Source organism: Chiroxiphia lanceolata, chromosome 14 (genome assembly GCF_009829145.1).
Source record: "Chiroxiphia lanceolata isolate bChiLan1 chromosome 14, bChiLan1.pri, whole genome shotgun sequence".
NCBI lineage: Eukaryota > Metazoa > Chordata > Aves > Passeriformes > Pipridae > Chiroxiphia > Chiroxiphia lanceolata.
The window spans coordinates 478,793-724,564 of record NC_045650.1 but is presented as its reverse complement, the minus strand read 5'-3'; the positions used below and the strand labels follow the sequence as shown (position 1 = coordinate 724,564).

At 45.2% G+C, this 245,772-nt stretch overlaps 4 protein-coding genes and 2 long non-coding RNA genes across 9 annotated transcripts; 2 read left to right on the top strand and 4 right to left on the bottom strand.

Annotated features, from left to right (window-relative positions):
* Window positions 1-2,637: 2,637 nt before the first annotated feature.
* On the bottom strand, window positions 2,638-25,073 carry CHIC1 (cysteine rich hydrophobic domain 1). Of its 2 annotated transcripts, XM_032701637.1 has the most exons (8): window positions 23,985-24,710; window positions 20,561-20,654; window positions 20,178-20,263; window positions 18,432-18,436; window positions 10,292-10,447; window positions 7,565-7,621; window positions 7,266-7,325; window positions 2,638-6,430 (listed from the first exon to the last, which is right to left on the bottom strand). In XM_032701637.1, exons 1-8 carry the CDS (start codon window positions 24,046-24,048, stop codon window positions 6,335-6,337), a joined length of 618 nt encoding a protein of 205 aa, XP_032557528.1. In that variant the 5' UTR covers window positions 24,049-24,710; the 3' UTR covers window positions 2,638-6,334. The 2 variants fall into 2 exon arrangements, with proteins under 2 accessions (XP_032557528.1, XP_032557529.1); XM_032701638.1 differs by lacking the exons at window positions 20,178-20,263; window positions 20,561-20,654; window positions 23,985-24,710 and adding an exon at window positions 24,851-25,073 and having other exon boundaries at window positions 18,432-18,486.
* Window positions 25,074-25,089: 16 nt separating this feature from the next.
* On the top strand, window positions 25,090-34,052 carry LOC116793678. Of its 3 annotated transcripts, none has more exons than XR_004359558.1 (5): window positions 25,090-25,522; window positions 25,850-25,942; window positions 25,975-26,031; window positions 26,588-26,678; window positions 27,204-28,186. It is a non-coding gene; the product is annotated as an uncharacterized LOC116793678 (long non-coding RNA). The 3 variants fall into 3 exon arrangements; XR_004359559.1 differs by lacking the exon at window positions 25,090-25,522 and adding an exon at window positions 32,303-34,052 and having other exon boundaries at window positions 25,545-25,942; window positions 27,204-27,338; XR_004359557.1 differs by lacking the exon at window positions 25,090-25,522 and having other exon boundaries at window positions 25,545-25,942.
* CDX4 (caudal type homeobox 4) lies at window positions 32,494-41,473 on the bottom strand. Its single transcript, XM_032701636.1, is given in 7 exon segments — window positions 32,494-33,339; window positions 33,341-33,389; window positions 33,392-33,466; window positions 33,469-33,493; window positions 35,923-36,068; window positions 40,935-41,050; window positions 41,052-41,473. Coding segments are annotated over 7 exon segments (768 nt in total). The 5' UTR covers window positions 41,360-41,473; the 3' UTR covers window positions 32,494-33,290.
* An 8,120-nt stretch (window positions 41,474-49,593) lies between these two features.
* Window positions 49,594-63,371, bottom strand: LOC116793954 (homeobox protein CDX-4-like). The gene is made up of 3 exons (XM_032702213.1): window positions 62,810-63,371; window positions 52,900-53,045; window positions 49,594-49,848 (listed from the first exon to the last, which is right to left on the bottom strand). The coding sequence occupies exons 1-3, from the start codon at window positions 63,234-63,236 to the stop codon at window positions 49,594-49,596; spliced, it is 828 nt and encodes a 275-aa protein (XP_032558104.1). The 5' UTR covers window positions 63,237-63,371.
* Window positions 52,260-65,216, top strand: LOC116793955. The gene is made up of 5 exons (XR_004359653.1): window positions 52,260-52,337; window positions 56,281-56,747; window positions 58,700-58,811; window positions 59,940-60,146; window positions 62,083-65,216. It is a non-coding gene; the product is annotated as an uncharacterized LOC116793955 (long non-coding RNA).
* A 45,162-nt stretch (window positions 65,217-110,378) lies between these two features.
* LOC116793766 (vascular endothelial growth factor receptor kdr-like) lies at window positions 110,379-243,163 on the bottom strand. Its single transcript, XM_032701846.1, has 30 exons — window positions 242,443-243,163; window positions 207,561-207,657; window positions 203,553-203,764; window positions 191,625-191,752; window positions 187,171-187,330; window positions 185,643-185,779; window positions 184,010-184,169; window positions 183,107-183,224; window positions 181,199-181,374; window positions 169,500-169,647; window positions 167,433-167,535; window positions 158,895-159,003; window positions 150,932-151,225; window positions 148,825-148,971; window positions 146,634-146,759; window positions 146,423-146,529; window positions 145,088-145,223; window positions 143,737-143,841; window positions 141,389-141,505; window positions 137,999-138,087; window positions 136,595-136,760; window positions 135,948-136,045; window positions 134,935-135,057; window positions 134,718-134,829; window positions 129,220-129,319; window positions 128,528-128,633; window positions 126,413-126,537; window positions 126,085-126,163; window positions 123,440-123,534; window positions 110,379-115,619 (listed from the first exon to the last, which is right to left on the bottom strand). The coding sequence occupies exons 1-30, from the start codon at window positions 242,504-242,506 to the stop codon at window positions 115,415-115,417; spliced, it is 3,942 nt and encodes a 1,313-aa protein (XP_032557737.1). The 5' UTR covers window positions 242,507-243,163; the 3' UTR covers window positions 110,379-115,414.
* Between the last annotated feature and the right edge of the window lie 2,609 nt (window positions 243,164-245,772).

Here is a 245,772-nt window from a genome sequence, read left to right as displayed (position 1 = left end):
CTCCCACCGCACGCTCCGAGGGATGAGGCTCCGCACAGTCTCGGCCACGGAAAGAAAGCTCAGCGCGCCGAGCAGAGCCCGAAGAGCCGCTGTGGCTTCTCCCGTGCGGAGCCCCCTGAAGGGCGGGAGGAGTCCAGCAGAATTCCCGAAGAGGCGTTGGGAAGTGATGGGGGCAAACGACGCTGTTGTCAGTGCCACTTCCCAAGCGCCCGGGGCTGTTGTGTCGGTGCAGCGGTGGCAGATTCAGCACTGTCTGGGCGGGGTTGACACTCCCCAGACCTGGCTGTGCAGCTCCGCAGGGAATTCCACATCTCGCACCCCCAGGAGGCAGCGCCTGCTGCTCATTCTGGACCTCTGAGCCATCTTTGCTTCTGCTCTGCAGCAGCTGCACCAGTTGGTCCCACCCTGTCCGAGTATCAGGCCCCCAGCTCCATCCCCCTGGACACGCAGCGAGGGTATTTTCAGCACTGCTCATTATGACAATTCCACAGAATCCTGAAGCAAGGCACCTCTTCCATGCACTGAGCAACGACAAAAATTACCTATTAGGTTACTTCAGGAGTGTGTCTCTTCCCTGTGGTCCCCGTGTGGCTCTGCTCCGTTCCTCCTCCAGATGGGAATGCTGGGATGCTCCCGTAGGAACTGGAAAAGGAATTGGACATCCCCAGGACCCCAGCAGTCCAGGGGAGCTGTCAGATCCCTGTTTATACCCAAGGCTCCAGGTTAACTCCACAGAGGGGTGAAAAGTGCTGCTTGTTCCATAAACCTCAGCAGTGCCCAACACTGTTTCCCATTAACATCGTTTTCCATTTTCAAAACCAGAATTCCTTTTGATTCTTGTTGCTCTATGCAGATACTTCACTGTCAAAAAAGTCCAGGGAGGTCCCTGTAGACACTGCCTGGAGAACCAGTGGTTTTCAATGCCTTACTCAGGCTTGCACGTCACATAATTTACACTAAATACAGATCAGCCATTACCTTTTGATTAGTATTTGCCTTTTAATTTTAAATTCTTCTTAGTCTGAGAGGTACTGTAATTCCTCTTCCCAATTTTATTACAATGCTAGGTATCCCACGTGACTCAAAGTGTTCTTAAAAAGTGGTTTTTTCCTAGTTGGAATCTCAGGTTATATTTGTCTGAACATAGAAATAAAAATCTATTTCCTGCAGAAACTTTAATTTACTGCTCAAAAAAGGCTACTATGGATCATATGGTTTACAAAAAGAATGTGAGATAAAATGTGAATATATTAAAAGGATAATTATCTAAACAGATCTAGCAATTACAGAAAATGCAGAGAATTCAGCAGTTTAGAAAACAAACAGCTGTAAATCAACCAAGTCCAGGTAGGTTGGATCTACCAGATAAACCTCAACGAGGAAATGACGGGTTCAGTGGCATGGAGAAATAACAGAAACATTTAATCAGGACTAAGCAAAAGGGCTTTTAGAAAATGATGAGAAAAATTCAGGCATCAATCTAGGAACTAATGTTTTTAGTAAAACCATTTTTGTTAACTTTGCAGATGAATCAGTTAGTGACAAAGGCTTTTTATAGGAGGAATGGGAGCACCTCCACAAGGACCCTTGTCATGGAACTGCGGAGGAATTCACTAGTATAAAGTGTCAGGTGCTGAGTCTGGACTGGTGGGACTGGTAATGAGAGCGCCTGTTGGGAGCTCCTATAAACTACAAGTGACTGAAGAGAAAAAGTCTCAGATTTATCATGGAATGGCTGTGAACCAGAAATACAATACAGCCATTAAGGGGACAAATGTGATCCTTTCAATTTAATGGATCATATTCTGTTCACAGAAGAGAGGGAACTCTCAACACTGAAATCCCTGGTGCCTCAGCCATGAGCCACTGTCTGGATTATCCCATTGTTTCTGGTCACCTCCATCCAAGGAAAATTAATTCAAACAAATACAGGTAGGATGACCAGGAACAGAGAGGAGACTAACATTTAATTTTCTCTAAGAAATGAAGGGTTAAGTCTCTATAAAGTCAACTGAACTGAGGACAGACACACAGCATTACAAATACACTGGCACAGACATTACAGGAAGCTCTAAAACTGCCTCCCAGGAGAAGTCAGGGCCAAATCCCAAATATTCCTAGAATGGACCTTTGCTGCCAGTCTGGGCAATTACACCTCATAAACCCCATGAGGGAGTGAACTCCCTGACTCAGCCCCACATCCCCTCTTCCGGCCAAACCCACAGTAACATTCCCTGCTTTCTGGAGAGGAATGCTGCAGGAAGAGATTCCTTCAAGAAGTCCTTCCAACAGAAGGCCTGTAAACCCACCAACCAAATCATGGAATTGTTAAGGCTGGAAAAGGCCTTTCAGACCACCCAGTCCAACCAGCACCACCTCCATGGTCACCATTAACCCACGGCCCCAAGTGCCTCATCCACACATTTCCTGAACACTTCCACCTCTGCCCTGGGTGGAAGGTGGAACATCTGGAAAGCCAGCTGTGATGATCATTCTGCAGTTTTCTTCTCTGGAAATCCCCCCTAAGCTTTCCAAGTGTTGTTCTTTAAATAAGCCCTCCCACTTACACTCTGCTACAGGGAGAGACGCAAAACATTCCTATTATTTTTTCCCATAAACACATTGCACTATTTGAGGTTTTCATCTTTAAATTTAATTAAAGAAAAATGTCTCAAAGTGATGAAGCATGTCTGACTTCCAGCTTCTTTCAATGGCACAAGCCAGTGCAGTAAGTTGTAGAAAGCGAGCTCAGTTAGAATTTTCATTTAAAATAAAAAATAGAGAGAAAACTCTCCAGATGTGAGGTCCTGTTAAAAAAGTGGCTGTTCACTTGTAAACAGAATCAAAGTGTTAAGAACACAGTTTCATACAGCTTAAACAAACCACTTTTCTGAAGCAGTACAAGTATGTTACAACACTGTAAGAACACCAAAAGCAGAAAACAAAAGAATGGCAGAAGAATCACAAAACATTATTTACTAAAGTGATAAATAATTTACGTTGAATGTTAATAGCTTGACATTTTATTGCTCCAATGGTAACATGTTGACAAGGAAATGTAGTAAACTCTCATAGTGGGACAATAACAAACATCTATTTATGGGTTTGCATATAGAGTTTGTACCTAAGCAAGGAAAGCAGAGGAACTTTTTTTTGGATTTATCAAAACCACACCAGATTTAGCAAAAATTTTTTGTCTGTTGTTAAAGCCACCCATTTACAACTGAATCCACACTTCCCAGACTTGTCTGTGCATGCCTTGGACACTTTTTATGATCCTCCTGTGGTAAAACACCTTCCCAGGCATAGGCAGGGGATCAGCAGTAAGAGCTCTGATGCTCTGCCAGTGTTCTTTACTCCTCCAATATTCCTTAGATACAAAACTCACTGGATACAAACCCAAATGTTTCCTGGATAAAAACTAGAAAGGAAAGTTAGTGTCAACATGTTTATATGAAAAATTAAACACTGATTTGGTAGACAGTAGCTGCTTTTAAAAGTCTGCTGAAAACTCCCCCTCCTGAGGTACCAGTTCCCTTCTCTCCTCACTCTGCTGTTGGAACCAGCCAAGGCACTTTCTTACCACTTCCACTCACTTTGCTGACATGAATCTCTGTTATGTTGCAACAGATTCTTTCTCCAGCTGACAACATCCTCCCTAAGCAGGTTTACCAATTCATGCTGACGGCTTTATTGTCAAAAATGACATTTTCAGAATTACCTGGAGATGTTTTTATGTTAAAGCAAAGGAGAGCCCAGGCAAAGCAGAACCTGTGTAGAGAGCTCACAGCAGCACTTAGAGCTGCCCTCACCTTTCAATGAGCTTGGATCTTTCAGATGCAAATATAGTAATTGCTGCTGGCTTTGCATTTTAATGCAAATTTATCTACTTATTAAACATGGATCTTAATGGAAATGGCAGTTTTGGCTCTCCTTCTTTACTAGTTGCTTTATGGCCACATAGTTAAATGTCTATTAAAATACAAAAAAGGAGGCCCATTCATGGTTTGGAGACTGCACAATTAATAATTAAGGACAAAGTAAAATGTACAGAATTTACATAGTTAAAATGTAAACTTTAATGTGCTGAAGTGCTCAAGGCCAGGTTGGATGGAGCTCTGAGCAACCTGGAAGGTGTCCCTGCCCATGGCAGGGGGTGGGACTGGAGGAGCTTTAGGGTCCCTTCCAACCCAAACTATTCTGGGATTCCACAGAAATTGCCTGTTCTCAAATGGAAAAGTACAGTTACAGAAAGAAGAAAATAAGAACTTGCTGGGATTTCTTGAGTTTCTCGCACAAAACCCAAAAATCATTAACAAAGTTCTGGCATAACAATAAGAAACTTCCATTGTTCTGTTAATTAAGCCAAGCTCCCTTCATTTTCTCCAGAAACTCAGGGAAATCCAGAGAACTGCCTGTGCTATTTCAGTTTTGGTTTACCCTGTGTTTTTCTGCCATTATTTTCTCTGCTTCCAGTTAACACTCATCCCAAAAAAATAAAAATAAATTGGAGACAACACTTTGCTTGGTTCTGTGATGGAAATGCAAGTTGCAAGGTGTAGCTGACATTAAACTCGAACCACACAAGAGGTTTTTATTCGTGTTACAAATGCAATTACACACTCAGCTGTCACCAATCTACCAGTCAAACGAAGCTGCTGCATGAAGTGTGCAGATCCCAGACTCTGACCCTCCTCAGCTGTGCAGGAGGAACAGCACAAACTTTGCACAAAACTGGCCTTCTGTAAACACTGTGGACAAGAAATCTGACCTACTACACATATTAGAATGCAATGGTCCTACAAATACTGTGTTTTAATACCATACTGCAAACCAAAAGGATGCAAATACATTCAGAGGAAATCCCAAGTCACCCTGAAACTAAAAAGCAACTTGGGATGATGTTGCAGAAAGTCAAGTTGCTGCAAAGAAATGCCTGGACACTGATGATAATATTCATCCCAACTTGCAGATACTCAGTCGTCTGCTGGTTTAAATTATTTGTAGTTAGGAAAGGGAGAAAATTTGCACCAATTTTCATTTGCTTTCTATTATCAAGTGGTCTTGCTTAGGTCAGTCATTACAGGAAGTTCTTCTACAATTACTTCCCTTCCTGAGATCAGGCAAACAGGGAAGTATCCGAAATAATACTGAATTCCACAAGGCATTTGTGGCTTTCCAGGCACTGCCTGACTGCCAAAACATATGCAGGAGCCCTTTCAACTGCTCCACTTCCTCCCTCAGCATGTTTGGAAATGCCACTGATTTAGATAAAATTCATTTCCACTGGAAAGGATGTCATGTCACTTAACTGTTAAAATGCTGAAGTACAATCACACTACAGTAACAAGGTGTTACTTCAGCTTTGATTTTCAGCTCTTCCAAATTTTTCTCCTTAGTAATGAAGATCTCCAATTATGAGACCTTTTTTTCCGCTTACTTTAAAACAAAACTTGACATCCAAATATTCCTAACTCAAAAAGAGACTTTAGGGTATTTTTTGTTAAGAGTAGCTGCCACCTATCCCACAAATGCAGCTTTTTCAGAGGTGGACACATTTCAGCTTCCTATTTCAGGTGCTGCAAACACCACCCGAAATGCTTTTTTAAAATAAAAAGACAGACAGAAATGCTCTGCATTTTTCATCCATTTACTAAACAAAGTGCAACTGAGCCCTACACATCTGAGAGTACGTACAAACTCCTTATGTCTTTCCCATAAAACCACGTGTGGGTGGGTCTGTACAATCCAAGGGACACGAGCAAATGAACTGTGGGACTGTTGGCAAGAGAGTAAGAGCTATAATACATTCTGTAAACCTTGGCATACCACACTTTACATTATGCAAAGAGTCAATATTTACAATTCCAGAGTGGGTAAACTAATGTCTGATGATTTTGCAAGGTGCAGGACAAACCCAGTGCTGTTGATTGCAAGTCCTATGCAAGCAGGTTATACTAAATTATCACTACGAGACAATTACCTGGACATTCCTACTGAGGAGTTCTACTAGGATTGAGACATTTAGGACGGAATAGAGGGTGACACAGCCTTAGGATACACGTTTTGAGGACAGCAAATATTGAGAAATTAATAAGGCAGCATGCTCAGAACAAGCTGAAGCAGCACTGATGTCAGATCCCTAGTGGCAACTCTATCAGTTACTATGTTAAAAATTCAGAGTGCAACATAGAAGCCTCGTTTAACATAAAAAAATGTGCAAATTGTTCTCTTCTTAACAAAAGAAAGTAACAGCGAGGAAGATATTCTACTGAAGAACATTTTAAGTCACAGCAAAGTAGACCATCTTCTTTCCAAAATCATCTACAAGGCACTAAGGGTAGAAAATGACAGGTAACATAAAAGACCAGTGTTGTTCCTCAGTCAGGTCGGAATATGGGATATTTTGTAAGAACTCTATTAATATTACCTGTTGAAGAAGGGGAAAAAGACAAGAACGGAACACAGTAACCAAGAAGTTCAAACCTTCAGCACAATTTCCAGGCAGCATTTGCTAGTTCATAAGACTAAACATATCTGAGATAGTCAGTAAGGAGGGAATGTTCCCCAGGGGAGCAAAGCAGAGATTCCAGTCATTTGGAAATAGAGGGATTCTGGATGCCTGAATTTTTTGGGGGGACTATCTTTTCCCTTAAAGTCTACACAATCTTCACAGCTATGTGTTAAAGTGGAGGGGGGAGTAGCAGGATCACAGAAATAGTTTGAATTCTGCTTTCCTGAAAGGCCTGTCTCGTTTAAAACTTTGTGAAATTTAGAGCTGGCAAAGAAAGACAAAGAAAAAAGGAAAAGATCCATTAAAAAAAAAAACAAACGCACAACAAAACAAAACTACAAAAATGCAATATTTCTGCACAAATTATTTGAATCAAAGTAATTATGAATACCACTAGAAAAGCGGGATGTGCATTAAAGAACTAGGGACTGGTGCTGGGGTGGGAATCACACCAAGGCATGAAGTGCCAGCGAGTCTCCTCCATTCCAAAGTATAGACCAAAACAAGTGTGTCTGCCCTGCAAACACAGAATTGTCATGAAGGACAAACACATCTGTGGTGACAATGCCTGAGTCCCAATATGTGCCCTGGCTGCTGTTGTTAAGAGGGGATTTTCTGGGTGTGTGTCAAACCCAACTCCACGTTTGTCTGAGAGATTTTTTTGCACAGGGTCAGTCTGGCAAGTTAAGGATTTTCTTTATGAAATCACAGTTATAGGGAATAGCAAATTAGGAACAGAAGTAATACTTACATACTCCATCATATTGCTAGTTTCACATTTCCTTTTACTCAGCTTCCAGTGCAAACCAAGCTAAGAAAATAATTAACAAGGGATTAACATACCACATAACACAGCCTTGTTTGGGTGAGTAATGCCACAAGCACTAGCAATACTGAATTATTAACAACTAGAACACTTTAGGATCAGTACAAAGTATTATAAGAACAATATTATTCTAATATTATTATAAGAATTATAAGACGTAAAATTTCTTCATGCCAATATTCTTAAAAATTCTGAAAAAAACCAAGCACTCTGACTTTTCTTACCTTATGATATAGTCTGTTATTTTCCCATTCTAATAACTTCTGAATTGATCTTCTAGTCTAAAAAGTAGAGTCAAAACTGTATTATAAATGGTTCGGTAGCCATTCAGACGAATCTCACTATGACATTTCTGGCTAAGATTAATTTATAAGAAGTTGGTTTTAGATAAGTAGAACCAAGCAAAAGAGAAATTATCAATGGAAGTCCTACCACTTTGACTCCCCACTCCTACTTTTTTCAAAAAAGGAAACACCCATGGGTTTTTTGTTAATTTAGGACTGCAAATCCCCCAGAATTCACACAGATAGGAAGAGACCCTTTAAATTTAGTATTTTTACCTATCACAGGCAAGCCAACAAACCCAAATCTCCCATATTCCCTTGGCCAAATTCTGCACTCACTACAGATGTTCTCCTGACAACACATCATTTCCATATATGCAATTTCTACTGACCCACACATCATTTACACACACGTAATTCCCAGATTTTTTCCTGTAATTGTGATCTGAATCCTGAAAAACTCTCCCCACCACAGAACTCCAGCTCACAACAAACCCTGCTTGTATTTTCAACTCTTGGCTACCAAAGTGGGACCTTCCTGTTCTGCTCTTTCCATAGCTGTGGGAGAGGAGCTGATTTTTGGAGTTTCAGTGATTTTTAAGGTCACAAAAAGACCACTGTGGTGACCCTGCATGGTATGCACAGAAGTCCATCACCATTCCTTTGCTAAAGGTAATAATGGAGGTGAGCTGCAGCACCTCACTGAAAAAACATACAAAGCTATCTGAGGCAAAGACTCCACGGTGGGGAATCCACACAAAGCTACCCTTGGAATTTAGAAGGAGGTGTTGTTTCCAGTGCCAGCTGTCCCAGTCTCACATTGCAGCCCTTGGACCTCAGCTCCCTTTGTTGCTGGGGAATGTTCTTCCCAGCAGTTTGCAGGACTGGCACAGTGCTGATCCCCAGCAGTGTGGTGGGTGTTGCACTGCCCAGAGGGATATGCCATCCATGGAACACCAGGCTCAGCAGGACAACTGGGGGCTGCTCTTTCCCAGCTCGGGGATGGGCCTGTGCAGGGCTGAGGATTGGACTCCATGATCCTTGGGGGTCCCTTCCAGCTCAGCACATTCAGTGGGTCTGTGAGTGATTTGTCTCTTCATCACTTGGGTTTTCTTCCCTGTTTCTCCTTCACTTACTAAACTTTATCTAAAGACCTACATTTTTCTTATTCTTCCTCTTGTGATTCTCTCCCCCATCCTGCTCTGGGGGGCAAGGGTGTGTAAGGGAGGGGCTGAGGGGAGCTCAGGTGCTCTCTGGGTTCAACTCAGAACAAGAAAAATTAAGAACCATCTTGTGATTGTTGGTGCTGAAATACAATGACACCCCCCATGCACCCCCCACAGAAGCCCTGTTGTTTTCCCTGCTTGTGTATATTGTATATATTCTGTAGCCTTGAGAATGACATTAACACTACACACCACATGGGCATTTATTTTGATTTTTCACAAGCACAAGAATGTCAAATATGGCTTTAAAACTGCAAATACTCTGTTTGCCTATCTCAGGTCCATTCCTCTGCAATAATTACATTTATAAAGGCAGTTAAAATGAGCTAAAACAAGTCCTGTGACTTTGTAGTGATACAGCTTCAGCAATGAGCAGTCAACATGTTATGCCTTTAATGCATTTTATTTTATTATTTTAACCAAAACCTCAGTGCCAGTCAATGTAGCTTTTTCTTGAGCAAGCTGGAAAATTTGGCAAAACACTTGTAGTCTGAAAGCAAGGCCCATTCCTTGGTTTGCTTTTGGTTTGTTTTATTAAAGATCAGAAACTCTGAAAAGCCAGAAGGATTACTTTTAAACAGATTTTTACTTAAGAACTTTTCCCATAATTAAATTAAAAGTGTAAGAGGTTTTTTCCCAGTGCACCTAAATAATATTTGCATTTGAGGATAATAAGATTTTATGGCTACAAGTCTCACAAACTACATAACTGCAAAGAATATCATCACAATATTCCCACTTACGTACCTCCTAAACATTTCCTGCTGTGAGAAATCAATCTAAATGTAAACCACAGAGGTAATTAAAATCATATTTACTTGGTATTACTAAAGTGCTTTTCAAAATTATTACTTTGGACCTGATTATAGAAGGGTCAATTCTCTGTTGTGGGGGGAAGTCTTTAAACTTCCCAAATAGAAAACAAATCTGTGCTTGTTCTTACTAGAAACAGCACAGTAAAACAGGCCAGATGAAGCACAGCACTGAAATGTTATGGTATCTGTTGCATACAAAAAATTACTTTTAATTTAAAAAAATATTCGGGGGAGGGGTGTGAAGAGGAGAAGTGATTTTCAGTCCAGTTCTGGCAGTCTTGGAAGGTCAGTGTCCAGTTCGGCACTGATTTAATTCAATTCTTAAACTTTTGGAGATCCTGGAAATTCAAGTTATCATATACTCCATCCTGTTCTGTGAACTGAGGTGGAAGCAGCTATTCCTAAAACTATTAATTCAACTGGTAATTTGGTGTCACTTACTTCATTAACAAACACATTTTTCCTGTTTTCTGAGGAATGGAAAGCAGAATAACCTTCTGAATGCAAGTGAGGCCAAAGAAAGGTCTTGAAATTGGGATGACATAATTAAAAGTTATTTTATACTGTTTTTAGTAATACTAATAATTGCAAAATCAATCGAATAAGAAGGTGAAGCAGGCACTCACTCTTTTGTTAAGACAGACTACAGGCCAGAGGCTGCAGCCCAGGGTGCAGCAGCAGCACAGGCAGCCGCAGAGCAGCCACTTCACGTTGATGGGCAGGTTCTTCCTCAGACAGGCATTCACTCTGCTGATGCTGGTCTTGAACTCCTCGGGGGCCACCTGCAACACAACGGCTGGGTCTCAGGAAACAGGGGTTTGAACCAGTAACTGCCTCTACAGTTTACAGTGGAACTGGAACAGAAGCCCACGACACAACTGGACCCCACCTCCTGAAGCACCGGTCACCAAGGAGCAGGAAGAGTCACTTCCCTGTGCAGGCCTTGCACAAACCTCATTAAAAAGCTAAACATGGCTTAGATAAATAGCCTCATCTGGGTTTATTGCACCATTGATAAATCAGTTGGCCTGATAACACAGTGGCCCCCAAAGAAAATTAGAATTGGGACCCAATACATGCACTGGCTACACTGACCAAACCCAGGGAACAATGATCTGCTTCCCAAGGGAATATGGGGCAGCTTTGTGGGAAAAGGATGTATCACAAAAACAGATAATATTATCCAGATTCATTTCATACCAGTGCAAGTCTACACTGTGCCTGGGTAAGGTGGACCTCTGCCCACAGACAAATTCCTGAAGTGGTCCATACTGACTTGAAGCCACAACTTCCCTTGTGGCTGCTTCCTAAAATAGGGAAGCCTGGAAAGATATATACTGGATTATATTCAAGGCAGAGCACTGCATCTTGTACAGGGTTATGGATAAAGCTTAGCTGTTGAAAAACAACTGCTTTAAAATAAGGCCTGTTCAGCAGACCTTAGTCAAAATAGTATTTTCTATAAATTGCCACTGCAGAGTCACAGTGGAAACTCCCATTTTCTATCAGAAATAAGCTCATTTCTACAATAGCAGCATGTTTCTTACCTATTTACATACCCCAAATCCCTCATCTCTCTACAAGATCTAAATAACTTGTATCTGGCAAGCCAAGTATGGATTTGAGGCACTGTCTCCAAGATGACACCTTTACTGTAACACAGTCCAGGAGGAGAACACACAAAGCAGAATAATCAGTTCCAACTTCAACAGACTTGACCAAGAAGGCACAGCTCAAAAAAATACCAAAAAAAGAAATCAAAAAATCTTCCCTAACTACTTGCAAAGTTGATGAAAAAAAACCCTGGAATGAGTCTGTACACAAATCTGTGCAACTACACAAGCCCCCAGCCCAACTCTGTCCATCTGGGTCTGCAACACCACCAGAAGTGTTAATTTAGTGACAAAGATTCCTTTGACCAGGAGCAAAGCCCTGGGGCAGGAAATGGAGAGGACCTGCTGCTGCCTCCTCCTATTCACCAGAGCTAAATTTGTTAAAGCATTGCCGGAAAGGCAGCAAATAAATCCAGCATCTGTTTCCTGGCCATTGAGGTGGCCAGGCAGCAGAGTCAGGGGGCAGCTGGGCTTGCACACAAGCCAGGCCTAAGTTAGTAACATAAGGACATGATTTAACATTGGGATTATTTTATAAATATGAAGTATTTATTCTGCACTAATACAGGCTGCCTCCCTCCCATATTACATAGACTGGCTTGGTTTATACACACAACTGGAGCAACTAAAAACATTCTTTATCTATTTTACAACACACACCTTAGTTTAGGGGGAAAAAAAAAGAAAATGGCAATAAAAGCCCAGACATCCTTCCTACTTATTTTCAATGAAAAGAAATCCCATTGTAATGTGGAAAATTGGCCTGGACTTGCATGTCTCTGAAACAAGGTTTTACAGCCCCCTTGGCCAATGCCAGCTGTTGCATTTGGGATATCACAAATACCAGACACACATGAGCAAAAACCTTTCATCTTCAATGTAGGAGAATGTTTTGTAGGAAAGAACAACTGGGCTGTTGCTTGCAGTGACCTGTCCAGCTTGCTGCAGGCAGAGGTGCCTCAAAGTAAATGGAGATTCCTACATTAATTAACATTCCCCACTCCTAAGGAAGTTTCCACGTGCCTCATATTTAGGTATCTTTTGGAATTTTACATGTATCATTCTATCTGTTTATTTGAAAGATAAAAAAAAAAGCAGGTCTTTTTCTTGACCCTTTAATACTTTTGCAATGGAACCCCCTGAGAAAAGAGAATGTCTCCTTTTCCATTAGACACAAAGTTTGCTGGACCTTGACAACACCACTCCCCAACCCCAAATCCAGCTGGACAAACCTACCAAAGGCCATGGAATCTGATTTAGTTTAACAAGAATAACCCTTATCATCAGTGATGACATCCAACATGAAAAGAACTCACAGATTCTTAAATTACAGCTGGCAGAAAAGTGTAGGCCCTGACGAGAGAACACAGGGATGGTGAGATTCCCTATTCCTGGGACCATTTCTAGGGAGTCACTGTCCGCAGTTTGATTCTACTTTGTAAGAACAATGTTGAAGTTCTCTCCTTCCTGTAGAACAAATGGCTACACTAGAAACCAACTAAGGAACAGAACATTTCCATTTCAAGAATGTTGGTCTGATGGTTACCTTAATCATGGCTGGGCTTTGCGAACGAAGATTTGGGAAGGCACTATCCACATTTGCTGCAGGCACGCTGGTGGCTTATGAGGCCAATACGTGACAGACATATCCGATTGCAAAAGGCGCAGCAGAAAGACTCCTTAGATGGTGTAATCTGCAAGACACGGTTCTTTCTGCGTTGCCTTTTTTCCTCGAGAGTGATCCTGCGTGTGTTCTCAAAGGAGACAGCTGCGTTATAGATGCTGTGTCTCCAATTGGAGGCCAGAGTAGACCAGTTATGGTGATCAATATGGCCAAGGCTGAGATGTTGTTTCAGGGAGTCCTTGTATCTTCTCTTCGGGGCTCCTCTCATGCGGCAGCCAGTGGCAAGTTCACCATAGAGCAGGATCTTAGGGAGGGGGTGGTTGGTCCTTCATCCTTGAGACGTGCCCTGCCCATCGCAGCTGTGTTCTCATCAACATGGCCTCAATACTAGTGACAGCTGCTTGCTCTAGTACAGATGTATTGGCCACATCATCTGACCAGTGGATGTTCAGGATTGTACGGAGGCAGCGTTGATGGAAGCGTTCCAGGAGTCGCAGGTGGTGGCGGTAGATGACCCATGATTCGGAGCCGTATAGGAGAGTAGACAACACTATGCTTTGTAAACACCGATCTTGGTGCTTTTCTTCAAGTGTTTATTACGCCATACTCTCTTGTGGAGTTTTCCAAAGGCACTATATGCCTTAGCTAACCTGTTGTCTATCTCTCCGTCGATCTTACCATCTGAGGAGATGAGGCTACCAAGGTAATTAAACTGTTGGACTGATTTGAGCTCTGATTGGCCAATGGTGATGTGGGGATGATGGGGGACTTCCTGAGGTGCAGGTTGGTGGAGGACCTCTGTCTTCTTTAAGCTGACTTCCAGCCCAAAGAGCTCAGCAGCATCTGCAAAGCAGGATGTTAAACGCTGCAGGGCTGCTTCTGTGTGGGCAACAAGGGCGGCGTCATCAGCATAAAGCAGCTCCCGGACAAGATGGTTTAAGGTCTTCAGTCGCCTTAGATTGAATAGACTTCCATCAGTACGGTATCGAATGTAGATACCGTCCTGATCATCGAGGTCTGCTGTGGCCCTTTGGAGCATCATGCTAAAGAAGACAGTGAATAGGGTAGGAGCGAGAATGCAGCCTTGTTTCACACCATTCTTAATTAAAAAGGGCTCAGAAAGTGCATTGCCATATCTGACTTGGCCGTGCTGATCCTCATGGAGTGAGATGATCATTTTAAGGAACTTGGGGGGACAACCTAAACGTTCCAAAATCTGCCACAGACCTTTTCTGCTCACAGTATCAAAAGCCTTGGTGAGGTCGACAAAGGTTACATAGAGACCTTTGTTCTGTTCCCTACACTTCTCTTGCAGTTGTCTGAGGACAAATACCAAGTCTGCTCTCCATTGCTGGCAAAATCCTGGCAAGAATACTCTTGAACAGACTAATACCCACTATAGCAGAAGGAATTCTACCTGAAAGTCAGTGTGGTTTCAGAGCCAACAGGAGCACCACAGGCATGGTTACCTTAATACAGTGTTATGAAAGCACAGCTACGACCTGCTAACTCACCAAATACTTTCATTTAAAGAGAAACCTCTTGGCTACAGCAGAAGATGTAATTACTTGAGATGATTTTGCTAACCCAGACTATTGGATTATTTCTCCCTTTAGGAAATGTAATCACAATAAATATTTCTGTCACTTAGTGACACATCTTCATCTGAAACTAAAGGAACTGGTGACGAAGATAAACCTCATATTGTGATAAACAGAAGTAAGAAACAGTTTGTTGCTGTCAGTTTACAGCTCAGTAACAGTTAAGCTTTGTTACACAGTGATAAGGAACAAAATACCTGTAAATAAAAGAACTGTTCTAATTTAACAATAAAATGGTATCCAAATGAAAGTCACCAAAGAATTTTGTTGATTTTCTGGCATAACTTTAAATCTCACCTTTCCTCCAGGTACAGCTGTTGAAAGGTGGCTATGAAATGACTAATGCATTTCAAACAAACAGAGAATTAACAGCACCTCCTGCACAAAGAAAGCTCCCTAAGAAAGGGCAGTTTTGAGTAATTCTGGAATCTCTTGGAGGGTTGTGTCTGGCTCCTGAAAAGACTGAGATAAGCACAAGGCTCCTGGCTGTGCAGTGCACCTTGTGAAGGGACGGTAGTTCCTTTCAGGCCTTCAAGGGAGGGGAAAAAACAAAAAACATAAAAGGAAAGGAGGGGGTGTCATAATACTTTACAACAGGATACAGAGGATCCACAAACACAGGAAGAGAGCAAGGAAAGCCCAGCAGGCCTGATCTTTCTCCTTCAATCATCAGGATCACAAGCCCTATCAATCACAGGCTGCAGGCGATCACAATGCCCAGCCCACCCTTTATGGCTCCCATTGCACAGTCCTCTCTGGGCAGGACCCTTTTGTTTGAGAGCAGAGCAGCAAACTACACTTTCTCCCTTAAGGTTCACTGCCCCCATCATTTTCTGGTCACCTGGAGCAGTGTGTGCTATTGAGCTACATGTAATGAAGAGTATTTTGTTAAAAGCTATTAAGTGCTTGTTTTAAAACAATTAATAATCCTGTAAAACTGCAACACGCAGAATTTAAATGTAACCAGAATTAAATTTAGGCCAATGTCCAATTATGTTATTAATAATAATGTAATTATATAATATTACATTATTACAAGTTAAATACTGCCTTTCTATTAAGTGTAGTTAAATATTTTCTTAAAACATTCCTTTGAAAAGAACACAGGTTGAAAGCCTGGCTCAGGATTTCTGAACAAGCTGAGCTTGTATCTCATCCTGTAAGATGAATAGGAAGTCAATGTGGCTGAATTAGCCAGGCCAAATTTCTGACCTACCTGGGCTCTTCCTTTATTATTTTATTGTCTGGGCTTTCTCCTCCAATGTACACATTCACCTCCCCCAGGAAAGCAAGAACCATCTCAATTAAACCCTGCAGATGTAGTTACAGGCACTGCAGCTCCACGCTGACTTACAACAGCTCTCCAGGCTCCCGAAAAACTGGGAGGGAGGGGAGGTGGGTGAAGAGGGAGAGGTATTTCAGATTTCAAAAAAGAAAATTAGCAGAAGGTTTCCTACCGTCATTATGTGGATGGGCAAACTGAGGGGCAGGAAGCTGAACAAACTACTGACACAACTCAGTGGGGCATAAACTCCAAAATTTTGGGCTTCTGGGACAAAGGTGCAGCTGGATGGTTTTCCCTATTTAGGATTTTTATTGTGTATTGGATGGATTGTCATCCTTGTCATCCTCTGCTTAAAATCTACCTCTGTTACATCTGTATTTATTAAAAAGGAAAGCAATACCATAGAAAAATCCGTCAAACCCATCTAAGGGCTTCATCTCTTACACTCCATTAGCAGAAGGGATATATTATTAATATCAATTCACAGTGGACAGCAAAGCCATTAAACTTAATGTTGCCCAGACATTCTGAATAAACTATGCCATTGCCTTCCAGCAGCTGAGTACTAATGCAAGTTCACAGTAAACACCTTAATCACAATTTGTTAATACAAACAGTCACGCTGCAATTCATAATGTTAGATTTCATAAGAAGGTAAAAACCAACATTTTAAGAACAGAAGAAGATCTTAAAGTGGTGTCTCCGTTGACTACAATGCTGATTATTGTGAATTATTTAGCAGGGTATTGGAAAAAAACCTTCTTACTGGAAAAAAGACCATATTTTCATTTTCATAGAGATTAAAATGATTGACTGTCTCAACCAGAGGAAGCAGCAGATTATTTATTTCTTGCAATTCATGAAAAGTATTAAAACCAGAAGACCCGCAACTGTGGTTTTAATGTCTTCCATGGCACTGTGTGGCAGGCAGGAAGAAAAATGGGTTTACTATCTTGTTTCATTGGTGTTCTCCCCTGACAAAAGGGAATTCATTTCCTTTCAAGGCTCAGAAAGCCCTTCAAATCCCCAAGATAACAGGATATTGAGACTCTCAGCAGAAGCACATCCCCACACACGGCAAATCCCTGTGCACATCACCCTGTGCCACTGGGACATCCACAGAGCAAATGCCGAGCACAACAACTTCCTCTCTCCTCTCTTTGCTAACTTAAGTCCAAGCAGTCAACTGAACTTGAAATTAAGCTTTTGTTCACTCTCTATTTAACAAGAGGAGGACAATCAAGTGGAAAATGTGACAGGCTGATATTAAGAAGTGTAGGCCTGGGGGGTTGGGTTTGGTTTTTAATACACACAAATATTTAAAGAGAAAGAGATGAAATTATAGAATCAAATTAATTTTAACATTTCTTGCTAGGGATTTTCTATGGGCTTATTTATAACAAACTACAACTTGAGTATAAGAACATGAAATTTTTCTTTTCAAAAATTCTGTGGCTTTCCAGTGATCAGAAGGAGCTTCCCAGGAAAGAACAAGCCTTAGACATGCGAGGGGGTGAAACGCAAGCAGTGTGTGGTATCACCAGCCCTCACATGAGACACTGTCCATCAGGAAGACTTTTCCTGTCAGGTTTAGTGAGATTCTGAAACAAGGCCACAATTCCCAGGCTGACTTTTAGCAGCCAAAAACTCCTGCTTTTCAGTGGTGCTGCTGGCACAATGCTGGACAATTCCAACACAAGGATTTTATTCATCATATTCTGGGGGGAAAACGAAGGAGAAAACCCCCAGCCTGATTTGGCAGGAGTAGGAGACACCATCCAGCTGTGTTTCAGTGCACTGCTGGAGTGACTCAACCTCTGCAAGGGGCTGCAGAGGTGGTGTAACTGTTTAGGATGGCATTAGAAAAAGTAGGAAGAGCCAAACTTTTTCCTTACAAATTCTGGAAAAGATATACAAAGGGGATATAAAATGAAATAAGCACTAGAGAGTGAAAGAGCAGGAAGAAAAAAAAAATCCAAGAGAAAAAAGAATTAAAAATTTTAAAGTCTAAAAAATACAACAATGAAAATAATTTAAAACCGTAACTAAGACTTTTGTGAAGATTTAATTAATAGTTACAAATTATTGTTTCTCAAACCTGCATTTAGTTAGGTGACAGGACTCCAGAGAAAGCAGGAGACTTGTCACTATTAATCTTCAGAACTAAACCATCTCTGAAAATGAACTAAAAACCTACTTAACTTGTAGATTTAACACTGCGTTTTGTTCTGTAAAGCTTCAGACCAAACCGATTCTCTTCCAGAGATCTGTCTAAACACACGCTCAGGGCTTGTCAGACCCTCAAAGAGAGGTGTAGTATCTGAACTCAGTAACTGCACACAGGAGGGAGCACAAATTCCAGGTATTTACAAAGCAAGGTGAAGTGAGTCCTGATTTCCTGGCTGTTGCCTGCATGGAAACAGTGGGTTTTTGCTGTGTTTAAAAACGTCAATAATGATGGCAATTCCTGCAAAGCTTTGTTTTCTTGTTTCAAAGTGCACTGGAGGGATTGGTCAGCAACCAGCTGGTTCACACAGGGCAGAGTTAACAACCTTTAGTGGGTTCATGAGCATGTATCTAACACAGAAACCACTGGATGCACTGGATCTTCCATGGAAAAGAACAGTTTAATCTCACACTTACCTTCCCTGTCAGAACAGAAGGAAATTCTGTATCAAACTTGTTGCTCAAGCCAAACCTTGAAAACAAAAGAGACAAACAAAATATATTCCACCTAACTTATTTTGTTTCCCTTAATCAAAAAAACGTAATAAGATTTTTTACTTTAGAAAAAAGAAAACTCTTCATTTCTTTTGCCTTTAGATTTACATTATTTCATGAGCTTTCCATCTCAGTTTATATAAGGTCTCATGTATCCTTTAAAGGTCATTTCTAAGACAGAAATACAGCTTGCTGCCTTATTTAATAACTCCAAGTCCCAAAAAAAGTGCAAAAATTCTGTTACAAGTGGATGGCAGGAAGTTTCAATCTTTGCTATCTTTACAAAAAACCCTCCAGCTGTTAAATTCCAGTTTTACTGTGTTCAATAATTCTTTGACTCATGCAATTGTTTCACATGCAACAGATGAAGCTTGTTATAAGGAACCCGTTCATCATCATCATCTTAGAAATTTATAAGCATCTGGGTTTAAAAAACTGCTTTGGGCTGAGTTAAAATGTCTCATGCAAAACATGTAAGAGCCTCCCAAAGAACAGTTTTACAGCTGTGAACTTCAAGCAAATTAAGTCTCAGGTATGACTGTGGCTGCTCTTCATTGGAGTGTTCTGGGTTTTGAACAAGAGGGTTTCATTATAACCAGAGAAAGCTACAGGGAACTGGGCTTTGCTTGGAAACCTGTTCCCATCAGCTCCAGAACTCCTGAACCTTCACAATTCAGTGATTTAACAGAATCCAGCAGCAGCTGGCCCTCAGTACCTGGATGTTTGAATAAAGCTTCACGTTACATTTGCAAGTTAAATATCTTGGATATCAGGTCCACCATCAGCTCTGCTGAACTATCTCCTGAGTATTTGTCTTGAACAAAAGAAAAAAAAAACCAAAAGAAGAGCACAAATTCATTTGGTATTGCTGTATTTATTGTAGGAACAAACCTGGAAAGTACTTGCTCTGGTTTGGGTTGGAAGGACCTCAAAGCTCAGCTGGTTCCAACCCCCTGCCCTGGGCAGGGACACCTTCCATGAGACATCAGCCTCCACCATTACATCACACACACAGTCCTGGGCACCCTGCAGCAGTCCAGGTACCCAAAACTGACCCTGAAACTTGTTTACAAGGATCAAAACGAGTCAAACCAACCTTAAAGAAGAGAGAGGCACAACAGAAGAACTTGTGCTGGCTTTAGAAATCCAGCAAGCTCATTGAAATGTCTGGCAACACTGGTGAAGGCCAAGCCAGTTCTGCAATGAATAATTTAAGTCAGAGCCTTTACTCTTGTCAAGAGCATCATATTGGAACACTGGTTGTGTAAAACATGAAAAAAAATCCACCAAAACAGTAAAAATAATAAGATTTTAGGCAAGCACAAAGGTTACTAGTATAGCACATTTCCATTCTCAGTGAATGTAATCTGCCAAGTCAGCCTCCACATTTTGTAGTTTTTCTTTTTAAGTTGAAGTCTTCTAAGTTTTGTAATATATATTTAGTTTTAAGGAAGCTTGAAAAGCAATGGAGTAATCCTTTCAGTCTTAAAAACAGCCAGAAAAGACTAACAATAGGAAACACACACACAAGGCTGTTTTGAGGAGCACAGAGTTCTCTGTGCATCAGCAAAGAAACCACCTGAAACGATGGCAAAGGAGTAGCAATCAGACAACATAATAAAAGAACTACCGGAAAGTCCAGGTGATACTCAGAATTATTTATTCTACCCATGTAAGAGACTAATTCCACTAAACCATGCCAAAGGTCCACCTCTCCCAGAACACTGACTCTTACAGGGGCCAGGAGCAGAAGCCTAGGAGACAGCAAAAAAAACCCAAACAATAAAAAAGCAAACATGTACCAGCAGTGCCACAGAATCCACCCCTGACCTTCAACAACTCTTACTTCAAACACTTCCCAAGCCACAGGTAGTGCCTTTCATCTCATCGATCATATATGCTCATTAAAATTCCCACTGCACCCCCAATTTCCATAAAGAACAATATAAATTAGTGCTGATTTAGAATTCTGATTAAGAATGCAAGATCACAATATATTTTATTATGTTCAGTTTGAAGGTTGATGTCATGAAACACGTTTAAACCCAAACCTTTTATCAGTTGCCAAAACATTCCCTTCAGTGTAGCACATCCAAGAAACTTCAGTTACAGAAAGGCACCTCTCACACTGACACCCGCAAATGGCTAAAAGGATATAAAAGTTTTAACTACACTGAAAACAGGACTGTGCCACATTAAAATACTGCATTTAGTCAGCACCACTGATGGCCTCTAGAACGCTTTCACTAAAGTGCCTCTAGGAGTTTCACAGACTCCCCTGTGATTATTTACCACAGTTTAGAAATACGAAACTCCTGTTAGGTAGGGCAGTGGGGTGGTGATTCAAGAACTAAATAAAATAAAGATTTGAAGGAGGATGTTATACAGTTGTACAGCTTTGCAAGCAGCTCTGTAAAAGCACTGAAGTGTTATTGGAATATTAATGTAAAAAAAGTTAAGATTTAAAGTCTTGTTCAAGAGATAATATTAGACTTCCTACAACAGACTAGTGATCTAGCGTGATCAGGCCTACAGAGCCTTCTAAAATTCAGTATATTTAAAAATCATTGTGTAAAATCAATTCCAGTACCTGTTCTTAAAGTCCTTGAAAGCATCAGTTGGTGGTGACTTATTTCTAGGTCAGTTCTCTGACTCCTCAGTGAGAGCTGCCCAAAGCGTAACATTTAGAAATTCAGATCAGTCACCCACATACTTGGGTTGCACTTTCTCACTGCATGACAAGTATCTCTAAAAGCAAGGCACTGTTTCCTACAGGCTGGAACAGAACTAGGATGACCTCACTTTCCAGTTCTGTCCCTCCTTCCCTGATTTCATGTCTGGCATCAGACAAGTCCCATCACCTCATTTTCCCCCATCAGTGAAGTGGGGAGAACACAACTTCTCCAAAGGAGCTGTAATAAGATATATTCCTAAATCCCTCCAATTAAAGACTGAAAGGAACACCCTGAATCACCAGTCACAAACCTCACCTGCAACAGGTACCACAATAGAAACTTCTATTAGTTCACAAAGCAGGACCTCAGGTTTCTGTGCCCAGAAGATTTGAGAAACACTCTCATATCTAGAAGGGACATATTTACAGGTGCTTTGTCTTCTTTTTTTAAATTTTGACTTAAACAGCGCTTCTTTCTCCTTTCTCCCCTCCTGTATTTATAGATAGTAATCAGCCTCACTGGACTGCACAAGCTAAACCCATTCAGTGAAGCTCTCCAGCTCCTTTTTGTTCAGCTCCTTTCCCCACACCTAATCCAGGTTACATTGAACCTCCCTGGAACAGAGGAGCTCAGGTCCCACACACTGCTCTTAGGAGGCATCAGCTCAGCTTTGTCCAGCATAAAGATGATATTCACCAAGAAATGAATAAATAATAAAATAAATATCCAGGTAAAGATGAAATTCATCAAGAGCCCTGAGCTGAAATCCTCTTGAACAACTGGCATTTCTCTTCCTAATTTCGGACATTTCCTGTGAGGCCAGCAGAACTATCCGAGGGTGTCTTTACCCATGGATGATGCTTTGGGAAATGAAGTTTTTGGTAAGTACTGGGAGCCTGAGGTCACTGGCTCTTGAAATATGCAGAAGATGGAGTAATATCAGACAATAGTCAAATGTCATCTCATCACAACTGGTTCTTCCCTCCCTTCCCCAGCTGATGACAACAAGCTTTTCATCAGCACCTGGTCTGTGGGTCCCTGGGGCACTCCCACAGAAAACAGGATGGAACACCGAAAGTTAACTTCCAGCCAAAACTAGGAGGTTTCAGACCTCAGCAGGAATCACAAGCTGTATATTAAGGGCAATAATATGCTTAAAGGCTATTTCATGACCTCATTGCCATCCATCCACATGGACTTAATGATATGGAAAAATCACATAGGATAAATAAAACCTTATAACCGAGTTACAGTTTGTTTACTACTCTGTTTCTGAAAGTTATTGTCTTTGCTTTGCTGAGCAGATGACTCAGTCTTCACTAAAAATGCCTGTGTTGAGATATTTGGATACGCCAAGCAGAGTCCCACTGACCATGCCAGAAACAGCAAACAAGGGGTTTATAACTCATCAAAATGGAATTTCAGAAGCGAAGGCATTTACTAGGACCTGCTAATTCCTCTGTGCTAAAAATCAAAAGCTTTCTGAAAACAATAAATATGGCTGAGAGCTAATTTTTTCAAAGTAAGAATCTTGAACAAGATGAGAATAAATTTTGCCAACCACTTTCACATACATTCTCTCTGTCTTTCTCTCTCTGAGTAAAATAAAACAAATAGACTTTTCATGGTCACTCTTACCAAACAAAGTCAGTGGAAAAAGCAAGATCCTGCTAAATACCCTGGGAAGCTTCTCAATTTATGTTTAGTACTGTTGGATAATGCAGAACAGCTCTGTCAAGGAGAGCAGCTCACTGACAAGGGCAGACGAATAAAAACTCTCATGCAAGAAACTAACAGAGTTTGAATCTCCCAACTTGGGAGTTTTATAAGAGAACTGTACATGAAAAGCTGAAGCAGCAAATGACCCCGGAATTTGAGAATTATCCCTTCCCTATACTCCAAAAGTATCCAAGAAAGCCAGTGTCAGCTTAAGAACAGAAGGCATCTGAAACAATGGGAAACAATGGCTTTATAAAGATAACTGGTTTTCTTTACTAGTGTCTGACTTGTCAGGACAGAAATTTTATCAGCAGTTGTTCCAGAGAGGTTCAGAAAACAAACACAAGTTTTCCTGGCTGACGTATCCCACCTCAGTAACTGGAGCAGGCTGATTTCAAAAGCATCTGTGTGATCAAAACCTGACAGAGTTCCAGCACTGATACATACTAACCACAAACTCTTGGGAAGCAGAACAGTTCCCATTCATAGGGAAGTTCAGATTATGTACTCCAATGTCCAGAGCTTACTTGCATTTTATTGGTAACATCCACTAACTGGTTTTATTAGTTTAAGGGGATTTAAAAATACATCATGAGGTGATAAAAGCTGCCGTCTGTCACACAGGTGGGGATATCTGTTACAGGAGGAAAGCTGAGGAGGGGCGGGAGAAAGGGAAAATGAGTTGAAAGGGATTCAGCTCAGGTGGCTGCAAGGGTAACTCAGGATTTCCATTGACAAGTACTGCTTTCTTCTGATGGAGACACCCCTAGTTTTGGGAGATGCTCCTGTCCATCCCAAGAGGTGCTGGAGCCAAGCAGGAACTTTAAGGAACATCACTGGCACAGAAAAAGCAGTACAGAGGACAAAGCAAACAAGCGTGTAATGTTTTTTCCAGGTAACTCCTAAGATGGGTCCATGGCATTATGGCAACTTTGCTTATGTTCCACCTCTCCTTTAGTGAGGCCACTAGCTATCTGGGGTCAGGGCAGAGGGAAATCCCATCAACAGAGCAAATGCACTGTGATGCAGCAGAGCACCCCCCCGCTGGCACCAGCTCCATGCAAACCTGATTCAAACTTACAGGAGGACACAGTACCACATCCAACACAATTTTCCCTTGAGATGGGAGAGCCTTCCCCACCCATTGCTTTCACTGCAGAGTTAGATCACACTGCACCTATTTACAGAAAGAAACGTGCATTTTGTGCAATCCAAAGGCAGAGCCAAAGCAACACAAGATGGGCCTCTGCAATACAGCACCTTCAGTACTTCCCTCCCTGCCACGAACATCAAAGTAACAACAACAGCTTGTTATGGATGTGCTTGATTCTATTAAATCTTCTGTTTACAGGAGTAAGAACGTTAAAGATTCCTACGAGTAAACATCACATATGAGAAAACACAGCTTGCTCATCTTCTGTTCAATGCTGAAATGAGCAGCAAACATTCTGGCTCATGCCGTGTTCCGTGATAAAAACACTCAATCTGAACCCAACTCAGAACGAAGTTTGGAGCAGATGAAGCCCAGCCCAGCCCCGAGCCTGCTCTGCAGTGCAGTGAGGGGGTTCCGCTGGGGCACAGCGACATGGTCTGAACGGGCTGCCCGTCCTCGCATCGCCTGGACTTTGCTTTTTATCGAACAAATTGCTCGGGTAAAGCGGAGCCCCAGGGAGGGCTGATCCACCTCCGCACCCACAGCCAATTCCCGCTGCTCATTCACGGCCCGGGGCTGCCTGGGGCTACGGGAGCACCGAGTCCCGCGTTTCCACGCGTTAAGAACACAATTCCGCTCACGGAGCGGGTGGCGGGGGCGCAGGGCAGCGCGGCCCTGCGCTGAGGGACGGCCGGGACCGCCAGGGCCGGGCACGGAGCTGCCGCTGCCCTCACGCTCCCGGCGCTCCCGCCCCGCCACGCCGGCCCGCCACGCCGCCAGCGCTCCTTCCTTACACGGTGATGTGCCCGGCGCCTCGCACCGCCACGGGGTCGGGCGCGTCACGGGGCCGCGGCAGCTCCTGGCTGCGCACCACAGGCTCGGGCTCGTCCTGCTCCTCGTCCTCCTCCTCCTCCAGCTCGTAGATCGTGTCGAAGTCCGCCATGTTGGGCAGCAGGACGCTCATCGCCAGCCCCCCGCCCTCCCGCCGCGCCTGCGCACCGCGCGCCGGGGGCGGGGCCGCGTCAGGGACACGGCGGCGGGAGGCGGGAGCGCGGCGCGCAGGCGGGCCGAGGGAGAAGTGGGCGGGGACGACACCGGGGAGTGTCTGAGCGCGGTGTCTGTCAGTGTCCTCGACACAGTCTACTGGGAGGCAGTGACCCCGCGGAGATGGCGGGGGGCTGGCGAGTTGCGCCGGTCTCGGTGACCGGAGGGCGGCTGCCTCCCGCGCCCCTCGGGTGCGCGCGCGCGCCTGTTCCTCCCCTCAGGAGCCCCGGGGGAGGTCACGAGCCGGCGCGAGGCTCTGCCGAGGGAGGTTGTGTTTGCCGGTTACAGGCAAGCCGGAATAACCTCACTGATTTTTGTTTTCAAACATTCCGTCTAAGCCTTCGGCGTACAAGGACCTCGAATATCTGTACTGCCGTCAGGATTTATAACTCCCCCCTCAGTTCCCGCCGCGCTCCCCTCAGGTGCGCGCACGCCCCTTCCCGCCCCTTAGGAGCGCCGGAGCCAGCGGGAGGCGCTGCTGTGGGAGGTCGCGTTTGTCGGTTGTAGTGAAGCTGGACTAACCATGTTGAGTTGTGCTTTCAAAGAATGCGTCTTATCCTTCGGTGTACAAGGAACTCGAATATATACACTACCGTTAGGCTTTATAACTTCCCCCTCCCTCCCCCCCCTTCCCCTCCCTCAGGAGCGCCGGGGGTCACGAGCCGGTGCGAGGCGCTGCTGAGAGAAGTTGTATTTGCTGGTTGTAGTGAAGCCGGAATAACCTTGTGGAATTTTAAACTTCTTTTCAGAAGTTCCCTCTAAGCCTTCAGTGTACAAGGAACCTGAGTATCTATACTATCGTTAGTGTTATAACTTCTCGCACTTCCCGCCGCCCCCCTTAGGTGCGTGCGCCATTTCCCCCGCAGCCCCTCAGGCGCTTTCAGGCGCAAAGAAAAACTAAAGAGGGTCGTTGAAAGCCTCAGTTCCCAAGGTATTATTCTCCAGCTTCACCCAAGCGAGAAGAAGAGGGTTTTGCCAGCCCCGGGTTGCCGGCTGGGCTGAGGGCAGCGCTGACACCTGAGGGGGCTCTGTTGGCTGCTGTGGACACCTCCATGTTCAGCTTGGGCAGAGCTGTTTAAAGGTCTCCTGCAGACCTGTTCTGCCCAAGGAAGGCATGAAAAGCCCCAAGGAATCCTTCCGGGTCCGAAGCATTGCTTGCGGGTGGCACAGAGAGAGGGAAAGGACCAGGTCGTGTCCTCTCGCCCGGCTCCCTCAGACTCAGCACTGATTTCCCATCCGCTGAACAGTGACCTCCCTTCAAGAGGTACCGGGTTCATTTCAGGGCAAATCAGGCTAAGATCAACACCTTCACTGTGTCTGCTCAGAGAGAGGGAGCAGGAGTTGAGGTTGGAGCGAATTCGCAGCCCTTCCGGTTGTGCTGGAGGAGGAACCATGGCTCATTCCCCTTCCCCCTCGGGGGCGCGAGGGGTTGCTGAGGGAAGGCGGGGGGAGGTGCTGATCCTCCTCTTTTTAAACCCCTTTTCCAGATGTATTTCTGTGGCGATTTGAACAAAACCAGCCCTGTAGTGCTTCCGCTTCTTCCCCGTTCATTTTTCCCAACTCGCGACCGAGGGGAAGGTGAGGGAGGGTTTGGAGTTTTCCCGAAGGTTTGAGGTGGCTGCCTGGAGTTTGGTGATGGGTTTGGAAAGAGAGTTACGTGCAGGGTGGTAAAGTGGTGAGAGAGAAGAAAATCCACATAGGAATAGCAAAATTGGTGAAAAAACCTCTCAGAATAGTACAGGGGAATGCCCCGCCCCAGCGCACAGGTGTAAATTATTATTGAGGTAATAAGCACTTAATTACTCTCCTACTGCAAATGGAAAGTAGCCAAAAAAAATTATTGGTGCTTGTAATTGCAGTAGAGGAATGAAAAATGAGGTTCCATAGGGGGGATTTTGGTCTGGTGGGTTTTATTTTATTTTTTAATATTAGTGTAGCTACCATAAAGCATTGGGTCTGGTATGTATCCAAATCAGAATTCCTGACCCACAGCTACTGTAAGGAAGGAGCTCACCTCCTCCTACACTAGAAAAAATGTCTCCATCCCTGTCTGCTGTTTTCAGGAAAATACTTCTCTCATAAATCAACTTTACTGTTTTACAGGTGTTTCTAGACCGCAGCGAAATGATGACTGTGAAAATTTTTGCTGCTTCCCAAAGCAAAATTTTATGAGCTCCAGTTTTATCAGTGTTCCATGCTCTTCCTTCAGCACTTTGTCTATCTTATGTGGAGCTGCAGGTAAATCATACTCTATTGACTTGAGGAAAGAAAAAAGAGACAAGTTGTTATAAAATGAAATTACATGTTCTATGTTCTCCCATTTTTGTCAAAACACTTTTCTCTTGTTTAGTGATGAATACTGTCAATATACTGCAGGAAAAGTAAATCATTGATCAAATATTGAAAATACATCCTGTTTAGAAACCTGTCAAAACAGAGAAAATTATTCTATACCTGAGGATCTGATATTTTTCCGCACATCTTCATCTTTATGTAGATTATTGCCGTTCATAACCCACGGAAATAAAATCCTGAAACCACTGAAATAAAGTTATATATGGGGTTGTTAATAAGGTACTGGCCTTTATTTTACTCTCAGTGAAATTCCAGATGTCTGCTCTAACTGATGTAAAAGCCAAAAAGGTAAATCCCATAACTGAGAACACAGGAAGAAATGATAATTCTGATGCTGTGCATTATAGGCTTGAATATTTAGTTGAGATCATCTTAATTCTTGGCAGCTTTGGTGAAATACCCATGAGAAAGGTAGTTATATTTAAAATATAATCACAGGGTATGTAACCTGATGTCCTTTTGGCCAGTGTTTCCTACGAGAAAGGGCTAAATGCAAGCCTTTGGGTTCAAAGCTATGTGCTTTGTGAGCAGAAAAGCCAGACAGCTCTGGGTCTACTTCATGGAAAAGTTAAAACTCTCGTTCCTGGTTTATTGTGGAAGCATTTTCCATCGCTGTCCTTGCAGAATGCTAAAAAAAAATTATGAAAATTAATTGCTTTCTCTTCTTCACGGTGCTACAACATTTGGTTTTTGCTCAAAGCTTTGTCTGGCTGCTGATTTTTATTAACCTTGGTGGTGTCTTTCCATTTCTTAGACTCTTCTGACCTGGTGAGCAAAGAGTTTTTACAAGTGCTTCTATAGTCAAAGGAATAGTTTGAGTAGAGGGCCACAGGTAGAGTTTTGAACTCTTACCCAGCTAGATGTGAAATGCATCCTCTTAAATAATTAGAGTAAGGTGTTTATAAGATTTGGTATCTTTTTCTGTGTTTAGCTAATTACTGGTGTCAGTAATTCTTATTTATCATCATTATTTCACCAGAACCGTGGCTTTGCAGTGCTCCCATTAATGGAATTGTGAGTACATCAGTGGCAGGGATTTCTTGGCATGGAAAAAAATAGAAAAGATTTCTTGACCACTTGTAGCAGCATCTCTGTAACCACATGAGTTTAGAGACCCCGCCTCATCTGCTAAAGGATGTTTATGTTCATGTGTTTTCATAAAACTAAATGACACTGGCAGTGATTTCGTTGATATGAAGTGTTTGGATTTCAGAATAGGTTCCCTTCAAAATGCCTCTCTGCTGAAATGAAGCTGTTTTGAGGGGAAGGATAACTTGGTGACCTTCTAAATGCTAGAAACCCAGAGATAATGATAAAGACAGCCCTCATATTCAGGAGAGCTTTCTAATGAGGTCCAGCAGTGCTGTTCAACATGACTCTAAATGCTTTGGAATAGCAGGCTGCCACTGAGGTGTCTCACTGACTTTTGGCAAAACTGGGTCTGTACTGCACAGGGCTCAGGAGGGTAGGAGACTTAAACGTCTCAGTGCTGTCTGACTGTGTGCTCATTGCTCTGCATAACCTTTGGATGCCAAAGGGAGAGAGGAAAATCCTGGAACAGCCAACTGCAGGTGGCTGAGGAGCAGTCCACGGCCTGCTTTTGGGAATAAATGAGAGCAGAAGAGGCAACTTGGGAGGGCTTAGGCTGGAATTTCCCATGGTCATGACACCATGCCGCCCTGGAACGATCAGCTTTCACTGGGATAAGCACTGGCTTGGGATGTGGATCAAGCCTGTCAAGAAGATTTTTCTAGAGCCTTTAGGATCCCCCTTGGGTGCTATAAAACCAAGCTCACTTCCCATTCCTACCTATTATGTGTTCAATTTTGTTCAAATAAAAACCTCTTGGAAATTTTAGAAGGACAAAAGAAAGGAGAGAGAAGCAGTGTGTGTACCAGAAAGGGAAATAAACCCCAGGGCCTTGGGCAAGGATTTACCACCTTAGCATTAGATATGACAGCGGTGAGATTCAGGTGTCAGGGAGAGGTGTGGCAAACAGGGAGCCATCCAGCAGCAGGAGCAGGTTTCACTGAAGAGCCTCCATTTTAATGCAACCTGTGTTCTGATTTAATAAACAAGCTCGTGTTCCAGCCATTTCAATGGATGTTGTGCCAGGAGGGCACATGTGATGGATCAAGGCTTGAACTCCGTTAGGTGCTGAACAGGTGGGGCAGCAATTTGCTGAGTTGAAGGGTGAAAAGAGCAAGTGTACAGTTTTGACACAATATGCTATATGACCCCTTTCTCTTGAGTGAAACCACAAAAGGAATCTCTTTAATTGGAAAAGGTACTTTGCTATACCAGCTACATATTTAACATCTTGTGCTTTTTAAGTAATAGATTGAAGTCAAAGTTCAGCTGAAGTTTCAGTGGACTTTTTTTTTATGTGTTTGTGTGTTCTCTCCTGTAGGAATGATGACTGTGGGTAAAAATAGACCATTTTAGAAAAACACCTTTTGTAACCCATACCTGTGTTTGAAGTATGTCTGCTGAGTATTGGGTTTGAGAGGTAAATACTACAGGGAATTTTTTCCAGCCTGATTTATCAAACTTTATGGCTTCACAGGAGGAAATATTTAGAAGTCTCATTTCAGTACTGTTTTAGGATGCTGCTTATTTGATGAAACCATTATGCCATAAAAACTGGGTGATTTGTGGAGAGATGATGGGCTCTGGCAGTGTTTATCCACCCAAATCACTTTCTTTCTTGGAATCAAGTGTTTTTATGTAGAGCATGAAACACAAAAAGAGAGCAGGAAAGAGAGGAGATAAAGCACAGTATTAAATAGAAGCTCTATTGAGAGAAAATAAAGTGAATGCTAATGGGGACCTGAGAGAGAGATTCCAAGTCTTCCAATGTATTTTTTCCTTGTTTGTTCCATATAAACCCTCACCAGTCATTCTTCAGAAGGAAGGATATACAACAAGTGATGTCATATTGGCTGCCAGAATTCCCTCATTTCTCACACTTGTGTGTTTCGACAAAGGAGGAGGTTGTTGGATGAGAGGAATATACTCTTGGAGTCTGGAGAACGTATTTTAAGTCTGGTGGACAAACCATCATGTTTCTTGATCAACTGATACAAACTCTTTTCCCAAGCTGAGTTACATCTCACGGCAAATCCACATCATTTTGTTTAGCAATAGAAATGTGTAGCTCATTAGGCAAATTTGGATACATTCAATTGTTGAAGGAAGGCAAGTCAGGAGTGATGGGAGAGGTTTAATGAAATTGAGTTTGTGACACAAATATTCTGTAGTGTCTAGGAGGTTTTTGTGCAGGGGTGTGCAGCTCTGTGCTGCTTATACTGAAAGTGCCTGATGGAGATCCACTTTCAAAAGTGATCTAAGTTTCAAGAGGTTGTCAGGTTTCTGATCCAGGTTTTGATTGACTTGTATGACTACTACAAGCAGCCAGTTAGCTGTTTAAGTTATGCTCTCTTCTCTGCAAATTGATATTTTAAATATCTTATAATGAGGTCCTTTCCAATTTCTGGTCTAAACTATCTGTCCTTACTGTAACTATGGACAAATCTGTATTTTTCTTTATTTTGTCCCACAGATCAATATTTAGAAGTTAGTTAATAAAGCCAGATCACTCTGGTGCTACACTGAGTATCAGCATGAGCAGTTTGTGGCAAATTGTTCCTTCTTGATTAAGTATTTATAGGCAGTGGGACTGAGAAGGGCGATTGTTGCCAAAGCTTTGGCACCCCTACAGAATTCTCCGAAGAATAAAGATGATTCAGATAAAGGCCAGGAGGGATTTGCTGGCTGCTGGAATCAGACAGTTGTGTGATGCAGAGTTCTCGTTTGATATCAGCTGGTGTTCCAGTGGCTTCCTGCTCTGCAAACTCCAAACACCAACCAAACAGATGAATTTAAACAGTGGGATGGTTTTATATTTACATAAAGGGAAAAACACAGGAAACTCAGAGAGCTTGGGGAAGGTCCCCACTGGGTGAGAAGGGTTGCATTTGATTTATTATCATTTTAATTGCCTAACAGTGCTAAGGGAGAGTCTACAGTCCCTGGAGAAGCCTTCAAAGGGGGAAAGATAAATATTGAAAAATGTTATTTATAGCCTTTAGTGTTTCACCCATGTAAATACAAAAATGAAATACAAGGGCTGATCACATCTTCTGAAGTTTTTCCTTCACATAAGCAATGCTGAAGAGGCAAACACAGCTGCCCAAAAATAATGGCAACGTGAGGCCTTTGGCTGTGTGTTCTCCACCCAACTGCCTCTCCCGGTCCTCGTGTTCCCAGGCTGGTGTTGGCAGAACGTGAGTGTAGGATGGGCTCCCGTCAGGCTCTCCCGTGATCCATAATGGGCATTGAGACGTGCCAGCATGAAGTGCTCAATTGGATTTGATTTGGGAATAATGGCTGCAGTCAGAGACAGAGGAAGGATTTTTTGCTTTCAGGTTCTTGTCATTTCTTCTCACTGAGAAGAAGAATAGCAGAATTTAATCTGCTGGTTCTGAGAACAAGTTTGATATTGATGAAATAACTGATGCCTGACTTTTCATATGCCAGATAGCGCTGATTTCTGTTTGTTTTCTGCTTTTTTCCTTTTTTATTACCTTTGCACCTCTTGGCCTTTTCAGTAATATTAAATTTTTCCAATAGAGCACTTAACTTGTGTGCTATCAAAAAGCTCTCACTGTGAAATTCCAATGAACAGTACTACTGTATGGGGTTTGGGGTTTTTTAGTGCTTTGGTTTTCTTTCTCCTTTTCTCAGACTTCTAGATATCATTGCTGCCTTCTCACCTGCCAACATGGACTGATAATTAAAGCAAACCACACCATGAGCATGTTTATCCTTAATTTGTGCTCTTTCAGGAGTGCCCATGAAGGGAACATTTCTTTGGTGACATTCCTGCACTTTGGGAGTGTTGAGCTGCAGGTAACAACTTCAAAATAACACTGTCAGCTACTTGGGGGTATTTCTTGCCCAAATAAGTGTCATATATAAAGTCAGTGGCTTAAGACTTCTAGTATTTAGCTTAAAATGTTTAGAGACGTTAAGCAAATTCTTTATTTGCTTTTTGGCGATTTGGTGGTCGTAACAGTCCTGTTTCCATTACATTTTTGCTCATATTTTGGAGCAGCAGTATATGCAGTCATTGAAGATTGAAATAATGCTTATCTTCCAAATTATTTGGCATTTCTTAATGTGCATGAGAAATGACTTCATTTCCTACAATGGAACAGATCTTGGCAGGTTTGGTGTATTAGGTATCTGTAACTATTGCATCTTGACTACACTGACATAGGGCCAAAGACGATTGTGTTATTTAATTAAATGCAATATGTTGGTTATAACGACATTATTATTTTTCTTGAGTATTTAAATGTGTTTTGAATGTTTTTGTTTTCAGAAAGTAGCATTCTTTTCAATACATGTAAGTGTAAATATTTATTAACATCTACTGTTTACTCTAATATATAAAGGTAACAACCCAAACACACCCAGCTTCTTATATTTTCTGCAATAATACTCTGTTTTATAATCGTTACCTTAGTTCTCTGGTGGTATATGTGGTCAGACTAGAACTACGTTTACTTGAACCTTTATTGTCTCATTCTTTGTGTCAGTGTCTGAAGCAAATTACCCGCTGTTCAAAGATATTGAGAGATGAATCTTAGCAGCACAAGTTCCCTGAGATTTCTGCAACAATTAAATACTTTGACAACAGTCCAGATCCCGTGCTCAGAAATCAGCTCTCTAGAGGCAGTGAAATGAGAAGGGTCCTTTACCATAAGTGAGTTTTAAAGGTGGGGAAATCCATTCCTGCTATCTCTTTTTTCCTGTTTTTTTTTCCTCCGTTCATTCTGAAACCATGACCTGGTGAATGTCACTAGGCGTAATCCACTGATGCCGTGGGAGGTGGGAACAGGGAGCTGGACAGTTCGGTGGGGCTCAGGACCCCGAGTCGCTCTGGGCTGAGCCCCCGCTGCCGTCAAACTGTGCGATTTTCTTCTTGAGCAGCTTCCTTTCCTTTGCCGCCGGTTCTGGAACCATATCTTCACCTGGGGCATAGAAACGGTATTGGATTAGTGCAAAGGGCTGGGTACCTTTTACAGCAATTAGAACAGTGAAAATGGAGAGAAGGTAAAAACACTAGGAAAAAACTCCCAAAACCTGAAGCAAGGAATGAACAAACACAAAGCCGCAAAACACCCTCCCATGCACAAAATTACCCCCCCTCGCCCTGCTATCAAAAACCCACAAACCTAACCACTGAATCATGCAGTGAAAACTTTTGGCTTTCCTCTGTGTTCATTTTCTGCATTATAACCAATAGAAGATTACTTTCTGTTCTTGGGCCTGGTGTGAAGGGAACATGCTGTTTATATGTGGGAACACAGGGATCAACACACTCCTCGAGACTCAGAGACTCCCCGAGTTCATCATCCCAGCTTTGCCAGTGGCTGTGTCACACTGTAGAAGATGCAATTAGGGAATATTTTGACGATTTCTTTATTATCTGTGTTACAGATAATCAAAGCCAAGTACTGAGGGTTCTTTTTCTTCACTTATGTTGTGAGTGATTTTTGTGTGTGCATATATCTTATGTGTTTTTTAAAGCTTTGATTGCTTTTATTATGTATTATATATTTATAGCTCTATTTATATACCTGTATTTTTCAGATACATACATACAGTCATGTGTATAACTAGATATCAGCATTACCTATTGACCTTCAATTTCCAGACTAATTGTGCAGGTGTGAAGGACTCCTGTCTATTTAAAACCTGCTTTTAGTTTAAGTATTTATATTTTATTTCCTTATGTGAAGTGTGAATGAACAGAAAGTTTGTGTTCATACCTTAACAGTTTTTATTTATAGTGTAGAAGGTGTGTTGAATACAATATGATAAAGTCGTGCCATTGCTTTGTATTCAAAATTAATTATTATTTTCTATTTATTTTTATTACCTTACTGGTAATGGCATTAAGTAGCATTTAACTTTGTCTTGTTGTGAGTCCTGTAGAAATACAGATAAATTAAGTATTTTGTCTCCATTATACTTGAAGGAAATTTGCCAAAGGTTGGTGGCATTAGGAGCAGCAGTGTAAAAGGAACTGCTGATTTTGTGCAGTATCTCTGGTGATTCCAGGCATGTCTGTGTTCTAAGTCAGCAGCTTGCATATATTAAGGTGCAGGTTTTTGAATCTTTCATAACTGCAGTGCTCTGAAAAATTTCCAACACAGCTCTGTCCTACTGTGTGACAACTTTAGTCCATCCATGGTTTCTATTGTCACTGCCTGGGGGCCGCTTGGAGTCTGCAATCTATGCACTCCTTGGGTCTGGGATTGAATGTCACTGCACTAAAATGTGTTCATGAAAATCCAGGGCTTGATCCTAAAATACCCTTGGTTATCTGTGTATCCCCACACTTCCTCCCACTGGTCCCTATCTATCCCATGCTCCTGCATAGACTGAATGCAAAGCCAGAGGAGGCCACTGAAAGAGAATATTTTTAGAGAACTGGATGTGTATATTCAGAAAGAACAAATGCTTGTAAAATACTAAACAGAAAGATCTCTAGTTTGGAATTAGCTGAGGGCAATAATCTGGTTGCTAAATGAGATGCCCTGTTCAATATCACCTTATCCTCCAGCTGTAGTTCTGAAGGGTTGGATCCAACATTAACTTGCAGACTGTGCTTTCCAACACAGGGATTTAGGGAATCTTATCCTGAAATTCCTCTAGACTTTGTGTGAGCACAGCGACAGATCTGGGCACTGCTCAGGGGAGTGTCTCTGTTCAGGACACAGATAAATATGTACTCTATGTGAACAAATGCAGAGCTGCTTTCCAAGGAAGTAATGGATCTAGTATGCCCTTGAACATTCCCTGCCTGGATAGTCTTGGCTACACGTATTTGTATAATAGTATCAAATGTGGCACCAAACTTTGCAGCCTAAAGCAGCCTGTATGTAGGAAGTTTGAACTACTGCTGTAGGTGAAGGACCTGTGAAATGATAGCAAAAGAGATCCTGACTTGAAAGTCCAGGGCTGGAAGAACCCCTTCAATATGCTGAAATTGAGGAAGAATGTGGCCTGTAGGAGCTGTGCCAATACATTTGTGACAAAAAAAAGCTATAAATATCTCATTTGGTTGCTCTTTGAATGCTCAGTTTTGATTTTCCTGGCTTACAGCTCAATACATCCAATGCTTTGGATTTTTTTCCTGGCCATTACTTTGTGTGGTTTCAAGAAGAAATAAAGTTGTGAATGTCAGGACTATTGGGAACATAGCTAAGGTAACATGAAGCTGAACTGTTTAAATTCTATCTGTGGAGGAAGGTAGAAGGTAAGACTAAGTCCTTTGTGTAGTATAGATGAATTCCTAATGCTTCATTACCTCTAACTGGAGGTTTCTGCCAAATGAACAGTTAGTGAGTGTGGGAGGTGTGGTGTGTTCCCTGGGATGGAGGGCTCTGAGTACCTGTCTTTCGGATAGTCCCAGGTTTGCTGCCAGTTCTGACTTTCTCCTGATTGTGATGTATCTGTTGCAGTGAAATTCCTTCTCTAATTCCAGTCTCTGATGGTCTGTGTAAACAACTCGGTACTTTTCTTTTGTTCTTGTTTTACCTGTTTAGGAAAGAAATGTTATTAATATTAAGAAATATTAATTTGATTTTCCATAACAACTTTCAGACATCTCCAGCATTTTACAGACATTAATTATACTACTCACATGGGATTGTTTTCTGTGGCACAGAGAAGGAATATGAGGTGCAGGGTAAAATAAGAGAGCACTGGTTACCATAACTGTCTTTCCCTCTTTATCTCCCTCTCTCTGTAAACATACATTTAAATGTGAAGCTCTTAAGTGATAAACACCCTGAAGCATCTTCAATAATTCATAGCAGTACATCACTGGTGCTGGCTATATTAATCTCAAAGGGGTTTCATTACGGTGCTCACTGAAGGGACTTGTGTGTATTTGAGAGCAGAAATATCCAGGATTTCCAGACTGAAATTCAGTCACAATTTTAGTTGTACTGTGGCCTAATTCTTTACCTGAGTTGTTAAAGGTCACTTCTCCAATACAAAGAAATGTCCTGCTGGAAGTGCTTTTGCTTTCTTGAGTGGCCACAGGACGTGCTTATAAGCTCAATAATAATTTGAATTTACTTTTTCCAACAAGGTCCAGCCTTGCAAGGTGCTGAGTGCCTGCAGAGGTATTCCTGGGGGTACTCTGGGCTGGGCTTCCCTTTGGAGTTGGAGGCAATTTGTAAGATGAGGCAATAATATCCTTGTAAAAGGATTTCAGGATCATCCTCTCTCTAATGTATAAAAGAACTATTCTTAGGTACATTAGATAAATACCATTGAGAGAAGCATTACTGGATGTTTAGAAGATATCTCTCATTTCATATAATTTTTAAACAATTCTTCATGCAATAATAATACAGAGAGATCGGTTTTCAACTTATTTTTTCTCCTTTGCACTTTCAACAGCCAAATAGTTTTCCTTTTTTCTTCTGATCTTCCCAGGTTTTTTTGATGTGAGTTTTCTGGGACAAACTGTAGGACAAAGACTCCTTTAAAGTGATTCCCTAAAATCCATTGAGGTGTTAAGATGAAGCACACGCCACACAAAGGAGCGACAAGGAGATCTTATCAAGCCCCCCTTTCACATTCAGAACCACAAGCCAATTGGTTTGGAATTTACAAGCCCTAAACAAATGTCAGACTCTTTCATCTTAGCAGAGGAAAAAGGCACAGAAATAGATGAAGGAATATTTTTTTTCCTCAGTTCTCTTTAAATTTGGATTGACTTAGGTCAGACTGTTTATTTTTGTCTGAAAGCTAGAGGTAGGCATAGCTGAAATATGCAGAATTAAGGATATGTTCCCAAATCCTAGGCCAATTTGACTTCCAACATACAAGATTTTCCTGCCTAAATTTGCAGGACTAAAACAATCATCAAACCAAGTTTACTTTTTTCAAGGTACAAATTGTTGGCTTTGAAATCTTTGCCCTAAGTGATAGTTCTAATGCTGACAGTAGGACAGATATTCAGGTTCCTTGTAAACCGAAGGCTTAGAGGGAATCTTTGAAAACAGGTTAAAATTCAACAAGGTTATTCCGGCTTCACTATAATCAGCAAATATAACCATGATCTGAGGGGGTGGAGGAAAGGAGTAGTTTTCTCCATTGCCCTTGGTCATAAAATTCACATAGCATTTCTTCTGAAGACAATAAAGCTGGAAGAAGGCCTCTTTATTTGCGTGAAAATCAGCACCCTTTCCGGCAATATAACTCCTGAAGAAAGGAGGGAGAAGGAAGAGACAAGGCTGCATATCAAAGCAAAGTGAAGTGTTAAAAGGGTCTGCTGCCTCAATATGACAGATAGGCCTCAAAACCTCAGACAATGTAGGCCACTGCAAAATAGATGCCACAACCAGTTTACAAAGCAAAATAAATTAGCATTAGAGCAGGGGCCTGGCTTTTTTCCTGCTTTTCTATTTTGCTTTCTGTCTGTGTTTCTGCTGTGATGTAATCTGAATTACTTGGACATCACTGCTTGTTTAAATAAAGACATCAAATGTGTTGGATATAGTAAAAAAAAATCTAAGGCTGAGCACACAACATAGGAAGATAATGTCCTTTGGTTTAGTCCCCCTAAAGTTCCTTCTCTTTCTGAGAACGGCCACTCCCAGATGAAGTTTCATATGGAGCTTTGGAACCTGTTTTCTAGGCCCTTTCAACACCTTCTCAGTAGGTCTCATGCTTTGAAGGCTCACTTGCTCTCAGAAATACATATTTTACATTGTTGATCACATAGGGTTTAGAAATTTGAAGCTCTACTCTTGCACAGCAGAAGTTGATGAGGCATTTTATCATAGATTTTTAGTGAAAACAGGCTCAGACTGTCAGGAATTCTTTAGATGTTCTTTTCCTCACTTTGATAGCCTGACTGGGAGGATACCTTTACCAAGCCCACTTCTGATGTTTGGGTTTTTTTGAATTTCTTACTGCCTCATATATTTGGAGTGTCTGTGTGCTTGAAATAAGAAAGGGATTGGTTCTGAATATACAGTTATGGTCTTTAAGACAAAGGATTTCAAATCCCATTTTATCTGTTGAAAGGACATAGTACTTCTGCCTTTGTTGTTTCATCCTGAAGATTGACATGATCAGATAAATTTTCATTTCGCTTTTCCTGCAGTTGAATTTTTTTTGTATATAAAGCTGAATATGAATATTGAATCAGAATGTAGTGTATTTACTAGAGCCTAAATAGAGAGGAAAAAATTCCCATTAACATCCACTCCCCTCAGATAATTCCCCTTGTCTTTAGGGCAGAATTTCAGGAGGCTCCCTTCTCTAATCAGATGTGTTTTGATCTCTGTTATTCCTTGCTGCTCACACGCATCCATGTGAGTACACACCACTGGTGAACTGAAGGGCAGACACATATTTATACATATAAATACATTTGTAGGGTTCAGGGCTGTAATTCTGGAATTTGAAAGCAATGAACTGTATCAAGCAGCGATAACACTGAAGGAGAGGAGCCAGTAGCTACTTTATAACATGACTGATATTATGGCAATAAGGAAAATCAGAGAGCAAGGGTGTTTCAAAGAGGGGTTATAATTGCATCAAGTCAGTTTTTTCTAGAGAGAACATTTATAAGGTAATTCAGAGCACTTACATGTATAATTTTAGCCTTGTGGTTTGTTTGAATTTCCTTCCATTTATCACCATTTTTTCTGTGTCAATATTAAAATTTCCTTTTTTTTTTTTTTTTTTTTTTTCCAATCACCAATGGAAAGTCAAATCTGTTTGGTACTCTTCTTGTTTTGTACAGTTACCACATTTGTGCTTTACTCTGACAGTCCCGGGGCTGATGCCTGGAGCTCACTTCCGTGAAGTCCTGAGCTGTTTTTAACACTTCAAAGGCAGGGAATGCACAGCCTCGGGACATGCATCTATTGATGGGCCCTGTTTCACCTGTCCCCAACAGTTCATAAAGTATTGCAGCCTGTGTGTGAATTCTGTGTAAGTGCTTTGCAGACTAGAGATGAATTTAGGCCCAAAACTGTGTCTCTGAATCACAAATATATTTTATAAAGTTGAACAAGCATGCGAGAAACCTTTCAGGATCTTCCAAGTCTGTGCAATAAGTGTAAAGCAAAGATTTAGATTTTGAAGTCTGTGTTACCGTTTAAGAATGACAGCACATTTAAAATTCAGTGGCAGCATGACACAAACAGGCCTCCCTCATTGACATGCAGTTGAATTTGGTCTCCACTCAAGTCTTGCATCACTTCTACACCTGGAAATCTCCAGTGATGTTAATGAAGCTGCTGTGATTTACATGAAGGGGGGAAAAGGGACTATAAACCCGCCTGGTTTTGAGGGCCTTGGTAGAGGCTCCAAGTGGAAGGATGGCCTTGTGATATCCCAATGCTCACTGGGCATTTGATATTTAGTAACAGTGGTAAAACAGTGCCAGTCTGCTTTATAATTAAGAAACAATTACCAAGACTAATTTTGCTCCTGAGTAATAACCATTTGAAGGAGGTTTGTCTGAAGCAGCACTGCGATTTCTGTGTCTTCTAAGATTGCTCCAATGTAATTGCTCTGCTTTCTTTGGCTCATTTTCTTTGATGCTCCCTAAACACACTTACTACTTTTAACCTAACAATAGATTTAGCAAGCCTTGCTACACCAGTTTACACCTTGGGAATATACATGGAAGGGTTCATCTGGAGGCAGCTTGTGACAAGAACAGGCACATCAATGAGTGGCACTTGCAGGAAAATGAGTTTTTAATTGTGTAATTGTGGCAAGCTGCAAAGTGCTGGTAGTAATAAAAATAGGTAAAACTGATGTGAAACTAAATGAAGAGGAAGATTAAGTGAGGAGTTATGTGATCTGCAAACAAAATAGTCTATGCTGATCATTTGCCTCTCTAGGAATATTTCTTTCTGGGTAGAAAAAGAAAAGGCACCAAGGCAACCAGCAGAAAGTTGTGTGATTGCTACGGTTTGGATCAGAGCACATAATTTTCTTTCAAATTATTGAATTATTTAAAAAGGTCACCTGATTTATATTGATATTTACCTTGCAGCACAAAGTAATTCGGTAGTACTATTTGCCTGTAGCTGTTAAATGTTGCTGCTTTCATTGCTCCCTAACTCTTTCAAGATTATCATGTTTTTCACACCAAGTGCTTTACAGAATGTTCCAACAGGAGCTGTGGAACCGCATCCATGTCTGGCGCATCCATGTCTGACCACACCAGCCATTCAACTACGGGAACCACAGAAAGCCTTCATGGGGAGAATGCGAAACTAGCACAAATTTAGTCAAAACTGCCTTAAAACAGCAGCAGGTGAAATAAATGCCGTACATGACCCACCAAGCCCTGTGCTTCAAGTAAAGTTAATTATTTGTAAGAGCAGCGAGAGCTGAGGTTGAGGTTGGACCCGCACTTACCAGTGGTGTTGGCTTGCACGGTTTTCCTCATCCACTCGTAGGAGCTGTGCCTGTGGCTGCTGGGGGAGCAGTGCTGGGCACTGCCGGGCTCTGCGGGAGGAGCCCCCCCCGGCCCCGGGCTGCAGGGAGCTGTACTCGGCGGGGCTGTAGGAGCCCGGGGCGGGGGACAGGGCGCTGAGCTGGGCAGTGCCCGCGCCGGAGGGGCCCGGCCCGTACGCGTTCCAGTCCTCCCTCTGCGGGCCATAGTGGGAGCCCCAGGGCCCCGGCGGCTGCCCGTGGGTGTCCAGGGCTGGCACGGGGTGGTATCCCATGTACTCGGGGTAGGGGGGCGCGGACACGAAGCCCTGCCCTGGCAGGGTGTTGGCAGCCCGGGCAGAGCCTGGGTACATGCTGCCGTCCTTGTCCAGGAGCGGGCTCACGTACATGGCTGGCACACACCTGGTCACAACATCCTGCTCTGCCGTGTTGTCTTCTGCTGCTCCAAATATTTGTGTTTGGGTTTCTCTAATAATGCCACTCTTCTTGGAATCTTCTACTTCATCCTCTTTATTATCCACTGTGTTACCAGGTGCTGGTGGTAATGGTTTACCAAGACCTTGCCTGACGTCAGCTCAACTGCTGCCTCTAATTACATTTACATTCAATGAAGGGCTGCCCGACCCCACCTTTCTGCTGGTTCTGGTGCTTTCTCTTTTAGAGAACTTTATCTATCCTATTATCCTTCCCTGATATTCAACAGCCATCCCAGTCCTGCAAGATGATGCACAGTTGCTTGTATTTGTAACTGAAATAGTTAAGTAAATAGACATTTCTCAAAAGAACTATCATAGCAATGTTTAACATTCAAATGATTCTTGTTGGAAACCTTTATTTTATGATCTACTATCAATCAACAAATAAATCTGTTACTCTTTTAATTTGTCAGATACTAAAAAAATCTCATTTTTACTTTTTAAGCAGTACAGTTAATTTGAATAATTGTAAGTCAATAACTTCAAAATGCAGAGCACCTCATAACAGCATGTCTTGAATATAACTGTCTCAAAAGTTTCCTGTCATTGTTGACTTTTGTAAGTGGTTTTCCAGCCTGGGAGACTTTACAGCTCTGACTGTAGGGCACATCTCCTCACTGTCCCCACGCAGAGTGATTTAAAGAGATCCTTCATCTGGTGGCCATTGCAAACTGATAAATTTTGAAAAAGCAGACATAAATCTTCCTAACAAAGATGGTGCCAGAAGTACAAAGAAAATGACTGTAAAGAGTAGTGAAAAAAGTCTTTGATTAGCCCAGTAATGTTGTTGGCTTCTGTTTCAAGGCAAGCTTTGTCTACCTGAAAGGACGGCTGGTTCCTTCCTCGAGCTGCTGCCTGTGGTCTGCTCTCAGTTGTGGCAGCTTGGCCAGGGAAAGCAGCAGGGAGGAGACATCTGGGTTGTTAATCGTGGATCAGAACTGCCTCGATGCCCCTCGGGAAGCCCCTGCACACGGTGCTCCGTGGGGCAGGAAAAAGGATGCCCCATGGTGTTTTACATCTCGTTATTAAGAGCTTGGTTTAACGTGGGAGAACTAAAGCACACCTTAGGACTCCAGACTCACCTCTCTGGGTTGTGGACCTGCAATTTGTGGAGTGAATTGGTTGTATTTTATTTTGGCTGGGGGTTTTTTTGCAATGAGCTATTTGTAAGGGCTATGCTTGCAAAAGAGGTGAAAATTACAATGGTGTTTCCCTTACAAAGGTGTGGGTTTTCATTCAGTATCATTTGTATTTTGACACTATGTATTACACAGCCCTTCTAATTCTCAGCACTAAAGATTCTAAGTGTGCACTTAAGACAGGAAAGATCTACTTTCGGTTGGGGTAGAGGGGGTTTTTGAGGGCAGAATTTTTACGAGAAGTGTAGCAAATATTTTTAATGAATTTGCTATATTTACAAAATCCTGCATTAATCATTGGGATCCTGAGAATCTCTGAGGAAATCAGGGGATAGACCTTCGTAATTAGTGTACTATTATAAAATAACACTAAAAATAAATCGAAAGAGACTCTTGATCCCTTCATCTTGAAAGGAAAGGACTTGTAACACGATTTTGGGGCCCACAGAGCTTTTCGTAGTGATGTGCACTAAAAAGAACAAAGAACTCCACTGAGCATCATCCAAATTGAACAAGATGTGTTTCCTGTACTGGGATTGTCCTTGGACTCTTTGGCTGTTTGTGAGCCTTGTGAGCAGTTAATTCCATGTATGGCTGAATGCGACACAGAGCCTTCAGTCGCAGGCAGATCCACAGAAGGAAGTTTCGTCCCCATCAACTGCATCTGAAATGCATTGGATTTCAAACATGGACATGGTTGCTCAAGGGTTTCAGATCAGACCCAGTGTCTGACTTCTTCTAAGCCCCCCATTTCACATTTCAGTGAGTGACATGGCATTTCATAGACTGCACTACATGTTGGTAACATTTTTATCCTCTTCCTTTATGGGATTCCTCTGCAACGTACCCCTACCATTTCAGTATCACTTAATCCTATTTTTTGTATCTCAGAGCTTTATCCTTTATGCTCTGTTCTTCTTTTATCTTTGTTTATGCTCCTCCTTTCCCTTCTTGTTTTGCCTGTTCCATTATCTGAATTTTCTTCAGATCTATTTCGATTCTTTCCAGAACGTAATTAGATCAAGATACTCGGATGGCAATTTGCTGCCCGATTTGATATCAGCTCACAATAGTAAGCTTTGAATAAAGCATTTTGTTTAAAGAGATTTGCATAGCAGGATAAGATTGCTGGGTAGGACTGCAGATTCTTAACACCAAAGTGAGAATAAGACAACTGAAATGGTAACGTTCAAATGATCTTCTGCACTCTGACTCTTATTCTCCTATTTTGTATGACAGAACACTGTGGGGATATTAAAGGAACATTTGCCAGCAGTTCTGAGGTGGTGGCTGGACCCCCAGAAATGTCACCCTTAGGGAGGTGTATTTGTACCTTTTCTGGGGTGAGTGATAACAGCAGAACGTGGCAAATCTGTGTGGTGCTGCAGCAGCAGTGCTGTGCTCTTTGGCATTCTCCAGCGAGAGGGATTGCCAGAAAAACTGAACTCCAAGCTGTTTTCTTCTCCACCTCCTCAAATACCAGGTATAATTTATCTCCTAAGCCAGTGTCCTGGAGCTGCCTCAGTGGTCGTTGGAGGGAAGTTTTATGTGTGTTAAATCAGATGTACTTGGAGCTCTTTGGGGAAAAGACTTTCTAGTTTTCTAACAAGAGGTTTCTCAATAATAACACACGTGGGGATAACCATATATAGGTTATAGGGGCATATATAGGAGCTATAAAGGGTTTGTTTGGACAGGCAAGGGAGACAGTGCTCTATGGTATATAAGCTGTTCTAGAGAGTAGTTCCAACCTGGGTAATAACAACATAATTCACCAACGTGCAATTAAGTGTTTAATGACAGCCATTATAACTGCAATTTCAGCACTCCTGGGGAGACTAAAACCTGCCTGTACAACAATAACTTACATGAAAGGTGTTTATAACTGTGATAGTCTTTATTAGGAGCCCTTACTCATAAAGTCACTCTTCATTTTATGGAGATAAGAAGAAACTAATCTGTCTGTCTTTGAAGCTTGAAAATTATGTGAAATCTCTCTAATTTCTTAGAATAAAAGAGCAGGTGAGCGTAGTGTGCCCCATTCTGGCTCAGGTGATAGGAACAGATGTTTGTTTTCTTGCCTCCAGATGACCACTCAAATAACACTTCAGGAACACCAGGCCTAAGAATGCTTCTCGCCCATCCCTTGTAACTGCATGCTTGGAATTTTGAGGAATGGTTAGTGAACTCTGTGTTGCTGAGAGTTCAGTGCAGTGTTTTGGATGCGTTATTGACCCTGTTTTCAGGCTGGCTTTGCATGCACTCTCATTCCTCCTAAAATTACTATTCAACTGTGTGAATCTTGAGGAAAGGTCAGTCACTGTGTGGTTTGCTGTCAGCGGAGAGCAGTTCTGTTGGGAAAATATGTGGCAAATGATGAAGGAAGGCAGATGGTTTTAAAATTTAGAACAGTTAAAGAGACTGCTTTTGCTTTTACTGAAGGTTCTACAAACATAAAGCTTCTGAATTTTTTTATTTGCCTTTTTAATTGGGCTGGTTTAATATCCAATACCGTAGTTTAGGTCTCATTTTCAGGGTTTGAAAGGCAAGCATGTGCCAAACCACATCTGGCAGATGTGGCACAGCCCAGAGAGCTGAGTGAGCAAAGCTGAGCTATTTTCACTTGCTGAACTGACCTCCTCTGGGGAAAAGTGAAAAGGGACATATCACTAATTTCAGTTCTACCCTGTGTGTGTCTCTGATCCCTCAAGTGTATTTGTTTTTTCGTAAGATAGAAACAGAAGAAATAAAGATGCCAGATGTCTGTGAAACCTTCCTCAGTGATTTAATTTTAATTTCACACTCTGAAATTTTGGCTTTTAGCAAATCCTCTTGAAAAATGATGGAGAGTGACTGGTTGAAAGCTGAGTGTATTTGCCCTTCTATGTACCTCACTATTGATTTTCTAACTGCTGCTAACAATGACTTATCTTTAATTTCTAAAGTGTTGAAAGGTGTTTTATTAAAAGTAGTGTCAATGCACTTCATGTATGATCTGCATCAGTGTTGCATTTGCCAGGGAGGAATGGGCTGAAGCCAGAGTAGGTTCTGACAGAAATCAGAGTATGTCTTACAGCTCCACAACTGTGGCAGGAGTTCCATGTGAACCCCAGGGGACATCTAGGTGCTCCCTGTGAGCCTCCAGGAGCCCTTTGGGGGGGTTTCTTGCCTGAGGTTCCATAGATGTCGGTGCCTCCCCTGTGCCCTGCCTGCCATACTCTGGTTTATGGCCCTGCCAGACTGGCACTTCTGTCCCACAGATTGAACTCTTCTCACTCCCAGACAAGAGAGATTGTTGGCTATGGAAGGTCTGTCCTGCCTTACAGTGCCTGTGTCTATTGTGGCTTAGGAACCAAGAGCATCCAGGGGTATCCTAATTAACCCTCTCCATTACTGGGATACATCTCAGTTTTTTTTAGAAAATGGAAAAGAATTGTGCTCTTTGAGTATGAAAACAGCTGGCAAACATTAATCATAAACCCCGTGCCTATTCCTTCACGTAGTGAGTTCTGCACAATAATGTGTCCAGGCAGTAACATCCAGTGCCACCTGCAATGGGCCTGCGTGAATCATTGGCAGGGATGTGTCATCCCAGCACACGTGCTGGCTGGAAAGGCTTGGCTGGCAGTAAGACCCTGGAGGGCACCAGCAACCCAGTAAGGGTGCTAAGTGGAGTCTGCTTTTTAATTTCCATGGTAACATCCCGAATTAATGTATTTTGGAATCTGCTTCTCGGGTAGCAGGCGGCACAGCTCTCTCCTCTGTCCCTCAATGACTGCATAACCCCTAAGCAATCACTGAAGGTTTTGGGGTTAGAAATAGCATTTTGAATTGTGTATCCTGCTTCCTTGCATAAAGGTTTTGTAGAAGGTTGCTGTTTACTCTGCTGCTCATGATGTTTTTATACCATACGGATCCCAATTCTCGCTGGGAAATGGGGTGTAAAAGTCAGCAAATTCCTCGGAAAATTGGATATTCCTTGATTGTTCTTTTAATCACAATTAGGATTAAGGGCTTAGATATTCCTGTGATGTAGTCTAAGGTACACTTTTCTTCTTCAAGGCACTTTGCTAACAACCAATCCATCTTCACAACACTCTGCTTTGGTGTCCCTAGTTTTTAGATGTGATACAAGTGTTAAGTTTTATGATACACCCAAAGTATTGTCCTGAGGATTGGTCCCAGTATTCTATGACTTACAGTGCTGCAACCAAAATCATTTCAGTTAATTTGTCTCCAGTTTATATCTCTCTTGTTTTTAATTATGCACAATACAGCATCTAAGCAACAGCACTTGCAAAAGCTTCAGAGAGAAAAATGGCTTTCTTTGGGTTTTGGTGGGCTGCTGTTTAAAGGATTAAAGCACATTGGAAATACTTAATTAGATGGATTGCTGGTAAGTTTTACACCAAAAAATCCAACTATTTAAAACAGCCACTGGCATAACTAGAAGGTTAATAATCTCTAAGGTATTGCCCTGGTTTATAGATACTGCTTTTGGAACAATAAATTGTAACCTTTGAACATGTGCTTCTGCAAATAAAATCCAGCCTTATTTTGTGTACTTAACAACTTCTGATTGGGAACACATAGCAACCTATAGCAAGCATGCTTTCAGCAAACTGGAGCAGAAATGAGGCAGATCTTCAAAGTGCTCACTTATCTTCCTCAATAACTCTTCTACATGTAAACAAGATAAACTAGGTTGTTTTGCCAGATCCCCCTCTCTTTGAATGATGTTCAAATAATTTTAAAGAGAAAGAAGTTGTGTTCAGACATATTTCTTAAAGTTTTTCCTTGAAGTACTCTTTTTATTTTTCCTTTTAGAAATATTATTGTAAAATTAAGCTGTGTCATGGAAATGTGATTAAAATAGGGAGCTCTGCACTTAATTCTGCAGAACTCTGGGGCCAGGCTGCTTTCAGAAGTTCTGCTAGAACTAGGGCCTAAATTATTGTGTATCAGTACAAAAGACCAAGTTCCCTCTGCATTCTTACCTTTTGAAAGTCTAAATCTGGAAATCTCAGTTGTTTTTCTCTAGTCAGCCAGCACAATTCTGGTTAATTGGCCAGTGTGAGGTTGGTTCTCTTGTGGGCCTTTTGCCGTCTGTAAGTTAAATCTGTGTGTGTGTGTGTGTGTGTGAAGCAAAGGTAACACCTCTGGCATTTCCCTCTGCAGACAGAGGCTGTTCTTTGTATTTCCAGTGGATTCCTCTTTTGGGTACATCCGATGGAGACCTCTCTGGGGAGAGCAGTGGTTGGCTTTGGATACAGATGGCAAATGGCTTTTGTTCCCACGTGCTGTTTGCCGTGTTCCTCTTTTCAGACCATGTGGAAACCAGTGGAGTCTTTCTGTTGCTGAACTTTGAATTGCAGTTTCCTGCTCTGCCCTGTTTCCTGTGCAAAGCTCCAGACTGCTCCCACCATTGTGACAGGAATGAGCGGGAATGTACCATGGCCCCATGGCTCCAGCTGAAGTTGAATTCTACTTTTATTTAGCACTGTCCTTATCAGAAAATGATAATAAAATTAAGAACTGGTGAAACTGCCAGCTCCCTGAACCATCTTGGTCTTACCATGCTCCTCTAATTTTTGGAAGCTTTTTACCATCACCCTCCTTTTAAATTTGGTATTCCAAGTCAGTACAGATTAATCATGAAAAACTTCATGTTCACTTGCTAGAGTAGCTGATACCACACTGGAAAATGGTTATGAAAAAAGTAATTTATTTTAATGTTCTTTATATACAAAGTAATTTCACATTACCAACATTTTGATGCTCTAATAGTACTATTTGTTATAATTAAGGAAAAAAGAGAACAAGAATGTAGTGCCTAAATGACTTAATGCTCCTAAATCTTGTTTGCAACAGTGACAGATATTTCAGAGGACACCTTGATGGAAATTAGTGAAGAAAGGCATCCTAAATTTCTAAACTGCTTTTGACAATGAAGGTATAAATTCCCAGATTTTCCTTTTGCAGACAGAAGTTATGCACATGCAATTGGCAGGCATGTTAGGAAGTATCTAGATTATTCTTGAGTACTGATTACCTACCAAATTCTGCTCAATATGGGAAAGATCAGCACTTCAGGAATTAAGACCCTCTTAAAAAATGCTGAGAGCTTACATCTAAGTAAAATATTTTGTTTGTTTTTTCTTCCAATAATTTGGATTCTCAGATTTTTTTAGTGCCACAATAGCTCATAAAACTGGAACAAATTTAAAATTGGTTGAATGCAATTATTGCATCTCTATCCATGGGCTCTGTTGTCTCATGAAATGCAGTCACTTTTTAAAATACCTACACTTTTTTTAAGGATTACTGCCCCCCTTTGCTCTTTCTTTTAGGATCCAAAATGAGTCTGACATGAATTTTCTTTGACCAAAAATGAATTTGGGCCAAGATTCACATTCCAGAACGCTTTCAAACACTACCAGTGAGATGGAAGAGTGTGTGTTTGTACCAGTGTGTGGAGCATTGGAAATCATACCTGTCAAAACCAAAACATTCCAAAAAGCTCATCCCTGACCTTTGCCCTTAACATGGAGTGAGTGCAACCACCAGGATCCAGGCTTTCCATCAAGTGGGTTGAAACACATGAGCCAGGTTTTCATTTGTCGAGATCCACGTGTGAAGTCCATGCAGGGAGCTCAGCACTTGGAGCCTGTGTGGGGCTCAGAGCAGCAGGAATGTTCCCCTCCCGGGGGCCAGGGGCAGTCCCTGGGGCACAGCTGCCCCAGCCCCGGGGGGTTCCTGGGGCAGGTTTGTGCTGTGTCAGTCTGCACTGCACTGCACTATCCCAAGGGGCTGTGTCTGCTCCCAGCTCTCCTGGTGCCTCCCTGGCCGGAGGACTCCTTGCCTTGTGGCACCACATCCTCTTCCAGAGTCTCCTGGCACAGTTGCACCGCCCTTGTGCTGTCCTGCAGACCCGGCTCTCGAGTTACTGTCCTTGAGGCCTGTGTCGTCCCTGCGGCAGTGCTCCGGGTGCTCCTGCTGGCAGGAGCCTCACTGCGAGGCCACGACCTGCTGCAGCCCCCCGGGGTGCTGCAACCCCCCATGGGGGAGCGGGGGGGGCGGGGGGGGCGCTGGGAACAGGGAACTGGGCATCTCGGAGTGAGTCCGTGGGTCAGGGACGGGCATGGGGCTCACAGAGCCAGAGTCACTCTGCAGGGAGCCCAGGCTGCTGCCCTCAAAGTGAGTCATTTTCTTCTTCATTAACTTTCTTTCCTTGGCTCTGCGGTTCTGGAACCAGATTTTCACCTGTAAAGGGGTAGAGGAAAGCTGTTTTCAGTTGCTGATAAAGGCATTTACTCACGGAATCACAGGGAACATCAGTGCCATGAGCACCAGTGAGAAAGGCTCACAGAGCTGTGTGCTTGTTTTTCATATTGGTAATCTTTCCTGGCTGGTAATGAAATATTTAGTAATGGCTTGATAAAAAGTGTTTTTCAGTGTTAGTTTAGAGGTATTTCTTTATGGAATGACCTTTGATTCATTTGATTTTATTTTTTCAAACAAAAATCTAACAGAACAGAATCTTGTGGGTCACAGTGATTGCCAAAAGGATCCAAGAGTATCATTGCATTGAAAACTATATGTCCTAGTCAGGGCAAGTCAAAATCTGTTCCTGGCCTATAAACTGAGGCACAAAACCTTTCCTGTTTGGATGCTGCACAGGAACTGGTGATCTCCAGTGTGTTAGCCAGTGCAAATGCACTTCTGAGCAGAGTTTCACCAGTGCACTACCCTTGGGACTCCATGGTAATTCAAAGTGTTGTATAAGCAGTGCCTTAACAGCTGAATGCCTTTTATTGCATTCACAGATGGAGCCAGAATGTGCTACTGCTTTTCACCACATCCCAGGGACACAGTTATCCTCAGGAAGAAAGGAAGGACCCATTGAAGAGTACATGGATTTTGGTTGGCGTGGAACAAGTGAGGAATGATGAAGTTGATGAGCAAACTAAAAATACATCAGTACTTGCTGAGGTTTGAAAGGGTGAATGTGAATCCCCAGCGTTGGATTTGAAGCAGTAAAAGCAGCTGTTTCTCCTGGAAGTGGCTCTGTATCATGTCTAGTCCGTGTAATAAGCTACCTCATTCAGGTACGTTGTGTTTTCTTGCTGGTGTTTCGATGGCAAAGGAAACACTTTTCAATTTTTCTTTTTCTTTGGGTTTACTATAACTTAAAGAAAAATCAATGATTTGCTGAGAAATACTGATCTGTTTAGATCTTCACTAGAATCTGGAAAGGGAAAGAGAATGATGATCAGAAAGGAGGTAAAACTGTAAGAGGAGATAACATCTGTGGCTGCCAGGTTGTGTTTTAAAACAAAACCACTGGTGAAGTCCACAAAACCTCTTAAGGAGTCTCTATGACAGCCTTGGTGCCTTGAGGCATTATTATGGTTTTACAGTTGAAGAATTCAATTACATGCAAAGCTTGTGTAAATTTGAACTAGGTCTCTTAAGTCCCAGGCTGTCATCTGAGATGTTTGGCAATTCATTTTGTCGTCTTAGTTCTGGAATATCATTTCAGTGCCAAACTGTTCCACCAAACCCATCTCAAGTGCTCTCAGATCTATTGCATTCTCATTGTGCCAAAATAATTCAGTTCTCCCATACATTTGCCAAAATGTATGAAAAGATGGGACAATCTAAAAACTAAACCAGCATTTATGAATTCCCCTCTGGCTTCAATGTTCTTATTTGCCTGTGAATTTAGGGATTTGTTCTGGTTTGTTGTTAAACTAGGGAAGCAGATCTGCAGCAGATCCAGAGAGAATCTTAGTGGACACCAGAGGGTCATACCAAATAAGTACAAGTAAGTTCAGATCTGTAATGTCAGACTAAAAACCAGCATGTCCAGTTGCATCAGTCTGACTTGTTCTTCACCTGCTTCCTTTCAGTATTCTTTTTTTTCCATATATCTCTTCCTCTGAAATCTGATTTTCTCTCTTCTTTCTTGTCCTCATCATCTCCTTTATTTCTGTATCCTTCCTATATTAACAATTTTGCCTTTTTTTTTTCTTAATTGGATATTGCATCTTTCTTTCCTTGTTTAAATGATTGTTCTTTGTCCTTCTGTGTTGAGTTATTCCTTCCAGTGTCCTGGATGGGATTTTGGCATAGGTAGGAAAAAAGCTTTTCCAGAAAATCCTTTCAGGTTTTAAGTGGAGGTTGGGATGGGACGGTGTTCAGTCATGTTCATCCCAGGGGGTTGTTTAATTTGTACTGAAGGGTAGTGGGGAGAATCTATCACATGCTTTTTTTTTAATCTTACCAGAGATGCAGGTTTCATGCATTCAAATTAATTTTGTGACATATTGCTAATGAAGAAGAGCAAATATGGCAAAAACTGTTGCCATATTTGGAAACATTTGAGGAAACACTCCAATACATGAAAAAGAAACATATCACATGGTTTTGTTACACCTCTTCAAATATACCAACAAAAGGGTTTATCAGGAATTACCACTAGGAAGTTTCAAGTAAATGTGATTGGCTGTTTACAGAAGCAAGGCCATAACTCTCAAAGTCAGCATAATGAAGTCAAGTTATTAATGTTTTGACAGCCAGCAAAAAGACACACAGTGTATTTTTTATACCCAGTTGAAATAATTGCAATTTTCAATAATTAAATACTTGCATTCAACAGCAGATTGAGAAATATTTCCTTCTCCGTTTCTGTGAGCTCTTCCAGGATGTGCTGGGTGAGACAGGTTCGAGTTGGATGGACAGTGCTACAGGTGGGTGGATTTTGGACTATCCCTGCTCAGCAGAGCCCATAAAACAATGGTGAGTCACAGGATTGTGCTTTAAGTTATCTTCTGGGAACAGAAGTGGGATTTGGAGGGAATGGTAGGAAATAGGGGCAGGAGAAAGGAGTAGTAAGTATGTAGGAATTATTTAACAAAAGGTAATAGGCAGCTAAAAACACAAACACCTTCAAGTGTCCTGAACATACCTGAGCTCATTATTCCCATTCTCCGCTCAGACTGACCTGGTTATGGAATTCCCACTGGCTTCAGCAGAACCAGGACTTCTGCTCTAGAAATGTCAGCAGAAATTTCTCCCTGTTCCCACTGCCCAGAGGGAAATCCAGGCAGGATTTGTGGTATTCCTTAGCTCCTGTTCCTCAGAGCAGGACTGTGTGTGCAGGTGGTGGTTGCATTTGCTGCAGAGGGAACCAGTCCCCTGTTTGGTTATAGGAGCACTGGCAGTTGTGTGTTCCTCACAGTACTCTCCTCTGCAGCAGAGATAAATTCAAAGGTAATCCTGGGTGGGGGATCCATGGGATCCATACTCTACCTGTCTCTCAGAAAGCCTTAGGTTTGCAGCCAGTTCAGACTTCCTCCTGATTGTGATGTATCTGTTGTAATGAAACTCCTTCTCTAGCTCTAATCTCTGATGATCTGTGTAAACCACTCGGTACTTCTCTCTTGTTCTTGTTTTACCTGTGTTGAAAGAAGAACACATTGTTTCAAGCTAAAATATTTTAATTTAAGTTACACAAAATATCTGTCTTTACATTTGCAAATATTGGTGGGTGTTTTAGGCCTGATTTCTATGCACTTACCCAGCGTGAATCCCTTGACTTGATCTTGATTTTCAACACAAGAGGTTCATACCATCAGATATCAGGTTTCCTCCTTAGTAAATGGATGATAAACTGCTTCTCATGCTCTTTATCACCCCTGTGTTATCATTGGGGAAAGGGAAGGTGTTCTGGCTAAGAAGAAGGAACCAGGAAAGCTGGGTTCTGTTCCCAGCTCTGATCCGAGCTTCCTACCCGGCGGTGAACTGCCCTTGTTTTTCTGTCCTGGAGCCCAAAGGCTGCTACCTGCTGCAGTGACTGGGAAGGACATTTTACTGCACAGAAAGTACTGAGAGCTTCCAAAGTCCCTCACTTGTTGTTGCTAGAAAAATTCCTACAACACTCTGGTTGTTCCTGCAGTTTGGAGGCTGTGTTTTCCCTTAGGGTCTGGCACCGTCTGTCCACAACCTGATAATAGCACGGGGAACAGTAACATAGATCTTTTAGATGACAGTTAATAAAAAATAGAAAAGGAAAGCAATAATCCTTCACAATGGGCAGAGAAGTGCAGCATCTGCTCTTTTGCAGGCAGCACTGCTGCCTCTGCTCAGCTGGGTGCAGCTGAGTGGAGCAGCTGGGGCTCAGCAGTGGCCAGGCCATTAAAAGGCAATGGAAATGACAGCAGGGAACACAGATGCAAGGCCCTGCAAGTTTATGGATTCCGTAGAGGGGAATTTCAGAGGACAGGATGTGTGGCTGCAGTGGAAGAGAACTGAGAATGGGAGAGGCTGCTGGTGCTCCCTTTCTCACCCCCCTTTCCCCTGTGGTTAACGCTCACATCAGGCAGTCCATGGATTGGAGATCAGCACCTGCTCAAAACCAAGGCCTGAGCCCTGGCCTGAGGTCATCCACATATTTGACAGATTGGATCATGTTGTGTTGGGACCAGTGTTACCATCTCTGCTAACCACAGCCTGACCAGTGTTTGGTGCTTGCTTGTCTGTCTCTATATGGGCATTCCTCTACATGGACGGATTTAGGCTGTCCATTGTCTGGGACAGGGAATGCACTTCCACTTTTGCCATGTGTGCCACTGTGGTGCTGTGGGTTGTGAATTGTGTCCCCAGTGGTCACTGTAGTGGGTCCAGGTTCTCTCAGATGATGCACAGAACTGGAGGTGTCCTGTGCCTTCTGCCTGTACCCGCCTGCTGTTTCTGCAGACCTGGGGTGGCTTCACACAGCAACTCCTGTTTGCTTACAGAACTTCTTCTGAAGAGATTATGTGGATACTTAACTCCTCAAAAAGAGATTCCACAAACTCCTATTAATTGCTCTAAGAGAAGTTAATTTTGAATGGAGTGAAATAAATTCTGAGGCACTGAGTTGGTAAAGTGTCAGTTTCTGAGTAGATCCCAAAGGCACATGGCCCAGAGCACCCAGTTTCCCTGGCAGGAGAGAGGAGCTGGAGGGTCATCTACCAGTGGTGCTAAAGGCCTCCTTCTTCCCTAGCCCCTCCTTCCCATCCCACTTGCATTTGAAGTTTAAGTGGCACCCAAAGTTCAGAATTCAGGGTACAAAACTACAGCAGAGTCTTGGAGTGCTTTATCCCCTAATTCCTGATTTGGGTTTAAGTTTTTCCCCATCTGTGGAGGGAGATGTGATGTCTCATCGGTTTTAAGGGCTGAACATGTTTAAAATCAGCATTGCCTTCCACTTGCTGTGCTCTCTGTGTGGACATGGTTGAGAGCCACATCACTTCTGTCTCTTATAGCTTTTGACAGTCAGTACTTTCCTACTTGTAGGGATTTTTGGCTCCCCAGCCTACTGCGTGCATTGGAAGGGTCTTCACGCTCTGCTACTCTTTGTACTGTTTGGAGAGATCCCAGATGCAGAGTTGTTGAGCACAGGAAGCCCTGGGCAGTGCCATGCTGTAAACAAACACTGTTCCACCTCGGTTGGAGATGGTTCTGGTTCCCCTAAGGACAGGGTTTCTCCAGGACTCTCCCCAGGCTTGTAGAACATCCGATTTCAGCTCCCACGTTCCGCCCTGGGAGAGCAGCATTCATTAATAGCGCCTTTACAACACTGTGGGCACTGCCCAACTCTGCTGAGGGCCATCAGCCTCAGTACTCGGAATATTTCAGTAGGGGAAAGAGGGTGTTTGTTCCTAACGCTGGGGGCTCTGCTAAATCCATGCAGCCAAACCACCTGGAGTCAATCTGTTGCCTCCCCTGGGAAGATTCTGTTGGGCTGGGGACAACACATGGGACATTCTCATTTCAGCAGCATTTCTGTCAGTGCAAAGCTGCAGTGAAAGCAGGATTAGCCCAATTCCCTTTACACCGATAATCAACTGAAAAGTGATGTTAATTTTACAACATTAGGGTAAGAATTTTAGAGTCTCTAAGGAGCAGCAGTTACTCAGTTCAGTCCACATAAATCCCAGGACATTTGTTTTTGTTCACTCCAAGTGTAAATTGTTTGTTTAACATATGGTCACCTGTGGTGCTTTAATGCCTCACTTAATATTTTTAAACTTTTGATCTCTCTAGCTGCTGGTTTGGTTCAGAGATTTTTTTTCCCTCTCCAAATGAGAATTTGGGGTCATTCTATGGGACAAAATGTTTAACATGTTTCCTTTGTGTCGTTAACACGGACTACACAAAAGAGCAACAAGGTGATCTTATCTTGATCTCTATTCTCATTCAGAAGCCACAGACAAATATCAAATGTTCTTCTATTGCCAAAACAAGGTGGTAAACGTCAAGATAAACCTTCCTGTTTCTGGTTTTAAGTGCTTAAACCCTTGTTATCTGACTAGAAGGGGGTTGTGAGGTTGTTTTATTTGTTTTTAAACTGGAGAAGAAATTAAATGTACAAGGAAAACAGAACTTTTTCCTGTAAAATCTTTCATTTTTGTATTAGTAGCTCCCAGAGGTTTTTTTTTTTTAGTAGAAATGATAATATCTGGTTTCTTTTTGAAGGAAGTTTGGGAGCTTTGACATCTAATTTCTTTCTTTAAAGTAAGTTAGGAAAATAAAAAGTAGAAAAGCAAAAGGAAGGAAATTCTGAGAAATGCTCTGAGAAAAATGTTCTGATTTGTCACATAAATCTTATCTTTATTAATTTGATTTTTTGTTTGTTTGTTTGTTCAGAGTAATACCCTCTGTGAGAGACAACAGGCAGTGGGAGCTGAGATCTGCCAGGGTCTCCTGAGAAGACACTTTCAGTTCTGGCAGAGCCCTGTTTTAGTCTGTTGGGCCTTTACTCCCACTGAGGGCAGAGAGAGTCTCCCTGATGCCTTTGTTGGATGCTGGTCTGGAATTAGTCTGCACATGGCCTTTCCTTTTGAAGGCAAAGTACACTTTTATTTGCCAAAGTTAATAAACAGCAGCATCAGAACCTATCCCTGAACAGTCTGAGACTTTAACCTCTCCATTCCATCTGTTGGATGGAATGGATCCACTCCGCTGCCTTCTGAGCCAAAGCCTGCAGCCTGAGTTTATTTAGTGATGCCTTTTATTTCAAGAAGTATGAACTGAGTAAAACTTGAGGGAGAACTAATGGATTCACCCCAGAGACAGCAGAAGGATGTTCTTCACTTCTCAGACTTCTTTAAGAGGTAATGGCAGAGTTTAATGATGCAATGATAAAAGTTACTGTATTGATCCCATTCTTTAGTCAGATCCTGCATATTTTACTCACTTTGGTGGGTGAAGCTGCAAACATTTAGATTGGTAGGATCTTAATGAATCTTTTGTTGGTGCCAGGTTAAAATCATAATCAGCAACATGGTGTCAGTTCCATTGGAAACACGTTCTGCCGTGGACAATTATCCTGGGGAATTGCAAGTTGGTTGCAGAGGTTAATAGTGGTTGGGTGGAAGAGAAATGAAACAAAAGAGCTTTGAAGCAACTACCTTTGCAATCTGCTTGCCTTTGTCCTGGGGAAGTGGATTTCCTGGCTTTAATGAGCTGGTTAAGGAGAGTGAGTTTTGTCCAAAACCTCTGACTACTGAGAAATGCCTCTGGACCAGCAAAAAATGGGACATTTCAGACTCAGAAAGCTTTTAGTAAGATACAGTTTAACAATCCTGTTCTATCACACCCACCATGGCAATTTTTGTGACTGGCCAAGTTTTGGGTTGGGGGAAGGGAACAGCTTTCCCATTGGTCATAAAATTCACAGAGCATTTCTTCTGAAGACAATAAAGCTGGGAGAAGGCCTCTTTATTTGCTGTGAAAATCAGCACCCTTTCCGGCAATATAACTCCTGAAGAAAGGAGGGAGAAGGAAGAGACAAGGCTGCATATCAAAGCAAAGTGAAGTGTTAAAAGGGTCTGCTGCCTCAATATGACAGATAGGCCTCAAACCTCAGACAATGTAGGCCAGGAAAGGAAAAAAAACCCCACCATCGGACCTCACAACTAGTTTACAAAGCAAAATAAATTAGCATTAGAACCAGCCTGGCTCCTCTTTCAGAGCCTCCTCTCTAACTTTTCAGAAATATTCTTCATCTACTGAAACCAGCATTGTTCATAAAGTCCAGGAGCTGCCTGAGGATGTCACAGTACAGAATAGTGTGGGATTGCTGTGGGATTACAGCTCAGCTCCAGGGTTTTGTTTCAGGGAAGGAATGTCTGTGCTTGGTGGCTGGAATTACCTTAAATCAGCTGGAAACGGGGAACAGCTTTCTGGCCTGCGGATGGGCTCAGTTCAAACCTGCACCTCTCTGTTAGCTTCAGTGTTAAGAAACTAATGTTAATTTTTGAGCTTATAAAGATACGACTGTCAGAGATCAGGCCCCAGAGATTTGTTTAGACTATCTCTAACTCTTTATGTACCTTTAAAAGTGCAGGAAAGTAAAGGGCAGATTTCCCCAGTGTAATTTCACTGCCTCAGTTGAAGTTGTGAAGCAAAAAAATTTAAAGTAAGTTTTGAAGACAGATATTGTGCTGCACACCATGTTCTTAAAGTTAAATTAATAAACCCCCCAAAACCACATTGCCATTGTATTAGAAATGTTCCATGGACTCGGTCCTGTGTAATGTGAGTATAATATTCCTGCCAGAATCTTGGTGTGCTGAGTAGGTGTCCTGGTCCCAGGCATTACTGCAAAGTTAACTGCAGAAAGAACATGGTGAAATGCTGTTGTTTGATTTTCTGCTGTGTCTTATTCCTTGTTCTTGTCATACATGTTCAGGTTATTCATGCTGAAAAGAACAGAGCAGGATCATAGGATTGGAATTTTTCAACAACTTGGAGTTCCCCTTCTGTTTTTCAATTTTGAACATGTTCTGCTATTCGAAATAAAGCTCATGGCCAATTCTGTCCTTGCCCTTGCTAGTGTGAACTTTTCTAATACTCTTCACCCTACAGAAGTGAGTCCAAAGCAGAGCTGTTTTTATCCCCTTTAAGCAGTGACGGGACAGGCTGCACTGTGTGGATCCTGTTTGCAGATGAACACGACCTCCGGAAAATGGAGGTGCATTTCTGAGGGGCAAATCAGGGGAAATCCACTGCCAGTGACTCTACAGACTAAAAGGCAAGTGAGTAACTGAATTTTCTTTCCAAGTGTTCTGTGTTCTTTAGGCCTTCAGCATTTTCACAGGATCACACAATCTGCTGAGTTGGAAGGGACCCAAAAGGATCATGGAGTTCATTTTGCAGGAACGGCTTCTAAAGAGGTTTGTTCCCTTTCCTTAGATTTGAGGGGATATAACTTCTTCCTTCAGAGACTAAATGCACATTTACAGTGCATTTGGTCCTGATGCTCTCAGCACTCTCAGCAGCAGCAGAAGAATTGCCCTTATGTCTTCAGAGTAAGCTTTTATGAAGAAGAATGATAGGAGGAGAGCTATCATCTACAGGAAGGCTCTGCTCATAATTATTCACCTGCTTCAAAACTTGTCCCCTCCCTGTTTTGTGGTAACATTAGTACAGATCCTAAGATGTACTTTCAGATTCAGAGCAAACTCTCCTTGGCTGGCACTGCCTGGGAGTTCCCTGCTCACACTCGGTGTTTTGGGCACACTTTGACCACAGGTGTGTGTTGTGATCTCACACAGCCAGAAAGCCAACTCTGCTCCGTGGGGAGCCACGACACACCTCCGTAAAAATATTGGAATCAACAGGAGGAGATTTGTGACTTGTTCTGAGATGGTTTTATTCTACCTTCTGCAAAGAATTTGCTGCTGTAATTATGTCACATGTGTGTGTGTGGAATTTGCCACCTCGGATTTGTAGCTGTGCCCTTGTTCTGTTCTCGGTTACAGTTGCTCCTTGGCTTGCTGCCTCTCCAAATAGGGGTTGAGGACAGTGAGCAGGAGCAGCGTAAGGGTTAGAGAAGGGTCTTTTCTATCAGTGTTCTTGGTTTGGAAAATACTCATTAGTCAGTGTTTATTAGTCAGTGTTTCCTTCTTCAGGAGTCCTGAGTACACGTTTGCCTCTCTCCTGTGTCCTGGACACCCTCCAGTGCAGTGATACGACGTTGAACTCTGTGTGCACTGAATTTAGGAGCAAGTCCCAGTCCTTCCAGCTCCAAAGCTGCAGGGACAGGCACTCAGACATCCTTCAGCCAGAGAGAGAATGATGCATGAAGCCTCAGTAGGTCTTCTCTGCAGGAATGCATTTCAGTAACACTAAACAGGGTGATGGTCTCACATTAAATACTGAGATCTTCCAGAGGTTTCATGTAGCAAAGCCTCATAAGCTTCACTTAACACCAGCTGAAGACATAGTATCTTCAATTTACATTAGATGTTATTTTTAAAGTTACTGAGTAAGACTTGAAATCATTTCTCCCTTTGTTGCAGGTTAGCTGTGTAGATACCAGGGTATCAAAGGGCCTGTAGGACATGAGGCATTGGTGGAAATTGGAATGAAGTGTTTTGTTTGTCATCTCTATGGACATGAGGCCACAAAGCACCAGGACAAGAAGCTGACCATGGAATCTCTGGAGCTGGAAATGCCACAGACTCAGTGCCTTGTTTCTGTAGCTGCCACGCGTTACACTGCTCAAAGTAAGTTACCTTTGGAATGAATCTCTCCCGGTCTAAAGGGATAAGATTACAGGAACACTTCTTGCCCACTTCCAAGAATATCTTGCAAAAATCACTTGCCTTAATAGTTATTGTTTCCACAGTTATTCCAGTGCAATAATATTGATAACTAGTGTAATGAATAAATAATAAAATTAACCTGTCTAGATAATTTCTGTTCTGAATCACCTCAGGTAAGTCTGAGCCTGTGTTCTCATCTTTAAGAACAGTGGTTCCTATCTATTGCACAGGGAATAAGGGAAGCCCAATAAATAACAGCAGTGATTCCTTGACTCCTGCCTACACTGGCTCTACTGACAATTCCTGAAGTTTTGCGAAGAGACAGAAGGATAATGCTTCAGTGGACACGTACAGCTTAAGAATGGGGAAAAGCAATGGATTCCATCCAAGAAGACCCAGCAAGCAACACTGGTCCTTGCAGTTGGCTGGTCACACACCTGCGGTCACCTGCAACACCTGCGTGCACAGAACCCAAACTCAGAGTGTGACATTCTCCAGCTGACATTGTTGGAAGGGGAAGTATTTAAAATTACTTAGTTTTTGGAAAACTGAGAACAATGGTGCCCTTGCTTTTAAACAGAGGAAAAGGAGTGAAAGCACAAAAAGGAACCACTTCCAGTAAAAGAGATTTATTGGCACCGAGCCTTCTTGGCCTAGCAGAGAAAAATATATATAAGAGGGAAAGAAACAGCAATTAGAATTCCCAGTCTGGAGTTGTCCCTAAAGCAGGACATAATAGTTATTAAATGAATGGCCAGGCCCCCACCAGCTTCAGAGGGCCTTACATGGCCCATGGGCATTTGGGACGCTGATTCCTCCTGTCATAAAGACACTCGTGTCAGACTGTTCCAGGAGGGAGACACTCCCAGCTCTTCCTGGGAATGCTGTGACCCTTGCAGACTTGAAATTTGAAAAGTTAGAAAGTTCTAAATGTACTACTCAGGCAGGCAGTTGGAAGGGGCTACTGTCTGTAACACATACACATAAAATATCAATCTATCTCACTAAGTCCCCACTATCAAAGGGACACATAGACAGAACAAATCAGGTCTTGCTCTCAAAGGCTGCAGCTGGAATCCACAAGAGCATGGGGCAGGTAGGGAAAGAAGAGATGAGCAGTGGATTATTGAAGCAAAGTTTCTGCTGTCTGTAAATCAGACAGTTAGTGAGCAATTTCATTGCCCTTGGAAGGGCTACCCAAAAGCAGGCTGTACGGTTTTACAAAACAGGTCCTCTTTTGTTTTGTCTTGTATTCAGTGAAGAAAAAATATGATTTAAAATCACTTACTTTTTTTCCCCCCCCAAAAAAATTCTTATTCTCCTGAGGTAACAACCTATTCTGATTGGCCTACTGACTTCTGTGGAATCTCTGTGAACTGAAGTTGTGTTCAGCAGGGGTCGAGGATGGAATCTGTCCATACATATAAATTAGAGGCATTATTGTAATATAGACTATTTTTCTAGACACTTGCATTCGCTTCTCTAATTATGGTTTCAGTATGGCTTTTCCACCAGAGATTGATTCAGTACTTGCTTTGCAGACTATTATTTACAGGCATGTGTGGAGCAGAGCTGGGGCTGAAGGGAGGGCTGAAAGGGAAGGGACCTTCCAGGGATGGAACATTGGAATACTGGGAGCATCTCTGGAGGGGAGGAAACTGAGCATCCTTAATTCTTACTGATCCCAGTGCATGGCAGAGCTGCTCAGCACCTTGGAGGATCAAATACTTTCATAAAACAGACTGTGCCTCTGTGCTTTTCACGCAGTTCCCCTCTTTTTCTATCCTTCTCCCTTTCTTGTTTTCATAATTTTTTCGTATAATACAAGGTACAGGGTTTTTTTTTACAGAGGCTCAATATTTACCTTTTGTTCTCTTGTTCTCCTCCAAATCAACAGGACCTTTCCCTCATGTCCACAGCTATTTTTCCTGGTTAAATACGATGAAGGATGTACTCATTGACTGTTACACATCAGAGACTGATCTGTGGCTGCAATAACTGACTGTGTTCCCATGGATCTTGGTATTCCTCACATTCTGAGAGCTGCTACTCCAAAGTGAAGCCAACTTTTCTTATCATCCCTATTTTTAAAGCACGGGCTCATTGTTGATCTGGCAGATTTCATTCCAGTGCTCTGAGGTTTAGAGAGGCTGTTTCTAATACAAAGCCTTATTGCCACCCCCCTGCTGTACATGTTTCACTTGAACTTTTCATAAGCACTGCAAAACTTGAGGGAAGTAAGCAAAGCGTAGGTGGTGCTGAAGTCCAATACTTCGGTCATGATCCGTTTCTGCAGACAAGCTGCTTCACTCCCGTCTATAGGGGGAATCTATTTCCATCTATAATCTCCTATTGAAAGCAATTATTTGATATCACAAACTTTTTAAACACATCTGAAGTGAGAAGTGAAAGGCTTTTTCATTTCCCGCAGCATTAGAGGTCAAGGAAGAAACGTAAGAATCAGTCAAGTGATTGAGTGATCGACCCAATATTTAGCACGAGGATCCCTCAGAGCAATAAGGACCTTTGTTCATCTGTGTGACTCCCTCTGAAAGGGGAACCTGGCAAACCCCCCAGCAAGCGAGACCTCTCCTCAGCATCACCCCCAGTGCCCTCGTTCGTACCTGTGGAGGTGGCTTGCACGGTTTTCCTCATCCACTCGTAGGAGCTGTGCCTGTGGCTGCTGGGGGAGCAGTGCTGGGCACTGCCGGGCTCTGCGGGAGGAGCCCCCCCGGCCCCGGGCTGCAGGGAGCTGTACTCGGCGGGGCTGTAGGAGCCCGGGGCGGGGGACGGGGCGCTGAGCTGGGCAGTGCCCGCGCCGGAGGGGCCCGGCCCGTACGCGTTCCAGTCCTCCCTCTGCGGGCCATAGTGGGAGCCCCAGGGCCCCGGCGGCTGCCCGTGGGTGTCCAGGGCTGGCACGGGGTGGTATCCCATGTACTCGGGGTAGGGGGGCGCGGACACGAAGCCCTGCCCTGGCAGGGTGCTGCCGGTGCACCGGGCAGAGCCTGGGTACATGCTGCTCTCCTGCTCCAAAAGGTAGCTCACGTACATGGTGCTCAGAACCCGGCTCTGTCCTGCCGGGACATCCTGCTCCTCGCAGGGCTCGTTTGATCTCCCTTCCCCTCCTCTTTCTTTCTCTCTTTTCTAGCCTTGCCTGGCTCTATAAATGACTCACGCTAGCCCTGATGTCCCTTTACTACACATGATTAACAATGGTTTTACCAGGTGCTGGTGGTAACAGTTTACTAAGGCCCTGCCTGATGTCACAGATAACTGCCTGCCCCAAAATTACATTTGCATTCAAATGAAGGGCTGCCCATGCAGGCAACCCCACCTTGCTGCGAGTTCCAGTGCTTCCTTTCTCACAGCTCTCTATGGATTGCCAGCCCCGTCCTATACTTGCAGAAAGGAGTCTGAAATCTCGTGCTCTTCAAGCAGAGCTGTGTCCATAGCTACCCATAACTGTTGAGACAGTAGAGGCAGCATCTCTCTTGAACCGTGCATGCCAGAATCTAACTTCAGGCACCAGCTTATAGTCACTTAAAGCCTGGTTTCTGCCTGTCCAGTAGTAGTTCTGTCAGAGTGTGCTGTATTATTTTTTTAAACTAAACCCAAAGGACCAGTTCAGTCTTTAACTGGAGCTCTTACATCGTTTCTCATATGAACCCCCTTCTTGACTTCAGCTCTTAGTCTGTGTGGGAGAGCACTTAGAAACCGCAGTAATCCTGCTGATTTTAACATTACAAAGGATATACAAGAAGTCTCGTAGTCATTTTGAGCATTTGTTCATACGAATAGTCTTGTTGATGTTAGCGAGCCGATTCATGAGCTGGCTGCTTGCCACGGTGATTGAAGTTCCTCGGTTCTAACTTACAATGGAAACAGAATCTGTTATTGAGAGAATGCAAAATTTGTCACTTTCCCTATGCTCGTGTCTTGTTTGTGATATTGAAATAAGTGGTATCTTCCCCTGAAGGTTTTTCTGTTCTCATTGCTGTGCTTGTTCACAATAAGGAGCACCTTTTCTTTAGAAAGATGGGAGCAAATTAGAGCTTTTTAGCTCAGAAAAGCAGTTTCCAACTTTCAGGAGCAATCTTATGTAAGTAACAAATCCCTACGAGATCATCTGTAACCAGGAGCAAGGAGAGAAAGTGTGGATTTCTTCTTTTTAAGTGAGATAGATACCTCAGCATTGTCTCTTAATGGGACTTCACCCTGTTTTCATTCCTGTTCCTTTAATGATGTGATACTTAATTGCACCTTTATTCATGATCCAACTTGTTAAAGGGATTTTTCCCTTAAACAGGTGCAAAGTATAATGAGTTTTTCTTTGTTCAGAGGTGTATTTTTTCTCTGAGAGTCTTTTGCACATCAATGCCGTTTAAACTTAGAGGTTCTCGGGAAGAGAGAATTACTTTGCACACCTGACAACACCGATGTTTCCTTCAGTGAGAGAAAGGTGTCCTCGGGCTGAATTCACAACATGGGTGGGGGAAAAGGCTTTTCTGACTGAGAATTCCAGAGTTAGGTGCAGAAGCACAGCCACCTTCTCTGAGTATTTAAGATTTTCCTACTGTGCACGTTGCTGAAACGTTTGCATCTGGAGTTTTCGGAGGCCGATGTTTTGCTGGTGTAATTGCTGAAAGGTATTTTAAAAATCATTAGGTGGAGGGAAGTTGGCAGAAATGGTTTCTTCTGCTTGCATATGTGAGCTTTTTGGGTTGCAATTCACACTTCTGTCCCAGCTGGTCACTTGGAATGACCAAGCAGAGTGGCTGGTACAGCCTCCCCAAATCCAGGGAAGTCACTGCTCAGTGCATCATGGATCTGAACTGCACAATTCTCCTGTAGCAGCAAAATAAATCAGTTATTAATTAGGAATGAGCTGGCTCTAGACAAGTGTCTGCAGTTACCAGTGCAGTGTGATTTCAATGTTCGGGTTTTTAGCCAGTGTTTCCCTCCCTGTCCCAATCGCTCAGAGCACTGTGGTTGCTTGGTAGCTCTCAAGTTTAGACTGCATTGAAATAGTTACAAAGAAAGATGCTTTACAGCTTTTTGTTGTAACTTGATTTCATTTCCTTTCCTCTTCTTCAAAACTGTTGGAAATTGTCCTTGTAGGCATTTCAGTGCCTCTCCTGATGCAGGTATACCAATAAATCAGCCAGAGGAAGGGGCAGCCTTTGCTCCTTTTCAGCAGCATTAGCTGTGGCCCTCCAGCTGTTTGGAAAAGGTTCCAATTATGTTCATTCAACAAAACTTTCCCCGCAGGCTTTTTCTACCTGATACACCACAGCACAGGGCTCTGCAGAAGGGCTGGGTCTCCCTGCATCCTTTGGATCGGTGCTCAGGAGTGTTGGATACACCAGGCAGGGATTCATTCTCTACCCATTGTTACCTGAGAAACATCTGGATCAGGTTTTTCATAGTGGTATAACTTGGCTGAAGAAGCTGCTGAAAGTAGTAAAATAGTGATTATTCATATGGATTAGAAAAAATGACATAAAAATCCCTTTTGATATTTTCAGCTGATACAGGTATATAATGACATGGCAGAGACTCTTTTCCTCGATCTGTGCTGCCTAAAGAAAGTACTTTACAGTCTCTGATCGTTAAAGTAACAATACCTTACCCCTCTGGCCACATGCTGTGCCCACTAAGCAGGAAACTGCTTCCTTTGGCTTCCCCAGTACCCTAAGTTGGTCTGATTTCAGCAGGGCTGTATTTCGGGTTTGCTTAGTCCAAGTTTTTCTAATTTATACCATTTAAATCTAACCTATTAGTTAAACCACAGTCATTAGACTGAAGTGTTCTTTACCTACTGGGGCTGTGTGAATAATCACATGCTGACATGTTGCTTTTAAAATGAAACATTTTCAAAATTGCTCAAACACAAAGTGTAAAGGAATTGGGATTTGGGTTGCTTTTCATACTTTCTAGGAGGAATATGTGTTAGTGACAGGTGTCCTGTTGAGAAGATCAGTCGGGTATAAATCTGCCATCCTGCAGTCAAAAAACCCACAAACCCTGAAGTTTCTCCACTCTGTTATTACATCTGTAAAGTGTTTGTACACAGAAATTTAAGTGTACAGTGCTTGGAGCTACTTATTTTGGTGAATAAAGCTGAAAGTCTGTTAGAAGACAGCAATACAGTGCATTTATGTGTGAAAAAGCCCAGTTCCCTTCCCACAGGCCTTCAGGAGGGAGCTTGTGGCACAGCAGGTGCCCAGTGTTTCTCTGGGCATTGGTACTGCAAACAGCAAAGTTCAGAGTTTGGCACTAAATTGTAGATTTCAAAGTGAGAGGAGTTTTGTTTCAGGACTTTAACCCATTTGAAAGAAAACTGCCAGTATATTTGGGGTTCTGAACTCTTCCTTACACCAACTTGGTAAAACTTTTTACTTCTTATATTATTTTGGTAATCCTTAAATCTTCGTTTGCGAAGCCTAGCCATGATTTTGGCAATAATTCTGCACTGACACTTCTGAAATTCATTTTGCTGTTCTGAATAAAGCTCTCTGCAAACATTTTGGTTTAGAGTATTATCATTTGACATGCAGGAATGGCAGCGGCTCAGTGGAGAGAGGTCCCTCCAGAGCAGAGCCTGGAGAAACAAAGCAGGAATCTCTCTTTCCTGAGTATGTTTTCCCTATAACTATATTTTGAGGGATAGCCATCTCAACCTTTCCTACCCTTCTCCTCTTTGCATCCAAATCCATAACCTAGATTATATTAAGCATATATAGCTTTTCATCGTTCTTTTGTAAGTAGCAACATTAAGGCTAGAAAAGCAATTAAGGTAGAATTAATTGCCTTGTAAAATGTTAATCTTCTTTCTTAATGGCATTTCTTACATGATAATAAATCCCAAACAATATCAATATGAAATCAGATTTCTCCAAGTTGATTTGTGAAGAGACCAAGTCCAACTTCTTGTGGATCTAACAAATATAGTGACAATTCTGTGTTCTGGGCTCACGTTGAGAAGTCAAAAGTTGAGTGGAAATGAGAAATTGTCCTGAATTCTCAAGAGAGGAAAGAACTTTATTGTTCTGAGATGAGCCTACAACACCTTCTCCCTGGGGCCTCTCTGAGATGCATTTCTCCAGTTCTAAACTGGAAGTGGTCTCCACCAGAGACACTGGTTGGGAAAACATCTCTGAGGGAGGTTTTCTCAGATCCCCTGGGTCATGTCTGTGTCAGAGACTGGGCAGGAACTCTGCAATGCTCCAGCCCACTTAGAATATTCAGGAAGCTGAACGTGAGCCAGAGTATGCCCAGGTGGCCAAGAAGGCCAATGGATCCTGGCCTGGCTCAGGAAGAGTGTGGCAGCAGGAGCACGGAAGTGATTCTTGCCCTGGACTGGGCACTGGTGAGGCCACCCCTGGAGTGCTGTGTCCAGCTCTGGGCCCTCAGCTCAGGAAGGACATGGAGGGGCTGGAGCAGGTGCAGAGAAGAGCAGCAAGGCTGGGGAAGGGACTGGAGCACAAGTGCTGTGAGGAGAGGCTGAGGGAGCTGGGGGTGTTGAGGCTGGAGAAGAGGAGGCTCAGGGGAGACCTCCTCACTCTCTACAACTCCCTGACAGGAGGTTGTAGCCAGGTGGGGGTCGGGCTCTTCTCCCAGGAAGCAGGACAAGGGGGCCGGGTCTTCAGGTGTGCCAGGGGAGGTTTAGGTTGGATATTGAGAAGAAATTTTTTCCCGAGAGAGTAATCAGCCATTGGAACAGGCTGCCCAGGGAGGGGGTGGAGTCACCGTCCCTGGAGGTGTTGAAGGACAGACTGGATGTGGCACCAGTGCCATGGTGTGGGAACCACGGTGGGGTTGGATCAAGGGTTGGGCTGGATGGTCTCGGAGGTCCTTTCCAACCCAGCTGATTCTGTGATTCTATGATTCTGCCACACGAATGAGTCTGCAGAGCTTCTCTTTGCAGGATGTGCTCAGGTGGTATCCTTGTGTCTCTGTGCTGCTCTGTCCCAGCCTGTCCCCACACGGCTGTGCTGGGTGCAGCCCTTCTGCTGCACGTCCCAATTCTTACCTACAGACTCCCAGAACCGCAGCAGCTCGGTTTCATTTTCCTGAGCCCGAAGGCAGCCCCCACTTTGGGAGGCTGTTCCGCTGCCTCCCTGCAGTGAGGCGATGGGGACAGCTGGTGGTCAGCGCCTGCATGGCAGGGACACCTTCACGTCTTGCCGTGACTGTGACCTTATTCAGATTGCAAAGTTTAAGGACAGTTCTGTTCTATTCCCAACAGGAATTGTGTCTGTCACTGCCCAGTTGCAGGAATTAGCAAAGCTGCTGAAGAGTCCTGGCTTAGAATTTGGGATATATCGTAGGGATTTTTGCTCTGCTATTTGATTAATGGGAACATCTCTCCTCTGAAACCTGAAGTAATGCTATCATAGGATTGGAGAGTATCCTGAGTTGGAAGGACCCACAAGGATCATCCAGTCCAGCTCCTGGCCCTGCACAGGACACCCCAAGGATTACCTCACGTGCCTGTGTATCCACCTCTCACTTCAGCAGTAGTGAGTGAAAAAAGAAAAATTCTGGGCAATGCAGGCTCTGCACCTCAGTTCTGTACCTGCTGTATCAACCTCAGAAAGGACCTCTTGGTTTACAGGTTTCTAGTACGAAAAGCTTTCAAAAAAGCGTGTTAGACAAATTAGAAAAAGGTTTAATTGGAGAACCAGTTAATGAAAGATTACAAAGTCCAGTGGCACAAATATGAACCAAGTGGATCTCCTTTCTGCTACCTTTTACAGCTCAATTTTTTTAAGGTAGAAAAAATTGCTCTCAGAAAAAGTAAGCTTTTTTTTTAATTCTTCTGCCTCCAGGCACTGTAGAACACCTTCATTTCCCGCAGTGTTCCCAGCCTTGTTGTCTCTCTGTAGCACTGTAGGTCTATTCAAGTAAGTCCTACAAGCACTACAGATTTTCACTCCTGTGAAAATACACCAGGTTTTTCAACTGTAACTTTTTACAGGAACTGTCTATTTAACAGGGTGCTCAGATGTCTACAATGTGCTACACTACGTTTGCTGAGCTGTGACCAGAGCTGGAGGGGTGAGCAAGTGGGGCTGGTCTGTGTCACACTGGGACAGTGCCTTTGTGTCACCCACCATGGCATCACAGTGCTGGCATTTCACACCAGGGAAGTGCCTGAGGAGGTGATGACAGTGAAGAACCAAGGGCACGACTGTGTTATTTTAATCTTGTATCCTTTAAGGAGTAGCCGTGCTTCAAATATATTTTGTTGGTCAGTGTACACACTCTTAAAAGGGTGACACCACCTTCCAGCAACATTTGTTATGTATGTTTAGCCTTTAGGATGGCTGAAGGAAGCAGCTGCCTCATAAAGACAGTGAAAATGTTGCTAGTTCTGAACAAAGGATCTCTGTTTTCCTCACTCCTGTTTTCTGTGCTCTGAATTTTTAACACCTTGCAAAGGGCTGGATCTCCTTGGACTGTGTGAGCCATGTCACTGCTGCAGTGGGATTGAGGGTGGTGACATTCTGGAGCCCAAGCTGCTGATTCATTGCCACCCAGAGGAGGAACCCAGAGGGGACTGTTCAATAATCTCCTGGAAGAAGGCCCAAAGAGCTGCCAAGTGTATGTTGTGCCTGCTTGCAGGACCTCACCTGTGCCTTTGGATGCCCCCAGGAACAGGAGGGAACTCTTGACCCAGAGACAAGAAGCCCACTTTGGGCAGTTCAGACCTGCCATGGGCAGACCTGGTGCACCACAGAAGGTTCCAGTCCCTGCCAGAGGCCCCGGGCTGAGGTGAATCCCTTCTTGGAGCTGAGGGCCAGTTGAGTTCAGCAAACTGGAACCGGGCATTGCAGTTTTGGGCTTCAGGGCTGTGTCAGTGTGTTTAACACTTCTCTGCTGCTGGAAACATACCTGTCTGCAGCTCCTGGAAATTTAGAGGAAAACTGTATTAATTTTGAATACGTGGCAAAAATAAATCAGGGCTCCTAAAACCTGTCTGGGGAAATTCTGTTCCTTAGGCCCCAGTTTTGAGAGCTCTTGAACACCTGGACTGGGGGTGCTATTGGGCAGTTGGCTGCTGACCACAGACTGGATGTGGATTATTTGAATCTAATTCTCAACTAACAGCAAGGAGTTTGATCTTTTTATTTTTGGAAACGTGCTTTCCCCCCCTCCTTTAGTATGGAAAATATCCCTGGCTATGACGGAGTGTGTTGGTATGGGTGCCTGAGTGATCGTACATCTGGATAGTCGATCCTGAATCAAAGTCACCGCAGTGGCCTCTCCAAAGTGCCATTTTCCACTAGGTGGCACTTCGGATCCATGGCACAGCCAGAGCCCGCGCGGCTGATGGAGTCCCTGGTACCTGCTGCTCGGATCCGGGCTCGGTAATTGCCCGAGCTGCAAAAGGATCAATGTGCTGCTGCCTGCAGCAGCTTTCACAGCTCCACTTAATACGACATTGATTAAATCCCCACCCCCAACTCGGTGTAAAGGAGCTTTAGCTCAGAAATGATCCCCTCTGCAAATCCCTGCATGCATCTTCCTCCACTGCCCAATTCCTTGCCTTAAAAAAACTGCAAAAACCCCCAACGAACCAAGAAACCCCACAAACCCCCACCCATCAATCAAACAAACAAACCAAAAATCAGAATACCCTCCCCCCCTAACAACCCAACTAATCTTTTCTTTCCTGGAAATGAAATGTAATACTGTTGTTTAAAACAGCAGGATTTCTGGTTTTACTTGAAGTATCCAGGTAGGTGTCTAAGCCAACTCCCCAGGCTCCATTCACGGTGCTGTTCCAGGCTCTGTCAGGGTGGTGCAGGAGTTTGGAGTTGGCACAAATAAAACAGGCCACAAGCAAGGCCATAAGTGACAGTAGAAGTAACAGGCACAGAAATAAATGCTGTGGAGACAAATGGGAGCTGCAAAGGGAAAACTGCATAGGTGGTATTGGGGTTTGTATTTAGAGAGGAGTTGTTCGGGCTTTGCTAATGTTTCATTTCTGATTGTGGAGCAAGTTACAGAAATGGATCTACCCAATGCCCTTTCTATACATGAAACAGGTGACCCCAAAATGACCCAGTACAGAATTTAGTTACACTAAAGCTTTGTTCTCCAGCTCCTGTATAAACAATGTCAGAATTGCCCAGAAGCTACAAGAAAAGGAATTGAAATAAACCCATGAATTCTTTCTGTTTGTTTGGAGATGAGTGAGGTGGGCTCTGTTGTATCTACAACCAAGAGCTGAGGGTGAGCAGGTCCTCAGTGGAGCTGCATGAAGTTCACTGCCCAAAGTGGAGCTACAGGGGCTGGACAGAGGCATTGACAAGGCTTAAAACACAGGTTTAACAGAGTGTATTGACTGAGATGGGCTCAGTGGGCACCACACATCAACTTACTGCCCACAGATACTCACTGCTACAGGTGATGCTTCTTATCCTAAATTCTGGAGTGTGCACCTGTTTACTGAGAGCAGAAATGATGAAGACACTGGACTGAGGAAACCTAGGTTCAATTTTAAGCTCAGATCAAGTCTCGTTTTGCTGTTGGCATCTTATTTAATCTATTTAATTTCTGGCAAAGCATCTTGAACTGTTCAGGGCTACAATGGCACAGTCCTCTTCTTCACCTTGACTTATAAACAAATGAGCTCAAGTCACTGAGAGAACTGGACTGAACTGCATCTCTTCCAACACTGTGTTGAGGACACAAGGACGTGCTCAGCAGCTGAGATGTGTGTTTTTGAGCATTAAGCTTGCTTATGGTCCTCTGAGTGGTTCATAGGGTTCAAAAATTACTCAGTAAACTCCAGAAGAGCCTTTAAGCTATTTATGTTGACTGTGCCCTTTTGAGGGAAGCTACTCTAAGTAGTAGGCTTGCAATTGCCATTGTTAAAAACTCATTATGAACCAGATGAGATTATTAAAAATAAATCAAATAGTTTTGGGTCACTCGTACTGGTTGGCTGGCTGGATTTCTGCAAATGCCAGTATAAACTCCCGAGTTGGAAACACTCGAGTTTGGTGTTAAAAGCAGAACTCTCAATATCACTCTGAAGGAAGCTCTGAAGACTCTTCTGTGGGAGGTTTGTGACTGTACAGCTGTTGCTTGAAGTGCTCGGCATCCAACATTGCAGCAAAAGGGGCTTAAAATTAGAAATGTGTGGGCATTGAACCTGTTTGTTTGGGAAGTGCCTGTACCTGTGAGAGCCCCTTCTCACTGGAGCCTCAGTGTGCTCAACAGCCTGTGGCTGGGAGGCTGTTGTTGCTCAGATCTGTCCCTCAGACCCTGGGGGAGGAACACAAAGCAATCAGGGACAGTGGCAAATGTTTTCCAGAAGGGAAAATGCAGAGATGCTCCTCTGCTTTCCTTCCAAAGGCGCTGAGTGGGAGGGACACTTGTTTGGATACCAGGACAAATGGCATGTGCAATTTACTGCTGCTGCAAGATATTACTGTGAACAAAGGGCTTGGGGGAAATTGGATAGAGATGGGATAATTACATGAGTCAGAGGCAATATAGTGTTTAGAGAATCTCAATCCTCGTGCTTCAAGGTACCAACTGTCAGGAGTAGTTTTCCAGGATTGTGCAGTGTGTGGTTTACTGAAGTTTTCTCTAAAGTAACTGAGTTTAAATTCTGATTATTTGACAGACATTATACCTGAGTAAATGCATCAGTGCATTCGTTTTGCAGAACAGTCCTTGTTTTCACTATTACAGCTGTATAATAGAATTTCATACATTTTACAGTGCCTTATATTCAGGAAGATCAAAGCATTTTTGCAGATATTTTCTATCTTTACGCTTCTAGCAGTCAGATAAATATTTTTCTCAAATCTAATCTGTTACACTGGGACTTGTGTGGCTGCTCAGCTGAGCATGAGATGGTTTGGGGGTAGATGATTATCTGCATAGATACTTCCATGAACTGTTTAGAAATCACTTGGATTAATTGTACGGAGTAAGGACATTTTGAGAACAAAGAGTCATGGCTAACAGTGTTCATTTGAATGAAGAATGAAGTGTTCTTACAGCCATTATTTCTCCTCCTTTATAGTTATTAACTTACCATGAGCATATGGCCCAATGTGCAGGATGGGATAAAGCAGGGAAACCCTGGGATGGAATCAGTGATAATGTCACAACTGGGAGAACTGGGAGGGGGAAAAAGGCATGGCAAAACTCTCCCATTGTATCCCAGTTTCATTTGGCAAATAAACCTTTCGAAGACACACACATAGAATGTACACAAAGACAGTATGAGGCGTCTGGAGAAATAACCAAAGAATTCCTGGTTGATCACTGTTTTTAATTACTCTTTAGACTGCACAAGTGGGGAGTCTCCCAGAGACAGTAAATTAGAAGCAAATCTAAAGCAGTAGAAACCTTCCTTTGGGCCTGTTCAGGCCTTTGAGCGGTTGAGTGCAGAGCTGTGGAGAGGAAGGCAGTGTTCACCCAACTCAGTGGAAATGACCTCACTTCACTCTCTTCTTCTGGTCTCTGGAGCTGTTGACTGACACCTGAGCTTTTGGAAGATGCTGGTTTGTGTATTAACAGCATACAGTAGCTTTGTAGTAGGTCCTTGCTTTCCTGGTGTGTCTGAAGGAATTCCTTCCTGCCTCAAATGGCTTTCTAATGGAGCATCCCAACCCTGAGCAGCCTGTGGGGAGTGAGGCAGAGACACCTCCAGTTCAGAAACCAGGGCTGATGCCAACGTGGCAGGAGGTCACGAGGTGCTGTGGCACCTCCCAGGGCTTGGTTTGCTGGGGCAGACAGTTCTCCATGGCCACTCCAGAGGGAATCTCGCTAACATGAGTGAACAGGACTATTGGACCAGCACCGTTGGTTCCACACAGGCTGTAGGACTGTAAACATTCTGGAAGTGCCTGGCTTAGTTCTCTGCTGGTCCTTTCCCGAGGCTGCCCAAGGGTCTGTGCTGCCTTTGGAGGTAACAAAGCTCACCCACGGAGGTGACAGCTCTGTGCTACAGTTCAGAACGGATGGAGGAGGCTGCTCAAAGACTGCTGCAAGGCCAGGTATTTCTGCCCCCTTTATGGATGGGTCAAGGGGGATATTCATCTCCAAAGTGTTACACACACACTGTGTTGGATCAAAGAGCTTTGGGAGCAGCACTGTAAGTCTAATGTGACATAAGCATCTCCTTCATCTTCCATATGGGCAGTTGGGGTGCTGAGACCTACCTGTAGTCCCACAGGGGTCCTGAGCTGAGCCAGGGATCTCCCCACAGTTCCCACTTGGCTCTGCACACTGACAGTGTGTTCTCCTGATCCTTTGCTTTCTGCAATCCTTTGCATTTCCACAGTTCTCCAGCTTTCCCCTTTTCCCTTGAGTCGTGGCCTAACCAGCTGCTCTTCTCTTCCCAGTTTCTCATCCCCAGCTGTGAGTATCCCCGGGGAGCCTCAGGGTGCAGTCCTCAGAAAACTCCTCTGTTGTAGCTGGAATGGCTGGAGTTGTATCTGACACATCCAACTGTCGCTCCCATCCGTGTAGCAACCCCCTGGATATTCCCAGCTAGTCAGGACTGGGACTAGGGAGCTGTTCAGTGCATGTTTATGGCTTGGATAGCTTGGATAGATTGACACTTGGCATGGGTCCTGCTTAGAAAATTCTTTTTCCCTTAACATTGTAAATAACTGTGGAGTTTTTAATTCTCTTTCTGTCTCAGGGTGCAGGTAATAAAGAATAGAAGTGTTGGTGTTCTTGTGTTCTCATCCTTTGTGAGCCATCTGTGTGTTTTCAGCTACTGTGAGGATTGTGGGAGGGGATTCTGAGCATTGACAAAAAAATGGTTAATTTTTTTTTCTTACCATGGCAATAAGAATATTTTCTAGTCCCACAGAAGCCTTTGCACGAAGGCATTGCTCAGAAGAACATCAGAACAAATGGACAGTGGTTATCTGAGTTTTGTGCTAACATTCTCTTGGACTCAAATGTTTGCCTTTTTTTTTTTTTTTTTTAAATTTGCTAAATTAAAAGAGTTCTTTCATTAACTTCAAGGGTTCTGTCTTACAACCTCAATACCTATGTTCTGATACACTGGACATCCTTAAATTTTTAAGCTGCAATCCTAATATGACTCCAGCAACTTTTAAACCAGACATTAAGGTGCAGCCTTAGCAATTAAAATGCATCGGTTTAATGGAATATAATATTAGAAGCTCAAATTCATAGAATTTCATAATAATAATTGTTTTAATGACAAGAATTCTTATCTTTTGTGTCTGTTTTTGCTGTGTGAACATCCCTTCCAAACTGTCAGGTCATGTCCCCCTTCCTTGCAGTGAACTGAATGGAACTGGGGGCGTGCATGAAAAAATAACCATTTACATAATTCCGATTATTTCTGTACTATTTATTTCTCTACTACTGCTCTAACTGTAACTCCTAAATGCTTTTTCCTGCCATATTTCCTTTTCTTGACTCAAGTTATTTATTTTTTTCTCTTGAGGTAACGGAAGGACCACTTGAGGTCCCGGGCTCAGTATGTTCTTTTTTTTTCTCAAAGCCTTCCAACAGGATTTCCCATTTTCAAAATAAATACAGCATTTTGTTTGTGGAAAACAGGAAGGGCAGACCATGGAATAGATGGCAATAGAGATTGCTGCTGAGATTTCCAAACTTGGAACTCAAATTTTTAGCAGAAGGTGGACAGATCACAAACATGAGTCTTCCCTTTTTGAAGGTTTTTAAGGAAAAGAAATCATGGCAGGAAATGTGAGATGGAATTTGTTCTCAGTCTTTCTTTTACAGAGATGTCTTACCCATAAACAATGCCACTGGAAATAGGGATTGGCTTGTAAACATGAGGAGAATTCACTTGTAAAGTAAAAATAGATATTAACTCTCTGCTTAGTGCCTGAATACAAGCTAAAAAAAGGTTTTATGACACAGCAAGCAGCCAATGCTTCTTATTCCTGTGTTCATGGTGTGGGGGTTCAGGTTTGTTCTTTGGTTTTTCCTTTTTTTTTCCTCCTACTCCAGTCATGGTGCAAAAATTTAATGAGCCATCTGCTGAAACAGTTTTGCTCAATCAATTAGGAGGGAAAAATAGCAGCCTCTTCCTTAGCAGAGCTATTCCTTAAATATGTTCAAAGTGGTATCTTTTTATCAGTGATACCACTTTTCATAATGCAGCAACAATTTAACATTTAAAACAAGGGAAAATCTCAGCCTGGGTTGGGCCTTCTTGGGTTGTGTGGAGTCAGCAGGAGTTTTTCTATCCCAGAAACCTGGATGTGGTGTTATGGGGACAGATTGTCACAGTCTTTTAGGAGATTATAGGAATTCCTTCATTGTCAAATCTTTCTAGTCTCACCGAATCAGAGGGAAGGATCACATTTGCTTTTCCATCACTACAGATACACTGTGCTCACTCCATCCCTGTAGACTGAACTGGAAACAGCCTTCTCTTGCACTGAGCACAAAATGTATCTCATGCAGCTCCTGGATCTCCCAGGATCAGCAGGGTGCACACATTTGGGGATTTCTTGCCTTGCCGTGAGGATGGCCCTCATCAGCAGGAATCGTTTCTCAGGAATTAGGATGAGGATATTGCTGTTTATCAGTGCCTCCATTTGGGTTATCATTTGTAATCAAAAAACTCATCTTGAGAACAAATCTTGCATGTAGAAGTCTTTTAAATGTTTAGTCCAACTGGCATTTTCTCCTGTTTCAATTCAAAATGGTTAATTTTGTAAAATCTGGGCTTAGATACTACAAAAAAAAACTCTCCACAAACCCAAACAAAGAGCATCTAGCCTAGAAGTATCTCCACAAGCCTGACTGTGCTTGTGATTCCCCTTTCCTGTTTGGTTGGGGTTTTGTTATTTTGTTGTTTTCAGATACATACAGTTCTTACAGTAGGTTTTGGTAAAAATGTTTTGCTTGCTGGACAGAGTGCAACACAAGCCCAGCCTGCCGAGACCTGCCTTGCTCCAGGAACTGCTGGGAAGGAAGTAGGAAAGCAGCTTTGATAGGTTTGGGTTGTCCTGAAAAATGAAGAACTGCAGCTTCTATTTGTGGGTCAGTGTGATGAATTCCTGACTGTGTTTCCAATATTACTGGTGCAAGGAAGAGAGAGTTGCACCTTTGTGCTGTCTGTAACTGCTGAGTTAGGAAACATGAGCTGAGGGGGGGAAATTTGGGTTCCCAGTGATATTCCAGATCCAGCAGATGCACTGACTTGCCTCCTGAATAAGCCACAACAACAAGTGCTCCAGCTGGTACCTCAATGCTGCTTCCTCAGCAAAGCATCCCGTTGCTACGAGACAGCAGGGAATCAGGGCTGGTTGCAGGGGCTGGGCTGATCCAAACCCATGGAGAAGGGGGGTTCTTGCCAGGTCACGCAGTCTCACAGGCATTAGGCCAGAGGACACTGCAAGAGCTGTAGGAGTCCTTGAGCCCAAGGCACTCTTTGAATCTCTGCTTAACTCTATATGCTTTGAAGATAATTATAAAACCAGCAATAAGGCCATGATGCCTTTAAATGAGGAAGCTGAGATGAATTGTGGATTTGTTAGTGTCAATAGGACAGAGGATTTCTTCCTGCTCTTCCAGTTCCATCAACTGTAGGTTTAAGCAAACCCTGTTTTGCAGTAGGGTCTTTGGGCTTGTAATAGTGAATTTTAGAACTGTTGCAACTTTGTCTTAGAATAATCAGCATGAGCTGCTTCTGCACTTCCTTGGCCATGACTTTGTATGACAAAATCCCGAATTAATGTTGTGTAAGTGTGAAAGGATGGGTACTGTGCACAAACAGTCCCTGGGTGGGATCCCTGTCAAACCAAGGTGTTTTATAGCTTTGAAACACAACCTGAGTGCACAGCTCAGGACATGGCTCCCCTGTGCTTCTCTGTCTGTAGGCAAATTGGAATTAAAAGACAGAAAAGTCTGCCTGGTCTCTGACAGGGAGAGGGGTTTCAGGAGCTATGGGTGTTGTCGTCTCTGAGAGGTGTCTCAGGAGCTGTGGGTGTTTTCCCCTCTGTGGTACCTCCAGCCCAAACTCACCTGCACCAAGCAACTGCTCAGGAGCAGATGGGGGGAAGAACTATTTCAGGATACTCCTTTCTTATTTCAGCTCTTACCAGTGCTGTCTGGGGGACATGAGAGAGAGAATGAAACCTTTGCAGGAGGCTTTTTGCTTTCTTTTCTACCCCGTCCTTGTTTTTTCTCTCAGGGTTGGTGTAAATATAAGCAAGGGAAAAAAGGCACATTCTTTTGAACTGATCTTCATTTCACAATAATTAGCATCATCTTAAACAAACTCCAATGCCCTTCCATTCTGTCTGATTAGAGGAAGCCAAGAGTAGGATGAAAAGAGAACAGAACTGCTTTCTTTGCACATTTGCTGTGTCATAGAGGAGAGGGGAGTTATTTTTGCTCCCTTCTGGTGATGCTGGGAGGAAACCAACAGGAGCAGAGTGGCTCTTGCAGGTCCCCTCTTGCAACACAGGATATAGAAAATACAGCTTCTAGTTCAGAGCTTGGTAATCCTTAAAAGCTTTGTTAAGATCTCAGAGTCCACACCAAACTACCGCTCAAAATAGCTCTGCTGCACTGGCAAAAAGTCATCTGCTGTTATGTTTGAAGTCATGCTGTGTTTGGGTGGGGTTTTTTTTGCGTTGCTCCCCTGGCAATTAGGAAGTTCAGAAAAGTTTGAAGTGTAAGTGCAAGCTCTGGGTTGTTGTTGCAGCTGCCGGGAGCTGCCGTGGGGAGCAGGCCCTGCTGTGCAGCACCGAGGGAGGGAGGAACATGCCCTCAGGATGGGCAGTGAGAAATGTGAGAAGGACACCTGGGAATGTCCAAGTGAGAACAAGGCTTGTTGTCTTTGAGCCATGACATCTCCCAAGCCAGCAATGACGGCTGGAGCTCAGAGCAGCACGGGATTTAAAGGAGGAGCCAGCAAAGCCCATAAACAGGGTCGAGGGATGGTGTTACCTGCAACAAATACTGGCCAAAGCAAGTTCCTTAGGTCATATTTTCCCATCATGGAAATGGTCATTTACAAAACATAATGAATGTGTCCTGAACTCAGTAGGATTTCAACTTCAGCTGAGCTACTTGCTTTTCTGAGCTGAGTCACCTCCACGTCCACCCCCTCCTTTTCCATGGCCAGCAGGCAGATGGCTGGTGCTGAAATTAGCCCAGTCCCACCTGCTGCAGGCTCTGTGTGTTGTATCCTCACTGCCATCCTCTCCCAGGGGAGGGGAGGGAGGCTCAGGGCTCCTCTCCTCCTGTCTCATCCTACATGGTGTCTCTGGGGAGGGAAGTTCCCTCCCTGGGCTCAGTGGGGACCATTCTTCCTCTACCAAGGGATGCCCTGGAAAACAAGCAGCAGTGTTTTAGGGTCGGGAACCCCAACTCCTCAACACACAGAGGGCTACCTTTAGTCCCACGGTGGAATGTGGCAGAGCAGAATTCCACAGTAGCATCAGTTTAGTGGAAAATAAAATTGCCCCACCCCAGGCTTGGCTGTGGCATCAGACCCCTGTGCAGTGTCACCTCTGTTACCCCAGGTGGAATGACAGTCATGGCAGGTTTTTGGGCCTTATTGTACCCCTTGAGTGGTCTCCCAGTCTTGTCCTTAAGGGTCAAGGGTAGCCAGCAGGATCCTGCTGATCAACACAGGGGCAGCAAGACTTACCTAACCCTGGGAAGTTTATGCTGGACAGCACCATGTCATTGTCATCCTCATCCTATCAGAACCTCCTCTGCTGCGAAATAAGGAAACTTGGAGTTGTCCTCATGGGTAAATGAATGCAGCAGTTTCTCCTGGTAGATTTGGGACTGTTTTGTTCATGTTTACCAACTGTGTCTCCACACACAAGTGAACAGGGTGTATGTTCCTTTTCAGGGGAGAACCTGTGGCTGTGCTGTGATCATTTGACCTGCAGGAGCAAATACATTAATCCAGCCTATTTTTTATGTACTGAGCAGTTGCCACTCTTTACTGCAAGTCAGATTTTCCAGGCTTCACATGTTCCTTATCAATTAGGTTTAATCCCATTTTTCAAGCAGTAGAAATTTAGGCACAGAAAGGCTGATTGCCTCTCTCAGAATTTAGGGCTTACAATCTTGCTCTGAGCCCCCAGGATTTCATCTCACAGCCAGATGGGATCAATGCTAAAGGTAACTGAGGCTTCTTTGAAAGGAAAGTAATGAGATGTTGCTGTTCCTTCCCTCTCTTTTCGACCTAAATGGAGGTGTGTGGCTCAGCTGACAGGGATTGCTATTTCATCAAACTTGGACACCTATCTTTGACAAGCTGCCATCATTATTCCAAAAACATGTTTGAATTTCTAACTGCAGGTTGTTCAGGAATGTTGTACAAACCATGGTGTGACTGGTTCCCCTCTGCTCCCAGCTCCTGGGCTGAGCTCAGGACAAGAAGAGTTAATCTGTTTTTATCATCAGCTGCTGCTCCAAGGACTCGGCAGTCTGGGACATGCAAAAGTTAATCAAACTGGTTGCCACCATGTGAAAGTCTGCAGCAACTGCTGGGGGCTCAGATGTCTTCCTCTGCACTAACGGTGTGCAGAGCTGCTCGGTAACACCCTGTACTGACAGACAGCAGAGACACAGCTTGGATTAGATATTAGAGCTTTTAATATTTTATCCAGTTCTCTGATGCAACTGGAACATTTACACTTGCAATTTGTGGCTTTGGAGTTGCAAATCTGATGGCTCAAACTTGGTGTAGATTGCTGGGAAGTGTCTGTGGAGGTTCTGCTAAACATTTTCCATGGAATTCTGGGGCTACGATGATTTAAGGGATTTCTCAGTTGTACCTTGTTGTGTGTCTCAGCCTTTCCACAGAGGAACTAGCTTTACTCTCAGAGCTTTGACAAATCTGCAGTTGCAGCTCAAACACTTGGCAGTTTCAAGGAGGGGCCCCAGGAATTTAGAGGGGTTTTTAAAGAATTTGGCTGATAAAGGTGGAATTCAAAGCTGGGACAACTTTGGGAATTCCTGACTTCTATGTTTTCTGCTTTTACATGAATTGATCTTTTACTTTTGATGAGTTATCAGAAACATTTCTTTTTCTTTTTCCTTTTGTCTCTCAGAGTGCTGCTCACTGCACAGGCAGATGGCAACTTCCATTGCTTCTGCCAAAGAGCTTACAGGATAGTGCAGCCAAAAAGTGGGAGGGAAAAAAAGGGAGAGAACATAATTTACTGAGTATCACATATCAGGAGAGCAGCAGAGTCAGAACAGAAGCATCACCCAAGAGCTGGATAGGAGGGACATCACTGTCTGAGAGAATGTGCCAGAGCACAGGCCTTCAAAGCTTTCAAATTAAATCCTCTTATATCTCCAAATAAAATCAAAGGAAAAGCAATCATTTGTTTAAGGTTAAGGATATTCAGCCTTTTCAACAGCAATTCCAACCTCTCCAGCCTCCCCCTGGAATCGGACTGTGGAGTTTCTGACCTCTTGTGGCCACTCAGGACACTGTGGGATTTTCTCTTATCTCACTGTAATGGGAAGCCCTGGCCTAGGCTTTATTTACCTCCCTTCAGTATCTAAAGGGAAAGTTACCCCTAAATGGTGACTGAGTGCTGTGAGCTGGTTCATGTGGCTCCTGTTGCCTACCTGTGCTATAAACCCTGGGAATACTGGTGCCATCCTATAAATGCTTATCCCTGACCTTCCTTTGGATTATAAGGTTATGGTTCCACCAGGACAGCTGAAAATACCCCCACTGAGCCCTAGGAATTTGTCTGTGATGAGATGAATGTTCAGGTACACGAGAAATACTAGGTTTTATTCCCTATGGGAGCACAATTGCAGTCACCATCTTTCTGGTAGAATGGATGTGGGCATGAAATACTTTTGGTCTCCAGCAGCACCAGTTCTGGTCTCAGTGCAAACCACAAGATTCCTGGTGTTCTGCACAGCCTGGGATGTTCTTCTTGGGGTCTGAACTTGGTGAAGATGAGTAAGCACTGATCCCAAAGTGCTGAAATCAGGAGGAATCACTGACTGAACACACCTTTAGACTGAGACTTGCCCACATCAGGCTTGGAGTTTGGGTGAAGAGAAATCTCACTCCACAAAGGACTCCACCTGCACTCTGATTTCAGGTACAAAGTAAGTTTACCTAGAGATTTTACAAACACACAACTAAGGCTGAAGGTGTGCCTGAGTGTTTACCAATTTTACTTTTTTGAGAGGATCCATAACAAGGAAACAATGATTAAGCCAAGTCTGCTGCTTATTTTGATGATTATTTTCTATTTCTCCAGAGCTTTCTTCTTGCATACTGAAACACCTTCCCACTTTGCATCTGTTATTCTTAACACCAGTCCTGTTGATATAAAAAAGAATATAAAAATAAACATAAAAGTAAAAAATCCTTCATTTTTTCGGGCTTGAAATTATTCAAAATTCACATTTTAAAATCTTTAACTCAGTGTTTAATTAAATTGATATAAAGTAGTAAATAATCCACAGAAACTCAGTTTTTCATGCAAAATTGTATCTGTCCTGAGTCTTTAGCACAAAAAGAAAAGCTGTGGAGGAGTAGATGCTTCACGTTTGTTCCCTTTTGGCACCATTGCCCACCAAAGCTCTGATGTCATTCCCCAAAATCCTCCTCTCTCCTGGATCTCTGGGGATCTCCCCCAGAGATCCTCCTCTCTCCCCCTCAGCAGAGAGGGCAGCAATGACTAGGGCAGTGGAGCTGTGTGGTGTCTGCAGTTACCCAACACACAGAAACCTGTTCAGCTGAAGGGATGGAGGTAGAGACACGGGGGGGGGAACGAGTCCTGCAGAGGTTTTCCCATTTAGGAAGCTGTTTTCTTGGGAGGCAGCCCCATTCCCTGCCTGGCTGGTGGGTCCTGTTTCCTGAGCAGAACCACCTTGGAGTTCCCCTGCTCTGAGGTGGCACTGAGACACCTCTCTGGAACCCAGGGATGGGGCTCCAGCAGGGCTCCAGCAGGAGTAGCAGAGATAAACCCTGCACCTGGGCTTAAATTAAAACTTGATTAACTTGTTCCCAGGATTGTACCCAGGAGACTGCACTCTGTGAGCCAGTGATGTCCTTCTCAATCCAGTGTCCCCAGATCACAGAGCGTGTGTTACCAGTGATGGCCAAGTCCTTACAGAGGGCACAGAAATGCTTGTACAAATAAACCTGGGGTGGCACAGGGATTACATAATGTCAGTGGCCATGTCAGGGGCTGTAAGGGCCTGTGTCACTCAGGACTCTGCTGCTTCCAAGTCAGATGTCAGAGCAGCAGAACAGCACTGAGAGAAGCTCTGGGAGGGAGGAAACAGGACCTGCCAGGAGTGCTGCGCCTGGAGAACTCGCAGCCTGCACCTTGACACACCCTGACAAAGCCCAGGTTCCCTTCTGGGGGGTTCCCAAGGGAGTTGCCTTTCTTCTCCCTGGGTAGGATTGGAAGTGAGGACCTGACTTCCCACGTTCCCAAGGTGTTCCATGACCAGGCTGGGAAGGTGTTTGGAGAGGAGTGAGTGGGGACATTCTGGCCCTGCTACAGCCACTCCTTGGCAGGGGAGTTGCCCTGATGTGGCAGCAAAGCTGCCCAGGAGGAATCCTGGGGCTGGAGGAGCATGGCAGTGGGTGTGTCACATGGATATCCTCAGACTGCAGGGGCCCCTGATCCTGTATTTCCCATTTTCTCCTGGTTTTCCCCCATCAGGTCAGGATCGAGGCCCTGAAGCAGCATATTTCTCTGCAAAACTATTTTTAGGTATGGATTTTATCCCCAATTTTGCCTTTATTTTTCCCAATTATCCAGGATGTTTCCCTGGGACCCCCTTTTCCCTGCCCCCATTCCCCATCCCATTGCCACATCCCATTCTCCCAGAAGCAGGACTGGATTGAGGCCCTGAAGCAGCACTTGGGGAACACCCATATCCCTCCCTATATCCACGTTTTGGGATCAGGGTGGATTTTATCCCTGATTTTGGGTTTATCCCCTATTCCTGACCTTTTCCCTGGCCCCATTCCCATGGATATTCCCATTTTTCCTGTGTTTTCCCTCCCAGAATCAGGGTGGGATGGAGGCCCTGCAGCATGAACACATAATGAACTTTCATTCCTGGTTTGTTCCCAGCCCTGCAGTGGTGGATGGGGCCACTGCACTGAGGCCACAGGATGCACTCTCTAGTGCATCTGTGGCTTAAAGGAACCATCCTTCCTCCAGGACACGGATGTGTGAGCCACAAAGTGCTCAGCGGTTCCAACATTCTGCTGGATGGACAATCCTGGTCCAGGGGGTGACATTTAGTGGGTTTGATCCCTGCCAAAGGAAATGAAGGTGTTTAGGAAACAAAGGTAAAGTCTCCAACAGTGGTTGGGTCTCCCTGGATCCACACACTCCACAGTAGTACCAGGACTGCCTGGATTGCCTCAGACTTTCAAGGCAATGTGCAAATGCTAAAACTGCTGAAAAACCACTTTCACAGCTCCTCCTCCACTTGACATTCAAACTGAAGCTCAAGCTGAGGAGAAGCAGATCAGAACACCTGTATTTACATCAGGTAACACCCTGCTGGTACCACTCACACATGGCTGAGTGAGAGGAGGCTGAGCAGCAAAACCTCCTTTCAGGACAGGTATGTGAAGGTACCTTCATCAACATTTATTTACGTCATATTCCCAGTGTATCTTGGTGATGGCTCTCTGGGTTATGAACACTGACTGAGTCCTGCGGCAGGAGAAAGACTTTGAAAGGAATTCCAATATCTCTGTGGAAGAAACTTCTCTACTACTTCTTTGATAAAGAAAAAAAACAACCCAGACCAAAACAAAAAATGCAATGCCACAAACCAACCCAAAACCCCCCCAAAAACCAAAACTACGAAACTCACCCACACAAAACCAACTGACTTCTGGGAACATGAAAGCTCAGCAGAGAACATTTTGAGTAAATTTGCTCTATTTTAGCTCAACATTAAGGAACAGGGAGAAAATAAGTTACAGATTTTCGAAATGACATTATTTAGAGTTATTCAACTTCTGGCTTGGTCAGCATGTGCTGGTGGAGGCAGAGAGCACATCAAAACCACAGAGCAGTGACTTTGGACTCTATGTCTGCAGCACAAGGACACCTGAGACAAGCATACAGGGACTGTCACTGACTGGTTTTGGTTTGAACCCCCATCACCAAACAGTACAGGAATAAAATGCAGTGGAGAGAGACTTCTGATATTTTTCCTAGTTTTTTGTTCACTGTTTGCCCTTCCTGAGTGCCTGTCAGCTGACAGCTGTGTTCCCCTTTATCCTGATCATCCATTCCACCTTCCCAGAATAAGTCTGTTCCACTTAATCTTCCTTTCATGCTTTTCTCTGCAGAACTCTTGAGTCACATTCCTTCTGAACACTTCCATGTAGTTTGCCAGCTCTAAGCCATCTTGGCCAACAGGCCTTCATGCCTCTTCATCTGTAGCTGTGCTGCTGCAGGAAGAGCAGCATCCTACACTTGAGATGTGTTCCTCTCAGGGGAAGCTCTTTTCCATATTCCTCATTTCACAGTTTTTCTGGGGCATCCAACAGCCAGAGCTGCTCTTTGTGCACAGCCCCCCACTCCTGCTCAGGGTTTGGCTTTTAGGAACCCAGTGACTGGCAGTGCACAAGTCTCTGCATTTGAATCCTTTGAATAAAGTGAATAAAACACATTATTCTCTTTCTGCTCTTCCAAGTCTTGATGTGAAAAGGGCAGTCTCTAAATCACTTGGGCATCACAGAGCTCAGAACTGTTCACAGCCTGAACCACCCCACATTCTGAGGAGGTCCCACTACAGACAACCACAGCTCTCAAAGTCACAACTGACACCTGAACAACAAGAAAGGTGCTTTATTTCAGCATGTTCAAGACAGTTTTAAAGCAAACATAAAATTCCATCCCTGTTTTTAGCACAAAAGCATCAGCACTGCAAAACTCCTGCCTGGAACACCAGGTACATCTCCATCACAGATGCAGCTGTCCTTCCATCTCTCTTTGTGAGACTTGAATCCATGGCTCGTGGGGTGGATTCAGGGGTGAGGAACAGTCCCCCTGGTGTATCAGTTTGGTGCCTCTCTGTGCAAACCACAGAGAGGTTTGCAGAGCCCAACAGGGCTCAGTGAAGTCAGAGCTTCAAGCGAAACATGGAACCCAAACCATACCTTAGAAGGAAGTTCATTCGGAAGCTGAGTTTGGGAGCATTCCAGAACTGGCTCCGTTTTCCTCGGGGAAGGCTTGGGCACCAGCAGCCAGGGAAGGATGCAGTGGTAGCAACAGCTTGCTTCTCAGAGATTTAACTCTGTGCTTGTGGTGCTTCCAGGGGTAAGGAAATAGGTTCTCCTGATCACTTTGAATAAATGTTTGATGGACAGATAAATAGTTAATGTAAAAGGAATTCAAATGTGTTATCCAGAAACGACTTACTGAGTCTGAAACAGGAAGCAAAAAGGCAACCAAGCCACTCTGTGTTACAAGCCCTGCAGGCAGTGATGTGCCTCCTTGCTCCAGAGATACTGCACGGGGTTGTACTGGCCAGGCACAAACATCCCCATCTTATTTTGTGCCTTGAGCTCCTGTTGGCAAATCAAAGTCAAGTTACCTTTTAAAATTGCACTGTGAACATTGGACTTCTGAGTTATTCTCTCCTATTCACCTTCTTCAGCTCCAGGTAAGTGACACCTCTCAGGAATCTGGCCTCTTCCTCTCCAGGATTCCCAGTACTACACCTGCTTGGGCCAGTAGGAGAGAGGGAACAAACCCAGGATAAACACCCTGAGAACCTGTTGTCTGTGGGCCTTGGGAATTCAACCTGGTGAGTGTATAAGCAGTGACTGTTGCTGTATCCAAGAAGGAACTTCATCTGTTGCCTGGCACTGCATCTTCTAATGGGGATATTCAGTGGGAAAGAAAACCTCTTTTATTCTTATTAAATTTTACTATATATATGACACCATTTATTTAATTTTCAACTCTACAGTAGAGTCAGAAGCCCTTTGCACTTACAAAGAACAGTCCCTACTCTGAAGTGCTGATAAATTAAAGGATATGTGGACAGAAGGGGACATAAAATTAGCAGTACAGCAAAGTGATGCTGGTCGAGTCAATTATTGTAAATATTTTGAGATCATAGGTGGGAATTGATGCCCCAAGTTTAAGTTTTTCTCTATTATATCTCATTCTCACAGTGCCTTTACCCAGCACATAATAACTGCTGGGCACTTGCTGAATCTGAAGTAAAAAGCATCCAGAGAGAACTGGTAAGATGTGAAATCTGCCAGGTCACTTAAAGTGTCCATCTTTTTAACTGGAGAATAATTTAGATCATTAAGGGGAGTAATAGTAAAAAAACCTCCAGATAAAGGAACACATTTATCTCAAACGAGGAAAGCTGCAGAACTGGGTGAATTGTATCATTCACAAAGACCTTGCTGAACTCGGTGCCCGGAAACCTTCTGGAATTACACGAGTAACCTATTTTGATTTCACCAGAGGATGAAGGAGCTGCCTACTCAGCCATCTTTGTCCAGGAATTGTCCTGATTAAGAGGCATCACAAAGGGAGCAGCTGGAACTCCTGCTCAAAACTTATTGCATGCCAGTGGAACTGCTTTTTCAGTGAGGGCATTTGCATTTAAATGAGGAAGTCGGCCAGGCTGAAGTGCAGCAGTGGTGCCAAAGTACAAAGAATTAATCATTGGGAACTGCAAAGCCTGCCCAGTTCTACTGCCACATCTGGAATATTCACCTGGCAGGGATAACCCATCTTGTTACTTGAACTGCAATCCACAGGTCCTCAAAATACAGTTCAATTCCTGCACCACAGACCTCGTCTTTCTACTCCACAAAGCTTTAAGCCACCCTTCTTAATTTTGTTACTTGGTAAGTGACAGGAGGCCTGTTTCAGACAGGAAATCTTCAACATCTCAAAGCTTTCATGAAACTCATTTGTTCAGGGGCACGGAGAGTTTCAGCCCAGGCAATCAGCCTCTGCTTTCACCACAAGGCTTGATGTTGTCCCAGGTATTGTGATGAAAGGAGTGATTTCTTCTTATTTCATCCCTGCTTTGCTGAGAGAAAGTAATTACTGTCATACCAGTCACAAACTTAGGGAAAACACCTTAAGATATTTTATAAGTTTCTCAATACTGAAAAATACAGTGGAGGACGTTATTTTTCATTTTTTGCTGGCCAGTGAATATAATTCCAATTCTCACAGCCAAGCTGCAATTTTTCATGAACTACCAAGGCACCAAAAATCCTTTTGTGACCTGTTTTGTGTGCATCTGTAAATGCATTTCTGCCGTTTACCAGAACAGTAACCAGTGTTTTCCGATTCTATATTGCAAAGTTCACAAAAATTTGTGTTTATTTTAACCCTTAGGAGTGAGATTGTATCAAGTTCTGGGAGGCCACAGCAGGAAGCAGTGACAAACTTGATAGAATTAGAGAATGAACTGCAACATGGTTAAGAAGGCAAAATTTTCCAGGTAAGGAGACTTAAAAAATGCATCATTTGCTGATAGGGGACCAAGTAATTAAACAGTGACCATTTAAACTGTGAACACCAGAGCACTTCCATGTGTGGCATCTGACAGCAGGGTCTGCAGGAGCAGAGTGTTCTGTGGTCAGAGTAAATCACTGGGCTTGGCCACTGCTGTGCCAGAGGGGTGTCACAGCACAGAACCAAAGCTCTGGTGTCACAGTCCTGCCTTTGCACACACCTGAACCCTGGGCTTCTCCTTTGGGGACAGACGATGTGCAGGATAATTGATATTTAGAGGCTAAAGGCTACCCAGGGATTTATTTGACAGCCTGGAGAGCACAATGAACCCAACTGGGGTTTGTTACCTCTGAGAACTTGTCTCCACATCACACTGATACAGAACTTACTCTGAGGTGATCATGGCAGCTTTTCTCTGTAGATTAGGGCTAAACTTGACAAGCCTTCTCTAGTCTGCACTCAGGAAAGCTAAATGGCCACTTCAGGAATATTTCCACCTGCATAGATTAAAGTGTTTTGAGCTCTGAAGGGGGGAGGCAATGGGAATAGGGCTGAGATGGCTCCATCCCTTTCACATGACTCAAAATATGTGCCCTTAGCCCTGAGTCCACGTTCTCCAACAGTTTTAAAGACTCCTTTTCTCATGGCTTGTGGTGCTTCATAGAAATCTTCTATTTGAAGAGCATCAAAGCTGGGATCTGTATCAGAACAAGCAGCTCACTCAAGACTAAACCAGCCCCTGCCCCCTGGATGCTGCAGAGGTTTACAGGACAAGTCTGGGTGGAAATTGCAGTTCTCAGTCCCAAAATAAAGCCTGTGCTCAGGCAGGTGTGTCTGAAGGAACACAGGCTACAGCCCATCGTGGTCAAACCTAACCCAGAGGAAACCGGATAACATCAGCTCTGATGGATCCAGGGGGGGGCTTCATGGAAACGACTCTTCCAGGAAGGGATGGAAAAACCTGATGTTTGCAGAAGTAATTGAACACGTCTTAGACTGAGATTAAAAGCCATTTCTGCAACGTCAGTCAAGAGCCACCCCAGCAGATCACTTTAACACTCGACAGGAGTGGGTGAGCCCACAGCACACATTGTCCTCTCCAGGGGCAGGAACTGCATTTTCCAGCCTCCGAGGCCCAGTACAGCTCAAAATTCCAGATGGTCCATATTTATCTGAGTGAACTCCAGTTTCTCTGCTTTGCTCAAAGTCTATTTTAAGTCAGTCCATCTCTGAGGAAAAGTTTCCTCTGGAGTTTCACAGGGATTAAACACAATGAACTTCCATTTGAACAACTCTACCAGTTGCATGAGTGGATTCCTTAGGATTTTAAAATCTTTTAGCTTATTACAAGGCCCCGAAAGACAATGAGGGAGCAACTGTTCTACAAAGAGAGGCACTGATTATTAGCCATATTCTTCAAGCCATTTGACTGTAATTACGTTTCATTTTGCTGGCTAACATTCCGATAAAGTCAATTTAGAGGCCTCTTTATGTTTTTTTTTCAAAACCTCTAGAACTCAATTAACAGGCTTTGTCAAGGCTTGGACTTCAAAGTTCTGGACAGAGTAGTTTAGAAAATGAAATAAAGAAGCCCATTGTAAAGTCCAGAAGCTGCAGTTCCCACCTGAACATTCCCTCAGCCAGGTTGGCAGGTGCTGGGACAGAGTTTTCATTGCTTTGATTACACTTGTATTAAACTGTTAGTTACAGTTCAGAGTGCACATTTAAATCCCACCCCAGAACATGAAGATAAAATATTACAAATCAGTGTTCTGCAATTCAGAGACAATTTTGAAAATCAACCAAGCCAAACCCATCAAACTTAAGTCTCTTGTGAATTCAGGACCTCAGAAATTATTTATGTGTCTTCTCACTTAAATTTTTGCACGCAGCCCATTCTGGACCTCCCCAGCTCCACCAGCTTTCTCGTCAAGTTATCATTTCTCTGAAGCTGCAGATTTCCTTTCAGCTAATGTTTTAAAATTAACTGGTAAAAATTATTTCCTCAGTTATTAGTTGTTGAGGTACGTCCCAGATCACGGGAACAGGTTTTCATAAAATGTAATTAACTGTTTTGAGTGTTTGGCCTTTTATAATACTTCATGACAAGAAAAAAGCAGTTTCTTAAACATAAAGATCTGAATAAAAAATTTATTTCCTCCAAGCTCAAACCTTTCCTGCCTCTCTCCCCCTCCCCAGGGAAGTCCTGGAGGTTACAAAAGTTGAGGGGTGAGGTTGCCTTTTACAAATCTTTGTTCATGGTGACATAAGCACCTGCAATCTTGCAGAAGGACATTTAGGCATTGACAGAAAGGAATTATTAAAGCTGCTGACCCGGGTGATCCAACATGCTTTGTTACACTCAGAGCATCCATCCACTCCAGGCTCTGGAGCAGAAAGGCAAAGCCAGGCCTGGGATTTGGGTTCTGGGTTACTGGGTTCTGAAGAAAGGGAGCTGGACTTTGTAAATGATTCAGCAAAAAAATGGCAAATAAGGTATTGCTAAACCTATTAATTCATTCTCACTTGTTTTCACAAAAGTTCTAAAAGAAACAGGCACAAAGCTCCTTCAGGAATCCCATCTCCAGGCCCAATTTGCCAGGGCTGTGGGAAAAGCAGCTTCGCAGCCTCTGAGCCAGGAGGAGGAGTTTGTGGGAATGAGGGTTGAGGAATAAAGGACAGGGCTGGAGCTTGGGCTGCTTCATTTCAGGCTAAAATTCTTCATTCTGCCTCTTTTTTTGTTTTTAATTTTACCTTTTCCACTTAGCAATAGGTCTGTACTGTAAGGGCAGGAGGATGGATAACCTGTGGGATTTTCTGTCTTTCTCTGATTTCCCAGCCTTTTTTCTTCGCTCATTTAAAACACTTCTGTCTCTCAGGAAGGGCCACTGTGTGTCAGCTCTTTCTTTGGAACTACCAGACCCCAATCCAGATTCTGGATCACACTGACTACTGAAGGGAGAGAACTGGCACCTTTGGGTCACCTGGGGATCACAGCTCTGCCAGGGTGCTGAAGTACCTCTTGTTTAGAAGCCTCCACGGGGTGGTACAGACACACAAATTAATTTAAACATGCACATCCAGCCCTGGAATTTGGGCAGGAGGACTGTGGTGGGTATGGGACACTCCAGGCTGAGCAGAGCAGGGTGACACTGGGGGCACAGGTGGGGTGACAGGTGGGGGGACATGGGGACATCCAGGGAACCAGAGTGACCCCTTGGTGGGTAAATGGGTGGATGCTGGAGACCAAGGTGAGCTCTGGGTGGGTAAATGGGAGCCCTGGGTGACACTGGGGGCACCAAGGTCCCATGTCCCCACTCAGGGGCCACCTTGGGCCCCCTGATGTCCCCTTTGTCACCCCACCAAATGCCCCCAGTGTCACCCAGGGCTCCCATTTACCCACCTAGAGCTCACCTTGGTGTCTCCAGCACCCAGCCGATTCTCAAAGATCTTTCTGTGCTTTTTATTTTGCTTTTTTTGGCCCAAGCGATGCCCTCATAAACTGTACTTTGCAGAGCTCTGTCTGGCATCTCAAAATAGCCAGATGGGTGCTGTATCTAAAAATCCCTTCTGCTCCTGCTGTGCTCCAGAGCCCTGCCCGGGATGCGGGAGTTCCCTTTCTCGGTTCCACCATTAGATGTCCCTGAGCGCTCAGGGTTCTGCAGCCGCTCCCGCCCCATTCCCGCATCCCGGGGCAGCTTCGGGAGCGTCCCAGAGGTGTCCAGGACAAGGCATTCTCGATTCCTTCCCTGCTGTGCAGCTGGGAAGCAAAAGGGGAGCTCGGGAAAGCAGCAAACCTATCCCAGGTGTTCCCCAAGTGTTATCCTGGGTGAAGAGTGTTTGGTGCTCTGTTTGATAAATGCTGCTTGTTCGATGCTAGCATACATTTCTCTGCTTAATGCCCTAAACATTCCAGGTGCTCAGCGTGGTTCTTTTGAAAATAGCACCCAAGCACCTTGGAGCAGGGCTGGAGTTTGCCTGGATGAAGTTTGCTGCAGGTAAGGATTGCCCTGAGTGCAGGAAACAGAAATTTTGCTCATCAGGGAGAAGAAAAGAAGAGGGTTCTGAGCAGGATTAGACACCATTTTGCAGAGCTCTCTTTGTTCTCTGGAGCTGCAGGTGGTGCAGGGCTGCTCCTCCTGGCTCTGGACACATCCCTGTGCTGTTGGGTTGAGGCCTCTGGTAACTCCTGCTTTGGCAGCTGTTGGATGCCAGGCTGGATGGCGGCACATGCACAGGGCTTTGGGACAAACAGACACTCCCTTTGGACATGGAATTACAGCCACATCTCCCCCTCACTGCGGATGTGGCTTGTCAGAAGCTCTGCCAGGGTCCTGTCAGGTAAATAGTGTTGCTGCAGTGACAGATTTTGGAACAGAGCTGAACACAATCCCTGAACTGCACTCCCTGCCTTCTCACTGCAACAAATCTGCTTTAATTGTTTCTATGACTTTTATATCTGCGTGTTTCTGTAATGATCTATTGCTGACTATATACATTTAAATAATGAGCCATTGGTTCCAGGTCAGCACCTGGCTCAGTAATGACTCCAGGTATTTTCCAGAGGGGGAACAGAGTGAGTGACAATTCTGACAAATTTGTATTCTATGAGCAAACACAGAGAACAAATTCAAACTGAGCTTCTGAAATGGAAGAAAATGGGAGGCAATATCTATTAAAAAGAGTTAATAGAAACACACATTCTGAGTGAATGTTGCCCTTATGGTAATGGTGCTGTTTGCCTTTGTAATCAGGACTATTTTTATATAACTTACCTCACTTTTTTTGCTCTTTGGTTCTTCAAACAGTGTTCTCACTGTTTAAATTTGTATGTATGAGACTGTGTATGTGGCTACATACACTGTAAAGCAGAATAAAAGGTAGAAAGATTTGCTGTGCAGGAGATAAGAGATTTGCATTATTCGTCTGTTAAAGTAAGATGATAAAATAGGGAATGAAGAAGCAAATTCATTTTATTCCATTTGCCTCTGTGCCATTCACCATGGGGAAAATGAAATAGAACACTCCTGTGATTATAAAAAGAGCAGAGAAGTAGGATTACGGTGGTAGAACTTGTGCCACTGTAATTCCAACCTATTCTTTTCCTTTTTCACTGAATATTTCCAGTATACAGTCCAAGCAGGCAATTGTTTATCAGTGAGGTCATCACTGGAATGGCCATCTCATGGAATTGGTTCCTAATGAGATTATTAGGCCTGTGTTTATTTTGTGGGCTCTGAACAGCCCACATAAACTCAGACATTGTTATTTTGCTGTCAGGGTTGTGTCTGCAGCTCCTTTTCTTTCCCAAGACTTTAAATCTAATCTAGCAGAGATCCCAGAAGTAACAAGACCATTTGTGTTGTAGAAATCTCCATTATGCACTGGGTAAAAATGAGCATGCCCAGGTTGCCAGCCAACTGCATGTTTATTCTTCTCAGACAGGTGAAATACAGCACAAAAATCAAGCAGGGAAGTGGGGTTTCTCCTTTTGGATGCATTTTCATATGGCCTGGTTGGAAACTGCTGGTTTTACTTCAAAGGACAAGTTACTTCCCTAGTGAGGTGAAGCCTGCTGTGGATGAAGAGGGTTGTGCAAGAACTGGGCCTTTTAATGACGCTGATAAAGTGAAGCACAGCAGTGTTTGAAGAAACCCTCAATGCCACTATTGCGCAATCTGGATGAGGAAGTGATGAGAGATCCTTTCTCCACATAAAATCATGAGGGGATTTTGCAAAAGCACGGCACAGTTACACAAGGAGCAGCCCTCAGGGTCACTTCTCTTCAGTACATTGGACTGGGCTATGGAATTCCTTTAAATGCAGGTGGTCAGAACAGGATTTAGGCCCAGTCCCAAAGACTGCACACACTCAGGACTCTGGTGTGTGACACTGGGACAGAGGGACTACCACGCTCAGGAGACCTCCGGGGCTCACTCTGGCAGTTCAGAACTGGATACCTCAGGAAAGCACCCAAGGAATCCTTTGAACCACAAAATCATAACTGGCCAGAGAGGTTTTTCTATCACGTCAACAACCAACTCTGTGTGATCCTTGTAGATGTTGAATATTTAGTTATCTTTGATCTTTGGCATTCCTAATACAAGAGTTCTTGATTCCTAAGACACTTTGACCCTTGATGTTGCTGAGAGACACTGAGCTCTGCAAGTTTCTGTAGGAAGCTACTGCCTTTTCTCAGAGCCGAATTTACTTTGTGCTGCAACACTGAATTGTAGAAGAGCAAGTAAATATCAGTCCTGATATTTACTTTTCCATCCCTCCTGCCCTATTCCTGTCCCAAACACCTCCTCAGACTGTGCATGGCTTTACTGAACTGTGCTGGTGCAGAGCCATCCCTCAGAGCTCTCTGGGCCAGCCTGTGCAGTGGATATCTCAGCAGGGTCTCAGCTCATCTCAGCTGCTGGTGCTGGGCCATAGCAGATGTGTGGGATCATCCCAACTCAGGCTGAGCTGTAACCAGGATTGATTTGTTCCATCAAGTATTGATCTGTTCTGCAGAGCAGTTCTTAGTCAGAAGCCTTTGAAGGTCTCACCGCCAGTGCAGGACAAGCAGAGATTTTTACCTACGCAAAAAACTCCCATGATTTTTTTATCTTGTTTTGAGGTGTGAAACGTCTTTGAACTTGACCTTTTTCTCACTAGAGCTGAGTCACTGGGGAATCAAATTAATCTCAAGGAAAAGCCATAAATGATTTTTGTTCCAGTTTTTCCAGGATCTGTTCTGCTTATATAGGTCTTGGGTTTGCAAAGAGCAAAGTTAAAGGAGCTTCTCAGTGTCCAGGGATTGTCAAGGCCTTTATTCCAGATGGGGTCACATCTCTTTCCAGACAGAGGTTAATGGTCGTACTGGTGTAACACCACATCCTCCAGCAAGGCTTATACTGCTGTAAAATAAGCAGCTTGTTCTCAAACACCGCTATTTCTACCACTTTTTGATTGCTTTTGTATCTTTTTGTCTTATTATTTCCTCTAAGAATGAACTTGGGAATAATTATTGCCTTTTAGCATGGAGTTTCCTTGAAGCTTTTTTTATTATTTTTTATTTAAAGATGCATTTGGTTTAATTGTTGTGAGATTAATAGGCAGAAAAGGAGATACTATAAGAGATAATGTGTTCATATTTATAAAAATCTTTAGACAAGCTTCAGCAAGTTCTCTAATTAACCACACGGAGACTATATGGGTGCTGAATAAATTAACATAAAAATAATAACCTGAGTTGATTAGAATGCCTGAAAGCAGGCTATGTATTGCTGGTCTTCCAGAAAGTGTTTACATGGACAAATGGTCAGGAGAACCTAAAACGAGGGTCTGATCCTCTTTCATCCTGTGAGCTCAGTATTTACTTGGGTCATTGACGGACAGTGATGGAGGAGGAAATCAGGTAGAACTGAAGAGGTCCATTGACTCTCTTTAGCTCAGTGAATTTGTTCTATTCAAAGGTATTTTAAGTCAGTTTTAGACACAGATAAACCCCCAGGGAATCACTCTTTAACGAAGGGAATGAGGGGTTTTTGGAGACTGAATTACCACTCTGTGTGTGCTGCCTTTACAGATCAGTCTGTGAAAAGCTCCCCAGTGGGTGCTGTTCATGCCATTCCCTTCCCCAGGGAACGGCTGGAGCTGTGTCAGGGCAGGGTCAGGTTGGATCTCAGGAAAAGGTTCTTCCCCCAGCCTGGTTGGGCACTGACCAGGCTCCCCAGGGCAGTGGGCACAGCCCCAAGGCTGCCAGAGCTCCAGGAGGGTTTGGACAACACTGAGGGACAGGGTGGGATTGTTGCGGTGTCTGTACAGGACCAAGGCTTGGACTGATGATCCTTGTGGGTCCCTGCCAGCTCAGGATATTCTGTGGTTCTGTGGCATAGAAATTTATTGGACATGTGTTGAGCCCTCCTCAACATTCTGTGTACAGACATGACAAAACAGCCCTTCTGAATGGCTTCGTGTCCCCTGGGAAAACACTGAAACCCAAACCCCATCGAGAGGTGTTTGTGGAGCAGTTCCGAAGCAGCAGTTCCTGAGCAGCAGTTCCTGAGCAGCAGTTCCTGAGCAGCAGCAGTACCTGGTATCATGCCACACTGTGGGAGTTACTGCACCAGTGTTCCTGGGAAGCTGCCAAAGTCACACTCAGCTTCTTGGGACACCTGAACAAAATGGCCACAAGAATTGAATATCCAGATCCTACCCTTCTCTGCTGGCCTTTGGCTGTGGGAAACAGCTTTTGCTGGGCAAATCCCTTGGGAGGAAGCCCCAGTTTCTAGGAGAGGCAGGCAATATTGCAAGAGCAGGACTGTGCCTGGATTTGGGTGTCATCCTGCCCTGGCAGTGGGTTTGGAACCAGATATCCTTGAGGGCCCTTCCAAGCCAAACCATACCATGTACTTTGAGAGCAAACCTGAGTTGTAAACCAGAGAAATAGTCCTGATTTGGAACAAAGCCCTAGACATGCCACAGAGCAGATGATATTAAAATGGCTCTGTGGAGTCTGTCACCATGTACATGCGGTTTTCTCCTCCCAGTGCAGCTCCTCCATTTGTCTGCAGGATTTCAGCACAAGGGAGAAAAGAACTGAATCAGAGACACAAAACTGTTTCTTTGCATCATGCCCTGTGTTCTCCTCCTTCCATGATCAAATGGTGGCCCAGTTTAAGGGTTGTTACTGATGTGACTTGAGGCAGCTTCTTAAAAAAATTGTGTCTGTCCCTGTGCTGGAACAGTGCTGGAGTTCCTCCAATGTTCTGTTGGTTTCCAGACCAGTGGGACTGGGACGTGTCTGGATTAGTCCATGCTGAATACTTGCCACTCCACAGAGTGGAGCACTCACTTCTGAGACAGTTATTGTTCAGGACCAGGACACACAGATGAGGGACTTTCAGTTCTCATTTCACAGCGAATAGTCTGAAGTTGCTTTTACATGATAACACAGGATTCAGACCTGTCCAAAAAAAACTCCAGGTCCCAGCTGCTGCTACATTTAGTTCCCAGCATTTTCTAGTACCAGAGGTTTCAGAGAAAGGTGCAAAAGTGTGCAGAGAGGATGAAAATGCAAGAAGCAACTTTGAAGAAGTTTTCTTGTGTATTCTGACTTCAAATCCCAAGGGGCTTCTATTTCTCCTCTAATACTGTATTCTTTGACCCCTTCTAAATGTGATGTTCTAATTATCCACACAAATGTTCAGTCCTCTTCTGGCTCTCATTGAATTCCTGCAGGTCACCAGCTCTGGCTCATATTTCATGAGTCACTGCTGACAGGCACAAATGTTGGTAGTTAGGACAGTCTGACCCTTCTCTTTTAAGCAACCCTTCCTGCTGCAGGTCCCACACAATTTTCATTGCTTGTAATGAGAAATGTATTTCCTCAGGATGAACAGCACCAGAGATGTGTCTGTGCCTCCTCCTGCCCTGCAGTTCTCCTTTCCCCAGAGAGCGTCCTGAAAGCTGTAGGTGCAGCTGGTGCAGAGTCGGGACCTTTCACAGGATCTGGGAAAAGGAGGGATTGGCTTGAAATTACTCTTCAAACACAATCAGCCTGTCCTGGGACACTGTTCTGCTCAGGTGCTTAGTAAAGGTATGACTCTGTGTTAGCATTAATGACCTTATTAGTGATGAGACAGCAAGAAGCTTTGATGTTATCTGTACCACAGGGGGCTGTAGGTCAAGGCTGTGAACCTTGCTGAATGACCAGTTACCCTCTTTCATAATCCAGAGCTTCCACTAGAATAATTTCAAAGCATTTAAAACACTGATTCAGAGATGCTCTTGGTTATTTAGGGACATGGATTGTTTTTAGATACATCTGAAGTCAAAGGACTGTCTGACCTCAGACTGTTTAATTTCATTTGTTTATGGCAACCAATTCCCAAAGGCAAAGCCACTGTTGGGATTATTCTGCTGAGTAAGTGGCAGAGACACGTGAGCAGCTGAGGTACAGAGGTAGCTGGATATATTTTATATATATATATATATATATATATATATAAAATATATTTCAGTGAAATGGATGCACCTGCTGAGCAGCAATGCAGTGTTTCTCACCTGTGATCCTGGGGTAGAAGTGTGTGCAGTGGAGTGACAGTGACTTGGGTATTGCCCTTCAAGAGTAGTTTTCAATTAAGTCTTTGAAAAACAACATGTTTTTCCAGTGCTTTTCAGTTTGAAGCACTCTGCTCTACAAAACTCCTCCTAGAAAACTGGGGCGTTTTCCCTGCTCTGGAATGCAGCCTCTTCCAGAGGATGAATTGCTGCCCGACTGGTTGAGGAGAGCAGGTGAAGAAAATGCTTTAACTAGAAAATCAGGAGGAGGGAAGGCAAAATAATCCCTTATGATTTGATTCTTCAAGGGGCAAAAGGAAGTTCTTGAAGTCACTCAACGCTTTTACCTGCTTATTTGTAGCCCTGGAAGGCCAGAAGGGGCCTTTGGAGCATCTGCCATTCCCTGGCGTCACTGTGCATCCTGGTGAACCCAGGGCTGGGGGATGGATGGTTTGAGGGGGCTTGTTAATCCCCCCACATTGTGATGGGAATGGACTGGAAGTGCGGCCTGGAATTTAGGTGAGCCCTCATTTTACTCTGTGCTTTATGAGCTTATAACCTTAACAAATCTTTGGGAGCCATTTACTGTCAGAAAGATAAAACTACCATTTGTAGACTTAATATTTCAAAGGACTCCCTTTTTGGTCCCCTTTGCTACCTTTTTATAGCTCATAAAGAATGATTTGGGTTTTCCTTCTTTGTTTCTGTTGGAGTTTATGAACCTGCCAGCTAATAAAATTTTAGGGAAATCTAATTCTATTGAAAAGTTCAATTCAATTTTTTTTAATAGGGGTTTTATTTGAACACCCTTGTTTTACCATAGCTGCCAGCAACATGAGCAGTTTTAGGGTTTGCTGGAGACCACATTTCATTGCTCATTCCACAGATGCACTGGATTTTAATAATTTCCAAGGGCAGCAGTTGAGACTGAAATGACAAACTGCTGTTTGCCTGCACAAAAGCCTCTGGGCACCCTCACAAAAGCATGGCCAGCAAAGAAGGACATTGTGCTTTGGAGCCTCTGTACTGTGGAATTGAAGGAAAAGAATGGAATTCCTTTGCATCCATTACATTCGTGCCCAGTGTGATACCAGAGTTCATGAATGAAAGGTAAGTTTCCTTTGCACAAAGACCCTTATGAAAGCCAGGAATCCCCCAGCACTGACTCATCTCAACATTACTGGAACTCTGGGAATCCTGGAAAGGCCAGGATGTTTTGCCTGCTCCATGCCAGCCATCCTTGGGGATTGTTTACGGCCTCTGCCTTCAGAGTGAAGATTGCAGCAGCCCTGAGGGCTGCTGGCTCATGGGCAATCAGAGCTTGGAGCTTTGGCTGCATTGTTGGACAGTGCAAAGGGGGGTTATTTCTGCCTTCCCTTCCCCCTCCTAACTGCAATCTGGAACTCACAGGTGCTTTTTGGCAAAGTTTTTCAGAGAATACTCAGCCAAACAGTCCGAACAAATGTTTTTGTTTGCTATTTCCATGCTGTGGGTAGAATCCTGACCCCCGGCAGAGTCCTGCCATTCCAGCAGATCAGAAACACTGACCAAAATTAACAAAATTACTTAACAAAATACTGCACATTTTCACTCCAGTTCCTCCTATTTCCAAATGCTTACAAGAAATTAATATTTTTAAGATGCTTGGCACTTTTAGAATATATATTGTCCCATCTCTAGACTAACTAGGGGTTTTGTTCAGTCTTTTACCCTTGTACAGTTTTACCTCCAGTTTCTTCTGACAATCCTTCTTGGCTTCCCACAGTCTGACTTGTAGTTCAGTCAATGCTGTGTGACGGCAAAATTTGTATTTTGTATAAAATTTGGGTTTGTTGGAGTTGACTTGCAACAAAATTTGCCTTGTCCTTGGTTGGTGGGCAAACCAGTGCTGATGTGCCCACAGCAGCAGTTCAGAGAGTGCTTCTTTCTTAGACACTCAGAGTAAAGATGTGCAGGTCCTTTCAGGGAAAGGAGATGGAAAAGGTTAATCTTTTTGGATTAGGAATAAAGCACAGTCAAGTGGCGCTGGGTTAAAACGGAGTTCTTTGTATCTCTCACCCTCAATACCTCCAAACCCCAGCTACAGGCTGCCCCCCAGAGCCCTGTGTTTGCTCCTGGGTGGAGCTGGCCAGGCTGGCAGGGCTGCTTTGTGTCCCTGCTCTCTGGGACTGGTTCCTGTCCCTGCTCTCTGGGCCTCTCCCTGGTGCCCCTTGCACTGTTCCTTCCCAGGACATTGGACTTCCCCACACGCACCAACCCCTACCATGTGTTGTCGTGTACAGTCAAGCAGAAATGGAAATTTCTTGTTTCTTTTTCTATCCTGATCACCCTTTTCCACCTCATAAATCACCACAAGTTCCAACCCCCATTTCTGCCTGAGTTTTGGCACCCTGTCGATGTGTTCCCCCTCTGGCCGTGCCACCGAGCCTGCTTTCCTTGGCAGTTGTGCTGATGCAGAGACACCAATCCTGGGGAATTCATGGAGGGAGCCCCAGAGAAGCCTGAGCATCCCCTGGGCTGTGTCCTGGAGGAGGCTGCAAGCATCTTAATGTGCAATCAATGAGATACTGCTTCTCAGCTGTTTCTGTCAATCCTTTCCATCTGGGATCAGGGAATGCAGAGCTGTCAGTGAACCCCAAACCTGTCATTCCTGCCAAGATCCTGTTCCATGCAGTGCCACAGCTGCAGCTGAGGCTGCAGTACCTACTGGGCGGGTTTTGCAAACCTTCAACAGCATTTATACCCCCTAAAAATAAATCTCCCTGCAAGCTTTGGATCAGCTCCTTCTTTGTGGTCTGTGCCACTCTGGAAAGCACATTCCCACGCTGTGCCCAGACAAGCTCCTCAAATGAACCCCCTACACTCTTACAGTGGAGTGCATGTTTCTGAGCCACATTACCTGTGCTGGTACAGCAGGGATACAGTGCAACACTGGCACACTTCCAGCATCCTGTTTGAACTGTGTCAAACCCAGGAACAATTTGTTGGAGGGCAGATTCCTTCTTTGGCTGGAGCATGTTGTAGTTAGAGAATGAATTTTGGCAGTCTGCGTGTGGGTATTTGTGATATTCCATCGTCCCTTTGTCTAAGACAGTGACATTGAGAACAATGCCATTGTGTTTCCTTTTATTCCTGAAGTGTGCAGGGTTTCATGGTTATATAAGCCATTCCACAACCTTTGCCTGAAAGAATGGAAGTACAGGTTAAATGGGATGAATGTCCAATGCCCTTCCTTTATCCAAATAAGTATTACCAGTAAAATGTCTAAAACCACAGTGACATACAGCCCTTTACTACAATTAACAAAGAATAATTGCAGTCAGGATATTATGGTGGTGGTTTAGTGGGATTTTGAAATACTCTTTTACACCGTGGTTTGGCTCTTGGATTCACCTTTGCCATGGCCTTTTTGCAATAAGAAGCGTTTAAAAGTGACCAAAATCAGTTCAAATACTAAAAAACAAGATAATAACAGATCTGAGGAAAATCAGTTTTAAGGGAAGAGCTTCCAGAAAGGCGGCATGGCCTGGATAAATAACATTATATACAGAGCTGAGTGAATTTACCCAAGTCAGAACTGACTTCTTCAGTTCCAACTGTAAATCTGGGCACTAATTGGCAACATCTGTGGCAGAAGCCACAGCACAGAATCCCAGGGTTCTTTAATGCCTGAAAATCCTTCTCTGAGCTCTCCTGTGGGTCTGCCAGGAAGGGAGTTGTGCTGCAGCACTGCCCCTGTCACAGCTCTGCCGGGGGGGGGGTTCTCAGCTGCTCTGGATGAAGTGGTCCCAGCTATTGTGTGGCAGGTTTTTGGGCCTGTCCTGTCAGGAGCAGAGTTCACCTCAAGTGTGTACAAAGGCCCATCCTTCCCTTCAGATGTGCGGTGAAGCGGCTGAGATGAAACCTTACACTTATTCCTAAAAAAAGAAAAGGTCATTTATTCAATTCTCTTTATCGACTGTCAGTCCTAAAAATGTCGAGATTTTTGCATCTTTTCCTCAAAAAATCCAGCCCATTCTCATTTCCCTCCTGCAAGTCTTCTCTAAAGGACTTTTTCTCAGCAGATATCAACTAACACAAACCAAACCTTCCCCTCCACAGGCTCTTTCATCTAAAAAACTACAAAAGTCTCAGCAATTTAATAAATCCATACCCATAACCCGTAAGTTTTCCAGTAAAAAGCTGTGTTTTTTCTCTGTCCTGTGAAGTGCCTCATCTTTACAAGCATTGCCTACCCTGAACTGATCAAACTTGACGTTTTACCAATTTTCATAGCTTTTACCCATTTTCTCAGCTCTGTGAGACACCTGAACCAGAGAGGATCAATTGAAATGATTCTACAAACGTTTTTATCTGTGTGGCAAACCAATATATTGAAATATGAAGAGTCATTATTACATTTGCCATCACTCTGTGTGCAAGTTTTGTTCACCAGGAAATGTAAATACTGAAGCTGCGTTAAAATTTCATCGAGTCTCTTTGCAATCCCTTTCATCCCTCATTAAAATAGAGTCCTAACAAGCATCTTCACAGGCATATGTGACAAAACTACTTCTGGGAAATCTTCTTTCAGCTTCAAACTGGAAATAGTTCATATGATGCCTCATGTCACTTTTGAGGATATAGATTTTAAAATGACAGTACAATATGAAGGAGTTTTTCCTTTGATAGGAGTTTATCTGGAATGTATCGTATGCTAATTTCCTCCTAAGTATGTAATCACTCTGGCCAAAGCATATTTTCCTTCATGGCTTTGCCATCCCATGCCAAAAATTTGAGTTCAGAACTTTTACTTTCTATACATAAGAACTTTCTATACATAAGTCCATTTGCCTTCTTGCAGTATCATTTTCCCAGTTTCATTCTAGTGTGACTTCACAATGACATCTTGATGATGGGGAGAAGAATTAACCAGCTGCAGAAATGCCTGAGCCTTTGCCAATTGACTTGTGTGGCCTGAGAGAGAGCCCTGGAGCAGTGGGGGTGTGATGGGCTCTGCTCAGCCCCTGCTCCTCATCCTGCCCTGGAACAGCAGCACTGCCTGTGTGAGGTCACCTTCTGCTCCTCAGCTCGGGGCTCTCCAGTCTAAGACGGTTTTTGGTGGTTCACTGCTTTTGTGAGAACCCTCAGGCACTTCCACTTCCTTGCACATCAGCAGTGACAGGGTTTGGGAAGCTGGGTTTATGCCTGTTCCAGAGGCCACCTGTGCCATGGACTGTCCTTGGTCTGGGTCTGTCCTCATCTCCTAAACTTTCCTGTGCCTGTTTTTACTTTGGGAAAGAATCTTTTAGCTACCAGTAATAACCCAAAACATGCCTGATCCCTCCAGAGCAACAGCAAAGACCTGTCCCAACCCAAATGAGTAACTGGAAATGGTCTGAAACGTGGGAATATAAACCCCAGCAAATACACTCCCATGAAATGCAGCCTCTGCAGTGTTTCTTCCCAGATTTCAGGCTCCATTGAAGAGTCTTTAAAAACAGAAGGAGGGTCTTGAATCCACCCTGGCATTTCCACTCTCCTTTGCTGGGCATTTTTCACATATTTGGACTCACAGGATGTTTAGTAGCCTCTGGGTGTCTTTAAAGCAAGACAGGTGTGGTCCTTACATTGTCATTGGGTCTGAATTTCCTAAACCCCAAATACATGGTGGGGAACTAGAGCAATGACAAACTAGAAAACTAGCCCATGGTCTAATGGCCTGCCTTGGTTGGGAGATGTTTCTGGATTTCACTCCCAAGGAATCTCCTGTTCTGCAGCAGTCACTGCACTTTGCATGGGAACAGAAAAGGAGGGAATGTTCTGAGGGTCAAATTGTGGGCAATGTCTGAGAGAATCAAGTGGTCTGACTGCACTAATCCAGATATCAGAGCAGCTGCTCTGTGGGTGTCAGGGGGACTTAACTAAATCCTCAATGCAGGCAAAATTTATTGGTGTCACAGGGCCAAGATCCTCCTGCCTTTGCATAGATTTCCAAGCTACCATGAGCACTTACTTTCCCTTTTCAGATCTTTCCCTATTGTATCAGAGTGGAACACAGCAGTATGAGCAGGGTTTGCATACTCTGTTCCACTTCCCTTTACTTATGGACTCAGTCAGTCATTATTTCAGCCTATTAGAAATATTGCTCTTACTTGAAGGGTGTAAAACAGAAAAAAGATGAGAGTTAGTTTTGCTTAAATAAAAAACTCCCTGACACCTCTGTATGAAATGAACTCTTAGGAAAATAGATTATTTTAATTGTACAACTCTTGGGATCATGTGAGGAGGAGGGAATTACTTACTGTGATTTAGGGCACTATTACCTCACATTTTTTGCTGAAAGAGCTGTGGTCTGCTTAAGTCCAGGGAAAATTTCTGCCTGGACTTTGACTAAGCAAAATTTGTTCTTGGGTACATCTGGAGTCTGCTTTTCTGTCTTTATCAACTGGGGATTTTCTTTCTTCCCTTGCCTGGGATGTGTGTCAGCTCTGAGAGACACAGGGAGCTGCAGGGTCAGTGCTGCTCTGGGCTGAGGGCAGTTCCCTCCAGGAGATTGGATGCACAGTAAGAGTTGGGTACTTCACTTACCAAACAGAGAGCAGCAGTTCAGCACGGCCAGCTCCAGCACAACATTTGAAGAACAGCACATATTTCCTTCTCAATTCCCTGCTTTTCCTTCCTGGAAGGAAATGATGGTACAAATGCAAAGAATGAAGGAGGAGACCGCTTTGGTTTTTCTTTGCAATCTGTTGGCACATCCCACGGATTACAATGTCCTGGAGGCATCTGGGATCTCACAAATCCAAAGATTGGCGTCAAGGCCAACTCATCAGCAGGGCCAGAAATCTCACTGAGCAGTGCAGGGCTGCTGAGTCAAGGGGTGTCAGTGCCATGAGCTGATCCATCCTGAGTCATCCTGACAACAGCAGGAATTGCTGCAGCTTGGAGTTCACAACAATCCATCAGACAGCCAAGGACTCACTTGTGACGTTCAGATTTTGATCCAGCTCTTTAGTGCTTGGGGAGATAAAGTTCTGTCTCCACTCCACCCTCCTGTCTTTCCATGGGCTGTAAAGTCCTGTTACTCTTTCATCCTGACGGGTGTCAAGAGGGTGGGTGTTACTTGTTTGGAGAAGGTTTGGGGAAAGGGAGGAAAGTAACTCTGTCGATCCCAGTGTTTCAACAGACAAGATTTTGGAGGCTCACTACCTTGATCCCCCCGTTGGTAATTCTCACCCCCTTCCCCCTGCTCTCCTTGCCTTACCCCTGCTTGTCTTCGTGGCTCTGCTCTGCGCTGAGATGCCTTGTGACATTCTGGCTTGGGGCATAAACAGTGGAAGGCTGGATTTGAAAAATATACATGAATAAAAGGTCAAAACTCTCTGAAGAAATAATAAATTTCTTGGTTGTCTCTTTTGGTGTTGTTGGGGTATTTTTGGTTTGGTTTTTTTTTTTTTGGGGGGGGGGGTTGTTTTTTATTTTTTTTATCGTGTAGTTATGAAAAACAAATTAACCTTTGGGATTTTGAGGAATTCACTGTGGCAATGGTCCAGGTTAAAAATAAACAGCTGCTGCTCCAAGAAGAGTGGCCAGAGATGCTGGGTTTATTCTGCTGGGCCTGAGGATCACTGCGTGTTAGTCCTGGCTTTAAAAAGTCATGCTGATATTGCTCATCCTGGAAGGGCAGAAGGCACAGGCACACACATGGCAGTTGCAGGGCTACTTTTTTTTTTTAGTTCAGTGGCAAAACAAGGACTTCATTATGCTCCTGGACTCTTTGATCCTACTGCTGTCAGGCTTGAGCTTTTCTTTAACAATGCTACAGGGGAAGAAAGGAAGACAAGAGAAAAAAGCTAGAAATTCCAAAGTTTTCACAGTAACAACTATGAACAGAAACAATTGTGGAAAAAGGAGAAACACTCATCATGTGTGACTCAGACAGGGAACAGAGGATTATTGATGGATGCCTGGTGCTCTTTTCCCCCACATGACCTCAGAGAAACAAAATTCCTGCTTCATTTGCAAAGGAGAAGTCTCTTCTGAGGTTTTAAAAAACTTTTTATAATGATTTTAGAAATTTGATTTGATTTTGGAGACTTGCCCTTCCAGAGGATTTTGGTAAGAATGTGACTCGGAGAAATTCAGGGAAATGGGCAGTTCACAATGAATACAGTAGCCATGATTAACTAATGTCTAATGTCACTATTTAGGTGTGATAAATGGATAAACGATGGTAAGAGAGCACACTGAGCACTGTTTGTGATACGGCAAGTGAGGCAGAGTAGCATCAATAAGAAACAAAAGGCAGAAGGGTGTCTATGAAGCCATAAGATAAAATTGCCTGTAAGTTTTCTTAGAAAAGCCAACTTAGGCTTGTTTTTACACCAGAATAATGCCATTTGTTTTGTTTCACTTTTGAATGTGAGGGCAGTGTTGCCACATCTTTTGTTTTGATGCAGACAAAAAATCATTAGCTATTAGCAGACCTTCCATCATTCCCAGAGCTGAGCCGAGGCTCCAGGTGAGTCCCTGACCCCCTCCCCAACTGGGTACTGACATTTGGAAAGGGCAGCCTGGGTGGGGATTTCAATGCACGGGCAAACAGGAGGGTGAAACAACGAGTCAGACTTGGCTGTTGGATATTTCAGGCTGGAAGGGACCTCAAGAGGTCTGCAGCCAAGCCTCCTGCACAGAGCAGGGGCTGAGGCTCTGGGCAGTCTGAGGTCAGTCCCAGCATTGAGGGTTTAGTCATTCCCGAGGGCAGGTTTTGTCCTCGCTGAATTTTATAAGGTTCCTGATGTCCCTTAATATTTGAAAGAGGTTTTTTCCCTTTGTTTGGATGGGTCAGATCCTCCTCAGAGTGAAATCACTGAACTGAGCAAACCACCTGTGTAGCTGCAGTTTGCCCTAGAAAGTATGTGAGAGAAAGACTTAATCCTGTAGTATCCTTATCATGGATTTAGACAAAAGTAGACATCTATTTCTACCCTTTCTAGGACAGGTAAAACCACACTTTGATCACCTGCATTAAAGGAAGACAAACAGCTGTGTTTGCCTACATTGGGTTACTTGCATTACCTTTTTTTCAGAGCATTTTGTAACTTCTCATTTCAACTAAAGCTCCTCACGGGTGCTCCCGGGCCAGGGAGGGACTGACAGCACAACTCCCCCTCTTCATCTCCTCTGTGCTCAACACACACTCTGAAGAAAGATCTCGGCACCTCGAAGGTGAACAGCTTAAACCTCGGAGGGGTATTTCTGCTTTCCTGGGTGTTATCATATGTGAAGAAGTGGATTCAGACCCATGGTCTGGTGTAGGTCACGTCCTCAGACCAAGTGTCAGGAGTGGCAAACACAGAGGAAGAATATGGGAAGTTTTCTAATTTGTTTCATCACATTTGGTATTTGCTATTATGGCAACTTATATTTTGAAATACCCTTCAGTCCTGTTACTTTGGGATCACCAGCCCTGTCTCAAAGGGTCCTTAAGGAAATACGGACCAGGAGTATTCAGAACTCACATTCCTCTGCCCTTGGGGTTGGTGCAGACATGGAGTAAGTACTCCCTGAGTGCAGTGAGGAATGGAGCAGACTGGTCTCGCTTTGTGCATCAGTGCACATGGAGGGAGATAAAGTGAATCCCCACAGCTGTGATTCCCTGTGTTCTGGCTCCTGGGTCCCTGCAGAATTTGGAACAGAGCAGTTTCTCCTCTCCAACTTTCAGTGCCTCAAACCCACTAGGCTGTGACAACAAATGGGCTCACCAGAACTGATAAAATAAGGGCTGGATTTATGGGCCTGGCAGGGCTTCATGTGCTCCCCATGCAGAGCCAGCTCATCCCAGTGCACTCAGAGGGGGATACTCCGTGTGCCACGGCAACCAGCTGGAATTCCAGCCTTGGAACGTGTGCTGAGATCCCTGGAAAGCTGAGCGTAGATTCTGAGCTGAAATTATTATCTGCTGCTCGTGGCCTACTGTGTACAAAGAACTGAAAAGTGCTTTCCACTCTTTCCAAGTATTTGCACTTTATAAATCCTTATAAGTCTGATTATGGGAGGAAGGAACGAGGACCTGACTGGAAATTAGCTGGATTCACCACCACCAAATCTGCTTATCTCACTCCTAAATCTTTCTCTTGCCAGTCCCTATTTTCTCCTGGGATTTTTATCACCCAAATCACCAGGTTTCAATACTTTATACTGAGATTTTCTGATCTTGTCTCTCTACGTGCTGCAGCTGTAAAAGCAAAAACATTTTACACTACATACAGCAAAAGTTACACACCCTGGCCAAGACCTAAGAGCAAACCTCACATTTCTGGATTCCCAGTGATGGACTTTTTCCCCCCAAATTCTTTTCCATGCCATGCCATAGCAGCCTACCTTCCACAAGTGTAACTCGAGCTGTAGGTGATTAATAATTCACATTTTGTGCTAAAAGCAAATCAGAGTTAATTTTGTATATTTTGTTTCCTCTCTTTAATACATTAGTTTGCCCAGAAAGGCAGCTCTGCATTCGGAGCTCGCAGTGACTCATGCCTTACATAAGGAACTAAAACATTTCATGGTTTACAGAGAAGAATGTTCTTGCTCATTATGGGGATGAAAGGAGATTGCTGCATTGCAAATGACATGTATAATTCAGACACTTATTTCTAGGACTATTTGGAACAGGGAATGAAGAGAAACTAAAATGTTTGAAGTGACTTGAGTGCTCCATAGTTTTTAATGTGACTAACAAAATACACAGCCCGGTAACTTTTAGGAATGTTAATGGAAGAATGGCTCTGAAACTCCAACACTTTTTTTCTCTAATAACAGTATTTATTTTAAGCCACAAGTAGAAACTGGTATTTATCAGTCTGGAAAAATCTGCAAAGATCTCATATTCTTTTCTGCTGGTTGTTATCGACTGTGCCACCAAAGTGGGAAGGGGATGGGAAATAGGGTTCCAGAAAGACCAGGTAGCTGGGGAGGGAGTGGCAGCAGGTCTGCTGCTCTTGGATGGAGGAGGGGAGATTTTTTCCCCCTTGGCATTCTAAATATTAAACCTTCACTACAAAAGGAGAGCACGGAATATTCTGTATTCCAGCAGTGCAAAGTTTCTTCAAATGGGAATTTAATAACATCACCATGGCTGTGCACTGGGAAATGTTTATTTAATTGTGTTCTTTTTAAAATATTATGGGTAGAGAAATCCAACATGATTTCTAGAGTTTTGAGTGTGAACAACCCCCAAATGCCCCCATGTTGTGCAGATTATCTGCACAGACTGATGTACTGACATGCCTTGGTGCCTATGGGTCATCTTTAGAATGCAGGATTCTGATTCTATTTTCTCTCTGAACCCCATTTACTTCTTTATTTTAACAGTAACAGGTCAGCAGTGTCTGTGTTTCCTGGACTGTTCCTGGCAGCAGCTGCATTGGTGTTTTTCTCCAGCAAATTCCCATCATTTCCTGAGGTCTCTGAGTCTCCCACACGAGTGCAGTGGGCAGTTCCCTCTGAGCAGTGACAGTGTCCCAAGGTCTGTCCTAACTCTGGAACCCCTGTAGAAATATGTAGGAGATCTATGCCTTGGAAAAACCTTTCAAAACTGTTGCATTATTTATTTTTATTCTGCTTCAAGGACAATGCTCTTCAAACCAAGAGATGACACAAAGGAGCCCTGGGCTGTATAAATATAGAATCCTTTTTATTTTTTTGGTTAATAGATACAGTACAATTTTGACTACATAAGAAAGCGTTGTTTTCAGTGCATACATTCTTCAGACAGACAGGAACATGGCAGACAAACATTCCTTGTGGTTGGAGGATTACATGACACTTGGTTTATTCCTGTAAGTCCCAAGTTACTGGCTTTTCCCAGTTTTCTTTAGCTGCTTTGACAACTCAAGGTCTAAGGAGAAATGAATTGAGTAATAAGGATGTGCCAGCTCTGGTGGCACAGGAGGATTAGGCGGGAGAACAGGGCACTGCTCAGCACATCCCACACTGGTCTTCCTGCAACCACAGCCCTCGTGGCACCACATCATATCCCAGATGACCCAACCCAGCAAGATTTCTGTCCTATATGGAAAGAATAAATGTCAAACAAACTAACCAGTGCTTGGGCCAACCCCTGTACAGAGACTGACTCTGAGGGTCAAAGCCCGAACTCCTCTTGCACTTCCCTCGTGTGAGGTGGTGCTGGTGTCACAACTGCTGGGTTTCGTGATGTGGTGTAAACCCAGGACAGTGGATCCCAGGGTTTGGCCATTACACTTGCAGGGAGGGACAAAAGAATTATTGCTCCTTTCTGAGTTTTCCATTCACTGTATGGTAAGAAAAAAATCCCAGGCTGATCCCTGCATACGACCCTGATCTCAGGTAACTCCTGCATTCAGGAGAACCCAACAGTGCTTTACCCTGTTCTGCAGCTATCTGGGGCTGCTGATCCCTGCAAACAGCTCCTAATGGGAGACAGGGACCACGGCCCCCAGCCCACATCCCAGATCCAACCTGAAAATGAGACAGGACAGCGCTCCAGTGGAGGATCCCTGGGGAGATCAGTCAGACCTTGACTGGCCAGCTCCAGGGTCCCATGGCCGCTGCCATCCCAGCAGGGTGTAAGGAGAGGAGTGCCTGGACACTCTGGGATACCCTTGGCCTTTGCCAGGCAGGGGACCAGGAGCAGGGTTGGTGTTAGTGGGACATCAAGCAGAGCAGTTTAGGCCTAAATGTGTTCACCTTCAGCTTTCAGTGGCTTCATTCAAGACCATTACTCAGACTTTGGGTTTTTATCTGACCTTCCTTGATACCCCGAGCAGATACTGTGGGCCCACATCCTGGTTAGGACCCCCTTCCTATGAGGATGACTTGGAAGAACCTTAAGAAATCTCACTGTTTGAGGAAATGACTCAGAGAACGATCAGATTCACACAGTCACCAACCTTCATTTTGCTCCAGACACCAATATTGAAAAATCAGTAGATAAAAAAAGCTTCTCCCATTCAGGGAAAGGAGGCTTCCAGACAAACTAAGACAAACTAGTTTTCCTTGGCTATATATTGAAAAAAATTCATTGTGAAAAAAGCTTACTCTAGATTATCTAGATCAGCCTCTGCAAGCACAGAACATCTGGGAAAGAGTAGAGTGAAATGATCCTATAGCTGACCTCACTGCAAAGGCAGAGCAAAGCAACCCAGAGGGCCTGGGAGAGCACACCCCAAGGAGCAGATGAAATAGAGAAAGGGGGCAGGAAAGTAGGCTGTTCCAAAACCCCAGCCTGAACAATAACATGCAGCTGAAGGCATTTCTGCTTGGACACCCACGTGGCAGGGGACTGTAGGAGAGAAGACAACACAGTTCTGATGAGCTCTGAGCTCCTTTGCCCTCTTTCTCTGGGATTCCAAGAGCACAAATCCAGCAGTGAGCATCACCAGAGGAAACCAAGGTCCATGTTACTGCAGATACACTGAGCTCTGCCAGCCCAGACAAGGCAGGTAGCAGACAGGAGTGAGTGAGAATCCCTGAGAAGTCCAAAAATACAATAAACATCACATCATTTAAACGACTTGCCCCTTCTGACCCTCTGGCCACTACACCAGCCTTCAGTTAAAACAGAGGCACTGGAAACTCCTCACCTACAACAGGAGTCACATGGTGACACTTCCAGGAATGAGATAAACCTGCCAAATTCCTCCAGATCCCTGTTTCCTAACTGAAACTAAATAATGTGGAGAACAAATGAGAGGCAGAGACACTCCCATCCAAGAGAATTGCTCTGAAATGGCACTGGTGGGGCACTGTAAACTGGAGCCTGGCCTGCAAGCGTTAGTGAAATGTTTAGTAACAATACTTAACTCTGTTATGTCTGGGTATCTCTTTCTCTTTGGACTAAAATGTTACACATTTTACCATATAAATGAATCACTATATTTGTTGCTACTGGGTACACTATATACATCGTTGGAAGAACAGAACAATAATTAAATTAAGGGAGGAGAGAAAACAGACAAACAAAATATTAGTAAATAAAATAGAAGACATGTTCAATAATACTTTTCAGGCAATACTTTTGCTTGTTACATTTACTATAAGGAGGAAAAAAAATCTTCCACTCGAAATAAACTCTGGAAACAGCTGCCCAAGTTCAGCCCCTTCACTGCCAGGGCTCTCAGAGGGGGATGCAGCTGTCAGTCCTGCTCCAGACATGTTTGATCCTGCCACTGCAGAGGAGCCTGCAGATCTGGGGGGTTGGGTTTTAAAAGATCTCTGCTCTGTGTCACACCCTCCAGGTGATGCAGAAGGGCTGATGTGGTTCCTGAGAGCCACAAAGGACCTCCCCACGTTCCACGTGGATCCAAACAAGCTCCTCGCTCCTCTGGGCTCAGCAAGGTCACCAGAAACCCCAACAGTTCCTCCTTCAGAGACTGGGAAGGTGACATAGTCCTCCCAGCAGTTCTTTCCATTCTTCATCACAAATAGGCAGGTTTTGCCCTACATGTGCTTATTTTAAAGTTTGCAAGTGAAGGTTTATAAACATCGTGTTCTTACCCTGCAGTAACAAACACCTCACTGTGATGCCACCAACAGCTCAGCTACACGAACTGGCTGTACCTCCTTTTCCTTTTGTCTCATGAATAAATTATTTCCATAAGAAGTGGTTGATTACTAGATCAGAGCTGTAGATAATTAGTGTTTGATGAGAAACAGATCCAATGAGCTTTCTGGGGGTCATCAGATGAATTCCTTCCCAGTAGTTTCTTCTCTTATACAACTAGCTCTACTTAATACACAGGTGCTAAAATACAAAGCAGTGCAAAATGACCCCAAAGCAAGTAGAGCCCCCCCCATCTGGCAGGTGCACTGTGAGCAGGGGGCTCCTGGGGGACTGCAGGTGATTTCCTTCCTGCACTGACTGCAAGCCAAGGACAAGGAGCAGAGCAGCTCCCCAGAGCCCACCCTTCAGGTGCCTGAGCGTTCACAGTTAACGTGGGTTGGGCTTTGGAGACTTGTTTTCCCCTTTGCTGATACCCGAGGCTTGTTTGTGATTCCTTCAGCATAGCCAATGTAACCACTCACCCAGCAAAGCTCCCTGGCTGCTGCGGGGGTGTTCAGCTGTCTTTGCCAAGGTAACAGAATCGTTTCGCAGGGGTTGGATTTTCCCCCTCTACTTTGACTACTGAAGAAAAAGTCTTTTTTGCTGAAGAAGTCAAATCAAGGAAGAAAAGGGGAGGGTTGTGCAGACCTTGGAGGAAACTGCACAGGGAGCCATTTATAGCCCAGGTTTATAACTCAGGAGGTCACAGCCCTGACTGTCAATGAACATCTTTCTCATCCTTGCTTTTTCTCCTTGCAACCTGGAGACTTTTCCCTTCCTAAATTTTTAAGGTCAGCTCCGATTGTTACAGAGCAGGTGAAATGATAAGGACTAGCTGCTGGGTTTTGAAGGGGCAGTGAGCATGGGCAGGGTGTACAGGGGAGCTGGGCATGCAGGGGGTGTGCAGGGGACCTGCCCACAGGCAGCTTTGGGGCTGGGGGAAACATGCTGTGAATTCCTCCCATGGCACAATTTGTGATCCCTTCAGTCCTGCTGCAACAGGATTACCACGAACCCAGGAAGGGCTCAGATGCAGACGGCACTGAATATCATACCAGTGTTTACCTTGGCAAGGCAGCCAGGGATAAATGTGTGGCACACAGACTTGCAGCTTAGCATGGGCTCATATTCCCAGGATCAAACTGTTGGGCGTTTGCCGCAGAATCCAAAGGAAATGGGTTTTTTTTAGCTTCTTTTTAGTAACCAGCCTGTGTGCAGAAAGGAAACAGAGAAATGCTGCTGCCCTGCTGGTGCCTCAAGGAGTTTGTGTGTGACTCTCGTGCTCTCAGTGAGTGTTTTGTGCACATTCACACAAACGTGCACGTGAGCTGGGAAATTCTGCTTAAGCTTAAGAAGGTTCATATTTAAGGCAGTGATTTGCCTTGCAATCACTACAGATGCATCTCCAGCAAGGCTCCCTATTGCATGTATGCTAAAAAACTGTTGTTTGAGCAAGGAGAAAGCCCAGGGAAGCAAATTTAAGCCCATTGTGTGCCCTGATGGCCCAAAAGACCAGCCTGCCTCCTGGTGCATGAGTACTACCAGCTTTCTCTGGGCCATACTGTTTTCAGGAGTGTATCTTGTGGGCAGCGGAAATTATTAAATTCAAATTGTAACAAAGGTATCTTGGATTTCAAAAATATTTCAGAAATATTTACAGGAGGCGAGATCCCAAGTTAAGAACAGTGCTTCAGTGCTGGCTTTTCTCCAAACCCAAAGCATTGGTGTGTTTGGCTTCTGTTTATAACTGATCCCTTCCATCCTTGGACTAAGCAATTCCTAGGCCAGTAGCTTGAACCCTGTGTTCACAACTACCTTGACATGGCTCTTATGGAGTAAAAGGTGAAGGAAGGAACCTGTGGATCTGCAAACACCAGTGAGCAGCCCCAGCCAGGAAGGAGTGGCAGAGTTGGGGGTTACAGCTCCTCCCTACAATTCTGATGGACAGAATGTTCATTTACTGCATGTGTGGCAATAGGCCTTTAAAGTTAACAGAGGAGATGCTCTTCAAATGTTTCTATTCACATCAGAACCATTGTCCTGTGAGATTTCCCTTCCATTCCATGCAGTCCTGGAGACACGAGAGGATGCAGCAGGGCTGGAGGTGCAGCCTGTGCCAGGGGTGGTTACACCGGGGGGGCCGAGTAGTGGATGACGGAGTTGTAGTCTGGGGGTGGGCTGTGGCATTCCAGGTTTGGATCCATGGGCAGCAGAACAGAGTCTTCCAGTGTGAAATCCATGGTGTCCTCTTCTACCTGCACTGCTGGCTGGTACTTGACAGCCTCATGGTCAGAGAGGATGGACTCCTTGCTCCTGCTGACAGCTCTCCTCCTGTGGGGAACAAACCACGGGATATAGCCACCCTGTCTCATCAGCCTTGGTCTCTGTGTGCAGTTAATGGTCAAAATGCTTTTTTTTTAAAGTAAATATATAATTCATCTCAACTCTCCTTTGCAGCACCCTGTAAGGCAGTGACAATCATACTCGTTGGATAAGGGAACTGAATTAGGTATTTTGAATAACTCAGTGTTTTAAAAGTAGCCTTAGGAGTAAATCCAGGAGCTGTGTTGCCCTGTCTTTTTATCTTACCACATTTCAGTTCTCTTAGTTATAATGGCACCTGTCCTATACATGCCACAATATTCTCTCTCATTGTTCTGACACAGGTCAGTAAAAATTTGACTTTTCTGAAAGCAGAACTGAAGGCTATGACTTTTCCTGAAGTATAATAAAGGATGAAATACTGAGTAATCTCTGACAGACTGTAATTTAAAATGATACTGAAAGGAAGGGTGCATGTTGAACACACTCTTGCAGTGCAGGGCTAAATCTCTCTTGCACTGCCCAGCCCTTCCCAATTCCTGGCGAAGGGCAGCACTGTGCAGAGTTCCAGCTGCTCCTCTGTGGCTGCTGCTGCTGGAGGGAGCAGCTTCCTCTCCTGCTGCCTTCCCTCATTACAGGGGATGGAGAGCAGCAACCTCCAGCACATGGAGCAACCTCAGTGTTAAAAGCAGGAGAAGCCTAGAGAGGATTTGTATCACAAGGTGCCCTTGAGGAACAGCAAGTGTTGTGGGGAAGAAAAAAGGTACTTCCTGTCACAGGCTACCTTAAAAATAATGTTCTGCTAACCTTGTTTTTTTCCCTCTGAGCAATTCACTGGAAGAGGCCTGGATAACTTAGGGTTGGTTCTCAAAAGGATCCCAATATGAGAGTGGTTTTTAATCTTCTGCACTTTGCTCAGGACTCTTTAAGGTGCAGCTCTTTGGGATGAGCCTCAGTCACAGACCCACCATCACGCATAAAGCTGCATTTTAACGACTGTAAACCAAACCTGAATAAGCAACAGTTCATCACAGAAGTGCAGAATTCAGTACACTTATTTTGCATGTCTGCATCTCCAGCTTTGTCTCTAAGAAGCAAATCCAGGAGCCCTGAGCTGTTGTAAGAGCCAGCCCACCGTGTCTTGCATGTCTAGGATGAATTTGGGTTCTGTGCAGTGCAAAGGCAGAGGTTACAGAGCAAAGCTGCTGTTCCTGTGCTTTCAGACCTACACAAGGCACTGAAACCAAACCTGTGGAGTAGCAAAGCAGAAATTCTAAAAGAAATAGGAACCCTGAGAACTCTGACAAAAATGCAGCACACTCTGCTTTCACAATCTAAGCTCTTCCTCTCTGTCTAGAGAAAAACCTGAGTGGAAACTTCTTACGTATCCCATACATTTGGCAGCTGTCCCTTCCTATACACATACAGCTTCTCTGCAGATAGATTCTTCCCTGGCCTGAGCACCTGAACCACAACTTTGCCTCACTGTTTATTCCTGTAACTCTCTTTTTGTTGCTCAGTTCTATTGACTCGTATGGGACAATTCCATGGATGCTCTGCCCTCCAATTTGCCAGGTATTAAAGCTGTCAGTGGAGCCTGAGAGAAGCCTGAAAGTATCTGTTTAACTTGGCCCTCAGCCTGCACATCTCAGTGCTGGAGGGAAAGAAAAGTTAGTAGGGTTTAGTTTGGCCACAATGGGAAACTTTTGGTCCTCTATAGTCTCTCAGCAAGTTTTGTTGGGTTTGTGCCCCTGTAGGTCAGGAGACTGGATATCTGGGAATAACCCAGCACTGGAATCGGGCTGGTGTTTGAAGGACTCTTCAGTGCTGACATCAATGTCTGCTCCAAAGACAGAAATCTGGGGAGTGAGGTCAGAAGCAGCTTTTGTCATTGGCTGTCTTAGACTAAAATGCAATTAACTTCCAAAACTATTCCTTTCATCTAAATGCATTTCCTAGTTCAAGCTGTCCAAGGGCTTTACATTTTTGCCTTCAGTGCTCCTGTCCCTGACACTGTGTCTGCCCTGCTCGTACTCAGCAGCAGAGGTGCCTATGCTGGGCTGTGTGTTGGGATGAGGGTGCAGCTCCTTTTCCATCTGTCCTTGGGAGATCCTTTGCTCCAGAGGAACTGCCCCAGCACATAAGAGCTCAGCCTTGCTCTCAAGGTGGGCAGTGCCTGGTGCTCCAGAGGAAAGCAAAGCCCCTTTGTGCCCTGAGCCCACTGTATTGCCCTGTGTGAGACAGAGAAATCCTCCCTGAGCCCCACCAAGAAACAAGTTGTGACGGATCTGATTTGCTTCATCACACAATTACGCAGCTACAGAAGTTGGTAATGGGTATGTAATGAAATCACGTCATTAAAAGCTAAGCTGGCCATTCTGTGGCTCAGTGCCTCTGCTGGGCTGGCACTGCACTGCCCAGAAGGGGTTTCCTCACTGCCTGTGCCTCTGATTCCCGAGTGCTGCTCAAAGGTGATCAAATAGATGAGAAATCTGCTCAGAGCTGGGACTGTGCCAGCCCAGGCCAGTCCCACCATGGCACAGTGCCGAGGATGAGGTGTGGAATACCAGGACATGGAGCTGGAACAGCTACCCACTGCCCCCAGCATGTGTTACACAGTGACCACCTGTGAACTGCTTTGCCCCTGCAGAACTCGTGTGGCCTGTGTTGGGGCAGGGCAAGGGGCCAGAGGAGATCTGAACTTAACCATTCCCTGACCCCAAACAGATTTGGTAACCTAAAGGACCCTCTGTCACACTGGACACGTTTCTGTGGGGTGCTGGGGGGAGGGGGGTCACATGGAGGACATGCTGAGCTGCTCCAGCCTTGTTCCATGGGCTGAGACTGGAGCTGGCCAAGGCACAGCACTGGACTCCTCTCTTTCAGAAAGATTCCTCCAAGCCAGGGAGGTTTCTGGGGCAGTACAGAAGTGATGACAGCTCTGGAGGAACCAGTACTAGAAACTAAAAGAATGCAAAAGGGTATCAGCAAATCCCTAAGAGTGACAGGGGTAATTCCCAGCAAATCCTGCTGCATCCAGTCTGTATTTCCACAGGTCCCTCAGCCTGGTGCCATGTGGAGTCTATCAGGTGTAAAACTGACTGAGGAGGAGGAAGGCAGGGGTGGGAAGGCAGTACTGGGAGCTGAGGGGGGCTGTGCAGGCAGGGCTGTGCCAGGCAGGGCTGTGCAGGCAGGGCTGTGCAGGCAGCCTGAGCACCCTGAGCCCATCTGGGTGGACATGAATGTGTGGGGTGGCTGTGGCTGTGCCCTTGGGTCAGCCCCAACTAGGAGCCTGGGCAAGGGCACTGCAGGGGGAATTAGAGCCATTAACAGCTCCCCTTTTCCTGGGATCTGCCAGGTCTCCTGCTACAGATGAAGCTGAAAACAGTACGAATTACATGTAGAAAAAGTTAGCCTGAATATTAAGTAATGTTTCACAAACTTTTTCAGAGTTTCCTGAAGGTGCCAAAGTTGTTTAGAGGATACCACAGAGGATAATCCTGCAATAGTCAGAGGGCCTAAATGACCTACTGAGGCTTTTGCTTCCTTCTGTGGGAACCAGAGATTTTGGTTAGAGGTAGAAAAATCCGGAAAGCATCAAAGAGCTGGGAAATCATTACTGGAGCTGTTTATTTTATGTGAGAGGGAGTCAGTTGCTACTAGTCTAAATTTTGGGGTCAATGACTTGAAGAGGAGCCTGGAGAAAGAGAGATGACTGAGAGAAAATCCCCCTGTGAAGGGAGGGCCTCCAGCACCAAGAGCAGAATTTCCTCAAGTGCTGTGGAGCAGCTCTTACTGCTTTGCCATAAGAAGCCCAAATATCTTGCCCTCACTGGGAAAAACTAATAGATTTTTGTGTCCATGTAGGAATTCTGGCTGTGTATTTATGGAAAGATCAGAAATTGGGCTGATTGTTGCCACGTAGAGCCATTTGTCTCATGATCACACCTCTTAAAAACAGGTAGGAGCCTCAGGGTTTTGGAGGAGCTTTCACAGGTGTCTAATGAGGCACAGAGTAAGAGTGACTATTTTTTTAAATTATTTTAATTTTTCTGCAATTAAAGAAATAAAAGGCTTATTTTTCCTTCTGGTAGTTATGACTGATTCACAGTTTGCTTTGATACATTTTAGACTGAGTGCTGTGCAGTAGGAATTTCATCCTGGGTTCCCCTCTGGCACTATCAGTGCATCAGGACTGTGCTGGCACAGAGAGCTCAAGGGATTGGGATCAGGAAGTTGTTGTTTTCAACACTTCTAGAAAAAAAGTACAGGTAACATAAAATTTTCACAGGCCAAAGCCACCCACTCCTTTAGTCTGTGTCCCCTCCTGCGTGGCCAAGCTGCCCAGATGTCCCAGCACCCTAAAAGCATTGAGATGGAAAGCACCACAGTCAAACCCAGACTGGGGACCACAACCTTGCACAATTCTCTTTCTAGTCTTTGCTGCTTTAAGTATAATCTTGGGGGAAAAAAAGGGGCTTGCAAAACTCCTGAGCAGCTACTCATTCAAAGTTCTACTCTGGAGAGCTCCGGCCAGGTCACAGTGCAAGGGGTAGGACACAACAGTAAGGATATTTATTATCTCAACATCACAGAAGAAAACTCTTCTGGAACTACATTCTACCATGGAGCAGAGATGGTTCCTGCCTCATTCTCTGAGCATCAAAAGGATTCCAGCCCAAGGTAGGCTGAATTTTTGGGGGGCACCTTGTGTTTGGACATGAGTGCCTGATGCTCCAGAGCAAACCCCATCCATTTCAATAGTATTGACTTGCCTTAGGCTCAGTTTGGCTTTGCCAAAGGCAGTGATGGGCTCTGGGTGCAGCATAAAGAGCCCAGAGAGGTTCAGCTGAGCCTCAGCCCACTGGTGCTATGGGCCTTGGGCAGAACCAGATCAGCAGTGTCAGAGCAGCTGAGGAGAACTGGAGTTGGTGGGGGATGGGACAACTGAGCAGATATCAAACCTTTTATAATTTTAAACAATAACTTGATTATAGAGTCTCTGGGAGAATTTCAAAGCAGTGCTCAGCTGCAGCCTGTTAATATTATGAGCTGAGAGTCATCCCAGCATTAAATCCCTCTGTGGTCTCTGTGCTCCTCTGAATGCTGGCTCCCTTATCCCAGTCAGTCTTTGTCTCTCACTGCAGCTACTGCTCTGACTTTCTACTTCAGCTATAAAATGCTCAGAAATGGTTAGTCTGGCCTAAAAGCGGTCCCGGGCCCAGAGTATCGGATTCATCTTCAATAAACTCTTGACACTGACACTACATAGTGTGTACTGTTGGCAAGTTTTACACTCCACAGAGGAATGAATGCAGGATAAATAAACAGCAAGATTTTGGCAAAAATAATAAATGCAGCCACCCTGGTTTAGAAAACATGCTCAGCCTTTGAACAGTTTTGTTTTAGAAAAGAAAGACTTTGAAAAGGATCCAGGGTAAATGTTTTTGATAGAGACAGATACACAATTAACAAGGGTGACTTTATCTCCCCTGTTAAACCCACATCCCTTCTGACCTCTCCAGACTGTTCTAAATGCTTTGGAGGCTTGTTTTCCAAGTTCTCAGTGCAGGAGCACCCAGGGGTGTCCTGTCCTCAAATGAGAGGGCACTGGAGTGCTCTGCACTGTGTTCCAGCTGTTATCTGTGCCAATGACAGTCTGCCAGAGTGAAAAAAAAAGGACAAAGAAGCTGACAAAATCACTGTCTCAGCTGGACCTCAAGCACTTGGTGAAGGATGTGGCCAAGAAAAACCATACCTCTGTCCATCCATCCCATGGGAATTAGGGCCCTGGGAATGAGGGGACAACAAACAGCTGCTGCAGGGTTTGCTGTCACAGCAGCTCCTTGGAATGGTCTCCCAGGGCCTGGCTGGCACACAAAGGATCAGGTATCTCATGCAGAATGGAATCCCTATGGAAGTGTGGGCTGGAAATGGGGAGAACCCAGCTGGAGGGGGTCACTGACCCCCACAGGGCCATGGCACTTCCCATTCACTCCCAGTGGGCCTGACAGCTGGTTCAGGTTTTCCTGGAAATCTCTACAGAACAGGCTGTTATGGAATTCTGGTGTTTTTCTATACCTTGCTGGACGTTGATTTTCCTGAATTTCAGCAGAAAGCCTGGAAGGGGCAGAGAGAGAACCTGTCTTTGCCAACTCTTCATCCAAGTGGGAGAAACGCAGCAGGGAGCAGCAGTCAGAGGTGACTGACAGGAGTCTTTAAAAGGATAAACTGTCTCAGGGAGGCTGTTTGTGTGTGTATGTGTTGGATTTGTGTCAGTGTGGCATCATGCAGAAAAAGGAGGTAAATCAGCCCAGGTAAAGCATTCCAGTAATGCAGCTCCTGACATTTGAGCTCCTGTTTTCAGAGCTGGTGCCATTTGGTCTCCATAGCAATGCCCTGTGCTGGCAGGAATCCTCTGCACAGCATCAAAACATGGAGCCAGATGCAGATCTCTGCTAATCCCACCAGGTACAGCCCTGCTACAGTGCTGGGACAGGGAAATGCTACTGGACAACATTAGTCCTGAAGTCATACTCCTATCCAGCAAAATCCAGAGCATTTGCATGCTCCCTGTTAGTGTTGCCTAGAATTCCTCATGTAAACTTCTCCCTTTTCCTCCTCTCCTGCCTCCAAACATCCAGGAACTGATGGTTTTAAGGCAGCTCCTGCCTTCTGCTTTTCTCTCTGAGTGGGGCAGCCACTCCCTCCAAAACACTGGCACACTCTCCCCAGGCACTCTCACAGGAACTCTCCCATAATATCCACAATTGCAGGAGGGGTTTTCTCATCTATAATTTCTCTTTAATGTAGAAAAGTGGTGACTTGATGTAGAACAAGGAACTGCTCTGGTGGGAAAGGTCACTGAGTTTAAGACAGAGGAAACTAATCCAAATCTCACCAACAGATTTTCAGAGGAAACTCCAGGAAATTCAGTAAAAGTGTAATTAGCTCAATTAACTGAATAGACATGGAATTCTTTGCTAGAGAATAATTTCTTTTTTTATATTTTGGGCAGCTGTTCTTTGAAATTCTACCTGTTGACATTTTAATCAGTAAAATGGGTTACTATTGTCAGGAAAGTAGAGAAGGCCTGTTTCACTACTAGGTCACCTCTCTGCCTGTGGGATTGTTACTGAAATGCAAAGAACCGGGAGCAAAAACCTAAATATCTGCTTTTATTCTTCTGTGATTGTACTGTGAAGGGATGAACATAAAGGGATAAACATAAATAACCTCTGTTTGTAAACCGGGCTTGAGAATAGAACTCCTGGGATCCTGGAGGTGGTGGGATCAAGGGAGTTCTCTGCAAGACTGTCTTTACTGTGGTGATAAAATAAATGTAGCAATCTGGTAAATGTACTTGCTTTGCAGTGCTTATGCTATCCTTTACTGTGCACACACCTCCCCAACTTCACTCATATCCCACCAGTTGCACAGGTTCCAGTCCCTTTGCGTGTCCAAGTTAAATATACACTCTGGTATAATCATAAATGTTATTTTTTGAGTGAATAAATCAAGTTCTTCAAACTATGTTCCATCAGTGAAGGAGAACACTGGAAAAGCCCTCAAGAAACAGCTAAAATATGTATATTCTCAGCCTTTTTGCTCCTATCACTTGCCATTTGCAGAATGTTCTGCCCCTTGGTCTCCAAGTACAATAACCATGGTTTTTTGGTGATGGGGCTGAAATGCAGAGTTGCAACCCCTTTTAGCTTGTTGGGACAGTCCAGCAGTTTCCCTTTTGGAGTCAGAAACAAAACTGCAAATTTCAGAAGCCTTTTCTGAACGGAAGACTGCCTTTAAAAAGAGATGCCCTGAGTACTCACGCCAGAGCCATGATCCCGTAGGGCCAGGAACGGATTTCCAACCTCTTGGGGCTTTTGATCTCCTCTGACGTCAGCACCATCCCACTGTCCGACTCCTGAGGGGGAAAAGGAAGGAACACCAGTGATAAACCGGGACCTGTGCACTGGGCCTAGTGCAGGGCCCACCAATCCTTCAGAATATTCCCTTCTCAGGGCCTGTGTTATCAGTTTTTATCCTGTTAGATAGATTAGAGCTCTAATGCTGCTCTGGAGCCCCAGAACACTTCCCTTGTTTCTGTGATGCTGAAGCTTTTGATCTGTATTTGGAAGGAGCAGCCTTAAAATGAAAAAATATCAAAAAATAATGTGACATTTTCCAATTTGAAATTGATATTAAGCATATGGGTATCATGTACGTGGGATGGAGGTACAAACAGACTGAATTCAGAGAGAATATATCCAGGAACTCTGGCTGGGTTCCTTCAAGAAAAAGCTCCCTAAATACCTCCTAAAAATACACTTTTAGGAACCCTGAAATTTGAAGAAAGTGGGAGTTCAGAAGCATTTTGCAAATCCAAGTGCTTTGCGAAGTTACAGAGCCTTTGGTTGTGGATTTTTTATGAGCCATCCAACAAAACTGTCCTGGTTCCAGTTAAGGTTGAGGTTGTGGTTCTGCTGCACTGAAAGCTGAGCCTCCAGGTTGCAGTTCAGATCAAGCTGTCCTTGTGCAAAGTGTTGTACAAGTTCTCAGACACCACGGTCCTCATTTTAAGCAATTCAAAAATATTAAATATTCTGGGGGTTTACTTTGCATTCGAAATCTTGTGTGATGCTGGACAGTTGCATGTCTGTGTGTTTGTCCAAACTGAGACAGCAAAAGACTCCAATATAGAAGTGAAACTCTAGTTAGTCTTATTTTACTAGTCAAACTAATTGGAATATAAAAAATAATCCCAGCAAACAACAAATAGCAAGCAAAAGCTTTTTTTATAAATACTTTGGGCATATATCAGTTGTTAATAAGGTCAGTTTAGAAACTGGTTTCCAAAGTATAAAGTAAAATCCTAAATTAACGAGGTCTGTCAAAGACTCAGTAGAACCCAGCTTGTCTCTGGTTTTTATCTGGACTGTTTCCCTTAGAACACACAGTCCAGGAGTAGTTTATCTGAGGGCTGCTCTGCAGTTCCCTTACACTTGTCTGTTAAACCAATATCCACAGGGACTGCAGATAAGTGGCACAATTCCAGGAAGGTGTGGTAGAGCACTTGGAGAGATCCTGGGCAACTATTTGAAATAATGACCTAATGTCTCTTAATGTCATGATATTTAAGATAATTTTAGCAACACAAGTGCACTTAATTTGTCCAAGACCATAATTTGGCTTTAAAAGATCCTGACTGAAATATCACATTTATTTCTGATCTGATGATGTGTTATTACCCATTTTTGAAACTTCTCCCTCTTCATGTAAGGACTTGCTTTAAAATGCCCTGAACAGGGAGCACTTGGGCAAGTGATGCTCGTGCTGGCAGCAGTAATCTCTCACTGATACTGGATGGGTGTAGGGAATGTCTTTGTGTGATTTAGAGGGACAGATTTTTATCCTGCAAGAGGAAAGAGGCAGAGCCTGAGAAATTTCTGAGCCTTCTAATCCCTGCGATGCAGTGATAAACAGACAGAAATTACAGCTGGCAAAATGTCAGGGAATAATGGGCCTCAGTTTGTGCTGACCACAGAACAAGTGAGCAATGGACTCATCAAGGACATGAAATATGTCCAGGACAGGTTGGAGCTGGAGACTTGACCCTCCCTAAGGGGGCTGGCTCTGTTCAAGAGGGACTCTGAGTTGCCCCTTACCATCTGAGCCCTGCCCTCCTCCTCTGCCAGGCGCTCTCCTGAGGGTTCCATGCTTCCCTCCTAAACTTTGATCCACTTCAGGCATCCCTGGAGCACAGAGACCCCTCCTTGGTGCACAGACCATGTCCCTGAGGCAGAGGGTGTGGGCAGCACAGGAGCTGCAGCCAGGGAGTACCTGAGCCATCCAGGGAATCCAGGAGCTGGTCTCTGATTTTTTTAAATATGGAAGGAAAAATAGAAAGAAAACCCCTCCAACCTGCAGTTTCAGAGGAAGCCAACAAGCAGAACCATCATTTTGAAACAAAACAAGCTTTTGTTTTTCCCTGGAGTGAAAATTAAACCCTTTAACACTCTCACTTTAACACTGTTCACTTTGTGTGACCAAGAGCAGGATCTTGAATCTTGGTCTTGTCTACCCAGAACTGAACACCCTCACCCCCACCAGTTATTGGCTGTCTCAGCCAGCCTGAATGTGTTCTGGACACATTTCCCTCAAAAAGCCTCATTTAAATGAGCTGACACTTTCCTATGGTGGAAAAACATATTGAAATATGTAATATAAAGGCCCTTGGCCTGATCAAAGCCAGGGGAATCACACATGAGCTTCTCTTTAAATTATTTGTTAAGTAAAATGCAGGTCCCTCTTAGTTGTCACACAGACCTGTGTGTGAGATGCCAGGGCCAAACCTTCTGCTTGATTTAAAACTGTTTCTTACCAAATAGATTTCACAAGCTCTAATAAGTGTTTCTGGGGCTGGTGATGAGTGATCTGTGAACCTGGTGGGGAAGGAGGCAGTCACCTCACTTACCTCATGCATCACTTTCTCCTTTTCCACTGGCACCTCATCAAATGTCTTCACACTCAGGGGTCTCTTCTTGCTGTTGTTACTGCAACAGTAAAGTGGAGGGGTCAGCCCCAAACCCAAGCAGATGCTGCAGCACTTGGTGGCTCAGTTACACCCTGACCCAGCTCAGCCTCCTGGACCAGTTTTCTTATTTCATCCTTTGTAACTAATAACCAACACCCTGACAAATTTGTCTGACTCTTTAACTAGCATTATTGAGAGAGGACATCAGACAGTGCCCAGCTCCAGGGAATCCTTCCCTCCCTCCCACCCCTGTCTCAATTTTCCCTACCCAGTTTCCACTGCACTCCAGCGATTCACTCCAGGGTTCAAGTTTTCTTCCACAGAGCAAGTTTTGGGGTTGGATTCTCCATCGGGATTCAGGGTGATGTTCAGTGGAATATAGTCTTTACCATCCTAGATAATTAACAACAGGAAAGATCACAAAGCTGGTGAAGTTCATTTTGTGCTGCATCTCAGTGTAAGAGGTTCTGGTGTTCTACAGAGCTTTGTGGGAGCCCAAACCCAGCTTTCAGCAAAGGAAAACAAGGGCTGACAAAAACCTGGTGATCTGAAGGAGCTGGACCCTTCTCACAAGACCTGTTAAAGTTCTACCTTATGGATCAAGCCTGGCTCCAGCAGAAATCAGAAAAGACTTTTGAGATGATTGTATCAGACCATGTCTAAACCCCTGTAATCCCTCTATCCCCAATGTAATCCTACTAGAAGAAAAATTAACTATTTGGAAATTGCAGTAAAAACTTGTGTAATTCCATAATTAACATAACTCGTCCCCTTCATTAACATGTCCAACCTCAGATACCTTTAAAATAGTGTTCTCGTGTTCAATAAACTATTCCAGTTCCCCCATACTGGGATCGTGTCTAGCTTTTATTTTTCAGACCGCCACTGAGCTTTACACTCTGGACTGGAAAGGACTGGATTTTATTTCAATTTATCTTTATGATGTTTCTTCAAAGTGATTGTGATGTTCCTTACATCATTCCTACATTCCAGATGTGAGGCTATTCTGCCTTCAGGGAGGGGCAGGACACTGATCTGCCTTTCAGGAAAGCAGTCTCTATACTGTCATTGCCTCTTAGGGAATTCCAAGGGACAGCCCTCAGGGACACCTAAACCCAAGTTTAAGCCCTGGAGAAGGGAGGGAGTGGCAGGAATTCCCAAACCCCTGGGGCTGACAGGACATGAACAGAGTTTGGAATTGGTAAAAGCACATTGCCTATGTGTAGACTTTTTGGGTTTGTTCAGCTTCAGTTGGGAAGAGCTGTAGTTGGGAAGAGCTGTAGTTGGGAAGAGCTGGTCCTTCAAGTGGGAGCCTGGAAGGATTTAATTTCTTGTCCTTCCAAGGAATCATAACGAGCTCTGCATTGTCATCACCCCCCCCAGTAATCCCAGAAATGACTCTGCCTTTAAGGTCTGAAACTATTTGTCCAAATTTCTCTTTGCTTATTTTTTGATTTTAATTTTGAGAAGCAGTTAAGTGCCCTATTCCCTTATCATGATTTTTATGTCTCCTTAATTTACTTTGGTTATAGAATAAAACTCTCAAGCTCTTAATGTTGCAGACTGAGCCCTCTTCAACTCAGTTCCACTACAGTTGTTTACAAACAGGAAGAAGCTGTTTGATTTCTTCTTAAGCTGACAATTGCATTTCTGGTTGTTTTTAATGAAGAAGAAAACAACTGAATTAACTATTATGACATTAATAATGCTATAACTGACTTTCAGAGCTTTAAATTGCATAATTGTAGAGCTCCTAAGAGCACTGGTGGACGTAATCTTGGAAAATGAGAAAGTTCAGGAGGTGGAGGAAATCAGGAGTGCAGTTGAAACCAGAAAGAAGGGAGGTGTGTGTGTGTGTGGGACGATGATTTTAAGATTTACTTTTATTTCTCATTATCCTGCTCTGATTTATTGGTAATAAGTTGTATTTTCTGAGAAGGGCAGTGATAGGGTGGTTTGGTGGGCACCCAGACAGGCTTTACTGTGCTGGAATCTAATTAGAACTGTTGGTGAGATAAAGCACTGTTGTTCCTCTGAGGGGCAACTGGGCCTTTTTCTAATGAATGTAACTTTCTCCTCCTATGGATGGACAGATATCTAGTTTTAAAACATAATCCCCTTTGCATAGTTACCATTTTCTTTAATCATCCTAACAGCCTTTTTCCTTGTGACCTCTCTTGTGAGGTCAGAGGTAATCTTGGTGTCCAACAGCCTTTCCCTGTGCACACACAGGTATCCACATGCACACACCAACCCATCAACACAAACACATGTGTCAGAGGGAGCCTGGCGTGCTGTACCTGCTGCACACACAGGTATCCACATGCACACACCAACATATCAACACAAACACGTGTGTCAGAGGGAGCCTGGCGTGCTGTACCTGCTGCACACTGGCCTGCAGAAGGTCTCCCAGGCGCTCCACGAGCTCAGTGAACGTCGGCCTCTCGGTGGGATCTCCATGCCAACAATCCAGCATTGTCTGGTACCTAGGGAAAAACCCCAGGGATTCAGAAAGGGAAAGGAAAGAAGCTTTGCTTCCAGACTGTTTCATTCCCCTGCTGCTTGGTTTGGTCAGTCTTTGGGTGGTTATGGGTTAGGACAGGCTCAGATCTCCATGTGCTGGAATTCTGTTCTAGTTCCCCCGTGGGATGGTTTTGGCTTCCATCCTTCTGCCTCAGCTGAGCCTTTAGGCTTTTTGTTTTCACCCAACTTCAAATCTGGCTGCTGGGCCCTGTGATATTGCTGAAATAAGTCATGGTTATGGATGCTGGGTTTCTGTTCCAGAGCCAGAAGTCAAGGCAGACACAGGGGTCTCCTGAACAGAGATCCAGGAACTACAGCTCACATGGTGGACCTGTTGATCTTGTTGTTGGCAAAGGTCAGGCTGACTTGGCCTGTCCTTGGCATTAGTCTGTGCTACCAGGACACTCAAGGTATGAACAACCACAGCATTTACTGAAAACAAAATACAAAATAGCTGAGGTGCCCTTACCCCTCTTCACCTGAACACAATCAAGTTTTAATACTTAAATGACACGTGTCAGCTCTCAATACACGAGCAGGAGCTCTTACACTTCTGGGGTGGAGTACTCTGGGGATCTCATTCGGGTCCCTTCCTTGAGCCGCCGGCAGAAATCCTCATCTATCTGCACTCCAGGGTACGGGGAGGCACCTGGGGGAGAAATGAGAGGCTTCAGAGTGGCACAGTCCCTCTTTCCCAGCTTAGGGAATTAAAGATAAATCAGTGATCTCTGCTGAGCATCTGGGATTACCCAGAGTCTGGCAGCAAAAGAAGCTTGAGCAAAGAAGTTGCAGTTACCTCCCGTCTACACATTCTGCTTGGAAACCCGTTACAGACTCACTCTGTCTCTTCAGACATTTCAATCACAGTGTGTCCTCCACATTTGTGATACACCCAGGACCACTCCAAGGTAAAACAGGGCAGAAGAGAACTAAATTTTATTAGTTTGAGACTTTAAATGACCTCTTGGTCAGTGGTAGAGAAGTTCCAGCTCATTCAGTTGGTTACATTCAATAAACTATTAGCCTGCCAATCTCCAGCACAGAGTGAGCCTGAGTCAGTCAGTCCTGCTCATCCTGCCTTGCCTTGGAATCTCTGGCCTGGCTGGTGCAGAGGGAGCTGTGGGCACCTGGCTCCTGCAGAAGGCCCTGAGAACCTGCAGTTCAACCTCAGGTATGGAATTGTGCTTCACCAACTGAGTATTGTGTGTATTATTCAGTCCTACAGGCAAAACTTCCTTGAAAATGACCTTGCAGCTTTTTAGCCTTGTTCGCTTCTTAGGGAGTGTGTTCAGAGTGTCTTCAGGGCCACTGCAGTGCCAGTGTGAGTGTTACTGTCCCAGAGAGGGCAGCTCGTGGCAGCTGTTATTGTTCTCAGAGGTAGAGTGCTCTGAAGGGACCAGTAGCACTGTATTATTGCACAAAAGTTGGCCAAAAGTCATGAACATAAATCAAAAAGTCATCATTTGCCTGTGCAGATGGTTCTCTACAGAGGAGGGACTGGCATAAATGCATTAAATGTGCTCCTCAACTAATGAGTTATTCAGAGGTTATGCTCTCTGCTGTATATCTCCAGTGCTCCGTAAATAAGGGGAACAAATATATAGTTCGGGAAAGTGCTCTGGCATCTGAGTAATCCAGACCTCACAGGTAACATTCAAGAGAAGTCTGTGCTGAAGTTTGAAAGGTTACTGAGCCTGCTGGGATAGACCTGAAAGATCTGTAAACTTCCCTCCCCTCCTCCTCAGCAAAGGCTTCACATGCAGCACAACCTTGTCTTGCACATTCTAGCATCCAAAAGCTGGATGATGAATTTGGAAACAATTTAATCAAGTCTCAGCATAGAGGATTGAATGGAATCTGGATCTGTATCCAGCCCTCGAGGAATCTGTGTATGATCTACTGTCTATAACATTCCTGCATATTTCCTGCTATTTTTCCCCCCATTTGGAAACACCATCATGTGCTGTGCACTTGGGGGCACAACAAGCACACCAGAAATCCTTGGATAAAAGCAGCCAAGAGGGTGCCAAAACGTGGCTGCTCCCAGAATTATTCTGCTCCATGAATCTGCTTGCTCAGTCTGCAGAGCTCTGCATGGGGAGCTGAGATCCTGGCAGCTTCCCAAGAGGGCACCTCAGCACAGCAAACAGGCTCCAGTGACATCCAAGGCTCAGGGATGCTCAGCCACAGCACATCTGAAATTCCTGGATGTACAAGGAGCAGGTCACAGTACTGGGAGTGTTTCCAGGAGTTCTGTAAGTTGGAGATAGTCACTAGCATCACTTCTGCTTTATATTTGGATCTGCCTTCCTAGATTTGCCTTTCACCTGTCAGAATAACCTGGTAATCCACTGTTCAGCTCACATGGCATCACCCATTAGCCAAAGGCCTCAAAACAGGCTCCTACCACCTCCCAAGATCCCTGTGAATAAACAGACAGATAGAAATTGTGGTGTCACCTTCCCACGTGTCCCAGCCACCAAACTGCTGCCTGTGCACCTCTCCTGACTTTCACTTGCTTGTCTTTGCGTCTGTGCATCTGTACAAACCCTGAGAAGGGACTGGGGCTTCCTGAACACCCCTGTGCTCAACAGGGGTTCAACAGCCTCTCCAGAGGAGCCTCACTTGGTCTGCCTGGCTCTACACTGTCGATGACCAGGGGCAACACCACAAACCCCCCTCATTAGAGAAGAGACGGCCTTTTTCATTGACTGCCAACCGCACTGTGCCACTGTTGTGCCATGGTGATCATGATTTCCATGGGGAGGACCTGAATGGAGAACTGGGAGGAGCTGAATGGAGTCAGGCCTTGATGAATGGCCACAGGACCAATCCCAGTGCAGAAGAAACCCTTCAGTTTGTTCAGTACCACTGGGTAGACCTGGCTCAACAATTATCTTACTGATAAGAATCCTGCAAATACAGTGATTGGGATGGAGACCTTGAGGGCAACATGAGAGAATGGGGTGAGGAGGGATGGAGAATTCCACTGGAGCTCACCTTCTGAGTGCTCTCTCTTTGGTTACATCATTTATCATATCAACTGCAATGTGTTGGTGAGAGCAAACACAAGGAAGGCAAAAAAGAATAATAGTGACAGGACAAGGAGTAATGGGTACAAATTGGAAGAGGGGAGATTTAGGTGAGATATTAGGAAGAAATTCTTCCCTGTGAGGGTGCTGAGGCACTGGACCAGGTTGCCCAGGGAGGTTGTGGATGCCCCAGCCTTGGCATGTTCAAGGCCAGGTTGGATAGGCCTTGAGCAACCTGGTCTAGTGGGGAGGTGTGTGGGATGGGGACTGATGATCTTTAAGGTCCATTCCACCCCTTAGCATTCTGTGATTCTAAGAACAAGTTTTGATTGCAGGATCTCTTGGTAGTTTATATATTTGACTGGTGCTGGCTTTCTACCAGCTGGAGGCAGCTCAGATCATAAAATCAAGGAACTCTCCTTTTTCACTTCCACTCACCACTGCACTTCATCTGCACTATGTGATAAGCCTGATAACTTGGATTGGGATGCTGAGACAGCTTGGGAGAAATTAGGCTAAAACATGTGGTGTGAGGTCCACATGATGTTTTCCTTAGGGAAAATCTCTTCCAAAATGCTCAAAGATGTGGCATGCAGTGTGATATCGGAGCCCTCTTTTGATCTTGGTTTATTTAGTAGGATAATAGATGCGATGTTATACGAGCAGGCACTGCTTGTTACATAATTATCTCTGATTGCTTTTTGACAGTGCACATTGAAATTCCAGGAGACACCGACACGCGCACCATGAGCGATTTCAGGATGTATAAACATTGCTGGCACCACCTGACATGAGGTGTGTTGACCCCTTTGGAATAATTTAAAGCTCATTGCAAACTCAGCCCCAGATGAAAATGAACAGTCTCTCTCAAGCCCTGATTTCCCTGTGTATCACCAACATGGATCCAGCCTTCTGGAGGAAGCCTGTTGTCCTTCTCTCAGCTTCTGCCTCTGGAAGGACCCATGACCAAACTAAACTCTGCAGTTTCCTAATCAGTGTTTTTTCCCTTTTTAGAGGGTGCTAAGTCTGTGGGACCCAGCAAAAGCAGCATTTGTAAATGGGAGCCAAACATACCCTGTAGCAACGACAAACAACTTCCATCCCTTGGCTCTCAATGATCTTTAAACTTATATATAAGAGAATTCAATCAGTGACACAATCCTTAATTAATATTTATCATTGGAGCTGCAGATGTGAGTAGTGCCAAACCACAGGCATGCCTGGATGATCTGTATGAAAAACGCTCTCAGAGAAAATGACTGCTTTTGAACCTGTGCCACTGAGAGAAAAAGGAGTTTGTGACCTATGTCATCCCAGGGCAGAGGCTGTTTACAGATGGCAGCCCTGGCAGGAGTTTGGTAGGTTCCTCTGAATTCAGAAGAGGACAGTCTATTGTGCCAGAAAAAACACCTTCATTAAGAAAAGGCACTATCTAAAATTAAAAGAAACCAGACAAATTGTTTTTAGAAATTAGATAAAAATAGAGTGAGTTTCAGTGACTCTGGTTTTTTATTTGTATTGGTCAGGCCAATGACCTGAAAGTCACATCTGTTAAGTCTGTCAGGACTTTGGGAATGATATAAAGCCTGTTTCTGCAGTGCCTCTTGCCACTCATCAGTATTCAGTTCCTTTGGTTCCCTGGAGATGCCCAATGCCTGTTCCCTCAGAGTATGTCTCTGCTGGTGCATCTTCCTGAACAATCTGTTAAAAATGGGGCACCGCTCGTGCTTCTGGAGCTTTGCCTTTCTGTGGTGTTTCAAAGCACCTGCAGCAGGTGATGCTGTTACAGAGCCACAGAGGTGTTACACCAAAATAACATCACTAAATAAACAGGACTGAGCCCTGGAGAAAGCAGGAACTGCCACGTGTTTTAACCATTTGAATGTGAATTTTGTGTGCTGACATGGACTAGAGGAGAGTACAAATGAAGACTTGGACTGAAAGTAAGTTGTGATTTTGCAGTCAGCCCTAACGAAAGATTAGGACAGAAGCAGCTCCAGACTTTGCATCTTGACTTGGCATCTTGAGCCCGATCATTAATTTCAACTGATCCATGAACTAAAGATAAAGGAGATTACAGAGTTTGCTTTAAAATCCAGCATTTTAACTGACAATGCTTCTTGTTTTCTTTTGTCTCAAATGCTGATTAAAAAGCCACAGCCGACATTCCTAAATTCCCTCAGGAAAACAAACTTGCCACTCTGCAAGGCAATCTGAGAGCAGCAAAGTCCACCTGTCTGTGAGGCTGCTTGTCTCAGTTTCACAGCTTTATCTGCTGGACAGGAACCAGATCTCAGTGAGGCTAAGATTTCTAACAGCACCCTGGGATGAAATCTGTAGCACATCAAGAACTCCAGTTCCTGTTCTTTCAGCAATGTTGTTGGCTTGCAAATGATATGGGCACAAGAGTATGTGGTTCTACCTGTCCCTGCCAGAATGACTCAGGCAGAGCCCAGCACTGGTTTCTCGGATCAGCCTCATGGCAGCTGCTGCCAAGACATTTTTCTTACTTAGAAAATCTTAGATGTTTGTGGGAAGATAATTAAGCTGGGATAAAAACATCATTGGGCAATCCTCCCTGGTGTTCCATGGGCTGGCCACGAGCAGCATAAACCCCCTGTGCCCTCAGCAGGGGGACCCTCCAGCCTTGGGGCTGTGGGGGTTCCTGAAGCAGATTTCTTCAGGAAAATATGGTTGGATGGGAAACTTCTTCATTGCTGTCAAAGAAGCATCTCACTTCCCAGCAGCAAGGGCTTGTTGTATCTCTGGGTTCTGTTGCTTTCAGTGGCTACAAATGTTAGGTCCAGGATTTAGGATTTTTGTTCCCCCCTCCCCAGTGTTTTCACGGTTTTCAGGTGGAGTTCTCACTAACCTCAGCCCAGTGGCTTTATTTCACACCTGCCTTACACTGTGCACTTGTCCCAGTTGAAGCAGAAATGCTGCTCCACATCAGCACCTTTTTGTTAAAAGCTTTCTAGCATAGGGAGCCATAAATTAGGGGAAAATCATTCTTACCTAGAGAAAATATTTCCCAGAGCAGCACTCCAAAGGACCACACGTCACTCTGCGTTGTGTAAATCTTGTCAAAAATAGCCTCTGGAGCCATCCATTTGAGTGGGAGCCGGGCCTGGACACCAAAGACACAACGGGTTGCCAGGGCTGCTGTTACTGATCCACCCAAGCCCGTGGGGAACAACAACTTGAGGATAACAATCCAGCTCCTTCCACTTACATCTCCCTTCCGTACGTAGTCGGGGTCTTTATAAATGTCCCTGGCCAGGCCGAAGTCACAGATCTTGACCACGTTGTTCTCGGAGAGCAGGATGTTCCTTGCTGCCAAATCCCGGTGGATGCACTGAAAGGAACGAGGACACAGGGGATCAGAGGAGCTCCCTGCCAGAGCTGAGATCGGGAGAGTTTCTTTGGGAATGGGGAGATAAATGACCTGCTGTCGTGAGCAGGTTAGAGAAGGGAATCTGTGAGGGAACCTGCCCCAAACATTCAGTTCTATGCAAAGGAGAGAATTACTTGGGGAACAAGCCAATATTGCAGGTAATTCTCTGACTTTCACAGTTATGACAAGACAAAGGGAGTCCTATTTTCTAACTAACTGTTCACTGGGAAAACTGGGAGAGGTCGAAAAGCAGCTGCAGCTACATTTGCAAATGCAGGCCCAGGAGTGTGTGAGATGGGGGTGACTCTGCTCGGGATTCCTGTGCTCCCTGGGAGCTGTGTCAGTGCAAAGCCCGCAGTTGTGTGCACACTTGGCACGTGTTTTACATTCCATTTACAGAAAAGGTGTTCCACAGGCTGCAAACATCCTTCCCATTGTATCCAAAAGAGGTGCTAACTCTGCTGACAGTCTCCAACACTGTTGACAAGCCAAAGGAACAGCTGGATACTCCCCTTCATTTTTCAGTAGTGCTGTTGTTGATCACACTAGAAGGCTTCTACAAGAAGCCTTTTCTGCATTATTTATGAGGCAGTTCAAGAATTGCTCACAATCTGTATTCAGCCTTTCTATCTAAACCTCCTGTTACAGATGCCAGTCCCTGCAGCCAAGAACATGATGGATATCCCTTCCCAACCCCTTCACTGCTACTTATTGCTTAACCACCAGAGCCAACATGATCTCCAAGGCTTTAATACAAGAGCAAAAAGCAGATTACTCAGGCTCAAGAGCATGTTTGGATTTCTCCATATCAGATACTCAAGGTTCTGGGATAGAAGTGTGAATGAGCTCACTTTTCGGGAGGCAAGGAACTCCATGCCTTTGGCCACTTGGAAGCTGTAGCAAATCAGATCCTCCAGAGTCAGGGGCCTCTTGTACAGATCCTCAGCATCTAGGAGAGATCACAGACAGGGCAAAACACTGGAGCAACAGCTCCAGATCTCGGTGGCACTGGTGCCTCTGGCACTCTGTGACCCCAGCCCTGCATCTGAGTGTCAGTAGGAGAGATCTCTACTGGAGCTGCAGCTCTGGGGTAGGAACCACTGATCCAGAGGCAAAAGATCAGATGATTTAAACAATTCTAGTACACATTATCATGTCGTTCAGGCTATGGGGAAAACAGCACCGGGGATAGGAGTGAAGAAGACTTTACAGAGAGTGAGTGAGGAGACTGGGAAGAGAGTGGCCTCACAAACCTTCTGGTAAAACATTGCTATTGCTTCTCTCACACAATAGGAGCAGCTTTTCTATGCAATTCATCACTGCCAGCCTCTTTCAGTGAGAAAGTTGGAATGGGGAACAGGTAAGAGGAAGAATTTACAACTTTGGGAACAAACCAAGCTGTGTCAGGGCTTGTAAAGTGTGTGACAGCATGTGTGGCACTGGCCAAGTAACAGAAACTTTTACAAGAAAAGATTGGGATTAGGTGGGTTTTGTTTACCTTCTTCATCATCTTCTGAGTCGCTGTAACTCTTATCCTCAATAAATCCTGAGCTGGCAGAGCTGCCTGTGCTGGCTACACTCTCAAGGCGCCTCTTGATCAGTTCAGTCAGGTCACTGTTGGACTCATCCAGACTCTTCTCTGCTTGGTCAGAGTTTTCCTGGGACTAGAAATAGCATAAAACTCATTTGTAGCTTTGGTTGATGCAACGCCTGAGGATTCAAACTATGGAACAGAATGGCATATGGAGAAAATGTCCTCTGCAGACGAGCTCCAAACATGTTTGAACATGATGTTCCCTGAAGAGCAGAGCTAAGGAAGCCTGGTTTCCTCCTAATACAGAACCTCCCATTTCACTGATTGCAATGTTGCCCCAGAAAAGTGAGCTGGGAGCTGGCTGGGGGAGACTGAGAGGTGAGCAGAGAGATACTGTGGTTCTGTGCCTCTTGCTTTCTTGGGAAGGCATCATAGACCAATTCAAGGCATGTGCATGATGTGCACTATGTGTCTGTCTCACCCTGTCCTGAGGAGAGAGACAGAACCAGCCCCTCAATTCATCAAGGAAACGATGGTGAGAAAGAAATTCTGAGGGCCTGTACCAGGAAAATCTCCTTCACTCACACAAAGTACCTCACGTACTTCTGTGCCTGTACACAATGGCTACAATAATAATAATAATAATAATAATTATGGATTCATCTGGGAAAATAATCTTGGGAGGCTCCAGTTTTGGGCAGGGCTGGGATCAGAGAGCCCTTTCCATGCTGTATGTTCACAAGGAGGAGGCAGTGCCATTCCCTCCCCAGTGCTGACTCCTGGTCTCCTGTGTCCACCCCCTGTCCCAGCCCAGGCTGTGCCAGCACAGATCTTTGTGTGGATGCAGAGAACTGTTGGAAACCAAACCATTTGGTTAATTGTAGTGCAGACATGTCCTTGATCCAGGTCCCTGCATCCAGCACAGACCGGGCTGGCACGGGGGAAGGGACAAACAGAGGATGGGAATGAGCAGATGGTGGAAGGATGAGCTGCTTTTAGTGGGGGGCGTGGGGCTGGAAACAAAAATCCCCAAACCAGGCTTATGTTTTGGAGGGTTCACCTTCTCCTAGTTCAGTTGAGGCCAGTTTTTCACTACTACTTGTTGCCCTCCTTGAGCTGGGGGTAATTCCCTCTCTCCCTCTTAGGTGCACCACAGTGCTTGGGTATTTGCAGCTACTTCAGAGGAGGATGGGAGTGAGACCCTGCAGACGAAAACATTTTCTTTTCTTGCTCATACAAATTGAAATGTGGTGAGAAAATAAAGTACCCACAGAAATGCCCAACAGTGCCAGTGCAGAAAAATCCAGCCTGTGTCCATGGTTGTTGATTCCCTGCCTTGGGACTATGAGAAGTGTATCATTTTCTTACCTTGCATGCAATGAAATCTCCCCGTTTCCCTCTTAAATAGTTGGACAGATTTCCATATTTGCAATATTCCACTATGACCATTAAAGGACCTAATAAAGACAGTGAGAATCAAATGAGTTTTGAATCATTGCAAAGCACATAATTCTAATTTATCCTCCCAAAACCTCTTCAAAATAAGTAAATACTGGCATTCTTATGACACAGAGGAGAGAAGTGACACTTCAGAAGGACACAATTAGTAGGGATGTGGAGAGAAGGGAACACAGTGCTGATTCTTAGTTTTAGATGTTGGCATTTATTCCTTATTTATCAAATAGGAAAATTCAGGATGATCAACAGAATGTCCAGTCTCAGATGCTGTGAAGGTTGGTTTTCTCTGTGCATAGTCCATAGCATGGAGCAGTTTTCATTTTCTCTGCTGTCTTCCCAGTTGTTTGTTTTGGGTGGAGCTGATGCCATCAGAGGAAATAAAAGTATGCAGGGCCATAGGCAGATCTGAATCAAAAGTTGCAAAAACACTTAGTCTGAAGTTTTTGGAAGCCTCAGTTTCTTCCTTTCTTATTTCTGTGCAAACTACTGTAGATTTAGTGCAATTGCTGCTTTTGTACAATTATGCATGTTTTTAAGATCTGCTTGAAGTGCTTTTATGTTGCAGTGTGAGCTATTAGGGGAGGGAAAAGCTGCATTCTCTACCTTTGGCAGAATCACTGCTTTTTGTAATCACCAAATGTAAGACAAGGTGAAATCACAGGACTAGGATGTGTATAGACAGGGATTACCATCCACCCTAAGCTCTCAAATTTTCATGTCCAGAAACTTTTTTCTGTGGAGAACACAGAAAAGTCTGTAGTTCAGACTTAGGAGCTTGAACTTCAAAGGAAAAGGGCTGGGAGCTGCACTTGGCCTTGGGGAAGGAGAGCTCTGGGCAGGATTCCTGACTGGATATATCTGACCTGGGCACACCGAGCCTGGACAGTATTGACTGGGGAGGATGAGAGGGGGAAAGGAGGGAGCAGTGACCCTGGGAGAGCCTGGCTGCTGCATCCCTCTGAGACAGGGAGAGCACCTTTTGGAAGTAGATGGTCCCATTAACAGGGAGATGGTGAATCCCTGCAGTGAGAACCAGCAGCTTGCCCATGACACTGTATTTCTGCCTGGCTCTGTACCTGCACAGCCCCATGGCTCTGCTGGGCTGAGCACACACCCTGGGGCTGTCCAGGAGCCCCAGTTCCTGCTGACTGCAGCTGGAACATGTTCAGCCCTGGGAAAAACCACAACTGCCCCAAATACGAGCTGCCAGTGGTGCCAGTGCTGTGCCCAGCTCTGCAAGGCTCCAGAGCTGGGATCTGGCCCTGCTCAGTTCTGAAGACCCAAACTCAAATATCCCTCATGGGCACCCTGAGAAAATGTAGATTCCAACAACAGCTGTGAAGCTCCACTTAGTGATTTATTCATGTTTTTGAAATGTTTCCTAGACATGGCCTCTCCGTATTTTTTTTCCTCATTGTGAAGCATATACTGTCCATTAGTTGTAACTGCTCAACATCAACCCCGCCAAAGTGTTAAAAATCTGTTATTTGTTATGATGTTAAAATAATATATGTGCATACTTAATATCAGTGTTCACCAGGAATACTGTTCCATGGTTACACAAACCCTGTCAGGGAAGGAGAGTGAGCTGTGTTCTGCAATGGCTTTTTAATGGTAACTCCAATCCCTGCCTGTCTCCAGAGCTCAGGGCTCTTTTCCTTTGGTCTGCACTTGCATTGCTCAGAGAAAAACAAAGCAGTGCCTGCCTGGAGGCTCCTCCGTGCCCTCTGCTCCAAGGACTGCTCTCCAAAGGCAGCAGAGGCTTTTCCTGGCACCTGGCAGGGAGGAATGAGGGTCATCTCCCACCCGGAGCGCAGCTGGGATGGAACAGGCTGGAGAATGGGAAGCGGAGGGCCCCCTGGAAGAAGGTGTTTCTCAGAGTCTTAGATAAGTCCCTGAGCTGTGTCTGGCTGAGCAAGGGGAGCTCTGGGGCTGAGTCGGTGCTTTGGTGAAGAACTTCTGAGCCCTCAGTCCTGTGGCCACGTTTGAGGCACCTCACTGTCCTGTCAGGGGAGGAGAATCACCAGCACCCCTAATGTTCCTTCCGCTCTACTCATAGTCCCAAGCAAAGGCTCCTGGCTCCTGCCTCTCATCACAGAAGATGGAGTTGGAAGGGACCCACAAGGATCACTGAGTCTAGCTCTTAAGTGAATGGTCCATATGGAAATCAAACCTGCAACCTTGGTGTTTTTAGCACCATGCTCTGTCCAAGTGGGCTGAACCCTAAATCCCTCCAGCTGGAGCTGCCCATCCTCCCATACAAGCTTTTGGGGTCTGCAGTGCTACAACAATTCCTGCAAGTTCCCCATCCCTGGTTCCCAGATTCCAGCAGTATCTGTGGCTGCTGGTTGCTCACTGCTCCCTGAGGAACTGGGAGCACCTTGCTGGAGGGAAGATTTCTGCCCTGGCATCCAACAAAATCTACCTCACTGAGGTTTTCTTTGTCCCCCATGACTGAGCATGTTCTTTGGGAGATTGATAGCTCAGATGGCCACAGATGTGTGCACCATCTCTGGCGCTGTTTCCCCTTAATTTATTTCACTCTGGGGTTTTTCTTCTCCTCGGGTCACCTCAATCTGTCCTTTGGGGGTGGTTTTGAAGGTTCAGGGTCAGCAGTGAAGAGCTATCCTTGAGAGCTGCTGCTCCTGAAGTTGAAGCATGGTGAGAGACAGGGATGGTGATGTGGGAAGGGATGTTGTAGTGACAAAGGGCTAAGATTGATGGAGCCCTTTGTTTAAGTGCACTTTGCCACAGACCCTTTGTATGCTGTCAGGCCAGTCCTGCCAGCTCAGCCCTGTGGAAGTCCATGCTGTTGTTGTGTCCAGCTCAGATCTGCCCCAGCCTTCCTGCAAACCAAGCAAAACCTGCCCCTGTTTGCCCAGAGAGGGCGAAGTGACTGGGAAGGGAGGAGGCCTCAGTGAGCCAAGCGCTCAGCCTGGTGCATCCTCCTGATAAGGCAGGGGAGGAGAGGCAGGAGAACCTTTGAAATGAACAGGAGTGCCTGTCGGAACAATTGGGCACCTAACTGCAATTCAGTGTCCTGCCTCCCTTCAGGCCATAATCCCTTTTGTAAACAGGCTTCCAGGGAAAACAGAGAAGTGACACTATGGGCTGGGAGATGTTCAGAACCCTTGATGAGATGAGGCCACATTCTGCAGCAGCAGAAGCTCCCCTGTGAGCAGAGAGCTGGAAATGTTTGTGCTTGCGTTAACTACAGACTTGGACTCCACCTCGGCACATCCCAACACCTGTGTATCTGAAAAGTGTTCCTTTGCTCCTGATTTACTGAAGACTTCTCACCTCCAGCTTTGGTGCAGGCTCCCAGCAGGTTGACTACATTCAAGTGATGTCCTATATGGATGAGGATCTTCAGTTCAGACATTAAAGCCTTGCATTCATTAGTAGTTGCACATTCTGCTTAAGATAAACAGGAAAAAAATCATCTTTACACAACAGGATATTTTGAACAGGACACAGCAAGATCCTGTTTATACTTTGAAACAAAACCCACCCAGGTTACTTGTAATATCTTTGCTTTTCAGACTCAAACAGATAATAATTCATCCGTTTCATTGTCTGCTGACCTTTATGAAGTGGGATAATACTTTATCTTTTGGGTGCCTCTTCCTTTCTCAAGCTTGGGTTATGGAGGGTTACTGTTCCTTCCCCCAAACCAGATCCCTTTGCAAGGACTCAATTTTGCAAGCTTAGCAAAGGATCAGCCAAGCCCTCCAAGCCCCCACAGCCCATGGGAAGTGTTCCTCCATCTCTCCCATGGCTGTGGAGCTCAGCAGGACTTTGGTACAGTACCTCAGTACTGAGCAGCTCTCCACTGCAGGGGATGGAGGAATCCACATTGTGTCCCAAAATGTACAGCACTACTAAATCCCAGCCCTGTAAGAGCTTATCAACCCTAAAATAACTTTCCAGCAAAGCTGGAGGGGGCATCTCTGTGTGTGAACCATGACCTCGACACTCAGTGAAGCCCATGCCCAGTCACACTGTCCTTTAGGGCAGGAGAAGGTTGCCTTGTTTTCCCTGCCTTCTATCCAAAACTTCCATAGTGTATTTTAAGAGAAGGGGCTGTGTGCCTCTGGTTTTGCCTTTGAATGATGTAAAATTTAAATATGAGGAAACAGTTACGTAACAGATAATTTGGTGTGACAAGTGTAACTTTATGTTTGCAGAATCCTCCACAAACAAATTTTTCCCCAAACTGTGTCATGAGAAGGAGCTCTTCCAAGCCCAAGATTTCTCCAGTCAGCAGTGTTTGTAGCTGGGTGTGTACATGGGTGATATCACTCCTGAATTCCCCTGGCAGGAGATGGAACACACACCTGGCAAAATCTGAATGGTGCAGCCTCACAAGTGTCTCAGATAATCTTGCCCATTGAATTTTAGCCTTCAATCCAGAACAGATACCAGCCCACTGCATGGAAATGACACACAGTGCTGGAATTGCAGAAATGCAGACATCTCCAGAGCCTTTTTTCCCCCTGAATGGATTGACTGACACTAGAGAATCTGCTTTATTCATGAAAGTGATGAATTATGGGCACGTTAGTTGGGGAGGGACAGATGAGAGCAGGAGGCAGCTGCCTCCACTGGGGGGAGGGAGGTGTAAAATGATGGGGGATCTGGCAAATGGTTTGCTGAATATGTGCTGGCAGGGTAGAGCTGGCATGAGGATCAGCTGGGAAGCACAGCATAGAAGGGAATGAAAACCCAGGGCTGTCCAGGGCAGTAAGTTTTGTATGGAGATGGGAATGTCTGGATCAGGAGCTTCTAGGATATTTCAGGGATTTCAAGATGGACATGGGATAGAGGAAACAACATCAGGAGAGATGATCTGAAGGTCTGCTGACTAAAGTAGAGAAGGGAGACCAGATTCCAGGGAGTTCCAGACAGGTGATAAATGGATGCTTTTGGAATTTCAGAGAGACAGGAAGCAGCAGAGCATCAGGAGAGGCAGCTGGACACAGAAGCCAAATCCTGTGGCAGCAGTGCCATTGCAGGGGTTAGTAGTGTCATGCAGCAGTGATGGAGCAGTGTGGGCCAGGAGCAGCCACCCAGTGAGCATGGATTGGACTTTGGGAAACACCCTCAGTGAGCAGTTAAAGACCCTGACCCAGGCAGGCCATGCGCATTTATTCCCATGCTGTCTGCAGAGCTTTGTGTGTAAATACAATATGGAAGAGCAGTCCCCAGGTTCCCCCTTCCCACCACCGAAGGGTAAAAACTTTCCTTAATTTTAATAATTGCAAGCAAGATGTCTCTAATTCACTCCCTTGGCATTGCTTTTCTTCCAACCCCTTGAACTGTTCTACATCTGTAAGGGCTGTGATGGCAGCTCAGATCCAATTTCAGCCTACCTCATGTAATTACACTCCGTAAGCTGTTTCCCTCCTAACCCCCAGACCTGGAAGCTGCTGTTTCCCTCCTCTAGGAATACCAGCCTCAATCAGCAGCGCAGCACGGAGCCCGCCTGTCATTTCCTCCACGTCCCAGCACTGCAGGATGACTAATTGCTCCCACATGGAAACCCACTCCCTCCTGAACACAATGAGCTGGGGAGCTGAGAACTGGAAACCTCATTGCCCGCAGGTCCCCCGAGGAGTCTGGGGGGGATCTCAGAGGGATGGATGTACCTTTGAGCATTTTTACGGCAACTGTTTTGCAGGTTGAAGATTTATCAATGCCAAAAGCAGACGCCTCCACCACCTTCCCAAAAGCACCATGACCCAGTGTTTTACCTAGAGGAGCAAGAGTCAAGAGTGAGCCCAGGGGACCAACAGTCTGGATCAGGAGAGAGGGGAACATGCAACCTGAGCTGTGCAAGAGATCCCAAGCACGACACACAGCCCGACAGGCACAGAAGCTGGATCACATATTGCAGCATATGGATATACAGGGGGGGATTTATATCCATATGGCTTTGATGCGATACAGGACGGGATAGAACAGAGGAGAATAAATCAATCTGCACTCAGCTGAAGGCAAGGCTGATACATACACATGCCCACAAGGTAAAAACATTGCCTAGGGCTGTCCTGAAGCCCAAGAAAATCAGAGTTTGGGTGGATTGTGGATCCCTGATTGCTCAGGAATCATGGAGAGAGCCAGCTGAGGCACTCAGGCAGTCACAGCCCTTTAACCCTTCAATAGTTGACATTGATTTGAGGGCAAAGCTTTACTAAATGGAATTTCAGATTATATTTTATGTTCTCTTCCATTTGAATTATCATGCCCGTGTTACCTGGTGTGCTCTGAGGGCTCTGACCCCCAGTGCAGCAGAGTGCACTGGGCATCACGGATAGTCTATGTCCCACCATCATCTCAGCTTTTGTGATTTTTGTCTATCTCCTTCTTCCATGTTTTCCAGCTGAAGCCCCAAGAGCATACACAAATACAGATATATTCCCCGCACTCCTCAGATCACACAGATGTTACTGTTTAGCTATACAAACACAATCTGCTTTTTACATTTCCCTGCTCCATCAGCCAGTAAGCTGAGCTGGTAGAAGAAAATTGGTTCATTTTTTCATGCTAGCTCTTTACAACTCAAAGCCAAGTTCAGATGGTCAATAAGGAATTGATTATTTGATGAATTGATAGGTTTCTTCAAAATAAAATTCTCTGAAAGACTGTGACCTTTTGGATTGACTTCTCTTCCCATTTTCCTCTATGGGAATGAAACCATACTTTCAGCAGGGACAGCACCTGGAGGTACCTTTCTTCTCTGTCGATAGTTTGGCTTCACTTTTCCAAGGCAGAAAAAGAGGTGACAGCTATTTTGACATAGTCAACATCTTTCCTTTCCTTACCAAATCCCTTGCTCCACCCTCCATTAAGGACGATTCTGAGCTTTGTGATCCTTGATCCAAGGATGTAGTACCTTGGCACTAAAGGATAGGCTGCTCCTGGGTTATACAACAGATCCACTGGAATTGAGGACTGTTAGGAATCCTCCTTCTCCAAGAAAAGCCCCAAAGCACTCACCCAGCCTCAGCCTGTCCCTTGGGAACTCCCACTTGCTGCTGTCGTAGGGAAGGCGGTCACACTGCTCGTCAAGAGGCATCTCCTCCGGATCCATGATAATGGACAGGTATCCTGTCTTAATATCTGTGGCATCGGGCTACAAACAGGGGGTGCAGAAATTATTCACAGTGTTTACCCTGCAACTCTGACAGGAGAGAGCTGTGGAGGCTGAGGGATGTCTGGGGAGTTCCCTGCACTACAGACTTAGCTCTCCAATTTATTCTGAACCATCACTCCAGCCTCCTGCCTCTCCTTATTTTCCATCAATGTTTATGTGTGCCTGCCACTCATGGCTGTTGGGAAGAGTCACTGATTGATGCTAGTAAACACTCTGAGGACACAAAATTGCTGCCTTCTACCTGTCTCAGTGAAAGGAAATCAGTGCTTTTCCATGGGAGCTCCAGGAGTTGCTCTTCCTGGTGCACTAGAGAGCATTTTGCCATTTTTATAATTTATATATTTTGTTTTGCAGTCTTGATTCTCCATAGCTATCCACTTCATGGCTATTGCTTATTACAATTTAAAATGGGTGGAAAGCTGGTGGAATCTGCTACTTCTGATGCTGCAAAGAGAGAAATTCTGCTTGGATGGCTCCAGCGAGGGGACTGGCATGGGGGTAAAATATAACAGGAAATTCAGCATTGTCCACAGCTCAGTTAAACTGAGGTCAAGAAGGAGAACGTGAATTTAATCACTGTATTTGCAATAGGAGGGGAAATCTTACTCAAATGTTGGAGACCAGCACTGGGACTGTAGTTTGGTAAGATTTAGAAGAGAGAGCTGTGCTTGCCTCGCTGTTTGCTGTTTGGTTCAGGAAAAACAGACCTAAATTCCTTGGAACTTTACTGCAAGTTTACTTTCCTGAGTCACAAAAGGGAGGTGAAAGAAGAGCAAGACTGGCAGAACAAATAAGCTGTGTGGTTTGAGCGCATTTCCAGGATCTTTCTTGAAACAGGGCCTCCTTTAATATCTGTGTTTCAGAAACAAGTGCTGAAGTCAAGCCCTCATTTTAGAATGTCTAGGATTGTTTTTTTGTTTCTTAATCTCACAGGCCAGTTTGGCTCATGAAGAGGGAGGTGCCTGATTTTATGGTACCAGAGGAGTGGGTAGAAACCTCACAAGTGCAAGGGATGTCTGGAGAAGTCAACGGACTGCCAGCAGAAATCTTGGGCTGAATTTTATAGGGACATTTTGCCCAGTTTTCTACCATCTGTCCCAAACATTCAGCCCTGAACTCTGATGTTACGCATTAACTTGAGTCTGATCCCAGACTTTGTGCAATGTAGGAGCTCTTACTTTTCTCAGTTTCCTGATGAAGAGGGTGAGGAGGAGCCAGAAGAGAGTGGCAGCCAGCCCAGTGCACACCAAAATGATCACTTCGATGTTGGATTTCTCCTCAGAGCCTGCAGGTTAAATGTACAACCACATGATAAACACAGTCCATGACTAAAGAACAGTTCTCCTCAGTCCCACAGAACATCTGCACTTCCCTCAGGCTGGGCCTTACCTTGTATTTTGATGAAGGCCGACGTGCTGTCCTGGCCTAGCTCGTTGGATGCCCAGCACTCGTAGAGCCCCTCATCATCCTTCTTCACCCTCTCAATGACTAGAGTGTTATTTTCCATGGAAATTCCTGTTGTAAGGAATTTTAGTTAATATTGGCACAGTAACCTACCTGCTTGGAAGTGCTTTCAGGAGCCAGAGAACTGAAAGACAGTTCCCATCCATCCAGATCTGGCACGTGCTGGTGTTTGGAGGCATTTTAACCCTGTGCTCCTCATTCTGGTCTGGCAACAACATTTCCCTGACATTTTTTTCTCCTCAACAACTATATAAATTTCTTGGGGGTCATTTAACCAAGAGCAAATGTGGCTGTTAATTTAGAGCGGACAGAGCCCGAGAAAACTTCTCTGGAAGTTAGTGAAGGGATGGGAGGACAGGTTGTCTGATAGCAATAAGGTACAATGGGGAAAAAGGGAACTCGGTGGAACTACTGGAGAAAGATGACATCTTGGAGGCTGTGGAAAGCGAGGGACTTCTAACACGTGGAACATGGAAATCAGGTTATGTCCATCCCTGGAAAAATCATTGTGTGGAGCAATCCTGGACTCACAGGCAGCCAGGGGCTAGAGTGGAGTGGGAAGAGAGAGGTTGCCTAGATATGACCTATGAGACTTTTCTACATTTAATTTTCCAAGTTTAATTTTTCCTGACTTGTGGCATTACACCAAGAGCTCATCTGTTTCATTAAGGACATGATTGGGGCAGAAATAGGGAAACGGGTCAGGCTTTGAATCCAAAAGGGAAGGACATTTTGAATTTCTGAGTGTTCTGCCTGTGAACCCTGTTGCTGTTAACAAGAGCACTGCACAGAACTTGCCATGCACAGTGCTGAAATATTTACCCTGAGGTGTTTTTTCCAAATATTTTATTTATGTTTCCATTGGATGGATGAGTTACAAGCTTGTCCCTCCAGAATTATTTATAAAATTTCAGTAGCTATAAAGAGTTTCTCTCAGAACATTCTGATCTGAATTATGGATGATCCTAGATTTCCTACCTAGTCCAGGATGCAAAATTAAAGTCACAGGACCAGCTACTGACATGGGATCCTCCATGATTTATGGGAGATCTCAGGACATGCTCTGCTCTGCACTGAGGCAGCTTCACCTCAGTTCTGGGGGCAGTTTTGGGCACTACAGTGTAAAAGGACATGAAGCCATTAGAGAGGACCCAAAGGAGGCCACAAGGATGGGGAAGGGTCTGCAGGGGCCATGTGAGGAGCAGCTGAGGGCACTTGGTGTGTTCAGCTGGAGGAGACTGAGGGGAGACCTCACTGGGATCTTCAACATCCTCATGAGGGGCAGGAAAGAGGCTCTGATCTCTGCTCTGTGGGACCAGGGACAGGACTGAGGGAACGGCTGGAGCTGTGTCAGGCAGGATCAGGTTGGATCTCAGGAAAAGGTCCTTCCCCCAGAGGGTGGTTGGGCACTGCCCAGGCTCCCCAGGGCAGTGGACACAGCCCCAAGGCTGCCAGGGCTCCAGGAGGGTTTGGACAACACTCTGAGGGACAGGGTGGGATTGTTGGGGTCTCTGTGCAGGGCCTGGAGTTGGACTCAATGATCCTGATGGGTCCCCTCCAACTCAGGATATTCTGTGATTCTGCGACAGAGCTGAGAAGGAGCTCCAGGCTCAGGTGAGGGAGCCCGTAGTGGCACTGTACCTGTCCAGTTCTGGACCAGCTGAGCTGAGAGCACATCCCCCTTCCTGTGCTGGGGGAGATCAAGGATGGGGCATATGCACCTCACCTCTGGGAGGTGACTGCTGCAGTATGTCCTGCTCGGGACATCTGACAGCCCAGCCTGGGGTTGTCAGACCCACCTGACAAGCAGGTACACTGTGTATCTCCGTTTTGTACCCAAGTGTTGTCTCCCCAGGCTGAGCAGCAGTGCTCCCTGATTTACCAATGCCGTGCTATGTGCAGGCTGCCAGGCTCTGCACACAGGAGCATCCATGGGCAGCCCTTGGAATGCAACTGCTTTCCTTGACCTCCAGGGCCAATGTGGAGATGTAACAGTGCCCTGATATCCTGGGATTTTTGTGTGTGTGTGCCCCGAGGCTGTGGGTACCATCCTGGCTCAGCCCTGTGTTGTGGTGACCCTGTCATCCATTATCCCATATCCCACACAATTCCTCACCTGAAGCTACTGAGATGGGGTATCCATTCTTCCTCCACGTCACCTGTGGCTCTGGGGTCCCGCTGACCCTGCACTCCAGCAGGATCTTCCCGCTGATGTTGACCTCCAGGTCCGTGAGGTTCTGGATCACGAATGGCGCTGCCTTTGCTGCAGCCACAAAGGGAAAGAGCCACAGTGAGCCCTGGGAAGGCAGCTCCCTCAGCTCTGCCATCCCTGCTCCTTGCACAGCCTCTCAGGGCTGGACAGGGCAAAGATTGGGCCAAAATTCCCCCAGAGATTGTGGGAGGAGTGGAGGAGTTTGTCTGGCTTATTTTCAAACTGACTAAGCTTAGATTTGACTGCAGCTCAAACCTCCTCGAGTTTCTCATCCTCTGAAGAAAACAAAGGACAGTGAGTGGGTGGTGCACATGCAGAGTGAACACAAAAAAAGAGAGGAGGAGGCAAAGAGGAAACAGTTCTAAAGGTTTTATATCCTCCGTCATGAGTGTGGTTACTTACTTAGTACAAAGCATGTTAACCCCCACTTTACGTTCATTTCTAACAGGTACAGGACAGCAATGAGTAAAATCACAAGCACAGCACAGAAAAATCCCCCAAACCTGCACTAAGGACAAGTAGCTGATGGTTGTTGGAACATTGAAAAGACCCTGTTTGAAATAGGGGAAGGAGGGCTGATTTGGAGGGGCATTTCCATGTGTGTTCTCCACAAGAATTGCCTCTGCCATGTGCCAGACAAGTAACAGACCCCTGTCACCCTCAGAGGAATGTAATCACAGTTCCGGTTCTCCATGGATGTATTCCCAGTTCAGCTGTGTTTTTCCCACAGCCATCTTGTGTGGGTGTCTGTGTAGGTGGGAACCTGCCTGACTGAATAAAAGGACGTGCCAGGGGAGAGGGAAGTGCCTGAATGCAGAGTGCAGGGTAGGCCCAGAGCCTCAGGCAGGGGATGCTCAGGGTGGCTCTGGTGCTCCAGCTGTGGGGATCAGCCAAAGCACTGGCACTACCATTCCTTCCCTTCCTCCCACCTCAGGACGAGGTCTGACAATAACTTACCTCCCACTGTGGTATCAGAGCTGTGGTAGCCACAGCTGAGGTGGGCTGAGCATCCCCCTGTGTGTGCCTGACTGGGAGAGGGTTCCTGGCTGCCCAGGGCATGTCCTGGTTCACTCCAGCAGGGATGGAGCCAACACAGCACTGCCCTGCCCTGCTTTCCCTCAGTGACAGGTGCTCATGGCTCATGTCCCCTCAGCGTCCCATGAGCCAGTGGTGTACATGGAAAAGCCAGTCTGAAAATCCCTGTGTAGGACTGGGATCCTGCTCCCTGCCTTGCTGCTCGTTGTTTCACTTCTCCATTTCTGTGCTTTGGGCTTTTCTTCACCACTGGAAGACAGTCAATAAATCCACGCATTCCAGCAGCCCCTTTTCTTCTGAGGAGGCCTAGAGATGATCACCCACTTTCTTCACTAGGAAGCAGAAGCAACTTCACTAATTTTCAGTAACTTTCTACTGGAAGAAGTATCCCACTCTTTATATTCCCACAGCCAATGGACCCAGGCAGCAGGATCTGCAGTGTTACTGTTTTTATGACAGTAAAAGAGTTGGGGGCTTGGGTATAAATAATAAAATACTGGTTTTACTATGAAGTGCATTCTACTTACCCAGCATAAATGGCACATGTCACTTGATTATACACTTGACCAGTGGCATTTGAGACTACATTTGCTGGATCCAAATCTATTTAGGTATCTCTGGCAGCTGAGAGTGTGTGGAGTTTTCTACCAAAGTCATGTGGATCTGGAGTGACAGTCCCAAGTTACAGAGTTGTGCTGTCACTAACATGGGGGGTAATGGCTTTTGTCCTCAGTCAACCATATCTGCACCCAGCATGGAGTTAGGAAGATGAAGTGCTGCTGAAATCACCTTTATGTCTAAGGCAAATACTTTATCCAGACCCAGCAGTGGCTTGGATGAGTAATGTGTAATGTGCATGGCAGGCTGTCAATCCACATGCAGTAACAGGAAAAAATTAACCCAAACCAGGGCACAAAGTCTATATTAGAACTCCAATATAAAGGCAACCCCACTGCCACTCTCTGCTGGCACCTACCTCTGACCAGGAGCTGTGTGTGCTGCTCCAGCGTGTCTGTGCTGTTGTACTGGTTCTGAGCTCGGCACTTGTAGAGACCACTCTGCTCCTTCGTGACGTTGGGAATGACCAGTGTCAAAGAGATGGAATATCTGACAGTTTTCCTGATCAGGGAGTCGCTGGGAGCTGCCCCTGGGGAGGGGAGGTGCCAGACCAGGTGGGTGTAGATGTACCTGGAGGCCCGGCAGGTCAGCCGGACGTCGCTGCCCACGATGGCTGTGACCTGGGGGGACGTTTGCAACCCAGAGGGCACATCTGGGGGGAACAGAAAACGTGTTTGCAATTAAGTCATAGCTGAGGAGATCTCTGGCTGCCTGGTGGCTTCTCAGTGGTCAAATTTCCAAGGCCATGATGGAAGGAGCCAGGTTTAATGAGACCCATGTTTGCATGTGGTAACAGGCACGGGGGTTGGGAATTAGGGGAGTGAAGGTCCCTCTCACAGCCCATTGCTGACCTGTGGCAGTACAGCCCTCAGTATTCTAATCATTCCACTTTCAAGTAATGAATTGAAAGCTTATAAATAGGAGTAGTTAATGGGCTGAGGGAGTTTAATCAAGAGAGGTGTTTACAGAGCCATAGTGCCGTCTACTCTCTTATATGGATCTGAATCATGGGTCATCCACCGCCACCACCTGCGTCTCCTAGAACGCTTCCATCAACACTGCCTCCATACAATCCTAAACATCCACTGGTCAGATTATGTGACCAATACACCTGTTCTAGAACAAGCAGCAGTCACAAGTATTGAGGCCATGTTGCTGAGAACAAAGCTGCGCTGGGCAGAGCACATCTCAAGGATGAAGGACCAACCACCGCCTCCCTAAGATCGTGATCTATGGCGAACTTGCCACTGGCTGCTGCACGAGAGGAGCCCCGAAGAGAAGATACAAGGACTTCCTGAAACAACATCTCAGCCTTGGCCATATTGATCTCCACTGCTGGTCTACTCTGGCCTCCAATCAGGAGGCCTGGAGACACACCATCTATAACGCTGCTGCTTCCTTTGAGAACGCACGCAGGATCACCATCGAAGAGAAGAGACAACGCAGAAAGAATCGTGTCTTGCCGATACCATCCAAGGAGTCTTTCTGCTGTGCCTTTTGCAACCAGACTTGTCTAACTCGCATTGGCCTCTTTAGCCACCAGCGTGCTTGTAACAAATGTGGGGTAGAGCCCTCCCCAAATCTTCGTTCGCGAAGCCCAGCCATGATGATGATCTATCCAGGCAGACAAATGTATTCATGAGCTCTTCCCTTTCTACCTGCAATCAGTGCTTGAAAATATAATTGCACAGGAATAAAGAAACCCATTCCCATCTCTCAGGAGTAACATTTTCTTCGCCACTGAACAGTCTTCTCAATACTCTCTTATATCAACTATGCCAATATTTATTTTCATCACCTGTGCCTGGGTGGATATTTACTTGATCACTGCGTATTAACTGATCTAATGATGTACAAGTCCTTGAGGCCCTTATATTTAGCAGGGAAATACTCTGAGGCATGACTCCAATCTAGCCACAGAAGAGTAAGCTGGTTTTTGCTATATTTTTAGTAACTTTTCACTCCAGAAAAAAAAAAAATCAATTTTCCCAAAGTGGCAAACTGAAGCCATTTGAAGACAAGCAAAACTGTTGGAGCAGAAGGCCAGAGCCTGGCCTACAGACACATTCCTGTTGCTGCATTTGCCACCAGAGACCTGCAATTAAAGACCTGGGGCTGAAAGATATTCTATTCCCTTTTTAGTCTATTTGTTTGAGGGATCTATCCAACCAGCAGACCTGAATGAGAGCACATGGACAACCACAGGGACCTGGAATTACTTTGCTGTCTGTTAGGTCAGGATTTTCAAGTAGCTGAGAGTTACGAGGAGCCCCTTAGAGATGTTACCAGGGTGGGACAGGGATGGACTCTGGGCCACCTTCTGAACAGGAACAGCACTTGCAGTAAATCTGAGAGATTCTTGCTTCAGCATCAAGCTTTTGGTAAGATGCTTTCTCAGGCCAGGATGGAATGGATGGTACTTTGGGAAAGACAGAAGTTAAAGAGGAGCAAGTGTGCACTGCACTTGCCATGTAAAAGATTCCACACGGGAGCTAGAATTTGGCCCTGTAAACTCCTGCAAAAAGTTCTGCTGAAGCCACAGATGAGCATAAATAGTGAGGCTGTTGAAATAACCAATCTGCCTTAGAATAAATCATATATTATAAAAAAAACCCAGAGCCCCGAAGGAGCTTTCAGATATGATTAAAATTCCCTCTTCTTCACAAGTCATCTGGAATAGAACCCATGAGCTTTGCTTCATGGTTTTTAAAGACTGGCACCAGAAATATTTTACAAAAGATCCCCAAAGAGAAGCAATCCCTCAGGCACAGCTGTGGAAATTGTTATTTTTCTTTTCTTTCCCTGTCAGGAAATTTTAGTTTACCCTGTGCAGTGTGTCAGGCTCAGTTGCTCTCTCTTGTTTGAGCTATACACTCAAGCTGCCCTGTGTAACACATCCATTCCTTACTCCTGATGTCCTGTGCTTCCAGCATGTCCCCAGTGATGCTTATCAACATGGGGGCAAAGCCTGAGGGCAGCAGGACCTCTCTAAACAGGAAGAATTGAGATCTAGTGAAAACAGTGGGTGTGGGCATGAGCAGCATCTCAGCCTCTCTCCTTGGGGTGGATTTGTCCTTGTTCCAGATGGGTGAAGTTACTTTCTTCCAGTGGCTGTTCCAGTGCTGTGTTTTGGATTGGAATGAGGGTGGTACTGATAACACACTGATGGCTTGGCTTTTCCTAAGTCATGTTTATCCCAAGTCAAGGACTTTTTTTCCTTGTCTCCTGCTTTGTCAGTGAGGAGGTTCCCAAAGGAAACTGGGAGGGAGCAGAGCTGGGGCAGGTGACACAAACAGGCCAAAGGGATATTCCACACCATAAGAACACCATTCCCATTCTATAAACTGGAAGGGGCTGATCTGGGTTTGGGAAGGGGGGTCTGGCATGGCTCAGTGGGTGGTGAGCAGTTGCATTGTGCATCACTTGTTTTTTCCATTTTTATTATCATTATTATTGTCATTTACCAGTATTACTGTATTTTACTTTATTTTCAATTATTAAACTGTTCTTATCTCAACATACAAGTTTTACCTTGACTCTTCTCCCCATTCTACTGGGGTGGGGGGACAGAGAGGGGTTTGAGCGAGAGGATTTGTGGTCCTTAATTTCCAGTTGGGCTTAAAACCACAACACTCCTGACCCTGAAACCACAACACTTCTGACCCTGAAACCACAACACTCCTGAACCTGCCAAACCAAAACAGGGGAGAAGTGCCCTTTTACTTGCCTTTTTCTTAGTTTCCCTTCTAAACAGTTGCTCTTTGCTCCAGCAAGAGTTAGAGAACTATGGTGGGTGGCACTTGGCTTGGGTCTGGCAGTGCCAGCAGGGGCTGGAGCACCCACCTGACACTGGTGCAAATTCCCAAGGGATTGGAGGTGTTCCTTTCCAAGCCCTGAGTTGTGAGGGATGCTCCATAACCTTGCTGCTGGACTTGAAAGTTGCAAGTTTTTTTTCTAACCAACTTAACATTCTGGGAGCAGAGGCCTGGCTTGTTTTTCTTATCATTCCTTCTGCTGACATTTTTTATTTAGCATTTGGAGTATTTTTAGCTGGAACCTGTGCTATTCTCTCCCATCGTGTTTGCCTTTCAAGCAGCTCTTTCAGCTCCAATAGAATATTCATTGATTTTCATTGCAGTGGAAGGAAAAAGAGAGGGGAAAAAAAGTCTCTCTTGCTTTCCTCTCTCTTTTCCTCCTCCTACCTGGTTATCTGGGGAGTAGCTGCAGCTTTGAGAGCACATTTTAAGTCAGTTCATCTCTTCGACTGCTTTGCTTACATAATCTTGGACCTGAGCAGTGATACTTCCTCTCTCTGAAACAGATACAGTGTTTATAAGACTCCTAATAAGTTGGCTAAAAGAATGCACCATGGAGCCTTTTCCCTTTTATCAGCAGTCACCAAACATGTCTTTCATATTGTGTTACAGGGTTGTAGCCACCAAGTTCCCCCTCAGCTGTGGGGGATTCCACAAATAGGGAAACAGGCCATGGGGGGGAGGGAAAAAGGCAGCACAAATCAAAGGGAAGTCTGGCTCTATTTGTATTTACAAGGAATTAATTGTTTTTAATTTCCTGTGCTTTCGAAACTTCTGCTCTTGCCCAAATTCCAGCCCTGTGCCTGTCAGGGTGGGGGGCTGCCACCAGGCACAGGGAGGTAGGGAGAGTGAGAAAAAGGGAGGGTGAGCCCCCCAACCCAAACCAGTGTGGTGCTTGTCAGAGATCCTGTAAACACATCAGGAATAAGCAGATGCCAGTGGCACAGAATCACAGAACAGCCCAGCTCATACTTTGTTCTGCTATCTGAGAGCAGATTTTTATCTCCTGTTTGAAATGTAGTATTTTCTTTCTGGTGAAATCTTTAACTCCAGTTTTTCTGACTTGTTTTGCAATCAGATGAGTGCCTGAAAAAGGGTTTCCTATTATTTGTTATTCTTATCCTAACTCATTATATTCTGAGAACGTTCAGAGTTTTCAGATGGTGGGATCCCATTTTGCCTTTTGTACAAAGGCTAGAATTTGATTTACTGGGACCTACAGCAATATAGAGCTGCCCTTTCCAAGGTGCAGAGTAGAGATCAGAAGGTAAATAATACTTGTCCATGGCAGAGAATCCATCCAGGTCAGCTTTTCACTGCACTGGGAAGGTTCCAGTCTGCCTGGAGTGTCCCTCTGGAGTGTAACTGGAGGTGGGCAATGACATGAGGTGCTTCTGAGCATCTGATGGCTCACCCACAGTCCTCTGCCTGTGGCAAACCAGTCACGTGGTAAATGGGAACACTGGGGGGCAAACAGGGGTAGGCAAAGCAGGGGACAGGTTTTGGTTTCCACAAGGATTACACGAAACAAAAATCCTGGACTAAGAAGTTAGCCCAGGACACGCTGGATGACACCATAAGCATTGCCATGGGAGCCTCTGCCACCAGAAGCAGCTCTAGGAGGGGCAATGACAGTCAGAAACATCTGGGAGAGCTCAGGGAGGCTCTGGGGCCGTCACTGAGTGAGGAGATTTCTCATCACATTGGTCCCCTTATATGGTTTGGGATGCAGAGTGATCTCCAAACCCTGTTGGCCCTTCATGAAATGAACTCTGCTGGCAAAGAAATTATTTAAAAATAGACACCAGGGCTATTTCTGGTGTCCGTGGGAGTTTGTGTGGGGGCTCTGCAGTGGAAGAACAAAATGTCTGCTGACATTATTCCACTGGGATAAGACAGTTCTCTGAAATGAACTTGGTGATTAAAACATCAGACTGAAGTGAGGCAAGTCCCCAGAGAGCAGCCGGCACACACCTGAGGATGTTTCCCTGGAACACTCTGTCATGTCCTGGGAAAACATCTCACTCTGACCCAGTGGAACAGGGTTTTGAGGGACTTCAGCCTCTGCATCATCCTCAGATTTCTTACCAGGGAAGAAATCTGTCAAGCTCAATTCAGCCAAAATGTTTGAAAGCAGCTCAGGATGTACCAGCTTGTTTGTTGGCAGGAGATAATGGGAGATTAGGTCTTTAAAACCAACACATTAATTGTGGGGTGCCACAACTTGCAGCTGCTTTGCAGAGAACTGGGAGTGCTACAAACATTTGAAAACCTTGTCCTAAAGGCCCATGTGCTGCTCATGCACCCCCAGGCTCTAACCCAGCCCTCAGCTCAGCTCTGAGCTTCAATGTGCCCCAAGGGAACCAGCTCAGCAATCCTAAAGGGACTCCTTGGAGCCTGTGCTTTTGGACGACTTGCTCTGCTCGGAACCTCCCAAGCCTCCCTGGGTGTTCCACCAGCACTGAGACTGGAGGCAAGCCCTGGGGAGAGGACCTGTAGCCCCCTCCCAGTGCTCCCAGGAGAAAGACCCAGCTTTTCCCCATGCTGAAGCAGACCTGCAGCAGCTCTCCCAGCAGTCTGGCCATGCTGGAATGATGCCCATGACTCAGCAGAGGACCCCCATGTGAACAAACCCAGCAGCAGGTCACTCTGCTGCTATTTTACTGCAGCAACATGACCTACTTTAGCATCAGGATGGCCACATTTAGAAAAGTTTGCATTCCTTTCTCATCCATAAACACCACTATTTTTAAACACAGCACTTTCTAAAAGCCAGTCATGCTCGTCCAGCATCTACCTCTTCCCCAGAATGGCACAGACTCACAGCAAAATATCTGCCCTGCCAATCCCCACTCACCTCCTGGTCTGCTTTGCTGGAAACATTTCCACCACAAACACTGCTAGTAATTTTGCCCAGTGATTCATTCCTCATAATTAAAACTTCATGATTAAAAACATTTTTGTCTCAAACATTGCTACATTGATCTTAAAATAAAAAAAAATCTGAAATATTAGCTCACTGTGGGTGGAAAAAACCCCCTACATAACTTTATTATTAAAATAAACATAGTTGTGAAAGGGCATGGGGTGATCCAACCCTTTGGATCTGACCGTGTGCTCATTGCTTATTTAGTTGCTGCAGCTTTGGTTTTAGTCCCCAAGTGTTGCAGCTTGGGAACACCTGGCTGTGGGTAACACTCCCCAACATAATAGCTGGAATTCAGAGCAGACACCAGTCCACAAGAGGACTCAACACTTGGAAGTAGCGAAGTACTTCCAAGCTGGTCTTCAGCCTGCCTTGGACATCTTGAGGACCTCTTACATCTGAGCTGGATCTCCCAAAAGTGCACCCTGAAGGCTTTTTCTAAGTCAGTAAGAGTCAGAGCTTTGAAGAATACATTTTGGAGGGTGAAACCCTCTCCTGTCTCCACTGGGGTAGCACAAGGAAGCTTTAATGGAGGTGAAATCTTTCCCCTGTATGGCACCACCTTCATTAATGTTGGATGGCATTTTTCCCTGTTTGGATGGCATTTTCCTGTTTGCACTTCTATGTGACAATGGTGTTGATGTCTAGTGAGCCCCTTTTTTGGTTAGAATGACTTGAAATGTCATTAAAAATTGCTTTAGAGCAATGGAGTCAAACAACACAGGAGGCAAGAGAGGCAGAGAGTGCAGGGCCCTGCCCATGGCGAGCTTTGCCCTCGCAAATTGCTTCATGGGAAGGAACCAAGTAGTGAGAATCAGATATTTACTTTCCAGGACACTTCTGCACTCTTTGTTCTAAACATTGTTATTTTGATGCAAATTCTACCAGCCAACATCCACTCATCCAGAAAGTGAGCACAGAAATGTTTCAGTTTGTTCTGGGTAAGCACTGAACAAAGCTGTCCCTGGACTTTTCCTCTCTTTTTAAACTCCCATCTCTCCTAAAAACATTATGTAGGTCTTGATCTCACTACTAAAGAATTCCTGTGTTGAAAGGTTAAGCAGATATTTGTTTGCATTTGTGTTCTTGGAAAACGAGCGTGACCACCTCCTCCTGCAGGAAGGGCACTGGAGAGGCTGATTGCCCAGGCAGGGATCCAATGTCACAGCGATACCAGCCCTGCACTGGGGTGGACACTGGCCTTGCTCACCTTTGCTGTGTCTGCTGACTTAACTGGAGACCAACCAAGTTAGGGAGAGGCTTCAGGCCTTTGGAAGGCTCCAAAGGCTCAGCTTTGCTGGAGGTTTAGTGAGGACAGAGCTTGAATGTCACGAGTGTTGCTCTCAGACACAGGCTCTGAGACTCAGGGCTGCAGCTGCAGCTGGGAAGGGCAAAAGGAGCATCGGGGCTGATGCTGGACACATCTGAGCCGTGCAGGACCCAGCCCTGAACAGCCTGGGAGTGTTCCAAAAACACCACAGGCAGGGATTCCCAAGAGTTTGAAGGAGCACTGAGCAGCCCTGTAAACCTTGGAGGTGGATGAGCCCATCAGCATGTGCTGTGTGTGTGCTGTGCTTTACCTGACACGTAGAACTCGACGCTCCTCTCCTCCACGCCGACCTTGTTGGAAGCCACGCAGGAATAGATCCCTGAGGCACTGCTGTTCTCTACAGTGAGGGTGCTCACAATCTACCAAGCAAAGAGAAGGCAAAAAAAGGCTCTGAGTGTGGGGAAGGCCCGGCAGAGGAGTGTTATGGTAGAGAAAACTGCTAATACAGTTGTTTCTAGTAACGGGTGAAGGTCACGGACACACAAGTGCTTCTATTACGTTTTTGATCTCTCATCATCTCACATCACCTCAGCCCAGCTAACTTGCTTCCCTCCTCAATCCTAAACTTCTTTTTTTCCCTGTCTCATCAACGAAAAACAGGCTTCTCCTTTGAGACAAGGCCAAGGTCCTTTTGTGACAACATTAGCAAAAAGCTGAAGTGAAGGACCTGGAGGATTCATCCAAATGCAGTCCCACATCCTTCTGTTCTCTTTTCTGCTTCTCAGTTATGGGTGACAAACATCCACATTTGCATGGGAAGCAGGTACTTCATATGCATGTGGGGTAAAGAACATTGCAGGATTTTGCTTTGCTTCGCTGTAACCCCAGAGAAGGGAGAGAAGGATGTGGCCCCTTTGGTCCCCAGCTCACTCTTACAACTTGTGCTTGGAAGTCCCTTGATTCCATGACCCTTCCTCAGAGCTGTGCCAGGAGCTGTGCAGGAAGGAAGGAAGCTCTGGAGAAGCTGCTGGTGACACTTGGCAAATGCAGAAAGGGAGGATCATGAATGATAAGGAAGGAACACTTGTCCTGAGCTTCACCATACAGAAAAAGGAAGTGTTTCTGTTACTCACGGGGCTGAACTCAAACACATCCTTAGGAATTTGTGTTCCTTAAACATTCCAAGTCTCTGCTTCTTTGTAGGGTCCCCTTAATGAGGAGCAGCCCTGTGGCACTGCCCTGTCCCTGTCCCTGCAGCACCACAGGCTCATACAGGACTATCCATAGATCGTGGCTTTAATTATTCCTCATGTTCTGTCGGGTTAGTAGTGAGAAATCAGGGGCTGACCCACCAAGACAGAGATATTCTTGCAAGATGACTCTGCTTCCCCTGCAGCCATTCACCTGAGGAACTCTGAGCCTTCACATTTGGAACAAATATTGCTTTCTTTGCCATCCCTTCTAAGGCATTTGAGAATCAAAACTTATAACACCCTCTGGCCCTTTGTCCTTATCTCCAGAGAGCACTTTGAAGTGCACAAAAGCATCTCTGGACTTTCTTTTTAATATCCTAAACTAAACTCACACAAGACATTCCTTTACCCCTCATAAAGCTGCATCATGAGTGTGTCTATAGCTGTGTGGATTGTATTTTCAGAGCTATTTAAGGTTTGCTGAGCTCTGGCACTTTAAATCCTGTAGGGAAACGAGTTTCAAAGGCTTTGATCCCATGTGCATTTTACATTCTAATGGGGAACATTTGCAGCAGAATAACGGGTAAGTTGAAAAGTCTGCTTTTCATGGGCACAGAAATCAACCAAGAAGAGGGACAAATCAAGTTTAGGGGTGAAAACAGGAGCCCAGTAAACCCAGCTCCCTCTGGTGTCCACCAAAGAAAGAGCTGTGCAGTGCTGGGTGATTTATGATGTGCAAATAGCTGTAACTTGGATATAAAATCATCCAGAGAAGTGCCTGCTCCTCCTCCTGTTGCTGTTCCTGTAGCCCTGGGCCTGATGCCATAGGCTGTTAACAAGCACATGTTCAGAGCTCTACCCTGACTTTGAGCAGCAGACACTGCCTGTGGAATTACTGCTGAATCAGGACCAAGATCTCTCTTCTCATGATTGCTGGATCTGTGAATTTTAGGTCTGGGAATAGCAAAAGCCAATATAAATGTACGTGCTGAGGATGGAAGGGGATAAATCTGGACAGCTCTTTAACAGTAATTAGTCTCTCTAAGTGACAGCTCTAGATGGGAAGTGGAGGATAATACTGTAGAGCCAGTCAAAAGCATAAAATATCCATTTTGGAATATGTCCAAAGTGTTAGGGGTGACACTGTGGCTCTTCTAAACACTGATGCAATGCCTCAAGCTGTGGCTCAGACGTAAATGCTCATGAACACACACAGAGATGCTGATGCCTCCAACTCCATAACTCAGGAGAAGTCTGGCATGGTAGCGGGAAAAAAAAGAAAGAGCAAATAGCTATACTGAGACCTCATCACAGCTAATCTCAGTTGTGTCTAGATATGAAGGTGAAAAAGATGGTGGGAAACAATCTAGGGACAAATTCTTGGGAAAAAACCTACTCATTAAAAGCAAGAAAGCAATTTCTTGTTTATTTGCTCAAATTACTGCTATGGACTTGGACAGCAGTTTGTTACACACTTGATCTACAGAGACAAGGCACTTTACTGACTTGTCTTACAACCAGCACCTCCCAGAGTCCTCCAAAATGTGACTTTTAAACCAGCAGCATTCAGAAGAGATCTATAGGTGATTTCAGAGCTGGAAATTCAAGATTTTGAGTGATTTTCTTGTACTAAGAATTATTACAAGAATTAATTACAATCATTATAGAATTATCCTGAGATCATTATGCATCAACTTTTTAGTCGAGCTGTGTGCTCTTGGGCCAATCCCTGAGACTGGGAGTCCAATTATCTTTCCAGCATCTGAAGGGAAGTTCTCAGTTGCCAAACTAGCCTAGTCCTGGTTTGGTCCTTAACAGAGTGGTGCTTTGGAACACTAACAGACTAAACCAAAAGGGGTCCAAAGCCCTTCCCTCTATAAGACCACATAGTTTTGTCTTTTACCAAAAGCAACCTGAAAAGCGCTTCTAAGCCAGCAGTGGTCTCTGCTTTTTGAAGTACCCGTAGATCAGGAGACCTCTTTGAAGTGAACCAAGGAGATGCCAAAGTAACCTCTGTTAACCTAGATGTTAAACCTCACAGGGTTCACAGTGCTGATGATTTGGCAGTTGAAAATTGAAATTTGTGTGCACTTGGTCATAGTGGCAGGTTGGGAAAAGGATTTTGTTCTTCTAAATGCCATCCCTAATGAAAAAGTGGTTTGAACTTGAGCAGCCAAACATAGGGATCTTTTCCCATTATTAACAGTGAGAATTGCTGGCACAGACTCCTCTCTGCAGTGGCACAGCCTCAGCATTTGGGGACCTTTTGTGTGGAGTGGAAAAAATTCTGAGGGGATAATCCTCTCAGTGTGCTCAGTCCATGCACCTGGTGAAGTATTTTCTGTTCCTGGAATCAGACCTAGGACAGAAAAGTCTGAGACATGGAGCAAGTCCAGAGGAGGCCACAGAGCTGCTCCAAGGGCTGGAACCCCTCTGCTCTGGAGCCAGGCTGGGAGAGCTGGGGGTGCTCACCTGGAGAAGAGAAAGCTCCAGGGAGACCTCAGAGCCCCCTCCAGGGCCTAAAGGGGCTCCAGGAGAGCCGGAGAGGGACTGGGGACAAGGGATGAAGGGACAGGACGAGGGGGAATGGCTTCCCACTGCCAGAGGGCAGGGTTAGATGGGATACTGGGAAGGAATTCCTGGCTGTGAGGGTGGTGAGGCCCCGGTACAGGTTGGGAAGAGAAACTGTGGCTGCCCCATCCCTGGAAGTGTCCAACACCAGGTTGGAGCAACCTGGGCTAGTGGAAGGTGTCCCTGCCCATGGCAGGGGGTGGCACTGGATGGGCTTTAAGGTCCTTCCAACCCAAAACCTCCTGTGATCCTGTGATTCAAAGCAGGGCTCACACCACAGCTGCTTCCCTTGCCTTCTGCTCAGAGCCCTCAGTCCCAGACAGAGTCCAGCTCCTGCTGAACCTCAGTAATGATGCTGAGGGGAAACCCCCAACTGCCTTGAAACTCTGTATCCCTGCAGTGAAAATTCATGAACTATTTACAGCCTGGAAATCTGCATTCTCTAGTTTACCTTCCGCTCCCCGTCCTGGCCAAGAGCAGTTCAGGCTCAATGACACATCAAACCCCTGCCAGTGAGCTCCAGTCGCGAGTGGAGCACAAACGACGGGGCTGTTCCATCCTCAGCTCCTGCGCAGACGGCGCTGGGACCAATGGTAATTAATAACAAATTATTGGCATGGCATGTCTAGACATCTTCCTAGTGGGAGCTGGATGAGATCCTGGGAGTTCACTGCATACCAAACACCACACACCCTGCCTGTGACTGGATTTGCAAGTAAAGGGCTCCATTTCCTATGACTTAAACTAAAGGCCACCCAATACTGTGACCCCGAAGAGGCCATTATTAGCTAATAAATGATTACTGCGAAAGAATAGACTAAGTTTAAAACTCCATAAGAAAAGAAATAAAATGACTGAGCTCTGAAGAACAGCTATGATGAGTAAATAGACATTGCTGCTGGGAAAACTCCTAATGGAATAGTTCAATAAAGTCCATATGTCCTGCACTGTAATGTTCCCGAGCTGCTAAAAAGAAATTATTTTAGAAGCAGCCAAATAACATTCCACAGCCATGTACCCTGAGTGTTTTAAGACGTCTTGTAGTAAGGACAGAGCAACTAGACCTTTTCTTAAGCTGGAGCCAGCATGCATTAACATATCTAGTTGTTCCTTGCTTTCTCTTTCCTTTGGCTAATCCCTCCCTCCAGCAGCTTTAGTTAACAGTTCTTTCTCTTTCACTTCGTTAGCTCTGCGTGGGTGAGGATGAGGAGTGGAAAACGTGGGTGGAAAATTTCTCAGCTGTCTGACTCTGGCAGAGCTGGGCTGGAGGTGTGAGAGGGAGATGGAATTACAGGAACTTTAGCAGAGACCCCGCAAAGAAAATATTCAACTAACTCCTAATCCGTCTACTTGAATGGCACAGAATAACATTTGTTTTCATAGCCTGACAATTCTGATCCATGATGTTGGTTCATTCATTCAAAACATGCTAAAGGCTGGACTGAGAATGAGTGGTAAGAGAAGCCTGTGAGTCAGCTGAGAACTTCCAGGTTTGCTCCCGTCTCAGGCAGTGAGTGTTTCCCTGTGAAAGCAGAGCAAGCCTCTTCACAGAATGCAGAAGGAAAGGGGCTGGACTGGGCTGGAACTGGGGGGAAACTGGAGGTTTGAGGTGTCTCTGGAGGAACTGGTATTCACCTCTAGTATGGACGGACTGATTGCCCTGTGGCCCTGGGATGGGTGGATAGGTCCTGGCCAGTCCTGAGCAGTGACCACTCTCTGCTTCTTCCTCACAACCTGTGACTTCAGGAAGGAATTTCGAAGGGCAGGGAAGACACAGGGCCATTTCTGACCTGCCTGCTGCTCGCCAGGCTCTCACAAGACCTGCCAAGGACAGTGTGGTGCAGTCCACGTTCTGTGCTTGGGTAGTGCCTGAAATATCTGGGCTGGTCTCCCAGAGAGTGTGACTGCTCACCTCCCCTGCCAGGGCCTGGTGGACAGGGCTGGTGGAGCTCACTGATGTGGGCACCCACACAGGGGGATGGGTTTAAACCCCTTGGCTGAGCTGCACCCACACTTGGCACCAAATGTACCTCACTGCTCTAATGTAGTCTTTCTGTTCCTCCAGGAGGTCTAAACCTGGCATTTTTGGGTCAGTTTTCGTGAGTGGTTGTGAATTCCACCAGCAGAAACACCCCATGGCCAGGCCACTCTCTCGTATCTACATGAATGGGAGAAGAGTGATGAAAAGAACCCCCCAGTGAGGACTGAATTATGGATGAGTCTTGCTATTCTCCTCTGCTGGTCCTGTTCTCCCAAGCTCAGGCCAGTGTGTTATTTTGCTAACAGAAAAGCAAATAAAATAACAACCTAACTCCTTGTGACATGAAGAGGAAACTCAGACCATTCCTGCAATCACGGGTGTTTCACCTGGTGTGAAAAAGCAGGATTCAGAGGGAGGTACATGGGGCTTTAAATCACAAAGTGAAAAGTTTAGTATTGACTCAAAACCACTGGGAAAATGACTCTAACACAGTGCAGGTGCCTCAACCATTATTTGACCAAAACTTCAGTGAAGTACATCATAACCATAACCACGTGCTTTTCCTTAGGGATGAGTCTCAGCCTTTAGAAGGCAGGAAGGAGGTGAAATTCACTTCTCTCTCTATGGAATAATAGTGGAATCATCATTATGATGATGACAAGGCAGCTCAATTTTACACACTACTCCTGTCAAGAGTTGTCTAAAGATCTTCATGTGATCAAAGAGCACATCAAACACCAGGGGTTTGCTGGAAAAATCTGTGCTTGCTGCCCTGCCAGCTTGCTTTGAGAAAGCTTCTGGATCTGGTAATTCCAGGGCAGTTGTTCCCATGTTTTTAATGCATGTTTTCATGCTGAACCAGCAAGTATTGCTGCAGCTCTTGGAGGGTGAACTCTGGGAATGCTGAGGAATCCTTGAGATCAGGTGAATTCCAGCTTCTGCTCCAAAATCCAGCGTTCACTGACAGGCTCAAATCCCCCAGGAAAATCACCAAACTCAGCTAATCCCAGCTTCATAACACAGTCCATGAAAGCCCTGCTCAGTCACACTCCAACATCTTCATTATTTCATCTGCCCAGTCAATGCTGATGAATTACCAAGTGCTGAAACCTGAGGTTCATATATCTAGTTATATTAATTCATAACCTAATTATATTAATTTGCATAAATCTTAATCAGGACATAAAAATCATTAGGAAACACCTCAGACTGTGTTTTTAGCCAGTGGATCAGCAGGAGATGAAAAAATGAATATATTATAAAATGTAAAATTAGGTAAATTGTAACTTTAATACTGAAATTTAAAAGCTTAAGTTAAAGGGTTGTAGGCTGAGCTACAACCCTCACAGAACATGTCTAAAATGAACTCTTCAGGATGTCTGGGGTGTGCAGAGAAGAGCCGAGATGCTGTGCAAGGAGAAACCTCGGGGCTGTTGGTGGCACTCAGAGTGCCCAAGCTCCTGGGGACAAGGAAAACCTTTGAGGACTCTGTGGGGACCTTGTGTGGCGTTCCCTCATGTTCCTCACTTCCACACAGCAGGACAATTCAGCAACCAGAGATATTTTGAGTCACAGCAACTGTGAAACCTCTTTTCTGTTGGGATTAATATAACTTGAAGACTGATCATCAGACACAAACTAAGCTCTGGGACACCAGGTCATATATTTTGACAGACTGTATATATATGTGTGCAGAAGGAGACAGTAGCCAGGAGAGCCAGAAAACTCTTGTCAGTCCATGCAGCAACCAGGAAGTCTTAGAAAAGGACAAAACTTTGTAGGTACCTGTTGCTGACCTCCATTTTTATAAGTAATTAGTACTTTGTAGGGAGTTGCTATCACCAGAGATCTAAAATTCTTAAAGAATACATTAAAACTAGAGCTTAAGGGGCGCTATGCCATCTAAATAAATCCAACTTATAAATATCTTCCAGCAATGGAAAAACTCGGGAATGAAAGGCGAACACTGATTTTCTCCTTCCCAGCCCAGCCACCATGTTTTCAGAGCTCTGTTTCAGATTATGTTTAGAACTGGAAAGTCTCCATGAGAAAGAGCAGATGGCTAAGGCACTGATCCTGCCAGATGCTGATTTAGTCTGGACCTAATCCAGAAGAGCACTTTAGCTTTGTGCTTAACTTGGGCATGGGAGTAACTCAAGAATTATCCTCTGCTTAAAGATGCACAGGATATCAACTGCAGCATCCAGCACCTTGCAGGATTAGACCATCTGGACCATCCACCTCAAAACCTGTACCTGCAAACCCACTCCTGAAGCCACAGACCTCTGTAAGTCCAACAGGTGAACCAACTGTCCAAGCCAGAGCACAGCAGAGCCAGGAGGCTGTGAAGCCACAGTGGAACAGCTCCAGCAGCTTCCCAAGGGTCAGCATGGACAAGTCTAAACATCACTCAGCACCACCACAGGTACCCAGGAGGCACTGAACAGGTAACTCCTGGCTGGGATCTCTGCAGTTCACACAGGAAGAGTGATCCCAATGCTGGTGGAAGGGGGAGCAGGCAGGGAAGGGTAGAAGGAAGGCCTTCCCACCTTCATGGAGTCAGTAATGTGGCTGGCAGCCCAGATGGGTAAAGAAACATGGACAACTCCAGCTGAAACAGGCAGGGCCTGCAGGCACCTGCACACCCCAAAATGAGGTCAGTTCCCTCTGGCACTGCAGGCCTCTCACATCACACCACTGCTCAGCTACTGCTGCTGAGAGGAGGCAAACCTGGGCAGGACAAAGTGCTCTTCAAGTGTCTTAATGAAGTCAGGGTCACTTCACAGGACCCCTCCGCTGAACCACTCTTACACTTCTTGAGTCTGAGGAGACACAGAGTCTTTGACCCAAAACTCTTTGGAGAGTTTTAAACAGGGTGAGTGACATCATTCACAGAATTCTGGTGTTTATAAGCAGTGAAATTATCCCAGAGCTGGGGAATTCAAAGCATTCTAACAATCCACAGCAGCCTGGGAACCACGGGACAGAGCTCTGGGACAGAGCTCCAGGATAGAGCTCTGTGTGAAGCATGGAGCCCTTGGAGCAGCCCCTGGATCCCATGGTATCCCATGACATCATGGCTCAGACTCCACCCCACACATACCTTTGGTTTATCCCCCTGCATGGGCATGTTCTCAATGCTTCTGATCTTGTTGCCTATGACCATGTTCTCCTGAACCACCACTCTTGGCCCCTCGGGTTTGCACCTGGAGGGAGAGAAGCAGAGATGGTGTTCAAGAACCAGACATACCACAGATAACCAGGGAGGTGTGTTGAAAAGAATGTCAGTCTTAGACAACAGTCTTCGGTCTTAAAAACTCCTAAAAGCTGTGGCTGATGGAGTCTGTTTCTCTTGTGAAACTACTGTATCCCTTCACTACAGCACTCCAAAACTATTTGCAAAGCACCTTGACAGAGGTAGACAAGATCAGTATATGCCCAAAAAGGAACCCCCCTAAACTTTCCAAAGGTTAAAAATGGAAATACTGGATAACTAATTAAATTATGTGAGTTTAATCTGGCTAATATGAGTTATATTTCCAAATTCAAAATGCCAGTCACTCAGAATTGCGGGGGAGGTGATTGTTGCTGAGTCTGTCTGCTCAGCTTTCCAACAGGAAGTGTGGGCTGAGGGCGTAGAGTGGATAAATACTGGGATAATGACAGCAGAAAGCTCCTTTAATGTTGCCCACTCCCCAGCAGACAGCTGCCAGTTATCAATCTTCATTCTGGAATATGGGCAAAGAGCAGTGTATTGAACATCATGTGGAAAGGCACATCTGCACCATCCAAGCAAAAGGCTTTTCTGTCTTCCTTGACTTGGAATAACTGAGCAGGACACAGGTTTTCTCATGCTTAGCAGTTCAAAGGATCTGAGTCCACTGCAGGTTATGGGAGGTAAAATGAATCTGGACATCTGTAAGTGCTGATGCTGCAGGAAATGAATCCATAAGTCAGCCTGCCTTGGTCAAATCCACACAAGACAGTTGGGCAACTCCCTGGGTCAAGGGAGGGTTTATAGCTCTCAAAAGAGCCTAATTAGATGTCTTGAGTGACTTCCTGCACGGCACAATCCTGTCGTGAGGATGAAGGGAAAAAACCCCAGAGGAAGTAAATCACATCACAGCTCTAAGGAACAATGATGGTGTTTTGGGATTCAAGTGCACTGGTGAGGCAGAGGAGGGGGAAGAGAAAGAGAGAGAGAGGGGAAGTGAGACAACAGAAGGAAATGGGGTCTGTGTCATTTCCCACAGGAATCCTCCTTCAGCTTCTGCTGGCGAAAGATAAGGCTGCCCCAGGGGCCAGGAGAGTAGAGCCACTCTGCAATTGTATTTAAATTGATAAGATCAGAGAGGCAGAGCTGGAACAAGGGTTATATGAGGTCCTTTGCCACCAGGTCAGTTTGAGTCTGGCTCAGTTCGGCAGTCATGACCAATTCTCTCCCTACACAGAAAGGCCTGGAAAGATCTCGGGTCATCCCTGTGGCCTTCCTAAGGAATGCAGAACCTGCTTCCATGTGGTGTTTCCATTCTGCTCTGGTTGAACACCCTGAAGCAGCAGCCCCTGTTGCTGCCCTGCAGTGCCAACAGCCTGACCTAAGCCAGCAGATCTCGGCTCTTTATTCCCATGGGAGCAGTGTAACTTCCCGACTGAGGTACCGGGATACTGCCCTGGAGGAGGGACACAAGGTCACTCTTTAGACCCAGCCTGAGACTGGATCACTCAACATCACTGCAACTGCTGCAGCAGAAAACCTGCGAAAGCAATTTCTCCGTGATTTTTCCCTGTCTCGTGGCTTTCTCATAGTACTTGGAACAGCAATGGATCAATGAGAACATAAGGAACTATCCAGCACTTTTCTCTCTTGCTTTCTAGACCTGCCTTATTTTTTTTATGGATGGAAAACCTGCTTTCAGCCCTCTCATTGCAGGGAAGAGTTGAAGTGGTCACTTTAAACTTACTTCATACAATTCAGATAATATACAAGGTCCTTGTAAGTCAACAAGAACACACACAACCAGATATGAGCTGGGCTCCTAACCTTGGAGATCTTCAGGAGGGGAATCACTACTTGGGATTTTAACCAACCGAAATAAGAGGTGTGGAAAGAAAAGGTAACTTGGAACTACCAAACTCTCTGGAACATGTCATCCTTTGGAATGTCACTTACATTGTGTCTGTGAGGCTGCAGGGCTGCCACTTCCACTCGATCTTGGGCTCAGGATTCCCACTTGCAGTGCAGTGGATCTTGTGTTTGCTTCCTAATTCCACCCGCATGATCTTATCAAAATCAGTTTCCTTTTCAAAGATTTGGGTCTCTCTAGAGGAAAAAAACCAACACACCACAAAAAAGCAAATGAGCAAATGTACATCCATGGTCATGATCCTGGTCCTGTTTCCATAAAAGGTTTTGAAACTTTTTGCTGAGAGAAGTGGTGATTTAGTGAGGCTCCTGATGTCCTGGGGGAATTCCCAGCAGCACTGGGAGCATTCATCTGCAGAAACATGGGTGTTGGTCGTACTATTTCAGAACTGCAGTGCTACCATTCATCCTAATCACCCTCAATGTTGTTGTGGACCTGCTGTATCTGGAAAATTTACGCCATGAAACACCCACAGGGACTGCAAGATCAGGCTGTGAGTCCATGTACTGTGGGCAAAAGAGCATTGGAGTGGTGAGGTCACCTCCTGAGAGGAACCTTATCAAGCAGCTGCTGCTCTGCAGTGCTGTTACCATTGTGCAGGTCCTCAGGGGTTGGGAAAATAAGTCTTTTTGATCTGAAATCTTCGCCTGCCCTTTTCTGTTTATTTGTAACGTGCTCTGGATGAAGGGGAAGAAGAAGCAAGGAAGAAGTCGTGTGGAGAAAACACTGGTAGAGTATGCCAAAGAATTCTCACCAACAGCAAACCCATTAAAATGTCATGGCATTATTCACATCTGGAGGGGTTGAAGATCACACCCTTGGACTGGAATCTCTCAAGAACAGACTTCTGTGTGACACTTTCAGGCTGCTTGTTGCCAGCAGGAAGAAAGGCTTTGTCCCATCTCCTTCCAGCTCCCACGGGAACACACGAAAAGGAGAAATAACACTGAAAAATCCCCAAAGTGAACTGAACTCTTCCTAACCTTGGAGAGGTGGGTTGGAGTTTGGGGTGAAAGCACAGGCTCTTCCTTATGCAGACAGCTCTGCCCATTCCTCACCATATCTCTTTGTCTGCTTCTCATAACAGGAAATCAAACAGATTTATTGGTCGGGGTCCTCCTTGGGACATCCCTGTGCAGCCAAGTGTGGCTGCTCTGCACCGAGGCCTTTTGACAACTTGGAAGTGAATGTAGATTAGATTTCTATTTTTTGGGTTAACTTATTTTTTCTGCTGTCAAGGAGACCACAAGATATGTAAATATGAGCCACTGCCCACCTCATCAATCTTGAGCCCTTCCCCTCTTTTTTTAATAGCTTTTTTTTCCTTTCTAACCCCTTACTCTTTCGAGAGGACTCTTTCGAGGATCCCCCCCCATGTCTTGGGGGATCCTCGCTTTCCATTTCTCATGGTCAGACTCTGAAAGATCTTCTGACCTCATCACTGCCTGAAAACACATCAGCATTTCCTTTCCACCACATGGAAGGAGTATTGACTGGAGTTGGGTCAGCCATATCCCGTGCTGTAATAAAACATTATCTGTTTAAGAACCTTCATTAGGTCCTGATTAACCTTTCCCCTCAGAAACCCAAACGACAGCCCTTGTTTGGTGTGGCTCCTTGTGTTCCCTTTTGCTTTTTTGATCCCCTTTGGTTGGGTCTCGTTTCCCCCGCACATGATGTGTTATGAGGCTCCAAACCTCCCCTCCTCACTCCTTCATCCCTTCAGGGAGAAGGAACTGCGCTCTGGGAAGTAGAAGATGGAGACAGGAGCAGACAGGGAGAACTTGAGCCCGAGGTGAAGGTCTCTCAAACTCTCCTCCCCCTCTGTAACACCCACAGAGCGTTTCCTGCACCGCATTGCTCTGGGTCACACAGGCCTTCTGCTGACCAAGTGCTTGGAGATTCTTGAGCAATTCTCAGGACAAACGCTGAAATTCCTTGTAACCGGCATCTCATGTCCCATCATAAAATTATTTCTGATCATCAAAATAATTCTGTAAAGCTCCCCGGAGAGAGAAGCACATTTTTCATTATCTCGGGCATTTTTTCTTTTCAGCCCAAATCCTGTGTTTGGCATTTCTGGACTGCACTCAAAAGCATGATTTTCACTTGGAGAAAGAGACTCTGAGTTCAGTGTGAAAGGTTACTCAAGTGTTACATGAAAAGTTACTCAAGTGTTATGTTTTGGGCTGTAAGAACAAAGGTTTACACACTTCGGAGGGAGACTGTGTTGTGTGGGTTTGTGTGTGTGTAAGAGCATGGGGGCACGAGGGTTGATCACAGTCTTTTAATATCAGATTTTTCTACATTCATGGTTGACTGTTATTTAAATTGTCCTTCTGAAAAAGAAATATTATTTAACTTGATCCAATTCTAACAAGAACATACAGGAGTGACAAATGAATTCTTCACTCCACAATTACTTTACTGCACGGCACTATAAAAAATTACTCGAGACCTAAATGAGTCAGAATGATTCATCAATTGAAATAATCATTATTTATAAGGTTTAAGCAGTTATTTTCTTAAAATTTGAGGGTTGGCTAAAAAACGCCTCCCCATGTGTTCTTTGTAGACATTTAGTGCGGGCCCTAGATATCATGGGCATGACACCCAGAGACTGAGGCAGTTTCCACGTGTCTCCCTGTCCCTGCAGGCTGTGATGGAGGGGGTGTCACTCTGCAAGGGACCTCTGAACTGCACTGAACACCGTGAGGATGAGACTCTTCCACAATCCTGAACAGGCCTCCTCTGTGCCTGGGGGGGTGTTGGCCCTGCTGGTTTGCGGTGGGAATGTGGGGGGGTTGGCTGGGGGATATTTCTTTGGGAAAACTTCCCAAAACTTTGCTCACTGCATGGCCATTTTTACTCTTACTGTGCCCCCTTGAAGCTTTTCCATTCCCTTTGCTCAATGCTGACCCAATCCTATTGACAGGAGTTGCCTCCCTCAGTGATGGAACACATTAACTGGCCTCTGTGGTGGGACTGCCCTTTTAGACTGACTCGACTGGGTGGGTGCTCATGGGTTGCACCTGCAGCACTTTCCCCTGTGAAAAACCTCTCCACATCAGCCTGCTGAGGAGTTTTGGAGCCTAAAGCCTGGGATTATTAGGGTGCACCCAGCAGTGTGTTTCTCAGGTAATCTCTCTCCCTCCTCCAGACAGCGCTTTGCTTTCTCTTTCTGTTTGCTCACTAAGCAGCACAGTGGATTTGCACAGACGCTTATTCCCTGCTCATGTCCCGGTGCAGGGAAGGCCTTGGGGTACAAATCCATTTGTGACCAAATCCAAGGACATTTCTTGTTGCATCTAAAGTCTGGATTTCATTAACACACCTATATCTGTGTGTGCATTGCTGGGTTTAAGCATCCAAAAGAGAAGGAGCTGTTGGGAAGGGGGAGCTGTAGGACTGGAGGGTCTCCAGAGGTCCCTCCAACGCAGCCATTCCGTGGTTCTGTGATTAAGTGATTTAGTTCTGTGCTTGGTGATTTCACAGGCATTGCACTACTGGCAGAACAGAGGCGAGTAATCAAGGAGGTACCTCTGCACAGCCCCAGCTACCACTGCTCCTTCCCTCCTCCAGGAACTACAGAGCAAGGTCCTCCTGCATCCTCGGGAGCTCGGGGACTATGCCGAGGCTGACTGCCCCCTCTGCCACCCTCACCCTGGGTCACCTGCCACCTCCCTGTGATCCTGTCCCAGCCCAGCGGCCCCTGCTCCAGAGGTGCTGAAGTGCCAGAGCAAAATCTTTCCTCACACTTCCTTCCTTACCCAGGTATCGTTTGCTAGCCTGCTCCTGCTTTCCACTCCCCCTGCGCCGGATCTGCTGCTCCCTCCCACCCTCCCATCCCATCCCTTGGCCATCACTTTCCCAGGCTGACCTTTCTCAAGCAGAAGGCAAACAAACCTTAAAAGCTTTCTGCTCCTAGCTGCCTGCGGAAGGCACGATGTGCAGATGGCTTTAAATGTATCCAAAGAAATGGTTTTCTCCCTCCCTGTTCCAAGTGTGACTGTATCCCCAGCTCACTTGCAGAGGTGCAATTGCTGGTGTGAGAGCTGACCTGAATAGCTAAAGGCTTTGCTGCTGCTGCAGCTGGAAATGCATCAAAAAAAACAGTTCTGTTTAGTTGTACCTTTCAAATTGATCACATTATGCAAATCGTCACTTTCTGGTGTTATCTCTACTTTGCGGCATTAGGAGCAAATAATATGGGCAAGGATTAGGACATTTAACCCTCTGGCATTACCCCTTCTACAAGAGACTCTTCTGTCTAAATTCAGAGCAGATGCTCTGAGGGGGTTGTACACCTGCCACCCGAAGGAGCATCCAAATATAGAGGACAACACAGAGAAAGTTTCTCTGCCTTTTTTAGGGAAACTTTGCTTTACTCTCAGTGACCTGTCACAGAACTGCCATTTGTGTACCTTCCCCACTACCATTTAAACCAGGCTTCAAAAATCTTTTCTCATTAAGCACATCATTAAAATAACATAGAATGGCCAGTGGAACATCAGTCTCAGCCTTATGTACTTTGCTGGACATGGGCCTTCATTAAAACCACTGAGAGAGTGGCAACTAGTTTTCTATTTATCCTTTCCCAAAAGCAAAAACATTTGCACTTCAGAGTCTTTTATCTGATGTTCCTACAGCACTTAATGGAAATACAAGCTCTGTAGGTGGAGCCAGGTGAATATTCTGTGAGGCAGAGAGGGAAGTTATTAATGCAGACTGGGACTGGGCAAACAGGAGGAAAGGGAAAAAAGACCCAGGAAGTTGTCTGAGCTTGGCTCAAAAGTGATCTCTTTTGGTGAGGTTTGGTGGGGGTTTTCTTCTTTCTTTTTGGGGAAGGGGAAGGGGAGGGAGGAAGGAAGGAAAGAAGAAGAAAGAAGGAAGGAAGGGAAGATGGGAGGGAGGGAAGGAAGGAAGGAAAAAGAAAGAAAGAAAGAAAGAAAGAAAGAAAGAAGAAAGAAAGAAAAAGTAAGTAAGAAGAAAAAGAAGAAAGAAAGAAGAAAAAAAAGAAGAAAGAAAGAAAGAAAAGAAAAAGAAGAAAGAAAGAAAGAGAGAGAAGAGAAAAGAGAGAAAGAAAGAAAGAAAGGAGAAAGAAAAGAAAGAGAAAAAGAAAGAGAAAAGAGAGAGAGAAGAAGAGAGGAGAAAGAAAGAGAAAAAAAGAGAGAGAGAAAGAAAGGAAGAAAGAAAGAAAAAGAAGAAAGAAAGAAGAGAAGAGAAAGAAAGAGAGAACGAGAGAGAGAAAGAGAGAGAGAAAGAGAGAGAGAGAGAAAGAAAGAGAGAAAGACAAAGAAAGAGAAAAGAAGAGAGAAAGAGAGAAAGAGAGAGAGAAAGAGAGAAAAGAGAGAGAGAGAGAGAGAAAGAAAGAAAGAAAGAAAGAATAATAAATAAATAATAATTAATTAATTAATTAATTAGTAAAATGACCTGAAAACACAACTTTGGTTTCAGACTGTACCACGGCCAGGAATAGAAGGCGGGGCAGCGATTATCGGACTCCTGCCTAATCCCCAGCGCACACTCTCTGCTGCTCCACTGTAACCCGCTGTGGTGGGCTGGGAATGCCAGGGGATGGGAGCAAACGGGAGACAAACTGAGCAGTTGGATCCTGTAGAAACAGATATTAACAAAAATCACAGGGCACTTGACCTGCCCTACAGGGCATTTTATTGTTAAAATGGCAGTGCAGCTTGGTTTTGTTTTTTTCTGACCTTGCACTGTCACTTCTGGATGTATCTGTCTTCCCTGAGTAGGAAGAAAGCTCTTTTCCAGTCCCGTACCACCTCTCCCAGAGCTCTCATTCACCTCTGATGTACCCAAGCTTTGGGGCAAAAAAAAAGGTTTTCCCTTTCTATGTCTCCGCATCTGATGTTGTTGTGGCTAAACAGAGTTCAAAAGCAGATATGTAATAATGAACTGCTTCATTCTAAGCAGAGCAGGCAGTTTTCTAGCATTTTTGTCTCTGTCCCCTTTTCCTGCTTTCCAAAAGAGAAAAACACCCGCTGATGTACCTGCAGGCTTGGCTGAGGGACACCATGGGAAGCACACACAGCCACTTCTCATCTCCCCCCACTCGGGGTGCTGGGGGCTGTCAGACAGGAATTGTTGCTGCCAAGAAAAGTGAGTCGAATGCCTTGGATTTTTCTGGCAAACTCCAGCAGGCCCCCACCTTCCTCTTCCTAAAACTGCTTTGGCTACTCCCAACAACATGGAAATAGCTCATCGCAGTTGTTCATTAGGGCTCTCCTGGGAGTGCACCGAGGCTGAGCGGGGCTGGACTGAGGAGCTGGGACTGAGCAGGGTCTGCCTGATGTCAGGGAGGAAACTTTTCAGAATATGTCCATAATTACTGTGCTGGAAAGGCCCTCTGCAGCCTCCTTGTTCTGCTACATTTTCTCTTTTCTTTCATATATCTCCCAAAAAAAGTCAGTTGTTTCTCTCCTGCCTGTGCCTGATAAATGAGATTGCAAGCACACACTGGAGCACCGTGTCTCCTTGCCCTTGCTCTTCCCAGCTGAGTGTCCTGCATCCAGAGCACTGATCACAGCCATCACTGCCAGAATCCAGGAGAAAAGCAAAGCCATGGGCCTGGGGAGGAACACACTGGAACAGCAGTTGGATGGAGACAGGCCCTGGTTTATTTTGGGATTTCTAGTTTGCTTGGCTGGCCCAGGTGGTGGAAAATTGGATTTTCTATTTTGCCTTTTCCTGAGTGGCTCATCCTCCAAGGAGCTGTGCAGGAGCTGGATGTGATACCCAAAGGAAGCCCAGCCCTGGCAGGACACCAGAGTGTGCAGGCAAGGCCACTTTGTGTAGGCCTGATTCTTGTATCTGGCTCAGTCCTTCCACCTAAACATCAGCTGAATTTCACTGATAATCCAAGGAAAGCCTTATTTCTCCCACTGCAGCAGTGTTCACCTCAAAGATATCAGTGCCCCTTCCAACACCAGAGACTCTGGGACTCTCCCCTCCGTCCTGCCCTGGCTTTAGCAGATATCCACCACTCTAAGAGCTCTTTTCTCTGAACTGGCAGAAGCCAGAAGCATTAACCTCATCCTCAGGGTTCCTTTCCCTCTCCAGACTGCTCTGGGTCTGGGTGAGGCGATGGGTTTTGCTCACATGGATCACATATTTACTGGCTTTTACAGAGGTCGCTGTGGACTCCTTTGATGTCAACTTATCCCTTCAAGCCAAGGAAGGTCAGGCACAGAACTGCCTTTGCCTTTGATTTTAAACCAACTCTGAAGAGCTGATCTGGCCACAGAGCGGGGCAACATGTGCTCATTAAGAGCTCTGGAGCTGCTTCTCCCTGGTAACAGTCCGAGGTGCAGCCAGTGCCTCGCTGACATAACAAGGAGCACATGGCAATGCACACGTGAATTTTCCCCTGTATCCCTGTTATTCCAGGACACAGGGAATTCACCAGGAGCCTGTGAATTTCTGCTGCCAGTGGTAAGGCTATTTCTAGCACTTAATCCTGCATTTCTACGGATATAACATGAGCTTGGGGATCGAGGACTCTATGAGGGAATGTACTTCAATTGGCTGGAGCAGCTGGAACCCAAAGCAATATTTGCTGGAAGAGCCTTGAGGAAGCACAGGAGAGAAACTTTGGGACAAAGAAGAAAGGCAAAGGGTGAAGGAGGTTATTCAACCCATTTTTGAATTACTTATGCTTCAGTACACTCTTCACTCCCTATGTGGTGGCCAGAGCACACTGACTGCTCCAAAAGGGCTCAGCGGGAATCCTGATGGACAGGGATGACTTGGACAAGGTGAGAATGAAACACAGCCTGCTTGCCCAGAAATAGATTTGAGGAGATTGTTTATGTTTTGTTCTGAAACTGCTTTGCACTCCAGCCGGGAATAACTCTTTTCTCCCACATTTCTCCTTCTTGGCTGGCTCAGATGTTCAGCCACCAGCTGTTTGCTAGGAGTGTTCCTTCCCTTGCTCCCTCCCTCCCAAATTCTTCAGGACATTATTTTCTCGAAGCTTTTCTCAATAAGAATTTAATCAAACAAAACAAAAACACAGCAACCCGCCGCTCTTGGACAGTGTTTGATGTGTAAATATGTAAAGAAGGAGTGTTTGAAAATGCAATCAACTGCCTCCTGGGGACTTGAGTCCTACAATGAGCCAAGGTGACTTCACACCGAGATATGGGCTCCTGCAAGATTAAATTCCAGCTGCAGTGGGAGCAAGGGTGACCAGAGGCACAGCTAAGCCACTTCTTTAAGTGACATTTTTTGAATAGCAGCGCGATTCTCCTCCAGGCCAGGCAGCTCCTTGTGTACCTTGTCAGCCAGGTCCTCGCCTTGGGCTGGGGTTGCTCTCAGTTCCCACCCTGCAGCTCTGGAGTTATTTGCCCATTTTGCTCCTTCTTTACTCTCTGGAGCCCAGACAATGATACCCCTGCATGTACTTATCAGTTTTATGGCCAAACCAACGGTGTGGGGGGGGAGGGGGAATAGCTTGGAATATTTCCCCATGGAGTGAAATACCTTGTACAATGGATGTCAGAACTACTGTGATTGTTCCCAGTTAAGTATCCAGGAGGTGACTCCAAGGAAAGCTGTAGCAGTGCAAGTCAGAAGAGATGCTGCATCCAGGGCTCAGGCAGGTGAATTCTGATCTTGCTCTCATCCTGCTTAAAGGATTCTCCTCTGCTGCCATTATTAGTGAATAAAATACACTGCAAAAATTAATACAGTGCAGTTTCATGGATGAGTCCTGCTGCTATTTATACTTTGTTTGTGAAAAACAATTCACAGCACTGTTAACTTTAAACTTCTTCTATACCTAGTCCAAATTTGCAGCTGATGGGTTTGTCACAGCAGGCTGACTGCTAGCTGTACTACCTGTGGCACTTGGGAACATTAATGATGGATTATTGTGAAGAGACTCTCAGAAGAGGGGGCTTTGTGATTACTGATCATTTCTATAGTGCAATGGCCCCTTGCAGCAACAGAAAACATTCATATGACATTGATCTTCTCATTCAAAAGTCTATTTAAATGGTTTTCCCTCTTCTCTTCCACTGTATGGATCAGAACTCACTCCCTCTCCACAGATGCAGATCTGAATGCAAAGGACTGGCCCTGGTTTTTTGGGAACAATTACTCAAAAAGAAATGTTCTTCCCCAATCTCAGGGAGCTGATACCCGGTATTACTCAGCATGAGGTTTATCAGGAGCTGAACTGCTGCAGGCTCCACCTTTTAGACTCAATGCAAAACTGATACTCCTACCACTGTGTTCACTTGAAGCCCAAGAGGATTTTTCCATCAACTCTACTAATCCCTGTGTTCAGATTCCAGGTTTAGTAATTGCAGACTGCCTATGGTTCCAAGCAGAGACATTAATCACACCCTCAGCTCAGAGGTGGTGGGCAGGGTAATCCCTGCATAAAAGGCCTACAAAGTGTGCGTTGGTCTCCTTTTCTCTGTGTCTGTGTGTCTGCTGAGACTCCAAGCAGACTAATCTATCCAGGTGTCACACCAGGATATCAGTCATGATGACTGGAGATAAAATGTCAGGTTATTTGCAGAGAGTTAAGGGGAAAATTCCAATCTGCCTTCACTTGGGAGCTTCAGAGTGGGTTTGAAAATAAAGCAGAGGATGCTTTTTCCAGATCTGGAAAAGCAGTCTCTTTACTCTCGTGGAAAGCACAAGAAATGGGCAGTTTGCTGCTCTCGGATAAGTTCCAAGACAAAAATTTGCCCTTTTTGGTCTCTGCCCACATGAATCACAGCAAAATGAGCCTCTCCTTGGTCTCAGGGCTTCACACATGTCAGGGTGAGGCTGCAGGAAAGAGCCTGGCAAAGGCAGGAAAGATTCCCTGGGTGATCTGTGATCAGCCCAGCCTGCAGCCAAGGCAAACACCCCCTTTGTGTGCAGCCTGCAGCTTCCAACCCACCGCATTCCTGGGCACGTGTTTGCCTTGCTTGCTCTCATTTCTGCCACGACTTTCTGTCACCAGGAAAGAGGCACTTGCTGTGCATTTTTCCTGTGCTTCCCCATGTGACAATTGCTCCTGCAGGAGCTGGACTTTACAAGCTCTTGAGAAGCGGTGGGTTTGCAATTAAATAATTATTGCTGATGGAAGTCTTGCTGGGCTGAGCCCTTGGGAAGGCTGAGGATGAGCACCAGGCATGTGAGGGGCGGGATGCCACCATCCTGGACATACAATAGAGATGAAAGGCTTGTGCCTGCAGTGAAGAGCATGGGATGGTTTAATCCTGAAATAGCATCTTGCTCATAGAAACAAGGGCTCTTGTTTTTCATCTGCCTATTTGGGGAACGGCTGCTCTTCCAGTAAACTATCTCCTCTGCCACGCAAAACACCAATATTTACCTTGACAAGATAGTTTATTATCATTCTTAATTTTATCTTCCTCTGAACGTTTCCGTTCTCTTAACAAGAGGCAAAATCATTGTATGGAAAAACAATCTCAAGTGAACAAATTACTCAGCTCAACACATTCCTCCTCCTCAGCTGAGCTGCAGTACCTGACCATAAGCATGTTCTTAGCTTATCACACAGTAGTTTAAGTCAGGTTTAAGCTTTTTTAATCTACCATATATTTTTTTTGCATTTTAATAGGCCAGATGTGCCTAAGTGACAAATCCTCCATATTTTAGGCATTATTCCTTTCTGAAAGGTGAAACGAGAAGAACACAGCTGCTGGAAGTTACGTGGTACAATGATACATGAGTATATAAAAAATGGACAATTGAGAATATTTTTAGGTGTAAAAAGGGTAAGGAGACAAGAAAGTCACCACAGAAAAGAAAGCAAACCTGTCTCAATAACTTTATCCACCTCACTGCCCGAGTGAACCTCAGGAAATACCAAGGGAAGCAGAGTTTTGCTGAGCTCCTACTTGTCCTCATGATTCAATCTCTGTTGCCAAATTCAGTGGATTAAAAGAGGCAGTGGATGTGCAAAGAGACAATTTGGCTCTGTCTTCCATTTTCCCAGCAAGAGAGGTTAATAAATGGGATTCCAATATCTATTTTCCCTCTGTGGCAAATGAACCTGCTTCAGTATACACCACAGTTTACTGCACAGTTTTCTCCACATTCCCCTGAAAACCAACCTGTCTCTCAAGTGCTCCCAGCAGATAAAAGACAGAACAGAAAATACAGACTTGGAAAGTGTATCCGGAGCAGGATGATAGACAGAATAAAAGCAGGGCAGCTTATCGAGTCCTTTTCTCAGCCCCACTGAGACTCTTCCTGTCCCAACAGATGTTCTCAAGTGCTTTGCCCAAGCTAGTTCTTAATCCCAAGGGATAAAACTTCCATCACTTCTCTAGGGAAACTGTGCCTGTAGTTCTAAGACCTCACTACTCGATATCCTCCCAAACTCCTATTAAAATGTAAGTCCTGTGAGGTTTGTTCACTTCCAAGCCCTTTCTGCTTTCCTCTGTGGAGCCACGCACGGTGCTGCAGCTGTTGGGGGTGCCATATCTTGGTGGAAAGGGGCTTTAGATGACCTAGTTTCAGACTAATTCCTCTCCATTGGGCTGCTTTGATGGAACTCGTGGTGAAAGGAGGGGTTCAGTGGTTCCTGAGTGAGGTGGTGATCTGTGCATGGTGCTGTGTCAGCTCTTATCAGCTAAACCCTGGGAAACATCACCCATTCCTGCTGGCTGGGGAAGTGGGATCACCCAAACTATGATAAATACCCCAGCCATTATAAACATCAAGTCCTTACCTGTAACCACCAGCTGCATGGTGAGGTTCTTATAGAGGCCGTATTTGGGGTTGCTCAGGACGATGGTGTAGTTCCCAGCATGTTTAGGTCTCACATCCCGTATTCCCAGCCTGTACTTCAGTGGATCTGGCTCGTAGCAGGTGTGGTTGTCCTTGATCAGTTTGCCATCCTTGTACCTGTTTTGGAAGTCCCATCAAGGCTCATCATGAAGGCTTTCCCTCAGAAATGCTGTCACCCACCTTAGGGTGGGTAAAGAGTCATCCTTGGGAACCAGTAAGGGAAATACAGGTCTATAATCCCTGCTTCAATTTGATATACTTCCACACTAGAACTGAGCAGCATCTCATCTGGTTTCCAACAAACAGGAAAAAGATGTTTTAATGGATCTGAATGAGCAGTGCCTGTCACATGCTCAACTACAGCCAGAAATGTACCTCTAAATGCCCCAAATCATGCTGGGTGGGCAATACCAAGTGCGGGAAATCATGGGTTAGCAAAATGTATGTCCTCAGCTTTAAAAGAAGAGATTAACTGAGAAAAATTTTCTTTCAAAATGTGCATATGACCCTTTGAGGTTTCTGAAAAGTTAAAGTCTGTGACCTGGAGAAAGACAGTCAATAGCAAGGTCAGTGAGGAATTCCCAGCCCGAAATGTTCACTAGGAGTAGGAGAGCAGGGTCTGTATGAGTAGGTTCCTCTTCACTGCTAACCCAACATGCAGATTTGGGTTATGGTCAGGAAATAGGCCAGACTTTGCCACACACAGAGCTTTAGGCTTGGTGGAAGGAGAAGCTGGGACACATGTCCTACTGCCTGAGAATGCCGGAAACTTCCTTTACAGTCGTTAAAACAACTATCCTGAGAGACCTCCAACATCAACAGCTGCAGCTTGGAGGGAAGACAGCTCTGGTGGTCCCAGACAGCCCCCAAACAGCTCCATGCTGAGCCTGAACAAAGCCTTGGCAGAGAGAAGGGCTCAGTCCCCACCTCAACTCCCAACATCCCCAGATAACAGCAGCAATTAAAACCACCTCCTGGCAACACTCATTTCACTGATTTGACTAACGTTAGAGAATTTAGGGTTATTGCACTGCTAATAAAATGCAGCAAGGCCAGCCTTGAGCAATCCCTTTTGTGCCTGCCAGGCACTGAGCTGGCCAAGGACAGGTACTCTGGGCAATGCCTCCTTCTCTGCCAGGATAGGCAAACCCCTGCCAGATATCCCATGCGATTTCATGCAGTTAAAGATGTATAAGGCATTGCATGGGGTTGTGAAAGACCCCTGGCACAATGAAGCCTGGAAAAGCATCAAGAGAGAAGACAAGTGGTGAAAGGGCAAGGAGAGACATGAATGTCTCCTAGAGCTGCTGCCGTGTTGCCCCTCCTGTTTAGCAGATCCATTGCAGTCCTACTGCAGCCCTTAGTTTGGTCTGGAACATTCACTGTATTGTTTACAAGGATCTGGTGGTAGAGGATTGGAGGAAACTACTTAAAAGTTATGAAAAGAAACAATTTGTCATGTTGAGAAAGTCTCCTTTCTATTATCCCCTTGCAGACTGAGCACTGCTGATGGGAGTCAACAGGCAACCCTTCCCCAGGAGCTTTCTACTTGAATCTCCCAAACACTTCTGTGTCCAGGGTAAGCAAAACCCTCATTTTTCCTTTAGGGACCTTTCCTGAATGACTAGGAGGAAAGCTAGCATGGGCATGAGGTATGGCTTGCCCAGCTCCACAGAACTAGGGCAGCTCAGAGCAGAGTCACATCTCAGCTGAAGTGTGAGCCCCCAGCTCTGGGCATTCCCAGCTCCCAGCTCTTATCTCTGTGATAAGGAACAGCGACAGTCTATTCCAGACAGGAGCCCTAAAGAAGGTCCTGTATCCCAGATTTTGCTCAGATGAGGGAACTCACCAGGAGACAATGGGCCGAGGGAAGGCGTCCACCTTTGCAGCCAGTTTCAGTGACTTGTGTCCCGAGGTGATCTCGTAGTAAGGTCCTTTCTTATGTGAAACAGTGATGTAGGGTTTGTCTGGGAAGAGAAATGAGCAGGAAGACAAGGAATAGCAGATCTGCCATGGGACAGTGCTCACACCTGTGAATTGTGCTGTGACTACCTGGGATTGTTTCCAGTACAGATCTGCAGAGCTCAGCCAACCAAATGGAATGTCAGGCTGCTCCTGAACAGCACAGCTACAGCCAGGAAGGGCCATTTCCACATAAGGGACTTGATATGGAAAGCAGGGAATATACACCTGCATTGCCCTGGATTGGGGTGTGAAACTGCCTGGGGTATCTCTTGTCCACATGGATGAACAGGCTGAATTTACAAGGGCCTCAGCACCACACGTGACTTTTTCAAAACAGTTCAGCTCCCAGTTAATCCATGTCCTCAGACATCACAGAATCCCAGAATGGTTTGGGTTGGAAGGGACCTTAAAGCTCATCTCATTCCACCCCCCACTATGGGCAGGGACACCTCCCACTAGCCCAGGTTGCTCCAAGCCCTGTCCATCCTGGCCTTGGACACTTCCAGGGATGGGGCAGCCACAGCTTCTCTAGGCAACCTGTGCCAGGGTCTCCCCACCCTCACAGGGAGCGGTTTCTTCCCAATATCCCATCTAAATGTACTCCCTTGAATTTGTTTGAAGACAGTGCTGGGTGCTGACTCTCATCGAGGTTAGAGTTTACAGATGATTGATGGTTGGTTTAACTAGTTGGCTTTCTTCCTAATGCCATTTCTAGAGCAACAGATTTCCTACCTTTAAGCTTAACAACCTTGGTCCCTGGGTGCCCTGGCTTGGCTGCAGCACTTACCATAAACTGTAACTGTGACATTGGCCTCCAGCCTGGTGGCATTGAATGTCCTGCAGATGTACAGCCCTCCATCCTCCATAGTGACATTTTCAATTGTCAGGCTGCTGCCAACTTTGTACACCACATCACTCTGGTCCATTGCTCTCCTAGGATGGGGGTGCTGCAAGTCAGAAAAAAAGAGGGTCAAAAAGCAGCATAAAGTGGATTGTTTTGTTCAGCCTTTCAAAGTCTGCCAGAAAAGCAGTGATTCATATAAAAATTATCATATCTCCCATCACTGAAATAAATTATATAAAAGACAAATTAGCAGGAAGAGCTCTTGTGTGAGGTTTCATTATCGAGTCTAATAAGAAAGAGAAACAGAGTGGAACTGTGGTGCTTCTCTACCAAAATCTGGGCAAACAGGTAAATAAAGGGATGTATCAAAACTCAGCCCTTCTTCAGGACCAAATCCCAGGGATCTTGGGGCAAAACAGCTGTAGGGCCAGATCTGTGCTCTGGGGTTTTGGGTTTGGTTTTTTTAAAATTTATTTTGGTCACAGTCAGTATTTTTCTGTATTAAAAGCCTCCTACTTTCTAAAAGAAATATATTATGACAGAAATATAACATATTATGACAGCCAAATGCCAATGCAAATTCCTGTAGCATTTTAGAAAGCATTATTGCTTCTGGTAGGATATTTTAACCCAGAAATTTGGCCAAGAAATTTTACATTAATAATGTTAGAAATATAAGGAGGGTTCATAGGAAAACAACTCTCTTCTACCATATGGGGTTCAAGAAACAAAATTCAGTCACACTAGTGGCTTGCACTTCGATCAATTCTATGTTATGTTTTCTGTAGTTTCTTCACTGAAACAAACCCAGACATTCTTTCTTTAAGTAAGCGAAATAAGTCAAAATTAATCAAGTTTTTGGAGTCACATTTTACACCTTCCCAAGAGGCCTGGATCCTTCTTTGAAATGTGTATTTTGCTGAACTAAAAAAAAAAAAAACCAACACTGATTTTAATTCTGAGCACCAAACAGAACCATGAGTAGAATCTCAGATACATGAACTGATTCGGAAAATACCCCTTCTTCCCTCTGTTTTTCCCTTGGGAGAACTGAGAGGGTTTGGTACCTCAGATGCTTAGTCTCTTACATGCTTCCACTTCATATTTGGCGCTTTTGTATTGCCTTCCCCAGAAAGCTCAAGAACATACACTCAGAATTTAGATTCCATTCTTTGGTGGCAATTTCAGCAGGTACAATTGTCTTTTGTTTTGCTTTTTCCTACTTCATAAATCCCAAAATGGATGAACAATGTGCAACCTTCATGGCTGCCTTTGAGACTTGTCCCTGTGAGACACACAGGGCAGAAGAAATGAGAGTTTGTCTTCCCAATAAGAAGCAAACACTCCCGGTTCTTCTTGCCAGGGTATTTTTAGCCTGAGATTTGCAGTTTAATCTGCAGGTTCAAGAAGATCAGATAAGTTTCAGATTCATCCAGACGAAAAATACAATCAATTGTAGGCTTACAAATGGTTGGATATGTTTCAGAAGGTGGCCTAGTCAGGTTTTCCTCAGCCCTGGTCTTTGTTTTGGGGAGGGGGAGATGCATGAAAGCAGAATCAGTTTGCATCAACTCACCCTCCCACGGGGACACGTCCAGATGAATTCAATGCGCCCGTTGATGAAGGTTTCTGCTTTGCATTCCAGATGGAGAGTCTCTCCAACCAGCAGTTTTTTGGGAGTTGCTTTCAGAGCCAGGTTCTGTATTCTGCCCTCTGGAATGGAAAGGGCAAAGGTGTAACCTCACAGCTCTCTTTGCATCAGTCACACGAGGGTGGAATCCACACCATGGTCACCTCCCCAGTATCCACTCCTTCCCAAAATACCTCCCCTTATTCTGTCCTTGCTATGGAAATTGTGGGAAATGCCCGCACATGGAAACATTGGGTCAGTTGTGTAAATGCCTGACCAGCAGCTAATCTCATGGACAGAGTCATTAAGGCATGACTTTTCCTGCCTTTGCCATGTTTGGCTCCAACCTTCACTCCCCAGCTCCAGAGAAAGGCTTTTCGGAGGTGACTCATCCTTTCGAGGCCTCAACACGTGGGTATCTGTGAGAGGCTCCACTTCTGTGCAACATGAAACATGTTTCTCCTGCTCTCTCCTGACCTGCTCACTTTCCTTTTCATGAATGGGATCCCAAATCTTGATCTTACATATTTATTGATGCCTTAAACACATCAGCTCTGGACTAAATTTCATCCTGTTTCTGGTCCCCCAAACCAAACACATCCCTGAGCACTGCAGAGTAACACAGGATAGAGTAAGGGATCGACTGGGTCCTTTTGGGCTGCAGAGGGATGATCTAAGAGGCTTTTTAGGTTTGTATTCATGATTTAGTAAAAAGTTACTCCAGCAAGGAAAAGAAGAGATAGAGATTTTACAGGACTATTATTTGGCTGCCGTACAAATTTACAGGCTTGTTGTTTAAAGCTGAGTGCTAATTGTATAGAAGGATGCCATGATCTAATGGGAATGAAGTCACAACAAATATAAGATATATGAGGAAAGAACAAACATACACTGAAAGCAAAAGAAAAACAAATTCTAGTTGGCTTCATATAAAAGTCCAGCACTCAAAAATTTAATGTTCAGTTGCTCCAAATTCATAGTTTCTTTATGAGCTGAAGCTCAACTATAAATACAAGGGAAATGGTGTAGTAAATCAGCCAGAGAAAATATACAAAAAAGCAAAGGTTTGAATTAGCAGTTTAGTGAGATTTTTATATCATGATTGTGCGTGTTTAATGACCAGAAGCAAAAATAAAGCTGCTTTTGGTTTATCCTAAACCAGCAGTTGTTTGAATATACATACAGCTCAATCCAAGCAAACAAAGCCTTGGTGGGGTTTGAATAAAACACTCTTGTTTTGTACTACCTCAACACTTGGTAATTTTTCAAAACCAGGAGTGGATCAAGTCCAAGCTCTATTGAATAGGAAAAAAGGGGAAGAATGAGTTTTCTTTTAGCATTCCAGCTTGGACTTGCTACAGATAATACCAATTAGATATATCGAATGTAATTGAGGCTCCCCAAGAAATAATCCCGGGGGCTCACACTGACACGGAGCCATGGCGGCCGCGCCTGGTGGGCGGGGGTCACTCACCCAGTCTCTGGGCCAGGTAGTAGGAGTTGAACACAGTTCCATTGATGTTGGCAGAGCATGTGAGCACTCCAGAGTACACAAAGGCGTGAGAGGGGATGACAAACCCTCTCATCGGGTCCCACACCATCCTCTTGAAGTTGATCTCTGCAGAAGAAGGATACTGCAAGAGAACAGACAAGGAGGTTTGTGAGACCTTCCCTTTCCCCTCCAACCATTGAGGCAACCAGCCAAGGCTGTTCTGGGAGAGGCAGGGGGAGATTCGACCTCCCAGAGTGGTGGGTGGTCTCATTCCACACACTTCTTAAGCAACATCAACCTAAGCAAACAGAAAAGCCCTCCCTGAGGTGGCACTGTCTTTGAAATCTAAAACTCAGACATCATAATAGGGTTTTTCAGAAGCCTCAGTCCTCTCAGATCTTGCGCAGGATGCTGTGCTACCCACTGCAGGTCCCATTTCTCTCATCTCCTTACGGGAAATAATTATGCCCATCTTATATTAATTTTGTAGGGTAATATTTTTGCAAGTGGTTAAGAATAAGATTTGCTTCTCCCAGTTCCACACATCTTCCGGGGATCTCACAGTACTTTATAAATATGTGTGAAGTGAGAGCCCCCTAAAATCAGAATCCTTCATGTCACTGACTCACCGGACAGCAGTTATATTCAAGGTATCATCTGTGACCAGTCATCTATACCACAGAAAGGAGGAAGACACTCTCAGAGCACCCTATGGATTTCTTGGTGACTTCAAAGTGTAAATCATAGGATGGTAGAAATAAGGGGACTTAGTAACAGACATTTTTTGTCCTAAATTCATAAACATTTGCAATGTTCTGAGGTTCTTGAAAAAAACACTCTTTATAAGTTCTGCTCATGAGGAAGAAGTGAGAATACAAAAGGCAAATTAGGATGAACCCTCTTCCATATGGCCTTGGACACACCAGTAGCTTGGCTTTTGCTGGTAGGAATAATTAGTTTATTGCTATTATTAACACACAGGGAAACCCTGTATTTGTCAGAGAAAATGTAATTTACTTTAAAATAATTTTGAAAATCTTGGATTATAATGTAGAAAAGAAACATGTGAAATTAAGTGCAGACAAATAGCTCAGGAGTGTGTTTTTGCAGGAGGGTGAATGGAAGCCCAGGTAGGTCTGACTTTCCCATCAGGACAAGGGAAGGCCCTTTAGGGCTGGGGATGCTCTATAGGAATGTTGAGATCACTTCTGCCCCCAAAAATGAAGGGTTTTGGGGAAATCTCAGTGTACCTACACATGATGACTAACTTTATTTGCAGTGCTTCTCCCTCCTCCTCCTCCTCCTCCCATTCCGACTGCTCAAAGGTGAGGCAACTTGATGTTTTTCTTTTCTCAAAGACCTTGTTTTATCTTGTGGAGCTCACCAAGGGAAGAGCTGCACCAGGGCCTGCAAGCAGGAATTTCCCCAGTGATGGAACAGTTTTGCTCCTATTCCTGTTGTTCAGCAGTGTGCAATTTCTGTTTGTCTCCCAGCAGCCAGAACTCTTGTTTGGCACTGCAGCTTACAGGGGATTCAGTCTAAATAATTCTCCTGTTCCACAGAACTTGCAGCTTCAGGCTCTGGAAGCTGAGGCTCAGAACTCTCCTCTGAATACACAAGGGATGAGGTTGGCATTGGTTTGGGTCACTTGTTGTTACATTTCCAGCCCAGACCAAAGACAAAGGGATTCTGGCTGAGGGGCAGGGACTGGGGATGCTGTGTGGGAAGGAGGCACAGCAAGACAGTTGTTGTCTTTTGGAGCAACAGCTCTTCTGACAGCAGTAGGAAACAAGGATTTCGTGTAAATGCTTTTGAAATAATCAAGCTGTGGAGTCTCTGTTTAGAAGCATTAGGAAAAATAAGACAAATTACGGAAGGATATCTGAGACCTGAGGCTTATTCATGCTTTAACACTCATGAAGGTCAGAGCTCTAAGTGGCAAATGCACACTGAACCAGATCAGTGACTAAACAGATCTGACAAGACTGAAAATGCTTTTTTTTTCCCCAGAATTAAAATCATGTTAAGCAAAATTAAAATCTGAAATGTATGTCTTAGCATGAGTTCATTAATAACAAAGATGATATATAGAGTTAGCTGGGATCTGCTTAGTACTAGCAAGAGGTACCTTTCTCCGTGCATATTTAAAGGCCAGAGAGTGCAATGATTTTAAAGTATAATGGTAACATAAGGAACTTAATTTATGGTGGAAAAAAGTACATTTTCTACAAGAATAATAAAATGTGATAAAGCTGAACTTCATAGTTTGGCAGCTCTGCTCCCCGATGGCAAGGGGAGGGGGAAAGAAAAAATAACCCCACTCAGGACGCCCTTTTTAACACTATACACATATTAAATGTCCTCATAAAACATCTGAAAATATATATTTAAACAATCAAACAAAAAGCTGCTCGAAGGAAGTCACAGTGGCTTCCCTGACTTTGAAGTGCGTTGTCTACTGGAGATTAAATTTGGAAGTAAAGGATGTTCTAAATTTGTCTGATCGCCTTGTTCACCTCTCCCCCCTCCTCACCTCCGCCCCTCTCCCGCCCCGCTTCCTCCCCTCACGGGAAGCCGCCACCTTGGCTCCACGGGCGCCGCGGAATTCCCAGACAGGGCAAAAACAGCGGGGACTTTCCGTCGCTGGATCCCGGGGCCGGCAGCGCTTCCCGACGAGCGGGGCGTCCGCAGCTGCCGGGCCCGGAGCGCTCCTGAGGGAGCAGGGCTCAGCATGGGATCACCGGGTTTGCTGGGCTGGAAGGGACCCACGAGGATGATCGAGTCCTGTCCCTGATCTCCCCAGAGCAGAGCTCAGTCCCTGCCCCTCCTCTGCCCCTGCCCAGGCAGTTGGAACTGCAGTGAGGTCTCCCCTCAGTCTCCTCTGCTCCAGCTGAACACACCAAGTGCCCTCAGTGTCCTCACATGGCTTCAGATCAAGGCCCTGCACCATCTTCATTGCCTTCCTTTGGATGCTCCCTAATAACTTAAAATCTTTCTTATATTGTGGTGCTCAAAACTGCATCTATGTCCGTGCCCTGCCCTCCAGCTGCTCTGCCTTGAAGGGGGAAAATCTTTTGGGGACTATTTTCTGTGCAACTCAAAAGGGAGATTTCGGTGGAGATTTCATTCCAGCAGCAAGATGAAGGGCTTCAGTTTGTGTTTGAAATTACCAGAGAGAATTTAGCTGGCAAGCAAGGAGAGCAGGACTGCCCATAAATAAGGGAATAAATGTGGAGGTTGGAGTTCCAAGGCCATGCTGAGTCTCACGTGACTGAGAGTACTCTCCAGCCATGAATTTGTTTGAAGCAGGCTGGAATAAGATGGGGATGTTTCATGTTTGTAGCCAGGGAGGGAAGGTGATAACACTTATCCAGGCTAAAGTGATATGCTATAACTGGAGAAGAGCCTTATTTCCCCCTTTTAACCCATGCTGACAGAATTTAGAAATGGAGATCTGCTGCAGCAGTAAGGCCCGTGCTGTCCCTCTGCACGTCTGCTGGAAACCTGCCATGGGTCTCAGCAGGAGCCTCTGGGATTCCATGTGCTGTCTCCCAGAAGAAGGAGACATCTGAGGCATCCAGCTGCTAAGAGGAGCAGAGGTGCTCAGACCTGTCTCCCAGCACAGCACGAGCCTCTCTGTGTTTGCTCTGCTCTCACACCATGTCCAGAACAGCCCCATCTCCCACAGCCCCTCAGAAGGCTGGAAACGGGACAGGGGATGAGCTCTTGTTCCCATCAGGAGCATTCAGCCTGGAATGGGAATGGAAAGGCACATAACTTAGGAGGAAGAATGCAGGACTGGAGCCAGGACTCCTATGTTCTGTTCCTCACTCCATGTCAGGCTTCTCTAGAGAGAAGCTCTAAAGCCCTTCAGATGAGTGACTAGACCTCCATCAACTCAGGAAGCCCCAGACCTTAAATTTCCATTTTTATTATCCAGAACAGCCTTGGCCTCCACAGACAGTTCTGTAACCTTGACATTCAGGTGTAACTGCTGCCAAAGGGGTGGATGCTGCAGCCACTTATTCCCAAGGCTGAGACTTGGTTTAAATTGATGAAATGACACAAAAATGGGCAACTGTTCTGAGGAAGTTCAAGGTATAAAAGAGAGAAGCTTTCACAAGAGAGCGAATAACCAGGTGTTATACAAAGAATTCTGAAGAAAAATAGTGCTTTGTCACCTACCTTTGCCAATTTATGGAGGAACACCAAGCCACAAGATCAGAAATATATGTGATAAACTCAGCCTAATCCCCCAAACACCGTTGTACCCAGTGTAATAGTAACACTGCAAGACCAGGACCATGCTTCTGGATTTTCAGTGTCTTTGCTGGTTTTTTTCTGAAACTTACCCAGCTTCATACATCTTAATTTGTGTTTTTACCCACTGTGCTGGCAGCCCAGACCTCTGACTTGAGCTTCTCTGAAGGACTCACCTGGATAAGCCTGGGTCTGATGTCTGGCGAGGTGACACGGCAGGGGACAACTACTGTTTTCTTGTCATCCAAAAGGTAGATGATTTCGGGATGCTCCGGGTGAATCTCCACAAATGGATTCCTGTAGTCTGCAGGGAAAAGAACACTGATGTGCAAAACTGCTCATTTACTGCTCAGTTGCTGGGAGGGCACTGCAACCTGAGCAGTTAAAACTGCCCAAAGGGCTCGCTGGGGCGTGTGATGGGACACCCACACACGTCCTGCCTCTTTGTAAATGGCAGTGTCACATCGGGATTAGAGCCAAGGACCAATGGCTTGGGATCTAGCCCCATGTCCATCCAAAAATTGTCCAGAATGGCACAGATTTCTGTGCAAATACATGAAAAACTCCATGGACTACCAAATCAAGATGCCAGTGCTACTTCTGGGTGTTGGGAGCCCTCTTGTCAGGGCTAGATCCAGGGGTATCAATGTGTGTTTCCTGACTGATGATAATAGTCTTTGCTTGAGGAATGTCATGGAAATGGGTAAGTGCTGTCACTTGGAATTAACATTCAAAGGATCGGCTCGGTGCAGAGCTGGAGCTCCTTTGCTCCACAATCCAAACCAGTTTCATTCACAAAGCCTGACAGCAGAGACTGACACAGGAGAGTGGGACTGTTGCCTTTTGTGGTTTTGAGAGCCTAATTTTAGCTCTGAGAACTGGCAGTAGGATTCTTAGGAGACAAAATATACCATGGGATTCATCACGATGAGGGCGAGTGTTGGTTGGAGCTTCGTGTGTGTCAGAGCCCACACATGCAGTGAAGACCATGTTTTATAAAAGGCTCTTGGGGCACTGTGCAAGTACCAGAGATGTGGGATTAGTGTGGGCAGCTGTGACAAGAGGCTGATCAGGAGCACTGAACATGAGGCAGTAAAAGAGCAGGTAAAGAGCAGAAATCTGGATGATTTCCCCGCTTTCTAAAACTGTCTTTTCATGCCAGCTTTTATTCCGAGCCGTTGTTTTATTGTGACTGGGTTGCTCCATAAAAAGATGTGCTTTGGAGTAAGGGCATTGCAAGAAACAATAGGTGAGAGATATTATTGGAATTAAAAAATTAGACTTGTAATGTCCCCACATTTAGGAAGTTCAGATACCTATCTGAACTTGGCAGGAGCTGGTTCTAATCAAGCAGGAGCTTGATTAGAGCAGGATTGGTTCTAATCAAGCCTGGGGCTGAGAAACCAGATCTCCAGACCACAACTCTGTGGGTTGGTCCAATCCCTAAAACTAATAGGAAATATTTATACTCAGTCTAGTGTCTCGTTCACTTTCCCAAACAGGTCTCTTAAATTCTTCTGTTGAGTCACATTATGAGAATGTGTTCAGTGTTTGTCCCTGAGCTGCTCAGTTCCTCTGCAGTCCTGCTCTCCAGCTGAACCACACTTGGACGTATCAAGTGTGACAATGCTTTGATGGCCAATTTTAAAGCTTGTGCATATGGTGAAAGGACTTTCTACTTAAAGGAAGACCCTGGACTATTAATAGAAGATCCTGGGATTATTTGTGATAGGAAAAAGCAGAGAAAGTAGATTTTGGTGTATTTGCAGCAAACACTAGGAGTGCAAAAAAGTGTCAGGGGAAATGCAGTCACAATTATTTCTAGTCCTGTGGAGAAAAAGTGAGAACAACGAATGTGCCAGTGTGGATAAGGGTATAGCCAAGAGGAAAGTTGCTGGAAAAAAAGGAGCTTCTTGATCCCAAACTGTTCACAGTTCTGGGTCAAATTTTGACTGAAAAGATGGGAACACTGAATATAAAAATATTTGTGCTGATATTTTTAGAGGGAATTTCAGAATAGCACTGTTTGTTTCAAAAGTAACATAAAAAAAAAAAAGGCAGCTAAGCACATATTAAATAATCCTAAAGTGTTGGAAAGTATTGAACTGTGCAATGATTGATATACCTTAGTCAAAACAGAATAAAATTTCTCAAAAAAAGGCAGTTCCTGGTTATAAAGGTTGGGTGGGAAAAGGGAGGGATGGCTTGAGCTGTGATTGTTAATTGCTGGTGGATGTCAGGTCTCATGGGCTTTATTCTCACTCTTTTGAAAAAAAAAAAAAGTTTTTTATATTTTCTGGGTCCTTCTCTTTCCTAAATAAGTGAGGTGCCCTAGAGCCCTGTGCAGGCTGTGATTTGTGTTAGGGCTTTATCCAGTTTGTAGCCTGAACCTAAAGAGGGTTCTCTGTCTACCAAAGGGCTACCTGTATTCATCTGCAATACTGGGGCTCTTAAACATGGTGGGATACCTGGGCTGGGATACCTGAGGTGGGATACCTGGGCTGGGATAGCTGGGGTGGGATGTGTGCAGGGACGAGTGGAGCAGCTCCTGCTGCTGTGGCAGCTGCACAACTACAGGCTTGACATCAGAGCTTAAACAGGAGGGTTTAGGGCTGCACTTGGGCCATCAGTGGAGAGTGACCCTGGAGTGAAAGGGACAGGCGGCTTCAGGGGAAGGTCAAGCACCTGGGTATGTCCATGAGGTCAGGGAGGCTTTATTTTCCTCCCTAATTGTAAAACTCTGTGCAAAAGGAAAAAACAATGTCACAGAATCCCAGAATGGTTTGGGATGGAAGGGACCTTAAAGACTATCCAGTGCCACCCCCTGCAATGGGCAGGGACACCTTCTACTATACCAGGTTGCTCCAAGCCCCGTCCAGCCTGGCCTTGGACACTTCCAGGGATGGGACAGCCACAGTTTCTCAAGTATCTCAGTCATCAAGCACTAAAAGCCCCAGCAAACAGAGAACAGGCAAACCTGGTGTGTCTTGCTGCTGCTCGTGCTCCAGCTGCTCCAAAACGCCTCCTGAGCAGGACCAGGCATACTGGGAAGGAGAGGCTCTGAGCAAGAGCCTTTCCCAGCAGCTGGACCATTCATTAACAGATAAGCAAATGTGAAGTGGCTCAGCATTGGAGCTTACCAAAATGACAAAGAATAAATTCTGAACTAATCAAGTGCCAGCTGATACCTTTGTTATGGTTTGTGCAGACAAAAAACAGATCCTTCATGAAACTCCTAAGTAGTTCAGACTGACCATGGCGTGGAAAAATGATCTGCTGGAACACTGGGAGTGTCACTGCCAGCTTTACAAACATGTCCACCACCTTCAGTTCATCAGCAATCAGTTAACTCCTTGTAAAAAAGTCTCTCAGAGACAGAACTTCTTGAAACTAAAGGGAGAGGGTCACTTTTCTTTAAAAATGATAACCTCAGCCTCAAGGAAGATGTAATTCCAGGTGGTGTAAATCAACTGCACTCAACTGGTGCAATTTGGAGAGCTGTGGCATGGGAGATGCAGGTGGTGTCCTCTCCACAGTCACCAGCACTGAACTCCAAGGGAAAAATTCCAGCAAAGAAACACTTCATGAAAATAGAGCATTTCTCTGTAGCTTGGCACATCTTGTTCCTCCTGAGCTGGGAAGGTGATATATCCTAGGAATCTTACCCCTAAAGAAACACCCATCAATTCCCATAGGATAACTAAAAAGAATGATTTACTGTGGGCTGCAGAGCTCATTATATGTGGAGAAAGACAAGAGATTAAGCCCATTAGGGATTTATCAGCTGCAGCCCCAGCTCAGAGGCAAGGGAAAGGCTCCTTCCCTTCAGTGTCAGACTAGCTGTCGAGCTCCCCAGGTCAGTGGAAGTTTGCAGGAAGCTGCAGCCAGGCCAGGGTGTTACTGTTTACCCAGCACAGCTCGGGAGGGAACACAAACAGCAAAGCCAAGGAAGCCGTGGCAGGGGGATGGAGGAGGGAAGGGACCTGCTGTCCAGCCCTGGGGACAGCCAGGCAGGGAAATCAAACGCCGCTCACAAAAGCAACTCAAAGGTCAAGTGCCTACAGAACATTGTTTTCCTTCAGGCAGTGAAGCCCTTTATGTTTAGGTTCTTGTTCTGTCCAGGAGGAGATTAATTGCTGCTTGGGATGAGCTTTGGGAGGGTCCCTTTTAGCTCAGCAGTGTAACAGCAGTTCCTGGGAATGCTCAGCTCTCCCCTCAAGTCTCCACAGGGAGAGCAGGGACACAGGTGCAGGACTCCCTTGTCTCATGGTGACATGTGCTCTGTATTCAGTTACCAGCAGTACAGGTGCCTGCCTGCCAGGACGGAGGGAGACTGTAATTCTATCACAGAATGATTAAGGTTGAAAAAGTCTTCAAAGACCATCGAGTCCAACCTGTGACTGATCCCCATCTTGTCACCCCGCCCAGAGCATTGAGTGCCACATCCAGCCCTTCTGTCCTGCACTGTTTTTCTGTGCATGCACCACACCTCTGATACAGCAAAGAGTGCTCCTGGTTAGTGCAGATAGACAGAGCTTCCCACCAGAGATTGACCTACTCTGCAGATCTTCAGCACAAACACCTGTGGACAACACCATCTCCACTTACGCTGGAAAACTGGAGGCTATTGAATGCATGGCAGCCCAGGGAGAGGCACGTCCAGTACTGACTCAGTTTCCATTTGCTACTTCTGTCAGGTCAGACACAAATTCTGCTGAGAATTACTGGACCTTTTTTTTCCAGCACATCCCAAACCACTAGGCATTCAACAGACTGGCATTTCTTATTTTAAAAAAGTTAATGTCTAAACTTGACACGGTTCCTTAAGATAAAGGCAAAGCTCTGTGTTGGTGTTGTGGTGCAGTCTTGAAAAAAAGAGGAAGAGCAGCAGCATCAATTCTGCTGTCCCAGAAGTCAAAAGCAGGCTGGAGGATGGACAGGCCCAGCTCTGTTCTGTCGAGCTCATTTGCCATTTGAACCCCACTGTCAGAGAGACCACAGCCCTGTCCTGCCACCTGGTGAAGCTGAGGGACCTAAAACCCCTCAGCATGGCACTCAAGGTATTGTAGATTCAGTCTCTCCTATAGCTCTTTACTTTCCAGCACTCTGTCACCTGCCTGTGTCTGAAACATCCTCCTGAGACACACACACACACAGGATTTTGTACAGGATTTTGGGTTTTTTTCGTTTCTGCTCGTGTTTCCTGCACCGTGACAGCAATTTGTCTCATGATATTTGTCTCAAACCTAAAGCAGTGGAGCTGATATTGCCTCTCCCTTCAGGTGCTGTCTGTCAGCCCACAGAGATGACAAGCACTAAAATGGCCTTTGAGGACAGTCATTCACGGCTCTTCATGTCTGTGTAATTCCTGAACATTCTCATTTTGCTTCTCACTTTTTTCCAGCTAAAGATAATTCTCTTGCCCTCACTCTTTATTCCCTTCGTTCAGCCATACCTAAACTGGGAAGCCTGGGCAGAGTTTTGCAGGTTCTTTAAGTTCACGTTTTGACATAATCCCCATGAAGTCTGTCTTCATCAAGGTCAAAAACACCAAGAGGAGGTTTTATAACCTGTTCTTTACAGTAACGGGAGCATTAGCAGTGAAGTGACACTTCAGTCAGAGCATTTTGGAAAGCTTCACAGGGAAGTTGCCTGGTCTGCTGTATTTCCCTTGGTAACCCATCAAAGCGTCCTCTAGGTACAGGAGTAACTCCTATAAAGGAACTTGTTTTGAAACTGGATCTTTGAAAATAAAAGACCTTTCAGTTTAGCAATGAAAAGAATTGGTGGTGGTATGTTTAGATTAAACAGAAAGCAGAATATTTTCTCTTTAGGCAAAACAAAAGTGAATGCAAAACCCCCAGAAGCCATTCTGAGTCAACATGAAGCATTCTGTTTTGGTCAAATGAAATGCATTCTTCCCCTGGAGATTACTGTAAGAAACAGAGGAATATTTGTAGAGGAAAAAAAATTACTTTCAAAAGTGTTACTTGAAAACTGTAGAAGCAAAATGCTTCTCACTGCCAAACAAATAAAGGCAAAATGGAAAGATTTATGTATAAAAAAGAACAACACAAGAAAGAATTCTCCATGCTTTGGCGGGAATTATGTCTCAGGCAGCAGGAGAATTTGTAAATTCTGACTCCTCACACCAGATTTTAGGCAGGCTTTGAGTTTGTAGAAAATATTCCCTAGCTTTACCTGAAGTCCCTTTAAGAACAGGTCTTAGTTGAGTCCCATTAAGAGCAGGTCTCCCACATTAGCTGCTGCTGCCAGACCTTGGGGAAGGCTCAATAACTCCTGAGTGAATAAGGAATGGGAAGGAAGAAGTGAGGGAAGTGTGTGTGATTTTTGCTGTTGGGATTTCATTTAGAAATTCTCCATCAGTGAGGAGGGGATTGGTACATTTTCCTACTGGGCTGTCAAGAGCTGTCACTGACAGTGCCAAGAACATCTGCTGCTCACTCAACATCGGATCTTACAAGGCTGCTGCACTTAAGAGACCCCTTAGGATACAATTTGAAGATACTTAATGTCTTGATTCAGAATTAAAAACATCTTGCTTTTCCCTTGGATCCAGCCCTTAGTCCTTGAGGAACAACAGAGAGGGTCCTGCACAGTGGCACAGCCTGTATTCCCATGTGGTGTGGCCCTGACACTGTTAACTGGGATGTGGTGCCAAGCACTTCTACCACTCCGTGTGGGACACCAGTTTATCTGCTGGGCTACCCCTGAGCAGTCAGAGCAGCCTTTGCCTATCTCAGCTTGCTCAGTGTCTGGCAGCAAGTGTAGCTGTCTTGGTGTCTCCAGCGTGGAAGAAAGAAGAAATGCAGCTCCAACCCTGTTCCCCCTGGGATATCTTGGGGAAAGCACACCAAGGCCCAGGCCAGGCTGTCAGCCTGGCCCTGCATTTCTGCTTCTCACATATGCATTATCTCTGTGAACTCTCAAGAGAATTAAGGAGGCAGAAATCAGCTTCAAAGACTATCAGAACCAAAATATGATCTCATGTGAGGGGTGTTTCCATGCACTTCCATCCTCTTTAGATTTCTCTTGGTGGGGAGGGGATGGAGACGATGGGGCTTCACATCTCTGGGCTGTGCTGGTCGATACAGAAGAGTCTGTGGCTGATATGACACTCTGCCCTGATGCAGCACTTGTACCAACTCTCCTCACTCTTTCCAGTAGCAAGGGAGAGCTCCTGCCCTTCCCTGGGGATGCCTTGCTTCTGGAGCTGACCAGCAGGACAAGCTGCTGGGATGCACCCTCTTTTTCCTTCAGAATGGCCTTAACAGGACTTGTGTTCCCATATAGAGTCTGTCTTGCTTCAGATTTGATTTGCAGTCCTTGTGCTCTGGACTCCTGGCAGGATTGCACTGTGGCTCAGGCTGGCAGTGCTGGTGCCTTCGTGGTGTCCACATGAGCTTCAACAGGAGCTAGCACTCAAATTCTCTGCAGGGGTATCTTCGGGGTGCACTGTGCTCCTGTGAATATCAGTGCTGAAAACTAAATGTCTGGAAGCAAATTGCTCCCTCAGTCCTGCCGTGTTCCTGACTCACGGTAGCACTGAGGTGGTGAAACACCAGCAGCTGATGGCTTCTGGGTGGGGAGACACTTTTAAAATGCTCCCCAGTTTCTGTGTTCAGAGAGTGAGGCACTGGCAGCAACAGGAGCTGGGGAATCTCCCCCGCTGTGCTTGGACCCCTGTGGGAGCCAGCACTGGTGTAGTGGGCTGACACACAGCTTTTTGTGCCAACTATAGTCAGAGGAGGTGGGACTTGTGTTTCTGAAGTACTTATTTGAGAACCAGCCCTATTACAGGCAGAATTATTTCAAGAAAGAGAATAACAGCCCTGCTTTAGACTAGAGGGTGTGTGTTGCTGGCCCCATGTCTGCCTCCTTTAGTCCTACAACTCTAGCAAAGCAGTGCTTTTGGGATATGGGCAGTAATCACAGCTTGGAAACCTGGGTGAACTTTTCCAGGCACTATTTGGCAAGATATGACCAGCTCGAGTCACCTCAGCAGTAAAGTCAGATGAGTTGCTGGTGGAGGGAATCAGAACCAAATGGACTCGTGGCTCCTTTCCCTGATACCCTGCTGGAGTGGTACAAAGGGTGCAGCAAAGCCCTGACTGTGACACGGAGCTCGGGGCTGGAACTCAGAGCTGAGGCAGCATGTGGGCTGAGGCAGGAGCTCTTCCAGCTGACAGCCCCAGGACTCGCACTGCCAGACAGTTCTTTGCTGACAGTAACAGTATTTCAAATAGCTGAGAGCTGCAAATCCTGACTCCTGTCTAGACTGGGGCCTGAGATAGCCCTTTGGGAAGGTGGAATGAATCTTTGCTTGATTTATCTTTTCTTCCTCCTTCTCTAAGCCATGTTAAATTGTATATGTGCCCTACTGTCCTGGTTTCAACTGAGAATGGTATCTGTCTGTATATATATTAAAAGACAGGAAAGGCAATGGGTTGTTGGAAAATGTGGGGCCATGCATGATGTAAATGATATGGAATAAGTGGTGGATGCTGTCCTGGTTTTATCTGGGATAGAGTTAGTTTTCTTCTTAGTAGCTGGTGCAGTGCAGTGCTATGGATTTAGTGTGAGAATAAAGCTGATAACACACTGATGGAACCATTGTCTGTGTTTTCACAGAGCCTGCCCTTTCCTTTGGCACAGGGATCCCAAAGGCTGGAATAAAGGAGTGTGTTCCTCACGGGGAAGTGTCCGTTGGGTTGGGAAGGGTGATTGCAGAAGGCAGATGGAAGCAGATGACATGTCTGGGTGGCTGTGGCAGCATTTGCTGTGGAGATGCCGAGCACCTGAGACACCCTGACGTGGGCTCCTGCCACCCACGTGGGACACCCTGATGTGGCTCCTCCGTGGGCACCAAAGGCTTGTCCTCACTGCCCTGTGAGAGCTGGGTCAGCAGGGACAGCGTGTCTGTGCACTGAGGGGCGGCTTCCCCCATCCACCCCGTGCTCTGAGAGCTGTCTGGCTGCTCTGCCTGCCCAGGGCTGGACCAGACACTGCCTTTCCCTGCAGAGATTATCCCTTGGAGCTGCGTTGAACTTAAAGCAGTTCAAAACACCCAACTATTTCTGTTGCAGCCCTGAGCTACTCTGCATTTTCAGCAAGGAGATGGGCAACAGGAGAAGGGGGTTGTCTTCCTTCTTAGTTACGATCCTTGGGACTTGCAGCTGCAGCAGGAAGCAGAAAAGGCCTCAGGAACAATTGTTCAGCATTAAGATCCTGAGTTGTGCCTCGCAGCTGAGTGTCAGGGTGCAGTTGAGGTTTGGCAGCTGCCCCTGCTGCCTCTGGTTCCCTCCTGATCCCAGTGATGTGCAGGGTCAGGGCTCCACGGCACCGGCGGGAGAGCTGCCGAGTGCCAGAGCCCGACAGAGCTGAGGAACTGCACCAGGGAGGCTGGAAAAACAGCAGCAAGCACAGGAAATAATAGCCAATAAGCAGGGCTTCCGATACGATCATGTTCTCATTTTAGTGTCAAGCGGCAGGCCAGGAATGAAGGGAAAAAATACCGTTCCCCTGCCTTTTTTGGCAATAATGGCTTGTAACCTCAGAGGACTTTCCAGCCTTCAGGATCTGGCTCTACATTTTCTCACTCCACCTGGCTCAGCCTCGCAAACACCCTGCTGAGCACTTGCTCTCTCCATGAAACGTCCAGAGAGATGTGCCCTGGACCTCACCCTCATCTGGCACTCAGAGAGGACACTTGGAGACAACTGATGGGTTTCTCAGTGATGCCCAGGCAGCAATTTCCTTAAAGAGTTGTGTTAAAATGTTGGAGAAAACCATAGGTATGTTCTGAACACCTTGTTTAACTCCACAGCCCGTAGAGCCCTCACTACTGAGCAGTTTTCTTGTCCCCTACTGGCTTCCAACAAATATACACAGGGACTGAATGGGAGGAAGAGCATGCCCTGAGCACACCATCCATGCTGAGGTATAAATAGCTCCATTTCATGGGGCCAAGCAGCTTCCTTAGCCTGGCAGGACAGATCCCAGCAGGCACTTGCAGCTTTCAGACTGAGCTGCTGTGGCAGAACTGTGCCTTGGGGTGGGTGAGCAGGACAGGGACCAGGGTGATCCAGAGGGATCCCTGCTGCCTTGCCTCTCTCACCTCCTCACCCAAGGAGTGCACAGTTCAAGCTGGACCATTTTCCACCCACTTTCTCTCAATAACTTTTAAAGCACATGAGTCTGAGTAACAGCTTTAGAGCAGGGAGGATGCATGACACAATTAAATTGCACCCGAGAGAGGACAGTCCGGGAGGGAGATTTAGAGAAGGCCACACAGTGCTGTGTGTCAGGGGGACCTTGACACAGCGGTCTCAGGCAAGCAGGAGGACATCCTGCCATATTTTTAGATGTTTTTAGATTAGCTGTGTTCCAAAGCACTTCACCAGCGAGCATTTAATAACTGGAGATGTTTTCTTCAGGAAAATGCTCAGGCAGTCCCAGAAGATCCATCACATTTCCTGCACGTCCTCCTGCACAGAGTAACCGAGGCCTGGGTAGGCAGCCAGGGCACTGAATCAGGAGAGAATTGAGTTTTCAGTGCAGTGTTTCCTGGAGCGTGGGCACAGGGCTGTGTTAACAATGTTAGGTGTGGGGCATCTCAGAGGATCTGATGTGAAAAGGAAACAGTTCAGCACAAGAACTAGGGTGAATAAAGCAACCAGGGCTCAGAGCACCAACAAAAAAACAGAAAGAGGAAATAGAAAGGGAGAGAAAAAATTACTTCAGGCACTAACAAGTAACGCAAAGAAACTACTTTCCAGTTAGAGGAAAACTTGCTGGGAAAGTAGGATAAGGGTAGAAAGGGACTATTTTCAACAGACGTGAAGAGACAGGAAAATGTCACCCACATGAATCAAGCAGGTGTGTTCGTTCACCTGGTGGTACAGAAGCTGAATTTAGCAGTGTGGGCACATCACAGTCCTCTGGGGATGGAAGTCACTCCTCGTGTTGGTTTGACCATCATTACACTGTCAAAGCTGCCCAGCAAATACTTGTGTTTTCTGTAAGTGTGGGTTTTCTGGGCTATTCAAATACCATCAGACAAACTCATGGTCTCTTGAGCATTTGTTTTAGGAAGCATATTCAAAGAACCACAATTTAGCATTTACTAGAAAAATTAAATTAATTCATATCCATGAGTATTTGTGGGGAATACAAATGCTAAGTGGGGAACCAAAGGCTAAGACTAGTCAGCACCAGAGGAGTTCATGTCAGCCCCTATTCAACATACTAAAAGTCAGCTCCTTTATCTGAGGAGTCACAATCTCATCTTGGAAGATCCAAGATAATTCAGTGTTTAGTAATGCATTTGTCAAGTAGACTGGGGAAAAAATCAGCATTTTGGGACAATATTCTAACAAAAATTCACATTATTGAACTGGTTGTTCAGTAGGCTGCAGTCCCTTAGTCACAGAGGACCATGTTCCTCCTCTGAAGTGATTCTGACACATGGGGGAGAGGCAGCTCAAAGGGGACAAAAATGAGCAGTGGGCCATTTTTTACAATAGAATATGTATAATGCAGTCATCCAGCTTTGCTGAGTTTGTCTCCAGATGTGAAGGACAAAGCAGTATACAAATGTGTGGGATGGGAGGAATTACAAAGAATGTTTTCAGGGAATTTCATGCCTGGGGAGGAAGGGAAAGAGACAGGACTTGGACATTCAGGATGAGTCTTAGGAAGAGCACTGTGACAGCCAAACCCTTTAGGATTAAAGAATTTAGTCTTAAAAGGAAAGAGGTTTAAAGAAGTCAGTGTATCGGTTACTTGGAACACAAAACTAGATGGAAAAATCTTGCTTTCAAGTCCTGGAATTGAGCAGGACAGGTAATCTCTGGTTCTCACATTTGTGACTCTGAGAACACAACTGGCACAAAAATCCAAATATATCCATCCTCTTTGGAATTCCAGAGCTGGTGCTTGCTCAGTGCTTGTGCCAATGGGGAGGTGGGATCTGGGAGAGCATCTCCCTTGGGTGGCTGGTTCTGCCTGGCACAGGCCCCACAATTGAACACAGCTGGAGGTACCAAACCCCGTAATTCAAAAAGCAAAAATGCAGTTCCTACCTTGGACAAAGACATAGATCCTGGCCATGAGGTCCTCCCGGGCCGGGTGGCTGTCGTGGGCGCAGGTGAGGTACCCGGTGTCATTGGCCACCAGCCTCCTGATGACGAGGGCGGAGCAGCTCTGCCCGGTGCCATTGCGGCAGCTGCTCCTGTGCACCCGTGGGCTGTCCTGGTGCTCCCCCCTCAGCACCCAGCTCACAGACAGGGCTCCCCTGGCAACACAATGCACCGAAAGTCAACAGGACTTCAAGCAAAATTTGGCCTTCCTGCCAGCCAACTGTTCCCAGCGTTCCTATTCTGCTCATTTCCAAATGCATGGTAAAGGTTGCTGGCTGTTTGCTTTTCCACCCATAAGGGATTGAGGTGGGTCCCCACACACTCTTCCCTGGAGCAGGGGAGATTCCTGAAATAGTGGGAACTGCAGCAAGTCAGCTCCTGGAGAAAAATTTAACTTTTCTTCTAACAAACTGCCTGAATGCAAGTTTGTTTTTATAACACTATATTTTAGCCACTTCAAACATTAGAAAGCATCAGATAAAATAATATGTTTCTTCCAAGCTGAGGACTTTGCATATTTTAACAGCTAAATTAATGTATATTTTGTTACACTAAGGCTGCATGGAGAGAGAAGAACATTTATGTAACTTCACATCGCCTTTCTTGCTTAATCAGCAGTGGCTCAGTCTTGATTTCTGTGAAGGGCCTGACACTAGTCAGATCACGGATCTTGGAATACCTGTTTTTCCAGTTCACCTTTTCAGCAGCCAAGAACACCAAACCAGCAGGGCAGAGGTTGTACCATTCCACCCACCTGACCCCTCTGCTGTTGGATCCATGAGCACAGCCCATGGCAAATGCAATTCCATGGAGTTCACAACACAAAGCCAGGCCCACGTGTCACCTACTGCAGGACTCAGAGCTCTAGGCTGATTTAAGTCAGCTCAGTCACAGGTACTGGCTGTGCTGGTCCTGTTGGGCTGGAAGCATCAGGCCATGCCATGGCAGTGGGAGCTCTTGGAACTCTCTTTGGCTTGGGCTGCACTTTGAGGGCTCTTGTGATGCTACACAGGCCTATGAGATGAAGATTATATTTTAGCAGACTGGTCTTTAGTGCTTAGAAAACTGGTGGGTTAGAAGGTAATCACCCATTGACTTTTCTGGGGAAGACATTTGTATGACAGAGGGGGAGTTCTATCTGTGTTTGTAGAGAGAAGCCACTCTTCCAGAGGGCAGGGGATTGACTCAGCCCTTCTCCTCAGTGAATTCCCACTGGCATTTGCTGATCAAGGAGTAAGAACCTCTGGATTTCCCCAGCTGAGTGTTGCCAGGGAGAAATTCGGTCTAGACACATTGACTCAGGATCGAGATGTTAATAAATATCTGACAAGCAGGCTGTGTGAAATTTCCAGTTAGCCAAGAAGTCCAACTCCTCTTTCTGCTCCAGTGGCCCTGTAGTGGTACACGAGGTGCAGTGTGGGAGTGTGTTTGCCAGCAGAGTTAGCAACACTTAAACAAACATCCTCTTGGCCCTCATTCCTGCCCGTCCTTTTGACACCTTCCTGGAGGTGAGGAGACATGGGGCTGAACTCTTGAGGTTATTCCCAGCACTTTGCTGAAGGAGAGCACTGGGAAAAGTGTGCATATCCTTTCTGGTGAACAGCCTCACCCTCGGTTTTGGATGCAATGGTGACTTGGCCAACCCCACCTCATCCGCCAGAGCAGCTTCCTGTCCTTCCGAGCACGGGGTTGGTTTTTGATGTCCCTGCCCAGCTCTGTCCCCACCTCACCGACGTCATTAGTGGTGTAAATATTCCACTGTCCAGAACTGGGACTCCTGGCCCAGAATATGGAACAATGCCACTTGACATGGAGACACGAAGCTTCCAGCATGTCATCACATCCCTGCCTCTCTCCGTCCCCCAGTCTGGTGTCCCTCGGGGCTGGGAATCTGCAACTGTGGCTGTGCAGAGCACAACTGGGATTTCACATGCCCGGACTTCCTTACATCTGCCCACTTTTTCCTCTGCATATTTTATCCCGGGGGAAGATGAAGACTTTGGCTATCACGTTGGGATTTTCACACATCTGGCAGAGGGGAGTCGCAGCAGTAGCTTTGGCCAGGCTACCAAAAATCAGAAAATCTTGACCAAGAACCTCAAATGTATGCAGTTTAAGGGAGAAGGGATGTTCACACAGACCTGCTTGGTCTGCTGCCTTGTGCCATGCCCCACACGGCCCCAGTACCCCTGGAATACAAAGGATTCCCGAGCTCTCTCTGGGCCAGTTCAGAGCAAATCTGTGAGTGTGCAGATGCTGGTGTGGCAGAGGAGGCAGGATGACAGGCAGGATGATACAGGGAATCTTGCACTCAAAGTGCAGAAAACACACTTCAGTTTCTGTTCCCAGCTCTTGTGTGAGCTGAACCAAGGAGCTGGAATGCTCTGGGCCCCAGTGCCACGTGAGCTTGGCCCTGTGCTCACACAGCTTGCTGTTTCTCACACCTGCCATGTGGATTTATTGCTTTGCATCCATAAAGCAACAAGGGACTGAAGTGCTAATAACTTCTTCAACTACTTATTCATCTGGTGATATTAGAAAAGTAGGATGCCCCTCCAAATTAAAAAGGCAGTGGATGGGGAACTGCTGAAAAGTCTTGATTTAGTTGGCCTGGAGCTCTACACTGACCTCATGCCCACACAGTGGGTTTTATGAAGTACAGCATCTAGATTTTAAAGGACTGCTCAAACTTTATTGCCATCGTGGTTTTTGCTTGCCAAGCTAAAAATACCACTGTAAGGTTGTTTTGACCTTGTAAGCCACATGGCTAGCTGGAGGTATTTGGAAAAAAACTGCCTTACACTCCAGAAAACATCCCAAATTTACACAGTCTCAGTCAATTTACCTTTCACTGTAACAAAGAATTAAATAGTCTGGGACAAAAATCAGAGGGGACAAATGTGTCAGTATAACATACAGCTCAGACTCACCTTCCCACTGCTTTTTCTTCATGGAACCTTCCATGTAATGGCTATAGTCAAGGGGACCTTGCAAGAAGGTGTAAAAATGTGTGTGAGAGACAGAGAGAAACTGTGATAATTTGTGTTACCTTAAGGCTTCTCTCCTACAACACTCTCAGAAGAAAAATTAATAAACAACCTCTGGCAGTGGTTTAGCTTAAAAATCACACTCAGAACAAGTAACACCTACGTCCATCTCAGCCTTTTGTGTGACTGAGCAGCTGATGGATGTTCTGGTACAGCAGAGAGGGCTGTGAGTGCCAGTCAGCTGTGACCAAACACTATATTTCCCTTTCCAGAGGATCCTCTCCCTCTAAACATATGTCATTACCAAAATTGTGCTGGTTGTGCCAGGACTGAAAAGTTGCCATGTTTTACAATATGAGCAGTTTGGTTTTTCACAAGTCCTGGTTATCTTTGATTTAAAGAACGTGATCTGTTTAAACAGGTCAGGTCTTTGAACGGACACATACTGACTGCTGCTTATTTAACTGTCATATTATGGGGCTAGATGGTATTTGAGGGTAGGAAGTTTAAGCTCATATGTGTATATATATATATATATGTGTGTGTGTGTGTGTGTGTATGCAAAGAGATAATGGCATGCCCTGGTGCTCTTGTTTGTCATTCCCTTATAGACAGGGAGCAAAAGAACAATTTTGGCAGCAGAGGAGCTGAATCTGCCCCTATTTGCAGAGAGAATTTTCCAGTCATGTCCTTAAGCACAACACATCCCTCTCCCATAAGCTCCCCCGTGTGCTGACTCAGGATTTTGCTGGGCCCCTTTTCAACACAAAGAATCTGGGCAGGCTGAATGCTGACCTGACACTTTCCCCCTGCTCTGTTACAGCCCATCCAGTTCCCTCCACGCAAAAATGCACGTGAGGGCAAACAACCCTGGTTCCCTCTGCTCTGCCCTGCCCAGAAGCTGTTCTGGTCCAAGGTAATGAACACGACGACAGAAATCCAGCAGTGCTGGGACAATCCTTACCTGCATTTTATTTTTAGGGTGTCTCCTGGTGAGAGGACAATGTGGTCCTTTGCAATGCTCAGCACTGGTTTCTGGAAAAGCTCTTCCTCGGCAAGACCTGACCCAAATAAAGAAGCAACCATCATTAGACGAGGCTATTCACGGGCTCAGACCAGGCACAATGCACTCGAGGCAAGCTTTTTGTTTTGTAAATAGTTCCTAATTTGGGGGCCCACACAGTGCTTGCATTTAGTACTGCACTGGTGCAGTTCAGTGAAAGTGGAGTTGGGAGATGCCCTCAGTTTGTTTCCAGTGTCCTTTACTCATCTCCTTTCTGACACCAAGCAGCTGTGTTTCTGCTGACAGTCTTTTTTTTTCTTGTGTTTAGGGGCAGCTTTATTACTGAATTATTGCAGATTTAGAAGAACAGATCTGTGTTTAAAGGATTTTGCACACCTATAAAAGTGGAAGGAGGTCTTTGGGAAATTATTTGATGTGTGAGCTCATATGTTACATTTCAATCAATGGGAGAAGAGAAAACAATAATTCTGGGGAGCAGCTCTTTGATTCACCACTGTGGAATTGAAAGCCTGGTGATTCCCAAATCACCATTCCCAAATACTGGATCTGAACTGAGCCAAGGGCTGCTGGCTTTGTGGGCCTCGTGGCTGCTCCAAGGGGAACCTGCAGTGGTGTTTGGGACACCACTGGTGTGGCAAGGTTTGTCAGGTCGCAGATGACAGTGGTTGTTAATGACAGTAGGGATAAAGGTCTCTCTCATCATCTCCTGGCCCAAGAAATGTCTCCTGACTGTGCAAGTGTCCTCAGTGAGTATCTGAGTATACCTCTATGATGATATAATTTTCAGAAATTGAAACTGAAAAGAACCAGAAGTGAGGTTGGCCAGGCTGGTTTCCTTGTCCAAATTCAAAGTAACATAATCAAGAAGGGGAGAAAACAGGCTTAGATAAGGATCTCCATTTCCAAAGCTCTGACATTAAAGCTGTATGTTTTCTTTCCCCTCTTGCTCTTCAAATCTCTATCTTCTCCTTTGCCTTGAACCTGATAAGCCAGAAATCCTTCTGTGGGCTCACAGCACAAGCATTATTCGCAGCAGGGAAGGGAGATAACATATCTCACAAAGAGAGAAACACTAGGCTTTAACTTTTCAACTGGATGAAACAGTGATTTTCCTGCCTCCCACCTCTCAGCTCTCATCTCTTTTTTGCTGGATTTCAGTAAATTGCTCATGGCCTGGCATCAGTGAATCACTCCCCTTCGGAGTATCTGGCTTCTTCCATGAGCCCTTCGAGTTCCCCCAGTAACTCCGGGGAGGCCAGATAATCTCACAGCACCACAGAGTCCTTCCAGAGGGGATCCTACCCAGGCAGAATATTGCTGGACTCCCTTCAGAGGCACTGACCCTTCCTCTAGACTCTGGCTGAGACTTTGAACTAGTCCTGGCCACCAGAGAGAGAGATCCATCCCACTGACCCCTGCTTTGCATAACTGATAACATTGTAGCTCTATCTCCAAAGTCCTTTGCAGAATAAGAAGTTGGAGTTTGACCAACACAAACTCCTTCCAGTGTATCTGTGGGACATTATTATCATGGCCCTACTACAAACTGCCATTCCCTGTAATGCTGGGGAAGCAAAACAACTGGTGGGATTCAGCCCTGCAATTCCCATTTCTTGTAGGAAGTACTGTTATTCCCAAACACGTTCAGGATGGAATGTGCAGGGAGCAGCACCATATTTAGCTGAGAATCAACAGGAAAAGTCCCAAACTTTGTAGGAGGAGACACTGCCAGGCACTTTGAGTGCCTTCTGGTTTCTAGACACAACCAGTTCCCCCTGAGCACGGGCTGAGCTTTGGCATGAGTTACTGGTATTTCACACTCTCTTAAGACCATGTGCTGAGCTTTGCAAAAATGATCCAAAAAATGGCCAACACCTTCAAATATGTTTGTCAGGTGTCATTTAATTTGCCATCTGAGTGTGGTTTGGGGTCCGTGCAGCTCTCCCATGACACTGCTCCTCCCGGGATCTGCTCTGGGCTGCTGATGATGTGACTTCAGCCAGGTGCTGCTTCAACTTAGAAAGTCCTGGGGTTTGAAACAAGCCTTTATTTCTTTTCTCTTAAGCCTTCAGTTGTTCTTAGGGTGTAGAGGGGCTCAGCTGGTGTCTCAAGCTGGCCTTTTGAACAGCCCTGAGTTGTACCTCTCGTGAGTGTGACACTGTTGGAAGGGTCTGGAGTCAAAGCCAGAGAACTGGCTTGAGACCTGAGCTGCTGTTCTGGCCCCATAGCAATGGAGCCCAGGGGCTTTTATAATACTTGACACTGGTTTTGCTAAAAGAAAGAAAAGTATTTTCCAATTATTCTGGTTTTACTTCTGAGCTACTTCTTTCCCAAAGTTTATTTTGGCTTTAGGAGCTGAAGAAAAGAATAAGCAAAGTGTAATTTTAGACCTTTTCTACCCCTGGAGGACAGGAGGAGAAATTCCTGTGCCACACACACATCTGGTCACTGCCTCCAGGTGACAGAGGGTTCATATAAACACGGGGTGTGCCCTTTCTGCCACACTAGAGCCAGAGCTGAGGGCACTGGGAAAGAAAGGTTTGAAGCCAAAACTGAGAGAGCAGTAAGGGAAAAGGTGAGGTTGTGCTACAGCAGGACACTAAATGCCAAACTGGCACAAGAAGGCCTCACAATATTCTCAACCTCTCCTGGTCCCTTTTGACTTCAGCTTTTAGAGGTAAAGCTGGGGACAGCCCCAGGGTGTGTTGGATGAGAAGAAAGGGATCTTCTCCACTTGTGTATTTTTTGTGCATACTTGAGGGGACTCATGTCCTTAAGAAGGTTTTGGGATGCTGCAAACAGCTTGCTGCAGAGAAAACCAGGCTGTGCCCAGCAGTGCATCCCCTCCTTTTCCACAGTCCTGCTCCCTAACCTTTGTTTAGCTCTGGATTCCCGTTCCCACCCATCAGTGGTGCCAGGGCAGCCTGGGCTGCAGGTTGATGCTGTTCTTCTTGTACCAAGACTGAGTCTTCTGGGGCGTTGTGTGCAGGTCTCCTGCTTGGTGGGAAGTAAGTAGGATTGATTGCAGGGGCTGTGAAACAGGTAGGAGTGATCTGGTTTGGGAAGGGCAAAGTTAACCCCCTGCTGACGCCCCCCAGGAGAGCATCATTTCAATACTCTGCAGTGCTTTGCCTTCCTTTTAGAGTGAATATTCACTGTTCTCTTGTGTTCCATTTTGGGTTTATGGCTTGAATCAAATGTCTCACACCTCTTTTGCAGCTACTCTGCACTTTATATAAAAGCTCCCAGACTTGACAGATATCTCTCTGTTTTCCACCTACAACCTGCCCAGGGTGGGGTGGGGGACCCCCACTGCTGGGCCAAGTCCTGCTGAAGCTGATGAGCTCTGATTGCTCGGCTCCAGCTAAAATGCCCAGGCCTAAAATAACATTCTCCTTGTCCCTAATTAAATAATTTTGGTCCTGCTCTAGGGCTTCAAGGGTCACAGAGTTAAAAACAAGTCCTCAGCCTTGTCATTACCTTGGCAAAGCTCTGCAGAGGAATGAGCAGTCTGGCAAACAGCCACGAGGGAAGGCCTCAGTGCCATGGCTGTCCCTGCCATTCCCTGTGGAGATAACACTGCTGCCTGGTGCAGCATCCTTCCCTAACTCTGGCATAGTTTGGGATAAGGTGATGCAGTGATGATGCCGTAGGTTTAGGAGACCTTGTTGCCTCCTGCAGAGCTACAAACAGGTCTTAGCACAACATCCCCTCTGTAAACCAAGGGAGAAGGACGGGCTCCTCCTGGGAAGGGACGTGTTGCATCTCCTGTCAGGTTCCTGCCCTCACTTAGATGTTGCCAACATGAGTTGGCTGCAGCAAGACAAGAACACAGCATCACCAGGCTAAAGATGCCTCCAGGAAGAGCCCCCAGAGCCTCATTGCACTATTTCTACCCTGAGAGCTTAATCTTACCTTCAGTTTAGACTTTAACATTCTGCTCTTGCCAGTGAAAACCACAAACACAGCACAACCACACAAATCCTTGGGATTGGAATGGGAAAGGTTGACTGAAACATTATCCAGGGAAGAAAAATATATTGAAAACTGTCTTTCCTGGGATAATCTGATTTTGCAGCACAGCCAGCATTAAAGACAGGAGGATCCCCAGGCAGAGGGTAATGGGTGACCCCCCTCACCTCCCTGTCAGGTGGTTTCTGACTCCATCTCACTTGGCAGAGGGAGATCCCTCCCACATAAGGCCTGATGGTTCGTGCTTAGGCCCATCAGTGAGCATGGAGAAAAACTATTTTTAATCTCTGTTTCTTATTGTAACAGTCTTCCTTCAGGCATCCTCTGGGCACCGCAGCTATCCTTGAGAAAGCCTTCCCAGATGGTTGTGAGATGGGCCATGTCTGGTGTCGAACACAGTGACAGCTCACATCACTGTGATGTCTGATCAGGGGATCCACGGATCCCTCTTGGGCACAGGGGAGGGGGAGGCTGGAGGAACAGTATCAGATAGCACCTAAACCCTGCATCAGATGGCAAGGAAATAATTGCTGGGCAAACTGGGCACTGCTGTGCTGACACCTAAATGAGACAGGTTAGAGCAAGGCCCTTGTTCCACGAGGACTTGGGCACACAAATAGGCTTTTGCACATGGTTGGACTCCAGGGACTATTCATGTGTGCAAAGTCACTCGTGTGCGCAGATCTGGGCCCCAGGACACGTCAGGGCCCATTAGAAAGGACTGGAAGTCAGAGTTTTAGAGTTGATTTGAGCCGAAGAGAGGGAGAGGCACATACACAACATTTAAAAACTGATTTGTCATTGCTGGCATGAGCTAGGGATACTCCTGTGAGCTGTGCTTGCCTGAAAGCCTTCTGAGTCAGAGCCTGGATGGGGAGCACACTCTGTGCTCTGAGACCACTGGGATCTCTGCAGGCTGCATGGAGAGCACACACGGCCCTGGTCACCAGGAACGAGGTGACCAGCAATAATAGGGACGGTACAGAGCAAAAGCTGTTTCCTCTGCTCCTGTCATGGAAAACGTGCAGAAGTCAGTCCCTCCAAATGACTTTGTCTCTGCAGCAGTAAATGACACCAAGTAAATGACAATGTGCTTCCCTCTCAGATGCCAGAGCACCTCATCACAAGCTCAGTGTGAGCACAGCTCAGAATGAGCAGGTACCAGTTTTAAAGGGTATTTACATGCTTCTATCCCCAAGGAAATCTATTTTTGCTGGAATTAGAGAGCTCAAGGATTCATTGAAAAGCTGTGTGTGTTTAAACCAGTGGCCTGTAATCATTTTAGGATTTATTTCAAGGTTACCCCCTATGAAAAGAGAAGACACGACAGCACTGCCATCATTATTGGATCACAAGCCTTGCAATATTTGGTGTGTTTATTAAGTCTTCAGCTCCTGGAGTCAGCTTTCACTTGTTATGGTCAAGTAATTCTTTCTTATTTTAAAGTCTTAAAAAGGCATTAGCAAATAACTAAAGAGATCCACATCTGCCCCTTTTCTGTTGTGAGTTTGGACACAGGACTTTTGATTCTCCTGGACTCATCACTGGCATTAATCAAGTGTTTTGTGCTCTCTGTTCAAAGTGCAAAATCTTCTAAATGAAATGCTATTGCACTGACTTCCCCAGCAGAGGAGAAGGGATGTTCTTGTGATGAAGGTCTTGGCTGTAAGTGAGGAACAGATCTCTCAATATTCTTTTCTGCCAACCAGTGAGTTCTGTATCAAGCCACCTGATGGGCACCAAGTCAGTACAGAGGCCAAAGGCCCCTGTGAAGGGCTGCAGATGGGGAGTGTGTGGATCAGAAAGAGTTGTTTGAGGGTAACTTACCCTCTAGACCTAATTGAATGCCTCTCTCCTATTTCACTTCCCTCCTGATTTGCTCAGGGGTTTGATCAGGTTATTTGCTCTCTCAATTCTTCATGTGAATATTGAGGATAATAATTTAACTTGTCTGTAAAGATTTAAGCCCTTTGTCTTCTTGTGTGCATTCTCTCTGTGCTGAACTGCTTTTCCTAGAGGAGGAGGTGAGAAGGGGTTCAGACTCTGCTTCAGCCACAGCCTCACCTGAGGCAGAAGCACCACTTTAACCAGTGTTCCGTGTGCTGGGAGCTGAGAGCCAAGCTGCCCATGCCCAAACTTCACATCTCAGTTATATGACACTGCAAGGTAATTGCAAAATCAGGAAGAATCACCTTAAAGCAGTGGGCCATCTAAAAGGCAACAGCTCCACCTTTGCTGAGGAATCCAAACCATGGAGATGTGACAGGGCTCACAACTGGAGGGTGAAACACCAGACAGCAGATGGTTAATGCGCCCAAGGAGCAGCCTGGAGTGGAATGGGAAAAAAAAATCTTCCTGAAAAGCCTGTCTCTGGAAAGTGCATGGGAAATGAGCTGCAGGTCCACCAGGAAAGTACAACTCATGCCCGTGTGCAGCTTGTTTCTCCCTGACATCGCCCAGGACCAGGGTCTCACCATGCCTTGGATGTTTGAGCAACCCACCCTCGTTCCTGGGAAACCCACCCATGGGACTGGGGAATGCTGCTGTGGGAAAAGCCAAGAGCAAACAGCCCACATGCAGTGGGACCCAGGGGCCCTTGAACACTCATCACAATCTTTTGCCAAAATTGTCTCCCTTGCTACACCGCTGCTATTCAAGCAGAATTATTTTTAAGGAAAATAGTTCATCAACTTTAAAAGATTTTTTGTTTTCCTTGTTTGTTTTTGGGAAATGGTTACTAGAAGCCTATCTTCCTGTGGTTTTCCACCTGGAAATAACCAGGAATCCCCAAGAGTGGTCCTGCAACAGAACTGCTGTGGGTGGGCAGAGCTAACAACCTGCAGGCCAGAGCCAGAGCTTCCCTTCCTACAGAAGCTGAAGAACTTCATCCAAAATTAAATTAGCAACCAGAAACTCATCAGGAGAGATGGCTAAGATTGCTTCAGGATATTCAAATGCAAGTGTTAACCCCAGAGTATCTCTGGCAAAGCAACAGGCTTCATGTTTTCATTGATTTTCCAAGCCAGAGAAGGCAGTATTTCCTCATGAGGGTATTTCCTCATGACTCATGAGAAAGGGGAGCACTTCCCACCCATTCTTCTCTGCCTGCTGCAAATGGAAGTTCAGCCAGAGGCAGCAGTTTGGGTGTAAATGGTCCTGGTGACAACCACGAAAAATTAAATCATTAGTCTGGAGTGGGGGAGCCATCAACAACAGCACAGTAAAAACAACTACTAAGTAGAGCAAGTGTTTAAAGATAAGATAAGATATCCCAGCTTTTGGGATTTTTTCCTACAAGGCTTTTCCTCAGCCGTGGATGCATCAGCACTTCCTGCTGAAGTGGCACAGGGTCACTCTGGTTTCCTCCTGTAATCAGCAAACCCTTCAGCAAGGCCACCTATTGCTGTGTGTGCAGACACGAGAACCCCGTGTCGAGCCACAGCAACTGTCCTCTGGTTTTCTGTAATCAAAACATAACCTTTGGTGTTCACCTACACCTGCTCCAAGGCAACTCCTGGAGCCATAATGCCATGTCCTTTCTGGGCTGTCCATGATAGGGGTCACTGTATCAGTTGCAGATTTATGGAAAGAGGTCACAGAAAGCAACTCCAGGTCAAAATTGTTTGGTCTTGGGCAGCAGCAGCTCATTAATCAGAGCCATTGTTTTCCCTCTGACGCTGTAGAGTCCTGCAGAACGACAGAGATACCCCCACCCTGTGCTGGTGGTGAGTTACGTAGTGAGGGTGACAGTCCTTGCTTTGTAACTGAATGATAAACTGAGAACCTGGATCTGCAGCCATAAAATAAACATGAAATCTGAGAAAGGAGGTGGCAATGTCTGCAATCATCTGCCATGCACTCAAGCACAATTTGAAGTATTTAGGAAATGTGGTAATCTCATGTCAATGGAAAAAAGGCCGAGAATGTTGTTATTTCTTGATCCAAATTATGGCAATTCCTCTGGGAAAGAGAAGATCTGGCACATCTCCATGATTAGGAAATAAGCAAACCCAGTGGGGAGATGCACAAAAAAGGAGACCACGCTATGTGCTAAAGATTTTAGGGGAAAAAAATAATCAAAGAATGTGAGGTATGAAGCTGTCTTTGCCTCTGCCCCCAACATGGTCTCCTGAGAAAAGCTTTAGGGCTGCAGATGCAAGTGTTTCCAATGATTCCCAGACAGGATTACTTCATCAGCGCTCCAGACATAGCTGTCATTCTTCCTCACTTGACCATCCTGAGGGGAGAGCACATTCTTCAGGCAAGGCTGAGAGTCAGGAGGAAGAAAGGCCCACATGGAGCTCTGGGGTGACCCACCACGAGAGCAGCCCTGGCAGGAGCCTGACACAGCTCTCTGCTGGTGCCCTCCGCGCCAGGGTTCACCCTGCACTCTCACTGCCCACGCAGCACATCCTACCTGCCTCTCACCTCCTCCCAGGGCACTCTGGGGGGATTCACTGCACCCCATCTGCACATCTAACGCAGCATTCATCTGGAAGTGAATCTGGACAAGACTTCTCCCCTTTCTCCAGAGCACTGGGTAGGAAAATGGGAAGGTAGAAAGCTTCCTCATGAGGGGCAGTGGAGGGGCAGCTCCGATCTCTGCTCTGTGACCAGTGACAGACTTGAGGAGTGTTTGGACAAAGCTCTGAGGGACAGGGTGAGATTGTTGGGGTGTCTGTGCAGGGCCAGGAGCTGGACTGGATGATCCCTGTGAGTCTCTTCACACTCAGGATATTCCATAATCTAGCTCTGCCTCGTCTGGTCCTTTCCAGGCTTCCCTGTGTCCCTGTGTCAACTCAGAAGTGTCAGCACAGGTGAGCTCCTGGGAGTGTGTGATGGATAGAGCTGGATGTTTTTATTGCTCGTCAGCCTAGCAGTTCCTCACAGCTACAAACAGCAAACCTGCATCAAGTTATGATCCCAGCTTGTCAAAACCCTGCACGCAGTTGCCTTTAATCTAATCAGAATCACCCTCTGCAGTTACTTTGTGTGTGGAGAGTAGTTATGTAGACAGTTGTGGATGCTCAGTTTAACACGTTCCTTCGAACATTTTAAAACACTTTTAACTAAATTACTGATTATTTTGAGTAGTATCATCAAATTTGCTCGTTTATCAAAGGTGACATGTAAGGCTGAAAAATTAACAGCAGTAATTCTTGGACTTCATGTGTGTCACAGCACAGCACTAAACACTGTGTTCATCAATGGATTAAATTTGGCACCTCTCTAAATTTCTTTCAAACTTATTTGTTTTGTACAGCTGCAAATAATGAAAGTAATTGTTGTGCTGACTCTGTTCCAAGAACTATTCCCCAGCCTGCTGATGTGCACAGAAAGGATCAGGCATTTTTGAAATCCATCTTGATATGAGCCAGGACCTCTCATGAAAACAACAAGTAGTAAATCTCTCTGGATGCAGGAGTGATTTCCCTCTTGTTCCTGCTCAGTATTACTATTTATACTGGACTTTTAACCTGGAATAAAGGGGCTGCCTATACTTTGGTGATCCACCCTTTGAGCAGGGTGGATGTTTTGATAAAGAGAAGACCTTTTAAAGTTAGAGCAGTAGTAGAGAAGTTTCCAATAGGTTTGCTCATTTATACAGTTTTATACCTTTCTCATAATTTTTTTTAAGTGTCAAGAAATCAGATATAAAAAACCCACAATAATCTTCTTTTCTGTAAGGATATGATATGTTAATATTATTTTTTTACTTGCTAATCACATTATTGCACTCTTCTTGGCAGACTGGAAGTATCTGTGGTGTTCCTGTACCATGGTGGCACTTCCCAGAGAGGAAACAGGGTGCACCAAGAGTTCTAAAGCTGCATGTTTTCCAGCAGGAGACAGGGAGAATTGAGGTGGGGTTTATTTTTCTGTAGGCAAGAAATTGCCTTAATTCAGTGTTTTGGAGGCAACACAATAACCCAGACAGGCAGCAGCTCCTCACTCAGCCCAGCTGCCAGCAGAGGTCAGACTTTAAGCTGGCACTATCAAATATAAATGAGGGATTTCCCTTAGGTTTCCATACAAGTTGCAGTCAGTGGTGAAATGAAATTTTTGCCAGAATTCAATAAAGTAATGCTGGTTTCACACATGTTGAAAGCTGTCCTGGTACCTCAGAGAGCTCATCCAGTCCCTGTCATCTCTAAAGTGTGATCAGGAAACAACATTCAATATCAGTTTAGGGCAGTCAGGCTTGTTTCTGAACAACAGCTTTGGAGCTGAAAAATAACCCTCATATAAATCAAAAGCAAACTGATGAAAATGAAAATTTCTCAAGTTAAAGAGGTTGATAAATTAAGTTTCACTGGGCTATACCACACAAATTAAAGTTCCAAATACCATCCCACTTGCCATATAGACTTAGATTTACATAGCTCGTGAGGGGTGATGGCTTTGAACTTCACCTGGCCTGGCTATTTCAGTTCTCAGCCAGAACATTCATTATCAGAGCAATTTTCCATGTAACAAAAGGTAATATCAGCAAGTGACACAGTATTTAAAAATACCAAGTCAACTAAATTATTGTACTGTATGTCAGCTTGGAAAACTGTAAGATGGATACCCTAGAGAGGCATTAAAATGGCCGGAGAAGGAGAGAAAGAGAAGTTACAAAATCCCTGACACTCTGTTTCAGCAAAATGTGTGTTTCTTTGAAAGCATTCTGTGGCCTCTGCCAGCACTCAGCCTCTGCCTGGATGTATCAGGAGAGAGAAGGATGTTCCCTCATGTCCCTCCTCCTCCATCTCAGACTAAACCAGTCATTACAAAATCTCTCTTCTCGTTCTGTCATCCACTTGTGCATGAGCCTGTTGGGAAGCCCCTGTAAACTCCCTGTACACATCCCTAAGCCCTGTACAGCACAGAATGACCTTGAAAAGGAGATCTGAAAAAAGTATTTTAAGCCCAGCTGATGGGAATTATTAGGATAGGATGTGTGGATCCCTCTGGATCCTGTCTGTCCTCCCGGAAATCTCTGTACATGGAAATGATTTGTTAGTGATTTGAGCTGGTAAGGCTTAAGAGGGAGACTAACACAGCCCTTCAGTTGGTTTGGTTTGGTGAAAACCATCCAGATGAGACTGACACCCTCCCAAACCCGTCAACATGTGCCTCCAGTGTGTGTTATTCAGTAGGAAACCTGTTCAGTGGCTCCCAAGCCAAAGAATAAGGACACTTGTCCCTACTCCACTGAAGACAAAAATTATTTGGTGCCATAGGGCTGTTTGTTGAAAAACAGCAGAAAGCATGAGTTTATTCTTTCAGAGCACCACTTTCTGTATGTTCTTTGGTGTTCAGTCAATGATGCAGCCCATACCTAAAGGAGGGAAAGTTAAAATACTGAATCTCAGGTTCGTAACTTGACTCACATATCTCAGGTGTCAAGGATGCTTAGAGAGGGAATTCTGCTTCAGTATGAGCATTCTGCCAGTTTTCCATCTCTTAAGCAAAAGGTCAGGAGGGTTTAAACCCACATCCCTTTTGCTGCTAATCTGGTTATTTGCCACATTGTTTATCCTGAAGATCAAGAGACCTTTGGATAGATTTGATACAATTTTCATGCACAGCACAGTGTATAATGCTGTAATAATAAAATTGTTAAAAATTACATGGCAGTGCTCAATAAGAGAGATTGGAATCATGGGAGATCTGATACCAAGGACAGCTATTTATCTGCTTTTTCTGTTGAAACTGGTAAAAGTCTGGGGAGAGGAAAGAAAATCTTCCCAAGGTTGAGTTACATCAGCCAGTGCAATTCATCTCCCAGAGGAAATGATGATGCCAGGCCTATCTTTAGGAATATTTAAAATTAGATGAGATAAAGTGCTGGGAGATGTCCTTCAGAAAAGGTTTGCTGATGACCTACATGGAACAAGCCCTGAGACCTTCAACTGCCACATTTGGGCAGTGCTGGGGCCCTACTGATCTGCTGAGTGACCAGCCAGGGCCTGACTTGGGGTACAGGCCTCTCTCCTTTCCAAACTTCTTTGGTGCTACCCCAGACTCAGAGTGGGCGTTCTCAGCTTTGGACTCAAAGGCATCCTCCATCCAGACCTGAAACAGGACTGGGGCTGTTTCCTGAGAAATGCAAGAGCTGAGAGAGGAATTTGGATGAGGTTCTACTGAATGATGAGAGGGTGGCTTGCAAAACAACCTCTGACGACACTCCACAGATAAATCCTACTGTAGCCATCAAGCAGGATGACTGCCCAGGGACCACCAAATCCTTATGGAGTAGCTGCTCAGAGAGACCACCTCTTTCCTCAGGCCACTTACTCAAGGTTTCCTCCTTGCTGGTGTGAATCCTGCAGTCAGCCCTTCTCCCTGGGGGTGCCAGGGTGTCCTATAGGCAGCACCCTACAAACTCTGGTGGAAACTGGGCAATACCTATTCTCAGGCCTTTTGCACAGTGGTGAATTCCTCCTCTCCATCTCATTCCTCATCCCCAGCCCTCTTTTCTAAGAAAAATATGAGCTTGCATGGAAACACTTCTTTGTAAAGAACATCTGTGTCCTCCTGTGTGGTGAATCACTGACCTGCAGAAGGAGCAGGCCAAGGGAAGGCCACGAGAGGGATGGAGCTGAAATCAGAATGGAGAAGGTGGATGACCAGGGTGAAGCAGAACAGAAACCCACCCCTGTTAGAATTGTTTTATCCTTTTTCCTTGAGCTATAAATCCAGAAGCAAACGAGCCAGAGCCTCCTGAGGTCGACTCAATGGATGAACCACACTGAGCAGAGACGGATTCGATCAAATACAGGGATTGTGTGGGTCACAAACATGTAAATGCTCAGTGTCAGTAAAATCTGCTTGGTAGGTAATTACTTTGTTTTTTCAGTTTCTCAACTTCATCCATTAAGAAGAAATGGGCTGGAGCTGACTTTGGACTTGACGCTGGAATCTGTTTTCGATCAGCTCCGTGCTCCACTTCTGTCGGAGTCGTGTGCCTGTCTCAGGAGGCTTTCCTTTTTTTTTTAGGTCTGTTTTGAAGGATAGCAGGTTGCTATTTTGGGAGACAAGATAAAAGCTGTTTGCTGAGATGGGGAGAGGGAACTTAACCATCTCCTTAAAACCAATGCCAGTTTCAGTTACGTTTCCACAGCCCCAGGCAATGTTATCCTGGGACTGCAACCTCCCTGGGTACTTTGGCCTAACTAGATCTGGGAGCTGGTTTCCTCACTGGTTTACATTAAGCTGGAAAGTACCAATCGGACCCCGGGAATTGGCTGCAAATCGCTTGTGAAATCCTTCTTAATGACAAACTCCACCAGGCCATGGAACAGGGCTTCAGTCACTTCCTTCCAGCCTCCACCACACTGTTCCCCTGACATGACCCCAGCTTCTCCCCTGGTTGGGAGGCTTCTCCACAGCTGTGACATAATGTTTTTGATGGCAGGGTTTGGAGGAATTCTGCTTGTGGCAAAGCAGGAATCTGCTTCAAATTAGCACTGCACATATTTATCAAGTCTGCATAGCATGGCTGCCTGTTGACAAAAATCCCCTCTCCTGTCGCTGCAGGTTCCCAGCTCAGCTCAGTGACCTGCCAAGGGTCAGGGGAAGAGCAGTTGCTGGTGTCTGGGAGCAGCCCAGAGAAGGGGCAGCAGGTGGGTGATAACCCAGGTGTGATGCCCAGAGCCAGACTGGCTTTTGACTGCCAGATCCTGACTTTTGGGTTGACTGAAGATGGTCAGCACTTCCAGGACTCCAGTCCTAGTGCTGGCTGTGTTCCCCTTGCTGCTGCAGCCCCTTAGCTGGAGTGATCCCCTCTCCAACATGTAGGTTAGATCACAGCAGATCAGTTCATCATCTGGAAAAGCTATGGCACAGGGAAGAGGATTGCACAGTGACCTGGAAACAGCAGCTTTGCTTTGTGGGATCCTGCTTTTAAAGGTGCTTTACCACAGTTGCTTCCAAGAAAAGCAAACATTGCCAAGTACCCGGGAGCAGCCCCAGTTCCCATTAAAGCCACCTACACTGCTCAGCTAAAGCTGGGCAGGAAATTCTTCTCTCTTCATGTCTAAATATTTAAGATCTATTTATTTATTTTAATTCCTCTTGTGCATAGGGATAAAACACAAATCCTTCAAAGGTTTTGCTTATTATGAAAAGCAGCAACAGAAAAAGACTCATCTAAAAATAGCCAGTTATTTAGGGCAGCCCCCATTAGTGGGAGACAGATCCTGAGGCTTGATTCCACCAAGGAACGTGGAGTCTCCAGCATCCTACACATGTATCCCAATGACAAGGTCATGGCATCGTTGGGTTGTGACTGGAAAGACTGTCCTGGCTGGAGAACCTTTCCTGGAAAACTGCATCTCACTCAGCCACTTTCTACATTGAATTTTGCCACAGTGTAATTTTCTAATGAAAAACTGTTTTTTTATAAAACCCCAAACTGTTTCTTTTTTTTTTTTTTTTTAATATCAATTTCAGAGGAGAAACAACCACACTGTGGTTTTCTTTTCCTAAAAATGTCACATCTTCGGCCCAAAAGTTTATTGCAGTTCATATAGACAGACAAAATGTGCAGCTGCCCTTTGAACAATAAAATTAATTGGTGTGCTGGATAGTTAACAAAATCAATAAATATGGGCTCTAAAAGTAGTTAAATGAGGAAAGCAGCTCCTGGTTTTGGAGCTCTCTCCTGACTATCTCTTGCAGAGCATCCGAAGCCCTGGGAAGGAATACAGAACTGTATGAAAATGACTAAGAAAAAAGAGAATCATGAAAGTTAAGTGAGCACTGAATGAAAGCAAAATTAAAACTTGATGTCACCAAGAAAGAAAAATGTCACCACTTAGATTCAGGAGGAGAAAAGCACCAAGGTGGGAGATGAAAGAATAATGCAAATCTAGGCAATTAATAAGATTCCTTCCATCTCGAATCCACACATACAGCCTTTGTTTGTGCACTAAGATTTCAGAGAACTAATCCCAGTAATGAAATCCAGATCTGAGACACTGCAGAATAAACAAACAGTTTACCAAGGTAGAGCCAGCGTTTGCTGGGGTCCTTACTTCTTTCAGAGTTCTGTTTCCTCTTGTCTTGATTAGTCAGTAAAACTCTTGGGACTGCATATGAATTATGGTCTGGCAGATGTGGACTGTGGTACTGAGGGATTTCTCCACATGCTGAAGGAAACCTGCAGGTTCCCAGTGCCCCTTGAGAACGTGGGGTATTTGTGCACGATGTGTTTCAGGGCAGGAGGGGGAAGCAACACCCACTACAGAGAAACAGAATCACTGGAAAAGCAAGTGAAAGTGGGGTTTATTTTTTCCTGGATGTGCCATAAGGTTACACAGATGCCTGGATCTGCACGGCCAAGCCAAGATGAGACCGGTCAGTGCTGCAGCCAACAACATGCAATACTTCAAGGCAAAGAAACACGCTTGGCTTCCAGCTGGAAAGGGAGCCTGAGCTTTTTGTTGCACTCCTAAGCTATTGAAATGTTTGTATCAATTTAAAACAGACTCTTGGGGAGAGTACAAAACCAGAGATGAATTTCCAGGCTGAGACCTCAGATGCCAAATTGTAAACCCTTGGCTGAAAGGTCTTAGGGTAGAAACAACTGCACAGCATTAACTGCATAGCAGTGGTTCCTGCAGGAGCCATAAGAATAAAGAGAGCATTTAGGAAAATTGTGAGGCATTTCATTTGGGCTTTAGTGCAAGGTCAGAGGATGCAAGCAGCTTTGGGAGGAAAAAAACGCTGTTTGGGAGTAAAAAGAACTGCAAGTGAAGCCCCAGTCCTGCAAACCTTATTCACAGGAGCTGTTGTGTTGATGGGAACATCTGTCCAGCGGGAGCAGTCCTCTGAGCCCAGACTGGCTCCACCTTGCAGGCCCATGTAAAGAGATCATGTCACTGTGCAATGGTACTGAAATTAAGGGACAGTTTCCCCGTGAGGAAACAGAAACTCTCCCGTGCTCACACAACCACTGGGAGGAAGGACAGCAGATCACTTTTAGTGTTCTTAATTTATCTGAGCTATTTTAAAACTACAGGTCCCTAACCCAAGTATTAGATCTGTTTAGCTTTTAAAAAAGATGTTCCTAAAAGGGTTCTTCTTGTTTATTTTTTAGTTTTGTTTGTTTGGCTTTTGGCCATGAAAATGTAGTTCATTGAAGAGGTTTGATGTGATTGTACCAGGATATCAAAGAAACCTGAATTAGTGATGTGTTATGGGGCTCGGAAAACATGACCCAATTCCTACAATAACAGCACTCTCCCGATGTGTGAGGGCTGTTACTGCCCCACAGCCACGTGGCAAAGGTGCCAATGTTTGGGTGCAATCCTGGGGCCTAATTCCAATGGTTTTTCCGCTGGATTTTCCCCCAGTGCCCCCAAACACACACAGCAGTGATGGGCACTGGGCAGCCTGGCACAACTCTGAGGTATCAGGGCTAAGCACGACCTGTTTACCATTTGAAAATGAGTAATTCTGTGTATGATTCATTGAGCCTTGTTGTTCCTTGGAGCAGCCAAACAGGAATTTTAGGCATTTTATTGCCACAGTCAACAGGGGAACTTTCTCTTTTCCATGGTTTTCAGAAAAATGGGGGAGGTTGGTGAGGAGACGCTGAGAAAGAAGGAAAATTTGTCATTTTTCCTTTGAAGTCTCCAGTTCTGAACTTGATTAGAGTCTTCCATGTGTCCTGTAGGGACTTTGACCCTCTTGATACGATCTCTTAGCCAGTGAGGTGCAGTGGGGACTGGGTGCAGCCATGACTTCTATCTCCTTTCCTGGGTGTCCTATTCAGCAGTGGAACAAGATCCTTCACAGCAGATCCAAACTGGTCTTGTGCTGGAAGCAGCAGTTCAGCCTCTCTGGCATTCCCACTTTGCATGAAGTTTACAAGTGGGATTTTACAATTTTATCATGTGCCTCCCTGTGCTGACATGAGACCCCATTGTAGTTTAAAGGCAAAATAAGTCTGCAGGTGTGTTGTTACATGGTAGGAGGATTACAGAGCTGTAATCCATATCTCCATCAATAAAACAGAAGACAATAAAAGGGCTTCTGTAGGAACCTGCTATTTGCAAACTTCTGCAATATGTGAATTAATCTGTTCCACTGATAATTCCTTAATTGAATGTTTATTAGTGAAGACCTGAATCCTGAGGATTTGGAGAATAGCAACATGCAAATCTTCTTTGCCCTTCCCATTAAGCCCTGCTATGACTGTGAGGTTTAGGAGCTGCAGGCCTTACTGACCCTCCAGGACAGCCACAGGAAGAGGGAGGAAAGGAAATCGCTTTGTATTCACATACAAATATAAAACCAGCTTGATGTTCTTGTCTCCCTCGTCAAGCAAGTCACGTTCCTTCCCCCTCCTGCCTTCACCCGGCACTGCAAAATCAGTTCACTTTGGTGACTCCTTAGTGCAAAGCCCAACAGAAGAATTAATCCAGGTACAAATTTGAATATTTTTTGATTTAAAATGTGAACAGGATAAAATCTGCAGCTTCAGCTCTTCTGTTTTCTTAAAAACTGCTCCCCCCAATCCTGGGCAGGTTTCAGCAAAAGATAGAAAGATGCTTTGAGTTACGAAAGACCTAGGCTGCCTAATTCTTGTTCCAAAGCAGGGTGAGGCTCCTCCTGAAGCTCACAGCGAGGGTATCCTGCCCTGGCCACCCTCTCTGCTCCCATTCCAGGCCAGGATGGGCAGCCAGGGTCCCACTGTGTGCAGTGAGATGCTGTCTGGCTTTGAGAGAAGGCAGCAAAGATCCAGAGTCATCCCAAGACAAACCTGTGTCCCCACAAGTTCTGTCTGTGTCCCTCAGATCTGGGAGGAACATGTAAGGTGCTGACAAGCCCTGAGATTTTGGGCTGCTCTAAGGAGTTAAATATATATTGCTGTGCCATGAGCTGCCTTCTGAAAGCAGAGCCCAGCTGGCAGCACCTCTCATGGGAAGGGCAGAGCTTTGGGCAGTGCTCTGGGAGGGGTGGATTTGCACCCTCGGCCTGTTCAGGGGTTCTTTGTGCACCCAGCCTGTCCTTCTGCTCAGAACTTTCATCTCTCCAGGTTTTAAAGAAACCAGGGTTGGCCCCACCCTGCTGTACAACTGTAGTGCTATTTACCACTCCGAGAGGAAATCCCATGTCACAACCCCCAGGAGCACAAGGAATAATGTCCGGAATTCCTTTATCTGTGACTAGGACTGGCTCAGGCTCTTTCCCGTCTCCTAAGTGTACACAAAGATATTCTTTTCTTTTGTCAAGGCAATGGGCCCAGATTTTAGTGATGTTTTATTAAAAAAGAAAAGACTTTGGCGAGACTCGAGAATAAACGTTCTCTGACTTCAGACCCTTTTGTTCTTCAAGGTGAAAAGTGACTACAAAGAAGAAGGAAAACTGAATCACTGGTCCTTGCCCTCCACCGTAAATTTGACCTTCACTGTTTTTAAAGTGCCTAGAATTGGTGTCCTGGGCCAGTCAGGGAAGTAGAGTGATAAGCCTCTCTCCATGGCTGCTCTGCGTGATGATTTGCTTTAAAGTGATCAAAATGACTCTGTCAGCATTGCAGTTTTCTGAACCCTCAGCTCCAAGGCTTCTGTGCATGTCTTCATTGCCCATCTAAAGGTTGTACTTATCCATTTGCAGAGCAATGCAGTAAAAGGCACTACTGGACACCAGGAATCCTGAGGGCAGTGCTGCCCTCGGATGAGAGGATGGAAAGGAGTGAGATGTACATGTACTGAAGTGCCCCCCTGCACATGGATCTAGAGCTCTGGCCATTCTCTGCTCCCACCAGACCTTGTGTCCTGCTCACGCTATGAAGCAGAACATCAGGGGTGCACGTGGCTCCCTGAGACATCGTCCCAGGGTAACAGGATGAGCTGGGAGCCCTCAGGGATCCCCCCTGCCATCCCGAGCAGCTCTAGGCGCCTCTGCTATGGAGGTGCTGCCCTTTGCCTCCTCCCAGGCCCACAGAACAATGCAGGGTGCAACCTGGACCACCAGCTCCAGGAGAGAGGGGAGGGAAATCTATAGCAGGAAACGGCTGGGAGCAAGGAAGTTGCAACAGAAATTCTGGCACCAGCATTCTGGGGGAGGCGGGGGGAGCAGGCAGGAGAAGGACTCTTTCCAGGAAAAGAACATTTGTATCAGATACTTCCAAAAATAAAATATCATCATGTCAGAGAAATGTTCTAAATATTGGCAGCGCTGCCCTGGTTTGGCCCGCCACTCTTTTCAGCACTCTTGCAAATCCTTTTCAAAAATGTGTTTATGATCCATCAATCTTGAGTCCCCTCACACAAAAAGAAGGGCACATGCCAACGGGGGACCCCAGAGGAGCCCTCAGTGATTCATGGCACCCTCTTCTCACTGGCTGGTGATATTAGGAAGCTGACAGCCTTGTTGCAGTACAAATAACTCCCCAGCTGGAGTTTACTGGCTCTTTTATTTATATTCCTACAGTGCACAGGCAATGCCAGATGTGCTGTCCCTGATTCATGTATATTGTGTTTGATGTCTCTCATCAGAACCAACCTTGGGCTAAATCCAGCAGCTAAACTGGTTTTTTTTTCAGAGATAAATATTTGGGCAAGTCTGTGATTGGCAAGAACCTGTCCCTCCCTTTGCATCCCTTTAAAGCTGAAATAAAGGTGGCAGCTCAGAGCATGAGCACGTCACAGACGTTGTCTGCACAGGAGGAACATGCTGCGCTCTCACTGCCGGGTAAACAGATCTCCAAAGGAGGGAGAGTTTGGCTAGAGAGGACTTTCCAGGGGCTGCAGCAGGAGAATTTACACAAGGCTGCATCCATGTGCTGGATCACAGCATTGAATTAGCACCTGCTCTTATCTGTGCACTGTCAGGCTCCCTCCTGTCTCCAGGGCATGACAGACAGTTGGTGGCAGATGCTGTCAGGGGCTCTGACTACAGGGGGAATAAATTACACTGCTGGCCCTGCCTTTTGTCAAGTGTGGATGTGTGGAATATGCTGGCTTTGGAGGCCTGGGAGTTGCAAGTCTTGATTTTCCATTGCCCTCTGTTCTGGTTCACCAGGTACAGGTCGCAGGAAAGTTTCCGTGCTCGGACAGCATCTGGAGAGGCTGGATATGTGGGCTTTTCCTGGCTGGATATGTGGGCTTCTCCTTGCTTGCTGATAAGCTCACTTATTTCTCTGCTTACTGAGTGACTTACACTACATGAATAAAGGTGTCCTGACAATGGCCTCTCTTTCCTACTTTGGGATCTTCCACAATTCCCACAGCTCTGGCTTGCCTGTCCTGCCCACATCGGAGGGACTGCCTCGACAAGAAGCCTTTCCAGAGCAGGAAGGATGGTCTGGCTGTGCAAGGCTCAAGTGAAGGGACTGGAGGAGAAATTCAGGGTAGCTCTTGTCTTCCTCAAATGAGTGGTTTCACCGTGGCACAGCCCACGTGCCAGTTAACCCAGAACTACCCTGCTCACAACGAAAGCACGTGATGTTCTGAACTCCTGAGGGAAAGCCTGACTGTGAGAACTCAATTCATGCAAATCAAGTGAATTAGTCCATTCCATTTCCTTGCATTATCACTTTGCAGTCGGTGACAGAGATTTAAGGCCACCTTCCTCAGGATTTGGGCTTTTATTTCACAGCTTCATTTACTTGCTCTCAGTTTTGCAGTCTGTCTGCTGCAAGGAGGAGATGAACCCTTGTATTACAAAACATCCTGGCCAAAATTCACTGTCACGGATCACAAATCTACCATGGATCAAATCTATGGTAGATCTATGGTAAATCTATGGTAGAATCACAAATCCTACCCCATGTCAAAAGGACTCATGGTGTCACCGGCATCATCCCAGAAGGGGAAACCCCTTCCTATACCGACAGGATTTCTTTATTAGTTGCTGCAAAACTCCGTTTCAAAGAGATGAGACTGTTGTGCTACAGAAGGAGAGGGCAGTTCTTGGTGTCACCAGCCCAGGGGCTCTGACCACATGTGTGTCTGTTCTGACAAATGCTGATTTGGGGTGCATGGATTATGGGGAGTTCACAGCCTGACAGTGCTGAGATCACTCCTAAAGGCAGGCAAACTCCGCAAGCTCAGCACAATGTACCCAAATTCTGAAGGGGGGGGGTGGTCAGGAATACCTCCCTATTTGTATCCTGCCTGATACCTCCTTTTGAACGAGGTCAGAAAAGATTGTTATTCCCATCAGAGTGTCGCTGTGTTGAAATGTGGAATTTTTCAGGAATTTTTCATTAATGTTGGCTCTGGCAGATAAAATACTGGCCATGCCAAAGATAACATTCTTGGGAATATGTTGCTCTGGAGCACAAAGATACCGTCCCTCAGCACTGCAGTTCATGCAGTAAATGGATTGCCCCAGTTGACAAATAGAAAAATAGCATGAAAACTGATAACACCCAGGAATTTTGTTTTACCTGTGTATTTCCATCCTAATTAAAATGCCAGCATAGCATATTCCAGTGAACACTCATTTTTGTTGTTCGGTTTTAAGTGAGAGAAGCTGCTTGGTAAGAGATTAGGCAATTGTAATTCTAGCTTAGCCTGGATGGAAAGATCCACTTTCTAGCATTTCAATAATTTGGTCTTTTTTTGATGGCTTAACTACCTGTGAAAAGAGAAATAATAATCAGTCATGTATAACTGAAGCAGAGGCCGAAGGGAGTTCAGGAGCCTTTCCGGGTTGGCTTCACAAAAGTACTTTGCTACAGGGTAGGTAAGGAATTCATAATGAATGCCATGGATAAACCCAGCCAACCCTAATCCTGACCCTACACAGTGCCCAGGCACAACACTGACCCCATCTGGACTCCTCTTGTCCTGTTGGCTGCTGTCCTACCAAGATGTCTTTGTACCCTCTGGACACAGAAATGTGTGCTTAAAGTAAATACTTAAAGATCTGCTGCTTGGGAAAAACAAAACACTTTCCAAGGAGGAACAATGTCTCTTTTTATCCTTCTTCCCACCCTTCCTCAAGACAAAGTACTAACAAATACTAACATAAGCATAAGAACTTTGGTAGCAAGGTTTGAGAAGATCTGTGAAATGGGTTGCTTTGTGTGTATCATTCAAATGTGTTTTGTTTTCTGCGTGGCTATGCCCACCCTCTGAGGGCCTTTGGGGGTGCAGATCCAATACAGTGTGCCCAAAAGTGACAATATTTTGGGGGGATAGTGACACTTAAACCTGAGCTGTAGGTTAGGGCAGGTGCAGCTGTCATAGCAAAACATCCTGGCTGAGGAAGGAGAAAGCCAAAACGGCAATAGTAATAATAATCATCAGTCTGCATTTCTAAGAGGAATTGTGACTTGGCTGAAAAAGGATTTAACCTTGCAAATGTTTGTGGGGTTGGTAAGTAATTGCTGTTCTATACTGCTGGAAACTAAAGACAGATAAGTATCTTCCTTAAGGTCACATAGGCACCTGCAACACCAATTAGAGCTCGAGGAAATTGGCTCCAAGGTCTATGCTGAGCTCCAGGATCATCCAGGGAAGGGCTCTCCTGGGTGTCTGCAGAAGCTGGAAGGAGCTGGCCCCAGTGAGTGTCTGGTGTGGAGAGCAGTGTCCTCTCCTCTGAGGGTGGCCAGTGGGCCAAGCCCATGGGACAAGGAGGAAATGGGGATGTCTTTGAGCCCTTGCTGCAGGATGTTCAACTGCAGCTCTCTACTCCTCCCTAAAGGGCACAAGTTCCAGAATGAGTGTGCTCTGGGAGATGGGGGTTTCTCCTTTGGTTTCCCAACTTTGATAAATCCAGTATTCCTTTGCACAGCCTGATACCTATGATCACCTTATTTCTACTGGGATGAGAGCAGCAAGAAAGCCAATGGGCTGTAGGTGTGTGAGGGCTGCCTTGCTCTAAGGAGAGGGAAACTCCTGAACATCAGCACAAACCCTCAGTCAGTCACACTCCAGGCTCATTAACCAGCTCTCCAAGAAGTACCTCCAACGTAGATGTGCACAGGGGAGATGAGAGCAAACTCTCAATCTGGAATTCTTTAGCTGTAAAAGACACTCAGCAGGGGAATCTATTAAATCACGGCTGCAAATTAGCTTTGCAAATGTCCCTGTGCCAGAAGACACAGACAGAATGGAAACCAAGAGGCTTCTTGGAATGTAGATGCAATTGGAGCGACACTGCACCAGCATGTGTGTGAGTGTGCCACAGGCACTTCACTGTGCAAACCGAGGGGCTGAGGGAGGTGCCACGTTAGAAGAAATTCAAGGGAGAATGTAGCCCTGCAAGCCCTTTGTATCAATGCCAGTGACTTCTGACAGCTCAGGCCAAGCCTATCACAGCATCCCAGTCCTAATCTTTATAACCTTAAAAGCCTCCCTATCCTTGCAGCTTCAGATGGCTTTTCCTCTGGTGATGGAAGTGAAAGATGAAGCAAATCTACTGTGGTTCCTGAGCTGCTTTTCTTCTTCAGAACATCGATGGCCCCCTCCCTCCAGGGAGGAGGGGAAATGCTGATCCCCATGATGTACAGAGAGCAGAGGCACCACAGCAGAGAACAGACTTGTGCTGTGGAGAGGAGTGCAGGGCCACAGTGCCCAGAGCATGGCAGGCATGAGTGGGCACCCACAGACTGCAGTTCCTGCAGGGACTGAGCAGCCCCCACAGTCACCAGTGCAGGGAACACAGCTGGAATTCCCTCAGCTATTCTCCCTGTAGAGATTCTGGGTGTTCCCCCATCATACCCTGCTGCAGCCCCTGTTCTGGAGTCGATGCTGCCAAAGACACTGCAGCTGTGCCCCAAGTGACCTCCTCTGAGGTGTTTGTTAAAGGCGGGGGGAGGGGGCAAAGTGGAGTGACTTAAACATCATGGCTCATGGCCAGCCCACCTGAGAGCCTTGATTTGGAGCACCTGGCAGCAGCCCCCACCAGCTGAGCCTCTACCTCTGGGCTGGTCCCCTCTGCTGTTGGAGCTCCCACTCACTCCAGGAACATCCCTCAATGCACCATCACATCTGCCCAAAGCACTTCCACGTCAGGCCTCTGCCTCTAACAAGGCAGCAATTCAAGGCAGAGGAAGACATCAAACCAAATTATGCCTGAATTCATGTTCCTAAGAATGTAAAGGAAATGCAGCCAAAATGAACTATACAACCCCAGAAAGTTAATGTATGCTCGTTTGTATATCAGCCCATTGTCCAGGGAACTCTGAGTTTCCTCTTGGGATCTATAATGAATAGACCTATAAGAGAATGTTGTGGTGGCAGCAATTTCTCTTTTCCTACCATTTAACTTCGAACAATATAGAATCAAAACAGAAAGGCAGCCTTTCAAAGGCTGGCAGTACAATACACACTATAGGACATCACTTCAACAATTAAATTGAGGAGCATGAAGGAGACCTTTGCCCTATGTATGCTGAGAATTCCTCTCAGTTCCTTTATCCTGAGAATTCCACTCAGTTCCTTTATCTTATACCCTGCAAGGAGATCAGCATCCAAGATACTCTGCTTACATCCCACCACACCCAAGTGTCACTACTCTGCTTTCACTATCAGCAGATGTGAAGACCAGAACCGAGATAAGCAGAAAGAATTTAAAACAGGAAAGATGACTAAAGGAATTGGGCTGCTCTGGGCTCTCCTCTCTTTTTTTAAGTCTGGTCAGTTTAGCTCTAAATTAAAGAAGACTTATGGTGACACCAGACAAGACCAGATATATTGGTCAGTCTGGGAACTGAAGAATCAGCAGCCCCAAAAAACAGCTCTGCAAAGCTTTGGTTGCCTGATTCATCAAGGTGAGGTGTTGACCCCAAACCGCAATGGTGATGGTGTTAATGATGTCAATGTTAACTGTCTTTGCTACTCCAAGGATGCAAAAGGAATGCTTTGAAAGAGTTTAAGCACTCTCTCAGAAATGTCCAGAAGCTGCAATAGCAATCCCAGAGTCACTGAACAAAGCCTTTGACATCTCCCTCATACACATATTTAAAGATTAAAGATTACACTTGACCCTTGGTTCAGGAAAAGGGTTGGTTCACCAAGGTGATCTCCACCTCAGCAATCAGAAAGTATTGTCACACTAGTTGTGACATGAAGAAGCAGCAGCAGCCACCCAAGGAGGAGGAACAGTGGCAGCACAGTTGGAACGCACATCCCTCCATATCCTCTCTGCACAAGGAGAAAATCTTTCGTGGCTCTTTCTGTGCAGCAAACCAGCCCCTGAAGGCACTGCAGCACTGCCCAGGCAATGTGAGCTGCCCTGGGCATGTGCAGCCCCTGGAGCAGTTAGCTGTGTTCAGAAGGGCTCTGATTTATGCTGGCCAGGGATTCATGCCCTCAGCTTTGTGTCGTACTTCTGGCCAAGCAGATTCTACCCAGTCATTTACCTTACAATGATTATTCCTGTTTTCCCAAGCCTGTTTCTGAAAGACACCTCTTATCTTTTTAATGTAAACTATCTCAAAAGCAGGATTTTTATATAAAAATGGCATAAATCAGGAAGATATTGGGACCAAAATTTTTAGGTCAAATGGGCAGGCTAAGGGATGTCCCAGGCACAGGGAGGCAGAAGGGCAGAATGTCAAAGTTGCAATGCCAGACCACAAATCCAGGTGGTATTTCAAAGTCTACATTAATGTTTTAAAGTACAGTGATACTGTGATATTGGAAGAAGGAATGGCCATGAACTGTGGCTATGCCAACTCTCCTCCATGGAAATCAAAACTAGCTCAGCTTTAGCTTTTCCAGTAATCTCACTTTGAGCACAGAATTTTCAGCTTTACTGCCCTGATTTTCTCATAAGTGCAGGACAGGTTTGGCAAATGAAAACTGAGATTTATACCCAGGCAAAAATGTCTCCTTTCCTCTTCTTTTGTCCTTCTGCCAGAAACCCTCCAGAAAGCTGAAGATACCGTCATGAAGAATGTTAAAACAAATTGTGCACGTATTCTTGGGATGGGAAAATGAAAACCTTTCTCTTGGGAGCATTAGTCTGCACTTGCAGGCTTGTGGGATGTCGTGGTGCCTGTTTGTGGATGCCTGCCCTGGATGATATTGTGTAGCAGCTCTGACATGCAAGATAGGAAATAAGGTTACTAGTTTCTTTTTAATGACAGTATAGCAACCAAAGTTATGCACAAAATTCAATAGAGAGCAATTTCACTCACCAGAAGAAGGCACATGACTTCATGATTTATTAAATTGAATTAATAATTGCATTTCACCATGTAAGTTTGAACATTACTTTTTAAATACAGAGCAGACAACAATAAAGAAGGCAAAGTATGTGGCTAATTTATACCACAGATCTGAATAAATAGACTAGATCAGAATAATCTCATCTCTCCAAAGTAGTAGTAATAATAATAATAATAATAATAAAAAATAAATCAGCCTTGTATACATAATGAAAAAACTTCTTGATGGGACTGTAGCGTACAACTGGAGCCAGATGGGGGGAACCCTTGACATGCCCTGCTCATTAGCCTCCTGTTCTCCTGAATTCACCTTCCCAGACAGTTCCTCCACCTCAGGAGTCATGCCATACTGGGACTTCTGTTCCAACCTGCACTTCTCTGTCATTAGAGCAGGGTAATATCGCCCAAATTGACCCGGGGAGCGAAGCTCGTGTTTATTTGTTGGTAAAGCCATGAGAAAACAGTCCAAGTGGGAGCACAGCCTAGAAACCCTGCAGCAATTCCAAACCTATAAATACATCACACTGTTTATCTCCTTGTTGATGTATCAGTGGATTAAGTAATAAAACTGTTAACAGAATCATTTGTGGCTTCATGGTAACCACTGGCTTTGCTTTCCCAGAGACCCATGGTATCATCAGACTTGAAAAAGACATCACTGAGTGGGATGATGAGCTGTGAGAAACACACTTTCAAAGTGAGATGGGCCAAGTGCATGGAGCTCCCAGCCAGGGGAGGCTCTGCCCCAGGCAGTCCCTCCCCACGGCACAGTCTGCTCCCTTCCTGCTGACCCAGGAGTTGGGGGATTAATCACTCTGATCATTCCTATTAGGCCAAACCGTGTTCCCTTGCCTTAGCTGTTGCTGCATCCTTACAACAGAAGATTTGCCAAGACTAAAGGAAAGTTGTTTTAAGCATTAGAGCCTCCAGGAGCCTGAGCAGAGCAGAGTCTGTGCAGCCAACAAAAATGTGCAGGGAGGGCGTCCACCAAGCCCTCGGGAACGGCAGCAGGGCTTGGTTGGTGTGATGCCTCACACAGCTGGGGGTTGCTACAGGGCCACAATTTCCAGGTTCCTTTGCTTCCTCACAGTGAAACAAATCAGGATTTTCCAGCAAGATTGGTAAAATTGCTGCCTCTCCGAAGCAGGCAGTGAGGGAGCAGCTCTCAGTCAGTTCTTTTCTCCCTCAGATTCTACCACAGAGTATGTAAACAACCACAATAAAATAAATGTTCTCGGTCAGACAATGGACAATTCAAAGACAGGCCATTGTCTTCAGCCAAGCAGAGCTTTAAACCCATGGAACTGAGAGGGAAAGCTTGCTCTGAGTGCACGGACACAAAATGAAAATAATCCAGACATCATCCATTTGTAGAGAAAAAATGTGGCAGGCCAAAAGGTTACCTGATTCTCTCTGCTTCACACCATGTAATAGCTTAAATTGTGTTCAAAAGGTTTTCAGGCTTACATCATTGTTTACATTCACTTGAATCATCCTTTAATTGTAGCAGTACAAAATCCTTTTAACCAGCCAAGATCACTGTGCAGCTCGATCCTGCTGTGTCATGCAGCAAGAGCTCCTACGACTTCCTTGCCTCATATACATCCAGAAAGAGATCTGGGAAGAGCATTTCTCCCCACACCTGTGAGCTGCATTATAATTTCTACTGATGTTCCTCATGGGTTTAGAAGCAAAGCAGTCTCTGTGCTTCCAAGCAGTGGAAGCTCATCAAGTCCTTTCCCTCATCCTTGCAAATCAGTGACAGCATTAACTGAGGAGTGAGACAGCACCGGGTGGAGTGGGAGCTCTTCCCTAAGCAGAGGGGGATGTACCCAGTGCTGGACAACATGGCACCTGGAGGATTTATTTTTCTGCAAGGAAAGACAGAGACCTTGAGGTTTGCAACTGATAAACCACAGGGCTTTACTTCCCTCCTTTCAAACACGGTCCCACGCGCCTTCCTGTGCCAAAGGGTTCCGGGCAATCTCTTCCAACAGGCATTTCCTGGATGGAGCCTATTGTGATTGGGATTGCCCACACCAAGGGCTTCCAAATGCTACTGTGTGGGCATGTGGGATGGCTCCTATGGGAGCCACTTCAGGCAGCTGGAAGAATAAGTGAGGAAGCAGAGGGGGAAATCACATTTTATAGCTCCTGGAGGACACACTGGTGTCGGTGTCTGCACATTAAAGGTTTGAAACAACGACCCCTGCACAACTCAACCCAAAATTTTGCTCAGGATCAGCTTTCAGGTATGCTGCAAAGGGCCAAAGTGAGCCCTCTTCAGTAGCTGGGAGGGAATTGAGGATGAGAACTGGGATTCTGGGAGGCCCCACACTCAACATCACCACTGCAGGCTCTGGGGACTGGGGGGAAATTGCTTTAACTCCTAAATGATTGTTTTCATCACTGATTTCATTTAATGAGCTATGATTTCACAGCAAAGAGGATGAATGCCTCCCAGATTAGCTGCTTCTGTGTGTTAGTGTAGAGTGTCCCTGTGAGCAGCCCCATTTTACTCACAGCTATAGAGGAATAGGCAAATATCCCCATGGTGGTTGGTGCTTTTCCTGCAAACTGACCTTACTGTATCTGTAAGGAATAATCCAAGGTGAGCAATTTCTGAGCCGTGGGCTCTAAGGAAGCAAACATTTTGGCAGAGGTGGTTTAGATTCGTGGGGATTTTGTAAAAAATGGAACAGGTAATGACTAGGTCAAGCTTCCTTGACCCTCAAATCAAGAACAATCCCAGCAGGGCTGAAAACTCCCCTCTCCACTTCCTTGGCAATCATGTTCCCACAGTTCAGAAAAACACAGGAAGATCTAAGGAAACCTATGTGGAAATGCAGAAGACAAAGGCAAGAGATCTGAAAATAGAAGGCTGGCCCATATATTTCCTTTACATTCCAGGCCTGAGTTTAGTTTTTGGCTGAATTTTGAAATCTGAGGGGCCATATGCTTTTGCCATTCCATGCAAGGCACAAAGGAAAACTGGCTTGTTCAGATTTCCATCAATCAAAGGGTTAGATGAGCTTCTTTCCTTGTTGCTCAGTAATTTCAAGGACTCCTCAATGCTAAAAGCTTTACTTCTTAAAGCCACAACAAAAGCCCTGCACACTGGTTACACATACACCATGCATGAGCTGTGACTCCTTCTACATTTCTAGATACTGGAAGACTTGAAAAAATTAGTTCTTGTAAAAATTCAGTGCAGCAGGAACAGTTTGTGCATCTGCTTGAAAAAAATGAGAGAGTCAGCTGCAGGTCTCAGGCAGTCCCACTTTGGCTTGACAAAAACTTCTACACCAGGACAACTGTAAAGGCAAACTTCATTTTGGGACAGAGAAGAGAGATGGTGCAGATCCCTGTTGTGGAAGGGCTGATAAATTCCTCTTGGCTTCTTCTAATGTAAAAATTCAAGGAATCCTGAGCCCTGAGGGGAGTTTAGGAGACATCTAGGAAAGGGGGGGGGGAGAGCAGAAGAGGGATGTAGGATGTAGTTGGGACAAAAACTATGTGCTGTAAAGACAGACTAATCCAAGGACTTGGAGATGAGGGTATTGGAGTGACTCACAAAGATGCCCACAGACTTACTCACTTTCCATCATAAAGCAGTTCACAGACTACTCCCCATCCATCAGAATGCATAGTTGTGTTACACTGTGAGTAACAGGCTAATACCAAAGTTAACAATTGCACAGCTCAGCTCTCCGAGTACATGAATTCATTGCTTACATTTCCAGAGCCTTTGGAAGGGTGTCTAGCACTCAGCAGTGAGGGATTTGCACAAAGTGGGCAGCCATCAGTTTTGCTCATCATGGCCTCATGAGATCAGGCTCCCTCCCTCCCTCCCCTGCACCTTCCTCCTCCCCACTGAGGCAGCAGCTCATGGACAAGCCTCTGAGGGCACACCGTGATGCCCATAGTTTGCTCTAACCTTGCCTGGCTCCTGGTGATTGCAGTTCTCTGCTGCTCAGTCCTGCTGCCTGGGGCAAGCCTCAAGCAGGCACTTCTGTTAAATGCCATTTACAGATAACAACCTCAGCTGGTTCGCTTTGGCAGCTCCTCCTATTTTCTCTGTGGCCTTAAAAAGGAAAATTAAAGAAGTGCCTGATGTGGTGAGGAGATCAGTACTCTATTACACACGTTCTATGCCAGCTGATCTGGGTGGCCAATTTTTCTTGGGGGCTGTGACTGAGGACAGTTAGATACTCTTCCCAAAGAGCACTGAAGGAACAGGAATGTCCTGATTGGCACTCAGAACCTTCATGTCCTGTCAGTCATCTAAGCTGCTTTCTGAAGGAAAACACTAGGGACGCATTTATTTCATTCCCAGCTCTTGTTTAGATACTCCAAATATCTTTTAATTACTTCCACTGGTAATTCTCATTCCAGTAACATCAGGCTGGTGTAGGGAAAAAAGGAAAGGTGGGGCAGGACTGATCAGAGGAAATATCAAGCTGAGCACGTGAAGTTCGGTGTCCTTCTCATACTCTCTCTGAAAGTCAAGCGCTGCCTCCTGGAAATTTCCTCTGCAGTTTTAAAAAATGCAGGTTGCTATTGCTGCCCCCAAAACTGTTTTGCAATGTAAACTGAAAGCAGCTTCTTTGTTCACCCTGTCCTTTACTGATGATCAAGTGACCCTTGCTGCATATACTTTGCAAATATCTCTGGAAGCAAAAGATGTGTCTCGTCTCTGAATAAATCTGGCACAGGGCAGGTTTTCACCCTCCTTCAAACTGCGCTGGCAATTTGGAAGCCAGACTTACCAAAAGCACAGATCATCTACCACTGACTGTACCTAAGAAATCTCCTGTTGTGGTTGGAAACCTTTTGCCCTGGTGCATAAACCTACCAGCAACATAAATATTCTCTATTGAGCCCAATAGTATATCACTTCAAACTACAGTAGAGTGAGCTATTGCTTGGCACAAATATTTCATCATAAAATGAACAATTCAGGGAATGTGTGAAAGGACAGAGATAACCTGAGTGGCCCCTGTTGCTCTTACTCAGATCTATAAGTAGGAGCAGACCAATGGGGGGAAATGTGCACAGATAAATCCTTTTTACAATTTTCAAAGGAAATATTAAAAGTTCTTATAACAGAAACCTTCAACAATCTGGTTGGTGTTCCCAATATTCTTTTGGGTACAGTACTGTTTTTTAGAAGTTCAGGGAATATGCAGAAATACTTCACTTTTTTTTCCTTGCCTTAAATGGATGAATTAGGGTAAAGAGATTTCCAGTTGGTTTTGAATGTGGCAGCTTCAGCAGGAGGCTCATATATCACCATCTTAAAAAAAGGCTTCTCTGCTTTTTATAACATTTTCCCACAGTAAAGCAAATGTCTAGGAATAACAGCAATTAAGAGACACAGTTTTGGTTTACCCAAGCCCATCAACAGCCTGTGCTGTCAGATACCCCCAGTCTCAATTGGGCAGCACCAGCTGCCTCAGGGAAACCCAAAAGCAACCCCTCAGTGCCTCTGACTTTGCACTGTGCACCACTGAGCCCACACTCATCCCAGCTGGACACAGTGACCATCCCAGTTGGAAAACCAGGAGGAGTCCGAGCTCTGAAGCCTCTGACTCAGCTACTGATACGTGGTATAACTGAATAAATTGAAATATATGTTAACAAGCTACATTGCTTATCCAGTATATTCTACTTGTAGGAGACATTGCACAATCAAACAAACAAAAAAATTCAGTTTCAAACATGCTTTAATTTCAAAGGGATTGGGCAGGGCCTAATTTTTATTCTTCAATCTTTAATACTTCCTGGTATTAAACCACTGAGTTTATTCCAATACCTGAAGAGTTACTTGGACTGCTCACATATTGAAAACCTTTTTGATGATCATGTCAGGGGGTCAAAGATACTAAATTTTTCATGCACAATTTAAGGTGTCGCTCATGTAACAATTTCTCTGCAGATTATTTTTCAAAGGGCTGATTATTAACCATTCACTCCATACCTAAAACATGGGCCAGCTGTTGGCACCTGCACAATAATTACTACATCAAAGGTTGTGAACAGAAAGACCTTAACTAGTACTCTGAGGAGTTGAACATGAGCTGTGTAATAAGAAAAAGGAAAGTGGAAATTTAATGATACTCATAGAACTGTCTTAGAAGTTTAAAGATGTATTTAAAGCTCTATTTTATAATAAGGTGGGCAGTTATTGTATGGTCTCTTCTCCCTGCTGAAAGCACCAAAGAAGTCAGGAGTTCTCTAAAGGAGACCATCCTTTGAGCTGGATAAATTTAACGGCCAGAGTTTCATTGCTGGAGATGAACTTTGAGGACAAGGTGTCTGAGGAGTTAATACTTCGGTCCTGAGCAGCTCTCGCAGTTGTACCATTCTCCTCCTCTCTGCATTGCAGATGGAATTGTTTGGATTGGAATCAGAGTCAGCCTCTTCAGCACAACTCTGCCTGACTTTGGCCACAGAGATGCCAGAGAGGGTTTGACCCCCAGCCTGCAGGACAGACCCAGGCCTTGGCAGGTCAAGCAGAGTTTCCTCGAGTTCGTTGCTGGAGGTGAACTCTGAGGGAAAGGTGGCTGAGGAGTTAATACCTCAAGAGCATCAGTGCTATCCAGAATCCTCAGACTTCCTGGTCCTGTCTCACGTTGGCTTCCAGCCTAATTAGGGCACCCAGAGACTGTGCTAATGTGTTATCTCTCCCTAGTGATGGACAGGGCTCTGACATCCATTAAGCTGCTTCCAAGTCCATCATCACTCTTTGCCTATGGGAACAGTTAGGGATGTGCCTTCTTTCCTTTGTCACAGGATGCAGGCCTTGCCTTCTCTTGGCCTCCTCTGTGCCTGGCACTGATGGGAAAACGAATCTGGACCAAATTCCAAGGTTATTAGGGCCAGAATTACTAGGACAGGAATCTGGTGAATAAGGACCTGAGCAGCCCTGAAATGTGGGTAGCATCTCTGCCTGTTCCCCACCTCCTCAGTAAAAACCTCACTGTGCTCCACTTTACCCTGCAGCATCAGGAACACTCGTGGCAAGCCACGTTTCCTCCCATCTCCCAAAAACTTGTTATTATCCGTCTGTAATCCACAGAATTCCATGGTGATTTATGCCTTTGTGAAATCCACGCTGGATATCTGGTGATAAGCCTTCTATGGGCAACTTCTCCAGCCTATCCAGACGCTGGAATTCCTGTAGCATGCAGCTGGCTGCTTCTGCACATGTCAGCCAGATGGAGCACAGTGTGGGAACCCTCCCAGTCTGTGGGAGCTCCGACACTGCTCCAGGTGCAGCTCAAGGTGTGGGTGCTGGTGTCTGACATGGTACAGGACTGGCTTCCCTGGGGTGTAATGTGGGCACCTTCCCTGGGGTTCCATGGGCACCATGGGTCACAAGGATCCCTGCAGTGAAGGGGCTCCTTTGCAGGTTTGCTCCTTTGCCAGGTTTGCTGCTTCAGCTTTTCCTGGAAAAGCTGGGCAAGCCCTTTGGAGCACAGGCTTAGCTATTTATTCTGCAGGTAACTGTGGGGAAGGTACTGCAGGGGAGACGTGAAGTTCACTGGGACTGGTGCCCACCAATCAATTCTTTTCTGCAGAGGGAATACATTAAATCCCCAAATGAATCCAAGAAAATCAAGGACAGTGATGCTTCCCAGTGTTTCCAGAAGCTATCCTCTTAACTATGAAAAGATTATAATATGCTAAAGCAGCAACAACTGTGTGCTGTGAAATACATTCCCTATTCAAAATAATAAAAAAGCCTTTCTGTCAGAAGGAATTCCCCAGTAAACCACAGACCATCTCCCTTACACAGTTTGCAGCGTCATGAATGAATGGCTCAGTAATCCAACAACATCCTCATGCTTAATGAGATAATGAAAAGTCATACGGCAGATGGAAAAGCTCCTCTAAATCTCATTAACCTGCCTCTTGGCTTTTCTGATATCAGCAAAAATCAGGAATGAATACGGGGGGACAGTGCGTTTGCTGCAAGGAAAATGAGTTTTGGAGAACGGGGAATCTAACCTGACACCTGTGCTGAGAAGGGGAAGGCAGCAGAGAAACACCATGTGAATGAAAACTGAAATATCAAAGGATAAGAATGGGAATATCAAAAAGAATCAGGGTTTGCCCACAGTGTCTGTGCCCACAGCTGGGACGGGAGCCTCAGGACAGCAGGATAGCCCAGGCACTCCCAGAGACACCACAGCTCCTCCTTTTCAAGCCTTTTCTACCTCAGCTCTGCCTCAAACGATCAAATACAACCAGAAACCCTCCCACGCAGAGGGGAAAAAGCCACATATTGGCAAATACCCGCAACTTGCTATTTTTAACCAAGCTTCCAAACCTCGAGAGGAAAAAAGCATTAGCCATTCACGCGACACCTTCAAGGAGTTGTCTTTTTTTTTTTAACCTTTACTTTCAAAGATCAGTTTTCGTGTGAAATATGTGAAACCTGAGGCGTCAGGGACGGGTTTGGGGCGGCACCTGCCCGGTGTGTACCGCGGGTGCGAGGTGGGTGCGAGGTGGGTGACACCTCTCCGGGCCGCTCGGGCCGGCGGGGCTCCACAGGAGCGAAAAAAGCGTCAAAAAAAAGCACGAAAAGCATCACGGAGCGCTCTCCTCAGGCACCCCGAGGGAGCGCACCGGCGGTACCCGGACGGGTCCGCACCCCGCGCCCCCCGCGCTGCCCGCGCCCCCCGTCCCGCAGGTGAGAGGAGGGGCAGTGCCCGCTCTTACCGTGCAGCAGGAGCAGCCCCTGAAGGGCACAGACGGCCAGGACGGCGCTCGGCCTGGGCAGCATCGCCGGGGCCAGTGCCGGTGACTTCTGTATCCCGTGCGAGGCGAGGTCCGCAGTCCGGGACAAGTTTTCTTTTCCAGCAATAAGTTTGTGAAAGCCCGCGGGGCTGCAGCGCGAAGGGAGGGGAAGGACAAGGCGTGCAGAAGTTCCCACTTGTTGATTCCAGTTAAATTGTTCTTTCCATTCACTGCTTCATCCTGGGGCTGCAGAGTGTGTTTTCCTTCCTTTCTTCTCGAGGTGCGAGTTCTTAGTTTTTTTCTTCCCACCGTCTCCACAATAACCCTATTCCTCCTTTTCTCCTGTTTCTCTAATCCCTGGGGTGCCTGAGGGGAGCGTTGCTCTGCTTCAGAAGCCTCTCCAGCCCGCCTGACTGGTGCTGAGTAACTCAAGGGGTTAAAAAGCGAAGGAAAAGCACCAGAAAAAAGTTTGGCAAAAAGTTTCCTCCACTCAGCGAGTCGCTGCTCCCAGCAGTCCTTTGCCTGGAGTTTGGGATAAGGTGGTTGCACCGCAAAGCCTCTTCTTGGATGTATTTATGCAGGGAGGTGCAGGTGCTGCGGAGGTCGGCAGGAGGGACGGGTCTCTCGGCTCCAGAAGGGCAGGAGCAGCGGGAGCTGCCGCGGCCCCACTGGGCTCTACCTGCCGGGGGGCACCGCGCGGGGCCCGGGCGGGCGGCGGGGCTGGGGCATGGCCGGAGCCCCCAGGCGTGCTGCTCTCTCCTTCTCCCCACACCCCTCTGGGTTCGCTTGGCTTTCGCCGAAAGTTTGATGCGAGCCCGAGATTCTTTATAGGGACAGGAAAAAAAAAAAGGAGGAAGGAGAGACGTCACCAGTCGAGGCAAGGGGACTTCACTCTCTCTCCCTCCCTGTCATTTCACAGAGCTCCTGGATTTCCTGTTGCTGCTGCCTGAGATGGGGCAAAGAACTGAATCCCTGCTGCTTCCCAGCATCACCCGTCCCTGCAAAGCCGGAACTGCAGGAGGATCACTGGCAACATCTTCCCCCAGTCCTCCCCCGCTTCCCCCAGGGGCAGAAAGGTGGCATCTCCCTCCCGGCCCTGGGGCTCTCAGGGCTCCAGGGCACTGGGAAAGGGAGCACAGAGGGACACCAGCTGAGGAATGGGCTCTCTTGCAAGAGCACTCTGTGCCCTCCTCCCCCTGGTTATTAGTCTGGGGTTCTCTTTATGCCACTCACTGTATCCTGCTGGAATGTCACCTCCATCCTCCCTTTCCTGCTGCCACGCTGTGCATCCCTTTCCTCTGGGGTGCATAGAAAGTTTCTTATTTAAATAGGATAATTTGGGCAACCCCAATGGTGTTATTATTTGTACAGCACAACTGCCTCCCCAGTGGCTCCTGGGTTTCTCACAGCAGCTCTGTCACCTGAGCATTATCTCCAGGCACTTGGTGTGGACAGATCCATGCTGATGTCCAGGCTTCCAGCCTGTCCACGTGCCTTCGCTCTTGCCGTGCCAGGCAGGATTTCAGCAAAGATGGAAACATTTCTTCAGATCACAGAATATTTTGAGTTGGAAGGGACCCACCAGGATCTTGAAGTTCAGCTCTTCAGTGAATGGCCCTTTCAGGGATTGAACCCTGATTGAACCTGACTGAACCCACAACCTTGGCATTTTTAACACCAGGGTCTAACCAGCTGAGCTAGTCTCAGGGTTAATTGTGAGCCCTCCTGCAATGGTGGGGACAGTGTGATTTTGGCAGGGGACACACAGACACTTCCCCTTTCTCCTACACTCCTGGAGAGCACAGACTTTCCTGGTTCAGGGCTGGTTCAAGCCACAGCTCCTTCCTGAGCCAGCACAGGCTCAGCTGTGAGGGTCACAAACTGTGCTTAGCTAGTGCCAGGCATCCCAGGAGATGTCCCAGAGCATGTAGGGGTCACTTCCGGAAATGCAGCCAGACTCAGGTGATGGGGAGGGAGTTATTCTGTCCCCCAGGGAGCTCTTCAGCTGGTGACGTCTCTCCTTCCTTTCCCCATTTTTTTTCCTGTGCCTATAAGGAATCTCAGGCTCACATCAAACTTCCCAGCATATATTCTATTCCCATACCAGTTACATGGTTTTTAGTGTATTTTTTTGTTACTCTTGTTCAGTTTGTTTTCAAAAGAAGAGAGAGAGAGAGCACGTGCATTAGACCTTATGCTGCACGTAGATTGAGGATTTAGTGATACTGGTCTGTGCTCAGGGTATGAGGGAGTTTTTCAGGCCTTTATTTAGTCCACTTCTAAATTCTTGTCGTGGTTTAAGCCCAGCTGAAGATGCTGGGAACAGGTGTGTGTGCTGCACTGAAATGCAGTGAGCAAAGGGAGAGGTACAGGTGCAGTTCTGAGAGTTACAAATCCAAAGGAAACTTCAGAAAACCGGAATTGACATCTGGGGTAGAAATGTCCCAAATTCAAGCAACCAACTGAATACAACATAGCCTCAGATGTTTCCAGGTTTTTGAACGAGAAGTATCATTTCTCTTGCACAGTGTTAAATCAAGAACATTTTTCTCAGCGTCTCCTGAAGTCACTGGTTAATGCTGATTTTCACAGAAATGCTCAGATAATTCTTAAGATGGCAAATGCATTTTCTATGCCTAAAATGAAACCTTAGAACACACAACTCCTCCCAGATGTATGTTACAGTAACAGAATTCTAAATAGTTATGGATAATAGTAAAGACCAATCTTGTAGAAACTTAACTGTAGAATGAGAGCTCCAACATAATTATAGGACTGTAGTTTATTTGTGATTTATGGGGAGGTGTTTAAGAATTCATTGGAGGTTACTTACCACATGATAATAAATTGTGTTGTATTTGTGTAATGCCCCAGATAATCTTTTATCTGTTGATAAACGTAATTGATCTTTTAATTGAGATTAAATGCATCTAGTGTGTGGTTTCACAAGGAATTCGGTGTGAGAACCTGGTCAAGTCATCCTGGGAGCTATTTTTAATTCTTTATTTTCTCCCTCAAAATATGCAAAATAAAACCCCACAGTTGTAAGAAGGGCACGTTTTGTTCCTGAGCATCTTCATGTGCCTGAAGCGACCTGTTAGAGCTTTTCCAAAGCATAGCAGACTTGACTGACACAACAGCATGTTCTGTTCATACAGATGGGAAAAGCCATTTGCTAACTGGACTAGAACCTCTTCATAATAAAACGACTTGTTTTTCCATGACGGTTATTCCATCCAAGGAACTCAAAGCTCTTTACTAATATTAAGAAATATCTCAGCCTCACTACATTCATGGGAATTGAAGTAGGGC

Coding starts and splice junctions, on each gene's coding strand:
- CHIC1 (XM_032701637.1), bottom strand. CDS start 24,048: ATGGGTGGGGAAGGCTCTCCCATCTCAAGGGAAAATTGTGTTGGATGT. Junction 7,326..7,564: donor ATAACAGACTATATCATAAG/GTAAGAAAAGTC, acceptor TTATTTTCTTAG/CTTGGTTTGCACTGGAAGCT. Junction 6,431..7,265: donor CTAGCAATATGATGGAGTAT/GTAAGTATTACT, acceptor CTTCTTCAACAG/GTAATATTAATAGAGTTCTT.
- LOC116793954 (XM_032702213.1), bottom strand. CDS start 63,236: ATGTACGTGAGCTACCTTTTGGAGCAGGAGAGCAGCATGTACCCAGGC. Junction 53,046..62,809: donor CGTGCAAGCCACCTCCACAG/GTACGAACGAGG, acceptor CTTTCAACACAG/GTAAAACAAGAACAAGAGAG. Junction 49,849..52,899: donor TAAGGCTTTCTGAGAGACAG/GTAGAGTATGGA, acceptor ACCCCTTTACAG/GTGAAAATCTGGTTCCAGAA.
- LOC116793766 (XM_032701846.1), bottom strand. CDS start 242,506: ATGCTGCCCAGGCCGAGCGCCGTCCTGGCCGTCTGTGCCCTTCAGGGG. Junction 148,972..150,931: donor CACACAGCTCCTGGTCAGAG/GTAGGTGCCAGC, acceptor TTGTGGCTGCAG/CAAAGGCAGCGCCATTCGTG. Junction 143,842..145,087: donor AAGGGACAGGCTGAGGCTGG/GTGAGTGCTTTG, acceptor TTGCTCCTCTAG/GTAAAACACTGGGTCATGGT.